This window comes from Pithys albifrons, chromosome 9, assembly GCF_047495875.1.
Source record: "Pithys albifrons albifrons isolate INPA30051 chromosome 9, PitAlb_v1, whole genome shotgun sequence".
Classification (NCBI taxonomy): domain Eukaryota; kingdom Metazoa; phylum Chordata; class Aves; order Passeriformes; family Thamnophilidae; genus Pithys; species Pithys albifrons.
The window spans coordinates 26,717,029-27,005,386 of NC_092466.1; the positions used below are offsets into that span (position 1 = coordinate 26,717,029).

Sequence of the window (288,358 nt, forward strand, 5' to 3'; positions counted from 1 at the left end):
CACAACCTTTAATTTCAATCACGTGGGGTGTGACCACACATCAGATACACCCAGCCACAGCTCCTCAGGACTCCTTGCTGTTAATGACAGCTCTGATCGCTCGTCCAGACCAAACCCCATTACAGCCATAGATCTGGATCTCAAAAACAATTTGGCTACAGAACTGTATTCCATCAGTTTGGGATCTGTACAATCTTCTGCTTTCAGGTCTTGTGACATTATTAGTGTATATATGTAAACCATTAGGATTTCCAGTACCTTAGGAAACAGACTGATGCATTTAAACAGCTATTACCCAAGAGCTTTTGCTGCAGTGTTTCACAGATGTTTACAGTACAGGTGGTCTTTGGACTTGGAAACAAATATTGACTCTAGAACATGAAGTCAGGTTTCAGAAACCTATCTGCAGGAACTGCTGTGGAATTCATGAATTCTGGCTTCCTGACAAAGAACATTAGGTTAAATTCAGTCACTCCTGACTTTTTCTAGATGTAACACCAGAAGACACTTTCATGTCATGTGGTATAGGGCTGTAGTTACTTCTCTGAACCAAAACCCATTGTAAGTCTCCCCTACAGGCATAGTCTGTGAGAAACAATAACCAATGTTTGCACATGTACCTCTTTTATGCTTGCAGTGAAAATATTTACATACTTGAACTTAAATATTCAGTACTAATCTAGTAAATAATACACAGCTGAATCTTGCATGCATTTTCCATGGCTGAAAATGACTGCACAGTGCTGCAAGCTCCAGAATCAGGCTTGTATTAGGCTGGAGAATAAGATACAATATATATCCGCCAACCATTTTAGTCATGATTCCTATCCATAGGTTAATTAGCAGCTTTTTCAGAAATTCTCCCTCTGTCATTGCTACAGAGCTTAAATGCACTACTGGTGCTCTGAGGTCTGCAGGAAACTCTAAATCACCTGATTTGTCACATCTTTCAGAAATCCTCCAACCTGACCTTCTCACTACAGTTGACTTAGACAGGGAATTGCCACTTGGGCAGCAATTTCACATACTTCCTGGGCAAATATATTAGCAAACAGCAAACATCATTATCTTTCATCTATGTCTGAAAGATTTCACTGCAGCTAGTCATTTAGCTGTTTCAGATAAACAAGTCTGAAATAAAACACAGGCAAAAATATTCTTAGCTATCTGTCTAAATGGGGGACATTAAAAAATGGATGAAGGGTATGTAGCATCAACCAATAAATACACAACTGGCAGTTATAAAAACTCATGCAGTAACCAGAACACACCAATGTTTTCAGACTCCCATTCCTCAATGGAAAATGGAATGGAAAATGGATCTCACCAAAACATATTCAGGTTTATAGACATAGTTGCCATCTCAGAGTTTCCTTATGATACTCTTCTTTTTTTTCCCCCCTCAGGTCATCTGCCATAAAACAAACTAAAAAGCTCCAGACTTGTGAGGTGTAATGGTCATGCTTTGACCCTTAGCAACAAGAACACTCTCAGCAATGAGAAATGTCAGGACCTTACCTGTTGTACTAAAACATGTAAAAATGAGTCAAACTAAAAAGAAAACCAAACCAAACCAAACAAACAAACAAAAAAATCAAACCAAACAAAAACACACACACAAAAATTCCCCCCAAAACCCCCCTCCTGAATACGACTAATACCGGTGTTCACAACGTGAATTTAGACTACAAATTTTGAGGTTTAACATCAATAATCTTTTAATTTTTGCAATGCAGAGTATTCAAGTTATGCAAAAAATCACAGTACTCCAGGAAATAAAAGCAACAGTAGATCACCTCAAGGAAGCAGACCCAGTATCAGACCTTTAAGTGGAAACTGAAGCATGCAGCTCTCCTCAGGAGGGAAAGAAAAGGCCAGAACTATTAACTGTTCTCTTTATCATCTAAAACCCTACCTTACTTAGGTATATAGGCTACCCACAGGTAATAGCACATAGCTAAAGATGTGCAAGAACTTCTCTGAAGGTATATCTTTCTTCTTCTACTCCAATATTTTCTCATCCATTTTTGGTTCTTTTTCTTTTTTTCCCTCTTCCAGGTTTTTCTACTAATCATTTTAAGGAGCACCTTAATTTCCTAAATTCATAATAAGCATTGATTCTGTTTCTAGGCAGAAGATTCTTTCCTGTTTCTGAGGCTGACAGCTTACAGGGTTCCTGCTACTGCTTCTTTCTTATGTCCACAACCCGGGTTGCTTGTAATTAAACACCAGTGTTGCCTTTGGCCTCTCAACAGTTTGATAAGAAGTCAGCCAGAAAACAGAGAACAGAGCCACCATGCCACAACGACAACCTGTCAGCTATTCCTATCAATTCTTTGAAGAAAAAGCATTTGACTCACACATATTAGAAAATTTAGACAGTGAAGTGAAAGAACCTACTTTTTGCTTTTGAAAATTAGCATTGAAATTGGCACCTACGTAAACCAGCTCCTCTAAGACAACCTCTTTTCTGTGTCTTCAGAAATCTTGGCCAATGAGAAGACTAATGGAAAGTTTATTCTGTGGTTTATTGTTAAATTCTTCTCAGATGCTACCAGTGGCTTAGCATCCCAACAGCAACAGTCAGAGAACAAGGAATTTAGATGTTTTGGGTAATCAGTTCTGTTTTCTTAACTCTCTACCTCTGCAGTACCATAAAATGTCACACCAGGATTCTGTAAGTCTTTAGAAGCAAGGTCAGCAAAGTTATTTCAATGTGCAATTATTTTTAAGACACAGATGTTTCCACATGGTTGGCATGAATGTTTTACCATTCCTGCCAGCAAGTTCACTAAGCACAGACCTGATCTCCTTAGAAACTAAAACAATTTTTACACAGACAGAAAACTAGAATATGAAAATAATTTCTAGATTTTGATTTTGCAAATGTTTGAATCTATCCAAAGCTGTAGGTTTCATTTTTACACTGTCTGTAACACTGAAATATTGTAAGCAATAAAAATATATTTTATTTAACACTAGGAATTTACTTAGCCTACCAAACAAAACAAAGTTCAGAAAAGTCAGTGGATCTTTTTTTAAAGGTTAGATGGTCCTTTGATTTTAAGAAGTGTGAAGAAGACTATTGGTGTATTGCTGCCAGCTGCATGAGGTTACCATACATACAACTGGCAACTTTCTCACAGTGGCAGAGCAGTGAGAGAGTTGTAGCTGCTGGAGGGACATTTGAAGAAACTGCACCAAAAAAAAAAAAAAAGAAAACCAAACAAAACCAAAAACCAACCTGCCTTTACGGTACTCTATGTCAAGAGACAGGCCAAATATATAGAAATATATAGGACTGGCTGTATTCTCCTGATTTTTTGAGCCAAGCAAAGCTTGGACAAATTCTAAGACAGATTCACACATCGTAACTATGCTGAGTTTCCAAGTGACAGTTTACAAAAAAAAAAAAAAGCCAGAAAAATCACAAAAGAATGGTAAGGGGAAAATGTGTTCAAGTTAACAGCGGCCTATGTCTGAGCAGTGGCAGAAACATTTATCCTAAAGATATTAAGAGCTTTTTGTCTATAAAAACATGATATTTTGAGATAAAAGTATAGTTACTGTCTCAGTATATGATATAGTACATGATCAGTCATAGTTCTTGCAGAGTTCATACTTCTTGCTGATGAACCTGACTCAATAGTTTTCAAATACAAGCAAATACAATAAAACTTAACCCAAGTCCAAGTGAGAAACAAAACAGTGGAGCATTTTTACTATAGGCTCCACTTAGATACATATGCCTGCTGAAAAAGGTTGACCAGCTGTCTCAGAACTTCACTGCAGTCCCAGCCCCAGAAATTTTCAGCTGTCAGCACAGCGAGGCTTACAGTGAAACAAACAAAACAGACTCTGTTTCCAGGATTACAATTATCAGCTAAATAAATAGCATTTTTTAAACTTATCTACTAAACACATCAGTGGCAAAACCACAATTGCTTAAGATAATAATGAACCAAATACAGGTGTGTCTGCATGCAGCCAGTCATTTCTGGAAGAAAGTACATCCAAGAGGTGGAGTGGAAATTAAGCAGAATGATTGGAGAAGCCCAACACACTCCCAGGAGTGTGACTTGAAACTGAGCAAAAGGGAGCTGCAGTGCCCCATTGCTGAAATGGGAATGATATTTTACAGGAATGTTTCCTCTCTCAAACTCTCCCCACAATAATTAATCTCTTTCTAATTTTTCAGTATCTTCCCTGTATGTAGTTTGAGTCAATCAATTCTCTCATGTTTTACTATTACTATTAAAAGTTTAATAACTAGGAAATGGCTCCTCACATTCAAGTTAGTTGAGAGCTCAATCTTATGATTTCAATCACAGCTTTTTCAGCAACTTCGATGAGAAGATTGAAATCCTTGGAGGACTAAGAGAGAACCAAAAATGGTTTGCCTCAATTTATGTTTCTTTGAAATAAAACAGCAACAACAACCAGCTCTATCAGAGAGTTGAAAATATGATTCAGATCATTATGAAAAAACAGACTAACCAAAATAGTGATCAAGTTCAAACATACTTCTCCTCCCTCAGGAAAAGCCAATTTCTTTATCTGGAATCTACTAGACAATATCTAAATTATAGTGGAATCACTAAATAAAATAATTTCTTTTGTCCAAAAAACAATTTGCTGAACTCAAACGCCAATGGGTTCTTGCCTGAAATTGAAGTTACATTTTTAACACTTACCTTCCCAAGACTGTGGTGAAAAAAAACCCAAAGCTTTTATGATACCAACTTCTTTTGAGATCCATGAAAGACTACATACAGAAAGTGGCAGAACCTCCCTGGAGAATTCATTAAAAGATTCCTAAATGTTCAAAATAGTCCTTAGAAAGACTAAGATTATTCAAATAACTTTGGTATATCAAAGTCTTTTTTCTAAATCAAACCCAAGGTTCACATCATCATTTAAAGTGCATTGAAATTTTAAATTATGCTGAATGCAAAGTAATGAGGAAAGCTTGGATTTTCAGTGAAGTATATCTTTCTTATCAGTACAGAGACATCAATACAACCTTTGTAACATGGAACAACTTAAATAAGATTAATTAATAGGAAGCAAATGGTAACCTTCGCGACTTAGTACATTACTTGACCATATGCCTGACACTATTAATAAAATGGTTTCAATTTTTGGCCATTGATTCTGGATGACCTACAAGTAAAGACAAAAATGGAAGCACTTGGTATCTTCACACAGTGTCCAGTAAACAGAGTTTTTCATGATGTAGCATCTTCTAATTTATTCCAAACAAATTCCATAGATTACAAAAATTCTGATCTCTGATCTAAGTTAAACACTGATTTTGGTTAATCGGAATGATTCCATGAGGTGCATGTTAATAGGGAAGACCCACAACATTTAAGCTGTATATACATCTGAGAAATCTCAAATTCTAGGAATGCTTCTTCTGCTTAACTTCTTAAAAAGTTTGCTACACTGTGACAACTCAAATAAATGGCACCTTCCTCTACCTGGCCTTTCTCCCATTACTATCAGCCCAATACCTATATAAAAGTTTATAATAGTATAACTTCTTCCATTGTATCAATTATAACAAATACACAAGTTAAAAGCACAATGACTGCATGAGGGATTATAATGGTAGCGCCAGAAAACAAATATGAGTTTTTTAAAAAAACAAAACTAAACAAAAAAACACCAAGAAAACCCCAACAACTAACTACCAAAAACTCCCTCCAAACAAAAGAAGAACCAAAGAAATCACCAAAACCCCCAAACCATCAAAAAACCCACCACAAACTCAAAACCAAAAAGGCAAACAAGTGTACTGGTGAGAGATATTTTAAAAAGTACATCAGTCCTTATCAGTCATTACCAGGTTTAGATTGTTTTCTATCTGTAGTCAATAGACAACACCGTTCTTTTTCTAACCTAAGAACAAGGAAAACTTCACAGAAGTAAAGCAGTTAATAGCTGACTTCAAATGTAAGTAAACTGTATCAGCAAAGTTCAGAGGAATTCAATTTTACATTTAATCCAGACTAATTCATCTGGCTCCCATTCCCATCAGCAAATTACTGTATAAAGCTTTTGCTTACAAAAAGATAAGTTAGTTCCTTTAGACTATGAAAACCATTCATCATAAGAAAGGGGACTGCAAACTTAATAAAGCATGTTCTGTTAAAAGGTAAGATTAAAGTGTGCTTGCTGCAACATGTATTTCTCCTTTCTCACATGGCAGAGCTGAGTTACCATCTTTGTGAGTAGACTGATAGTTAATCTGAATCATTTTGTCCTATTCTGGGCTTCATATCTGTTTTCATCCTTATGCTTGAGTATTGTTGGAATGAGAACAGCTGTGAAAGGGCCCTTTACTATCAGCACATTCTGTGAAGGATCTATACATGGTCTGAGAGCAGCTTAAGGAAGACCGCTCTTATTCCAAGGAAAGGAAAAGTGACAATTTCATAAATCTTCTGCCAGTATTTAGCACCTTATTTTCAGTGACAGTTTCTATCATTTGCCTCTGATACCATCTTCATTCCACAGAAAATGTATTCAGAGGGAGTGTAAACTGTAGATGAAGTTGCATTAGGTAATTGCTTTTTTTTCCAATACATGACTTTAGATTTTATTCAAAGGCTACATTGTATTAACACCTCTGAAATCATATCATGTGCAGTAACTAAAATAGTTATCTTCTCACCTGTTCTCTTCCTGTTCCAGGCTCTATCTATGCTCCAAAGAAGGTGAAAGTTCATAAAGAGAAAGCAAAATCCAAGTTTAGACACCCAAACATATTTGCCATGAACTACATTTTCGAGTTACCTACAGGCTGGTTTGCACCTCAAGAAGGCACTGAGATAAGAACTGTTTACCCTCCTGCCCCATGCCCAAGAAAAGAATTCATATAAAGCTGCAGAGAGGGAATAATGTACCAAGTCTGTGCACATCAAATCTTGAAAAAAATGGGAATTCCTATAGATAACATTTTAACAAGAAATGTCTTCTGTACAAAAGAGCAAGGGAACAGGTAGATTGGAATTCACCATTTTATTTTGACCCTTGCTAAGCAATTTTCTCGTAAACTGCCATCCAAAAATTCAATTCCTATCTTGAAAGAAGATGGGGAATATGTACTGCAGGATCACAAATTAAAAGTCACAGTTAAAATCAGGCTGAAACAAAACGACAAACATTAGTTGCAGTTTCCATGGGCTGTAACTGACAGAGCCCCCAGTGTGTTTATTTAGGATGCACTCTAGTGGACATACATAAAATAAAAGCAAACAAAGATACAAATACTATGAATTAAAAATTTTAAAGGTGGCCACATTATTAGAATGATTTCGTAGCATGTTTTAATACACTGTCTTACAATTTGAAGGCTGCATAAAGGCTGAAATTTTCAGAGTCAACATGATCGGACATAAAATGTAAATGGACGTGAGTTACTTATCAATTTTTAAAATTTTTATCTAAATAACAAGATTCAGTTGTACATACTAGCTAAAAAGAGAAGCTTCATCTACTTATCCAATTAATCCATCCCTTTGAAACTTGGCACAAGAAGCTATTTTGCACACAGTGTTAATTAAAATGTGTAATTGGAACTGTGGTATCTTAAAGTATGTCCTTAAAATGATACTATTTTAACTGTTACTAATAAATAGAATCAAACTGTGACAAAATTGTTTTACTGCAATACCAAGCATAAGGGTATATTCATGCCACAGAAATTGCAAACCTATATCAATGCAGAATTAATGCAGATGGCAAAGCCTGACCACATAGTCACAAAAGTAGTTCCATTTTTCATTACTTCAAAGGTTACACAAATGTTTTTAAGTATTTATACCTCGTAAGCAACATTTTCTCTTTTGATTTTAAGGTTATTTATTTAAGATGTTCTAGTTAACAGCATCCAAAAAGCAATGTAGCAATAAAAAGGGCATAGGATTATTTTAATAAATATAGTTTATTTTTAGGGGAAAAATAATATAGTACTACGCTAAAAATGATTAGTGCTTATGTTTTTAAAAATGGATAGCATTATACCCAGTATGAACTGCAGGAAAGTGTATGCCTTTGAAATCTCTTTGTTCCTGTTTGACCGCATGGAAGATGCCGGTTGGCCGCGGTTATCCAACCAGGTGTGGAGATAAGCTTTGTTTAGGCCACCTTTTCCAGACGCCTCTCCATGTGGAGCAAGCAGTGCTGTCCTTAGAAAAGGCTGCTTGGTTGTTCAGGATCCTACGAGACTGTCATCTCCGGGGTTATGTCTCGAATGACCAATATCCTGAACCACCTGCATGCAGGGTTGGGTCTGCAGCTTCCAGCTGCTTCCTCTCACCTGCTGTTTTCGACCCTCGCCTGTCACTACAGGGCTTTGCAATGTGGGTGAACCCTTCGAGCCTGTGCAATGGATTTTTTAGGTGAGGCACAGCATGCGCAGAACTGGCCCCACCCTTTACTCCTAAGGTTCATCTGCCACAGCCTAGCGAGCTTGGACAGTGACAGTGAATACCTCAGGTTCTCTATATAAAATACATAAATCAACACACTAGACTTCAGGATCAGCAAATAACAAGGAGAAAATTTATTTACATCTTTCAGGTCAGTTGAAAACTTTCTTCTGCTTCTGCTGTGAGATCTGTTTTAGTCTGAAAAACAACAACAACAAAATCTAACATTTACTGGGGCGAGGTGGATCCAAACCCGGCTGGGGCAGAGGAGCCGGGGCAGCCGGCACTGCCCTAGGACGAGGTGGATCCAAGCCCAGCCGGGGCAGAGGAGACGGGCAGCAGGCACTGGTCGGGGCGAGGTGGATCCGAACCCCACTCCATGCCCTCGCGGCATCCAGTATGGGCCAAGCTGCGGGGCTGAGGGCTGGGATAGCCCGTGCGGGCCATTTTCACGGGCAGCCGCGCCCACGCCCTCCGCCCCGGGCTCCATTTAAACACACTTGGGCCTCTTCCGGCCCTCTGCGCTACCCGTGGGGAGGGCCCGCTCCTTATCCCTACCCTTGGCGTCTGGATTTCTGGGGAGGACCTGACACGTTATCTGTAGAATGTTGCAAGGGAAGCAGTGCCGGTACTTCCCTACTTCTATCACCATAGGACCGCACTGTAGCTGCTCGCTTTCCGTTGGGGAGCAGCCCCGGCCCCACGCCCCCGGCCCGGCCCGCCCCCGACGCGCGGGGTTGCCCCGCAACAGCGCCCGGCCCCGGGGACAGACCCACGTGAAACGCGCCTGGCGTCGTCTCTCCCTGAGCCGACTCCTCTCAGCAGAAGGGGTGTCCACAAAGCTGCAAACATCTTCAGTCAGCTGTGGCTGCAGCCAATTAGCAGCGCACTGCTCCTTCCCGATAATTTAGGGGCTATATGCGCGTGTCTATAAGTGCATACACACACGTAGATAAAGACTAGAAAGCAGCTCAGGGAAGAAAACATTTTTGGGATTTTAAGAGAAGGAACCTGAGCTAATACAGAATAAGGATTTTGTAGCCGAGTACATGGTGAGTTTTTCAATAAACGCTTTGTTATGGAAGTTAAGCTTTCAGCTTTAGAGTGACAAACTCCTTGGCTGACATTTACCTCAAATTTGAACAGCTGTTTGTTCTAATCGCAGCGCCTAATCAGGTATAAAAACACTCCGCAAACAATAGGAAGAATGAATTCAATTAATTAATCTGAAGCTGAACTGCGCGTACATTATCTTGGCAGGTCCCTGGCAAAAATGGAAGGCTGCAGAAGGACCTGTTCCTTGCAGAAAGGGCTGCGCCGGAGCGGTGGATTGTTCCCGGGGCGAGGAGCCGGTTCCGGGCTGGGAGGCGCTGCCCGTGCCTGCCGGGTGGGGTCGCTGTGGCCCCGCACACAGAGCCCCGCCTAGCCCGGCCCGGCCATGGCGGCGGAGCGTGGCCTTGCGGCCGAGGCCTGCGTGGGGCAGGTGGTGCTGCCAGGGGACCTGCTGCTGCTGCCCGCGAGCTACGGCGAGGACACGGAGGGGGAGCGGCTGCGGCTGAGTACGGGCGCGGCGCCGGCGGGGCGGCTGCTGTGCGGACCGGGGCTGCGGCGCAGCGGGGCCGGGCTGCTCGTCACCAAGTGCGGGCTCCTGCGGCACCGGCCCGCGGGCGGCGGCGCCTTCTGGGTGGACTCGCAGCAGAAGCGGGTGAGGACGCGGGGGTACCGGGACGGGTGTGCGTGTGCGTGTGAGCCTCCGAGCGCAGGGAGGCGCGCACAGACGCACAGAGGCGCCTGCGGGCATGTGTGTTTGTGTGCGAGAGAGTGAGACATCCCAGATCCGGCTGTGCCCCGTTGCAGTATGTGCCGGTGAAGGGTGACCACGTCATCGGCATCGTGACGGCCAAAGCGGGGGACGTGTTCAAGCTGGACGTGGGCGGCAGCGAGCCGGCATCCCTGTCCTACCTGGCCTTCGAGGGCGCCACAAAGAGGAACAGGCCCAACGTGCAGGTGAGCGGGCGCTGGTGCCGCAGCCGTATCCTTTGGTGAGTCTTGCCTTGCGTTTTAGCAGCTTCGCATAAGTAGATGCGCTTTTATAAGCCACTTGTTAAAGGAGGAATGTAGGTCTGTTTGCAATGATTTTACCATGGCCTTCTTTGGAGGTTTTTGTACTACTAGGCTGCGGGCTTTCAGAGGTTTCTTAAGACCACCTCTAGCAGAGTGGGATCTCTGGCAGGGAGCAGCCTTCCTCACTCTCTCGTTTTAGTTTTCCCATAATACTGCCAGCAGCAGCTGCAGTTCACAAGTAATGTACAACCAAACGGGCACTATGAAGTAAAAACAAACTTTTATGCCATGTGATGCTAGTATAAAATGTATGGGGGTTTTTTGGGTTTTTTTAACAACACTATTATAAATAGGTGTGTGGCACATGCCTGCCACACTTAATGTACTCAGGTGAAATATCATCACCAGAATGTAAAAATGGAAGAAAAATGTAAAGAAAAACAGCTTGATGTGATAAAAATTCTGTCCTTTTATCATACAAATTCTAGTAGTAGTACAAGATAACTGTTCATGGAGGATGCTGTCTGTAGTAGACAGTAAGTATACCAGTTTATTTTTCTGTCAGCACTGTTTTAAAACTATTTTGTGGCCTCTCTAGAGAATCTTTCTAAATAATCAGTATTTATTACAAATGTACAGTATGACCTCTATTACATTTGTTTTTTGACACTGCTTTGTTTAGGTGGGAGACCTGATTTATGGTCAGTTCCTTGTAGCAAACAAAGACATGGAACCAGAGATGGTCTGTATAGACAGCAGTGGAAAATCAAGTGGAATGGGAATAATTGGACAAGATGGCTTCCTCTTTAAAGTTTCTTTAGGTCTAATAAGAAAGTAAGTACTAAGGAATGTAAATAGTCACTTTACTGTGCAGTATGATGGGTGGGATTCCTCTAAGCAGTGTGGGCAATATGGTAATCAGTGTGTAGTTCTTGTAGTGCATTTATACCAGCTGTACTGAATGGAGTATGGGTATTGACCTAGAAGGAGCATTTATTTTTTCCTTTAAAGAGATTTAGATGCTCTCTGTAGTGTTACATAACTTATTTTTAGAAAGTGTTGTGGTTGCCAAGGCAGTATGGAAAATAAAGCTACTGTCCTGGGGAAATCAGACATTCAGGATAGTGTCTCAGGTATGTACAGACTACCCTGGAGTTTAACAATCGGAAATGCTTACTGTATTTTTTGTGCTTAAAGGGATGTACATTTGGCTGACAGCTGATAAATGGGGTTTTTCCACATTAGTACATGTAATTTTCCGAAGAAAAATAAACTGAATGCAAATAAAAATAACAGGATAAGTAAACTGCTAAATCCAGCAGTGAACCCATAATAAACAGTTCTGCTGGTCTTACTGATTGGTAACAATGTGGTGTCTGTAAATGTAAGTGCTTCTTCCTCTGACTTTTTTTGATCTTGTTTACAGACTCTTGGCTCCCAAATCTGAAATAATTCAGGAATTGTCACAATTGTACCCGTTTGAGCTGGTGCTGGGAATGAATGGAAGAATATGGGTAAAAGCAAAAACAGTTCAACAGACTTTAATTATAGTAAACATTTTGGAAGCCTGTGAGTATATGACTGCAGAACAGAGAAGACAAGCGCTTCCCAAATTTTCGGGAAACTGATGAGAGAAAACCTTGAGGATTCGTTTGCGATGACTGTAGGGTGTTTTGGTTATTTTTGTATTCAGATTTATATTAAAAGCCATTTTTTAAATTAAGTACTAGACTTTGGTTGTTCTTCATTTCCCTTTATCTACTCAGCTTGTTTTTGCCTGGTTTAGGAACTTGGGTTTTACTCACTTCTGTGATTATGAAGCCCTGTTTATGTTCATGAATTTTCTGATTGATGTGGAAATGGTTTTTAAAAGTTTTTATTCACTGTGAGTTTTGAATTGTAACTACTAAAGTCTTCTCTGAGAAAACGAGACATTTTGTAAACTGCATATATTTGCTTTTATAGTTGTATTAAAACTTCAAACAATACATGTTTAGTTGGAGTAGCAAAAAGTATCCCATGGATTATTCACTCTGGTCAGGTGCTCTATTTATACAGTGACATGATGTGATTATTTAATATTTGATGAGATTTGGGAATAGAAATGCATGTAGAGAATACCAGGAAGTAATTATGGGGCGTAGCGTAAAAGAATAATAGGGCGGTTAAGGCAAATAATCAGAGATGACCAAACATGCTCACAGTGTCCTCAGCCACTGTCCCTAAAAGATAACCTGCCTAGCAGTATTAATGAGATAGTGATTACGACAGAATAATAATAGCCCTGTGTTTCTTGATTCTCGACACTAGATTTATTTTCTTTAGTTGCAGCATGAAAACACCATACAGCTTTGCTTAATGTTTAACAAATTCAGTATTTTAGAAAAAAGTTGTATGAGGCTTCTTTGTGTAGTAGTTCCTCACATGCGTATAGAGGAGATGCTGTCCTAAGGAAGGGTAAGTTCTCTGTATTTTTGTATGTGAATACTTTGCTACCGTTCTCCTGAGAGAGAAAGAGACCCCTGAGTTAAGGGTGATTACTGATGCTGCTTCCTGGAGGAGAACCCTTGACTGTATGTACTTAATGAACTGCGTTGCAGCTGTTAGGCAGATATTTAGATCTGTGATGTTTTGTGGTTCTTAGTAAGCTAAATAGTTAGATAGCAATTGTTAAAGGAAATTTTAAAAAATGAACTAATTAGAATAAGCCTGAATACCATCTTAATTAAAGTGGAAACAAAGTTTTTCCTGTTTATTCTGTATTTCATCTGAAGTTTGATGATAGGGTTGTCTTAGGCATCTCTGTCATTTAGAAATGGCTTCAATTTAGAGCCACTCCTCTGAGTCATCCATAATATGCTTACCTAGGGCTTCCCCTGATACAGCAAAAACATAATTCTAATAGTTGCCATGTGAGTCCAGTGGCAGTGGCTACAATGCAGAATTCTTAGTGGGCTTCATTGGCCTCCCTATTAGGCATTTAGAGCATTGTTCATCTGGCTTGGTAGATCTTTAGTCATCTTTTTTCACTGGGCATCTCCCAGGTGAAGTGACTTTCATTCATATCCCATAAGCCTCTTAGGTCTATATGTCTTACTACACATGAAAAACTAAATTATTAAGGATTTCACTAACTCTGCTCTTCTCCAGATTTTTTTTTCAATTTTAGCTATCCAGGGCCTCTGCAAGTTGTTTGTTACTGGAACAATAGCTAGCATAGCTAGAAAAACACTTGCCAAATGATCACAGGGTGCTAACATGGTTTTCTCTGAGTGTTCTTGGATCATAGTAGTAAAACTACAGGAATGGGGAATGACTTGGATAATTTCCTGAAGAGTTGTGGCTTGAAATGCAATTATCCTTACCACCCCCCTTTTACCTAAGCAACCTTGTTTCTCTTGCAGAAGTCTGAGTCTCAAGCCTAACCTGCAAGATACATAACCAGTCCCTGTTGTAACATGCTGGTTTGGTAGGGCAGCAAATGGTGACCTTGAAAGGTCTCAAGTCAGTGCCCTGTTTTATACCACACATTATTCTGTCCCACTGTCAACTGCTGATCACCCAAATAGAAATGTAGTTGTTACAAACAGGATACGAAATTCAATAAAATATGCTTGTTTTTAATTAGCAAAATGGTATAACTATAAATTTCTTGGGGTTCAGCCCCTATGCGATCATTATAAGGATGTGCTGCACTTGTTTGTTTGACAGTTTGTGCAGTGGGAAAATAATGACCGTGGATATGAACAAAGTGGGTGTGGGAAATAATGCTTGAAAGTAAGTACACTTAGACACAGTACTAACAGAAGGCAATGTTTATGTTTTGGTTTTTGTTTTTGTGTGGTTTCGGATTTTTTTTTACATGGACAAAAGAAAACCTATGAACATTGCTCAAACAAATTACAACCTTTGACAAGCTTTATCTAATGAACAAAATAGGCAAAATCAAAATTATATCTTTGTGAACTTTTAGCTCTAGGTTGGTGACTAAACCAGTCATCAAAAAAAATGAAATAGAGCTTAATTCTAGGAAGAAAGACTGATCATGATTTAATCATGTATTCCACTGGAAGTCTTTCATGTGCCCTTTAAAGGCACATAAATCCATACCTTTCAGGAAACAGGAGTTGCAGAAGGATTGCTGTGGACTTGAAATGTACCCTGCTGAGTAAATAGCATGCCTTTTTGTTGCATTTCTCTGCATGATGTTTACCATTGTCAGTTTCAGTCGTTATTTAGTCATTCGTTTCAGATACTCTGTGACTCTGCAGTAGGTGCTGTGTTGTATTGTTTTTCTTCCTAGTGTTTTGATGAATGTTAAGTAAAGATTGTTGATGTCAACATGAACAATCCCTATACCGGAGATGAGCACAGCCTCTTAAAAAGAAGGTTCACAAAGAATTACATGGAAACTATACATTGAAAATATGAAATACATAGTTTGTGGCCCTTCTTAAGTTGATGTATAATGATCAAGAATGAATGCTAACAGAAAGTACAGATATGCAGTGTTAAAATTAAGTGTGATAGTAAGACATTTGTATTTTGCTGTAGCAGAAGATGCACAGACAAATAGTTTAGTGTAATAAGAGGATTAAGAGCTTAACTCTAAGGCTGTGGTTAGAGTGTGGCTGTAGCTCTGCTAGATTAGAAGTTTACTCTGCCTAACTATTCATTCCAACCTTACCACTAGGAGTTGGAACTGAGGCTTGCTGGCATGTGTATTTTATTCCTAGCCACGTTTTGTCAAAATGACACAAATTGACATCAACACTTTCAGCACCAGGGTATTTTGGTTTTATAACATGGATATTCTTTTAGTATAAGAGGCTGTGGATTTTTTCTCTCAAATTTTAAATACTGAGAGCAGCTCATCTACTGGAGAAGGTTAAGTTTGTTAGAGAAAGCCCAGTTTCCCCCATTAGAGTTTGGACAAATCTGAGTAACAGCTAAATCAACCAGGTGTTGTAAAACTTACAAGTTGGTCACCTACAATATTTACATAAAGAATATTTACACCAGATTTTCTAGCTACATACAGTCAACTTTGTGAGATACATTATTTGACTGTGTATAGAGACTTGTCTGAAGGACAAAGTAGGGCACTTTAGTTGTATTAGTAACACAAGCACCCTTGTGCCCACTAATGGCTTCTATAGATTCTAAGAGGTAAAACTACTATTGACTTCTATAGTAAGGAATTAAATGTGTCAGTTTTACCTCAATACCTTGAAAGAGAAATAGCCTAGAAACATGTTGAGTGCCTAGATTTTAGTAGAAACTATGTAGTAGTTCCAGGCAATTAACCAGGACAACTGCAGATAAAGTATTTCCCACTGATGTCCTGATCTTGCAGAAGTGCAGGTACTGCCTTTTCAGTGCTATCTTTGTGGGTATTTGGGGATGTTCGGGATCTTGCTTTTGCTTCTAGAGCCTGAAGCTTGATCACTATTCTAGTGCCTTGAACGATCATTAAAAATAACTGTTTTTTACTAGGCCTCAGTGTCCAAGTGGACAATGGAGAATACAAAAAAATCAGAATAACATTATAGGTAGCACTGCACTAAATGAGAAAAGACAAACTATAGACCTCAGAGATTCTATTTTGCTTACACATAGTAATTACACTTACTTGACATAAAGATATTAAAGACGGAAGGATACTCAGAGGACTAATGACCTCAACTGCTCTTTCCAAAGGCTTTGGTTATCTCTTGTCTTTTGGCTTTTCAGTGATTCAGTTTTATTAGGCTATTGCAAAAGAGATTTGTTTTAAGAATCTGTATACCACTAAAAAGACTTACTAATCCTTTCTTCCTGTTCTTGCCCAGATGGAGGGTGTTGCACCAATCTCTTCTTGGTATTCCAATGTGAACTGCTCGTGTGGGTGAAACTGATTTCAAAAGACCTGTAGTGTGACTACTGCACCCTAATCTTACTTAAAATAAATCTAAGATCTTGTGTCCTGGCTGGCTGTAAACAGACTGGTGCTTTTATTTCCTGAGAATCACAATGACATTGGAAACACCACCACTGTACAGCCTCCAAACATGAGATGGCTTTTGCCTGGCCTAGTGGAGACGTATGTCATTCTGCATCTGGGTGGATTTTGCCCTTAGTAGCACACAGGGGAGAAGTTGAAGCTGTATTTTTTATACCTTACATCGAATCTTACCAGCTTGGTGTCCAAAGTCTTAAATTAGCCTGGAAATCCTTCTACAGACATAGGGCCTAAATCCTGTCTTTCCTTGTTGCTTTTCAGATCTCCTGTTTCCTGATAGAAAAGGCAGTTTGTTTAATGTAATTTCTCAAACCATGCACTTGGTCTAAAGCTGATCTATAGAAGCATGATCCAACAAGAAAAAGAAATAACTTCTTAAATAGCACACAGCTGTGTCATTGTGTACATGAATTGAAAGTTTTGTAATGCTAGATCATGTTTTAGCATAGGTACTGATACGGTGCATTCTGGGTGACTTACACACAGGCATGCCAGGGAAATTTAATTAACTGATGTACAAGCAGTTTACAGACTGATAGTCTTCATTCACTTTAACTGCTATAAAACTGAATTATGAAGGCAGGAAGAGAAGGGCTTGTTGTGCTTCTTAAGAACATTGTTCAAAACCTTAGAACTGGAATAATTAATGCTGTTGTCTTCTGTGAAATGTTCTCTGTGTGTGTTAGAGAATTTATTATTGTCTTTAACAGGAAAAATGTTTGAATAACATCAGAATAGGTGTATAGAAAACCTAAACTATTATACATCAATCATAATATGATATTAGGAGGGGAAAAACAAAAACCCAAAGAAGTCAAATTCCCATTCGTCTCTCCTGCGAAAATTTCACTATCTTTTCTGCTCAATGAAGGGAAAGAGAGTCTAATAAGAATTAATTGTTGCTGCACCTCCACTTAATGCAACACAGTAGCTTTTCATGGAAAGCAAGCCTTTCTGGAGGTGTAGGTAGAGAAGGTTATAGAGTCTATTTTTATGATGCCGTATTTTTTATGTGTTTACTTGATATGTGCATGCATTCAACGGATTTCATTGCTTTGTAAAGTAGGAAGATATCCTTGGACAGAATCCAGATGTGACCTCAGATTTTTCTGCATTTTTTGGACCCTTTTTACAATAGGGACAAATGGAGTCAGAGTCATTTCTGTGATTATCAAACTGCTTATTCTTCTTGCCTGGTGCCTTGTCATGGAATCCTACCCCGGGAACAGAATAAATGAAAAGATGGGTTTATTTTGTGATAGATGTTTTGTTGTTTTGGGTTCCCCCCCCCGGCTCCTTCAGCAGTACTGGCTACCTGGGAATTGTGAAGGCCAGCTGCCAGGTTGTTAGAGGTGTTATGTTCAAAAGTATCATTAAGAAGAAAGTTTTGTTTGTGTGCTTTCCATGGAAAAAAAATAAAATAATGGAGCTGCTGTTCTAGTATTGCCAAATGTTGACAGCTGGATCCACAACTGTTATAAAATTCAGAAGAAAGGAATGTTGAAAGCCTGCAGAAACTAGAGGTTTAATTAGACAATAATGTCTGACAAAATTTGCCCATCATTTTTTTGGTGATAGTGTTTTTCCAAAAAGTGCTGTGTCACCGTGCAAAGATACATACATAAATTCCAATGCTGTTTGCATTTAAAAAACACAAGAAAGCCACTTCAGCACATGTTTAGTCATGACAGGAAACCTTCCCACACTGATTAAGGAGAAAAAGTAGAGGTACTGTTGCATGTATTTCTCAGTTAAAAAGGCAGCCCAAAATTCTGAATCCTTCCAAATTCCCCAGCTCTTTCAGGTAATGCTGTTTCTGCCATGGACTTTGCTTAGGTTATTTTTAATTGCTGCTAACACTGAGTGACTAAGGCTTTTTATAATCCATTTGACTTAAAAAATAAAAAAGGGGGAGGCTGTATAGATAAAAGCGTAATTACCACCATTTTGGGCAAAAAGGCCCAAAGTCTTTTCCCTGTAACTGCCTGAGCCCATGCCATTCTGACATGTACAACCCAACATGCCGGAACAGGGCTTTGTCTTGCAGGACTGCTGTGCCATGTGACTTTCTGAGAGCACAAGGTTGCTTGTGTCCCTCCTGAGGGAGGAGGAGAGCATGGTCTTGGAGCAGCCAGGCTCTCGGAACCAGGGTGGGGGTCTGGTGGGGTGCCTGGGCAAGCTTCCAGATGATTTCAGGCTCATTCAAATTTATATGGCTTGTTGCCTCCAGTTTGATCTGTGCTAGATCAGAATGGCAACGCTGCTGTTGCTTCTCATTAGCTGAGAACTTGTTTTGTGGTGAGATCCCTCAGAAAAACAAGCTCTGCGCTAAAGATAAACAGAAACTGCAAAGAAGGAATAAACTGAGCAGGGCTAACCAGAGTGGCTGGTAACTCCCAGTTAAGAGAGAAGAAAAGGACCTTTGGTCTAGGTAAGTTTGGGTCATGATGAAAAACGATGGCTCTGGTTGGTTTTTGAATTGTAGACTCTTTAGTGCCATCAGAGGGGTTATATTCATTCTCCCGGGCTGCTGTTGTGTTTACGACCTGTCATTGCTACCTTTTTTTTTTGTTGTTTTTTGGAGTTCTAAGTACCAGGCTAACAGATGACCTCCGGAAATAGTCCCAAGGTATTGAAAACCAGTCCCCAGAATTTCTGGCTGGAGTGGTTCCTAATGACCACAAGCTTCTGAAGAGCATATTTGTTTAAGGATGTTGTGACATGTTATTGGCTGGCTTATCTGAACAAGTATATTCTTGAATGCAATATATATGTAAACGTTTCAAGTGCCTCATTAATCAGATTACTTGAATGAAAAACTCACTACATTCTTGGACTCAAGTCGTTAGGGAGATTTTTTTTTTCCTTGCATATTTAAGCACTGTATCCCATAATATATTTCATTCCTTTCTTTGCTTAGGCAGAAGCTCACCAAAGCCCAATGAGCAGACACTGGGTTCCGGGAAGGAGCAGAAGACTTTGATCGGCTCCAGCCGCTAGCAGCGGGGATTATCCCCCCGGAGCCGGGCCGAAGGGCACAGCGCGGGGCCGGGTACGGCTGGTGCCTGCGCGGAGCGCCGCGGGGGCGGTGCCGGCGGCCGCGGAGCCGGAGCGGTGGCGCTGTGAGTGGGGGAGCGGGGCCGCGGGGTGGGGGCACGGCCGGGGGGCAGCGGGGCTGCCGCTGTGCTTGTCACGGGAACGGGCTGTCCCCGCCACGGGCTGTTCCCGCCAGCTGCTGCCCCGGCCCGCCCGTCCTCCCTCCCGGCCCCGCCGGCGCGCGGTGTGCGAGGCTCGGTGTGCGGGGTGAGGCGGCGGCGGCAGCGACTGCCGAGACTGCCCCTGCTGAGCAGCGAGGGTCGGACCGGGCGCGTTTCTCACGCCATTCCCGATGGGTCGGTTGGGCCTTGGGTGTGATCGCACAACTGAAGAAATCCGCCGAACGCACCTTTGGGCTGCTCGAAGGACCAGTTTAGAGTCCTCCCAGGCTTCTCTAGAACCATAGGGACAGGGTTGCTCATCAGACCTGGTTCACAGCAGGCAATGCACAGGGGAAAGGAGGTTGTGGGGGACATTGTTCTCCGCTGGGTGTATAGCAATGTGCTGCAGCCTCGTTTATGCACAAGAGCCCCCTGCCCAAGGGGGCAGAGCAGAAACGAGTATCCATTTTCTTGCGGTTTTGCGTTTAGTAAGAAATAATTTTGTGGTTATGAATATTATGTGTAGTGTGAGGAATGTGGACGTTAAAATACAAGCAAGGCCTAAGAATCTAAAAAGGTGGGAAAATAATTCTTAATTTAAGCTTGAATCTGCAGCAGTTGGGATTCTTGAACCTGCTGGGTTGGAACAGGAGGGACCACGTGCTGCTTGGCATCTGCTGTGTTTTCAGTGAATGCTGATTTGCATTCTAAGTGGGTCTGTTGGTGTTTCCCTTCCTCCATCACCTCTGCAGGCTGACACAGCGTGCAACTTTCCTGCTCTGGATCACCAGCGGACCAAGCAGTGAATGTAGCCTGTATTATCTTCAGAAAAATACGTTTTGCAGTTCTGTGCTCCAGATATGGTGTCCCATCTCCATGGTATCTGCATTTGCTATTGATCAGAGATTTGAGTTTTCCCATACACAGTATCCAGCTGCCTGTTCCCTCTGAATACACTAGGAGGTGGCAAGATTTCCGAAGTTGCGTGCCAGAGCTGTTTGCTCTCCCTTACTCAAAAGAAAACGCCTGCTTATATATTGGGTTTCTTTAAAACAGTCCGAGAATGGGGAGATTATTTTGTTTAGCAACAAACTTCCTTTCAAAGGAAGGAGTTTGGTTTGCTTGCTTGCTTGACACAGCAACTTTCTGTTCAGCTAGAGGCAAGAGCAGTGTTGTAGGAAATTCAGTAATGAACCATGCGCAGACCAGGAAGAAACCTTAAAAAGATGACTGTTACTCTTGACAAAAGGGATGGTTTCTTAGGTCTTTAGCAAAAAGAAAACTAAAAAATGCCTCATGTCATGAAAATTGCTTACAGTTATGCCATCAGAAATGTTAGGAGGCCTCTCTTTGCATTGATTTTGGCATTTAAATGATGATTTATGTTGGGAGACACCTCCTAAGTTTATCCAGTCAGATCCCCACTGAAAGCAAGGCTAAAGTTTGAAGGTCTGTCAGGATGCAGTATTTTGTAATCCTTAATGGTATTTAAAAGCTCATGAAATCTTGATGAGCATGTTACCAGGTTATTGTGAATTGTAAATTTTCTTTATAGGAGTTAGCTTAGAAAGATGTTTGTAATCATGACTCATTTATGGGGGAATGGCTCATAAAAAATCAGCTCAACTTGTTTGGGATACACAAGTTCTGACAAAGCTCTGAAACATTTTTAGGCTTGGTAAAGAATGTCTTGGGGAAGTTGGGAGTGGGAGAGAAGGGAAGAACAAGCGGTGGTCAAAGCCATTTTAGGCTAGAGAGTATTTGCTAGTGTAGCTCAACTTGTGAGAGTGTCCACTGAGTGTTCCCACTTTTGGTCAGTTTCCTTTTCAGGAAAAGTATGTAAGTAAATCTGTTTGGTACCCGGAGATTTATCGACAATTTAAAAACAGGCTTTCTTCTTTGTTTTTTTGCTGGTTTTTTTTATTTTGTTTTTTTTTTGACACAGCTGCAATGGGTCCTGTTTATACTGCTAAAATAAATGTTTAAGGATAGCTATCCCTCCGAATGACAGTTTTTTCTCTAGTTGTGAGTGGGAGGGGAATGAAACATCTAGGAAACCATGTTTTAACTGGTCTTGAAAAAAATGAAGAGCAACTGGCACTTAAAACAGGATTAAGATTAAGGTTGTTTAAATTCTGATTAGCTGCATACTCACAGATGATAAAATATCTCACTGTTATTTGGAGAGCTCTTGTGGTCACTACAAAAACACAAAAAAAGATGTTTTTCTTTGGCCTCTAGTCTCTTCAGAGAAGTGCTTGTTCTCTTCTGTAAGTTTTAGCAGGGTTGAGAGACTGCAGATCCGATAGTTCTAGAGAAAATTATGTTTTTTAGCAAAGGGATTTTGGCGCTAAAGCAGGTAACCACACATAGAAATGATGGGTTAATTCACTAGTACAACCTCTAAACTGAATTTTCTTTCCTAATATTATGCATTGTGATGGCTTTCTAATTGTTTCCAGAGTAGTTTGTATTGTTTTGTCATATAGTGTTCATGTGTGAAAGGGTTAGACGTAGAATAGTCTGAAACATAGAGAAGGTATTGCTTGTAAAAATGCACAGTTCTACAGAAGGGCATCGTTTCGCATGCAGATCTTAAAGCTTTGTGCCATGTTCTCAGCTTCAGAAAACCTCTCTGTAATTCCTGTTCCCTGTATCTACTCACCCCATAAAAAAAGGTAACCATGTGTTCAAGTTTAAAAAAAAAAAGGATGAATGATTATGCCACCTTTAAAATAGTCTTGCCCTGGATTGGACAGCTGTTCTTTCGTAAGCTCTGCAGGGTGAGTGGGGCAGGGATTGCTCAAAGACACTGAGAGCCCGGTCCTGGCCGCGAGGCAGAGGCTCCAGAGCTGTGCTCCTGCCAACTCGCCACCCGTGGCAGTGCAGTTTGTCTTCTCTCCTGCCTGCGCTCGCGGGGGGGTTGCTGCTGGTGGCTGATGCTCCCGCAGGCTGCATGGGTTCTGGTGAGTGCCTGCACCTCTGTGTTACAGGCGTATGGGATGCTCTGTCGTCTCTTCTCATGGATTATGGTTTACGGGATGCTTTGTTGTGTCTTCTTATTGCTGACTGCCCTTTGATGTTTAGAAACTCATAGAGTTTGATCGCAATGCAGTTTTGTTTGTATTTTAAGGTGGGGTGGAGGGTAGTGAAGACCTTTTGAGCTTCTGATTTCCTTAATAAACAGCAGCTAAACAGAAATTAAGCTGCTAGTTGCAAATACTCAGCTGTTTTCCAGTGAACCACTTGGGGTTCAATGACATGATGTGTCAGGGCTCAGCCTGTCTTGCTAGCAAATGTTTTAATAATCCTGCCTGCTGCTTCCCATGCATATTTTTCAGAGTGGTTCATTATGGTGGTTTCTTAGCAGAGAAGGAATTTTGGTATCATCATGTAGAGCTGCATCTTTCTTTTCCCTATTTATATAAGTAGCGAAAAAATCACATACTTGAATAGGGGTTTTTTTATCATTGTGTGGAAACCAAAGAGTCCAACTAAACTAAAGACATGTGTTGACTAAGCTTAATGATCTCCTCTATTAACAACTAACAACCAAGTAGAAGCTGGCTTTTAGTGGTGCTAATAGTACTAACATTAAGAATAATAATGCTAATAAAAAGTGTTGTGAGAACTACTCATTAATCAGCTGCCACAAATTTGGCAACATTTTTCTACACCAATGATGTGCACAAGGGATTAATATTTGTGTTTTAACCCCCATCCCCATCTTCCTGTAACTAAGAATTAGGAGAAAAACAGTTCTTGATCAGACAAGATTGAAGTCCAAAGAATAGTTGGGTAATTAAACTCCGTGAGGGAGCAGGGCTGCCTTTTGTGTATGCCACAGCGATTATAAGTCTTAACACAAGGCTATTACTGCATTACATACATTTGGAGTTACACTTTGGTCATTCCAAAACTGGGATCAGGATGGTCTCTGATAGGTGTCAGAGGCAGATATCAAAAACTTGTCATTACAGCATGACTTCTGTTTGACCAAACTATACAAAGAAGGCAGATATGGTCAACGAACGTTTCCCTTGGTTAGAAATAAGCAGTGAAATAGGGTAGAATCTGTTCTCTTATCTGAATTACATTCATGTAAACTGGCCTTGTTTCGTGCTTGGGGTCATGGATTACTCACATTTTTAGATACCATGATACTGCCTTCCATGGAACCAAGTATGCTGTTAAAAGAACAATGTGATTTTTCTTTTCCCAGATGGTTTCTAGCTGTTTCAACAAACAGGCAGTTAGTTTTATTTTTTTGCCAGTAGTATTCTGGAGCTAGTTTTAAGGATGGAAAGGAGTTTTCCTCACAGAAAATTCTGAACACAAAAGTGAGGAGCTGCTCCTAATTCTTACTTTATGAATTCTTGCAACAGCTAGCTGTGAAGATAATGCATATGTATGGTTTATTGCCAGTGACAGATCAAAGACTAATATTTTCTTATATTCATTTGAGTGGGAACTTCTCACATGAAGAAGTGTATATTGATAGCAATAGTTACCAAAATATTCTCTCAGGAAATAGGATTTCGCTGATGGCTGTGAAAAAAATTGATTCTCCATATTGTGTAATGCTGCAGTTGGGTGACTGCAAATCTTGTGATGTAAGCCTACAGGGACTTCTTATACTGCCAAACTTCCAGTGACTTTTGTACCAGTTGTTGCTCAGAGCTGGATCTTGAATTTTGTCCATGAGACAGAGCTAATTGTGATTTCCAGCATCCTCATTAAGTGAACCTGCTTCACTGGAACGTGGCTGTCAGCCCTTTCCAGGCTTGTGAAATGTGGAAGGGTCAGGATTGGGTTGTGGGGGGTTTGTGGATGGAAGGTGGTTAAATAAAATTGCTACCTAACTCGAGTCACTGGTAACCACAGGCACTGTTTGTACTTTCACAGACGTGAGCATGCATATATAATGGTTCCCATTGCAGTGTTATCAGTTCAAACTGATGGGTGTGAGTTCAAGTTGCTTGCTCCTGAAGTCCTTTCTGCTTTAGCAAGAGGGAAAATTAGTTATCATATAGCAGCAAGGTGCTGTCCCAGGCATATTTGTAATGTTGGATCACTGTGTGCAATAAAATGGTTGCAAGTCTACATATTTCTGTCTGCAGGCATGAGCTCTAATTTTGGCTTGGTGCCTGCTTTGGTTCTAGTGGGGAACTGTAAGGCCTATAAAACTTTGCTGGTTATGTTGAACCAGATATAGCAGGTTTAGATTTATTTTTTTGCAAGTATATTTGTAAATTTCACTAGTTAATATAAATCAGAGTGTGTGTAAAACAGTTAATCTACAGAAAGAAACCACTGTCTTGTAATAATTTAAGTTACGGGCTAACACAGAGGTCATCTTGTTACAGGCTCTTTATTACACCCATGCACTTCAACCATCTTTGTCTTCATTGCATCTAAGCACTTTAATAATTAATGTTTGTGTCAGGCTGGTGGAAGGAAAAGGTAAGAATATCTTGTTAATACCTAGTTTTGATGTGGATCAGGCACAGAACTGCAATGTAATCTAGGTCTTTTAAAACCTAGTTCAGTACATTAATAAATATACAGATCATCTCCACTCAAACGAAAAATACCCATGTGAACTTTTAGTTGTTGTTTCAATCCAATTCCTTCTTCTCCGGCATCATTGATGTCTAGTGTTAAAGCTGCTTTCTTCTTTCTATTCACAGAAATGTCCTTCCTGCCTGACTTAGGGGTATTCACCATGGGCATGTGGTCTGTTGGCCTTGGAGCCATTGGTGCAGCTGTGACAGGGATTGTCCTTGCTAACACTGACTTATTTTTGTCCAAGCCAGAAAAGGCTTCATTGGAGTTTTTAGAGGAGATAGAGCTAAAAACTTTGGGATCAGGTAAGATTCTGGATATTTCAGCCCACCTTCTTCAATAATTGGACTTTGATAAGAACCTTTGTAAGGCATGGGTTGGAAGCAGTTCTCTTAGTCTTTTCTAGTTATAACATGTAGTAGTTGAGTGTCCTTGATATCCAATACTTCTGGTGAAGGAGAACCAACCAAAACTGTTATTTCTGGTTGAAACAAGAAGCACTTCTACAATCAATAAAGCAGTAATATCCTGTTATGCATATAGTTTTTCTTTTTTTTTCTGATAGAGCTGTATTTGAATATGAAATTCTCTGCAGTGCTTTGTGTTGGTCCTTAAAGCATTAATCATTATAAACAAGAATGGCTTATATTATTATTGATGCTGTTTCTCCTGTACAAACAGAACAAAGGACATTCAAAGCTGGTGAACTATGGAAGAAGAATGGTGCAGTGATCATGGCTGTGCGAAGACCTGGATGATTTTTGTGCAGAGAGGTACTTGCTGGGCTTGGGGATTAATTAGGAAGAATTAAGGGCTACTTGAATAGATTCTCTTAGATTCCTTTTAAATAAAGGGGAGGGACAAATAGGGCACGCATCAAACATGTCTAAGATATCTGAAAGGTCTTATTTCCTAGTTCAAACTGATTGCCAGCTAATAGCATACTTAGTTTCCTTTGCAGCTTGTTTGTATAATCCAGGTCCTGAACACCTTCCTCTCTGAAGGTGATGGTTACATGATATTTACATCTGCCAGGGACCTAGCCCATGGTAATTGGAAAGGGTGATTGCACAAAATCCATTTGATAATGATTCTTATTAGCCAGTTGTGTTCCAGATGTCCATATTAAATCTCTCTGAGCCAGGTAGTCTCTGGTCCAGAGCAGCCCATAACTGTACTGATAGAAAGCCATCAGATAACACTCAGCAAAAAAATAGAGATGTGCATAAAGGTAGTCACTCACTGTTGTAGGTGCTGAATGTGAGGCAGAAAGGTGTCTGAAGATAAGAAGTTACTGTTCCATAAAAAGGTGGGTTGGGAAACAAAATTTAATGCTTAAGTTGACGTTAGGCCCCTTGGGTGAAGCTCCTCTAAAGGAGACACATAAAATATGATTTGAATGTACCAGGTGCCTGGGAACAGCCATAACTTGTACTTTAGCCATTATATTTCTAATAGCTATAGGGAAAAATAGCTATTATGTTGTTACACATTATAACAAGGAGTAAGTAATATTGTAATCACTTCATTAAGGCATTTGCTCCTGTCAGTACTAGCTGCTTAAGTATGTGTAGAATTCATGGAAGGTTAAAGATTAAAGTACTTTGCTCTCTGAGCAGGTGTAGCGTAGGTAGGAGAATGTACTTACATGCCTGACTGTGACTTTCACATACAGTCACAGTCAGAAAGGAATCCTTGAGTTATTTTCTTTTAGTTATTGTTATTATTAATGCAGACTTCCTAAGTAGAAATGAACAGCACAAATCAAAAAATTGTGGGTTTTTTCCTTTCTGGAAAGAACTGAGGACAAAGAAATTTAATTTTATAATTTGGATTTTTGGTTTAAAATGTTACATTTTTAACAGAGCTACTTGCACTACTGATTTGCTCATTAAGGCAAAGAGTTGTTTTGTCTTATAACTGTGAAACCATTTGAGAAAGCTTTTAAACTGTCTAAACTTAATTTATTTTTGATTTTTGTATACTCAAAGTATTTTTGTGAGTTGCCTCTTGCAGTTGCCTTTTTTTTGTCCTTTAATGTTATTCCATAGCATGAAAGCTGCTTCTTTCCCTGCTGTCATTGACTCTGAGCTAGTGAAATGAGTCAATGCAGATCACTTGCCATATCTGTTAATCTGTAGGCAGTAGGTCTTGGATAACACTCTGTTTGAAACCTCTGGGATCTTTGTACAAACTGTGGGAGCTGGGATTCCTTCGAGAGAACAAAAAACCCAGCACATTCAGTGGTGACTTACACTCTTAGACACCAGAAAAAGTAATATTGCCTCTGGGATACTGAAGGTCTAGGAAGAAATTCCCCAATTAGTTTTACTGGGGGACTTAGGAGGGAGAGTGCAACTGCACTCCATTACTTATTTTGGACTTGTAAAGCCTGCTCCTCCACAGAGCCCTCAAAATACTTTGCAGAAGGGCTGATAATGATGGATTTCAACTTGGGAAAAAGGATTTGAAAGTGATGTGCAGGCAGTATCTTTGTACCATTTGTAAATACTTCAAAACATAGTTGAAGCCCTTATACAGGCAATGTATATCTACAGCTTTGAGTTAAAAGTATGTTTTCTTCAGTATTTTTAGTATTTTATTCCGTAAATGCTCAAAAATGTCTCACTCCTCCATGCTTAACAAAGAATTTTAGTAAATCTGATAAAGAGCTGCCTAGGAGTACAGCTAGCTTATTGTCTGTTTTACAGATCTGTTTCTGGTTTGCACGTCAAGCTAGGGTTTATGTATATTTCTGATGGTCTTGAAATTCAAGGAGCAACTCTCCAACCTCCATTTACTAACTGACATGTTTGGTGTTTTTTCCTTTCCTTAGGAGGCTTCTGAGCTCTCCTCTCTGCAACCTCAGCTGTCCAAGCTGGGTGTCCCTCTCTATGCTGTTGTGAAAGAAAAGATAGGGACTGAAGTGGAGGATTTTCAGCATTATTTCAAAGGAGAAATCTTTCTGGATGAAAAGGTACAGTGAAGTTCGTGTTCTCCTTTTGCTTAAAAACAAACCAATGAATGCCCTCTTTGAAGAGCTTGTATAAATAATATAGATAAAATGTGGACCGAATGAAAGAGGATTTAGTGGTAGTTTAAGAAGTTAATTAGCTTTGCTTTTCTATATATACGCCTATCCTGCTCAGCTTACAAACTGCTGTGTTGCTATGCACTGATAACAAGGTGTTGCAGGATTATTCCACCCCTTTAACAGGTAAACAATATGGCCTGTTAATATTTATTCCTTTCTTCTGCTGGCTGTGTGAATTGTTTAAGATGTATGAATCAAGGTTTGAAGGTGACAGATACAATTAATTCATGTACAACCCAAATTGCAGTGATATGGTTTGTCCCTGTACAATGGCATGTGCTGTATTGACAATCTCATGTCCTACAAAACCACAGCCCTGCTTTCTCCCTAAACCAGAAGACACATTTTAAAATCATTTGGCTTCTGAAGAAAAAAGAATATGTAATACTCAAAATCAACTAGAAGATACCTTTATTTTCTCTCCCTACTCTGCTTGTGTAAAAGAATCAGGCTGAATTTTACAAAACAACCCAACCAAACTAACAAAAAATATGTTTGTCACAAAGCACCCACCCTTGTTGTCAGCAATAGGGATGTAGGTGTACATGGAGCTTAAATACCTGTGGATGAGCTTAAAATCCACATAAATTGTGGCAATGCTACTAGTTGGCTGTGTGGAGGTGAGTGGTTAGATAGCATGTTAAAGAGGTTAATTCACATGCTCTTTCTTTTTAGCTGTGCTTTTGTGTGTTGTTAACTTTCGCGTGTTGTTAACTTTTCTTGAATACAGGGTTCACTGGTTTTCTGAATTCAATTTTGGAGGAAAATTCTTTTTCACTTTGTTTGCTGAGATATTTTCTGTTTCCCTGCAGAAAGGCTTTTATGGTCCACGCAGACGAAAAATGATGATGTCAGGCTTCTTTCGTGTTGGAGTCTGGCAAAATTTCTTCCGTGCTTGGAGAAGTGGATATAGTGGTAACCTGGAAGGAGAAGGATTCACCCTGGGAGGAGTATATGTGATTGGGGCAGGAAGACAGGTACTACAGGCTTTTATGTCTACTGTGAGACCAAAAGTTTGTTTTCTGGAATTGTTCAGTTGCTGGGCAGTTGATCTCCCATGAGGAGACCAGTGTATGAAGTTCTCCCTTTTGTTTTTGACTAGGGTGTGTTACTGGAGCATCGTGAGAAAGAATTTGGAGACAAAGTCAGCCTTCCATCTGTCCTTGAAGCTGTTGAGAAGATAAAACCACAGGCTTCATAACTGGAAAAACAGTTGCACATGTTTCTGATTACAGCTTGAAATGTGGAATGCATCCACTTATTGAACGTGCAGTTTAATTACTTAACTATTTAGTGATCAGTGTGCAGGAAAGGTTCTCTGTTCAAACACAGAAAATGATGAAAATCTTCTTGGATTGTTTTTTGTTCCTTTGCAGCCTTCCAGGTGGTCAGGATTTCAACTGCTCCTTTGTATCTGACTGGATTAATGAAAGGCTGGGTCTAAAATTTGACCTAGCCTAGATGTTTTCAGTCAGAGACAGTCAGCTGAAAACCTGTCTACCTAGGGGAACAAAACTCTGCTACAGCTGGCGTAAAGGAGTACAAGTTGGGGTTGAAGGATAATAAAACTTTATGTAAATTAAGTGCCTTTGTTTTCTTCTTTTTCATTAATCAGTTATGCAGGCTTAATTGCATCATTATGGATGAAATCCTGACCTTTTTTTTTTAACATTCAGCCAGAACTGATTATAGCCAAAAATATCTATGTGCTCTCCAAAGTCTGTTCTTCACAGTTCCCCTGAAACAATGCTAGCAGTGAGGATTTTGAGTGATTCTTATGTTTCATTTGGAAACTAAACAGAAATTGGACTCATATGCTACTATACATTGAAATTTGTGTTTGATCATTTTGGGGGATAGAGGAAGGAACAAGAGCTCAGAGAGTAGAGCAGCAAAGTCTACATATAGCAAACTGACGACATGCTATGGCCTTCCAAAAGAGGCTCTCCTCGAGGTCATGGACAGGTACAGAGGACCATGTATTGCCTCTGTGTTCAGAGCTGCATAGGTAAGTATGCCCATGAATGGGGTTGGATTCTCAAAGACATAAACTGCCTGACTGGATGGAAATGGTCTCCTCTGAATGGCATTCATAGCAGCCAGGCCTTGCTTCATGAAATGAAGAATTGTGCTTGAGGGATTCTTGCCCTCTGAGTTTTACTGCTGAAAGGCAGTACCAGTATCCTGCAAGCTTGCCTGACATAAGGCTCTAAAAAATTCAGAGCATTGCATAAGTGTCCACTGGTCTGCAGTAGGTGTGTGGTTAACTGGGGAGTGCAAGTGGTAGGAAACAAAAGAGATGCTAAAAGAAATGGGTGTGAGCTACTGTTAAGAGTTCCAAGATGCTACTAATAAAAAATATCTAGCAGTAGGAGAATTCTGGATTGTGGCTCCTGTGAAGTTCTGAGTTTTCTTTCTAGAGGGAACTAGAAAGCTTTGCTATTTGCAGAGAATGGATCCTTCACAAGGAATGGCAAAGAAGGTACTGATCTTAGACCTGGATTTCAGGCCTTGTTCCAAGGGCTGTTTATGCATTTCCCATAAACATGAAATATGAAAGGCATAAACAGTCCTTGGACTATGGGATGGAAACCAGATAGATAAAGAAGTTGAAGATACAGTCAAATGCCTTTAGAACCTGCTAAATCTGGAGAGCATCTACTTAAAGTTTTGTGTACATGCAACCGAATTCCACCTACTCTGTCAGAGCTGTCCTGCCATTCTTTCCGTCAGGCTGCAGGAAGTCTTAGATGATGGAAAGATGCCCTGGGGTTGCAGCCCTGTTCTTAGCCCACTGAAAGGGACTGTGTATTGTTATCTTGGAAGCAGAAGCAGAAAGACACTTTGTCCGACATTTAGAATGCTTGTCTGAAGTGGAATGGCTGTTAAACAGATAAATCACTAATGCTGCATGCTGGAGTGTTCTTTCATGTAAAAATATTTTTTAGAAAGACCCATGAAGTATTTTTGAGGGTGTTTATTAAAATTCTTGTGGAAACTGAAAGTTCTCTGGTCTGTCAGGTTCTGCAAAGGCATGTATATGGTAACCATGTCAGACCTTGGTCTGAAGAGTGTTTTCCTGCTGTTAGTTCCCATAAACAGCATGCTTCTTGATTTGAAAGTTATGTAAGCTTACCCACATTTAAGGTTTTCTAATCCTGTCTTTCAGAAATCAAGTCAAAATTTGTAGCCAAGGAAGGTCAAAATGGCATTTGAAAATGTTCTGAAGGATTATTATTAATAACTCTGATTTTTTTTTCAAGCCAACCTTGGGATTATTTGGAGTTGACTCATCCTTTCTGATCTCCATGTTGACAAAATACAAATGGGGAAGATAGAAAATAGGTGGTGCCCAGGAGCTAGGAATGGTTAGTAACAGCTGGAAATGGGCAGTCTTGAAGAAATAAAACCCCCAGCAAAATAGTAAAGGAGGTACAAATGAAATCTAAGTGAATTTCCAATGCTGTAGACTGCAAGGTCTGACTCTGCTTAAAAAAAATAAATCAAAAATATTTTCTTTAAATTTAGAATTATCATTAAAAAAAAAAGTAGCTGTCCATTTTGTTATGCTAACAGCGGCCTCTGCTGGCCCAGGTCCTTGTCTGCATATAATGTTCTGATGTTTTTTCTAACATGACATGTACCAAAAATCTAAATGACTTCTCAGTGCATCAAATGTCACATCAAAGTTCAACACTCAGCTGGCTACTATTGGAAACTCTAATAAAGTTTGTTTACTCTGGGGTTGAAAAGTAAAACTCAACTGCAGTGATTTCTCTTCCATCAATTTTCTTTGTTAATCTTTTTTCTCTGTTAATCTTTTTTAAGCATATAACCAGGGTTAATAAAAGAAAAAAATACTAATAAAATAATGAAAATTCTGTGAATTAAATGGCGTAGGTGTAATATAGGAAGGTGCTTTTATCTGAAGTTTAAAAATTACAGTTCCATTTCCTATCTGTAGTTATTTTTTATGGCAATTAGAAAAACACCCCCGAGGGTGTTTTCCGTTGTGCATTTTTGTTTTCCCGTGTGGCTTATCTGTTCCCACGGCTGTCAAATTGCCTACAGTTGGTGCCATTTGCCAATGTCCTCAAAGAGAAGGGAATGCCAAGGGCTCCCTGCCATTTTGTGAGGCGTTTCCTGTGATGCCCTGTGACAGAAAGAAAATGAGCAAGTTTCTCTTTCTCTCTGCACCACTGGATGTCACTGCTTGCCAGCCAAAATGCAAGTCATCAGTAAACCCAAGGCTTTTTCTGCAGTGAAAGATTTGCATAACAGATTCTAACCACTGTTTGAAAAGACATCTGCTCCTGTGACCCTTTCCCTTGTGTTCTCGTTTTCCTTTAAGAAGCTTGAAGGAAAGATGTATTCAATGACACAATCTATGGTATAGAGATATTTCTAAGTAACTGTGGAGGGAACACATTATTAACAGACTTCACTGTAATACTTACAAAATGTAACATATTAAGTTTTTGAGACATTAATTTTCGATACTGGTGGTGTGTGAGCAGCTTCCTTTGTCCCACAGGGCGCCCGAGGCTGAGGGGAGCCAGAGCAGACCTGTGTGATCCCCAGTTGTCACAGCAGGGCAGGTGGGGAAACACTTGGAGACAAGGTGGGCAGAGTTCCATCACTGATTCAGCCTAATCTCCTCCAATTTTATTTGATATCGGATGAGTTCCATCCTAATTTTTATTCTTCTAGTTGATCTCTAACATGTTATAAAGGTTTTTCCTAAATATTTCTGCTTTCTCTTTTAGATCTCACTATTGATTTTCTTTTTATTTAAAGTTGTTTGAAGTCTCTCAGTAGCTTCTGTAGGCTTTGTTTCCCCACACTCCCCTCTCTCTTAACCTCATAATTATCACAACCACATGACAATTCCAACTGTAACTCTGGTTTCCAGAAGCTTCCCTTTGTAAACAGAAATTATTACACTGAAAAATGGTGTTTGATGATAATGCTGGGCAGATACAGTTGTGAATAGCTCTGGTCATGCCATTTTCCACCAGCTTCTCCTCATAATGGATTATTCATTAATGTCAGGAAATGTTTTGCAGTGGTGAGAGGAAATGGCACTGACAAATCATATGTGAACATAGGCCTACACAATTTCACTAAAAAAAATCAGATTTTCCATTTTCATTCCTGCAGTATTATTACACCCTCTTACTGCTGAAGTGACTGTCTTTTAAAAAGTCTTCCAATCAGCCCTAGCACTTTGTTAATGGTTTCTGTGATGGATGAGATTTTTACCCAATTTTCTTGGCAACACAGTGAAGCACTGTGCAGAGATAAAGTCAAAGGCAAATAAACAGGACACAGAGAAGTTGTTCAAACTATCTCCATGCTAACAGTGAACACAGTCAATTCAACTACTCTCTGAACTGCTAACACTAACCATTTTACACGAGTATTTTAAATTACAAGAGAGTCTTGTATTACCTATGAATGTCCTTCCTAATTCCACAGTCCTTATATCCTAAAGCTGCTGAATTTCCCTGAAATTTCCTATTTTCCCTACTGAATCCTAGCAGCTACTTTTGCACCCTCCATCTTCCCATCTCTTACAGAATTAGCATACTGGAACTTTCTGCCTTGGCTTTGGACTTTTTGGGGATGTGACTTTAGTGCCCTGTGTGAAAGACTTCTGAGATGAAGAAAGGATCTCTTCTAGTTCTTTTTACTATCTGATAATCCAATGACCTGTCCTAGCTGCCCTTCCCCACTTAGATCCTCCCTAAAATTCAGATCATTCTTCTAGCATATTGTCAGCTTTCACACTCAATTGAATTTTACTTTGGTTTCTAAGAAGTCTTGAGCAAGCCTGGGGATGCCTGCAAACACCGCTCCCTCCCATTTAAAAAAATAAATTCAAAAAACAAAAGCCCAAAAAACATTTTTTGAAAAATTTCAGGTAGCAAATGAGAGAATCTTGAAAATGTGACTGGTGGGTGGGTGACACACTGGTGTGCCTCTGTTCTCAATGACCTCAAAAGGATGTGGGTAAGGAGAACTGTGCACTTACACCCTGGTAATTCTTAGCACGGTTTTGGTTGTCAGACTTGATCAAGTGGAGAATTTTTTTCTGTTTTTTTTTCTGGCCAAACTTCGCGAACAAAGATTTGGGAAGGGCTCTCCCCATGTGCCCTTCCAGCCTGCGCAATGGAATGTTCAGGTGAGGCACAGCATGCACAGAACTGGCCCCACCGTGGAAAGTCCTAAGGTCCATTTGCCATGGTCCATTTCTTGGACAATGACAGTGAAGTCCTCAGGACTGTCTACAGTACCAGGTACTAACCAGGGCTGACCCTGCTGAGCATCCGAGATCTGACAGGATGGGATGGCAGGGAGGCATTGAACTGCCAGGGGACGGTCCCCACTGAGACTCGAACTCAGATCCTTGGGATTCAGAGTCCTGAGTGCTCTCCATTACACAAGAGGAGTGCTAAGCTCCCCTTGTTTGGTTATTCGCCTGTTCATTTCACCCTGCAGCTGAGCACTCCACTGGATTGCTGCTGTCTTTGTGAGCAGGCTTGCTCCTGATCCAGGGGGAATAAGGAAATACTCCAAAGTCCAAGGGCTGTAACAGGCAAAGGAAGTGTAGAGAACATGAGGCAGCCTGTAATAACACGTGTGGTGCTGCTAGTCCTCCTTGGCTTTGCTTTCCTGTACACAAAACGTATTTCCACGGGTAGCGAGGCACTGAAGAAATAAGTTTTGCTCTGTGTGTAAGGAAGGGAATGAAGGTGGCAGAAGTGTTTCCCGGTGCCGAGAGAGATCTCGATGTGCAGACAGGGCCCAGCAGCGGCGCATGGCGCTTGGGAGCCAGGCTAGGCAGGAAGGGGGCACTTCCGACCTGCCAGGCGGTGCCTGCCGCAGGTGTGAGCCATCATTGCTCACCACATGGGCTTTAACAGCTCAGCCCTTCCTTCCCCTCCCTCCTCTCTCCCCAGCGCCTCTAACGAGAAATATAAAACTCCTAGAACATCTAAAGGCTCAAAATATTCTTCGAGATAGTTTTATTGTTTTCCTTCGCCTTTTCGTCTTGCAGGTAAGCTCGACCGTGCCTTCATTATGTGCCTGTCCTGGACATGCTGGTTCAAGCCCTGAAGCCCTGGGGTGGAAAAGGCGCCGCTGAGAGCAGTGCTGCGCCGCGCTCGGCTGGGCGGGGCCCCTTTCCGCAGGGCCGGGCGGGGGACGCGGCAATCCCGGCCACGGCACGAGTCCAACATAACAAAGCCTCGGGCCCCACTGAGCCGCCCCGACGGCTGCGGAGGCAGGACCGTGAGAGGCGGGGACCGCCGCTGCCCGGCCCCGGGGACGCTGGCGGGGGGTGCCCGCGGGGGTCACAGCGGGCGAACGCGGGGGTTCGGAGCGCGGGTTGCGCTTGCCGCACGGCCCCTTTGTGCCCAGCGCGGCTGCGGCGGCCGGGGCGAGGCCGGGCGTGCATTTCCGCGCCGCCTGGGGCGCGGCGGGGCGGGCTCGGCGCGGGGCACGGCCCGCGGGCACGCCTGGCGTGCGGCTGACGCGGGGAGGAGCGCCCGGGAACGCCGCGGTGTCCATGGACTAGCCGAGGCAGCGCAGGGGCCCCGGTACGCCGACCGCCGCCTCGCCCTCCGCCCAGCTCGGCGCAGCTCCGCGAGCAGGCTGCTGTCCCGGGTGAGTCCCTGCCCGCCCCGGCATCGCCCGCGTCCGTCCTGGGGGTCTCGCTGCCCGGAGTGTTCCCTTCTCTCCCCGTCTTTAAGCACCGGCATTGGACCTCCCCTCCTCGGCGCACGCCCGTGCCCTGCGGCGGCGAGCAGCCCTTCGGCTGCCCAGGCTATGGCGAGCCCCTGCCATTGTCCTTGTCCATTAAAGGAAGCCGGAGAGGCCATGCGAGGCTTCCTCCGAGAGCTGACGCGAAGTGCAAAAAGCCTTTCGGGGTCCTTAGCCTGCTCGGCTCTCCTCCATCGCCGCGGCTGCTGCCAGACCCTGCCCCCAGCCCAGGCATGGTTGTTACGGGGCAGCAGCGGCGCAGTGGGGGTGAGGATTGAGGCCCGTAACTTAATTTTGTAAATTATTTTAACCTTAATTGCCTGTGAGCTATGATAGTGACGGACCTCTCTGCCACCCTTTCAGCGCTGCCGAGGCAGGCCCGGCCGTGCAGCGCGGCCGCTCCCGAGGGGATGCTCCACGGCCAGGGCAGTTTCGGCCGTAGCTTTGCCTTCCGTAGTCCCTGAGAACTCGTCAGTTTCATTTTGAGATTGACTGAATAAGTGAGTAAATAAATAAACCCCCACAATGAAACCAAACAGGCGCTGTAAAAGAAGTTTGTTTTTTCCCTTCCTTAGGTGGTAGAAGGAAGGATATTTTAAGATAAATAGCAGGACGAGATTTTTCCAGCGCACTTTTTTGTTTGCTTGTTAGAGACACATAAAGCTTGTGATTTAGAGCTCTGGATAAAATGGAAAGAAACCAGTTCCTAGAGAATGGAAGTATACAGTGTGTATCTTATTTGTGAGTGCTCCCTATTGTGGTCTCCTTTCTGGCCGCGTTAAGCATTAGTACTTATGTGCTCTTACAACTTCCTGACACACTTTATACTCGCAATAAATGGGTGAAACTTCAGATGTGGAAGATGGAGTTGCTAGTACCATCTGACAGGAGAATTGTGTGCAGAAAGAACGGATCAGGTGGGAATTCAGGTCTAGTCAGTGTAAAGCAGAAGTGAGCTGTGGGGAAAACCACATTGCAGGTTCTGTGTTGTGTTTGTATGTTGGTTTTGTTTTGGTTTGGGTATTTTTAAGTAATACAGAACATTTATGTTGGTAGAATGGTATTCTTTATTCTCTGGCTAATGACACTTGAAGAAAGTACTTTTGGGGTGTGATCTATATCCTTTGAGCTCTGCTCTTGGAAGGTGGGGAAGGAAGAATACATTGTTGCCTGTCCTTAGAAGATTGTTGTGTTAAAATTATAATGCCACTGAAACGCCCATTTTTAGAAATAGCTTCCCAGAAGTTTGCTTTTTTGAAACTATCATAAATGCAATGTGCAAGTAAATTATGTGTTTGGTGCTTTATTTTTGTTGGTCTTGCTCCCAGATGGACTTGTTAAAGGTGGAGTCTTAAGTCTAAATTGCAGTCATGGAAAGTTCTTTTCGGGCTCGTGTGTGCTCCATGTGATTTTTATTTAGTGTAATTTGATCAGTTAGCTTCCTTGGTAGTTTCATTTGTGTAGAAGCATTATCTCCAGTCTGCAAATCATAAGAAAACTTACTTAAGTTTTAATTGAGTCTTATTCTTGTTTCCAGGCGCAGGCTTTGCCTGACATTTACTGCGTTGTAGAAAAATTAATCTTGTGCTGTTTTCCTGTTTAGAGCCTCTTTCCTGTTCTCTCTTCTTCCTTGCTGGGAGCAGGAGGGTGTCAGAAAAGGAAGAAAAAGTATGATCTTTTGTTAGGAGCAGAGTCTGTGCAAGAGTCCTCAGGTAGGTGACATACCTAACAAGACTGAAAGGAGATGTGGTCAGGGCTACCTTTTCTGGCTTTAGGCCTTCTAATACTTGAGGAAAGGGCCATAAAAAGAACTTTCTCTGAGACCTAAAATAGTGTTTAATTAAGACACTTTCTTTGGTATTGAAGATGTAAACTTTTTGCTCTTAGATGTAGTAAGAAGATTGTTGGCATGGTGGTTTTGATCATATCTGGATGATAAAGTTTAAGTTGTATGCTGACCTCTAATGAATAATTGAGGAATTGACCCCTTAGACTGCTTTGTTTTGAGTCTGACCTCTGCTTTTCTTAGACGGTATTTTGTATGAATTAATGAAGCTTTGATGAGTGGCTGCTAGTTGACCATTACCTGTAAATAGATGTTTGGAGAAAAAAAAGGAGGACTTTTTCTGCTGAGAAACAGCTACAAGTAATTCTTAGTCTTCAACCAAATTTCTCATTGTGGATTAAGTATGGCACAGTTTGAGCACTGATCAATGTGAATAAATTAATCTTGTTTTAATCTTACTGTATTAGTTTAGAATTCTCATTGGGTTGTATGTGAGGGGAAGTGGAGTTCACAGAGCTATTATCAAAAATGTTCCACAGGTCCTCCCATTATGTAGTTCTTGGCTTTTATGAAAATATCTTTCTGGGTGGGTTATGGAAAAATATAAGGATTTCAGACATGCTGCACGTGTGGGCTCTGTGCTCTGCTGCTTTGCAGCAGAGTTTTGGGTCAAAACTCCCTGTTTTTGGTGGAACGAACTTTTGTATTTTGGCATCTGTGGTGCATTTCTCAGGTTAATGGGGCTGCAATTCACAAAATCCATGAACATGCTATGGTTCTCATGTGCTTTAAGCTGAAGTACCTCAGATAAAGTAAATCAGACGCTTAAACAGCAAATGGTGCGGGGTATTGCTAAAAGGGAATTAAGGAGAGGTCCTTTTCTAGTTGGCTTCTGATTGTACTTCCAAAGGATGGTAACGTCTTCCTCACTAGTATTGCACAGTCTTAAAATCTGTGGCTCTTCTGAAGCTGTAGTGTTGGTCGCTTGTGTGAAGGTGCTGCCACTGCCTTTCAGCCCTTGGCACAGCCTGGGTGGGAACAAGATCCTCCTTCTTGACTCGTTGGCCCCTGCTCAGGCAAAAGCATCTGATAAAGGTAAAGACCAATGTTAGAGATCATCATGCTAAATCTTAACAAGTTTAGATATGTGTGAGTTTTAAAAGTTTAATGGTTTGGGTCTTCCCAAGAATACAGAGATCAGATTTTAATTTGGCAGTCAGAAAGAAGGGGTGAGGCTGAAGTTTCTAGGCTGAGATGACTTAATTTTAAAAGCAGTATCATTTAATTACTTAAATATAGTTGAATGTCTTACATCTGAAATATTTTTTTGCATGGTAAAACAACTCTCTTTGTTCTGCATGACCGAACAAAATCTGATTTTGGTATGGTCAGCAAGCTGAAAAATCGTTGTTGGGTAAATTCTTCTCCTTTAGGCATGTCACGGGTGTGGATAACAGCAAAGGGTTTAACCTGCAGAAAGTGGTGATCCTTGCATATTGGCAGTGTAAGGGATTGCAGTGTTTGTAGTTGAATCCACTGCCTGGAATGGCCAGGCTTTTGCTAACCTTTTTGACCAGTCTGACATAAGTCTTGAAACTGAAACTTTTAGAGAGAAATATTGTTCTACTTGATTATTCACACATGAATTCTGCTATTACTTGTGCAGAAAACTTTCAGCAAATAAAAATAAAATATGCTGGCCACAAGAGGAACTATCCAAACCCAGGGCTCTTAGCAGGATTTAAAAATAAGGTTATTTTCCTTTCTGCTTCAAAGTGTGCTTTGGCCCCTGTTTGGCAGGGTGGACCAGCACTTGTTTTGCTTCAGTGTTTCCTGTCTTTCTTCAACTGTTGGGGAGCAAAGCAACAATGTTTTGTCGTTTTCATTGTAGTACAGCTCATATATGGTATGTGTCAGAGAAAGAATTCCAGTTCCGCTTACATGTGTTTCTTCTGAGAGCTCTCTCTGTGTCCTTGTCTTTAGAAGTCTGTGCAAAAGCTGAAAATCTTAGGCCTGTCTTCATTCTTAATCTGAACCTGAGTGTGGAAGGCAGGAGTGCAATAAACACAGGGCTTTGCTTCCCATTGATTTTTTGCAGTAAGCATTGTTGAATGTTGCCCTGGTATTACAAAAAAACTGTTTTACACTCCCAGTCTGGAGAACAGGCATTTATAGCTAATTGATAAAGGTTTTCCATGTAAAGGCCTGTACTGAAGACCCCAGATGTAGTTGGGGCTCTTTGGCACTAATTGGCTCAGGCACTTGATGAACTCGTGTGTGCATATGAGCTTTTGGCTTTATGAGTTGTTTTACTTTGGTTTCTTCATTCTGTTTTGGGCAGATTGCTAGTGCACAGCCCCAGATATGTTCATGTGACCCAACAGCCCTTTTCAGAAACCTTTCTCCCTCCCCCCCCCCCCCCCCCATTTTAAAGTTTTTTGTTTCCTGCTCAAAAACTAAATAGCATCTCTGGAAAGGTGTCTTCTCTAAATAATTGATAGACTTGGAGGTAACAAAGGCAGGTTTGAATTGCTGCACTTGCAGCTACAGGATGAAGCACAGAATTCAGAGGCAGCTGAATGCTGGGTATTTTAATATTTTAGTAAAGGTTATTTTGTCTGCTTGGCAAGAGCCATCTACTCTTGCTTTTGGGTATAAAATGAGTGCTGAATTACGTTCACTGACACCTAGGAACTCCTGGAATAGAGAACAAAAGAATAACATCAAGTAAATTGCATCTGGTAGCCTTTGGTCTCAGTGACAGCAGCCTTCTGACTGTCAGGATATGAAGCTGATTGTTTTGATGCACGTTGCTTTTCCTTCAAGAATTTTTATCAAATGGTGCTCAGGGAAGTATTTATTGATGCATGAATTATGCCTGTGGTGGTCTAGCTATATATGATGAAGGGTACAAAACAGCCAAGCTTTCCACCCTGCCCTGAGTACCAAGTTAATTCAGTTTGTCTGCTTGGCAAGCCTGTGGAGGAGGAAGGTTCATCAAAAAAGTTGTCTGACTTGAAACTAATGGAAGGCAATTAGTGAGATGACTCTTGGAAGACAACAAGATGGTTTTCTTTGCGAAGTGTTCAGCATGCTGAGGTTGCAAAGGGTATTTAGACAAAGTGGTTGTAGCAGTTGTCTGCTTCTACAGATCAGGAGAGTGTTCAAGGGAAAGAGCTTGTCCAGCTGCGGCAAATGAGAAGGGAATGTGTTGTTCTACTCTGGGTTGTTCTGTTTTATTTTCTCTCAGCTGTGGTGCTTCTGTAACCAGTCATGCCGTCAGCCTTTTAAGATAGCAGTTTCCTGTGTCATCACTTTTTTTTCCCATCAGGCACAGGTTAGGAAGTGTTCGTGTCTAACCTCTGCACCTTCTAATTTTGCTGCTGTATTTGCTGTCAGGCTGTTGCAGAGGCTGAGGTCTGCACTGGAAGGAGTGCCGTGTCCCCTCACAGCCTTTGCTGCGCTGATCTCTAAATGGCACAGTGTTTTTCTTGGCATAATCTTGAGAGGTGGAAAGCCTGTTTTTCCTCCTTCCCCAGGGGCGGATGCAGAGTCTTTGGACAAGACAGTCGAGGATTTCTCATGACCTGCCAGAGCACTGGCTCTTGGAGGAAGGGCTGGAGCTTTTCAAGTATGGGCTTGGCCTGAAGCTGCTTTGGTCTTTGTCTTTTTAATCTTTTCCTTGTGTTGTAGTAGCATGTACAGAGTGCTCTGCAAACCTACTTTCAGTATCTCCATATCTCCTGAAGCATCAGTGTGGTGTTGTGTTTTTGGGCTGAGACATCTCATCAGCTGAGAGCTGGCAGTGGTTATGATTCTGTGACATTGGTGAGTGGCGTTTTGTCACGTCTGCGGTGCTTTTTGGTGCCACCTTAGAGGTTTGCCCACTGGTTGTTTTTTGAAAGTTTGTATGAGTGTGTTTCTTTACCGGAAAGGGAGTAGGGAAACTAATTACACAGTTGTTGAGCTGCCTACGTGGCCGCAAGGAGGCATTTTCGCTGGTGGCCTTTAAGCTGGTGATTGTCCTTCTTGGCAAGTGAAATAAAGCTATCCTGGTTGCATTGTGAATGCAGTTGGTGGTGGGCAGCAAAAGCAAGCTTTGAGAGTGTTGTCCCCAAACCCTACATGCATTAACACCCCATTCCCCCAGTGAGCAGCATCTTCTGGTACTGGGAGTGTGCCTCATTTAGAATGAGTATTCCTCTGGTGTTTGAAAGCACAGGTCCTGTTGTTTGGGGTGGGACGGGAGAAAAAATTGAGGCTTTTTATGGATTAAACTTCACATCATGTTTCTATGACATGGAGTCAAGCATTGCTTGACCAGAATAAGTAGTGAATATAACTGCTGTTATACAGATACACACAGTCATTCTTAACATGCTAATTATGGAAGATCAGATGTTGACACTGGAATTCTTTTTTTAACTAAGAGATGCATTGATCTGGTTTCAACTGTTAAAGTAACTTTTATTATAAATACATATATAGGAACATTCAATATGAAATTTAAGAAATATGTTATGGGTGTGGACAGACTGCACATTATATCCAAAGCGAGGAATGTTTTTAAGAAAACAAACAACAAAACCCAAAGCAAATTATGTGGTCATCACTTCATTATGTATTGCTATAATCAGTTTCTTGGTTTCTTCTATTATGAAAAAAGAAAATAAAGGTATATCCCAAAAAGTAACTGGAGATTGAACAAGTGACATTTCTGGAAATGGAGGAAAGCCACAATATGTGTAGAAGTTTAGGATGTTCTCTGAAGAAAGAGTCTATTTGTCAGCGAAGAAAGTTGGTGGCTTCTGGTCTTTTCTCCTCAAAGTTGTGATTTACTTTATGTGATATAAAGTGCTGTAGCACATGGAGGAACCCATTTTGTTCTTGAAGCCTTTTGATCTGCAGGAACGTATGGGAGGGAGCAGTGTATAGAATAGGTTCTGTTACTGTTAGGGGACTAACTTTATTTCTATTTAGTAATCTAACCGAAAATTCTGGCTCCTCAGATAAGGTACTTATTTTGTGAGGGTTCCAAAGGCAAAAAAAAAAGTTGAAAGGCAAAAAAAAGTCAAATGACATGCTTCCTTAAATTAAAGGCCTTGTGTTTTGCCGTGGTACTGTTGATATTATAGGCAGTGAGTATGTATCTGTTCTCATAAGAGGTAGTAGAAAGCAGCTGAGGAGTTTGGATTAGCTAACATTATTCTGGCTACTTGTTGTAACAGGTTTTGCTCCCTGGAGTGAATAAACTCCTGGTCAGAATGGCTGACTCACTTGGATGTGTTTCACAGTATGTAAACTTTCTGCAAAGTAAAAGGGAAAGCATAGCTTGTGACTTGTGTATACTAAATAAGTTACAGCGCAGGAAAGGTCCTAGTCAAATTAAACTAGTCAATTTATGAAAGCTTTATTAAAGAAAATTTTCATAGAAATGAAACATTTTTCTAAAATTCCAAGATGTTAATGAGACATCTCTTGTACTGACAGCTGACAATATCTAGTGTTGTTTTCACTTACTTTGGTGTAATCTGACTGAGATTTAGCTCCAGAGGTTTATCCATTAGTGCTTTTGAGGATAAGGTCATGAAGGCCCTATCTCCTCTGCTCTTACTGTTTTCTAAAATGCTTAATAAAGAGGTGGGTAGCACAGAAAGGAATCCTTTCTCCTGGCATCTGCTCATGTTTGGGAAATTGCTGGCTTTTAGGTGAGGTTTACATGTGACACTTCCTTTTCTTTCTGTTTTCTGTCCTATCTCTCACTTTAAGTCAGAATAAGGCACGTACGCTCTATTTGCAGTCAGCTACTTTGAGCAGATTTTTCATGAGCAAGATGAGAGATCTGTGCCTTGTAGCTGGTGCCTTTGTCAAGCACTGCTGTGTGTTGCAGCAGAAAGTATCTCATCTGAACTTCAATGAACCTTAGGTCAGTGAAGCAGAGCTAGCAGAAACCTACTAAAATTTAGTGGATAGTTGAGTTGTGCCTCTCCTCAGTGTCAATAGTTGCACCATGATTATTAACTCTCATTTTGATCAGTTTGTATAAATGAAAATATGGATCTGTGGAACTGTTTTTGTTATGTGGCTTTTTTAACATTAGTGGTAGCTTTTTTTGCCAAATAATAATACTGATACATGTGAATACAGGAATAAATACTCTACATGTGAAAACAAGGCCGTCCAACAATGTCTTTTAGTGCCTTCTGTAGGAAGTACACTGAAAAGTGAATTTCTTATTACTGCTCTTGTCCTCTGTCGCACCTTTTTTTAATTGATGTGTGAGCAATCCTGAATTCTTTTGCCTTTCCCCATCTTACTACTACTGTGGTGTAGTTCTCTTAGTTTAAGAAATCAAGTGGAGCTGAAAATATTCCATGAATCATAGCTTGAATAGCTCCTTGAATTAGTTTTGTAGTGTAGAGCTTTTATGCCAAAGTATTGGTTAGAGGGGCAGTTCAGAAAAGGTTCTTGATGTGCTTGTAGCTTGTCAGAATTTGAAGTGTCAAGATTATGAATGTTACTCTGAGTTCAAAGTGCTTACATGTATTTCATGTGCAACTTACCTGTGTAAAAGCAGCGGCTTGGCCAAAAGCACAGAGTAACTTGAGTATGAGTTACATAGGGAACTGGAATTGAGCTCTTTTGAGTTGCTACTTCCTTGTTTTGGGTTTGGGGACACTGGTGTATGTTTCTTAAAAGTTTTTCTAAGCTATACTTTGTGCTGTAGTGAATAAAGTCTGATCACTGAATCTTGAAATTATTCCCCTTTGTAGGGGATTCATTCTGCTCTGAGGGATTGTTATGTAGAGTTTTCCTCCAGAGAGTTTGCTGTGGAACAACTTATTTCTCTGCTCACCAGTGCTGCAGCAAATGTAAATACACTATACTTGTATTGCTTAAGAGAAGCTTGTCTTTTCTTTTTAAGGCTCCAGTCTGAGTTCCATGTAGACAAAATTGCAAAATGACACATGCTTGCTGAAAATTCCTGAGTCATCGACAGGACCGTCTCTGTTTCCAGGAACAGATTAGCCTGTGAGTGCTTCAAATCCTGTCAGTTTTTCTTGTCTTTTTGTTGCACCAGCTCAGTCTCTATGTGTGGAGATTTGATGCCCAGCACCCAGACATTGTCCTGAACATTAAGGTTCCTTTGGTGGTCAGCTTCTCTCTCAGATGTGAAAGAGAAGTCCATAGGTGCATATTTGTTGTTTCATTTTCAGAAGATCCTAAGAATATACTTGAATTATTCCAGGTCAGGGATAAGGTCTTCTTTCAACTTCACAAAAACCCCCCCACTAATAGTTGAGAACCTCCAAAGAAAATGAGAATTATTTTTAATGGCACCACATCTGGAATGAATTGATGCTTTTAGATACAGGTCTGGTGTTGATGGATTAATGGAAATAAGGAGTTGTATCAAAACAAGTCATAGGCCAAAGTGCATCTCTTGGTGTATTTTAAAAGTTCTTGCTCCTTGTTGTGTTCTTCTTTTTGACTTTGTTCTTTTGTTTCACCTGCTCCAAATAGACTTGATACTTTGTATTGGTGAACAATGGTGGAGGAGTCAACAGGTTGCCAAGTGAATTTTTTAAATTTGTTTTCTCTTGCCTCAGTTCTGCTGCTGTTCCCCCACTTGTTTTAGTGTGTTGGCTTCGAGTGTGGTACAGCCTGTGGTGCTGGTGTAGGCTGGCATTGTAGGGGTGCTGCATTTCCACTACCCCTACTTTTGCCTTCCCATCCTTGTTGTCTTTCCACCTCCTGACTGCATCCACAGTGGCATTTATGTGTGCTTTGGGAAGGGAGTTTGGAGGCTTAAAACTGTTTACTTCTTGGTGCATGGTACAAGATCGCAGAATCGATATGAAGATTTCTAGTGTAACTTGCTGTGTGATAGCTACACTGAGAAGTTGATTAATGGTTGTGCATTTTAGGAGGGATGGGGAAGAGTATCAGGGCTCTACATATGGTGGTAGTACTGGCTGAACTTCGAACTTCAGTGTGACTTCTGTCTGCTTTGTAAGATTAGTGCCTCCTGAGGATTAAGAGAACTTGTGGTCCTAGATCTAGAAAAGAGTTTTGCTTGACTTGTTTTAGATTTAACATCTTCTCTATGAGGGTTTCTCTGCATGTCCACATTAGATTAGTTAATAGATCACATCTTCTGTTTTATGGGACTTAAAGTACATCCACTCGGAATATCAGAGCTGTAGCATTTTGCAGGTAAGAGTGCAGTTGTGGGTGTAGGAATGCTTTAGAAATGGTAGTAGCCTCTTGAATTATTACATTCCCCCCCTGCCCCCTCGCTAAAGCTATAAACACAAAGCCAAAATTATGTATTCTACCAAAGCAGCAGTGCTTTGTATTTAATTTTAGAAATTGCTGTTTCTGGGAGTGGGTGATAACTGTCAGCTGACACAATGTGACTTGTTTTGCCTTAAACAGAGTAGAGAATGTTACTAGTCTGTGCTGCCCACATACTGCCTTAATATTCCAAGTGTTTTGTACTGTTGCCTAAGCATAGTTGTGTAGCCCGTTATGGGAACTAAACGAATTACTGATGTAGCAGATTTCTAGACCGGTAACAGATGCCTCCTACATTAGGAAACATGACTGCTTTTAGTATAAACAACGACTGTGTGGCCTTGAGTGCGTTGCATGGTCTGTTTGTAGTGTCAGAGGGGAAAAAGTTAGACACACCTGCACTTCAGCTTTACCATAACAGTCATATACTGTTCAATGGTTTGTCAAGAAGAACCAAAAGAATTCTGATGAGGGTAAGCAAAGAGGATAAGGCCAATCACCTTCTGAAACACCTGCCTATCTTAGGAGTTAACGTGTCTGGGGAACCATGTGCTCTTACAGGACAGTCTCTTGATAGTACTGGTAATACAACCACCTCTTTTCACCTCAGAGCATTAAAAATGTTTATGTAAAAAAAAGGCATTTTTTTCCTGTTGTTAAAATACTGTGATTAGTATTTACTGTGGCATCTTACCAGCTGTTTGAAGAAGTGGGGAGAAATGTTATGCAAACTGCTGGTCAAAGCAGTGAGGTCAGTGGAGAGTGGTGTTTATCAAAAAAGGGTTTTTTTGGTGCTCTTATTCCTGTGAATAATTTCACTGAAGTTGGGACTTGATCAGTTGGATGTACATCCCAGTACCAGGGAGGGTAACCTAACAAAAAGTAAATCTTCAAACAATGCTTACATTTTAGGTCCTGAAGTGATATGCTTGTCTCTTTGCCTCAGATTATATTTTAAGCCTCTTTGTCTAGTAGAACTCTATTTTTGTGGAATTTAATGATGTGCTAGCTCAATGCCACCTGCTGCCTCCTCTTTTGTAGAGGTAGCAGCAGTAAGGGCCATTTTTCTTACTGTTGGTATGTTCATTTTACAGTTGCTGCTGCTGTCTTTTATAAGGTTCCTGGTTTTCATAGGGAGGGAGGCAGAACAGTAATAGAGACCTTAGTGTGCCTGCATCTGGAGAAGGTGCTTGCACTGCAACCAGTGTCTTGCTGTAATACACAATTATACTTGTGCAAATGGAGTCTTGGATGCTGCTCACATTAGTAGGGTTCTGCTTTTGTACCCTCTTTTTGCTCTCTTCCTGAGGACCTCAGACTTACTGAGTTGAACAAGTGTATGAGTATTGTTTGTTGAAATCCAAATTGCCATTTGGAGCTAGAAACCGAAATGAAATTGAGAACCACATTTTTTCCTTCTTTCATATTCTCTCAGCTGTGGGCTTAGATAAGTGTGTTAGTATAGTGGTGCTTGAACAAGTGGTTCCTACTGTGTCTGTCCAGATGTGCTAAGCTAGAGTTGCCTGTGGGTGATATGTATTAAACAATCTGTAGTGATCTGCACATGTGTGAAGGCTACTCAGGTGTTGTCTGGCTTCGTTGCATGTAAGTTAATCTATGTCATGTCAAGGGGATCAGCATGACTTGTATAATAGCTACCAATTTTCAGAAGTATCTGAAAGTATCTGAAAATTCCTCGTACACATGTGCAGGCTATTTTGGCTCAAATAAAACAAATTATTCTTAGTCCACAAATCTTGCAATCTTGGTTTGGTATGCCAAACGCATCATTTGCCAGTTGTTCTTTGTCCCTTAAGCTACTTAAAGCTGTGGAGTATTCTACTGAAATGTGCCCTCCTTAGATTTTTCTATATGGTCTTTGTATTTCTGAAAACTGTTTTCATTTGGTTGAGCTGCAGAGAAACTTTCTTATTGGACTTGTACAGGGATGAGGGATGTGTCTGGACCAAGGACAGGGTCTCAGTGTGCTTCCAGATGGAAGCCAAGCCTGTCATGAGAAGCCCTGGGAAGGAAAATCAAAGTCTGTGTGGGATCTGTGTTCACAGGCTTGTGTACTGGAGATACCTGTTTTGTGTCCTTGATCTGTATGTGTGTAGTTTCAGCTCCAGGGGAAAAAAGTTTGAGGTACAGTTTGAAATACTTTTTGTTGAGATTTCAAAAAATAAGCTTCAGTAAGATGCTGATGGTAGAACTTCATAATTGTCATGGAAAATAATTGGTATTTCTCTTAAAATATAAAGCAAACTGTTCATTGAATTGGATGGGATTCTCAAAACTGACAGGTATTGACTTTTGTTCCTTCTTTCAGTGGGAGTTTTTTTTTTACTCAGGTGCAGATTTCTTTCTAAAAAGAAAAAAAAAAGTGAAGTAGTTTACCTTCTCATAGCTCTGGATATGGTGGAGTTCTTCAGTTCTCCATTCCATGGTGCTTGGTTTCGAACTTTGCTGGGTAGGCTTGATTTTTGCATGCTGTCTGTGAATGTCCAGCCTGGCACAATGGTTTTTTTTTTTAGTTATGAGTTGTTAAAATAAATTCTCTCTGCTTTCTTCCTTCCCTTTGCGAATCTTTCACTAACATTTACTTCAAGTAAGTGGAAAGTTGAAATGGGGAACTGCTGATTTTCTGTTGTAGACAGTGCTCAGCTGTCCAGAATTCGAGTGCTTTGTGTATGCTTTGTCTTCTTTTTTTCTGGCTCTCAATTTCACAGCTTGTCCTCTGTTTGTTTTCCTATGCATGGCATTTCTGCAGAGGTGGTTTGGTTATGATACTCTGAAAAGCTGTAGTTCTCGGAAATATTGTAGTTGAACCTTATCTCTAGTGTTTGTAAGGAAGCAAAACAAACTGCGGAGCAGATTGGCTCCTGAATGGTAGGGCTTTTGTTCTTGAGAATAAAATCTCTTACAGGATATGATTTTGTAAAGCAAAGGAATGAGTACAACTGCCTGTTGTATTTAGCAATCTGTAGACACTTAGGGATTCCAGGTAACTACTTCTAACATCCTGCTAGCTGGGTTGCTGGATGTGCAGTCCAGTGTGTGTTCGGACTTTTGCTTTAGTCCAGGCAGCCATTTCTAAGCAAAATGGTTTTGAAGGAGTGAGGAGATAAATGAGAGAGAGCATGGCTGAGATTAGCTCAGTTGGTTAAAACCTGGTTGTAATAATGCCAAGATCATGGGTTCAATCCCCCTGTATGGGTCATTGACTTAAGAGCTGGACTCGATGATCATTGTGGGTTCCTTCCAACTCAGAATAGTCTGCGAATATCAGCTTGCTGATGCAGATCTTCCTAGGCTGTGTAGCTGGTTTTGTTTCTGTATGTCTCCTTCCTGTTATCACATAAGGGTGCTTAAAGGTAGGATTATTAGGCAACAAATACTTAAAGGGAGTTGAGGGTCAGTGGAAGTTTGAGCTGACTTCTAAAATATTTCTGAATGGCATATGGTATGGGTTGCTGTAGTCCCTTGTGAAGAGAGATTTGGAAAAAATTCTTTATTCCTGAAACCTTTAATTGTAATTATTCTCATTGTTTCTCTTCCTTGCAGACACTGCGCTGTAGAAGATGCACTATTACCGATATTCTAATGCAGAAGTCAGCTGTTGGTACAAATACTTGCTCTTCAGCTACAACATTGTCTTTTGGGTGAGTATGAAATGTAGAAACTGATTTTTTTTTAAAAATGGCTTAGTTTTGTTAACTTCTTTCCTCTGTTCAGGAGAGCAAGCTGAAATGTTCACTTGAAAGCAGTAAACTGATGTACAGTGTATCCCAGGTGGTTTGGAACTGAAGAAGCCTATCCAATATGAGAAATTAATTATTATTGAAAACATGAGAAATTGGTGTCCATATTCTCCATGTGGAGTTGCTTCCCTGTTAAAAGAAGTCTCTTAAAACATCTTCTTTCTGATCATCTTTATTGGGTGGCATAGCTGTAAATGCACTGTCCAGAAGAGAATAAAGGAGCTGCCTCAGAGATGTGTCAACAGCTGGCACCATAGTGTAGTCAAGATCTGACAGATGGGCAGAACAGCACTGCTTACTCTGTGGGCAGCAAAATTTTCTGATAGTCTTGAAATACTTAGCCATGGATTAACCTGCCTATAATGTTTATTTAGAATTGTGAATGTGATAGGGGTACAAAAGCAGGTGTATGGTGATGGTCAAGGTCACTGAAGCACCAGATCACCTTGGAAAAGAAGGCTGTTCAGAGGTTAGTGCATAGTGTTGCACTGGAAATAATTAACATGTCTGTGAGGGGAAGGTGAGGATGCAAGTCAGGTAAACCTAACAATTCTTTTTGGAACTTGCAAGTCAAATGTTAAGAGTTTGCATCTGAATTCATGAAAAGACATGGGTAGTCAAGGAAAAGTGCAGATACAGTGACTGTTCCAGTGCTAGCAGTATCACTGTTGACCACCACAGAACTTTTCACTGCTGTCACCACCTCTTGTTTACTAGTATAATGTTTTAACATGATCCTGTAGCACTAAGCCCCAGGGAATTTATCCTTGTCCTGATGACAGGGCAGAAAAGATACCTGGTATGTATAGAAACTTGTTCACTAATGGTCAGTTGGCCACAACACTACACAGTCCAAACATTCATCAGGGATGATGTTTTCCACATTTCAATTGAGGATGCCCATCAGCAGGTCAAAAATGATGTGCTTAAAGGCCATCAGCTCTGTAGTTATCTTTCTTCTATATTGTACAACTCCCACGTACCTGTAGGGGAGAGTGGTGTAGTGAGAAGTAATACTTGTCTTGCTGGTCTGGTTTGGCAGCAGTGGAGGGATATGTGAGAAGTCAATAAACTGTGGATATATTAAGGTTGTTCTAGACCTCTGCTTCTTTTCTAGTGCATGTCTGATGAAGTGGTGTCTAGACTGTTTACCCATCAGAAGCAATCTTTTGGAAATGGTATTTTTTTCTTTACTGAGAAGACTGTCAAAAATTTGCCTGTTTTCACAGAAGTGAATTTTGTCTCTATTTATTTTCTGCTGTTACTACATTTTCATATTTATTTTTTACTCTAATCTCTTGAAATGAATAATGAAGATCTAAGGATTTTTCTATTAGATAAAAAAAAAGTTTTAAAGAGATGCAAAAAATATAAAGAATTTGTAATATAACTTGCGTGTTTCAGATGATCTGTTGGTTAGTCTTGGTGGCTTCCTTAACAAATGATCTGAGGCTTCTGCTGAGAAGTTACTATCCAGCTGGCCTAGTAAATAATGTGTGACTACAGCTGTTTTTATAAGATTTTGGCTCCTTCAGTTGTAGAACAAGCTATGTAAATGTTGAGTGGGAAGGTAGACACTCCTATAGGCAATGCTTGCATCATTTAGCTGACACAGTCGTTCAGGAACATATGAAAACTGGCTGGGATGACCAGTCTAACAATATCTTTAATTTGACAAATCCATCATTTGTAGAACAAAGTAAATCTCTGTGCTTTAGTAGAACTGAAGGACTACAAAATCAGAAGGGGAAATGTAACCATAGCTCAAAAGCAGCATTTGAGGAGGGAACGTTAGTCTTCCTTCTCTTTTCTTGGGTTGCAGGGCAGGTGCTTATGGGAGCTTGTTTTGTGTTAGTGAGGGTGGCTGCTTTATGGGGGCATGAGGGATGATACAGAGATGGATTTCCAGACAGGCTTTTGCCCACATAAGCTGTTACAGCTCACCTGTGTCTCAGCCCATGACACAGTTTATGCACAAGCCAGGTAATGTGCATTTAAATAAAGAGTTGTGTTTGTTCTTCTGCCATACTTACTATGGGGCATGTTGACTTTTCCATTGTAGCTCTGAAGATAATATCAATGACTGTATAAACTCTAATTTTAAAGCATATAGTGATATAGAGCTTACAGAATTTTTGAACTTTTCAGTGAGTGGTTACTTAAGTTTGTTTCATGCTTCAAATACAATTCACATAGGTTGGAGTGAAACAAAATATTGAACTTGGAGGGCAAATATGGCTAATAATGACAAGCTCACAGTTTAATCAGCTTTTTTTTTATTTTTCATATGGGTAATTTGGGAATAGAAAGTTCCAAGTCTGATGATTTTTAGTTAGTTGCTTGTGTCTGGCTTGTAGTATCACTTCCCTATTCTTCATACTTTGCTTTCACTTGTAAGAAAGGGAATGGAGGTCATAGAAAGACTCTATATTCCTAGGCATGACTTTGATTTGTGATTATTTTCATCTTGCTTTTTAAGCATGGTCATGTCTTAACTTGTCCAAGTAAATGTGTTTTAGTAAGTAGTGATAAGGCCATACTGCACTATTAAGATAGACCTGTAGAGAGCAAGATAACAAGGCTGGACCTCCTTTTGTGTTTAAAAACTTTTTTTCTTTTTTGCTTTTTTTTTCTCCAAATAGCTTCATTTTTCATAATGAAATTTAAAGACTTCAGTAGTACCAGGTAAGAGCTTGGTGTGAAGGCCCTGCTGCTGCAGGGAAGGAGGCAGGAGATGACTGCTGACTCCAGGGAGAGTGCAGGGTGCCCTGTCTTGCGGCACTGCTGTATGCCTTCCAGAATGAACTGGGAAAGGCCCAGGGAATTAAAGGGAGTGCCTCAAAACCTGTCTCTGGTGCTTGCTGCCTTGTCTCCAGATGTTTTTTTGGGGCAGTCCAAGAATTGCACTTCATCTGGGATGTGGCCATTTCAGTGAAGTAAAGGATTGCATGTGGGCTCTGCCAAAGCCTTTTATGTTGCTTGTGAGCTCAGTCTCTCATGTGAATTGAGAGGAGAGGGTAAAACAGGTTTTACATGTTGTCATCTTGATTTATCTTCTAATGGTCTGTAGTTTTGTTTGTGATTATTAAGGGTTATTGGAGACAAAAATAGTACTTTTCACTCATGCTGTAGATGAGGAATTTTGCCCTGAACATGATGATGGAATGGCAAAAATTCTCTTTAGTTCCTGAAAAGAACTCAGAGTTAATTTTTTTCAAAAACAAGAGAAGACTCAGGCTAGCCTAAGATTTTCTGGCTTTTGCAGTGTATGTTGTTTGTCAGGAACATCTGAAACCGCAGGGCTGTGCCAGGAAGGGGAAAGAATCCACCATCAGGTGGTTTCCTGACCCTGAGAGGAAGAGTCTAGGAAGAGACAAGGATAGGAAGGAAGAGCTGTAGGGTGCTGATTACATGGGTGGAGCTACAATGTGGGATAGAATTGTCCAGGGATTGGGAAAGTGTTCTCTCTAAGAGTAACGTTTTGTGATTACATCTGAGTGTGATAGGGATGCATTTCTATTCCTTCTGCTGATAAGACTTAGGGGCAGACTGACCCCAAATCAATTTGTGTGCAAGGGCTGTCTTGCAAGAGCTGTGTTTAGCTGCAGCCTCAATTTGAGACACAACTTAGGCCAATTTTCTCAGTTAGGAAGGTGATTCTGATAGTACAGTCCAAGGAATTCAAAGTGTGATTGGGAATGCCTGAGCAGTGTCTGTGAGTTGGTGTCACTGTTGTACATCTGGAGCAGAACTTACAGCTTGATGCAATATGTCAATAATGTGGGTTTTTCATTTCTAAATCAGGAAGTGACCAAATGCTGATGACTACTGGTTTAGTTTCCCTTTAAAGGGGCACAGTTGAGCTGCCTCATGTATGTTTCCATCTAACCATTCATACAGTAGGTGCCTTAAATGACTCTTCTGGCATAGTAATGAATCAGGTTGTCCAGTTTGTTCTTGCCAGTGTGTCATTCATATTCTGGTGGAAGGCAAATTTCAAAATGCTGCTCTCTTAAGTAGCTGACTTGTTTACTCTCACCTTGGAAATGCTTTTTTTGGCCTTGCTACTTCTGAGCTGCCTGTTCTCCCACTCACATGGCTGTTAAGTTCAGTGAGCTGAAGAAGGTTAGAACTTTTCTTTCAGTTTAGGCAGAATCAGTTCCCATCTTTGCCTCGTAAGTCACTTGAATGCTGTGCAAGAGTGTTAGAGAGGGTATTTTCCTCGTGCCAATTCTCTGTAGAGCTCTAGGCATCCTCAGTCATACTAACTTCTGAGGTAATTTTGTCATCATGGTGTGTTTTACAGTAGTTTTCAATGAGATACTTTAAAGTGTTTTTCATGTAGTCTTTAAAGCAAAGAGATTTCATTTTATTAAATAACTGTTTTACTTGTGTGCAAGTTGTTTGTCTGGTGTTTGCTCCTGTCAGTGTAGTGATTGATGGCTTTGTTTCTTCTGCAAGTACATAATACTTCACTGGGTTTTTTTAAAGGAACTTATGTATGTGATTTGGCTGCTTCTAGTGAAAAGTATGAGTTGCTTGTCTTAGTTGAATTAAGTTTTAGATTTATTCACATTGATTCTGAGGCAAAGTTGATTTTTCTTCCGATAAACTCTGTTTTACTTGCAGACAGCTTGCATAGGTGCTCATGGAAATAACTGCAAAAATAGCATAGTTTTGTGAAACTGAACACTATAAAAATATGAGAGCAATGTTCATGTTCAGAGGTGAGAATAAAGCATGATAACAAAAAATCTACTTGAGATTCAATTACAATTTAATTAAAATGGTAATTGTAATGAAAGACAGTCTGAAGAGAGTACCCTATTTATATATCTATAGCACAGTACTAGGGGTATAGTACCATTAATTTGTATACAGAGAGTGGAAGATACGTGTCTTCCCAATTCTTTTTTCTTCTCCTTTCTGTAGAAAAAGTTCCCAAAGATCCAGCTGTCTACTGTGTAATTTACCTTGATTAGTGCAAATTATACCAGCTGTCCTCATCTGTCTGCCAGTGTTCCTGGAGCATTTGGAATGAAAAGGATGAAGGATGCATCAATTACATGCACTGTGCAACTTAATGCCATACAAGTTTTATTATTGGCTCTTTTACTCTTTTGCTTCTTCATGTGAAAATCACTGGGTTAAGATTTAGGGTTAATCTGTGTCAATCTTCTGTTTATATTGATGTGGGTTTTGATAGTATTTTTAAAGTTGTGCTTTGATCCATAATTTGAAATGCTCTTAGCTTACTCAGACTCCAAGGTGAGTAGTCATTGTGATGTTGTTTATTAAGCAAGATCTGGAAATTTAACTCATTTAGCACTGCTTTATCCAGTTGTAACTCTGTGTATTGGTAGGGGGTTTGGTTGGTAAATTGGTGTTTTTAAGCCTAAAATATGGCAATATTCCTGCCTAGACAGAAGGGTGTAATGTAATTTGATTAATTGTTAGGGAATGACATGAGGGATGCTTCCTTTCCCCTGCTTCCACCACCAGAATAAACCAGAACAACCTACTTGCCTTGAGTGCACCTGAGGCAGGCAGGCCATAAACCCAGCAGTACTGAAAAATCTACACGTTTTCTTGTGTGACTGTAAAAAGGCTCCATTTTTGCTTCTTATCTGTGCTGTGGGGCATTGCCTGTGATTCCACATTTAGTTCATGGGAGGTACTGCATTTCCTAGAGGAAAGGACTCCTTTTTCAAAGTTTTTTCAATACGTGAGATTTACTTGTTCAGTGTTTGTAAGGGTTGGCAGGGAGAAGCAAACTCAGTGCTTTCTGCAGAATCACAGAATCCTTTAGGTTGGAAAACACTTTTAAGATCAAGTTCAACCCTTAACAAAACTGCTAAGTAAACCCTAAGTGTCACGTCTGTGCGTCCTTTAAATATGTCTAGGAATGGCAACCAAACCACTTCCCTGGGCAGTTTGCTCCAGTGCTTGATAACTCTTTCAGGGAAGAAGTATTTCCTGATATCTAATCTCAACCTCAGCTGGTGCAACTTGAAGCAATTTCCTCTAGTTCTGTCCCTTATTACCTGGGAGGAGACTGATACCCATGTCACTACAATCTCCCTTCAGGTGGTTGTAGGGAGGGGTAAGGTGCCCCTGGCATAGCTGCGTAGAATTCCGTTTTAATTAATGAGGAGATGCTGCCCTCAGATTGTAGAGAGGTCATTTTAGTTTGATGATTGAAATTGGATATTAAAGACAAACTGCCTCAGAATTGGAGAAAGGGAATAAAAGATTAGAATGAGAGACTCTTGCTTCATTTGGAGAAATATAATTCAGAAATGTTTATTATACAGACATATGAATTGGTGTAGAGTTTGTATGTTGCTTGTTTCTAAAGTGCTTAAACAAGATAAGGATTCAGAAGACAAACTGTATCTAATTAGAGAAGAGGCTAATGTAGTGAGCCTTGAAACTGAGAAGTTACAAGGAGTCAAGTGTGACTACTGCTGGAATTGGTACTGTAAAATGACTAAATAGGGAATAACCTCATAATGCATTAATTATTCTGACATCTTGATTAATGTGCAGGCAAATGTTTTAGAGCAAGTCATCGGGAAGAGGATAACTCCCACCTGTACATACTGTGAGGAATTGGTAGTTGAGTACCATGTGCTTCTTAAGTAACCTTGAAGAATCAAAGTGAAATGCTTTTTAAACAATAGCTTATAAAATGTACAAATGCTATGGAATAGAAGTCCTTTAAATCATTTTTGCAAAAGATAGACTCATGGGGAGGAATGTCCCATTACAGTTGTCTGAGATGACAGGCCAATACTCGTTTTACTTGAGTGACAGGGCTCCTGGTTAGGTGTTTTGAGAATGTGGTTGATTAGTACATCTAATTAATTCTTTTTCCTGATTTTATTTTTTTTTTAGCTAGCTGGGGTGGCCTTCCTCGCAGCTGGTCTGTGGGCATGGAGTGAAAAGGTAAGGATAGAAATGACTGGTCTTATTTTGGTGGTTGTCCTATCCTGCTTTAGTAAAACTACTTCCTCGGGGAGCAGCTGAGCTCAGGACTGTGCTCAAATGATCTAAACTGAGTTTAATTGGAAGTTTGTTCTTGTCCCTAATCTGGTTTTAAGCTGTGGCCCTTGATACTTAGAGATTTTTTATAAGCTTGTATGAGCAGGATGCTAGGGAGAATTTAATCTTAATGAATAGTCTTTATGACCCGGTTCTCTTTCAAAAGCATGTGTTCTAAAATACACTTCTCTAATGCCCTGTTTTTATTTACAAACAAGAAACTAGTGTGAGGAGCATAAGAGAGATCTCCTTATATTAAAAAAATCTCTTACAAACCCCAAACACACATCTTTGAAATACTTCAGAAAGATGGTCCCAGTCTTATGACCATCTGTTGTCCACTTCACACCCTATGGAGTGCTGAAGTGACTGTGTTTCCATGTAGAGGAGCAAAGTTGGTGAAAATGATCTACCTGAATAACACTTCTATTTTTAACAGAAGTTTCTCTTAGCTAAATAACTTTGTCAGTCGAAGGAAGACTATGCAGACATGTACCTACAGAGTTCTGTTACAGGAGAAGAGAATGGTATAGGTATGGAATGCTTCAACCTCTGGAATGAATGTCAAAGTGTGTCTTTAAAAGAGCAAGCAGTAGGAAAAAGGTACAATTACTTGGAGATTGACTGATCTGCATCTTAATTGACAGTGGAGTGCTGATGCCCTCAGTGGTCGGTTGTGCTGCTGATTAGTAAGACTTCAGTTACCATAACAGTGTTGGCATTTCCTTAACCGAAGTGTTTATACACAGCAGCTATCAATGTACAGAGATTCTGAGATTCCTCTGCTTTTGGAAAGGCAAAGTTTTTTATGCTGACCTTAATTCTGAGGTATTTATTCTCCTTCTCTCTGCTACCTATGTGCATGCACTCATTCTCACAATTAGATTGGTGATATCATTGAAATACAGTAAGCAGCCTATCTCCACACAGAAATGCGTTTTCCTCCTATTTTGTTGTTATAAAAGAATTTTCCTTGCAACACCTTAGGGAAGGTGTTAAACTTGTCTTCAAGTTGTATTTTCTCATGTTCAGACATTTTCTGTTTTGTGGACAAGCACATAGGGTCTGTGTGTTGGAAATGAGTATCTCACAACTTATCCCCATTTGCGAAATTGACTTTATGGTACATTGAAGTTACTAAAAGACAAAGACAGACTCTATCTTTTTAAAAATTTTCCCTGGACTCTTTTTGTTCTGTCCTATCTTGCAATTAAGCTCTTCAAAGCCTTTCTTGTGGTTTTGAACTTCTAAATCACTCATGAAATCTGTTTGTTACTTTTCATGCCCGTTGTTCTGTGCTGTGTTGTCAGTCTTTTGTGCTAGTGCCATTCTTCAGCCACAGTGCCTGTACTTTACCGATAAACATCTTGTTGAACAATAGATGGAAAGTAAGAGAAAAACATTGCAGAAGCTGTGCTGCAGTGGTAAACCAAAGATAAACTGTAGATGGTGGAAGAGTTCTGAACATCCTGTCTCTTACTGCAATGTGAAGTACATTAGGGTCTGTTTAATTTCTCTGGTTTTTCTTGTTTGTTCTTTTTCCACTAGGACTACACTTTGGACTCATTCCTCAGCAGTCTTTTTATCTGGATAGAAATCCTGTGTTTCTCTTTTAGGTGGTAATAGGTGAAAATGAGACTGCTAGTTTGTGAGAAGTGTTGAAAATACTATGTGTGTTAAAGGCTGAGTTGTGTTCTGACATTTTCTGACACTGACTTCTGATATCAGACTTCATACCTGTATATCTAGTGAACACACATGTTGTAGAGGGCAGCTTGTATTTCAAAGAGCTTTTACTGCCCTGCAGATGGCACAGGCAGAAACATCTTCAGAGAGGTAGGTAAGGTGGGATGAGATAATTCTCTGAATAAATTCTTGTTTACTTCCTTAAGAATTTTTGACTAAGATCTTTTGTTAGGCAAATAAGCCTCACAACCTTCTTTTCAAAAGAGCGTGTTGTAAACATGAAATATGAAGAAACATCTGTGAATCCAGCAACATCTGAAGTTGAATAACAAAGCCTAGTTCCTGCCAACTTTTCATAACATGCTTTGATCAGAGGAAGTTTTCTTCCTAAAGTTGTTGCCTGAGCAAGTGAAATTGTCTGCAAACAAAGCTTGAGTTTGGGTGTGAGGAGGAGAGGGCTGGCAGTAGTTGTGGAAGTTTCAACCGCTTGGTCACAGAGTGCTTGGTTTCACAGTGTTGGTTCTACAGAGACCCTGCTCTAGCCTGTCTAATCTTTGAATGTGTATCTTGCTTGTGGAGTCTGAGCCAATGTTTGATTAGGTGGAACTCTCATAGTTAACCTAATTAACTGAGTTTATTAGTTACCTGTGAGGTCTTACATTTTTAAAGAATGGAAATGTGTAACTGGTAACAAGTATCAATACACTGTGACTGGTTCCTAATAGGCTGTTTCAGCTCTTAGTCACCAGCTGTTGCAAGGCAATTCTGAGTTCCATGGTTCAATGTTTTTTGGTTTTGTTTTTTTCCCCTTCATTCCTTCAACCTGTTTTGATAAAAATAACTCTCTTGCTGTTGCCAAATCTAACAGCTCTCACAGGGTCTATTATGGAACACATTATGAAAGAAGATGAAGTCCTGTGTATCACTGTTAATCAGTGTCTTTTCATCAGCTGATTAAGTTTCTTCATGCTGTATTTTGAAGATGTTGTTTTTATTAAGTAAGCAGTTGAATAAGAAATGATACGGATTTTTCCCAGGTGTTCTCTTAGGTTGTGTATCCTTTGCACTTCACTCTAGCAAAGGTACCTGGGTAGCAAGATGAGAATTTACATTCTCTTGATAGAATTAGACTGCCTGTTGCAAATCTCTGATATGTTTCTCTGCTGCTGAACATAGTTAGCTTGAGAATATACTTTATAAATGGAAAAAAAGATAGCAAACTTGGAATTATAGGATATAGTGCTGTGTCGATTTTTGTTATTTCTTTGGTTTTGAATGGAAAGTATTTCTGCATTAAAATGTTCTATGTATCGTTGATGAACACTGACTATTGCAGGACTGCCTGGATGTCCCTACAAATCATTCTCATTGACTTTAATAGTTTCAGCTGTTTGTTCGTTCTGTCTTCTACATGTTCCGTCTTGTTCTTGCACATAAGAAGAGAGGTTTTTTATATATATTTGATGGAAGTTTAATGGTTGTCTGTAATAACTTCTTTAAAACCTAATCTAGAAACTTTAAGGAAGGATTTCACTGTGTTTAGCATTATGTTTACATAGACTTATAAATATAGGCAGACAAGCTTAATAGCTGGTTGCTGTCAAGATAAGTGGTGTTTCTGGATAGTTAACAAATAAGAAAGGAAATCAGGCAAATTGCAATTATAGGGAATAGATAACACCTTTTGCTTAAGAATTTTATCTGAGGCAAAAGGGAAGTGTTTAGATTATTCTTGTGTATTTTTGCTAGAGTTTGGAGGAACACTTCTAAGACTCTTTGGCATGAGAAGGCGTGTAACTAAAGTGAGAGGAAAACCCTGCTTCCCTTAAAAACTAAAACAGTATTCCTTCCCTTCCCCACCTTTAAAATGTCACCCATAAACTGCTTTGTCTCTCCCTTTCTGTCACTTAAACGTTAGGATTGGAAAACTTATTTTCTTAATTTTTTTCCTTTATATTGAAGTGCCCTTCTGATTCATGCATTTCAAGGTGATACAAAACATTAATTTTTTTACCTTGACACTATGTGAACATTCAGTGGCAGTTTTGAGCTTTTGGCACCATCTTGTGGAATGATGTTTGGCAAATAGACCTAGGAGAATGTAGTCTGAGAAACTGACTGCACTGGATGGACTTATTAAAAGAATTGTTATCTATAACTTCACATTGATACTACTTCTGCTGGGGTGAATTGATATTGTCAGTAACCATTTTACATTACTTTTTCGGGGGGGGGGGGGGGCGGGGGGTGGGTCACTGTTGGTAAGTTCAAGGGTTTGCAACCAATTAATTTGGAATTGTTAAAAATCACCCAGAGGGAATGTTAAATGAATAATATGCTTATAGTGGTCACCTTTTTCTGTTCTGTTTTTTCTCGCAGGGTGTATTGTCTGACCTGACAAAGGTGACTGGTCTTCATGGTCTAGATCCAGTGGTGCTTGTCCTACTGGTGGGAATAGTGATGTTTACTTTGGGATTTGCTGGTTGTGTAGGAGCACTGAGAGAAAACATCTGCCTTCTGAAGTTTGTAAGTAACACCATTATGAGTCAATTATTATGTGTCTGAAAGTTGCAAATGATGAACTTGAAGCAAACCCAGATAATTAGTTTATAGAATTTGGTTTGTTACAATCTGTGTGGTAAACTTGCTGCCTTGACAAACCTCAGAGTAATGGTAATAAAAAGCAGTAGAGGTTCCAGCCTATGTGTTTTCCTCTTTATAGAACGTTTTTCCGTCTTCTCATTTCTTCTGCTATGCAGTGATGTCATAGTGTACCAGAATGTAACATTGTGATGTTATGGAATATACATAGTCAGTTAGGAATTACTGAGAGTATATAGTATAGTGGGAAAAAATACCTTAAAAACTTAAAAGTTTCTGGTAGATGTTGGATGGGCAAAGCTTTGGGACTTCAGTAACTGATGTGAAATCTCTTAAATAGTTGTTTTTATATTGAGGATTCTTTGCTTTTGATCTGAAAACAGTTAAGCTAGACTGAACATTCTTAAACCAAAATTATAAAATTAAAAGCAGCCCAAGACTACTTTGGTCCTTTGTTTTACAGATTCTCAGTTATTAGTATTTTCACTGTTGTATTTAGTGACTGTGGTATGATGTTGATTTTATTGACAAGTTCAGGTGACCAAAACAAAATGATTACCTCTTAGGGATCTTCTTACCTTGTATTCTCGTTTCAGAGGCTGTATTTTCATAGCCTGTGTCTGCTTCTGGTGGTGTTAAAGTAGGGATGCATTCAAAATTAATTACTGTTTTTCAATTTGTGATTTTTTTTTAACAGTTCTGTGGAGCAATTGTGTTTATATTTCTGTTGGAGCTGGCAGTAGCAGTTATGGCTTTCCTGTTCCAGGACTGGGTGAGGGACAGGGTAAAGGAATTCTTTGAGAATAACATTAAATCCTACAGAGATGATATAGACCTCCAGAACATCATTGATTCACTGCAGAGAATTGTAAGTTCATATCCTGTCACATCTTTCATGTGTTCTAGGAGAATGTTCTCATTTTTTGTGATAGAATTGTGATGCTTTGTAGCTAATCTGTGTTACAGGTGTACTTTTTTTTCTGTATTGAAAGCATCAGGCAGGCAAGATATTCTGAGGAACTGCTGTTTTGTGATTGTGGAAGTTCTCTCAAGCATCCATCTGTCTTGAACCTTCATTTGCTCCCCTGTTTTGATCAGTTATTGCACCACTTGAAGTCAGAAGTGAGCAACAAAAAATCATCTCCTAAAAAAAGTAGTCCAATGGAGCTGGTAGTCCACATTGTTATTTTAGGAGGCACTGCAGTCTTACACAAGGATGCAGCATATAAAGCCTTTTAACTTCTGAGATGCGCCTCGTCTTGAAACAAATTTATTTTAGGTGGGAAAGGCTGGTTTGTAGTCAAACAGTTGCCAAGGAAAGTTGAAACAATTTTTATGCTCCATCTACTCAATCAACTAGAAGACAGTGATGTCTACCAAGAGATGGCAAGGCCTGGGCTAATAAAAGCCTGGTGGTGTTTATTCCAGCAGCTGCTTTTATAATTGTGCCCAGAAAACTACCAGTAAAGGTGACTTGTCTGATTTTTACTTACTTGTACGTGGTTAAAAAATATATATGAAGAGAGACAGTACATATTAGTACTTTACAAAGAGGTAAAGTGGTGGTCTCATCTATATATTTTTTCCCTTACAAAAGAAAGTTGGTTTTGTCTGTCTTCCATGTTCTAGAAGATTGTGTTAGAAATCTGTGTTCACAGGTGAGTCTGATAGCAGTGTGTTTTAGAGTAGATACCAGTGTGGTCAGTAGTTTGTCTGTCCTGTTTCTTCACTCCTGTTTGCATTGAAATGCAAGTATCCTCTGACTTAGCTGCTTTGGTGGATCTCAGTGCTGTTTGCCTTAGCTTTTGTGCTGAGGATACCTTTTTGTAAGGTAGGGCTCCTCTTGGACATGATCAGCACAAATAATTGTATTAGTGTTGTCCACTCTGTCATTGCTCTTTCTGCATATCTAGTTTCAATATAGTCAGCCAGGCTAATATGCTAAGCTGATTTACAGTTGAACTCCAGTTACTGTTCAATAAAAGGAAAAGGTTGAACTTGCTAAAAGGAGTTTGTTAGCTAGATTCACAAGCCAATAAACCTGAAAATGTAAGACTAGAGAAGTCTGAATGTGCCTGTTGTTGGTCCATATCTGAGACCACTGAGAAAGGAGGGAGATGTGCAGCGTGGATTAGCAAGTGTAGCTCTGTGTGGTACAGCAGTGTGTTCAAACACCTCACTGCAGCCTGTCTTGTAAGGAGCCATGCTCCTTAGGCTGACTTGCTCTGTTCTCAGTGTGTGCCTTGGGAGAGAGCTTTTTGTAAGGCAGCTCCTTGTTCTGGCTAATTCTATTACTTACAGGCCTGTGAATGACCTCATAGTCTGTACCTTATGAAGGAAGATAAGCATGTTTAGTGGTTGTATGGCTTTTCTTAGAAGTGTAGATGTGTGAGGGAGAAGGTATTAGAAAGACAGAAATAAACCTCTTTTGCTTTCTTTATGGTAAATGTATTAGTGACTTCAGTCTTTTTTTATATATATATACTTTTCTACTCTGAGCATTCTATTCATCTCTATTTAGTACGTTTCCTGTGAAAACTCTGCTCTGTGTCTATCACAACTTGGTAACTTCTGTATCGATTTCCTCCCCTCAAGTTGTGGTGCTCTTGCAGACAGCTCAGTTAATACAAGTTTTGTGAAGATGGGCAGTAGTCAGAGGAGAGATGTTAGAATTCAAGGGGTTGGATCTTCATGCAGTGCCAGGAAAATCTGTATGATAGTATAACATTTTAAGTACTCAAATTATAGACAAGATAAATATGCAAGCCACTAAACTGCAAAACATAATCCAATAAAAAATTTGCTTTGGTTAGTTCCAGGAGGCAAGCATTCCTTGAACTGTTAGTGTTTCCCCTGTCAGCAGTTACGGCAATTAAATCACATTGTTTAGTTCAAGAAACTTACGTGAAATACTTCGAGGATTGAGTGACCTTTGAGTTAGGGACATGTTACCAGTTCATTCATTTGTATACGAAAGCCTCCTTGTATAAAAGAAAGGAAGTATATTCACAAATGTTTGGGTCTACTTTTTAAAGTAAATAACGAGAATACTACTTGTTGGTTCGTGAAAACTTAAGCATGTCACAAATTTAAAGAAACCTTTTTCAATAGCTTTTGTACTTTGGGTGACTTGGAAATAATGGGGTACAAAGCATTTATATCCAGTGTTCTGTTGCACCATCTTATCAGTGTACATTGATTGCATCTGGCAATTAGATCTGGTGTGATAATTTTTATGACTTTGCTTGTTATGCTGACACCTGTTTCCAGGCGCAGTGTGCCAGATGTATTGCTTTGATTGCATAGAGCCTCTTTATTGATTACTCAATTTTTACTCTGGTGTTGTCATTGATTTTAAACAGACTTGGAGATAGTGAAGATTTATAAACAAACACTTAGCATTTGGAGGTATTTTAGAAACAATTTATCCGCTGGACGTACCCTCTGTAATGATACTTGTTTATCTCTTGCAGAACCATTGCTGTGGTGCCCAAGGTCCAGAAGACTGGGACTTTAACATATATTTTAACTGCAATAGTGAAAGCAAAAGTCGTGAGAAGTGTGGAGTTCCATTTTCCTGTTGTATACCTGATCCTGCTGTAAGTTGTGTCCTGGCTTTGCTATTGCTCTGATGTTGTAAAGTTACAAAAGAAATGACTTCTGAATAACCTGTAATGAGTAGGGCTTTAAGAGGTCTCCTAAATGATCAAAAGTTACTCTTGTCCAGGCAAGCTTTTTCCATATTTCTCTTCCATCCTTTTTAGAGTCCAAAGGTGGCAGCCTGTTACACAGCTGAAATGTATTGTCACCAGAGATTCAAGCTATTTTAGTATCTCCAAGTAGTGGTGGCTGGTGGTGTTTCCTTGCATCCCTGGCCTCTGTTACTTAGCTTGTAAACACCTGAGAGCACTGTCAAAGCAGGGTGTTGGCCCCAGTTATGTTACAACACCCCTCTGCCAGTCAGGTAGGAGTGACTTGCTGATTGTTTATCAGTAACTAGTAAAGTTCTCATGGATGAAGTTGAAAGCATTTGACTTGGTTCTTGTTTTTGCCAAGATTAGTTACTTAGTGGTTAGATGTGTTCACTAAACTTTATAACCCTTTCACTGAATGCCAAAATGTGGAGGTAGGAGCTAACATATAGTGCTTTATAACATTAGTGGGAATAGTTTGCAGCTCAAAATCCATCCAGCAATCCTTGTGCAGGGCAGGTACCCATTGGTAGATTGTATTTAACCACTGGTAGCCCTGTGATTGTATTGGAAATCAGCCAAGGAAATATTTTCTTAGTAAGAAATGTTCAGATTCTCCAGTAATTATTTTCTAATTTAGTTTGAAGCAGAATTGTACAACTGCAAAATTTTTTGTTGCTGATGCTGTATTTAAGGAGAAATAAGTATGTGCAAGTCTTTTTAATGTGAGATTCTACTACTATTTCAATATAGCCCACTATGCATTTTGTAAATTGTTACAATTGCATAGTGCATATATTTTTTCTAAGTCTCATCGAGAACAAAAAAATGTCTTAAAAGGAATGTCTTTGCATCCTTGGTAATAAATACTGTCATTTGGTTGCATAGGATTGTGATCTAGAAGGTGGTCATCTTACTACTTGTGATCTACAACTAGAGTGTTTTGTCTTCAAGACTCTGTATCTTGGAGCTGGGTTATGTGTGAGACTTGAACTATCATCTGAGAGGGCTGAAGTAGCTTGCAGGTGTTACTGGTTTTAGCTCATCAGGATAGCAAGTTGTGTAGTGCTTGAAATGACGGAGCTGTAAAAGGCATATTTCCCCACTGCAGGAGTGAATAAATCAGTCTGGTAGCTCTATTGTTACCTCAGTGGTAGATGGTAAGTGAAGTAGCTAATGTGACACTGATCCTGAAAATGCAGATGTCAGATCTGTGCACTGGCTGTGCAGTTGCTATGCCCCATGTTAAAAAGTCCTTGCTAATCGAAAAGCAAGTGACAGAAGCAGCTGAGATTTCTGGTGAAGAATGTTGTGTTGCTACTGGACACCTTTACTTTATCATCACTTTCCTTGCGTTATTCTAGTGCTTTGCTTGTTTATACTAAAAATGCTGCTTAAAATGGTTGGCTCTGACAGCCCTTGTATGTTTGTGATCATAAGAGACAGAAAAACTTACTGTGGACAGAAGTGAATAGAAGTCAATTGATTTATTTTAAGTCTTTTTTCTTTACAGCAAAAAGTTGTGAACACTCAGTGTGGCTATGATATCAGAAAGAAGGTAAGGTGCTGGGACCTTGCTGTCTGTCATGCTCTGTGCTTACACAGACAAAACTATAAAAATGCTGGGATTGCTGATAGATAGTTCAGCTTAAAATTCTGGGAACTAACTGACTGTGCTATATGGCTACAAGTAGAGTGAGGTAGATGTTTTCTTTTGCATAAAGTAAGCTTGTACTCTGTGAGTGTAGATAAAGCAAGTGATGAAAGAGGTAAAGGGAAAAGTCCTACCAAAAATGGGTAGGACTTGTATTTCAAATATGCATTTCAATTACTGGTTGTAATAGTCTAGTTCTGTTGATCTGTTATCTGATAATTCTGCAGTATTCTAGTAATACTAACATCAATGTCCAACATTCTCTAATTTATATATGTATTTTTGAAGTGTGATTGAAAATGTTACTGCATAAGTGACAAAACATTAGTATAGGTGTATCATGTGATTGGTCTTAGAGTAATTTGAGCAGAAAAATAATAATCTTCCTTTCTATATTCAGAGCAAGAATCAATGGGATGATCAGATTTTTGTCAAAGGATGTATTCATGCTCTTGAAGCTTGGCTACCACGAAATATCTACATTGTTGCAGGTGTCTTCATAGCCATTTCACTGCTTCAGGTTAGTTGTTATTGTTGGAATTCTTTGAAAAAATTCTCATGTTTGTAGATACAGACCTGCCAAAGGTAAAAGTAGTTGTGGACAGGTAAAAAAATATTTTTAATGTGGATTTGTTTAGGTATGAGAAGAGTATGGCACAAAAAACAATTATAGGGAAAGGGACTTACTGTGAAAACACCTTTTCAAAAAGCAAGAAGTGTAATTATGAAAATACAGTACAGTAATAATATGGTGTGTGGTAATTGTGATATATATTGTAATAACAATTATTATTTAAAATAGTATGGTACAGTAAAAATCCTTACTTTTCAATATTCCATGGAGGATGGGACATCTGCTGGTCACCTACTACAAGGGATCTGAACTACAGCATTCTATCACAAATATGAAATTACTAAGACACAGTGCTGTCCTTCATGCTCAGGTTACCTCTCAGGTGGGTGTAAGTGATCTATACCATCCTGCTCAAAAGAACTCAAGAATGTCAGAACAGGGAAATAGGTGAGCAGGTTGCAAATGTGATACTGGCAGAACCAGATGGAGTTGCTGTGACTTGCCACCTCAGTGCTTGGTATATCAAAGAAAACCAAGTTAGAGCGCTACTTCTTTCAAGGTGGATTCTTCTTTCATTGTGGCAGTTCTTTACACTTATCTTAATTTCTTTGCTGTGGAACTGCTTCATTTCCATGGGAAATAGTAAATCTGCTACAGAATGTATTTTCCACAGAATTGACTACAGTTGAGTATAGAGTTGTGGCAAAATACCTTTTCCCAGCCCTAGTAATACTGCCCTCTGTAGCCTTAGTGTTTAAATTTTTTTTTAACACCATCAAATGACAGTGCTTCATGGATGTGAGAAATGCTGTCTTAAGAACACAACATTTCATTAGGAAGATGTTGGTAATACAAAGTGTAACCTTTTGGCAATGTTGTTCTTTATTCACGTCCTGAGTGTCTGTGAAGCCGCTTTCAGTCACTTGTATTTTCAAATTGGGTCTTTCTTGTGCATTAAACTATTTCATGGTGGGACTTGGGAGTTAGACATAACCTGACTACTTATAATCCAAATCTTTCAGCTTTTTCAAAACTTCACCCCAGCTGTATGTTTTTTCTAAGATTGTTTCAGGAAATGTGCTGAGTTAAGAATTTATCTTCAATTTGTAAAGGAAGATTTCTCTTACTAGTGTCTGTGACAAGAATTTCATTTCAGTACAAGTAATTGTTCATTCTGTGTGGATTTAAAAAATTGATCTGAAAACTGACTGGTTTATTTACTCAGAGTTGCAGAATGAACGAGAACGTCTGATTTGTAACTTTAGCAATAGGTAAGCATGAGTGTTTATGACACTCAGACTTGGCTAAGTGGATTTCTTTTAGCTCCAAGTCATGTAGAAGCTTATTATTTTGAAGGCTTGCCAAGTTGTACATCAAAACATCTTTTTTTCATGAATTTTATTTCCTTAAAGATTCTATTGCCTTTATTACATTTTAGTAATAGCCATGCTTTGATGGATGATCCTGGATATGAAATGATATCTGAACCTGCAAACAAACATCTTGCAGACTGGTACGTTACAAGTATTTTATCTCACAAATGGTATGTTTTTTGTCTTTTTAGATCTTTGGGATTTTCCTAGCCAGGTCATTGATTTCTGATATTGAAGCTGTAAAAGCAAGTAATGCCTTCTGAATATAAAAGCAGACAGATGTTGCAAAACAGTATTTTACACAATTATTAATTGGACACCAGGATGGAAGAAATGCCTGGACAGTGAAATACCAGTTATTAAAAGCCTTACGTGGATTTTGCCCTGCTCATGCTTTTTGTTAGAAGCTGGTACAAAAGACATCTCCACACGCACACCTGTCTTACCTTTTTTCTAACAAGACAACTCAGTGCACCAGCGTTGATCTCTGAGGAAGAAATGGAATTTCCCAAGACCTCGTCAGAACAGATTTCAAGGACTGTAGCAGGGAGACATGAAACTGCTGTAAACTCTTTCCCTGAAGGATTACTATGAAAATTATTCTATCTTCACTCCTGTTATCCATTTAAAAATGTAATCTTTTCAGAAGGGGTGTGCTGATTTCTTCAGAATATTGAAATCATTTTAATCTCTACAGTAGACTCATACAGTCATTTTGGCAAGATATCCAGCAACTGTAATTGTTAAGGTATTAGAAATTGGGGGGAAAAAAATCAAAAGCTGTCTAATTCTTTAATTGATTTTTGGTTGTACAGAACCGGTGCTGTTTTGAAAATGCAAACCCGTTCTCGGAACAGGAAAAATCTGACTATCTGTAGCATTATATGTTGAAATGCACATTTCGGGCCAGAGGGAGTGTGAAGCCCTCATGCTGTTTCCTGTCTGAGAAAAATGTAAATGTTCTTTTTTTATAGAAGAAAAACCTCTTTAAAAATGCTTATCCTTTCATTGATCAGTAATATCTTTAAAACGTACTGTCTATGTAAATTTCCAAATGTAGCTTGTTTCAGTAGGTAGAAAGCATGCTGTGGGTGGTCTTGGTTATTCCTCTGGTTTCTCTCACAACTGCTATATGGATCTTCACAAGTCCTAACTGCTACTGTCAGGACTTATGAAAGACTTATAAATTCAGCATCAACCATTACTGAAGTGTGTTTCTAAATGAGGAAGTACATATTTAGTGAAAGATTAGAGTTGTTGGATTTATAAATCTTCTGTAAAGCTATTGAAATATCAGTTCTGCTTGATTCATTGTGCAAATGTGAATCAAAATATGGTGAACTAGGATGATTTCTTCACAGTAATTTTGTATGTCAAACTGAGCTCTTCCTTCTGAGGTCAGGGTTTTTATTTTAATTAAGAGAAAACTAAACTATCTTCTTCCAGTCTTCCCTTCTTGGGAGTTTAGTAGATGGATCTGTAGTTCAGTAAGAGTTCTAGTCTTTTCTAGAAGACTTTGGTGTAGTATCCTTAGCTTTAAGGTAAAAGTATGTGGCTGAAAAGTTCTTGAAGATAGCTGTAGCTATCAGTTTTACTGTGGGCCATATAACTAACACTGTTTACTGCTTCCAGTGACACCGGATTTTTCAGGGAGAGCAGGTTTATTTACAGTGCCTAACATAGTGTAAATTTTAGAAAAGTGTATATTTTTATAATGATATTTTGCTATATGTAGTCTGCCTGACAGATTGAATTCTTCTATTTCTTAGGAAGCCAAATTTTTAAATCTCTCATGTCCTTTTTTTTTCTATAATGATTGCATTAAAAACATTTCACTGACAACAGTTGATCAACAGTAAGAATCTTCATGTCTGTGTTGATTATCCAGACATCCTTCTAGTTTGTAATCTGTGAAGTACTTCAGACAGTGCTGTACTTCACATGTGTACTTCAGCTTTCATAGTTCTTTTTCTGACCAGTGATTGAGACACAACAGGAAAAGGAAGCTTGTCTAAGGATGGCTGATTTCCTTACAGAAGCAGAGAACAGTCTGCTATTAACTCATCTGAAAACCTGAAAGTAAAATGGCTAGAAGTACACTGTGATTTCTTTTTAACTTTGATACATAACAATAAAACAATAGCAGCAGATCACTGAGGGGAAAGCAAGAGGCATTTCTTCTGTAAAGCCTTGAATTTGAGGTCTGTTTTACTTTAGTTCAATCTAATCCATTTGGAGTAACCAAAAATGTGCAAATGTGCTTTGCAAGTGGCAAAGCTGTGTCCAGCGACCTTTGCTTTAAATTGCGGTGCTTGAAACATTACAACACCTCATTAACAACTTACTCGGTTAATGTTCTGTGTAAATAATCTGTTGGATGTAAAATTGCAGAAGGATGCTTCCTATTTGTAGCTTTTTATTCGTAAAACATTGAATTGAAAACTGCAGCTAGGGAATATTTTTTCCTTTGCCATTTTTTTACACAGAAAGCTCCTAATGCTGGGAAGGAATTTCAGCAGTTTGATGAAAATCATCCCAGCATCAAGGATATCTGTGGAGTTCATGCACTGGAATCAGCTGCTGACAAGAGCCAGCATCACCGTTTAGGATTCCAGGGTCTGCACATCTTGCCAAGTTGCCTGAAGACAAATGAATACTTGTCGTTTTTGAAGTACTGTTTGTGTGCAAAACAGAATTTAATTCAAGTGTTGTCTTTCCACAGTGTTCTTAACGGCTTTGACCATATTAACACCAAGTTTGTGTCAGTGCTTCAGTTATCTGGAACTGAATCCAAGAGCGAAGTTCAGCCTATTTGCGGAACTTTAAATTCTTGGAGTGTTTTTTCTGGTTTACACTGTGGACAAATTTCTCTGTGCTTATTCAGTGTCACTTCAGGCTGGTTTGCCCCTAGACATTTTGAACTGTACCCCTGTTGATGATGGTACACATGGCTAGGGTAATGTCAGACTTAAAATGGGAGTACTTTCTACTAAACTTTATTTAGCACCTTCTCTGTGGACCTGCAGTGACTTCATGGCTAAAGATTTAGGTTATAGTTTAAAAAGTCTTGTCAGCAAAAGACATCTGGGTGTGAACCTGCCTCTAAAACCTCGAAGGAGAAGTAATTCAGTGACCTTACAGAGGTCTGATAAATTGTTGATGTGGAGATGTCAGTGGTTGCATTTGGAACAACTTCACAAACACTACAGTGGAGACAAGGTTTTTAATGATGTCAGGTAGGAGCTCAGACTTGAATAACTAGACTGAGAGAAGAAAACATGAATGTGATGACTTTTTTCTGAGAAATGAGCACAATTTATTTCCGTTAAGCAGTGTATTTGTCAGTCCGTTTGACAGTGCAACTGCCCTTCTGTTGCTATTAAGGTAATTGCTTGGACACAGTTTCCCTGTCCATGAAGAAGAGGATCAATACAAGCACTGAAAAAAGTGCAGTGACCAAAGGACCATCAGTCACCTCCTGAAAATCTGAATGTTTCTTCCCAAGAGGTCTTCAGTTTTGGTGACCTCATAGTGCCACGTGGACAGACTTGTACTTCCAGTCCACTGAGGTTGATCCGGCGATTGACTTATGTGTAGAATTGCCTTGTTTTTTTGTTTCCCCATTCCACCCTTCCCTCCTCCTTCCCCTTACTGCCTATGGGTTATCATGCAGCCTGAACATTGGAAGAGGAAGTTCTGTCTTCTTCCTCTGAGATGGCTTTTCTGTGTGACTCAGTATATTTTGTTTCTCAAGCCTTAAATTTGATTAAATAAAATTTGTGTTTTCTACTTCTGGAGTTTGATTTTCTTTTTTTAATTTGTTCCTTCCATTCACTAGTATTTCACTCTCTGAGGTTTAAGACTGGCTACTGAGACTGCAGTTTGTGGATAACTCAGAAATGGTAAAGGTCCACTGGTGTTCATTTGTATATTTTGCTGAAACTAATTCTTGATTTTTTTAATTTTTTTTCCCAGTCTGGGCTGCTGAGTAATAGATAACAGGGATGCTTTTCTCTCCATCATTAATGGAAAGCCATGAACTAGTGAGGAACTGCAGAAGGGTGTAGAGAAAGTGTTAAATCTCTGGACATCCAAAAAGTTAAAACTGCTGTTTTTCTTTTCTCCCGTGTGGTCAAAACCTGCCTGTGTGCTACTCTTCAATTGACTTGTTTAGAGCGGTTTTATGAAATTCCCTTTCTCAGGAGTACTCCTGAGAGTGATATTCGGTGATGAGTGTGGTAGATGAAGTAGTGTTGGTAAGTTTTGCAAGTGGGAGAGCTTTTGCAGGAACACAGTTCAAATGTTGATATGCAGACATAAGCCAGTTGTACTCAAATTGTTTGAAAATGTTTGAAAGCCTTGTTGACTTCTAAAGATAGCGTTTTATAACAGTTTTCTGAAGATCAGTACTTGTTTATATTTTTCATAATAACTTTTCTGATGGGTGAAAAAAGAAGTTGTTCCCTAGTTTTTTGTCTCTGGCACTACGGGGGTTTAAATTTGATCTAGGTCTGGACATTCTAACTCTGCAACATACTTTCAGCTGCTTCAAAAAGTTCCGGTAAGAACAAGCTATAGGTTAGAATCTCTTAACTTTTCCTCTAATCACATTTTTAAATATGAAAGGCTTCTGTAGAAATGTTTAGACATATTTGTTTTACTACAGTTTTTCATTATGTGAAGGTAACCATGTGTTCTCTTACTGGTGATAATGGAATGGAATCCACATCTTTACCCGTGCCCGCTTGTAATTTCTAACTAGCTTTAATTCTCTGTCTTATCTAAGCACTGAATGTTCATTGACTGCAGTTTCTTGCAGACTTTGCTTCTGCTGGGTCTCATTCCCAGGTTACAATAGGTTACAATACAGCTCTGAAATGAGGACAAGACTACAGCCTCAATTATTTAGGAATATAGTTTGTGACTGTAGCAGAAATGAGATTTAAAATTGGAAATTGAAGGGAGAGTTAGTTTGGTTTTAACCTAGTCACTTAACAGCTGGGCTCACAGTGTGATTCACAGTGTGCAGAGGTTGAATTGGTGCCTGTTGGCCCTTTGCATTGTTTAGGCTATAGATATAATCCAACACGTTGCATGATACAAGCTTGAGATTTTTATATAATTATTTTCAAGTCCTATTGATGGGATTTTTCTTGTGTGTATCCTGATTTGACAAAACCAAGCAGCTTAAAAATGTATAACAGAAGTGGTAATTGTGATGCTGCTTCTGTGATGTTTTCTATGATCACTTACTTGACAGACTTTATTCTTACTGTATGTTAGTAGCTCAGTGAAGAGCAGCAGTGATGCAAGTATCAGTAGGCCAAATAAATGGGCAGATGAGGTTTGGGGTTTTTTATGTGCAGCTTTAAAAGCAGGAGCTGTACCTGGACTTTCAGTAGTGTTGGTTGTGTGGCCACATTGCAAATACAAGGCAGGGTTGCAAAGCTGGCGATTTGTGTTTGCTTCAGCAGCAGTGCTGGGTTGCCATGGGGGAGAGGGGACACAAAGAAGGGAGGCTAGTGAGGTGTCTCTCCTCTCAGAACCTGTAATGTTGTGACAGCTTCCTTGACCACATTTGCATTGCTGTGACTGCAGAGTTTTTCGAGAGTTTCTTTAATCTTGTCCTCTTCTATTTCTCTTCTCAGATTACCTGCATGGGAGAGGAAATGCTGACTTTTAGTGACATGTGATGGTATAGTGGCTCCCAACAGTGAAATAAAAGTTTCAAGTACTTATTATTTAAAATGAGCTGCTCTAATTCAATTTTTTTCTTCAATCAATACCCCTTCAGCTATTGGAAGTATTGAATATGTTATGATTCTTTTTTCTCTTGTTTGACTTACACGAACTGATTGACAGAAGAAAAGTACTTTGAACCTGTAATACAGGAAAATTTCCAGCTTTTTTTGTCTGTATGCTTTTAGTCAGCATTTCTTATTTGTAAGAATCAACTCTTAGTGTTACAGTTAGTCTATTAACATTCTAAGTATATATACCCCTGGGAAAACGTCTTATATCTCACATCTGTTATGTCAGTGCCTCATAAGAGCACTGAAGGATGCCAATGGAAATCCAAAATCTCTGTGGCTACAGGGAAAAAAATAAGAGTATACTACCAAATCCAGCTTGTCTGTCAGAAAAGGGTGGTTCCAGGATTTGAAAGGCAGCTCGCCCTGGGTTAGATCCTTGTTTAAGCACAAAAGTTATTTGCAATTCACATAATTTTTGTTTTAGGGTATGAGAAACTGCCATGAGATCTTTGGACTCCTGTTTTCAAGGTGGTTGTTCTCATTTAGGGCCACACACCCAGGATAGTCTGATCTTGCTTGAAGCACTTTAAGTCTTCCCTAACTTTCGAGTGAAACTGAAATCATATCCTTCACATGCTTCACTAAAAGTGACTATGGAAAGGCAGCATTGGTAAAATTGCTGTTTAATCTCAGTTTCTGGTTTGCTTACAGCATAGGCAGAGCAAAGGAATGCCTGCCTACAAACATGATACAGACTATTGCTTTGAACACAAAAATGCTGTGGTACATGCAGGGCCTGGGTCTGCCAGGCATTTGTACACGGTGAAGTTGGACAAAGATGCCTTTATTCTAAGGCTCTAATTTTCTGTGTGAGGACCTCATTATGCCACTGACTCACTGGAATAAAGCCTTTTTTTTCTATTTTATTCAACTGATGGTTTAATCAACTTTCCATAAAGAAGCTACTTGACTGTGATGTTTGCTTATCAATAAAGAATGAACCTGTTTCATATCCTTTACTTATTCACTGGAGCATCACAAGCAGCACATTTTGGTAACAGAAAACACTTTATCACAAATATCTATCCTTTCATCACAGACAATTTAAAATGTGGTTACCTGAATTAAGAAGCCTGCGCAAAAGACCCATTGAATTGTATTTCACCTCGGGACTTGAATTATCATCTTGTAGAAGTTTGTGCAACCTTTGAACTAGCTGTGATTCTTTAAAAGACTCTTCAAGGGTTTCTGAAAAATAAGTACACAAATGTCCTGAGGTCTTATCTGAAAAGAAAATGGAAAGTGAACATGCTTGCTTTCTAAAAACAAAATTCTTGGCTTCATTTCAAATTGGCACTTCAGGGATGTCTTGGGCAACTGTCTTCTGTACTAGAGAATTTCTGTGTTGTTTTTTGTACACTATTTTTTCACAGGCCTCCTTCTTGAACTATAACCTCAGATTACAATTTGCCATGTTCAATGCTAGAAATGTGGATTCATATTAGTTGCCCAGTTGAGTTTGAGAGTTTTAATGTCAGACAAGGAGTAAAATGGGTTCTTTACAGTCTTGCTGGTATAGGAAATTCAAAATTTGAAATTGACTTTCTTTTCAATTTGTTTTGATGTAGATTTCTGTGGCGAGACCAATTTCCAAGTCTTGCGTACAAATTTTTTCAAATTTGTCCTGTAACTCTGAAAATTAACTCAGGAAAAATAGGTACATCTTTATGGTGTTCTCACTTGCTTCATTTGCAGCTTCTACAATACCTTTTTGTTTATGCTTTATTTCTTTCCTTATCTCTGTCTTCTGAAGATTATTTCTTCCATTTATAGTCTTCAGTGATCATTCAAATATGTAATTTGTACATAATTTAGACTTTCTCATCTTTTTTTCTTCATCATCTTTACTTTTCCTCAGTTTTACTGGGGATTTTGGGCGGGTGGGGGGTTTGTAGGTTTCTAACATCATACCATGCCATTCAACAAACTGCCTGTCCATGCAACCTGTTAATTTGACTCTCCTAAGCAAAATGTTCTTCAGGCAAATTCCAAAGTCTTTCCTTTTGTGATCTGTGTGGCTGACAACCTTTATTTTATGCTGACAAACTTTTTTGCTTGTGTTACTTACAATTAACAGCATGACAATGTTTCTTAATAATTGAGGATATTGCACAGGTGACTGCTTTAGGGAGAAAAATACCTAAATCAATTGCAGATGCTACTGCCAGGGCACTGAGAGCCTCATTCTGCGTGGCAGCATCGTCGCTGCTTGTCATGGAAATCAGATGCCTCACTCCTTGTGCCTCCTGGATGGCTTTGACCACTTCCTGTTAAAACAAAGGTAAACCAGATGGAAATCTGACTTAAAGTAGAATGAAGAGAGAAACTGCACTCTTCACCTTCTGAGTGGATGGAAATTATTTGCCTGCTGAGGTGCAAACTGATAATATTTGGGGTTTACAGATAACATTGCTTTGATTGTATGTGTCTGCTTAGGGCTGGTTTAATTTGCCTGGACTATCAATACACAGAAGTAAGTATGAATGCATATCTGTGAGATAAATATATTTTTTCCTTGAGTTTTAGTTTGTCCTTATTTCACTTTTTCATTTCAAACCATTAAACTGATAGTATCTACTTTTTAAATCACTATCTCCAGGTTGGGATGCCTGCACATGATTCACAAGAAATAGAAGCCTATTCTAAAATGCCAGCAGATACAAATCAGGTTAACCCCCTACTAGGTGGTTAAGTGGCTATTTAGAGCTTCTGGAGGGCTGACATTTAAGACAGGTCTGGGTTATCTTTGCCTTTTGAAATTTGAAACATATTTATGGCAAGAGAAAAACTTTGCCTACTTACAATTTGTCAAGCCTTACTTGGGCAGGGCAAAAGTTGACAAGTGGCAGTAAGTAACCAAGTTGATTGTTTCTGTGAGGTGTCTGTGGCTGTGAGTGCGCAGGTTTCCCAGTCCCTTCCCCCTTGCTGATGTTGTGTCAGACCAGAGAGTTTTACTGTGAACTTTCATGTAATTAATTGTGAAGCTGTGTGTCCTGTTTATTCCTTAGGGATATCAGCAAGCTTTAAAAATATTTGAGAAGGATAAAATAGGAAGATATCAGACCAGTAATTCTCCTACTTGAGATCTGTTGTGATGCAAGATCGATGCCAGCAGCCGATTTGCTTCTCCCCGGAGGCCGGTGTGGTCATTCTCATTGCACCACTGCACGAGTCTGTGGAGCAGCATGGGGTCCTGGCCCAAGACTTCAGCTGCATCAGCTGCAGAGAAAAGCATCATCATAAACATTCAAAATCAGACTTCTCAGTCTGTATCATAGAAATGTGATGTAACTAGGGCCACAGGCCGGGGCTTCTAAAGGATCTTGGAAGTCTTTAGTAAAGACATCTTAGAGGTGAAGGGCAAAATAAGCTATTCCAATAGACCTATCTTTTAAAGAGGCTGCTGAAGCAGGGTTTAAAATGAGCAGCTTTGTATCTTTGAAAGCAAATACTCTGTTGCTATACTGAAATACTTCTTCATGAGGACTGTCCGTTTCCCACTTGGTTTCTTGCACTTTGAGCCCTGCACACATGTAATCATGGGCTCTTCAGAGCCTGTTTTTGCTGTTTCAGAGATAATTACTGTTGGTAGTGTGGGAAGCCCAGTCTTAGTACAGAATCGCAGCATGTCAATAATTGGATGATCTGAGTCTTAAGAATGTGTGTTGATTTGTGTATAAGGCATCATCAAAACTTCCCTGTGAATGTAGAAGAGTCTTTTAATTTGCATTCCCCTGTGTTCAAATAACCCTATCTCGAGGCTTGCTAGAAGTATTAGTCTGTGTGGTTGACTTTTGAAAAAACCAAACACCTCACTAGAACTTTTCCTGAGAAGTGGAACTCTAATTATGTGCTGGGGTTTAAGGCTTGTTGCCACTAAGGGAGACTGTTCTGAAAGCTCTTTGAAGTTCAGCAGCAAAAGAAACTTTACTCATCCTCTCTGAGTATTGTCAGTCTGACATAAGGGTCCACGTGAGTCTTACTGCATTTAATTAATGCATCTTTAAAGTGCTGTGGATCCCAAGTGACTAAATGGTAGGAGATAATTTTCTAAGCAAGGGAAAAATGCAGATATAAGGGTGCTGAAGACTGAAATACTCTATTTAACTAAATATATTAAGTGAGGGCTCAGACCTGAGAACATCGTGGTAAATAACTGTTAGATACTTGATTTAGTTGTTTCTGTTCAATACTAAAGACTTTTTGAAATTCTGTATCTTGACTCAACTGGAATTCTCTTTAAGTAAACGGTACTAAGAGAAAGATCAAGTAGTAATGTGCACAACTTAATTTGCCTTTTTGTAGGAATTGAATGCTCACCCATTTGTCTTTGAGCACAAAAGAGCTGTTTTGTAAACTGACAAACTGCTGTTTCTGTGTTGCAGGTAAACTGAGGATATAAATGCACAGCACTTCTGGCTGGGCATCAGATGTAGACTGAGAGGTAAGAGTAGTCACAGGACAGACACATTTGGTGTAGAGTTACTCTAACTGCAAAAATAAATTGTGATTATAAGATTTAATTGAAGTTTAGGAGTCTCATATAATTAAGTAATTCAAAGGTTTTCTTGTTGCCTTCATTTTGTTTATCCTGAGTCCTGTGCCATGTTTGCTGCACACCCCTCGATGAGAGAGCAGATGAGCATGAAACATGCATTTTTGTACTGTGGAGAAGGAAAGATGTGGTAAAGCTTTTTGTTGGAAGTGTGCATTTCCTAAGAAGGGCTATAAAAGGTCTGTGCCCTTTTTATAGTATTTTTCTGATTTTCTAGTCTTAAAAAAATTTCATGTCTGAAAGAAGGTAGTGAGTGAGATTCCTGGTCTTTGGGATGCAGATTCAGAAAGAGAAAAATGTGGGGAAAGTCTATATGGTTTTAAGATACTGTGGGATTTGTCTCTTGGAGCTTTGCTGATGCAAAGATTTCAAGAACCAACATTAGCATCCTAAAAAATTGGATAGGTTTGGCTGATGGGGCATCACCCAGTTCCTGTTCCTTTACCTGTCCTTTTCTCTGTCCATTGCATTTGCTTTCAGATATTCTGGAAAGGATCAAATAGTATGTGTGCCAGAAGGTCTGTGTCAGTAAACCATGTGATTAGTCTGGATATTTTACAGGAACTGTAAGTCAACCTATACTCACACCCCATTTTATCAGATGGGCAAGTACAGACACTTCCTTTTCTGTTTTTCCAGTACACTGTGGAACAATCCAGGAGTGAAAATCCCACAAAGAATTTGAGATCTTATTAGCCTAGTTGGCAGGTCTTGAGATAAGTGTTGTCATTGCACGGCCATCTGAATGTTATCTCCTGTAACACAAGGCTTTTGTCTCTAGGTCAGATGTTACTTGTTTAGTCTGAGATCATGATAATCCAGTTTAGTACAAAAAGGTGAAAGAGGTAAGAGGTGGTGAATGGAACTGGTTTGAGAGGTTTGTTCAAAGGTACATTCTTGACCCAGTCCGGCAGGGACTTCCTCATGTCTACCAGCAATAGAACTCTAAGATAAAATCCAATTAGTTAAGAGGAAAACCTTTTAACCTGCAAAATTTAGATAAATCGTGTGTGTGATTGAACTTTCAACTGAGCTGAAAGGTCCTTTGGCTATTAAAGTGCAGAAATTATTCTGCTTCTCCAAAGCAAAATGATGGAAAAACTAGGAGCGAATGTTAACATCTCTTTAGAGTAATGAAGCTGACAGGTCTGTCTGCAGTTTCCTATAGTTAGGAAGAAACCTATCTCTTCTAGCCTCTAGGCCTCAGCGTGCCTGCTGACAGTCATGGTAATAAATGGATATTAGATAAGGCAATTAGCTAATTGAGTGTGGACTTCTTAGTAAATATGCATTCATAAGAGTTTTGAGTTGAGTTAATTCAGGGCTCATGGGTAAACAGAATAGAAAGTATTAAAGGTGTCAGAATTTTGTACTCATAGACAGGAATGGGTAAACATTGAATAATCTACATCTTGTTTTTTCTGCTTCGCACTTCGATAACTGAGTTGTTTCAGAAATTGTGCCTCATGCCAAATTCCAGCTTCTTGCTAGGGCTGGTAATGGAACTAAAAAACCAGATAACTTAGTGTTTGATAATTTAGATCTGTGTTATTATGGTATCTCAGTTTTAAAAGCTAAATGCTCTCCGCTGTCAGAATTCAGTTAGGACTTCAGAAGAATTACCTTTCAATGCCTGCTTCAAAGCCTGAGAGGAAGGCAATGCTAAATTTCTATCTTGCAATGTCCATTTCCTATCCTGGTGAAATATAGATGAAAGCAGCTTTACGGTGGACTGGAGTAATTTCAAATTAATGAGGGATAGGTCTAAATTTTATGTTGTACATGTTATTTTGATAAAGGATGCAGTCAGTGTGCCTGCAGTGGTGCAATTAAGTGCAACATGGAATGTAGGAGAGTGAGGTGGGTTTTTTCCTTTTGGATATAATTAAAGAATTGGTATGTCTAATTGTTCTATATAAGTTGTCTGTTACCATCACAAAATGGTGATACTGTTCTGGTTTTGACCTGTCTCTCTTTATTCCTGTGCATCAAGGGATCTATATTGATTAGTGCTCTAGAGTAGCTGCTCTGCTTATACAAAGGGCAATACCAAAACCTACACCACTTGTTTTTGTGTTACACTGTGATAAGCAGCAAAGTAAGCTGAAGGATAGATTAAGATATTGTAGTAGATCTTTAATGTAATTCTGACACTGTACATGTTTCTCAAAATCCAATGTTGTGCAAAGAATGAGTATTGTTGTCTTTGCATACCCACCTCTTTGTAAAACTGAATGAAGTGCAAGTATGTAGTCCAGTATTTCAACACGCAAGGTAAATGCAACATTTGAACCTCACCAGCAAGATAAACCTGGCAATAAGTGTATAGAAAGACTGTGTGAGGGGTAGAAACAAATTTCTTCTACCTCTCTCCATCCCAGCTTTGTTTGTTCCTTTTATATTCTTCATTTCTTTATTGATTTTTCTGTCCTGTGATTTGACAATGTAAAGCCTTAGCCTGACTCTTCCATCATACTTATGCTCTATCTGTGGTGGAAAACATCTTCCTTGTAGGCCTTTGCCCATTCTCATGGACTATTTCAGATTCTTCCATTTAGTTTCTCATCTACCTCTGAGGCTGACTAGGTCAGTGTGGAAATCTTGCAGCCTCTGGCAATCATCTCTGTTGGAACCTCTCCAGACTGAGTGGAATTAGGTTAGCAGGACACTTAACCTGTCCTCTTGCATATGCATTGTGTTGCAGGGCTAGGTTAGGAGAGGGACGTTCAGTTCATCTCAATAAACACTGGCAATTCCCTACCTTGACCATCTGCTAACATCCGTAATGTTCCAAGAAGTTTAAACTGCACAGGAGGACTCTCTGATCTTAGAAGTGTCTCAATCCGTTCTGCAACACCTTCCTCCAGCATCTGAACCTTGCTAACAACTAGAAAATAGAAGAGAGATGTTGACATGAAGCTTAGTAACTACATAAGCATCTGAAAATACAGGTATGACATAATTGCATTATGCTTTTAGCAGAAGGTTCAACTTGTTAGAGAGCTCAGAAATGAAGTCAGGTTTACCTGGTTATTTAGTCTTCTCTTTTGGGAGTGGTCCCGTGGTGTAAAGGAGAGCACTCTGGACTCTGAATCCCAAGGACCTGAGTTCGAGTCTCAGTGGGGACCATCCCTGGCAGTTAAATGCCTCCCTGCCATCCCATCCTGTCAGATCTTGGATGCTCAGCAGGGTCAGCCCCGGTTAGTACCGGGTGCTGTGACAGTCCCAAGGACTTCACTGTCACTGTCCAAGCTCGCTCGGCTGTGGCAAATGAACCTTAGGACTTACACGGTGGGGCCAGTTCTGTGCACGCTGTGCCTCACCTAAAACATCCACTGCACAGGCTGGAAGGGTACACCTCGTGGGGAGAGCCTTTCTCAAATCTTTGTTCATGATGTCTGGCCATACACATACAGGCTTCTCTTTTGAGCTAAAACTTTCCTAGGAACTGCTGTTAGGTTTCTTTGGTTACTTTTGCTCTTAGCCCTGCCCAGAACAAAGTACAGAATAGATAAATGCAGCATTGTTGTTTCTTTTTCCAGTTGGATAGACGAACCATTCATTCGCCCACACACATGAAGCCTGTTCTGCGCTTGCTCCTCTTAACTGAACTGGGTGGCAGAAGTGATTTACACAGACGTAATTTTAGAAAATGGGTTTTCTTTTTACATTTGAGCTCACTCCTCCCCTGTTGTTTGTGCCTTTGTTCCTGTGCTTTCTGAATTTTTGCGCCTTTGCACTGGTGGTTGGTGTAGTAATCCCTGGTAATAACCAGAAGCTTGTCTGGAAGGAGTCCCAATACTGCTTAGCTGTGCTACCAAAAGCTGCTTCCTCCATAGCAATTTTCTTCCCATCTTCTGCATGCATTTTTTGTGGGGTGACGAGTAGGATAGGACAATGAAATTAGGGAGATAACTTATATGCCTTTGTCCTGTTATTGGGCAAATTGAGAAGCAGACCCTATTAGTAGCTTGCTCTTAATGGTCTTGTTTGTCAGTGGCACAGACTGACTGCCTTCACTAGATCATAGTAACTTTTTTTTTATAAGCATCTGTTCTCTTTTAAGATCAATACTTGAATCAAAGACTTCTCCTGTGCCTGTTTGCAAGTGTTGGCTGATATTTTTTTCTTTTTTTCCCTCCGTAGTACACTATATTGTTGAAAGTGATAGAGTTTGTGTGTTTCTAGGAGTGATGTATAACTGTTAGGGAATGTCTTACGCATATTACAGATGAAAATACAGATGTTTTTGTGAATTGATGAAGAAAAGGACAGTGTAAGAATAGCATTTTAAGTGCCCATAAACTTGGAAAGATCTAAAATGGTTTGTAATAGACTTGAACAGAACAGATAATGAAAATACTCTGGATTGATACATTGATATTTTGTAATTCAGAGTTGAGCTTTTTAAAATGCAGCTTCAAGGAACATTAAGATTTAGTGGTTCTTTATGTAGCAGGCAGTAATATAGAGTTTAAGTTGTAGGTCACAACTACATTTTTCTGAAGTTTTTAGATCCAGTAATCTTTGCAGGATCAGCTGTATTAATTGCTTGGTTAAGGAACTTAAGAAATGCTTGGGCTTGGCATTGCAAAAAGTTGGCTTTTGGCATTTGTTGAGAAACAGGTTCTGTTGTGAGACAGAATGTGATCATCTCTGCTTGTTGTCAAGGCAAACTACATCAAAATTACTCTCATTTAAGAGATTAATTGGTATCTTTGCTGGTTGTAAGAATAAATCCTGTTGTAATATTGCAGGAATGAAGTAATGAGAGCAGGCATGGGACATACTTAGGCTTAGAGATAAAAAAATCCACTTTTTTGTTCTAATAGTGATAGTTAAATTTTCCCTATAATTTATGCTCCTAATTTCAGCTGGCGCTCTGTGATTTGTCCTGATTCTGTGATTATCTCCTTACGGCTCTGTGTTGGACTGTAGCTGCTGTAAGATAGCTGGCCTGCATCTTTGAAGCACTGCATACTTTATTAACACCAAAAAGCAGTCTGCACAGGCCTTTGCCTGCTGATGTGAATGCTGGTAGAACATCTCTTCACAGAGAAATAAAATAGACATAGTATCAGTGAGGGGCTTATGGTGTATAGTATGTTTATTAAAATACTGAGTAGACTGACATGGCTGGCTAGCATTGTAATACTATAAGCCAAACTAAATTATTTGAGAACATGTTAAAAGTAATTTGAAAAAGTAAGTGGAGTTCTGAGAAGAGCTTTTGTAAGAAAAAAGAATTAGTGTTTCAGGCTTTAAAAGGAAGTAGTGAGGTGAAGCAGCAACTGGATATTCTGAAACTCGCTCTTGTTTGAAGTAATGATTACGTGTGAAACTATTAAACGTGCTGGCTAGCCAACACAGTAAAAGAGGCAAGCAACTTCAAGTACTTTTATTTTCAGAAATAGCACTGATGTAATGCTCTGAAGTACTGTATAGCAGTAGGACTGCATTGCAGGATGCCTCTGAAGTCTTTAGCAGAAAATTTTTGGCCTGAATGGTACTTCAACATGGAAGCAGTAAATCTGAGATGAGAAGCAGCATAATTTTCTGATATGGATTAAGAAAAGATCACAAGAGTGGAATCCCAGAATAGTTTGACTGGGAAGGAACCTTCACAGGTCATCTAGTTCAACTCCTCTGCAGTGAGTAGAGACATCTTCCACTAAATCAGGTTGCTCAGAGCCCTATCCAGCCTGACCTTGAATGCTTCTACCGCCTCTCTGGGCAGCCTGTTCCAGTGTTTCACCACCCTTATCATAAAAGATTTCTTCCTTACCTAATTCTAAATCAACTCTCTTTTAGTTTTTTGTTTTGCAACATTGTCTACTAAAAAGTGTGTCCCCACCTTTTATATGTCTCTATTGACTGTCACTTTGGAATTGAAAGGCCAAATTTACACTGAATATTGGCTTACTAGATGAGCAGATTTATAAAATCCCTACCAGCTATGATGTGAAAGCCCCACTCCATACTGTGTAAACCATATTCTGAATTTTTGTCTTGAGTTGCTTGTTAATATGAAACTATTTCAGCAGCTGGCAATGTGATCACACTATTATATTTGTAGACCCTTTATGTAGTTGAGGAAGTCCTGATAAATTATTGAAATATATGTTTCTGCAGGGGTGAGGGGAAAGTCAGTTGCCCCTAAAAATGCAAAGGACTGAAATTGGTGTCTTGGACAGAGCTGCAGAGATCTCTATTACATGACCTGTCTTTACAAAGAATCACAGTAAGTCAATTGTCTTCAAACTCTGTACCTGGTATAGCAAGGTTTTGAAGTGCACTGAGTGCAGCATGTTGAACAGAGGTGTCCCCACTCTGCACATGTTTCTCCAGAAGATCTAGAAGCTGATGTATGACTCCCAGCTGTACCATCCGTAAACAGTTGCCATCTGAAGAAAGAGGCAAAACCAAGCAGGTGGGAGAGGTAAGAAACAAGGATAGAAATGAATAATGCGAACTGCGAATTCAGAGAGTCTTTGCCTTGACTGTTTTTGTGTCCTGATAAGATCGAGACTAAAGCTTTTGCATTGTTTTTTTGCAACCTTCAACTCTAGAGATGTGGGCATCAGCTACCTATGAACTGATGCTGAGACACCTTCCAGTAAAGCTTAGGTTGAGAGAGCTGTCTAGGGACAGTCACTGTCAAATTCAAACCCTAGACTCTCCAGTCTTTTTTCTCAGCACTGCGGTATTTTTCCCTATGTATGTAGTGGAATACCAGTGGTGTTTTCCATTTCTCCCCTGGCTAGCTTTAATATTCCAGTTTTCCTATTCTGCTGGTTTAAGAGATTATTGTGAGACCAGGGATCTTATCCACCAATGGTAAGACTGATTACTAGTTCTCTACTGCTCTTACTCCTTGTTTTCTATTAAATAAGTTGTTATTAACTGCTCATTGAAAGAATGAGACCTAGGTTTCTCTTACCTATTCTGAGAAACCCACTTTCTAAACGGAGAAGTCTATTTGTATTGCTCTCATAGGAAGCTAGGAATATACGAGTTCACCTGGAGTTCTGATTTATTTAATCCTGATGAAAGAGCAGAATTGTACATGAAAAAATCTCACACTTTGCCTAGTGATGCTTTGCCATATTTTGTCAGTGTGTGTACGTTTCCTTTGTGTTTGAGAAGTTGCTCTGTACACGTGACAGCCCTTGTTATCAGAAGCTGCCTAAGTCACCTTGTTAGGAAATGAGTGCTCTCCTAAAGAGCAAAAGGAAAACCTCTATACTACAGTCTGCATACTTCCTAAAGGAAGTGTTTTGAAGATGTCATTTGGCAAATGATTTTCTGTATTTTACTGTATGCAGTTTATTATACTTCAAAAGAAGTATACGCCTGACAGCCATCCACCTTTCCATATTGCTGTGCTGGTACCTTGTGATTGCTGCTTGTTAAAACATGGCAAAACAGTGTGAACACTATGTAGAAAGACCACATCTTCACCTGGAGTAAACAGTTATCCATGGACCTACACAGACTTTTTGCAAGTACATAATCTGGCCCAAAGTACTTGAGTGCTTCTCATGTTTCTAACTGCACTCTGAGATGTACAGACTTCTGATTTTTGTATGTATAGCACGTAAAAAGGGCTCTAGTAATTTGAACATTTTTGCTGGTTTGGATCTTATTTCCACCTCAAAGTAGTAAACGCTCCTCTATGTTGTCTTTTGAAGCAGTGCCTACTATTCCTTTCATCTCTTACCATTTCAGTTACTAGCTTATTTTTCCCCAATATAACTACATATGTTAAATAAGAATTCGTCAAATTGCTTGTAAAGTCTAAATGGATATTTTCATGAGAAATCTGTCAGTCTGTGAAATAGTTGGAATTCTACTCATGCAAAAACCTCTTGATATCATTTTATGCATACATTCTCAAAAGCTGGTGGTTTTCCTTGTGATTCTTCAAATGTTCTCTTGCCTGGTCCTAATCTTTGGAGATCAGAGTCTTCTTTAGGATTTATCTCTGTAGGAATAGGTCTGATGTCCTCCTTTGATCTGGTAAAATTCTACAAGCAAAACATTTTGATCTTCATACAAACTAACCTTAATTGCACCTAATTACTCTCCTGCCCCACCTTTCAAACTGAAGAATGGCAGAGCATTTTTTATTTTCTCATGTAGAGAAGTGCAAATAGGCAGAGCCCATTAGTGGCTACCTTGCTTAGATTGTCGCAGAACTCCAAATTGCTATTCTGTCCTATGGAGTTTTTGCTTGGATAACATCAGAACCTCCAGCTTAATGGCTCATAGTTAAAGTCTGATGGGAACAACCACTGTCATAGCTGCAAAAGCTGTTATCTTTTCACTGCCTGGAAGTCATTTGATGCTGAGATCAGATTTTCATAGGATTTTTTTCCCCTTAGATTAAAGGCTGTGCATACATCAGTGGCACATAGTGGGGCATGAGAGGGATTATTCACTTTTTCCACATGAAACATGTAATGGTGTTGTGGGGAAGATGGAGGGAGAAGAGCGAATGACAAAGCAAGCCATTCAGTTGAATAAATTGAAGATAGCCAGTTTAAAGGCACTGAGGCCATTTCTGTGGCCTTTGTAGAGGCACGATGCACAATGGCTGATTCAGAACAAAGTATAAGGCAAGGAAGAAAGGAGTCTAGAAAGGATGTGAAGGGGAGGTGAAGAGCTGTGTGTGTGATAGCTTGCTTTAAAAAAAAAGACAAGAAAGCCCCCAACATTCGGACAGATGTGAGGGAATCTTTTATAATAATTAAGCACATATTAGAGAAGAAAGTTGAGTAATGTTTAGCTCCCTTTTGTTAATTGAGTTTGAAGCCAGTAGCGTAGCTTTCAGTGAGAAAGGATGGAAAATGTGGTGGGGAACTTTTTGCTGATTCAGCACAGCATGTTTGCCTTCCAGGAGCCTGCTTACAAGAATCTCAGTGTTTCTTTCTGCCTAGTATAAAGGTTCATTGCTTTCTATAATAGGAAAATGAAAAATAAAATGGCTTATCTTCTTTTCCCCCCCATGATGTGTCTGAGTACCCTCCATCTCTAAAAGTGACTTAAAACCTGAAATATCAGTAACTGTGTGTTACTATTTTCTTCATTTCTAACAAATGTATTTGCCATGAAATATTTCCAGTCTCCCCTCGAGTAAAGTGTGATTTAGGGGCAGAAAAAAAAAAGGCAAAAACTTGCCTACCTAACCACCTCATTTTTCATAATTAGGGCCTCCAAATTACTTCAGCTTCATTAGCATCTGTAACGTAAAGATTTGCAAGTCTCCTGTCAGCAGAAAAGCTAGAATGTTACTGTTTCAGAACCAGGGAGCAATGAAATCTAATAATGTTACTTTTCTCTGCACTCAAAAACAGTGGCTTTCTGTCTTTGAAGCGTAGAGAATAACCAACACTACAATTTTTTTGTAAAATTAGCAATAGCCATTTACCCTGTCTCTGTAGCTGCATGTGTGTGAATGTGGTGCAAGTATCAATGTTATAGATGATGCCACACCCCTTAGGAAAAACCTCTTGCATGTACTTATCTGTGGCATTACAAATAGAGAACATCTATCTGCTTATAATTAGCCTCAAAGTGTTCTGTCAGTCTTTTGGGAGATTCAAGTCAATGATGACTTAGATTGTTGTTAGAGTTGATAATTTGAGACTTCTTATTTTGTTGATTGCTGTGGGATGCAGTGCAATTTTCCAGTTCATCATGTTTTATTGTTTAATCTGTATTGCCCAAAATAATACATAGCAAGGCCACCTAAACGAAGTTCTGTTAGGTCTTGAGCCTTTTTGTGTTGTTCCTGAAATCAGCTTAAAGTCTTAGTGAAAAATCTGGGTCAGCAATGTGTGTAGTCTGTTCCTAGTAGATGCAGAGTTTAGACTACAAGAAGTTACTGCATTTCATTTGTTAATCCAGATGTTCAAAGTATGTTCAGAGTTTTGGAGCGGTGAATGAGGAAACATGAGTAGTTCAATACTTTGTGACTTAATCTGGTGATTAGCTTTAAATTTAAAACTGGCTCTGAAAACCGCTGAAGTTACAGAAGAAGGGTGTGACATGATAGCTGTAGTTACAATGGCTTCCAGTTCTCGTGCTCGCCTTTGTGTTTGTGCAGGGGCGGGCACTGGGATTGCATCCCCCGAGGCACCACATGGAAGTGCTTGAAGGGAAGCACAGCAGCACAAGCACTGAGCTTGCTAGGAGTGTGGTGCCCCAGAGCAATTCCTGTAAGGATGATGAAAGACATTGTGCATGGGTCCCTGTTAACAGAGAAAATGGCAACTCCTTTGCTAAAGGGACTTCTTGATTTTGTTTCTTTATGTATCTGGACTGAAAGTATTCCTTTTTTTTACCTCCAAGAAGCAGAGAGACAATGAGATCTGACGCAGCCTTCACAATGCATGTATCTTCTGCTTGGGAACTACCTTGAAGCCTCAGCAGGAGCATGGACAGCACCTCTGGCACACCTGCCTCCACCAACTGCACTTTCAGAGCATCTGTAGAGAGCACAGGAAAAGCATATTAAAAGCTTTTTGGGTCCTTGTGGAAGCATTTCACATTAGGAAGCTAAATCCTTGAAATTTAGCCAGTCTTCTTTCAGATGCAGTCACTGTTTTGTTTGTAACAGTTTGCTGGGGCCTAGTATGACACTGAGGCAGAATGAGCAAAGCTTTCCACCTTGGTCTTTGCCACTTCATGTATTGCCAGTCATGAGCTTTCATTTTTTTGAAATCTGTATCGGATAACTAGATATTTTTAGTGGATTCATGTCAGTGCTTGTTGCACCACTCCTTAGAGTAGATATCTTCTATGGTAAGTGGTTGTTTTCGGTTTTTAAATTAAAAAAAAAAAATCTGTCTTGCTGCTTTGCTGTTGCACCTGATAGAGAATACAAGTTTGATTCTGCTGTTTTATGGATCTACCCAAACAGAGTGCAGTGCTACTCCCTTCTTCCTTTGTCACCTCACCTGTTATGCTTCAAAGTCTTGTTCAGACCAGGATCTCACATGCTCATGTGGCTTTTTTCTACCGTTGCAGGTTCCATTAGTAGTATCCCATTGCAAACTTGGAACCCAGAGCTTAAATCAGTATAATACCCCATCTCCCCTCATTCCACCCAAGCCCAAAGGAGCCTTACCATTTTCTGCAAGTGCTTGCAGGACCTCAAAGACAATTTCTAACCTTTCATGGTTCTCTGCTCTTCTCAGTTGTCTCACCAGCTGCTCAGCAACCTTTGTCTCACTTAGAGCTTCCTTGGCTGTATCTGTGTATGTGATAAAGTCAGAATTTTGAATGTTTCTTTATTTGATTAAATGTTAAAAGCCTATCTCCCTATAATCTGAAGTGATTAGACACAGTTTTTGAAGGCTTTTTCTGTTCTGGTAGATTCTTCTGTCCCCTTGGACAGCACTGAGACAGTAAAACTGTCTTTTCTCTCCCCAAGTTCTTTAACACTTTTTTTCTGTCATTCCTGTAGAACTTACAGATGTTCAGTGAAGCCTGGGGAAATTTCACTGACTCTTACAAATCTATCTGTACTATGATTATTTAATATAACAAAATGGCACGTGTCAGTTAGCTGTAGGAATGTATTTGTTGCATTGATTAGATGGTTCTAATTTTCCTGGGATCCTAAGTATCTACAAGATATGTTAGTAAGTCTTGCCACTGTTTGACATAGAACATATTTGAATGGAATATAGCATATACCATATATATATATATGTATATGAGATATAATAAGAAGAGACCTCCTGAGAGGATGATGTGAAAGTGTACCTGCTTCTCCCCTGAAATGTAGGAAGCACTAGATCAAATTGTAGTCAGACCATATTTAAAGAGTGGTAATAATTTTCTACTTGTTCTTTTTCTTTCATCACTACTTACAACTTGTGCAAAGTAGGGCAGATATGTTTTAAATCAGTGGAGATGCATTTGCTTTGAAAATTGTGTAAATGAAAGCAGCAGCTGTTTTGATAAGGTATGTAAACTTAATTATTAAATAGAAATAAATTTTTAATAAACAAGCTTTTAAAATACTATATCTAAAGTCACTGAAACTGTCAGTTTACCATATGAAGTTAAACTATCTCTTTTTGGGGTCAAAAGCTGTCTGTTAAGTCTTAATTGTTTTAATATAGTTCCAGTAATTGCTGGTACTTGATGAAAGAGGAGTTGCTTCTCCAATACAGTCCTTGATTAGGTATCAGTAGTGTTTAAAAAAACAAACCCCAAAACAAACACCACTCCCCACCTCAAAAAGACCCAAACAGAGAAAAAAACCACAACGAAGCCCACAAACCTGTGGGCATGGAAAGGCAGTGACAGTTTGAAGATGGTATTTTACTCCACCATGCAAAAACATTTGCTTACCAAGGTCTGCAAGATTGTATAAGGCCAATAGAGCTACATGAACAAGTGGTTCACTCTCTGCATAGTCGGTCAATATTTGGACTAGTGATGGGATTACTCCAACCTTCACCAGCTCTTCCTGAAGGTCATCTGGTAAGGGAATTGGTACAAGTTAAAGGTGATTAAATTAGGAACTAATTAAATCAATGAAAAAGCAGCGAGGTAGCCTGGTTCTTTCTCATGCTGTTAGAATTGGTAAAGCTTTTGTGCTGTGGGTTCAGGCTAATGTCTGGGTGCAGGAAATGCAATTTCAGGACTTGCTGAACCTCTTGGTGCTACTTTTACTTGAAGAATTAAGCCACTGAAAAACTTGTAAAGGCAATTGCATGCGCGTTTCTACTACTAGTTCAGCTTCCCAAGAAAGTGCTGATGGATGGTGTGTTTTGGTATGTATCTAAAATGTGGCATTCCTTGACAAATACATGTAACTTGCAAGGAGCTAGTGAAATCTATATCAGGTGCTTATTATGCTTGGATTTAATAATAGCAGTGCAGGGTGGAAACCTCATAGCTTTCTTTACTTAGATCCACACTACAAGGATAGGAGAAGGTAGATTGAGGGCAGAGGGTAATGGCTAGAAGATACTGGGTGAAGATTTCCATATTCCTTTTAGTATGCAATAAATAATTTTGGTCAGTCTGGGAGTGAAAGGTAAAAGAAAAATCTTAAAAGTGGTTGGGCAAGTAAATGAAAATTGTTTGAGACCGGCAGACAAGGTAGTGTCCAGGCAGTCTGGAGCACAAAGATCTCCTATATACAAGCAGGAGTCCTCAGAGAAGACCATTCCTTGCATAAATAAATATTGTAGTATCTTTAAATTTTTTAGTCTTGTCTTTTTCCCCCCTTCTTTCTTTTTCCTTTAACACTCTCTTGAAAAGAGTGCTTTGCTTTATAGATGCACTTACTACTTTGGAAGAAGACCAAGGCATTCAGGATTAGGGCCAAAGGCAAATCTGCAAAATTGATTAAGATATGTATGAGGTTCTGCTCCTCTTGTAATTGGAGAGCAGTTCTGACAAAGATGTGCCACCTTGAAGTCAAAAATATAGCAGGGAACCCAGAGTGCAAGAGGTGTTCAGGGTGCATCGAGCCTCGTGGCTGTGAGCTCTGTGACTTGTATATCTAACTGGAGGCTGAAGTACATTATGTGCTCAGGTCTCATAAAATTATTATGAGTTACAGATTATCATGCTATTTAAAATAATGCCTTAGAGGTAGGGAAAATCAGGTTCTCTTACGTGGATACTTACGATTGTCATAGCAGATACGGCCAATAGCTCTCCCAGCATGAAGCAACATTTCTTGGTCTTTGCTCTCTAACAAAGGTATCAGTGTTGGAACCAGATCTGCTTCAATACATGGTTTCTTCATTTCCTCTGTAGGTAAAGGAAAGGCATTTGTGGGTGTTTGCCATGTAGGAATAAAGCAGTTGCAATGCTAGTAGCTGGTAGCCATGAAAAAAAATCCAAGAGTGTAAACACACAGCTAATGTGCTGTAATATGCCTTGTAGTAACACTTTAGCAAAACTTACCGTTTTTGGCTATCTCAGAGAGCACGTGAGCTGCTTTCACTGCACATCGAGGATTGCCCTTCAGGATTTTTGCCAAAGTAAGAAAGATCCCACTCTCTCTGAGTAGGCAGAAGGATCTGTGCTCTGTAAAGATAAGTGTTTAGCAGTACCTGCTGTAGGGTGGCAGCTGTTTTATTTGCATGTTGCTTTGTTCCTAGAGTTCTGAGTGGGTATCTGTGGGATCCAAGGTTCTGATTTAACAAGGTGCTTAAAGGCTGTCTTGGTCTAAATATATGACAATGCTCATCAGCTTGGATTGCAGCATGTGTGGTTCCAGCTGATTACTCTGCTTCAGGCTCAATTGAAGCACAGGTGGCAAAGCAAAGAGGAAAACAGTTTCATCTTCTCTGACTATAAAAGGATGCTTGCGTAAGGCACGGGAAGTCAGGGATTAAGATGCTATTCCTGAGGTATAGCCTAGCAATTAATTTTGTAGGTAGGCACAACATCTTTTATTAGAGTAGCAATTAGAATAGTCAATTCCCGTAGCCTTTTTTCATTAAAAATATGACTAGCTGTCCTTAATGTAGTAAATCACCCTCTGCCAGGAGATTCAAATAAATGCGGGTTTCTGTCTTTTTAGGAGAATGTGCAGAGACTTTAAGGACTTTGTATAAGGAGACCAGGAAGTTCGGGTTTGGTTTTTTGTTTCTTGTTTGTTGGTTTTTTTTTTTAAATGCCTGACCTGATAGGGTCACCTTAAGTTACTCCTAGGAGTGAGTCTGGAGTAAATAGAATATTAAATCTGGAATTTCTCTGCAGCTTCAGGTGTTTTAGTGACCAATAGATTTATTTGGTCACAGATAGATTTGTGATTTTATACAGAGCGCAAAGACAATCAAATAAAACTGCCTGAGAACAACTATATGCCCAGGAGCAATCACTTCTTGAACACAGACTACCACAATTGACAAAATCTGCAATGAATGCTTTTGGATTGTGCAAATGGTTAAATGGTGATCTGGAGTGATACTTAGCTATCTTCAGTAAGAGCCAGGAGAATCCCATTCAAACTTTCAAGGATCTGGTCTTCAGCTTCTGTGTCATCTCCATAAAGTCCAAGGTATTCCAGGTGCTTACTCAGGGTTTCTAAAAGGAATGGGATAGAAAACTGTTGTGAGCCGGTATGGAAAATACTTTGAGTTCTTTATGGTAGTTCTTTTCAGTGCCATTGACTGTCCAGAAGATTATTTCCTGAAGGGCTGAGATCTAAATCTGCTCATTAAATAACCTATTTAGTCCAAGAGCATGAGGTCAAAAGCTTGGTCCACTTTTCAGACAGCATATAGCTCATGTGCAGGCATAAGCATACAGGGATAAATCTGGAAAAAGAAATGAACATATAATAAGTGTGACAATTTGAGGTGGGGAGGAGAGAGGAAGAATGAGAGGACCCAAATCAAAGCTGTAATTTCTAAATACCTGTTTAGCATAAAGATAGTACATGCAGTTCAACTAGCTGAGTGTCTGCTTTGATAGTGGCCAGTGGCAGCACTGGTAGAATGCATGAAACAGAGATGTGGTAATGTACTTCTCCCTCTGTTTCTGGTGGTGGCCCGTGGCAGCACTGGAAGAATGCATGAAACAGAGATGTGGTAACGTACTTCTCCCTCTATTTCAAGCAAGCTTGGCCTTTATATAAATAATTAGTATTTACATCAGTATATTTAATACACTTTGATCAACTTTTATGGGATAAATTTGTTTACTTTTTAAAGTTAATTCATAATATGTTTCTCTCCACAGCACACTGTGACATTGAGTACCATAGTTTCACTGTTGTAAGAGGAAGATATGGCAGAAGATACTTCCCTTTGAAAATATCTACCAAAAAGCTCAAAGTTAATGGCCTTACTAGCGTAATACTCTTACTACCATAATGGTAAGAGAAAAGAAATATTCTTTATTATTTGCTCTTCCCATGATCAGATGAATTTTTATTATATCCATGCTTTGTAATCGATACTCTACCCATTCACTTAATACTAACAGAAACTTTTTCTGGTTCACTTTTAGGTGTGGGTTTATTGGGGGTTTTTTGTTTGTTTGTTTTTAATAATGTTCTCATGACTTGAGCGGACTGGGATTCAGACAAAGATTGTCATGTTTTGTTTTCTACTCTTAATTTTTTGTTTATTTGAGAATGCCTTTTGTGCAGCTATTCAAAATGATTCCTTATCTTCTGGGCAGAGAGAGTTAACTTAAACCCCACCAGCACTCATGATTAGACCATCTTTTCCCTGTGTAGGTTGTTTTCTATTTACAGACACTGAACTTGATGTGCCTCTTTATCCTAAGTCATAGAGGATGATATGTTTTTTCTGCAATTCTCTACAGTTAGTTTCCATTTTGAGTACTTGAAATGATAAAAAATACTCCTTATCATTCTGCTCTTTCTATATTGTTTGTGAATATATTGAACGACACAGGTTCTGGCAAAGGTAACCTCTAATAATTTTGGCTTTCTTTAGTGAGAACAGTCTTTATTGCACTCTTCAGACTTCATCAGATAACCTTCTCTTATATCCCGAGATAAACCTTATTGAAAGGTTTGTAGAAATCGAAAGGTATTATTAGCAGTGTCTCCTTTACTGATCTTCTTGCCAGGTATTAAAAGTTATCTTTAAAGGGAGACAGGTGGAGCATTATTTGCCTCCACAAAAGTCATGGACTATCCTTTTTTTATTATGTCTGTGTTTAGTAATTCTGTGCTTACTATAATCCTACAGTTTATCTATGCAGAGATCAGATTTCTGAACTTTAATTTCCTGTATTCCTTGCAACTGCTTTTGTAGCTTACTGCTTTCCACTCTGTTAATTCCATTGTTGATCTAAATGATATTCTGCATGTTACAGGTAATGATTTGACAATTCATTTTTTTATCCCTTATACACTCAGGAGTATAACATCCATTTCTTATAGTTGCCCTGTGTTTTATTGATTTGTTCTAAATTTTCAGCCTTTTCAATATAAAGTGGTTGAAATGAACACAAGAAATAATGCTGCAACACTGATGTCTGAAGAAATCAGTATAGTAGGATATAATGTTGGATGTTACCAAAACTGCAGTAAAATAACATTTCTAATTTACAAGTTGTTTCATTGAAAACAATGGGACATGAATCTTGCCCTAGAAATCCTTTGCTGAGGATTAATAATGGAACGTTCATTTTTGTTGTTTGAGTTCACTAATTTCTCTTTCCTTAATGCTCCATTAATTAGTATGAGATTTTTTAAAAATTAAAATGTGCAAATTTAGTGCATGCAGGAATTTACTTCAGAGGAATTGGAAGTTTTTTGAAGAAAGGATGAAGTAAAGGCAGTGAAAGTAGAACACAATTAAAGGCTGTTACTGTCCCTTGAGAAAAAAACTTACTTGGCTTAAAAAATTAAAAGTAGTTTTTCAAGAATGACAACTTTGGTTTTGTGCTTTAAACAAGATGCCATCTTTAGAAAAATGGCTAGGTTGATCAGGTCCAGTTTTTCTGTCAAAATTTGCAGAACAAATAATTACATGAGTGAAGTACAGTAGTATGCAGATTTTTCACCAGAAAAGGTACAAACCACTGAACAACCTGACAACTTAATCAGCTTTGATCTCAAACTAAATCTGAAGTGGGCAGAAGGCTGCAATTGCTGATAGAGCAGCGTGAAATAAATTAGCAGCCTGTGAGAACGAATCATCTGCTGAACTCTGATTTCATCCTTATCAAGACCCAAAATGTGTTGGCATTTGACCTTTAGTACTATACCCTCTAATTAGAGCAATAGTGATATTTGCAACTACATTTTTAGTATAATTAGGATGTGTAACAATATGAAAAGACAGCTGGATCTCTAAAGTTGGAGGAGATTGTTTTCCAAATATCAGGGAACATTCCATACTGGTCACTCATTGGGTTGGTATAGTGGTAACTAGAAATCCAGATGCTTTTTTATTTCTCCAGGGAATAGATCAGTAGAATAACACCATATGCATGATGACAGACTGAGTCCTTACAAAATATCCTTCTGGTTATAGTCTCCAGTGTTTTGAAATGAGCAGTATGACCAGCAAAATTGCCCAGGTAGCTGACTAAAGCATTACTTCTATAAAAGTCTTGCAAAAAGTAGCAGCATTTAACAGGGTTAAAATACTGAAACCTTATCTTGGATACTCAGAATTTTATCATGTTTGTTATTTATGAAAACTCAGTCAATTTGATCAGCATGGCACTGACTTTCCAATCCTCCTTGTGTTTAAGTCCATACTTCTGCAGCAGAATTGAAGCAGATGCTGTAGAACAGTTGTTTTTGTGGAGAGCCAGCAGTACACATATAGACTGTGACTAAAATTGCCCAGAAAAGGCTATTTCTGCTTTGTGGAAAATTCTGGGTTGTTGACATTTTGTTTCATCCCATGCTGGAACAGAATGTTGACATGGTGGAACCTGAGGCAAATCGGAGCAATTTGGTTCAGTTTTTGTTTGCACATGAGGTTCTGTGCCAGCCAGGGCTGCCTGGAAGGGAGCCAGGCAGGCCAGCCAGCTGCTGGGACAGCAGAGAATGCCTCCCTCCTGGCAAATGAGGAGGGCTTTAGCAGAATAAACATGTTCTCAAGGAATATTATTCTCTTGAATCAGCATTTTTATCAGAACGTTGTTGATCAGCTTTAGTAATTCACTGTAGAAGCACGGGAAATAGGCTCAGGGTCTAATTTTACTTTCTTGCTGATTACTTGCAGCGTCTGAGTTTAGAAATCTCTTGAGATTGAAGTACAAAGGCTTTTTTCCTGAGCTGAGGGGATAGATTATTAACTCATGCAGAAATCTGCACATAAGGTACTGAGTAGAGGCATAAGATACCAAGTGGAACCAGACTTTCACTGTGGCAGTTGGTTTTTGATAATCCTGAGAGCAGAAACAATAATGCAACAAATGTACTGTACCACAAAGATTTCTTTTGGCTTTGGCAGTGGGCAACGGGCCATGAAGTGTGAGCTATTTGAATCCTTTGGACCATTGCTGTGTCCATGCCCAGTGCGAGTTCTGACCTATACAGTCTAGGGACTGAGAGAAGAATCCCACGTGTCTCTCAGCAACTGATTATGCCCCCTCTAAAAGAGCAATGTCTTGTCTGATTATTTTCCTCTTTTTATAGCCTTTCACATGTGTAGGAGCTATTTTCTATTATTTTCTAGAGAAAGTATAGCCCCTATCTAGCAACATAAATGCTTCATTTAGTATTATTTATTATTGTCTGCATCCTGAGCAGTGTGAAGTCTGTATGATCCATTTTGCTTGAGGGCTTGAAGCAACTAAATCCAGTCGAATGTCTTGTGTGTCACTGCCCCTTCCTTTAGTAATTTCACATACTAAACTTGTTTTTCTGCCACTTTTAGTATACTTTAGAAAGTTCTTCCATGGATTATTATCATCATTATCATCATTATGCTAAGTGGGAAAACAAGATATGTGTTTTTCCAGGCTAAAAAAGATGTGGTAATTGTTTACAATCAAGGTCTGTATAGCTCAGTGTAATGTCTCTGGTAATAGATGATTCAAGAACGCTAGAAGAAAACATTGTATATACTTTCCTAACTTCCAGTAATCAACTCCATAGGGATTTTGTTTGCTGGAAGTTTCATCTTGTATAATTGCACTTAAATTCATTGAAGCATTTATGCTGAATGTTGTTTGTAATTTAGCTTCCAGAACCTGGACTAGAAATAAGTGCCACAAAGTAATTTTGGATTGAGAGAGAAATAACTCATTCCTGTATTCTCTTGTTGAAATCATCATCTGGCCTTCTCTTGGCTCTGGTTTTCTGTAAATGTACTGCATCACCAGGACAGGAAACATGTCTCTGTTAAACACACCCTGTGTTACAGCTGAGGGATAAGTCCATGTGGATAAACTGCTGGAGTTCAGCAGGTCAAAATAGCTCAAAGGCATAAGATGTGTCCTGAAAAACTTAAACTTCAAGTCATAATGTTGGAAAACAGCTTTTGAGTCTGTCTAGCAATGTAATTAAAAGTAAAACAAAAGCATTGTTAGCATGTACTCTTATTAGTGTGGCTGCCCACAAAATAATGTATCTGTAAGGCTCCATTTTGTCACAGTATTTTTTCTTTACTGCTATTCCTGAAATAACAAAAGTACTTCCTGGTTTGTGGCATCTCCCATATAAACCTGTGTTTACCAATGTACCTGCATTCTGAGTAGAAGAATTGGAAAACAGTAGTCAAAATAAGGCTCTAGGTCTCCTTGTCTGGGAATATGATATTTACTTCATGTGAAACATAAAGGTGTAAATTAGAGATGGAAAAATCTAGAAGGGCAGGTAAGTGTATGTGTGTTAAGAGCAAATAAAGCCTGCAATGTCAAATACTCATGTTCCTGCTGCCTGTGAATGGGGCTGCTGTAGGATTATAGCACTTTGCTGTAACCAAGGGAAGTGAAAGCTGCTGCTTTTGACTTCGTTACCAGGGAAAGGAGGAGAAAGGTGCAATTCAATTTGAGGAAAGATTTTTTTTTAACTTCTCCAGTGGTGAATTACTGTATTTCATCTCTAGAAAGGCACACAACTGTTTTGGGACTGGGCTGACTTATATTCTTTCCAATAGAACTATCTTATCTTGGTACATGAAGTAAAGTATTGGAGGAACAGATCCTCTCTTTCTTCAGACTTTCAAACCCAGGGCAAGAAAATCGTTCTATAAATCAGATAAGCTATTATCTATGTCTCCATGAAAAGCCACTTACGGCCATGTTAAGAGATATATTTTGTGTCTTTGTCACTGCACTCAAGGGTGATGAGATGTGGGAGAAAAATCATGAGATTAAAAAAGAGCTGGGAAGAGAATTTACAGCTAATATCCTGAGGATGAAAGGGATATAATTATGAACAAATCCTGACCTGGCCTTCCCCCCCCTCCCCCTCCCCCACCTTGTTTCTCTATGCAGTATTTTAGATTACTCATGTCAATTTTGCAGCCATAAAGAATTCACAGTAAAAGTAAACTTCAAGGAGTCCTATGACTGAGAATTTTAAATGTTTTCTGCATGGAAGTTACTTGACAGAAAACATCTGTGGACAAAAAATTAATTCTGCTTTGTGGACATGTTTGCATTATTAAAATTAGAAAAGGGGGAAGAAATATTTTGGAACAATTTTGGAAGCTTGAGACAGCATTTTAACTTGCACTTCTTTTAGTGAATATTCACTGAATTTTCCTTGGTTTAAGTCAGCTGAACTGAGTTTAAGGTTTGATCCAGTGTGTATGGCAGCATGGAGCTGAAATCCAAGATGTTTGTAATGACACCCAACACTACTCTAAATTCATTCAGCTTGTGCAGTCCTGTAGTTTACAGTCATGTGGGCTTAGACAGCTTTTATATCTTTCTTGCCCCTGCATCCCTCAGTGAGTCTCTTCAAAGAGGAAAGGAGTAGAAATGGATAGTGAATAAAGGTTGTCATTATCTGGGAAATGAAATATCTCCTGCTGCCCACACACTCAGAATCTGAAAAGGGTCATATTTTCCCCAGTATTCTTTTCTTCTGGTCCAGGCTATTGGTAATTCTTCTCAATGGCCAAATGCATAACAGCTTCTAAGCATGCTTTAAAAATACCTGTTGCCAAGAACTAGGGAACAGAGGAAAGCCCATTGTGTTGTCCCTAAAAAACAGCCTTTGCTCATTGCATTTACAGCCTTTCTGGACTGCATTAGCCCATCCTGAACCCCTTAGAGCATTACTCAGTGCCTGTGGTCCTGTGGGATAGACCTTTGAGCATTTTGCTACTCAAAGAACATGAGAATGCAGTAGGTTTTGAAGGAGATTTTTACTGTTTAGTCTGAGTCGTGCATTGAAAGGATGATGCAGACAGGAATTTAAGCCCAACTGGCTAGTACCTACATTAATGCTCTTAATCACAAGGATTTAAAAAAACTTGCTGTAATCCGTGTCTGAAATTCTCTTAATTGTCATAAGTCAGCTAGGTTGGCCCAAATACTCTTTGATGTGGTGTCATGTGTGGCTTTTTTTTGGTTTTTTTTTTCAAAAATTGAGGTAAAGAAATCACCTAGCTGTAAGTAGAAAAAGAAAATGGGCATAAAACATAAATGGGTCATCATCTGGTTGCCATGGCTGGGTAAGGAGTGTTGATTTTTGATGCCTGAACACCAACCATAAGACAGAAGGGTGCTGGAAGGGGGTGGAGAGTTGAAGGTGCATAAAAGAGATTTAGAAAGAAGGGAGTGTGCTGATGCAGTAATGGGCTTGTCAATAACACATACCCTTTGGGAACCTGTGCACGATTCGAACGAGCAAAACAGAAGTGAATGAAGAACTTGAAAATCTAATCAGTTAAAGGAGATGTAAAAATATTGCATTATTTCAGTGGAAATTACATGGTTGAAGCTTATAGTTTGAGGGCAATGACTGAACTTTAAAGCTCTAAGTGCATAAACTCTTTGTTCTTTGTTAACAGAAACAGATGGATGGAAGAAATTTGCAGAAAATGAGTAGCGAAATGCATACTGATTCTTCTTGTGATAAGTCAAATTGCTATATTGTCATGGTGAGAAAAAATGGCAATTGATTGTGAAATGATTGTTTGGCAGGGGGAAAACAGTTTTATGGTTTTTGTAATTTTGGCTTTATTCTTGGATAATTGAATTCCACCAAGGAAAGAGTGTGCATCACGAAGGCTATAGGTAGAAAAAAGATCCTATTGGCCTGTGGCTGGTGCTGCATCCTGTGGAGTCAACAAGCAAAATGGCTGCAGAACCTGGATTAAAAACAGATAAGAGGAAAAATATGATTATCGTAGGATGACTTAAAACAGATCAGTGAGATAAGTCAGAAGCAACCCAGCTGAGTGCAGTCAGGGACAACCTGTGTGCCCAAGAGATGACCTACAGCATGAAAGGCTGCTTAGTTTTATTCTGTTAAATTTGCACCATTTTTGGAGGGATGGGGACCAAGAATAAAATTCACTTTAATGTCATGGGATCAACATGTTGTAGACTGGGGCTCCCAGATACTCCAATCCCTTATGTGAGGTAAGGAAGCACCAGGTTTGGATATAGAAGTCAGACTTACAGGAATAGCCACAAATATACTATGAGCAAAACCAATCAGTACTGGACCTAAAAATTCAGCAGCAACAATTTGTGTTCGAGTCATATTTTCAGGGAGTCTTTTTATAAACAAGTGGGCAGGAAACTTGGTGGTTTAAATCAAAGTTCAACTTCTTTCTTAGTTGTTTAGTTCCAGGAGGTGTTATTTCATCACATAATGTGAAATAGAAGGGTAAATTGTCAGGGCTGGCAAAGATACATATGAGCAGATAAGTAATCAGATAATTTGTGACAGCTGGGGATAAATTGACTTCATTTATGGAAATGGATGAAATCCCTCTGTCTTTCTTGTTCACTGGAGATCTAGTTTTCTGCATTTGTTATGAGTGATGTTGGTCTCTAAAGACACTTTTGATCACACAGTTAATATACATCTAAAGTATATTATCATTTATGTGATGGGCTTGCTATTTGCCTGCTCTCTGTGGTTTTGCAGCACAAAGTGAATTAAAGGAACCTTCCCTGTGGTTATTATGTGTGCATGGGAAGTAGGCCATAGTCTCAGCCAGATAACATTCAGCTTTATTTCCCTGGCTCCCTAAATTTAGCTTGAAGAGCTGTCAGTGGAGGAAAAAACCAATTAGACTCCGTAGCAGAGAAAACACTAATTTCCTTTGGCCGACAACTCTTACAAGGGGTATTTCAGCCGAGCAAAAGAAGGGCTGAGAAAAAACAAGCTCATGTCAGAGCATCAGCCCAGTCCCCAACTATCCCTGCTAAACAGTCTGTTGGCAGCATAGGTGGATGTTAGAGATTAGACAGTGACAAGAAAGCTGTGGTGACCAGACCTCAGCACGTGTTGTCAAAAGAAAAATGTTGATGGGTGTTGTAGGCAGAGCACAGGATGGGGGGCTGGATGGCTGGAACAATGTGTTCCATCCCTGTCCCCCAGCTGTTTGTTGCCTCTGCAGGGCAGCAGGAAAGTCTCATCCCTGGCCATGGCAATGCAAGTAATCTGGTTCCCCACAGGGACCTGTTGCAAAGCCACCTGCAGATGTTTTGATTGGTGCACAGGTGTTACCAGAGTGTGGTGATGCACAACCAAAACCAGAAGGTGTGTCTGAAGTAAAGAGCCAAGTGAAGTGAAGAGTAGGGCTGGCTGCACTGGGAACCCCAGCTGTGTGGCATGGCTGTGGGAGAAAGAAGGCCACACCAGGGAGCCCAGGAGCATGAGAGCTTCATGGAGAGGTCACAAATAACAAAGCAGATGCAATAATTGGCCTTTTGTGCCTGAGCTCCACCTAAACAGGCACAGCAAAAAGGTCCACTGTCCAGACTGTAATTCCTAAATTCTGGGGTTTCTTTAGTGCTGGTTTTCTGTGCAAGCAAACTCATGGGCCCGAGCATCTGTCTGATCTGCTTGTGTATGACAAATGTTGTTTGAGGTAGGTGTATGATGAAGTTTTAGGAGGCTGTAGCACAACAGTATGTTGTTGGACTTGAAACTGTATTCTTGTTTCCTTTGCTTCTCTGGTATGATGCAAAAAAGGTGTATTTTTGTAATTCTTGAAAAGGCAGGTCTTTTGTCTGCAACGTGTACCTGTCTTGTCCTTGCTAATTGCTTGTATGACTCCACCCAAGATCTGGAAAAAACCATTGAGAGAGGAGGGCCTTGTCTCTGCAGCGTTGAGGAAGATAAGGGTGTCATGTCACCTATGCAAGTGAGGTTCTTTATTAATCTCAGAGGTTTCCAGAGTAAGGTAGACAGTAGTGGGAATTTGCACAAGTTCTGTCAAATGTAATTTTTTTTTGTGTCACTATCTAAAGCTTTTTTAGTGTTGAGTATTTTAGTGTCAATCCTGATGTACATTTGACCCATTTTATAACTTGAGAGAGATGTGACAAGATCCTTAGAAGACACTGTTGCAGTTGATGTGCTAGGGATATTTTTTTTCCCTGACTGGTGGGTGTGTATGTGTTTGGCTATTTTTATGCAGTTTAAGATACTTTGTACTGAAAAAAGATGTCATTCTTAAGTCTGACACACATTTTAAAAGTTATGGCCTTATAAGATCTGTCAGTGCTTCATACAAATAACATGTTACTGTAAGATATGATCTGTAATTTAGAACTCTGCTCTAAACCTGAGTTGCTCAGCAAAATCTGCTTATTAGTACATCACTTTAACAGTGCCTGTGAAGTGTTATTTCTATGCTTGTTCCCAGCAGAGCAAGAAGTTTCAAGTTTTAGATGTATGCAGGTGTCCTAACAATTAGGAAGATCTGGTAAACTTTTGCTGGGTCATTTTTTGGTTTTTTGCTTTTAACTTAATTATGTTGGCCTGGTGTTACCTGTGCTGCATGAATAGGTTTCAGCTCTGCTGTGCAGGTGGGCTGGTGTTGCCTGGGCACTGAACAGGACACAGTTTTACACTCCAAACTACCATAGGACCATAGCAGAGTCCCTATAGCAATTTATAAATAAGAACATACTGTCACTGTAACTTTTCTGGACTGCGTCCTGCATGAAGTACTTCTGTATAGATTTTTATTTTAAATTGTATCTTCATCAGAAAAAAGCTCTCCCCAAAAGTTGGATTTTGATATAAAGATAATTTCATGTCTTTCTAAGCAGTATTGTATTTTATTAATTTAGCTTTTTTTTAAGGAACATGGAGGGGATTCCAAAGCACAAGAGCAATACTTTCAGGTGAATTGTTATTGAAAGATCTTTGTTTAACAGAGCACCTTGGAAGTGAGGCTTAGAGCCTTTGAGGAGTTTGCTCAGAACTGCTGTTGGGGACCCTGTGTCCCCTCCAGCCTGAACTGGTCAGGGTGGTTTTGTTCACTTTGGTGCAGTCTAGATGTTAGTTCTACAGAACAAGAGTGACTGAATTTTCATTAGGTACTGGACAGCGACAAGCTTTGTTGACTCCAATTTATTTAAGTGCATCTGACACAATGCTTTAAAAATCTGAAGAAAAATAAAAGGATGAATTAAAAGCAACAGCTGTGGGATTTCCCTATGGTGTTGATATATTAAGGTTATAATGTTCTTGAAGCAAATGGTGAGATGCTGGGGAGTGCTGAGAACTGCACACACAAGTAATATTGTCCAACCTGGCTTTAGTATTTTTAGTTGTAAGCAAGGTAACACAGCTTACATCTAAAAATTGCTGGAATTGTTACATGGCTTTGCATAGATGAATATTTCTTTTGAAAAGGTAAGTTTGATGAACCTGTATTTAGAAGTGTCTGTGTTTGTTTGTCATTTATTATTATACTGTCCAAAGTTTTGTACTTGGGCAGCAGAAACAGTGCTGTGTGAGCAAAAGGATGCTGTAAAGATCATGAACAAAAGTGGGAATAAAGACTTTGAGCCACAACCAGCAAGTATATCAAAAGAATAAGCCTTATGAACAGAACATTCACAAGAAAGTAGGACAGGTACATATAGATGATGTAGGAATAGGAGAGGAAGCAATCAGCCAAGTTCAGTTAATCTCCATCTGAATTGCAAGGGAAAGTCAGTTCTACAGAAATGACTATACAAATAGGGGTGGTTTAGATAGAAACAATACCTACCTAAGAGTGGTGTAGTTCACTTATATTTTGTGTCCATCTCTGACTGTCTAAGATGCTTTTAAATTAAATTTTGAACCGCTTTTTTATCAGTGTCCCAATACTACTGAGGTGTTTAATCTCATTTGAATAATTATTTAATGGACTAGGAAGGTAATTACTCTAAATGGCTGCTCAGTTGTTACGCTGCTGTCAGAAACAGATTATTTCACCTTTAAACATGTTGAGTATTACTAAGATTAGTTCCACTGATGTCACGAGGTCCAATTGTGATGTAAGTTGCCATCATGTGAACGGAGGTGGAAGACTGAACCTTTGATCCAGTTAACCAGTACCTCTGAGTGATCTGGAGAATAATGAAAATTAAATTCTCAAAGGTATATTTCAAATCCAGCATGAAAGTTATTCCTTTCACTTGGAAAGATCGTAGCTAAGTGCTTATACTGCAGCTTTGCCTAGGCTGAGAGTTGAGTCATAAAGAAGTGTGTTCAAAGGCTGAACCACTTAAATGCAGCTCCAGTCTTCTCAGTAGCTCTTGACAAAGTTCAATATATATACAGAGACACATGTAAGCATATTTGCTTTGATGCATGTTGTACCATCAATAAAAAAATAACAAATTTAGTTCTCTTTCAAAGACTTAAATTTCGTAAGAACTCATGATTTCCTAATGCTTTATGTTCACTTTTCATTGTCATTCTCATAATTTGCTAGTGTTCTTTAATCAAACTTTAATTTTGATGTGACTCTAAGAGTTAGGTATTGTTTGAAATGGGGCACACAAGAATTTTAGATCACCCTGCATTTTTCATAGAACTACACTTGTATATTAAAATAATCCTAAATTAGTTCTCTATTTCTGTCACATACATTTGAAATTTCTGGATGAGAGAAAATTAATCACAAAGTAGAGATTGTATCTATCTATAGTTAACAAGAGCTTTACTTACCCATAAAAGCTGTAGCTCTCCAGAATGAGGACAATAAAGAATAGCTGATCTGTACTGTGAGCCCGTGTCCTTTACAGCTACCAAGCTGTGAATAAGGGGGGATATTTTATAGCTTTCAAGCTGATGAGCAGCCCACAGCATGCTCACTCTTTCCTCCTTCTGCCTTTTTCTGTGACCCTGCTCTTCAAATGCATCTAATACTCCATAATTACTTAATCCTCCACCGCTGCTTTTGTTTCCAGTTCTTAGATGTCATTAACAGAAATGGAAACACAGTAACTATCATACTGGGAGAGAATCTTTCAGATCTTACAAACAGTTTATCTTGAATTTCCCTCCACTGTCATTCAAAAGAGTGATTATTTAACCTAATGTGGGACAGAGTTCTAAGAGAGACCAGATTTGGCACTGGAATCTAAGTACAGCTAGATTTAAAAATATTGGGCTCCTAGAAGCTACTTCTAAAGTCTAAAGTTTATCTGTGCCTAAACCTCACCTGGTGGGTGCTAAAGTGCTTGAGAAAGCTCATCTTATTCTACTTCACACTCAACTTTTGAGTTTGTGTGGCATATGAGAATATTCTTTTTGGTTTTGGTAAAGAAAACAGAGCCTGAAGCTGTTATATCAGGCTTCCTGTTTCTGATCATGTAGGTGGTTTTCTTAAAGATTCCTAATTTTTGTTTTGGGGTGTGTGTCATTGTAATAAAACACCCCCGTTTTTCAAGTAGTAGTTTTAAAAAATGTATGGGTTTGGTTTTTTTTTTTCTGTTGCCTTTCTCAGAACACTTCTTGAGAGAACTGAACCTCTAATAAATAAGAGCCAGTTATAGCACAGCTTAGAGTGTGCTGTGTTCTATTCAAGATGCATCACAACCTCCCAGTGTTGCTGCAGTATGATTTAGAGAAAATGCTGTCTGCCAGTTAATACTATTTAAAGATTGTTCCAGTAAGCAGATTGAGCTTCCCAGTGTGATGCTGCTTGATGGGGGCTGTGTATTGCATTGTTTGGGGTAGTAGCACTGGCTCCAAGTCTGTAGTGTCCTAAAGCTTCACTGCACCATGGAATTATAATCATTGTGGTGATCATAACACTGGAGGGAGATTAAATTGCTGACTCAAAAAGCAATGTGATAATCAGTTTGGAGCCTTAGGAACCTGTTAAGAAGGTGGGGACTTTTTACTCACTCTCTTGCTAGATAATTAAAAAGCTGGTCCCTTCGGCAGGGCTAATGGAGAGAGACAATGAGCTGAATTCTATCTGGCTTTTTTTTTAATCAGTTGTAATGACATGTCTTGTGAAGTTGCATATGAATTGGAAAATAAAAATCCTTGCTACCTTACATCTTTTAATGGAGAAGATTTTGTCTGTGTATTGCCTTATGTGTTTGCATTGTCACATTCAGAAGAAAGTGTTCTACAGTTGCTGTATTTCTACAGAAATACACCCTGGATATTTGACTGCTTAAAAGGGGCTGGAATCAGTCAGGAATTAAGCTGCATGTCGCAAAATGATGAGACCTTTCTGCCAGTTCAGAGATTGGCAAGATGAGCTGCTTCTTGTCTGATTTCGGGTATCAAAGGTGCTGCTGTTGACTGAGGTCAGAGTGCAGACTGAGGATTAGCAGGATTGTCGTGTGCTGTCAGCATGAGCAGGATCTGGGACATTTCTGAAGTGCAAGCAAGAGGGGTAAATGTTGGCATTTTATTGGCAGTCATGGTAAACTGTGAAGCCCCCAAACAAACAAAAAGCAGAGGGGATGAGTAGGTGGTGTTACTGCAATATTAGGCATGCCAGAGGCATTCACCCTCCATAGGGGCTAGTTCTTTGAAGTCAATGGGAATTTTTTCAAAGGAACACTGGACCAGGCTCCTGGATATGTAGAAAATAGTAATAATGAAAGAAAAAAAAGATTAACAGCTTTCCTTGGTAAAAGATTGAAGTCAACAACGGAAAAAAAAAGAGGTATATAGTAAATGGGTGAAGGCAAGTAAGAAATCACTTCAGATAAACACATCTTCAGTGTCATTCATCATCTTGCTGCAGTGAATACTAATGAGGAAACAGGGGTTCATAACACTGCACAAAGCACTGACAAGCAGCCAGGTATAGAGATCCTGTGCCAAATGAACTGTGATTTTTACATGCAGACTAATTAGTTTCAAAGATTATGGCAAAATAACAGTATAGGAATCCAAAACTGTAGATCAGCATTGTCAAGCTAAAATGTTCTTTCCTTTTGAATACAATCCTGCACATCTGGTGTAAGAAGCATTGCAAAATGTTGTTACCAACATCAGGTGCTGATTATGCGAGGTGCTGCACAAATGCACAGTGAGCAGTTTTTGCACTGGGAAAGTTCCCAATCAAACTGAAAATAAAGGATATCTTGCAGCAACCTGGTGGAGGGTCAGTGGCAGAGGCAGTGAGAGGAGCCAGCAGCGTTCCTCAGGTGAGCGGGGTGGCCCAAGCTCTCCACTGGTGAAGCATTAGCCAGTCAGCACTGCTGAGAGAGACAATGTGCTTGGGATTGAGACTGATCAGGTGCCTCCACACTTCTGAAGTAAAGCTTAGTCATCACGGCCTCCACCCAGGGCACCTGAGGTGTATTTATGACACCTCTTCCAGGACTGACAGACATAGAGTAACTATTTTCTCTGCAGATGCCCATGAAAAACTTCCTTTCAGAAAAAGAAATTATCTAGAATAAGTGGCAGAGTCTTTCTTCCTTGCTTAGTTGATGGATTGCTTTATGGTAAGTTAATCTAATATTCTACAATGTGATGTATCTCTCATCTGAGTGTTAATTTACTGCTTTAATTTTTTATAAGGTGGAAATGTGATTTATTGGATTTTGGCTTCAAGTAAACTGTCCTTTTTTCAGGGGAAAAAATGTGGCCAGTGGATACCTGTGTTGATCTGAACAGTAAAGTACTGGGAAAAATTTATTGGAAAGGACTCTATACTGGGGAATGTACATTGCTTTCATATATATATATGTAGTCTCTCTTCTGTGCCTTTGAATGCTAGTGAAAGGGTATTTTATCTGGTTCACAGGTCTAGTAGATGCAGTTATTTTGGGAAAAATCAAAAGATTTTTAGAAAAGGAACTATCATCATTTTACTTGCTCAGCATGAAACTTTTGTAACTGTGATGAAAATAAACCTAACAGAACAGAAGGGAAAGTGGAGGAGTTGGAGCAGGGGGTAGGCATATTGGAGAGGAGAAGTGAGAGCCTGTGGTCATGCTTCAGTAAACTGCTTAGGGGAAAGAATTGGAAATAAGCTGATCTACAGCATGACATTAAGGTGCACAGCGAGTCCCATTCTTTTCGTGGGGGCACATCATCACACCGAGCAGTGCTGTGAGAGATGTGGCTGCAGTTCTCCCAGCGTGCTGCAGGGCTGCTCAAGCTGTGTGCAGGACATCAAAGATTTATCACTCTGCAATTCAGATTACTCTGAAGTACTTTGATGGGGAATCCACTTGAGCAAATACCATTATTGTGTTTAGATGTACACTTCCGATTGATTATGAAAATATTTATTCTTATATGTAAAAACAAGTAATCACAGAGTTCTGGCCAAGATTTCCTGAAAAGTAATACACACTTCTGTTGTGCATTGGATTTACTGTACATGTTGGATGTGATATGAGCATGCTGTTTGTCTTGGATTTCTTGATATTTTACAATTCTCTCATAACTGCAGGCCTGAGGAGGCTACAGATATCACCAAATACAGAACAAATTGCCATTATGTACCTGGAGCACTCTGGTCTCTGTGTCCATGCTAGAGACAGAATTTATGCATATTTAGTGGCCACGTTTGGAGTGCTGGCAGTTTGGTCAGAGTTTTGTTGGGATGTACCTAATGGTCATATTTTCAAATTGAGTATGTTTCCTGATGGTGCAAAAAGACTTGTTAGATGAGTGTGTGAATTGCTGCTGTCACTGGTACTTCTTCTTTAACTACATTTTTATTATTGTACTGTCCATATTATGAGAACTTGGCCACCAAAAGCTCCTCTACTCATTGAAATGTCATAACTTTATGAAACTGAGGCAGTGGTTCATTGGAACACTTGTTTTGTTTTCAGACTGGCTTAGCTTGGTATTCCTAATTAATTAAAAGCAACAACACTATGCTTATAATAGAGATTGTTGGTAGTACTTCAGGGACATGAAGGTTGTCCTTTTTTATACATCCATGAAGTACCTAGATCCTTCCAGCCTATTTGTTTATTTAATAGTTTTTTCAATCTTTATTCTTCATTTTTTTATGTACTACTTTTTAAATGGAATTTTTATGTATCACTTTTTGCTTTCTATTTTGTGTGATGCTGGTGCAATAAAAATAGACATACACCCACAGATTTTTATGCTTTTTAGTACAGAATAAGGATAGCAAATGAAAATGGAAAGCATCAGATGCCTATCAGTTAGCATGACAACTGAGGAAAAAACTATCACCGTATCCTGCCTTTCCCTTGACTCACATTTCAAAGACACTTTTCAAGAGATTTCTGTGATGGACAGAGACCTGAAGGAATTGAAATCTGTAGTTTTAGCAGCCAGAAAGAAACCCTTTTTAAGAAAAGGCAGATGAAAAATACCAGTCATTTCAGTCCTCATTTCTAAGAGGTGCATCTGGAAGGCAAAGAAATGACTAACAGGAATAGATGTGGTAGTGTGTGATCCTGGTAGAATCTAACTTTAGTCAGGAAGGTTCCCTGTGAAGATTCTAGTCGGTGGTAATACTGCAGTGCTCTGGTTTCTTACTTTGTGTGAAGGATTTTCATGAGGCCCACGTGCAAATGTTTTTCAGAGCTGTTAAAACACTGTTCCTAGCCTTGCTGGGTATTGTAATAGTGTCATGGAAGAAATTAAGACTCACTCTGAGGCACCATTCATCTCAGGACAATGACCAAATCACTGTGTACTAAAGAGTAACTGTTCTGTGCATACTGGATTTGGATCTACTATCCTTCACTTCTGGAACTTTTTAAGGAGTGGCATTGGGTAAATGGTGTCTGTGGTTTCAGTCCAAAAGATCATTAGCATTTTAGAGTTTCATTTCTAATTTGTCGGTCTTGTAATTCTCTTGCAGTAGACCAAACACACCTTTTGTGTGTGTTTATTTGGAAGTCTGCTGGGTTTGTACAGATGCTGCCAGTGGAGGTCAGGCTGCTCGAAAGGCTGTTGCACAGATGTGCATGTAATGGAGCTGCAACTGGACTGCTATGTGGTAAGATTTCTTTCTTTCCAGCTTTTCAATAAAGGGGTTAAAACAGATTAATATTTGCCTCTCTCACTGGAATATTGAAGCCTAAGTAATTAGGCAGTGAATAAAGTGCCTTGTAGTGAATTAGAAATCTGTGAATTGAATTAAGGTGGCAAAGCCTATGCAATCTTAATGTGTGTGCTCCTGAGCTCTGCTCAGTGGGGCAGGAACTGGGGATTTTTGTGACCAAGGGACAAATACGATTACCAACTAGTGCAACCTTGTTTTACCTAGAAATCTTTTATTATCATGAATACAGGCCGTATTTCTATTCCTTGTTTCTCTGGCTGTAATGTTGAAATCCTAGGTTGTCAGAGGTTCACTGTGAGAGTTTATTCATATAAAAAAGAGAGGGAAAAACAAAAAAGGGAGGAGAAGGGGTATTAACTTTTCTGTAAGTTCTCTAGCTTTATTGGAGCTGGGAAATGTCATGTCCTTTCATGTAACTTACTTTCAAATCCTTTCTCCCTCAGGACCTTGGTAAGAAACTTTCTGAGAGAAAATTAATGAACTTTTTAATTCCTTTTTGGAGACCAAGCAATGGTTAGATGGGTATCAGTGATGATCTTGAAGAGCAACTGAGCAAATCCCTTATTTAGGAGAACTGTTCTGCCACTGTGCATTTGGAAAATATTTTGGATATTGTGTGTACTAGGCAGATTTTAAATTAGCTATAGATTTTTCATTCTTCATGTCTGGTTCAGTAAAAAGATAATTTGCCTTATAGCATGTGTCACAGTAGCAGCTGACTACATAATACCAGCTTGGTTACAGAAAGGTTTTTTGAGGTTTTGACAATTTCATTTTGTTCTACATTGGGAGGATTTAATGTTCATTTTTGTTTCCACAACCAGAGCTGTACCAGGGTGTCATCTCTGGAATTGAAACCTTGAGATTTCAATTGGAAGATTCTGCATACATACCAGGCTGGTAAAGCTGTTTTGGAAATGGGGAAATGCACACACCTCTGTTCTGCCTGCTGTGTGCTGAGAAGAGATTTTAACAGAGAACTCATCCAGGTACATCAAAGATTTTAATATTAAAGCCAGTGCAATGAGAATGTCTCACTTTTGTAAGTAGACTTAGTCCCAACCAGCCTTTCTTAATGAAATGGTTATTGATAAGTCTCTGAAATTCTTAGGCTTTCACAGAACTGTTTTTAGTTAAACCCATTCTGATAATCACTAATTATTTCCATTCATGTGTGACAATATGTCGAGCACAAAAGGAACACTAGATCCTGCTTTCTGCAATTAGTACATTTATTGCTTAGGGGAAAAGCTTAGAAGCAGACATTAGATTCAGTTATTTGTACTTTGTCTCTGTCAGACTCAGAGAACTCATGTATTTGACTGTGGAATTCAAACAACACTGTAATAAGTAACATTAGTGATATTTTCAAAAACTTCTATACAACTTTTTAATTATCTATTGTTATAAAAATCCTGCTGTACTTTTTAATTTTATTATGGAGATCAGAGAAACTTCTTCACTGCTGAGATAAATTTTTTGTGTCAAATCTTTCTGAGGCCCTCTGAGTATTTGAGTGTTTGCTTCTTGCTTTTTTTCAGCTGGGTTTTTCTTAAGCCAGTTCTCCTCCAGTTGCACATGCTGAGGCTCAGGAGACAAATTAAAGCCCACTGAATGGATTCTGACTTGAGACTGTTTCCAGCTCTCTGTCTGAGACAGTGAATATTGTATTATCAAGACAATGAAGCAGGTAGGTACTACAGCTCAGGTGCGTGAAGAGTGACTGGAGTCCTTGCTTAGGAGTATTGGAGGATCATCTCAGCTGACCTTTGGAGGAGTTCAGAAAGTAGAGAACCCAACTGGGCTTGTTCCTAGTGATATCTTCCTGAAATTAAGTTGTCTTCCATGTCATTTGTAGGGAGAATTTCCTATTGTAAATTATCTATCTGAAGAGCAACAAAGCAATCTAGCAGCTTCTTTGTTCAGAGAAAAGGGCTGGTGCCTTTTGCTTATGTTATTATAAAATGTCTTGGAAATAAAAAAATTGCATTGGTATTCATATATATTGTTTTTTAAAGAAAACCTGAACTGATTTAATCTACCTGAGCTTCTGACTTTGTAGGGCATAGAAAAGCCTGTAAAATGCATTGTAAATCCACAAAAATGATTTGTTGCTGGTACAAGTGAAATTTAAAGGATAAAAGGTGAAGGGTATGTGGAAGTATTGATGATGCTCAGAATCAGCACTTTGCAGGCAATGGAGGAGATCTGAACTGCTGATGATCCATACAGGCAGCAGTGAGAGAGCAGAAGAATATAAAACAGTAGTAGTGTCTACCCCCTGGACTCACTGCCCTATGGGAAAATGAAGTGGTACTTTAGCTTCAAGAACTCATCTTAGAATTCTTTTTCTTGTTTGGCCAGTAATATATTTTTTATTTTAAATCTCAGAATATCCTCCTGAGGGCATGTAGGTGGCTTAAGGCCACTGACCTAAAGGAAAGAAAGACTGGAGCTGTAGCCACAACCTGCTTGAATCCATTGTTACTCAGGAATGGCTAGAATATTTGCCCAGCATATGCAGTGTGCCTCTTTGCAGGAACTAGCTTGTATGGTACAATGTCAGCTTCACCAAAACAAGAGTTTTCTGTAAGACAAAATTCCTCAATCATCTCTGAGTACTTTGCTCATTTTGTGGCCATATTGTAAATCTTTAATATAGTGAAGTGTATCACGTCTGCATATTTGGATCATGGGGAACATAGAGCGGCTCATCTTCCTCTGGGGAAAGGGGAAAGCTGGGATACCACAAGGATTCTACAGTCCTCTTCCAGTGAGAGGAGCAGGGGTGAATTTTCTTGAGCTGGTCATCTTTCTTGGGCAGTAGCTGCTGACAGTGGGCAGAGGCTTAGTGCAGGAAGCAATAGTAGATGTTTAAAATGGAGAAACATAGAAGAAAGGAGAACATAAAAGCACGAAGAACTGCAGTGCATGGCACTGTTGGAAAATAATGAGTTGACTCTCATGACTGAGGGTGTGACAAGGAAAGAGAGGATGAAATAGAACTGCTCTTACTTTGTCAGGCTGCCATAAGGGATTGATGGGACACATCCCTATTGTCAGACTTGGATCTGTCATGATTTTCCAAATATCTTTGAAGAAGGTATTTTTTGTCAGGTGAATAGGGCACAGACATGAGTGTCAAAGCTGCAAAGGCTTGTATTGGGAAAATGAGCCAGTGGGCTTAATCCAGCTTTTGTGATTTGAGACTGTGAAGGTGATTAGAGTTTAAAAAAAAAAAAAGAAAAAAAAGGTTTCAGCAGTGTCCTCAGCTGTTCTTTGTCCCACAGTATGTGACAGCAGTGGAGAAGGTCTTGAAAAGACTAAGTAAAAGGGAAGGATTTTCAAAATCCTTTAGGTACTGCTTTTTAAACTTTTGAATATCACCTCAGCATTAAGACTTGGAAAGTGCTGAATATGACCTGCAGCAGAAAGGCATTTTTTTTGCAGCAGTTTTTGCCCCCTTAGGAGGTGGGCAGCAAGTGAAGCTGAAAATTAAAGAATAAAAGTGTTTATGGTTTTTTCTATCTGATCCTTGAAAACAAAGAAAATCTGGTTCTTATAGTGAGTGAAATATTAAAATTAAAAAAGAAACAAATGAGGACAAAACAAACCCACCAAAACCCCCACCAGAAACAAAGCTACCTCTGTTTAGCTGTATTGTTGACCAGGTCTTGCAAACAGGAGTCTGCTAGTAAAAAAAAAGTTCTTTGTAGTCAGCATTCAGATTATGCGCTGCCTTCTGTGAATTTGTAGGATTGTATTGCCAACAAAGATGACAAGAAAAGAGGTGGCTTAAATGGGCAAAAATGCTGTGCCCTGAAAGTAAGTCACATCCATGATGTCACTAAAGCAAGATATTTTGTATATAAAGCTGGTGAGTCACTTAAATGATTAAAAATTTTCCTATTGATGGCCTTCAATTACAGAAGCAATCAATTTATCTGCTATAATGCAGTGTCTAATATGATGTGAAGTTGATATGATATGACTGCTGCATTATTTATAATGCAGCTAAATTGTACCAGGATGTATATTAAAGAAAATTAGCTCTCACATGATACGGTTTGATGCGCTTATAGTTAGATGGGAAAAAAGTGAACTTCCAGTGTATTTTCAGAAGTTAATATGTATCTGAGAGAAGAAACGTAATGTAGAACATGATATCTCTTGGGGAACTTATTGTAATGAATTTCACTGAAAACATATCAAATGCTGGAATAATTTCATGTAGCAATTAGGTCATGGAATTCAAAGGTGTCTTGGGCTTTGCAGATACACAGAGCAAATAATTCCTATAAAGCAGAACACTGAATTCCTGCTTGAAGAAATGTATCCTGTTATGCAGACAGCTGGATCTTGGAAAGGTGTGTGCTGAGGGGATGGGGGAAGAAGAGCAGACTATACCAGTATTCTGTAGGAAGCTGTTTGTACTTGGAGTTTCATCCTAGGTTAGCAGCTCATTATAAAGATTGTGAAGGAAATCAATAAGATGAAAAGGTGTGTAGACCCTAAAGAAAAGCCTGTCATCAGAGCTGAAAGGCAACCAGTTCCGCTTTGAAGACTCATAGATGGTCTCCCTCAGCTGTGGCGACTTCTGCTGAGAAACAGAGGGACTGGTGTGTTTTGCACGTAAACCTCATGAAGCTGAGCTGCAGTGTAAGCACACACTGGGTTTAGCACAGCGCAGTATAACACCAGGAGCTTACATGAGCAAGGAAGTGTGAATAGGAGAGTAGGAGGCAGTGCATTCTGCATATCTTTTGAAACTAAGAAATTCCTTGGAAACTGTTACCAGTGGGCCTTTTAATCTATGTTAAGGCTAAATCCCTACAGACGTTTAGTGAGCTGTAATTGCTTCCTATGCAGAGCCTGTTGTCTGCCAAGAGAGCACACCCCATTTGTAGCTGAGAGTCCAACCTGAAGAGCTTGATTGCTGCTTTGTAAATGAGATATACACTAATTGAATTGGACAGCACAATCCCAGTGAGTGGATGGTGAAGTACCAAAAACTGTGTTTTAGTTAACTACAGAGTATGTGAGTGGTTTTCCTTCTTTTTGTACCCCTTCCTTGCAAAGTAATGTCTCTACAGTGCCTGGCTTGCGGGACACTTGCTTGCAAACCTATGTACCATGTTTACTCAGATCAACTCTGTCAAGCAATCTTGTTTCATTTTTTTTCTCTTTGATTTATTTTCTAGCATTCACTTTGAAACATTCACCATTAAAATAATTCATTCTCCATGTGAAAAATTATCATGGGGCTTGCTAGATCTTTGATGTATCTTGCTATTGTGAGTGTATTAATAGCAACAGACATCAAATATGTATTGTTCAAATTTGGGTTGCATTTATGCCTGTTATTATTAAAAGTATTAAAACAAGTCTAAACTTATAGTTAACAAACTTGTATTAACCTCAGACCTTTGTAATGCAGGTCAGAATTTCAAATATCTACTATCAACTTCAAGACAAATTGGAGAGGTGCCCTTTCCACCCAGCTCCCCAAATCTCTGATAAATTGTGCTGAACCATGAAGGCATCACAGGCTCCAGTGTAATTGTGAGTATGACAGCTGTAGCACAGAATCTGAAGGGATAGACCTAAAGTAATCTTGCTGGGTAGGATTGCCACACTGCCAGGCAAAATTAATCACTGATGTGACTTCTCCTGAAGGGCAAGTAGTGTTGCAGAGTACAGAATTAACCATGGAAGAGTGGAGTAATGACAGATGGCTTCGTTCTCCGCAGTCATGGGCTTAAAACACTCTTCTTTGGGTTAGTTCCCATCCCTTTGCTTTCCCTACACTGTCAGTGCTATGTATATTTAGGATTATCTAACTTCTGTGTGGGACTGTGGGGTAAAATATTTGAAATAAAATAAAAGCAACCAAAACACAGACAGCTGATAAGGCTCCTGCCGCTGCAAATAATCATTGCACCATTAAAATCCAAAATTAGCATCACTTCACTTATAGCTGTATGATTGACAGCTCTTCTGCTGTGTTTCATTTCATTAAGACGTTTTAATCAATCTATTTAAATCCTATTTTGCAATAAATATCTTAAGTTTTTCCTTACTCTCTTTTTTAAAAAATTGTATCAGTGCCTTGTAGAAGTTGCAGTCTTGAACCAATACAAAGATGGTGATGAGCTTGCAAAGCCTGCCCATGCTCCAAAACATGTCATAGTCTGATTTACTAATACTGGTCTTGTCTTGAAAAGGAAGGCCTGGAAGAGCATACCCTCATTCTTTATGTGGATCATTCTGATCCAGCAGCAGATTGTGCTGCTGAGAAATTCTTTTTAGCCCTTAGAGGGAGCCACAGACTTGCCTATGGAAGTGGAGTGAAAACAGGCAGGTTTTGTTACACCCTTCTGTGACAGAGGAGGTGGGGAAGGGATGGTTCTCAATTAGTTATGGGGTTTTTTTCTATCTTTTAATTGATAGAAACTTCAAATCAAAGACAAGCCTAGTTTGTTGTGGAGAGTGCTGTAAAACATTTGCTTTTCTAGTGACAGATTTGTAGAGTTTGCAAGGTCTCAAACAAATGTTAATTTTACCTTTCCCCTTTTTCGTGGTAAGCTCCTTCCTGCACCCTTCTGTTCCAGGTTCTATGGTTCTCCTTTTGATGCTGACACAGCAGGACCTGAAAAATTAAAATACTGCACGCTGCTTCCTCTTAAAAATGAAAAATATAAAGGCAAAACCCACAAAAAATTGATTAAGGGCATGGAGTTCATAGCCTGGAAAACATGAATGCCACATTTTTTGTTTACTGGGGTTTTTTATTAATAATATCCCTTTGAGGAGAGAGGTGCATTACACCCCACTCTCTCTGCAATGTGTAGGTTATAGCACATTATTTTTATGTAAATGACATGGCTAAAGTAGGTTATATGGCTGTGTCATAAAATCCAAATGAAATGCTGACTCAGCATCAATCAGCATTGGCAGTGAGCTACTCAATTCAGGGAATGGAGGATGCACATGCACAGAGGAAAATGTGTGATAATTGTGATAATTCAGATTATGTTTTTGGAATATTTTTTGAGAAGGTGACCTATAAAGGTGAATCAGTGTCTACTAGGTTAACAATCCAGTTTTGAATTGGTGTAGGTTACCACTGGGAACAACACATGTATAGACAACAGGTTCTCTGGGATAGCAAAGAGAGAAGTAGCCTTATCTCTTTAACAGGACCATGTCTTCAAAGCAGAGGAAAATTGCTTTCTCCCTATTCCTCTGATAGGATAGGTTTAGAGTTATAAAATCCGTTCTTGGTCATGGAAGGAAATCTGTAACTTCTCATTTTTTGACTGTAGCTATAGTCAGTGTTTTCTTCAAATTTTTGATTGTCAGACATCTCTCATATCAGAATCTGTTAATTTTTACCAAAGGTCATTCTAGAGATGGTCTTTCATAGGGGAATCGAGTGCCTGGGTTACTGTTAGTGTGGAGGGTGAGTAGGAAGCAAAGCTGTGCAGATGCTTGTGACACCCCTGCATGTTATAAGAGTGGGCTGGGAAAACAATCTGGTGTTCAAAAACACTAAGAGAGGGATGCAAGGAGGGCAGTAAAATCTAAAACAATGTCTGCATGGGAAGGAAGACAAGCAGTGAAAAAATACAATGGTTTTACACAAATATTTCTTTCCAGACAAAGGCTCACAGCTAGTCAGGAAAGTTCTTACATTTGGACTTCCAGCTGAGCAAAATGGTTTCTCAAGAAACTTCATTACAGTGGGCAGGAAAGCAAGTGGAGAGGCTTGAAAATAAACTGGGCTGGCAAAAGAATGAGGGGCAGAATTTTCCTGCAGTCCATCTTCATCACAGTTATGACAAGGGGGCAGATGACTTTTGTATAGTCAGGTTTTTTATCCCATATTATGGGTAAGTCTGACTGTATCAGAGAGGTCCTTTAATTGTTTTCTAATAGTGCTTCAAGAGTATTTCTTCAGAGAGCAGAAATGTAATTCTGAAAAGATTCAGATGCAGAAGAAATTTGAGGTACTGGGAGAGTGGTTAATGACTAAATTGTCTGAATTATTTATTGCTTCTTAGTGCTTATGGTCTGGTGAGGGTATGTGGAAGCTGGACCTGCTGTCTAATTCTTTCATGTCCTGCGAGCTTCTCAGCCAGCTTCTGATGAGGGAGCTTTAGCTCCTGAGGAAGCCAACAGGTTAGGCCTAGTTTGGGCCAAATGCGTCACTGGCCCAAAATATTCAAAGAATGTATTTCTCAGAGTGCCATCCAGTATTACTCTTGTCTGATAATTGGAACAGTGGATGCTTTCTCAAGCATGCCTAGTAGTTACTCACATGGCCGAGGTTCTCTATACCTTTGGGATCTGCAGGAAGGTAACCAGCTCTCTCCTTCCATGAATTTCCTTTCCAGGTTGTTATCAGAACAAATAAAATATTAGTTAGTAAGGGAAAAGAAGGGACTGATGAAAAAACTTGATTCTTTGCATTGATTCTTCTGGATTTTCTACCTTTTAAAGCAATGTAAATCTTTAAAAAAATTAGCTATCAGTGATAGCAAAGACAGAGACAGAGAGAGATGATGAAAAACTGCCACCCATGTGAGAGTCCAAAGACCAAGTGTGATGTAGCAGAATCTTTGTGTCTTGGACAAGAAGTTAACAGCAAAATTTATGATATATCTTTCTACTTCTATTGGATCTTGGTTTATGTCAGATAGATAGGGTGTTTCTTTGTCTTCCTCACTTTTCCTTTGTATGTCCAGTTTATTTTGGGGTTACTGCAACTCAGAGAAATGCTATGACAGAGGAATTAGATCAGATTCACAGCTGTGATTAGATGATAAATCTCTCACATGCAACCTCTAAGAAAAGAAATAATTCCTACACAGATTAATTCCACGTGGTAATTTGGTTATCATTTTCAAATATTTTTTGTGAATAATCCTCAAGCAGTGGGTTGTTCATGAAGTGTCATTTCATCTCCTTGCTCTTGCTGTTTTTGTTGTGTGGTTACTTTCTGAACTTTACCAGTATCTGCCTGAAAATTTGTTTGTGTGTTGTCTTGTATCTTGTATCTCCAGCCTGAGCTTCTCTTGTAGCTGAATGCAGTTTGGAAATGGTTCTACTTATCATACTTAAATACATGAAATCCATGATGAAGAGTTTGGGTTTTGTACTGTGATAGCTTCTGATCAGGATTTGATTTCTGGTCTCTGAAGTCAAGTGAAATAAAATAAGAATGATGACAAATGAGTAAAACAGCACAACTACTTGCCCTGAAGCCTTTGCAGGGGTGATTGTTTTTCAATTAGTGCCAAAATGTGAAGCCACAGCTCTAATATAATTGAATAAAAGCAGAGAAACAAAGCCAACCCCCTCAGGGTCTCCCTTTTTCTGTACCTGAGCAAGTGAAATAAAGAAGCAGTAACAAAATCTTTCTTACCCTAGGTTTTTTTCTTGCCAAACTCTATTTCTTAAAACATATTAATAAAAATGTAATTTGTTTAAGGAGACAAAATCTGTATGTAAGAAAGATCCTGAATTGCAGAGTAGCATGTGGACTGAACTCTTTAAAGCCCAAATATGATGGGTTCTGAAATTCTGTTTTAGCTGAAGGAATCATTGAAGTTTAATCTTTGGCTTCATGCTTCTGGGTAATCCAGTGTCTTCTCTGGACTTTTGGTTTATATTAGTTTTGTTTTCTGCCTAAACTAGGATGATAGTATTTTTTCATTCCGAAAAAGAATGAACAATGAATAGATGGATTAGCAGTTAAGTTTTTGAATGAGGTCATGGAAGCATGTAAGACTTTGACAGCTCCTTAACTACGAAGCAGGTTTCTTGTGAGGGAATACAGACCTGCTTTTGCTCTTCCTTCTTGTGTAAATATCAAGCACGGGGATATGGCTCAGCCTGGAAATGGTCTGTGTTTTGTCATGACCCTGAGTGGCCACATCTTAGTTCATCTCAGAAAGTGGTCCCCTTCCTGGCAAGTGTTACCCCTCCCCAGAGCAGCTGGGAGCTGAGCCTGTGCCCAGTGAAAACTGGCTCCTGAATTCAGAGGGTTTGCTTTTGTTTTTCACATAGTTGTGGTTGTTGGCCTTGGTGCTGAAATAGTATTGTTTTACTGATTTTGGTAAAACTGTCACATAGTGAAAAGCCATAATCTTCTGGAAGAGCACCATTGTAACTTCCTCCAGTCACCAAGTGGAAAATGAATTAACATCAGGGCTTGCAGAGTCTACATGAATTGCTGAGAACTTACTCTTGTTTAGTTAATGTTAATTTATTTATAAAGTGATAACAAGATTCGTGTGGCTTCTGTTACATTTGCCTCTAGTTTTAGAGGCATTTCAGTTTGCTGCATGACAATATTTTTCAACACCAGGTAAATAGGACCTCTACTATGACTTTGTTGAGACTAGTTAACAGGCTAGTCTGGAAATAATATGCAGACTCATTTCTCTTCTTATTGGGAGAGATCAGTTCCCAAAGTGACATAGATATTGTTGGGGTAGGTGATACCTCTAACCATGACATCACTATAAACCCCTGAGCAACACTTACACCCTTGGCAGTGTATTTCTGCTGAAGGGAACTGCCTGACCTGAAAGTCTGAGACTTTCTCTACATTGAATTTCCTTCAGCTCAAGGGAGAAAAGCTGATGGATTCAGTCAAGAGTCTCTTATTTTTACTGGCTTGAAGTCAGGAGCACTGAAGTGACTTTTCTCTTTTTTTTTTCCTTTTGGACTTATTTTATGTTTTTTCCTTATCCGTCGCTTTTTCTTCTTCTTATATTCACTTGACACCTGTCCCTGCCTTTGGAGGATGAGATAAGCAAAGAACTCTATCCCCGTGAAAACAAGGAGCAGAATATGTCTGCACAAAGAGGGCCAGAGCAAGAATCAAACCTCTCCTGGGCAGGCAGGTGTGGGAGAGCTGCTTCACTGCAGGTTGCTTTCTGGAGTGTCATCAGTGGGGCTTTGTCACTGTAGTGAGTATAATTGGAAAAGACTTCTCTCTTTTTTTTTTTTTTTGAGCCACCATGCTACAGCAAATTCTGCGAGACATGTATATTGACCCTGAGCTCCTGGCAGAGCTGAATGAAGAGCAAAAGCAGATCTTGTTCTACAAAATGAGAGAAGAGCAATTGAGGCGCTGGAGGGAGAGGGAAGAAAAAGCACGAGTGGAGGAGGCTGTGCTGAGAAAGACAGCGAGGCGCAACCAGAGTAAGATTTGTGACCTCCTTCTATACTTAAGAACTGGACTGGTGGGTGTGCAACAGGCTGTGGGGCAGCAGGTATCTGGGAGAGGTTACAGGGCTGAGTGGCAGCTGTCTGCATAGGCAAAAAGATTGCCTGTGACAGCAAAAGCATTGTGTCCCTGCTCCCTGTATCTCAAGGCTGCCTCTTTCTTCAGGGAGTAGTTTCATGCTGGAGAAAGGGGAATTGTTTTGAAGTGCATTTTTGAGTTAGGAGTCACTGCTGCTATTCTGTCAGTGGTAACAGATGTACCATGACCAAGTTTCCCCTCCTCTCCTAAGGCTTTTTTCTTCACCTGCCATCCCAACCCCTCACTGTCAGTCAGGCAAAAGTCTGTGCTGTTGAGGTTTCCTGACTTGGCATTAAATTTTTCCAAGTAGCTGGAGTAGGAGATAAATTTGTGAATTTGAGCTTCTCAGAAAGAACTGTTTGGGAATAAGATGTAGTGTCAAAACAGCCATGCCGTATGAGACTATAATTCCAACTGTACTAATAAATGGTCTTCAAGAGATTATGTCTTGGGAATAAGATAATAGTGTGGCAAGGCTGTAAAAAAGTCAACAACCAAAACCAAAGAAGAAGAAGCCAGAAATGTATTTTCATGCAATATGTAGATAAAATGTGGAGCTCCTTCCACAGGCTGTTATGAATGCTGAATGTGTGTATTGACTTAAAAAGCAAATAAGCAAAATAATGGAAGAAACATCAGAAAAGAACTTTTCCAAATGTCATTTTCAACTGACTGGTCTTGGGTCCAAGTGATTTGAAATAAACAGCAATTCTTAGCAGATTGCTCTTTCCTCTAAGTGGCTCTCTCCCCATTCACAGGATGAAGTTGTGGGGCTGGTGTAAGATAAAAAACATTTTCAGCTTGGAAATGTAACTGCAGTGATTCCTCACTCAACAAGGAAATGTCAAAAAGATGTCAAACACTCCTTTCCCTGTGAAATGCCAAAGATCTTATCCTATCTTTAAATCTATTAAAGCTTGAATATTCAAAAATTTCAATAACTTTTGGTAGCTGATTTTGAGAAAGTGCTTTAATCGTTATGGGATTGCAGTCAGTGTTTAAGTGTTGCTTCTTTTAATGCATCTGTGGTAGGAAGAACCCCAATACTGAGAGATTATTGGATTCAGTTGTCAGACTTGAAATATTCAGAGCTTCTGAACTTTACGGATTGCCCATTAGACAGTTATCAATGCAAAGACTATTATTAGCAAAGTGTTACAGAGCAAAACTATTTTCCAAGATTCCCTTGAGGCACAGGCCTTGGTGAAATGACTAATGTAAGCTACAATGGTAGCCTTAAAATAAGGGGGGGTTCTTCAGAACAACTTAATCAGCGATAATAGGAGTTTAAAATATCCCCTCACAGATGGCAAGGTGGATGTTGGAAAACCTCCTTTTGTTTAATTTCTACTTTCTTCATGCTGGTGCTCTGGCTGTGAGTGGTAGTCTCCTAAGACGGATGGCATCAAAATAGCTTCTCTCACACAGCACAAAACCTTTTTCATTTTGCTTGATTTGTAGCTGAGAAAAATTTAAAAATGCAACTGTGCTCCACATACCAAAATAACTTCATATCATTGAGATAATCTGTATTATGCTCATTCTTTGAGGAAGATAGATACAGAAAAGTCTGACTGAAAAAATATTTATGTGATGGTTTGTCACAGTGTTGACACCTAAATTTCCATTTATAAATTATACATTGGACCTGTTCAGCTTCCTACTACAGGAGACCATTTTCTGGTTAATTAATTTTCTGATTTATAAAGAGTAAGAGAAAGAAGAGCAGCAGAATAACCTATAGATTATATTTTCTCTGACAAAGGTAAACACAAAATACACACTAAGTTAAATTTCACAATAGCCACTTTCCATTTTACTGTCTTAAATTGCCAATTTAAGGTATTGCTTAGGTTTGACTTTTGCCCACTGTTAGAAACTTTCTGCTTCCTTCAAAGCTGTACTGAAGAACTGTTGGAATCAGATTTGCAATTCAGCCACTTGGTTCTGCTGAAAATATTTTTTTGCTTCCACAAACTGATGTGGATCAGAGTTAGAAAATATGACTTCTTTCAGGTGTGCTGGTGATTAATTATGCATATACTTGTAACAGATTTCTGCTGTACAGTGCCATAGTATGAGGGTAAATGGTCTCACAGTTGAGCTAGCTTCATGTTTAAAAAGAAGTTGAAAAAAGCCAAGCACAAGTGATGGGCATAAGATAGGAATTGCCATAAATATTCATGCCTATGTAACTCAAAGGGTCACAATAGATGACAATCATCCTTTCTCATCTTAAAATATGTTGTTGTTGTCTTTTGTTTTCTCGAAGACACTTAAAATCAACAGTTTTTGGACCTTAAGGTGCTTAATTTTTGGTTATCATTGATATATAAACAAATTTCCAAACATTCTTCCCCTGCTGCACAGTGTAGAACATAGAGTGGTTTTATTCCTGTTTTAAATTAGTGGCTACCAAAAAAAGTAAAGCTACCACAATAACTTGTTCTTTATTCCTTTGTAACAGAGATTTGAGCTGTTTCATCTGCAAGGTTTTAGTTTTGACTCTGCTGCATGACATAGATTTTGTATTCATGCTATTTTGTTGAAGCCAAGAGTTATTTTGGCTTTATAGAAATCTTTGTAACCTAACACAGAGTAGAATACAGACTTTAATATCTCTAATGTTGTGCTGAGTTTTTGAAAATTTATGGATGACAGGGAAATGTGTATGTTGGTTGTGAATACAACACAGCATTTGTATAAAATAATTTTATACTGATTTAATTGGAATTATCTTTATAGGACTGCCTTTCAAATCCTGTTTTTTCTCATAGTTTGAGTAGCTGCATATGAAAAGTTTGCCCCACTTCTCTGGAATGGGATATGGTGATATTGAACAAAAGGAGTTAATGGCAATGAACACTTCTCTAGTTAAAAATCCTTTCCACTTGACCTGGAGTGTTGGTCCTTCCAAAATCACAGCATTTAGTGAGGTTATTCAAGGTAAAAGAAATATTTTGTGGCTCTAATTATATAATGACTGCTGGCTGATACTGCAAAAGTGAGTTGAATTCTTGGAGGTCCATCTTCAGTTCACTTACACGTTGCTCCCAGACAGATGTTTCAGGAACATATCTTCATTGTAATAAAACAGTTGGCTTGTTCTTACTGTGCTAAAATCACTGAGAGAAATCTCAAAATTTCAAGATCCCTTTGGGATTTGGTGAGAGTTGACTAACAAGCAGCCCTGCAATTCATAGACATATTTATGTGATTAGGCAGGAGCCCTTTAACCACTATAGCTGGGTTGGGAGTAAGCAAAGGGCCCTGCAAAAAGAGATTCCCAAAAAGAGATCTCAAACCCGATTATAATTAGGAAGCTGAAGAACAGCCATGTGGAAGGGGAGATAATGCTGGTCTGCTGCTTCTTATTCTGTCATTTATTCATTGCGAGCTGCAGACTGGGGTGTTCAGTCAGGAGCTACTTGTAAACGCCCTTATTTACCCATTCTTAACAATCGTAGCTGGGAGACAATAAAGTAGGCTTATCACACTATGGCTAGAAAATAATTTATTTCTATAAATGGCATTTGTGTTAAAAGATCATTAGAGAATAGATGATGCTATTTGAAAGCAACTATTTGAAATATCCCAAGTGGATGGTTGAAGGACACATCAGTGTCAGATGTGAAGGCCAGTGAGTGGGTATGTGTTTCAGTGGATGTGCATGCACTGACAATTTTTCTGGTTTTGAACTCAAAAATGGATTCCTCATTTGTGCTAAGGCCTCTACACACTCTGGTAAAGCTTAGCTAAGGTTTTATCTCCTACAGAGTTGTGTTCCTATCAGTGTTCATTGTCTCTCTCTGTATCATTGTATATGGGTCTAACCAGAGACATCAGACTTGAATATTTCTGAAACGTCTGCAAAGCTCTGTCTTTTGTTTTCATTCAGATACAGGTGGAACAGTAACATCAGAACTCAAACAAGCATATTAGAATAATTTTTATTAGAGGACTGAGCCAACTAATTTGAACTCAGTGATAAGTTTTAGTGTAACATTCACAATGTGTATAGCAGCTTGAGATGAGCTGCAGCTCTGTTAGCACTGTATGCCTTGGGGCTCGTGCTGGGTGTGGCGGAGTACTGAGGTACAGTTGTATTGCAGCTTCTAAACTCTGTTCACTTCTCTGGACCCGAGGCCAGGAGACACATCCAACCACCATATGACCTAGATATGTACCAGATGGAACAAATCCTGAGGGACTTCTCTGCCTTCTTATGATTAGAAGTTAGTCTGTGCTTTTTAGTCTCATACCTTGCCTTGTAGCCAACTTCTCTGGTTTGCAGGGAAGTGACAGCAGAGTCTTGCTGGCTACCTGGGCCTTCTTTTGCATGCACACAATCCAAAACATCCATCATCAGCCACCTTCTCAGAGAGCTACTGGGTTCAGGGAGCCACTCTCACTGGCATGGAGAGCATTCCTGTGTTCCTCTGTAGTGTTGTGGTCCTTCACCTGTGTGGACACACTGGTGTTAGATGGGCTTTCTTGTACATACCAGTGCTCTGGTAATGATAAGGGATTGTGACTCTGCAAACTCATGAATACTTGATGTGGAAAGAGAGCAGGACTGCAGCCAAGGGGAGAATGGGATTTGCCCAAGCTAATTCAATATCTTCTTACTGATTGTGCCAGTTTTTCACATAAATGACTGAAACATTCAAGGGCAACAGCACCGGGTTTTGAGAACAGGATTTGGAAGACATGGAAAAACTTGATGTATTCAAGTCAGCAGTGGATTTAGCCAGACAGTGATGTTAATTAGTAACCTTTGAGTCCACTTGTTTGATGTGGGGCTAAAACCCCTCACTGTGGAGGTATAGTTCTCCCTGGGTTGGGGTCCTGGGTGCCCAATAAAAGGAGTCAGTGCAAACCTGCCATAGTGCATTAAGTAGGAGAGCCTGGTACAGAAAGTGATCCATAGTCCTGTGTTCATTTGGTGAGACAGAACCTTTATCCTTCCACTTTGAGTTTCCAGCACTCCCTGAAGCAACAATGCAGACTTGGTTTTATCTTATACTATAGTAGCAGGAAAATCTGGACATTTTGTAAAAGGTCTGTGTGAGTAACTAAGCCCACTGTATAGCTTTTACTCTTTACTAGAGCCAATTTGGATTAGAAATCAGTAATTATGAGGCTATGTTCCTGACTGTCATTTTCTTTTTATGAAGAAGAAAAATACCAAATGAATGATACTTATGCAAATGACTTTAAAACCTTCAATTTTGTTCTGCTGTTTACCTGCATGTTTATACTGTTTAGAGTGAAAAGTTCAGCCACTAAAATGGACAGACAAGTGGCTACTTCTAGATTGTACAAGGAGTTAGAACAATGTCTTTAAGAAAGAGTTTTGAATGTTATCTCCCAGTTGAAAGTGGGCAAATTACAAAATTATGTGTAGCAGTGTGCCCTGGCTAGGGAGCCATGAAATTATCTGGATCATACTGAAGAGAGGCTACAGAAATGATACTCTATTTTTGTGTTTTTCTTTTTTTCTTCTTGCAAACCTATATGCTGTATAGATACATGCCATGTGATAATGCAAACCCACTTACCTTTGAGTGTTCTGTACAGTTATCCTTGCTATATTTGTTAATTACCAGAGTCTTGAGTAACGGTTTCCTCCCTTAGTATTTTCTCTCTTCGATCACTCTTCCTTTATTTGATCCTGCAGGGGTATATTGCAGCATAATTATTTCCATGGTAACCAGCTGTAATTCCATAAACAGAAGATTGAGTTTGTTATATGATCAGGAAGCAGCTGGGGAGCCAGGAGGGCTGATTTTTCAGCAGTGCTGAAATCCTGCAATCCTTGTTGATATATTAATGTAATCAGCTGAATTTCTCTCTCCCTTTGTAAATCCTTCCCTAAACAGAAAGGCAAATAACACAGTGTTGAAACTTGAGGGTGTGTAAACTGGAATGTTAGGGGCAGAATTTTCCCCCAATTTCTTGTTGCTTTAAAAATTGAAAGAAAGAGGTTTTTGGAATGTAATTTTTGGAAGAGAAGGGTTAATGCTTCTATGACTATTTGCAGGGGCAGAGCACAAATTAGTTATAGCAGATCCTCAGTTTATTGTGGGATGATGGTATTTTCATTACTTTGCTCATTACCATCTAATTATTCTCTATATATCTTAATGCATTTACATCAGTTATTATTTTGAGAAGGGCATTCTATCCTTTGAACAGTCTCTCAAAAACATTCACAGTAATTTTCTAGGTTTTCTCTTTAGAAAGAAGTGTAATTATGTGTATCTATTCATGTGTTTGTATAAAAATGAAATATAATCAAATCCTTGTACCGGCCAAGCTCAAGGAACTGAGAACAACCTAAAGCTGACATTCACATTTTCATCCTAAGTCATGTCCTGGAGCTAAAGAAACTCTGAATGGAACGTCATCTACCCACAGACTATAAAAATTCAGGCTTCCACTTTAAAATAGCCATAAAAATAACTTGCTTGAAAGCCAAGAAATCTCATGTAAAAGACATTGTGCTGAGACAAAGGATACCAGATATCTGAACTTCAGAAGAACAAAAAAACCCTCCAGCCCTACAAACACACTAAACTGCACAAGCTACAGTTCAGCTCTCCATGGCATAAGTGGATCAGGCTGATCAGCGTGATGTCAGCAGTGAATGCTCCGGCAACCTATTTCAAACGCATAATAAATTTCAGAAGGTTTTTTCTGGTACAGAGAGAGAAATGAAAAGTCACATTTTTTAAGAGAGTCAGAAGATATTTGTATGACTTCAAAACTTTGCAGCGGGTAAGGAAGGAGAGGCAATGGCTATTGCAGAAATCCGTAGCTGCCAAGCAGGAGAACTATGGTGAGAAGCCCAACCGCAGAGAAATAAGGCTGTTCGTAGAAATAGCAGACCCTTTTGAAAAAAAATGCAGCAGACTTTGAATGCTGTCCCTTGTTTTAGAGATTATAAATAACTGATCTAATTTTCTGAATTTACATGAGAGACAGCTTGTCATATTCCCTGTGACAGAAAGGCAGTAGGGTACTTGGTGCTCTCTGTCCTTGCTGGACTAAGCAGGCAAACTGTGGCTGAATGACAGCACAGCTGGGAATCATGACACCAAGTCAGGCCTCTGATAGTCCTTGGAGTAGTTCTCTTGTAGACACTGGAGATGGATCTCAAATGGGAATTGCTGGGGACACTGTAACTGTTAAAGCAAGCAAGCTTGGGGGAAGGAAGCTGACTCCAACAGTATTCCATTTGCTCTAATTATCGTTATTTTTAAAGCACTTTTTTTAGCACTTTTAGTTGGAACCATGAGAAAATGAACTCAGATATAACTCAAAACCACAGAAAACACACCAAAAAGACAGAACCCATAAAAGTCCTAAACCCAGTTCTCCTATGTGTAACTCCATTTGTTTAAAGCCCCATTCCCAATGTGGGGCTGATGGAAATCGAAGCCCAATGTGGCCTGAGCATTGCGTGCAGCCAGGATTCCCCATGCCTGTGCCATCAGCTGCTGTGCTCCTCTCTCCCAAGGCCCCGGGCAGTGTCCATATTCCCTGGCAGCATTCAGCCATTCCAGTAACAATACCCTGCTGACCCCAGGGTGGCACCAAGGCCAGGAGTAGCCTTTGGGGCTGTACAGCACAGCCCAGGGTAACTGAGTGGGTATGAGATCAGTACTTCTGCTGGCAGAAGTTCATCATTCTCGTGGGTGAGAGCTCAAGTTTCCTATGGCTCTCTAGGGCATTGTTTGACACCTTTGTTGCTGTTATAGAATTGACTCTATAAATACAAACATACAGCAAATATGGAGTTGTTTTTGATTGTGTGTATTTACATGTGCAAACTTCGTTCAGGTTTTAGGTCTCCAGGAGAGTTTTCACTGTGATCCTGTTGTGCTGAAAATTTGAGAGACCTGAGTGTGCATTTGTCTGATCTGGCATTTGTCTGGAGCAAGGAGCACTATCCAGAAACCATTTACTGGTCTCAAAACAGTCTAGGTGTAGATTTAGAGGAACTCCATGTGAGATACTAATTCATGGATGAGCTAAAAAGGTAAAAAGAACTGCAAGAATTATGTTGTCTTCTTGTGGTGCTACAGAGTTGTTTTAGGTTAAAAATGATGGAATATTAAAGCTGATAAATCATTGATCTGAAGAGTAGGGATGGAGAAGACCTGGTGAATTATACAGTAAGTTTTCCTGATGAAGCAGCATTTGTTTCTAAAACATTTTCATTTCTACTCTGTCATCCAGACTAATTTTGATGTCCACTACTTCCTATTGGTAATTATTTGCAGTCTGTCATAGTCTTTCCAGGGAGAGAAAAGTACTTTTGTGATCAAGACACAAGTCTGGGGCTCAAGAGATTTAATTTTTATTTCCTAACTCTGTATTAGGGTTTGTGACTAGGCTCAGAAGCCTTCTAAACAGGAAACATGAGGAACTCTTGCCTCTTTGTCACCTAGATTTCAAATTTGTTTACTTGTCTCTTCCTTTTATATGCAGTTGGTTTTTTCTGTTTTATTTGGAAATAAAGTGTATTAACAAAACATCTGATTTTCAGAAAAAATTTAAAGCATATTAATTTTTAATCAACGGTCAATAGTGGTAATTCTCTGCTTGCAAATCAGACAATGTGAGTTTCCTAAAAATATTAGGGAAAATAATTTTCTGTACTTCCATCTTGAATCTTGCCATTGTTTCTGTAGTTTAAAAGTGCAAGACCAGTATCATTAGCCTAGCAGAGCTGGCACTGTCACTGTGAACGTGATTCTGGAGGTTGCAAAGACTTTTTATATGGCAGAAATTCTGTTCTCACAGTGCCAGATTTTCTCCCTGAGGTGCTTGTTTCTTTTTCTGCACACTCATTTTTTACTTTATTTATGTCCTAAGAAACTAAAACATAAAGTTTTATGATCAGATTGTACAGTAAAGCCCATCTGCAGCTTTATGGGAGCATAGGTCTAAGGGAGGGTTTGCATGGGAGTCATTTCTTGAAGTGGAATAGGTGGTTGGAGGTGAAAAGGACTTTTCTTCTGGAGAAAAACCTGAATAAAGGCATATGTGCTCAAGTTGAATTGTTTTAAAATAGTGTATATGATGAGTCTATCTGTTTAATGCTAAAACTTAAAATTTACAGATTGTTTAATGCTGCCATGATCTCTCAGCTTGAAGTATGGATGTGTATACAGCAGTTACTGCTGAACCAACTATATGTTATACTGATGGTTTCAAAAGAGTTTATACATCTACTGTCCATAGCTTTAGAAGAGAGATCCATTGCTTTAAAAGAAGAAAGAGAACAATTTCTCCAGACATGTCTACAAATCAGCTATTTGTTTTATGGGGCTGGGCTGCAATAGGTAAGTTGTGCCTCTGAGAAACACATTAATAACTCTTTGTCACCAAACACCTGGAGAAAAGCAAAGATAAAATTTGTCTGCTTACCTTAAAAGGTGTTGGGTTGTTTGTTTTTTTTTTGGTTGGGTTTTTTTGTTGTTGTTTTTTGTTTATTTTGCTTTTTTAAATTTTTTTCTCACTCCATCTGATAAGGTCATAAATAAACACAAGTAGTGAAGTTGTCTGAGAACACTAGAAGTATTTGGTATCTACCAGTTTGTGGTATAGATCAACTAATATAAGGCACATTATTTGCAATGTTTTCTTTAAAGAATAAATAAAGCAACTAAGATATTCAGATTCCTCTTCAGAAAGAGGACATGGAACACTTTTAAAACAAAAACTGTCATTGGTTACATGGGACCAGAACTCTGGGAAATCATTCTGTACTTCTCAAGATACTTTACCAGGAAATGCAGTAGGTGAAAACATCACAGGTAAATACTGATATGACCAGTCAGGTCTTAGCAGATGGTATTCAAATGCTGTATCCAAAAAATACAGCATAAATATTGGATTGACAGGAACACAGAAACCTAGAGAATAAGAACCACAATAAAATACATTCACATTTATAACCTGAGACATGATCTGATAGACTGTGAAAGAGCAAATGCTTTGAGAGTTATTGAAGGGAAACATTATTAGCCTGAATTTCCAGCCCCCTTGAAGGCAGTACCATTAGGCCAACACTGAGAGTTTGTATAAATTACATTTTCCAATTTGATAAAGAATATTGGCTTTCATTGTGAGATGTGATACGTTCTCTGCCTCCAGTCTGTATTGTCAACACTCGTGAGCGTGGGCTGGCACAGGCACTGCCTGCTGTCAACAGCCCCACTTTGCTTCCTCCTGCTCTTTTCTGTCTTCAGTCTGGAATGTCAGAAACACTTTAATGACTGTGCTTTGGGAAACTTTATCTGGTTAAGTGGATACTGTCCCATTGCAGAACAAGGGAAGTTGAAGGTGAGGGTATCTAAGCTGGTGCTTGTAGAGCAAGATGTGGAAAAAGCGGAAGCAGAGCCTGGCCATTCAAATAGGACCAGGTTTCTTTTAAGTCTGATGGGAATGCTGGGGAAAAACTACCTGGGAAATGGTACCCCATCCATTTCCTAACATTTTGAAATGAGGCAAAATATCTTTTAGAAGCTATGTGGTGACGCAGAATTTTCCAATCTCAGTATTAGGGTGAGGGGATGAAATCTAGGGGACTGGAATTACAGGGAGTGACACGAACTGCTGAGCCTTTATGATCTTGTCATCTGCATTCTTTAAAATAAATCCTTTGTCCATTTTGGCAATAGTCCTTGTGATGCAATCTCCCTTTGTTTGTTGACAACTTCAACAAATTTGCAAGAAATAAAACATAAAAATGGATGTGTAAGATGTTTCTACAAATTCCTTATTATGAACCTCCAAAATGCTTATAATCTTTGAGAGCTATATGTATAAAAGCAGAAGAAAAAGATCAAACTACACTGTCAGGTAGTGTATATGACTATTAAAATGTATTCAGATAGGATCTAATCTAGCACCCTGTCCTGTAGTTTGTTCTTGGACATGAAGGTTCACCAAATGTAGTCTGTTTTGGAAAGAGCTGTCAGGCTTTTTTCTGTTGTTCGTAAAATCACTCTGTCAACACAGTAACCATAGATTTTTGCATGATGTGTTTCATGAAAACTGAACTAGAAACATAATCCCTTTTAATTGCCTGTGTGAACAGAATGGGCTTTGCAGTGTTGAGTGGTGTGCTCTGAGTGTGCAGGCTCCCTGAAACCAACAGCAAGAAATTCCTGCATTTTCTGAAGGGGTTCCATTGAAGTCTCTCTATGCTCAACACTCAACATTCTGTGTGCACAAAGCATTGCTAGTCACATAATGTCACTGGTTATTGGTTTTGCCCCATCTCTTTTTCCGTGCTCGTCATTCAACTCTTCCTGAGTGGAGCAAGAAAATATAACAATTAAAAGGGGATCATAATGCTGAAATTCTGGGAAATGCATGCCATAATGAATAATTTTTACTTTTGTGGGACAGTGAGTCTTTAAAGATTGTGTGATCTGCAGCATAACAAACCATCAAGCTTAACGTTTCTAAACAGACTTTTTGTCTACTTTTATGTGAGAATTTGAGGCAGTGGTTCTATTTTGCCTTGTTCTTGGTGGCTGTTGCAGGTAACGGCAAGCGCGTGCAGTGGCTGCGTGGGAAGGATGGCGAGGTCTGGGTCTGGGTGATGGGAGAAGCCCCCGGTGACAAGCCCTATGAGCAGATATCCGAGGAGCTCATGGCAGAGCGAGCCAGACTGCAGGCACAGAGGGAGGCAGAGGAACTATGGTGAGGATTTAGCAATCTGAATTCAGGGTCTGCTTGGTATAATGGAGATTTTGTCCTTTTAGAAAGGTGGCAGGTAATGGTGGGTAAAACTGGTAAGTATGATTTGTGAACACTGACTTTCACTTGTGTTGGCAATTTTCCAGCATGTACAAAATGTAATTTTGTTTTTATTGAATATTGAAAACCAAAAACGCTCATTCACCAAAAAAAAAAAATGAAGCAAATGTTTTCCTTTTGGGAAATTTTGCTAAACCGTTGACCAACGTGTAAATAAAGAAAAATGGAACAATCTGTTTCTGAGATGATTAAATTTAATGTTTGTTGTATTGCAAATCTGAGCCCACAGTGGGGATTTGGTACATAAAATCCTTTTCCAAATTGGTTTTATTTGCATTTTGCTTGTATTAATTCTTATTCCAGCAGTTCAGAAACTGGTAATACAAAGTGCCATGCTGCTGTTTCCAGCAGGGCCTTTTCCAGGTCTGGGAGAGATTCAAAAATGTTTTGGTTCTTAATATTATTAAGTAGGCCAGCTGTCTCAAACACTTCCTTTTGTAGTGCAGCATTAAAAAGTGGCAGTTCAAATATCAGATTATTCTATATTACCATATTTTGTATGAGATTTTTCTTACTTATTAGTGATTGCATATTTTCGCATGGATTAAAGGCTTCAACCTGTGCTCTGCAATCGTTTTACATTGTCAGTACTAATAAACAATGTAGAGTAAGAATTTTTCAGACACTCACATTGATATTTGAAAGACAATACATTCCCAATTCTGCTTTACTAGACTGAGAGAAAGATCTATTTTCCCAGACAGTGAGAGAAAAAATATAAGATATGACTCAGACATCCAAGAAGTACTTGTCTGATTTAGAAGGTGCTACTTTAATTAGTCATTTATCAGAAATTGTAACTTTTCAACTTTCTGGATAGTTTTCTCAAATCTGATTAGTGATAGGTCTCTTCTTAAATACATTTTAATTCTTTCCTTGCATAATTCCATGAAGTCTTAGGCTCATTATTTCTTGCAACCAGTGAGTGACTATTGATCCTCAATTTTAAAAAGTAGCCAGTGGCTTAAATTATTTTTATTTTCACATCCTTTTCTATAGGAGACAAAAGGAAGCTGAAATTACAAAGAAATTCCGGGATGCTATGGCTCAAGAAAAAGCCAGAATAGTGGCAGAAAAATGGAAAATAGAAATAGAGGATCGAAAAGCAGCCAAATTGGAGGAAGAAAAAATTCAGGAGGAACTGAAGGTTTGCATTAGAGTAATTTAGGGGGTTTTAATAGTGTTTTAATATAGATTCTAAGCAGTCATCAGGTTCTATGCATATTTATTAATAAGCTTTAAAATCCAGAGTTGTAATTTTTCATTCTAGAATATACAGAAAGCTGCATGGTGTTCACCAGAACAGCTGGGTGAACGATGAGAAAAAAATTACTAGTCTCATTCACAAGTGCCAGAACAAACAAACTGGTTATTCAGCTCACACATTAACAGAATTGTTCAGTCAGCTGTGCTGGGTGAGTCATACTGGGAGAAAAAAAAGCACAATTGTGAAATACCTCAGTTTAAGTTAGTTTGCTTGAACATACTCTGTGCATTTTGGGTAAGCTGTTCATGTATTGAACTTGAAAATTGTGTCACTACTTTCTTCAAAATAGTAAGGGATGGATGTTCTCATATTCAACATATGGGAAAAGTCCAGTTGGCTTTTCTGGGAGAAGTTCATTTGCCTGATTTTTATTGACTTCATAATGAACTTTCCATGAGCTCAGTTACAATATTTTAATGCTTGGTTGAAATAATATTTTTTTCACATTTTCTTGTTGAAAATAACAATTTGAAAGCTAAGCAGAAAAAGATGGCCTCTTTCCACCCTTTTCATATTACGTGATAAAGGTAAAATCTTTTTTAAAAATGAGAAAACACAATCCAATCAGTTCAGCGTGCAGAGAAATTATCACATTCCTCAGAGTCTGGGATGCGCATGCTGGGGCTGCACACAGTTGGTGAGGTTGGGTTTCCATGGAGTAAGGCTGTAGCAAAATATGACTCCTAGGAGATCTGCATCCAGGAGCTTCCATCTGTATGCCTCCCTGCTGCTGACAGCTTGCTATGTCTCTCCTTTCCTTTCCTGGCACAGTGATTAAAGATGTGGAAAGGGTGGATAGACTTCCCCCTTGTCTGTGATGGGAGGAATGCTATAAAACTCAGTGTTAAATTTATGTGGTCTGATTTCAAACTGGAGTCAACAAGATACTTGTCACTGTGAACTGTGGACCTGGGATTTGAAGGTGGATGTGGAGCACAAAGCAAGGGCAGTTCCTGCAGCCTCTTCTGCCTAGAGTTGCTGATTTACCTTTGCACAATTAATTTGAATTCACAGGAGAGAATAGGACCTTTGAAATTTGATGTCAATGAGTAATGAAACTATACCTTTCAAGTGCTTTATTAATGTATGAATAATGAGCAGAGCAACTAATTAAACACTCTTTCCTGTGCTCTCTGGAAAGCAAAGCCCTCTTGAACAAAGACTGATACACTGTTCACTCTGTGGTTGATTTACAGGGCACTTGGTGGGGTAGATGCCCACAAGCTCACAGTTGCTATTCTGTTTCAAAGAAGCCAAGTGAGAAACTTCAGTGGCCAAAATTCATGATTTTCTGTTAAGGAAAGCTAGTCGTTCAGTTATTAGTACAATTAACAGGAATGGCACCAAATTCTGCTCAACTTTATTGATGGAAAGGTAATGCCTCAGTGATCTGTGTTCCCACTGTTTCTCAGGACATGAGCAGGTGTGTGCCTGGTAAAAGGAAGGAGCACTGTTCTCACTGGATTGAGAATATGCTTGAGTTTCTACTTTTCAAAGAAACAGAAACCCTTTCTTTTTCTCTAGTTTCCCTTAAATTACACATTTGAAGACAATGTTTGCAAAAATATATGGATCAACATTTTAAAAACATGGCCCAGCTGAAATGAACTCTTGGACTTAAACAATTAGTTTAGAAACAAGATATGATGCAGTGGTTGCTTTTTAAATGCCCCTTAATTGAGCATGCTCCTGGCATTTCCTTTATTAATTCAACAACATGGGCTGATTCCACTTTCAGCCCTGGCTCTTCAATTAGGTCTATAACTTGAGATCTCTTAGAAGAGACTTGGACTGACATAAAGTTCCAGCAGCAGAGATCCAAATGCAGGATTGATTCCTGGTACTTTAACACCACTCGTTTGCTACTCAGAAAAGCAGCTTATCTGTTACTTGGTCTTGAAAGAGCAGATCTTGAACATCATGCTGTGGAACTACTTCAAGACAGTAAAGGCATTTCAAAGACAGGTGAATCTCACAGATTAATATGGGAGAGTTGTTAACTTTTCTTTCCACTGGTTTATTTAGTCTCCCTTGGCTTTTCTTCTTGTGCCTATTTTACTCTTTTGATAACTACTCAGGTGCAGTGGAACTACTATATGAAATATTTACAAGCTGAGTGAGTGGATAGGTACCCAGACAGTAAAAGAAACTTTTGTTTCTGGCACCCAACTCCAAGTACAAAAAGGGAATAGAGCTAAGGTACTGGGAAAAAGATGAACTAATGAATCTGCTCATAGATGACTTAAGTAATTGAAATAGTGAAGAAATGGGTGTGGAATGAGGTGCAGATCAGTTAGAAAGCCCACTTTAACAGGCTTAAAATATTTAATGCATTGGTAATCATTCTTATATGATGATGACCAGATGATATTTAAAGAGGTCTCCAAACTGGTATATGAAATGTTCAATGTCTGCTAACACTTCATCCTCTTGAGGCATTTTGACTTGGGAAATTGAAACTCTGTCCTTTCTGCTGACTGTTTAATTTCTAACCATATGGTATCACAAACACTCCTTTTTAAAATGCTTTTATTCCTCTTGACCTATCATGGGACATTAGGGCTGTCTCCACTAGATAAATGATATCTCACATATCAAAGTGAATGATGATCCCTATTTCCTTTTCCAACACTATTAGAAAATTATTGCTTTCCTTGGTGTTTCTTAAGTAGAAATGCCTTTAATTTATGGTGCTAGAATATAAACGTTGACTACTCTATTTTTGCAGTTTAAGGACAGCTATTCTTCTATGTACTTACTGCAAAGGGCAAAGAAGAAAGCCAATTACTATCATTAATCTTTTTGCTAATTCACAAAGGCTATGAGATCATAGACATAATTTTCTACTGTTATCAGCAGCTGTCATTAAGAGTCTTAACTATGTGCAGAGCTAAGGCAAATCGGAGGTGTGAGTGTCAGCCAGCCAGGGGCAGGTGGTATCCTTCAGCAATAGTGAGAATTACAAGAGATGCTTTCTCAACTCACTCTTCATATGGCCTCTACAAAGCAAGAGAATATTGATAGTAAAGTACTCTCCTTATGACATCAGATACCTGCCAAATTTAATAATATAGGCACAGTTGATAGCAAGGTTAGTTGTGTGTTTAAAATTCCCTGGGAGATGAAATGTGTCTCATCAAAGAAGGCAGGTTGAAAATCAACCATTGGAGAAGAACAGAGTAATTAGTGCTTCAGTTCAGGAAATCTCTAGTTAAAGTTGTGCTTAATAGAGAGAACGCACTTCAGTCCTATTGATTTGGATGAACTTCCAACATATGTCTGAGTGCCTTACTGTGCCCCCAAGGGCTGTGGACCTGATTCTCCAGAAGAATGCCAGTTGTAGAGTTTAGGAATACAGTGAAATGTCACCATCACTTGCAGTACTGTGGGCTCCTTATAATATAGCAGTGAACATTCTGTCCTAATCTGAAAAAACCTCTGGTCTCCAAGTAAACATCAAGCACTTGAATGGGACTGTTATCTTTAAGTGCAAATAAGCTGTAAATTCAGCTCTGTGCTTTGCTGTGCCAAGAAAACACTGAACTCTTTCCCAAGGACAGCATATTTAGAATCTAGGAATATGACAACAGCTTCTTGCTGGGCTTTGGCATCCAGTTCATTCTGAAAATGCTTTAGTTGGATTATTTCAATGGCAATTACAATAATTCAGTAATACTTCATTTTGTTTTCTTTTGTACAACCACAATTCATAAATTCTTAATTTTCTTTGCAGTTGTCTCTTAAACAATGTTGGAAATGAGGCAGCTGTTAGTTTTAGTTGGGAATTGAGTCTTCAGGTTTTTCTATCCTACTTGTGAGGAACTGGGATTTTAATTTTAAAGAAAAATCTCTTCTCTGGTGACAGCAATAATGATTGTGCTGCTGAAGCCACTGTTTTCATTCTGGATTGCTAGTAAAAACTAGCAAAGCTCTGGTGTTTTCCATGGATGAATGGGAAAACCTGAGCCACTAAGGAAGATAGCTTGCATGTTAGGAACTCAAGCTGTGAGGAGTTCCTGAGATCCAGAGACAAACCTTTAGTAGATGTTCACTGGATCTATGGCAAGTTACTCAAGCAGAGTCTGCTCCAGCACATGTACTAAATGTCAGATATCTCCCAGCTAAGAACAGTCATTAGCTTTGTTTTCTACCTCATTTTCAGAGGATGTTGCTATCTCCCTGCATGAGATACATGTGGATAGCATGTCCTGGGACGTAGCCATGGCTGAAACAGTTTCTTCTGCATAAAGCATGACTGCATGTAGTACATTTGGCTCTGCAGATACACGCACAGTGAAGTGTTGCAAACCCTGTGTTCCTTTTGACATGCTGGTAGCAGAGAAGGAAAAAAATGCCTTGACAAACTCTTTTCTGATGCAAGTGAGAGAATTTTCTCAGAAAAAGTCGGGGAACGGGTTGAATATATTTTTGCTGTTTTTCACGTCTCTGTTGGAAACCATCAGAAGGGTTTACAGAGAGGCCTGATCTCCAAACTCAGCCAGCTGTGTCAGCCTTGCTGGGAGCAGGCTGTCCTGCAGCTGGGCACCCTGGGATTTCCAGATTTTTATTTCAGAGCAGGGAGTCCTAAGAGCTCTCAGCTCTGTGGCAAGTAGCCTGAGTGTCTTGCCTGGCACAGGGGTGATTGCAGGGTGGGCTCAGGGGATTCACCACAGCTGTAGTGCAGCTGTCTGGCTGCAGCTTTCAGGGCTGCCAAAGACACTGCCTGCCAGGCACACATAGATAGTAACAAGTTTGTGGTAAATCCTCATCTGCCAGAGGATAGATAAGATCATTTAGATCATGTTCAAATTCTCCAGTGGAGGTGAAACCTGAGAGGATTACTGCTGCCTGTTGAATTGTCAATGGATTTGTTTCTGCAGGTTGATATTTCTTGGCAATTTGCAACTCTGTACTGAATTGTCACCTTCCTAATTATTCTGGAAGAGCTGAAATGGACGCGGCACAGAGTACAGTCTCTCTCAACTGTCCAGCAGAAGGGGATGATTGTAGGTTATTACAGCTCTTCATTCTCAGCTCTGATGGGCAGGAATGGCTTCTTGTCTCTTCTTTGACTTAAACTTCCCTCTTCTCAGTAGAAAAAAAAAAAAGGATTTTCCATTAAGAACTCAAACTCTACCTGAATTCTAGTTTTTGATGGTGTTTTTTTCTTTTTCTTTGTATTTTTGTTTGTTTTTCTTATACACTTCATCTTTTTACTAGATAAGCTTCAATTATAGAGATATTAAGAAGCAACCCCCAACTTATAACAAAACTGTGTGATTCTGGGAAACTGCTGTGAGATTGATTTTTCTCTCCTTCCTCTATATTAAGTTTTACCTTGTGGTTTGAGAGGTTGAATATAAAGCATTTTAATAACCCAGGATTACCATTGTGTCTGTCCATCTTCCTGAAAAGCTAGCCTAGAAATATTGAATTGGTTTAGGTAGTGAAGCTAAGTGAATATTCTTTTCATAATAATAAAGATTAGCTGAACTCATTCTTTTTCCAAGACATGAACAGAGCCTTTTACTAGCAAATGAAATAGGGAATCACTAATTCTAAAGGATATTAGAAAATAATTTTTTTTCTGAGGAAGCTGCTGGGCTTTTAAAAAAGTGCTATCTAAAATCATTTACTTTTCAAAAATAACAAACTGTCCACTCAGCTCATGTTTTTAGGACTCAGGAGCTAACAATGGGTGGAAGATGTTACAAATAATCAAAGTTGCTGACATTGAAATTGACTGAAGAGCAATACTAGGCTTTTTTTCTCTTCTTTTTCTCAGAAATAAGAGCAACCTAATGTATTGTTCATAGACTCGGGGAATGTTAAGGATTTGAAGGGACTCTAAAGGTCATCTAATCTCAACCTCCCCTGCCATGGGCAGGGACACCTTTCATTAGACTAGGTTGCTCAAGGCTTTATCCAGCCTGGCCTTGAAACACTACCGGGGATGGGGCAGCCACAACCTCCCTGGCCTCATAGTAAGGATTTTTTCCCTAATATCCAGCTTAAATTCCCCTCTTTCAGTCTGTGACATTACTCCTTGTCATATTGCTGTAGTTCCTAACCCAGGGTTGCTCTCTGGCTTCTGTGTGGGCCCCTTCAGACACTGGGAGGTTTTTATGAGATCTCCACACAACCTTTTCTTCTCCAGCTGAACAGCCTCGACTTTCTTAGGCTGTCCAAACAAGATTCTTTGAGATTCATAGTACTATATTTGGGTTGCCTTTGGTGTTTGTGCCCTGACAGGTGTTAGATAGGACAGACAACCTGTGACTGAGGACTTTTCCAATGTATTATCAAATAAAATATATTTACTCTACGGAAGTGTTAATTAATACTTTTACAGAACTGATATAGCTTTTTGGGTAGTTCAACTCCTTTCAGCCTAAAAATATGCAGAATTATACCAAAAGTTTATACGTAGTGTGGGCTTTCAGATAAGCAGCCTCTTCAAACACTGAACATAAGAACCTATGTGGAAAAAGTATGCAAGTTACTTTTTGCAGGGTTATTTGCAAAGTCATGAAAGCTCAGTTTTACATCTCCTAAACCCACAGACTAAGTTTAAAGAATAATAAAAGTCAGATTTTGCCCTCAGTTTTTAAATTTCTCCACTCATTTTTGTAGTACTTATTAGAATAGATCATGGATTGTTTTGGTCTTGCTGTGAGTCCTGCTGTCCTAAGTTTGTTTTTAAACTTCAAAGGTATGCCCTCTCACAAAGTTCACAGTGCACTAATATAATATAATAGAAGGTAAATACATCTTATTCCGCTTTGAAAGCAAGAACAATCTCATTTGATCATGATTTTCTTAAAACCGTGTTTTAAGAAAAAAACCCACACCAGTACTAAGGCTATAGGTAAGAAACATCTGTTCAAATATATCAACTCAGCTGATTGATTAAATGTCTTGGTGCATTTGGAAATTTCTTTCCCAGTTTAAAGTAATCATGGGGTTTTGTTTGGTTTTTTTTTTGTTTGTTTGTTTTTCCTGCACCCAGCTATTGCTAGTCCAATGCAATGAGCTACTCTTCTACAGATTCTATAGTTTATGTGTGTAGTGATTGAATACAGCAGTATCTTCAGTGTGAGTTGTATGTGGATTTAGAACAAACTTTACTTATGGACTGTGGGATAGCACAGGCTTTGGTGCCATGTGATAAAACATATTCCATATAGTTTTCAGGTCTTAGATACTTACCTGTTCCTTATTCCTGTCATAGCTGTGCATGTCAAAACATACCCTCCTCGAAGGTTCCTAAGAGGTAGGAAAGTTCAATTATGCTCACTGTGATAGATGAGAACTCCAAAGTTAGAAGAGAGTGATTTGTCCAAGGTAATGTAGCTACTGTGTGATAGGAGGCAACTGAAGCAGTGCCCCAGCTTTTGGCACATTTTCTTTCTCTTAGTCACCTCTAGCTTACTTCATTTTGCCTAGAAAAGAGAAGAGGAGGAAAGACAAAAGGGTGAAGAGCAAATCAGGCAGCAGGAAGAAATCCGAGCCAAAGAGTTGTATCTGAGCCTCAAGCAAGCCCAGCAGCACAGTCAGCACAGCGATGATGACCAGGAGTGGGAAGAACAGTGTGAGTAAATTACCTTCACAAGATGAATGTATTTCTGAAAGCAATCAAAAGGAGACTTGTAGGATGGGAAAGGTGCTGCCAAAAATATCTTCTACCCAGAGCAATACAAAATTCTGTATTTTTTTGCCAGAAATTACTAGCTTAACTTTACAAACAGAAGTTTCATATTTTTTTTCTGAATCCATGTCAATGCCTTACAGAAAATTTTTCATATAAAATTATTGAGATCATTAGTTTTTGTCTAATGTACTTAATTAACAGTTTAGGCTTACTAATAATGATTTGGAACAGTTATTTGACAGCTTGTCTGCAGCTATCTCTGAAGAGGTAAAATCTGTCTTCATCTGTATTTTAATTGCTTCCACATGGTAATTGGGTGAAGCTGATGGTATCAGTGCTGAAACTCACTTAGTTTCAAAAGATTACAGAAAATAATACTTAGATTGTTGCTCAAAAAAAAAATTATGATGATGATGATCTCAGTCTGTGGAGGTACCGTTCCTTTGTAGACACCCTGGAATTCTTTATGAATGTAATAATTGTGATTAATGTATGTTTTGGTGACATTTAAAAGCCTACAAGGAATAGAACAACTATATTGTTATATATATGTATACATTCATACTATAAAGAAGTAAAGGTCCACATTATGAATAAATGAGATTTAATAGCTTATGGTGAATGAAGTATCTGTCTATCTGCAATCTATTGTGTAGTTGACTTTAGAAGCAGAAAATTTGTTTTCAAGAATTGCACATTTTTGTTGGAGGAAGAATATTTTCCATTTTTCACACCTATACTAATCTGACTACTCTGCAAAAAATAAGAAGTGTAATAACTGGAAAGTTTTAACTCTTGTGGGGTTATTGTAGTAATTATATGTGACACAAAGGTTACTCAGCTATACTAAAATTGGAGATTTAGGGAGCTGATACATTGTGTAAGAAATACCTCATGGAGTAGAAAAAATATTGCTGTAATGTTACTTATTTCCTCACAGAGGTAAAAAATTCAAAATATACAATGAGTTGATTTTCTGGTTATAGTCAACACTTCATTAGTTCCTAAGGGCTAATTATTGAATTGCTATTATTTGGAATTGATCTGATAGTAAATCTTGTTGTATAACATGATTTAAATCTATATAAGATGCACTAGTGCCATTTTCCAAGCTCATAATAGGCTTTCCTTATTTTTGATCAATAAAACCTCTGTATATTACATTGTCAATAAAAAAGGGTAATTATTTTCTTGAGAATTATCTAAATCCAGGTTTATATGTTTATATGGAAATAAAAACTGTAACTTTATGTATTTTGGGTATTTAAAAGCAAAATGATTTGGGGGAAAATGTATCCTTTTAGTTTTGTAGAAAATTAGCATCACCTGGCCCCAGCATAGTGGGTGGTACTATGAACTTTAGCATTTATTTGATGGTATAAAAAGAAAGAAAATACATTTGCAATCATGTTGTTAAAAAAAAAATCAGTCTATCTTCACACTGAAATTGGCAATACAGCAAAATAGTATAAAGACCACTGAAATCAGGTATCACTTTTTTACTATTGCATTAAAGAGGTAACTGAGATTTTTAATTGTTACTTCAGTTTTCTCAAGTTCTTTGTATAGGGACAGACATCAGAAATGCAACAAAGGAATAATGAGAGAAGACAGAGAGGAAAAGGAATAAGCTATGAAAGATTTTGACCATAATTTCTGTATTGTCATTTTTGGTCAAAACACTTGTGACTGAATCACATGCTGGTGGGGTGTGATCTGCCACCAGTGCTTCTTTCTTGTGTAAGCTTTGGAGTATTTTGTATACTCTGAAGGAATTTGGCCACCCTCAGACTGTGTGTTGATACCTGTAGACCTGTCTGATGTCTAAAGGGTGACCCAGGGCAGATCCTGTGATTTCAAGCTGTAGAGTGTAACAAAAGCTCAGCACCTTCTCGCTGGTGGCACCACAGCTGGGGTTTGCATCCTAGCAGAAATTCTGTGCTGCCAGAGTTTGTGCTGTTAGCCGTAATTGATTTAGCATTAAACTAACTGCAGACTAATGACTAGAGTGTATCACATCCTTGTTTATCCTCTTATGCTTATCTCAGTGTCTCAATTTATCCCACTTGGTTTGAGGGCTTAGAACTGTGCTCCATTAGCAAATGGGTGTGACAACTGAAGATATGAAGATGCAGTGCTTAGTGCCTTATCTGAAACCAGTTCCTGGCTGGCTTAAACTATGCTAGCAGACTTGGCATTGAGCTTCCTCAGCAATATTAACACCTTCCTTAACTTTACTGCAGATTCTAGTAGGTCCAGCAGACAGGCAATAACAAATACTTGGAAACAGGAACATCTGAAATTGCTAAGCAGTTATTTAGTACCCGAGGTTCATCAGATTTCTCTCTCTCTCTCTTTTTTTTTTTTTAAATTTCAGTTCTAGAAAGTTTTTTTTTCCTTTTTATGGTATTCCTTTCATTTTGTCCACAAATGCTTATGGGACACCAAGAGAAAACATAATAAAGTTTGGCAGAACTATCCAATAGTCATCTTTTCTAAGCAATAAATAAATGCACGAATGCATAAGAGAATTACAAGCAGACGTAATATTTACATCTTTTGGCTTTCCACACTTGCACTGGAAACCGTATTGCTCATTAGGAACAAAGCCAGGCTCCTTTGGATCTCGCCTCCTTGAAGTCAGTGCTTTGTGTTCAGTAGTGCTGGGGATGAGAACTGCAGAGGAACAGCAGCACTTGAGCAGCTCTTGTGGAGAGCAAATGTAGATGATGACACTACTAACTTATTTAGTAGATGGAATTTAGAATGTGATGAGGATTCATCTCTCCTCTTCACATTATCCCTCCAGTGTTTATTGCCAAGGCAATAAGAAAAGTGTTGCTAATATTAGTGTCTGTTTTTCTGTTGTTTGCCAGGTAACAATAAAGGCCCATAGAACTGCTGTGTTAATTGAAATACATAATTTTAGTCCTTTTTAATATACTAAATGACAAATGTAGACTAACTTGAGAAATTAGTACTAAAGGAGGAAAATTGTTGTAGAGCAATTATACACTTTGATTTCATATAATAGATATATATTGGATTATTTTAGAGGGCAGTTGTGAGTTAATAAGTGGAAGTGTATTGGTTGGCAAATGATAATGGTGGAAATGACTGATTCAGAGAGTCCACTCTTCAAAGCTCTTATTCTTTGAAGCAGAGAAGTGAAAAGTAAGGCTAAGTGTTAATAGAGAAGGGTACATATTCTGATTTGTTTTGGACCTTTCTGTGGTCTGTTCCATTTCTTAGGTTTGTGTGGAGTATTTCTGACCTGTTCTTGTGAAAGCAGAGAAGGAATCTGAAAAACATAATAGGAAAAGCTGTAACATGAATATTCATGATTGAATATTGCAAAGGCATTCTGTTAGTACACTTACAAACCCTTGCAAATTGCATCAAGCAGTGAAGTGCTCAGATACCATCTGACCAGTTTTACTCATCTCCAGACAAAAATTATTCCAGTACAAATGTAAACAGAGATGAGTGAATTGATCTATTCTTATGTCTTTCCCCAAGCACCCATTTTTGGCCTCTCTTGGAAGTAGGATACCAGGCTGACTCATTATAGCTTCTTTTATATTGTTACATTTTTATGTTCTCCTACAAACGTGTCTATAAATTTATTTTTCTCTGACTTTTAAAGGAATTTGTTTGGTACTTATCTTCCACAGAAGTTCAAGTGAGTGAGTTTACTGGCAGGAGCATTTGACAAAATGCTGAATTTTGCAGTGAGTAGCCCCCATTTCAGCTATGTATTAGCTGAGCAAGTGTTCAACATGAAGTATATGCCCCCTGAACTTCAATAGGTCTGAATGTATTGTTGAATAAGAATGGGCTTATTCACATGCTTTCAGATAAACATTTTGCAGAGTATTTGTGGGAAGTTATTTTCCAATTAGGAAAGGCAAAAAACCACTGCGTGATTTGTCTGTGCACTCATAAAATCTGTAGATTGAATTTTGTCTATTAAGTAGTCATTTTGAATTGCTCTTAAGCAAGCTTCCAAGAATTGTTAACAAGGGTAAAGCTGAAACAAAATAATTTAAAAATTAGGATGTATATTCATAGCACATGTTGTTTTCTGCTTTCACATATCTCTGACTGTAACTCATAGCTCTTCAAAAGCACAAAAAAGATTATAGAACATAGAGAGTTCCTAGTCTTTCAAAAATCATGTGATCAAGTTTGGCTGCAGTGCAGCATGAATTAATCTTCATCTATATCAAAAGATTTGGTATTAGAACTTTGCCAGGACTGCTAATTGGGATTTACCAATACTAAGTGAAAATTTAGAAGTCAACCTTGCATTTTTGCTCAAAAGTCAACTTAGGTTAGCATAGAGCATTAATAGATATTCATAAACTCTTCTGGGAAATCAAGGCAGACTCAAACCAACACCTCTAGGATTGCAAGAGCTGTTGCACACACTCTTTGTGCTTTGTTCTCTGTTAAGGGTATGTTCACACTGCAGGGCATGTAGACATGTCTGAACTGGCCTCAAACTATTCGTTTCTAGTAATGAGAACTATATAATGATGGCAGCACAGACCTGTTTAGTATATATTTACCAGTTTTCCAGGAGGATTTGTTAATCCATTTTTGGCCTCCTCTACTGAGGCTACAATCATATTGACACTTAACCTATATGAGCAGCTCAGGCTTTTCTGCACAAGCTACAGTTCTATCAGGACAGAAGTGTGCTTTGTTTTATAATTGCTGAAGGAAGATGCACCTGCTGTTGGTATCACCAACACTGAAAGAGAGAACTGGTGTTGGAGCTGGTCTTACAGGACCTGGCTGAACTGTAGATTTCTTGTGAACTTAAATTCATCGTTTCCCTTTCTTGTCAATCCTTACATTACTCTGTAATATTGAAGCAAGATGAAGAATATGTAAATTGTTGTTAGTAGTAATTTTTAATGGACTTGTGGTGATGATTCAGAGATTTTAAGATGTTTTCAGGTATCTAAGCTCTCTAGTGAAAATATTAATTATTGAATTTAGTGTTTTGCACAGGGGTCATGTGAGAAGCACATTTGCTGTAACAGGTGGTCAAGAGCAACAATCTCTTCCTGTTTAATACATTACTAGGAGTCCTGACTACTTGTGTTTTCTTACTCTTAGAAAGGCTATGATGTCTCTTAAAATACAAGTACTACAGAATTTTGGCTTTTTCTACCTTAAAATATTTGTGCTAGACTTGATCCAGACATAAAGTTCTTTTTCCAAGTGAGAAGGCTGAGAGCCAAAGAGAGAAATATGAATATTCACAAAATTCTATTGTAAGAAAAATCTGCTACAGAAATAGGTCCAGATTTACCTTCAGACTTTGAGTGACATTCTCAAGATAGATAAATTTGTAGGAAGTGTCAGTATGGGAGGATGGTTCATGTGGTACATGTTACTTTGGCTGCCTGGTAGTGACAAACCTTTTTATAGGTTCCTGACTGCAATGGCTTTATCCACGATCCTATTTCCAGTCACCAAATCCAGTTATTGATGCCAGTGATACCCACAAAGTCCCTTGACCAGTCAGAGTTTTAGAAGTAACTTAGGATAACACACCAAAGCAAGCTGACAGCAGAGGCTGTACTGGACAACTTCTAAAGATAGAGGAGAGAGGGCTGTTTCTGGGATAACTATAAGGAATGGGACAGGGAGAAAGTCAGGACTCCAGTAATAAGAAAAAAATGGATTAAGAGACCCTATGTATTCCTATAGTCAGTGACAGAATTCTTCAGATACCTCACTTGGGAAATTTCAAGAAAAATTCTTCCTAATGTGAAAGAGATGACTATATATGTAATATATATGTACTCCAACAGATAGACACATATACACATGTATGTTCACAAATTCAAACACATACCTTCAAAAGGTTTTCTGAAAGTTCAAATGTTGATATTTAATGGTTGCAAACTATGTCACCTCTCCCTGTAGTTTTGTGATAAGAAGTACTATAGTTTGAGAAAAAGGAGCCCTGGTCACCAGCTTCTGATGGCACAGATTTGTTAGTGAGTAAAAGCACTGTAGGAATGTCCATTGAAGGAGTGTCTGAAGGAGGAAAGTGGGGCATGAAAACACCTTGCCTTTTTCATTGCCAGGCAGCTTGTACATCACTAGGAAAGAATCACAGAAATCTCCAGGCAGTCTGCCCTCGAGCCATACATTGTGATTCTGACAAACAATGACTGGTTTCTAAATGTCTTGCCAAGCTGCATTGCACTCATCTTCCTTGCAGTCTCTCCTTGTGTTGCAAACAAAAAGGTGTCATGTTCAAAGTGACCTTTGAGTGGCTTTACTCAAACCATTGAAGTAGCATATTCAAATGACATTATCTACCCTTAAAAATGACCTGCAAGATAAATAGTGAAGTGTGTTACTCAGGTTTTCTGTGCTGTACCTTCATTTGTTACCCTGTAGTTTTAGATAAACACAATATGCAGTTAAGTGAAACTGAAATCCTTCTAGTTGTATACATATGAAGCATCTATGACTTGTTTATTATGATATCTTGATGAGCTTTTGGTCCTATGTATCTTTCTACTTATGGTAATATATAATCCTAAGCCTAAAGGTCTTTACTCTTTCCCTCATGTTCCCACAAGGTTTTATTTCATTTGGCTTTGAGTGCTTTTATTGCTTGATTCCATTAAACCTTCTCATAATTTGGACAAATCCATTTATACTTCTGTTTGCTTTAAATTGGGGGCATAAACAAAAGGGATGCAAACAGCCTAATGAAATGCAGCTGTCTGCTATTATATTATGCATTCCCAGTCACAGGTACAGTCACAGTGGAGTAAGAAATAGTGTGTGCACTTTATGAACTGGGTATGATCTAAGCCAGGATAGTCACAGCAGGATTGCTAATTGCTACTGGAGGCAATAGCTAGCTTTTTTAATATTTGCTTCACTGGATGTTAAAGGTTTGTTTTGCACTGGAAAAATTTGCCTGCCTGCAGTTATTTGTGACTCAAAAAAGTAATCCAAATGGGGCTGGAGGCACCAGAAAAAGAGCTGATACATGACGAATATTTGCAGCGCAATTCTTGCTGCATTTTTATCATACCATTTCAAAGACAGGATTATTTGTACACTAGTTTTAAAATGAAGATGCTTTAGTGAAAGATGCCGACCTGTGGTGGCCAGAGCAGCAGTCTCATTTCAGGTTAATGAAATGGGTAACTCCCTGGTTAGTGCCATTGTTACACATGGACTAAATCTTCCAATAAAGATTCTGGTTCTTTATGTACAATTTCATGAGACAACCCCATCCATAGCATCAGAATGCCCTTTCCAATGGCTACTAATTTATGTATTGTTGCTGAAACCAATTTTAGACTGAAATTTTCAAGTTGGGAACTTCTATGACTGTAAGTACTGTGACAAAGATAGCATATGCTTTCCAGAAAGAAAACAAAACTGACAAAAAATACAACCTCCATGTTAAGTCTTAATAATTGTAAATTTTTAGGAGTAGCTCCTTCAATTCTAGTTATGTTCATACTGGCATAGAATTCTGTTAAACTTAATTTTAAGAGCAACTAACATCTTTTCATGGAACTTGATGCACTGCCAGTGGAAAAGATGTCCCGAAGCAGAATTTCTCTTATTACAGCCAAAGCAAGTGTCATATGTAATCACAGTATGTTAGAACCTCAGTTATTGGCAATAGTGATCAGATCACTGATACCCTGAGTCTGGCAGGTTTCTTCTAGTGGTGGGGCTGTATGCGAAGCACCAGGAATGTCATCCAGTCTTTCGTAATGCATTGTTATTTATACACGCTTAAAATGAGGTTGTATAAGAATAAAGGTAATAAGTTATTCTGTAAGGCGAGGAGTAAATGGCTGCCTGTGTTTCTAAAGTCTCCTCTCCCCTCCCTTCCCATTCACTGCTCCCAGTGCGTCGCTCCAAGGCTGCAGACGAGGAGAGGAGTCACAAGGCACGTAGGGCCCGCGATGAGTACCGGCGGCAGTCCCTGCGAGCCATCCAGAAGGGCAGAGTGGCTGGCCTGAGCAATTTGTTCCAGGGGACAAGCCTGGACAGCGACCAGGACATAAAACTCAACAACAATAGTGCAAATCCTTTGCTCTCTCTCTCTGCAGCATCCAGGTGGGTTTGTACAGGGTGACTTTGAAACACTTGGCTGTTGAATTGCTTGCTCTCCAATCCCCACCATCTCAACAAGCTATTCTTCATCTTCTTGGATTTCTTAGTCATGCTATTACTATGATGAGAAAAAGATTCTTATAAAGGAAAACAAAACCAGCTTTAATGTAAACTAAATGCCACTTATTTTTCAGGAAGATTTTTTAGAATTCACAGGGAGAGAGATGAGTCCTTGAAACGTCACTATTAGATCAGTATGTGAGGCTGTGACATAGTGAAGTCAAATGGACAAATTCTTAGCCATGTCTTAAGCCTCAAACCTAAAGTTGCCTGCTGTTTGATCGCTTGGTTTTACAGAGAGCTGTCCTATGTGTTTGGGGGATTTTAGGTTTTTGGTTTTTTTCAGGCCAAATCAAGTGTCTTTGATGTTTATTAGTCTTTAATTGACTCTTTAAGGGAGCACCAGACATTGCAGAAGAAAAAGATAATCCAAACAGGCGGATGACTACTAGAAAGCTGAATAATCACTCTACTCTTTTACTGGTGGAATGGTAACATTAAATGCTAAAAAAAGTAAATTCCAACAACTAATACTCAAGATCAGAAAGGAGAGAGTCCTATTACATTGATTTTCCTTCCCAGTCAGTGTAGCACCATAGCAATTCCGTTGTTTGGAAATGTGTTCTGCTTTGACAAGTTCTTTGCTCTACTGTATTTAGATAGAGAAACTCTCCCATAACAGGAACCAAAATTCCTAGTTTGAGGAGGAACCAGTATTTCACTCTACGAGAGCCATATCTTTAACATTACTGTCAAAGGAAGTCTCTCATTATTTTCCCAAACTGTTTAAACTCTCCTTCAAACTGAAGTAGTAAAAACACAAAGTGGCAAACTTTGAGAAGACAGTCCATAACTTTGACCTGAAGTTGTGAACTGCTACTGTGAAGTTATTTACTATAGAGCTTGGTGGTTGTAGATATGCTCCTTTTCAAAAAGGGCCTGAACAAAAGCTGGAAAATACTCTGATCATTATCCAGCTCAGATTCCATATTATTTATCTGTTTCTAAGCTATGTTTATACTACAAAGAACAGACAGTAATTGTTTTTCTTATCTCTTAAGACTTGTCATTGTCCATGACTTGATTGTTAAGGTATCAAGAGGCATAAAAGTTGCTTTAAATAAATGCTTCAATAATGAATATACATGAATAACTATAATTCAACTTCTCACACGTAACACTGGTATGCTAAGACAGCAGCAGATATGGATCCAAAATTTTCCTTTGCCAGTGAGCTGGAAGGTCAAGGGGGAGATGCACACTGCATTGTTATTTACCACAACTGTGAGACAGGGTTTTCTTGCCTTACGGGAATGTGGGTTCAGTGTGATATCTCTAAGCTTTTCAGCATGAAGTATTGTTCCTGTAGTTTTTACCTTACCTTGCTGTTTCTTTTAAAGCTCACATGAAAATAGTATTATTTTATTTTTACTTGAGATTTCTCTCTCTCCTATAATTTTTATATAGCTATATAGAAAACCATTTGATTTTTTTTCCTACTGTCTTTTTTTTACTTTGCAGAGTATTCCCTTCCTGACGAAACTCTTTGGCCTGCCTGTTCACTTTTATCCTTTTGCCTACTGTGGGGTTTTTATTTTTACTTCTGTGGTTGTAGCACTTGCTTCCTGCCCCTATTGAATGAACTCAAAGTACAGGAGCTGTAGAGAGACTGACACAGTAATTTTGAGGTTTGGCCTAAGGCAGAAAAAAGTATGGATGTGACATGTTGTTCAAAACTAAACTGAATTAAAGAGAAATGAGTTGAGAAACAATAATGGATTGTAGAGCCCTGGAATTCAATGGATTTTTTTGGTTCTTTCTTTGAATAACAAGAAATAAGAAATATGTGTTGTTTGCTTTTTGCTCTTTCCAATTTGTGTCTGTAGCTGAATTCTCCCCTTTCCCTCTTACTCGTGGTTGCATCTTCAAATTTGGCAATGAATATTGCTGAGATCTGCTCATGTGTTCATGTCATTCAGCAATCACTGTTTAGTTCACTGTGGGCTTCATCGCTTTAAATCAACAGAATCAAACACTAGTTTAAATAACAGTAAGATAAGCTGAAAGGAGGACTCAGTTGCATGTCATGATACTTGAATTTGATATGGTGTGCCTTAGTCCTCGTTTGGGGTAGTTGAATGGATTTTCCACATATTTTACCTGTCTAAAACGCACAGAAAGTAGGAGAAAGTGTGAGGGAAGCGGTCAAGTAGGGAATGCAAAGGGAACATAAGGATTTAAACAAAACACTCCCTCCTTTGTGCTTAGTGGTTTGGAGACACAATGTATTATAGCTGACTGTTATTTAGAATTTCTTGCTAATGAAAATGTGTGTACTCTAAACAAAAAAAATAAAATTTGCATATTAGCATTTACATTGGAATAAAATGAGGTGAAATGTCCATTACATCTTTTCTGCTAAACTGTTTTTCAATTTAAGTTCTCTGTTTAAGAAAATATTTAAGGTTCCATTGCAAATGTGAAAATCACAATGTTGTTACTTCCATTAAACCTCAAAATTTTAATAAATTTTAAAATGGTTAGAGTTGTTAAGTGAGTTATACTGAACAGAAGTTACACTGGCCATTTTGAAGCTGTATGCTTTGTAAATATGTAAAAAAAAGATGAAAAATTATATTGTTTCTTGTTTTCATACACTGCTAATTGTCTGTCTTTGAATGCAGCAACATCTGGGAGCGTCCCTCTAGACCCTTCTCCCGAGATGTCATCATTCGCTGGTTCAAAGAAGAGCAGATCCCTCGACGTGCTGGATTTGAGAGGAACACAAACAAGATTGCTCAATGGTTTCATGGTAATACACTGATTCTTTAATTCCTGTACAACAGAGCTGTGAGCATATGCTCTGAAAAGAAATATTTCCAGCTTTTATCACACAAAAAGAAGTCTACTGACATTGTGAAACTGAGTGCCTGTTAAAACATCATTTTTTGCCTCTTTCCTATTATTAGCACATGATTTTCCTGGTTTATTTTTTCTGAATTAAGAGGGCTAATTTGGGACTCATATCACCAAAGTTTTTTTTCAGGAACATCTTGGCCAAAATATACTTACTATAAAATAGCAAGACAAGCAGGAGTACTGAGACCAAACTAGGGTGAAAAGGACCTAAAATAAATGGGCAAATACTGTAGTGATATGGTACATAGATGACTGGCATTCACGTTTTTAACTTAACTCATTTGCAAGAAGGTCTTGAACTCATATACATTTAATCCCTGTTGTAGTTTGTAAATTTGGGCAGCACTTTTATTTCTTACTTCCTTTTGTAAACAAAAATTTTTGATTTTTTTTTTTAAATAACTGTACGTGATTTTAGACAATTTTCGCAAATGAGAAAAACAATTTCTGTGCAGATCCATAATTTGCTGTCTGAATCTGATGGAGTTCCTACCTCTGAGACTTTTGCTCTGTGTAGTAGTATTTGCCCTGCAGATAGATCTTTGATATCAAATTCAGAGGTAAGATATCTTCTTTTTATAGGTATTAGAAATTATTTTATACTCATTATTCTTAGACATAGAGGAAAAAAAAGAATTCTGGCTTAATTGATGAACTAGAAAGACTTTAAAGTTAAATCTTAATTTGTTTGGTTTTTTCTTTGCATTGCTGCATTTGGTCAGTTGGATACATCTTTGTTCAAAGCACTAAGCTGACCCTGATCTGATTTATGATTCTCTAAGCCCAAGATGAAGATGTGTGGGCGTTCCAAACTGAACCAGGCAAGGAAGATTTCTGAACATGTTTAGTGTTTCATATATTTCAGATTTCTTTTTATGATACACAAATGCTGATGTGTTAAAAGACATCAACAAGCTGCTCTTTTCATTGGCCTAATTAGTCAAAGACACCGAAGTCAGTCATGTATAGCTTGTAAATGCCGCATTCTCCCATTTCGTATGAACAATGATGCAGACACTGGTTTGTTTTCTTACAGAAGACATTTAGTGTGGTTGCTTTCTGCGAGACAAACTGATTAAAGTTTCATTTGTGGACATTTTTCAAAAGTACTTTCAACCATGTTCTTTCCATGTGGTCCAATGGTAACTGTTTCCCCTCTGTGTGGCAAGTCCACACCCATATAAATTAGTAATGTACAAGTAGTAATGAACATAATTCATGTGTTTAGAATACACCTAGGTTTGAGCTAATGCCTGTGCAGTCTTTCTATTAATTTCAGTGGCTTTGGGATATAATCACTGCAAGAACTGAGGCATTCATGATCATTCTTGAGTTTCTCAGATTGTGCTGTTCATGTCTTAAGAAACTGTGACTATGCAATGACACTTGTAAAAGTGAGCAAAGTGCTTTCTTTCTCCTCCTCCCACTCCAGGAGCCTGACAAAGATAATTAAGATATACTCCCAGCCTAAAGCTCAGTGGTTCTCTTTGCAGAGATCCATGAGTGCTGCTTTGGTATCCGTTTGCTGAGTTAGTTGTTTTGGCTTCTCTGACTGTCTTGCCAAAACTACTACACTGGCTCTGGTCAGATTCATTGTAACTTTTTAGTGAACAATACAGCTGCCTTGTAACTCTTCTGCAGCAGGTTGTTGCAGGTGCAGGAGGCACTTCCGGTGAGCCACTGGGGCAATAATATAACCATCATTTGGACAGGTGGATGTTTCTGTGGGAAAAGCAGCTGCCCAGTAGTCAACATTGTCTGGGGTTATGCTGGCAGGTTTTTGAAATGTCAGGCATCTCTCAAAGAAGGTATAATCAGGCCCTTCACATCCTTGAACAATTTCTGTATTTTCTTATACCCCTCGGAAAATAAAATGGGAGTCTTGGAAAATAAAATGGGAGTTTCGTATTCTGCCTCATGTTAAGGGCTTTTAAAATGCAATGCGCTGAGAGTGCAATTACGGCATTACCAAAAAACAAGATACTAATTTCTTACAGAATTACATGGTTTTTCCTGGGGTCAATAGACCTTGGATTACCTTCTCTGACTTTCAGGTTGTTCAGTTTTTTATCTAAATTTAAGCATTAGCCAATTCACTTTCTCCAAATTGTACTATGAACATATAATATTTTCTGGTTATATAGAGATTAAAGCCTTGAGACAGATGTGCTTAGCTAAAATAACAAAGTCCAAATAGTAATGCAAAAATGTCTTGATCCTCATCTGTTTGGCATATTTTCCACTTCAAGTCATTAAACTGATCTGAATCCTGTTTTAAGACTTACATTGTCTGGGGTATTTTCATGGTATGTGAAACTGGGTAACACATGGCATGCTTACTTAATGCACCTGAAGTTTTTCTTTTGTCTTCATTTGAAGAATCACTACAAAATGTTTCATTTGTAGCAGCAGCATGGTAAAATCTGTAGTAAAGTCTTTAAAATCTGAGCAATTCCTTCTTTATTCACAGAAAGTTACTCCTTAAATGAATATTAGCTTCAACTTTCATCCATCTCTATTTGTCTTTTGAAATCATCATCATTTGTCTGAACTCCAACAGATGTTTTTAGCTCATTTTGAATAGACTCTACTGTGTTCTTGCTAAAAAAAAAGACATGTTAAAGATACAAACTGTAATGTACAGCTGAATTATGAATGTAAATTCAATTTTCTTTTTTGCTATGATCCCTACCAGAAGCTGGATCATTTACCTCTTCAGCCTAGATGATTTATTTAAAGTTTGTAAAGAAAAAACATTTAAATATCTATTTTTACATGAGTTTTGTAACCTAAAACCATGTTTAATCCTATCATAAATCTATATGATCTTCATTTAGATTGCGAAGCACTGAACCATTTTTTCAGGCAGCTTATGCTCGTTTTGTGGCCACAGTGCAATGATGCTCATTACTGAGATTGCTAAAGCAAAGAAGAATCAGAGCAAATGATCAAGGTGTCACTGAGAATTTCTTGGGCTATAATGTAATTGCTGTCTGTATCTTTTGTACAAAGCAGCTGTTTATTTTGTGTTGTTTAATGGTTGCCTTAGATTTGAGTGAAAATAATGATGCCTTTGATTTTTTTTTTTGACTGTGAGAATAAGAAATTGTTTTAAATTTAATTAAAGGTAAATTCTCTGTTTGATAACCGAAAGTTAATAATTGTACTCTTATTTTTTTCTTGCTAATTGATGAGTATGGGCAGATGAATCAAACATCTTAATGTTGTACCAAGTTGTAGAACTGTTTTTGTTAATCCGAATTCAGAGCATTCTTTGCCGAGATCTCAGTTTTTTGTATGCTTTGAAAGCAGGAAAGTAAATTGGTGCTCAGGATGTGAGGTCTGACTCTCAACAGGGCTGGAAAAGGAGACATGATAATTTTTTTTGGCCAGGTTTAGCTTTGAACTAGAATTTTCTTTTCAAACCTCTGTGTGATCCATGCCAAGTAAAGGGGGAGTTACCAGCCTTCCCTGCAGGTTGAAGAATTTTGCCAAACTTTACCACAGACACTAGAAAATTGCAGTTTTCAGTTTACTGCAGGCATAAGACACTGGGAATAGAATTCCCTATGGCAACAAAACTAGAGACCCCTTCTGCCCTTAAGTATTTAACAAAAGGCTGCTGATGGCTGAACAGGGAGCGCTTCCATTTGCTTGCTCTTTCATTTGCCATTTAAGAATTCTCTTGTGCCTGAAATGTCTTTCAGAACTTTTTTTCCCATTCCAACTAGTTTCTCAGCTGTTACTTCAGATGGTTTTGATATTTTTCACTTCAGATGTTAAGCTTCTCACTCTCATGTATTTTGTTATGCATTTGGTTATTTTCCATTCAGAACATAGGAGTGTTGCTCTTTGCAAGGGGTGTTGATCTTGAAATATTTCTCCGGCTTTGGTTGAGACCAGTATTTTATGATTGTTGCTGTTATTTATCCACAGTGTCACAGGGATCTCTCAGGTGTGTAGTGTGTATAATACAGGATTTTTCCCTGCCTGTCTGAGGGGTGGCTGTGTGCATGTTTGCTGAGCATCTGCTGTGGCACTATCAGATCTCCACGTGCCTTTAGGTTGAAAGGAAAGTTCAGAGGCTGATATCACAGATCTGGAAACATGAGGTAGTTGCCCTAAAGGTTGTACCTTTGCAATGTAATTGCAGCAGCATGGATCCTATTGTGGGGAACTATTCTATCCCAGGGAGTCAGAGTGGGGACGCAGTTACTGGCTAAGGGAGTGTTGGGCTGTGAGAGCAGGGTGGGCTGAAGCATGGATTGAAAAACGCTGAGAGAAGCAGAAGCTGAATAGTCGCTGAGGTCAGGGGAGCCAGGGAAGACAATTTTCAGTTTAACAGGAACATGTTGCAGATATTTAGAGATTAAGGTTTAATTGAAGGTGACTAATATTGGTTTCAGGAAGAAACTTGTTTTCAAGAGGAAAATCTAGCACACCTAAATAATGACACTGCTTCTGCAAATCAGGTGCTCTCAGTATAGTCAAGACTTAATATTTCTGAAAGTCTACTAATTATGAGTCCTTGAAAAGTGGTGGCAGCACTAGGCATATTAATATAGCTGAGCTGTAGGAAGTACATCTTAAAAAATGTAGCTTAAATTGTAGTATTTTCTAAAGGATACAGAAATGGCAGTGGTTTGGTTTGAAAAACACCTAACACAGAATAAAGTTTGCTGCTTTGAGCATAAAAGCATGATTTTTCTTCTGTTCTTGAACCTTCCAGTTGTTCAATGAATGCTTGTTAGGAAGATGAAAAGTAAGTGTTTTAAATCCAGCAGAAGTACAGTCATCTTGATATTAATGCTTTATTTTCTAATTCATTGCTTTATTGTTATCTAGCTTTTACTTCTATTTGAGAAAGTGCACAGATAGATTCTCTGTTTAAGGAAACTGAGCCCCAGGAGTCTGGAATTTTTTTCAGTTCTAGAATTGTTGTTGATGGGGTATTTTGTCAGAAAAATGATACAAAAATCTTATTAAAGATCTGAATTCATGGAGAGCTTTTCCACTGTCTTCTAGAAGGCTTGAAGGATGCATGAAAAAATAGCCATATGCAAAGCTTGGTATCTAAAACACTCTGTGACTGGGAAACCCCTGGAATGGAATCTGAGAATTCCTGACTCAAATCATAAACCCAACTAAAATAAAAATTGTGAATGACAATGTATCTGTTAGCTTGCACATATTTGCAGGTCTCTAATTTATGCAAGTAAATGAAGAAGGGGAAGTATGAGATTAAAAAAAGTTATGTGATATCAAACTTCATTTTGAACCATTGTCTAGGAAAAGGTAAAAAAAAAAAAGGCAGACTTTCAGAAGAGATTCTTACTCTCTTCATTAAAAAAAATAGACTTCTCTGTTCTGCCAGCCTGTTCTCAAAGAGAGAGGACTGGCACAGTTGTGATCAACAGTTTGAGTATCTCTAGACTTCATGGCTTGTGAGTGCTGCAGGGATACTGCCAGGTCAACATGGGCTGCTGGTTATTGCCACTCAGTTGATTTTGTGTAAAGCAAATAATGCCACAGTCATTTAGTATCAATCACCATCCCTAATCTGTGGGAGTTTCTCAAAAAACCTTGTTAGGAATGAGTGCTTCCTTTGCAGGGAAACTTGGCAGGAAGAACAGATATGGAGCAGGTTTGGACACCAAGTTACACTCTTATCATGTAACCCTGCATTAGAAAACGGGTTGAGGTGCTCCATGAGACCTGCGTGGGAAGACATGTACTGCTGTCACCTTCATTGTCCCCATCCTGTGGTTAAACAGAGCACATTTGTTTCCAAAGCTGCTTAGTCCTTTGCTTTTCATCACTGAAGAGCAGGCAAAATTCAGGCATGGAATGATGATATTTATATCACAATGGTGACGTGGGATGAATGAGAGCCCTCTGTTGTATTAGATAAAGGGGTTGCTAAACAATCAGTGGGGCTGGAAAGTCTGTCTTGCATTTGAAGAACTGAGGGATAGGCTCCCACCAGTTTGGTACCATTACCTTTAAATGGTAAGAATACTTTCATTTTATTTTACTTTGAAATAATTATAAAACAGTAATTTTTAAAACCTACACAGAGAGATTTTTTTAGGGCACTATACATGAACCAGTTTGTCTTTGAAGCTTTAGATACATTTTCTGTATGGGTGGATTTAATTATAGCTATTATAGCCAGTATTAGAATCATGATTCCCTACTTACTTGCTGTGAGATGGAACATGATTTTTTTGTATTTCCTGAACATATTCTTATCAAACATCTACTGGATGTTCTAGTGGTGTTTTTCAAAGGTAAGGCAGTATTTGGAGTCAAGTGTTGAGATCCTGGGGTGAAATTCTGGTACTTGATTACAAATCTCTCAACTCAAGTCAGACCCATAACATGACAAAATCCAAATGCTTTCTCAGCTTTAATTCAGCTCTCAACTTCTTCCTTAAGAAATGAGAGGTGTTTTGCTGTTTTCTGAGAAATAAGATGATCCTTCAAGAACTAAGCCATTCCACTTGGGTCATGATGATTGTTTCAGTCTGTCAGTTCTTTTTAAGACCTTGGAATTGTTTTTCTCATGCCATTAGAGTTCCAAAGTGTCTACACAGACAGGTTATTAGCAAACAAAATAAATGTTTTAGGCTCATGGCTCTGCTTGAAAGGGAGCAAAGTATCAAAGTGAGGTAATGTGAGCTGTAACATGCTGCAAGAAAGGAAGCACAAAAGAACAGCAGGGAAATTGTAGAATGAGGCAATTGAATAATTAATGTAAATAGGCTAATTGCTAATGTGAAATGAGCTTTCTTATTCTTTTACAATACATTGTCCTTCTTGACTGCTTTTTAACTGGAAGCTATATTCTAAAGATTAGGCATATTCTAAAGATAGAAGGCAGCAATTTTTCTGGGAAGTTTTTGTAGACAGTAAAAATCAGAGCTAAAGAAGAACATGTGACCATAAAGGGGAAACAGGTTTAATATGTTAACAGTTTTGTGGACACAACCAGGTCAGGTGCAGAGGCCACACAGTGCAGTTCTAGTAAAAAATAAAATTAAAAAGGCATCCTTTCAACTTTTCATGAGACAATTCTTTACATTTGTGAAGAGTATACAGCAGCTTTTTCATTTACTCTCAGGGGAATTTATTAATGTCTTAATGAAAGAATATTGAAAGCCAAATTGCTTTACATTCTGAAAATGTCTTGTCCCCTTCATTTAAAACGCTTTTAAGATTTTCTCCTCCATCTACTACTACTGGAGCATGCCATAGCGAGCAATTATGTGGGTGTCTAGCAATTATGATTTTGTTTAGTAAGCCATCATGGTAGATTACTGTATTTACCTGTAATTTTACGTTACAGTTCTTGCTCTGTTTTGAAGTGGACCATGTGTGAGTACACTTCTCTATTACTGCAGCTCCTGCAGGCTTTCTTTATCACATAGCATAAAACAAAAAAGAGGTGTTTCTGAACAGAAAGATTGTTGTTAGTGTTCGCAAATGAAGACATTTATAAAAACCATGTGATATAAGAGGAAGAAATTGTATGCTAAGACAAAAAACTGATGTGTTTACACAAAATAAGGAATGTTACACCCAAGTAAAAAGCCTTGACATGTACAAAGGTTGTTTATGGTAAGACTGGGAGAAATTATGAAGACTGTTTATGTTGTCTAAAGCAAAAGCAGAAGGTGTGTTTATCTGTCCAGAGTGTGAATTGGAGCTGTGGTACCCTTTTACATATATTGCAGTCTGGTCCTTACCTGCAGGATCATAATTTTTCCTTTCAGTGGCAGTTGTGTATGTGTTGAATAGTTTATCCATGCACAAGGCACACTTAACTGTCAGTCACTGCCAGCACAAGACATTCAGCTTATGCTGTGTATCTATAAATGCTGTATCTGAATGTTTCCTGAACACCTCCTCTAGGATACCGCAGGGTGTCCTGTGTTAGACTTGGATGAATTGCTGATATCCTGCCTATTGTTAGACCATATCTAACTGTTTATCAGTCATGCCTCCAACTCTTGTTCCTTTGCCAGCACACTTACAAGAACACGCTCTTTCACAGGCTTCTGTATGTACTTTTTTTCAGCTTATGATAGGCTAAGTTATATTTATTATTTTATCAGCAGTATTTTCTGTCCAAAGCACGGAAACACTTGCAGACCCAAGGTCAATAAATTTCACCGGTTTCCCACCAGTGGACGCTTTACTGGTCCTTCTGCCTTGCTGCAGTAAGTGCTGAAACCGCAGTCCTATTGATCCAGCCTCATGGAAGAAGATTGCAAGTTATTAGTTTGACAGGTCCTTTGAAGTAATACTATTTTTGTGCTAAGCCAAGACAACTCTCTCAAAGGGTACCAGCAGGTATTGTGTGTAGTCACACAGCGGGGAAAGAAAGGGGCTGCGGGATATTATGTTTGTGGTTTAGCTTTACTCCAGTTCCCCCAGTTAGGAGCACATTGTGACACTTAAACGGCTTTCCCCACAGGAGATAAACAATAGATGATATGAAAACAAAAGGAAGAGGTTTCTGTGACTCTGTAGGCAGCTAACCTCTGTATGTGACTTCACTACATGATGTTGGCATGGAAGCAGAATGAGGTGGATTGGGGGAAACAGAAATTTGGCCTTCTCCTGCAAACACTCAGGGAATGACAGCTCCCTTCCTTCCCTCTTTGACTGCAGAAGGATCAGTTCTTACTTCTCCTGACCTTTCAGTGAATGGGATTGTCAAATCACAAACTCGTGAATCTTTTTAAGAGATAAAACTCCAAAGGAGCTGTGCAGATTTGCACACTGATTTACATTGATTAGCATTGGCTCTGACTGCTTCATACCCTACCTCTCTATCCAAGATTAGCATCTAAAATATAATACACAATAGTTCTTAATGCATGACAGGGAGGACTCAGATCTAAATTATACATAATTCCATGCAACATTCTTCCAGTGCTGTTACCACCATTTCCCACAATTGAACACAGCACAGATCTTTCATGAGTGCATGTGGCTATCATAAAGACATTTCAGCATGCTTGATAAAAAGAATCTTTTGTACTTGAAGTGACCTGCAAACATTTATGGATATTCAATCCAAGCTACAAGAAAGTAACAGTTCATTAGTCATGTGACAAAGGTTCCTCTCCTATTTTCTCTCATAACCATGCTACTATTTATAGGGTGGGGATAAAATCTTTTGGGGCTAAGATGGTGGTAGCAACAAATTATTCTGTATAGTGGCTGTCTGTGTCCAATTTCTTCTATCATGTAAACTGGAATAGCTTCATTCATGAAATTTAGCATAAATAAAAGACAATCCCAGAATTTGAAGTCAAAATTAAGTAAAAAGTTCTGTTTCAGAACTTGAGATGAGGTTGGTTCCTCTTTCAAAGTAGTTTCTGTTACTACGTAGTGGCTTCCTGCTGTGAGTTTGAGCCTAGCTGCTATCTCCCTTGCCTTAGTTCCACTGATGGTAGGAAATGAGGCAATTTAGTGACTCTTTTTTAGTGGTTTAACTGAGACCTGTGAAACCCCAGAGGATGTACAGAACTGGATCACTATCAGAGTTGCACATGGTTATCATAGTGCTGCTTATTAGGCATGAAGTTTTTACTATCCCCATGTTCACCTCATTTGACTTTCAGCAGTGTTTCAGTGTCCGCTTCCCTTTATTGAGTGATTAAAGGTACCTTTTTCCCCTGAGCAACAGTGCCCTAGATCAATATGCAAGAATGTTGCTAGCAGCTAGAAAAGACTGTAATTAACAAAGTTAGACTGAAGTTCCTGAATTCAGCCAAGTGTGTGAGAAGAAAAATTAGTTATCAATATTATCCATAGATTTATTTTAGTTTTATCTACATAAAGAAGTATAATTTCTTAAGTATGTACAAAAAATGCTTTGTAGTAATCCATCTGGAAGTGCTATTTTAATTTGAATATGGGGAAATACTTCAGATATATCGTGATTTAAATTTGTATCCCTTTTGGCAATAAAGGTTCTAACGATTACTTGATTTAAACATATGTAGAAAGATTTTTCATGAGCTCAGTGAGGTGTCTAAAGCTTCTCACAGATGTAAATAGATTTCAGATTCGACTGCAAGTGTACCTAAAAAATGTATGTGTTTTTAAACCTTACACAAAGGGAATATATTTAAGGAAAAAACCATTTTCCTTCACCTGCAAGAAAAGCATGAACAGCAAAGAATACAGTACAATTTTCTGCCTAGTTGTCTGTTATAACACTCAGCTGTAAAATTTGAATTCCAGAGTTCCATGTTAACTGTGACTTTTATTTTTCTCCTTCTATTGAGAGAGCTCTGCTGACACTTTGATTTACTAGTACAGTTGTCATTTAGGTTTATGGAAAATTTATCTTGACAGCTCCTTCAATACCCATGAGATTGTAGTGTTCTAGGTGAGCTGTAAGATATACGTGCTTTTGAAGACCATCATTGGCATGTGTATATGTTTGTATACATGCCATGTTTTTGTATTTTTTGCAACTATTAATTAAATTATAAAAAGTAGAATCAGTTATTTTTTAATTGAGGGCTGTATTTTTGTTAAGAAAACTAGAGATTTTTTATTATCTAAAAACAAACTGAGAAGGCATTCCATTCCTTTTCTTCTGTCCAATTAACAGTCAAGAACTTTATCCTTAAAGCCTCCTGGAAAGTTTTTATACCTTACACTCACAAATTGCTTTGGTGCTTGCAGAGCCAGTTTAACTATCTCATTGCCATTATCAGCTGGGATCCACTCAGTATATTCATGACACTCCTGTGTCCAAGTGGTTTTCTGCTGGGAGCATCCAGCAGCCCTCGGCTGTGTTGTACGGAACAGGGAGACATACCATGGGAAGAGAGAAGCTGGAGCTCAGTGCACCCTGTGATGATGCCCTTCTGGTCCCTCCCTGCCAGGGTGAGCCCTGGGCTGCCTTTCTGGCTGATGTAGAAGGAACTGCAGAATCTAAAAGCCAGCTCTGGTTGCTGGAGGTTGAACTAGAGGTTTAAAAATGTTGTTCGGTGCAATGAAGAATCAAAATCTAACTTGCATATATTCAGATATAAAGCAAATTAAAATTAAAATAGCATAGCTACATCAATACAAATCAGTATCTATATAAAAAGGCCAGTGGAAAACATTAGCAATTCTAGCAAATCAGCAGCTTGTGAGGGCCTGTAATGTAATATTATGTTTATTGCCATGTAACTCAATTAACTTCTAGACATTTGAGTATCCCTTCATTGGACAAATGCTCTGACAGTGAGACTGCTAAATTAATGGAATTGCATTCATAATGCATTCCAGTGTACTGAAAGACAAATCAATACTAGCATAAAATGAAGTCATTTAAACTAGCAATTATATCAGGAACACTTCCAAAGAAGGCTCTGAACATTCCTAATGCTCAAAACACAATCAACCTAGATATCACCTCTCTGTTAGGCAGCAGAATTACAAAACCTTTCCTGCCCAGCCACGTGTTATGTGTTAACACTGTTCAAGAGGTCTGGTCACAGAAATTTGACATTTGCATAACACTTACTAAGCATGGATGCATTGGAAGAAATTTCAGTTTCAGTTCTCATACAAACAGATTTTGAATATCTAACAGGCCTTGCTCATGTCAAAATCTTACCTCTCTGTTTCACAGTATAATTGTGAAGCTCATTTGTTTTGGATAGAACTGCAAATTAATAGTCTTCATGGAAGTAAATGTAGATATTCATTCAGAGATGCATCATGTAGAAAACTTGCATCATATAGAAAATTATTTGGATTCATCTACTGGTCTAAAGCCAACCCAGTTGCCTTTCTTTTTATAAATATTAACATGTTAATTGTTTTTCAGATCTTCTAAAATGTGCTTTCATTTAGTATATCTCATTTTTTTCTAAATAGGATGAAGGTATATTTCCTATTAGCCTGAAGCCATAATCTGTATTTCTGGTTGTATTATTATACCAAAATAAAATATGTCAATCCCCTGATAAAAACAGTAAATTAAGTTTCTAAATCCAAATTTGAAGTCTTGGGCTTTCTCTGAATTAAAAAAAGGGGGGGGGGGGGGGGGGGGGGAACAGAAATATGTATTGAAGATATTCTTAGACTTTTTTGTTTTTGTAATGTTTTTATTTTTGTACTGCTTTTATACAAGACTATTAACAAGCTTTGTGGCAATGTGGAGAAGAAAAGAGTGCCTGAGAATTACTTGCCTTTTTAAAGAAATTATTGTGTTTTAACCACTCTTTATAATTTGACTCATGACTGAATGCACTGTTTTCCCCTCATGATTGATTGATTGATTTTTGGTATGGGTCTTGGCAATGATCTGATATAGGCATGAATACCCATAAAATGGGGAGATATAGATACATCTAGTTTGCTTTTGTCTTTTTATACTCAATGCCTGCATCATTGTAGCCTCCATGATTTCAGAATATCCTTGTTCATTTTGCTGCTTCTCACTTCGCCAGTAGCTTCCTATTATCTCAGCAATTCATTACTTTTCTTATAGAAAATCCAGCGACTTTGTTTCATTGCCATTTACAACTATGGCAATAGTGACACAGGGAACTGCACTGGACCTAATGTTGCTGTCTTATTCATTCATTTTGATATAAAATCAGAACCCATTGCAATTATCAGTAATTTATTACTGTTAATATTAGAAAGCTTATTGGCAGCTGGTTGTCTCAGTCCAGTCTGTGTGGACAAAGGCCTGATGTTTAATTTTTCTGTCTTTTCTGTACTTAATTACATGATGGAAAAATGGGTATAATGGATCACAAAATTGCCCTAGAATAAATGACTGCACAATATATGAGGCATAATTTAATCAAGCCCTACCTATTTTGCAAAAGTATGTTGATTTATTTTATAATTTATTCAGTAAAGTCACAGCCTAAACATTAAGAAATTCATAGGCACTGAATTAAATCCCCTGTTTTCCTCTAAATGTGGTATATTCATGATAGAGCATGCAAACGGTGGGGTCATGTTCTGGTTTTGGCTTGGGTAGACTACATTTTTCTTAGCCCACAGCAAGTTTTTGATGGTTGTTTGTGGTTACTGTCTCCTATACATCCAGAAATGTGGCCATATTTTTCTCACTCTGGGCTTTGTTGTGTTTGTGTGATGGGTTTGGTAAAAGCTCGGTCTTCCATCCCTGTTCATGTCCTTGTTGCCTTCAGAAGTATTAGGGAGAAACATGAACTTAATGATTGCTGGAGTAAGGAGAATATAAATACATCCAAGGAAGGCTTTTCCATCCCCCTTCTCTCCTTCCACACATCAGCTTTCTCGTCTTTTCCCTTGATTTAGATCTAATTTGCATACTAAAATTCTCTGTCATTTTAAAATTTAGCAAAATTTTAGATAAGTAACAAGGTGAGCAATAGAACAAGTGAAGTGCTTTGCCAAAGATGCCGATGAACTGGGATTTCCTGTTCTTTTCCCTCTGTTGCTTGCAAGATCAAGACTGAGTGAAGGTAAACAGTTTGCCTGGAGAAATGGTGGTGAATACTGACCACTAACCTAATAAAGCTGCCACACTTTTCAATTTTCACACAAATCACAATACCAGTGACTATTGTACCATAACAGACGTGTTTTATTTTGCTGAGCCAGGAGCAGAGCATAAATCAGTTTCTTTGCTCTGTTTTTATTACAGCACTATACAATTTCTAGCTCTGTCAGGCTCTAGTGAGGTATTACTGTTTGCATTACTGATTAAGAAGATTTTCATGTTTCAGAAATACAGCAAGGTCTTAATATCTACTTTGTATGTGTCACACCCCCATCATAACAGTTTATTGATAGTCTGGATAGTTTTCTATCTTCTTCATACATAACAGAAATAAAAATTCAGTCCTATTTCTATTGTAAGAAGGTGGATGTATCCTATGGGAATAATATTTGTAACAAAGTTCCCTATTTGGTTCAGTGTACTGGTATTTTATCAAGTCTGAAGACATCCTCATGAATACACTTTTTTTTGTCTGTTATTTGCAGGAAATGTCAGGTTTCTATAACAGTGTCTAGAATGTTTACATAGTCCTGGAAGTATTTACTTACAAAAAAAAAAAAAAACAAAAAACAAAAGCAAAACAAAGCACCCAACCCCCCTGTTGTAGGTCTTCACCTGACTTCACTGAACATAGAGGCTTCCAACTTTGAAACACAACAATGTTGCAACAGTGGAAACAGTACAAAATTAAATATTCTTGACCTATAATTTCTGTCAATTTCCTGCTCATGCATGTTAAACCGCACACAACAAATTTATTTTGAGAAACCACTGAAAATGGAATGGTTAACTGTTCCACCTTTCAACATGAGTTTCTTTTCAGAAGCTGTTTAGAGAAGAGGAAACTCAGAAATTAAAGGGTAATAGCAGAGGTTTAATGTAGGAATGTATGGTCAGAAAAGCCTATATCTAAAGAAAAAAATGGAGAAATATATATATGAGATAAAAGGTTAGAGGTGTTTGGTGCTACTTTTTCTCTTCTGACAGGTGCAACTAATAATGTGCAAAGACAAGAGAGAGGTAAAATTGTTTTCCTCCCAGCTAATGCATTCTATAGGTTGATCTAAAAGGAAAGAAAGAAGAAACCAACACTAGGCTTTGAGGAGACATTAACAGAAAAATTTACAAGTCTATTATACAGTGCTGTATTCAGACAAATAATGTCAATGCCTTTCTTTTATGTGCTGCACTGCTTACTAGTGAATAAGGTGTAAATATTTTGACAGTGAGTATAAAGGAGTTTTACAGTATTTGATAGTTTGAATGTAGAATGAACTTAAAAGGAGACAATTAAGAGGTAAATTTTCTGCAGAGTGCATAGGGAATTAACTGTGAGCCACTGGCAACAAGGGATGTAGCATGCCTGATTTTCTGTAAACCTGAAGACAAATACTCATTGTAACTGCATTACTCATTTAGATGTGATTTTTGAAGATTCCCATGGGACTAAGGCACCCATTTCTTTCAGAATTTCAGTAAGTTTTTAGTTGCTTTAGAGAATCTCATTTTTAAGGTATTAAGAAATCTTCTGAGGTATGAGTTTTCTTTATTCTAAGGACAGCTGTACTCTGACAAAACAGAGAGCTGAATCTGCATTATAACAAAAGCCAAAACCAACCAAGCAAGCAAGCAAACCCACAACCTCCCCCCTCCCTCCAAACAAAACAAGGCCTATATATTTTTACCTATCATAGTTTTCCTTCATGAATTTCTCCTATGTATAGAGACTCAAGATACTCCTATGCACCTTCAAGGAGAGCTTGTTTTAGGGCATGATGTATTAGCACTGTGTCTCATCCTTGCCTAAAGGGGTCTCTTGCCATTAGAAATACATTATTCCTCTAGGCCTTGGTTTTCTATTCGTGTCTGTTCATAGCTCAGAGCACACTTTCTATACTGAGGAAGGCCTGCCGGAGAGGGAGCTGAATTTCACTCGTGTTGTTTCCCAGTTCTGCACATGTCAAATGCACCAGGATGGTTACAAAGGAGAGGAATGCTGAAGAATGGGTAATGGACTCCTGCTCACCTTTGACCAGCATGGATTTATCTCCATCTTAGGTGTGTTTTACTGCATGTGTGACTCCTGAGATCGTACAGAAGAAATGGGGGATGAATGTGAAGCAAAGAAAGCTTCCTGCAGAGGGTGCCTAACCAGTGTCACTTCACTTTGTCTATGTAGCTCAGAGGAGGCCAGCCCCATGCCAGCCCCTGAATACTCAGATAATGCATATGTGACAAGGCCAGTGTATTTCAAATGTGTATTTTACTTGTTGGTTTCTCAATTCATCCCTGCTTTGCCTCCCATTGCAGTTCTATGAAGACAGGAAGGTTTTACTTCCTCACTTTTTAGGTTTTGATTCTTGTGACCTACTGAGCATATTTTCTCTATTATCAATGACAGTAAATATTGATTAATAGATTATACCAATAATAGATTATTGATAATAGATTAATTGATTATTAGATTAATATCATATAACACAGCATGAAATATCTGTATTCTTACTGACATTACATAGGGACTCCTCAGCCCTTTGCTCTTGGGCTCTTGTCATGTCATTTGTGGCCAAGTTTTGCGGAAAAAAAAAAAAAGATCCACAGCAAATAATCCCAACCCCCTAAAACCCCCCAACAAACCCACCAGTCATTGTGCTGTTGTTTTTGTTGGGGTTTTTATTGGATTTTTGTTGTTTTGTTGTTGTTTTTTTAGTGTGGTGGTTTGGGGGTTTTTTGAGCCTGTCTATTTATTTCAATGCCTAAATGAAAAGAGAAATCTTTTGAAGATCTAGTCCCATGTGAGTTAATCCTGCCTTAACAGCAGATGGTGAATAGCTTCAACAGCTTTGTTTCTATTATCATCATCTTTGATTTACTCCCTTGCTTTGCTTTTTAGCCTTTATAGCTTCTATTCCGAAATAGCAGAGGCAGAGCTATTGTTACCTCTCAGCTATAGCTTCTCTCACACAGTACTATTGACCTCTTTTTTCACTATTTGTTTTGTAGCACTATCTAAAAAAGTATTGTGACTAAAAGGAAGGAGAGGATGAAACATCTTTAACAGAGTGACACACTGTAAAATCGTATTGCTGCAAATATTTGGGCATGTATTTAATTGTGCATGCTACTCCTGCTGGAAATACCAGGGAAATGACAAGGTGTGACCTAAATATGTATGTTATCCTTCGACTATTTTAGTCACAGCTCAGTGCATAAGCCACCATAACTGATAATGGTGTCCTTTAAATTATATGTGACCTTGGTAATCTCAAGGATAACATAAAGTATTCAGTCTAGACATCACAGTTTTGCAGAGTAATTGTGTCCTTCTCAATGTACAATAAGAATGTTTGATCAGTTTAAGAGTCCACATACAGATTTGCACCTGTGGAAGAGAACTGAAACAGTCGGCCTGAGAAAACTTGCTTTGAGTGATACAGAGACTGCTTTTCCTTGAGAGTATGCACTAGCTGTGCTCTAGTTCTTGCACTGCAGGGAAACAATCACTTCATCTTCCCTGCTTTTATGCTTTTGATGTTTGAGTGGTTGAAGGAGCTGGATTTTTCACCTTCTCTTAGACCAGAAATGGTTGGTAGTGTCATGTATTCTAGTATTTGTTTCAAGTCTTTACTGTCCCATCTTTTTATGGGATCTCAGAAAGGTCATGTTTATTCTAAACCTTAGTTCCCAAGCTTCAGTTTTCATTGTAGCTGGTGTTTGTTTCTTGTGTGTATCTTCATCCTCTGTGGGCTCTGAAAACTCTGTCCTCTTCCATTAAGTTCATAGTATAGTGTTCTTAGAAGCTATTATTGCTCTTCCTGACTATGGTTTATGTTAACACAGGCTGTCAGCTCTTCACAAAACACACTGGCTGCTGTTGGATCAGTCCCTTCAGAATTTGTTTACTTTTCTGATTATTTCAAAACTAGTTTCTTTTATTCAGATTTTGGTCCCAGGTAGGTTTGATCTTTACTTCCAACTACATGACTTTTTTAAAATTTTAATGAAGTAGGCAAAAACCCCTATGAGGTAATTTCCTCTACTCAAACCAGAACTTTTTTGTTTTGATTGAAAATTCCCAAGACCTTAAAATCTGTTCTATACAAAGTTATTTTCTGTTCTATAGTGTTCTTTCCTGAAATTTATTTCAGACTTTTTTTTGGTGGGTCTGTAAATTGTAATGTAAGTTTTGACTCTCAAATTAAATCTTGGAGAGAGAAAGTTGATTTGGAAATTTTTGGAAAATTTGCTCTTTTGCCTTTGGGAAATATTTCATTCCAAATGGCATAGAATAGTATGTCTGTCTAGCTCAGTTTTTCAGCTCAGAAATCTGGAAGGGATTGGCCAATGCTTAGCAAACTGATCCTTCCTACCCTTGTGGCCTTTTCATCACCATCTTTCAAGTTACTTATTAGATCTGCCTGGGTAATTGAACAAATGTAGTCCTTTACCTTATTCAGTAGTTCTCAGCTAATTTCTTATGCTTCCTTGTGTTTACTAATTTATTGTTTGTTCACATTTGCTCTAGGTGTAATGGGCCTGTATAACCTTTAGCATGTGAATCATTCATGGAATGATTGCCAGGAATGTTTGTATTCAGATGGGCTTTGATTTAATCCTGTTGAAAACAAAAGGAGATACTGGTATTGGCTTTTTTGTGTTTTGGATCCTGATTAGTGGCCTAAATCACACGCTTCCCTGGTTAGATGTCTTAAGTTGTATCAACAGGATGAATCTTTTTCTTCTTCACTGATTACATGTGAATATTCAAAATTATTCAACAGATCAATTTTGCATGTAATGGAAGGCTTTTCATAATGGTCATGAAAGCTCTTGGCATGATTGCTCTCATTGCATTGCTCTCATTTATTCATGCCAGTATTTGTGACGCTTTTTCTGTGAGTAAAACCTCATGCACTGGACTGTTTGAGATTAAGCTAATGAAAAAGTATTGAAAGAGAAAACATCAGCTGAGCAAATAGCTCCTGTTGCAGAAGGGTAAATGAAGGCTCCTGGGCTGTGTTTGTACCTGCTCGCCCTCTAATCTTAGCCAGCCTTTCAGCATATATAAATGCTCATTTGTATATTAAAATATCTTGACTGGTAAAGGCCAAATTATATTTGGACATCATTATTACATGTGGCACATTAGACCACTGCTAGATTATAACAATGAATATGATGTAACTTTATAATAATGAAAAAATTAATTTTAGACTTCCAGTATATAGTTGCCTTATTGGCAAAGTTCATCAGCTTTTCTGGTTGGGATTCATGCTTGGTATGGCATTCCTGTAGCAAATATTTATGGATTTCACCTCCTGAGTTTCACTCCAGGATGTATGGAGGATAATGCTGAAAGCTGAAGTGTCATGGGATCATATTTCAGATTAGTATTTTAGGCTGTTGGGGCTGCTATAATCTTAGAAAGTAGAATCAAGACTTCTTAGCTATGCTCACTAAATTCATAATGAACTCTCCACTTCCCATGTGAGCTTAATATTCCCTAAATGTTAGGATGTTCTTTTTTCTTTGTGGAAGATTGGTGGCAGTAAAAAGAACATAATTACAACAAAAATGTTAAGACAAGCCTATCATCCAAAATTTGTAATTACAGCCCTGTATTTTAAAAAATTAAGCTGTTAATTAGGAACATGTCAGTTGATGATGAATGTTCTATGATTTGACATAAATGTCTTACAAAATGTTATTCTCTTGCTAAGAATCCAAAATGTCAATATCTATAAGCATTGCAAAACTAGAATATTTAAAGTGGACAGGAAGATGTAATGTGACAGATGCATGGAGTGAGTCTGGGGGCAGGGGCCTAAAACTCAAGCCAGCTGATAAGGTTTCCATGCTTTCGAGAGGAGTTAGTTACATCTTTGACCCTCTCTCAGCCAAAACCCCACTGCTCCTTTATGGTTTGTTACAGACAACAGCAGTTTGTACAGTCCGAGAGAAATTCTTTGGCATGACAGGTGGGAGATGTGAGTTTCATTGGGGTAGCTGCTGTCCAAATACACTGGGTTTTGATCACATGATAAGTTAAAATGATGATACTGATGATAGATTAATTACTTGTGAGATATTTAGTTAAATTATTTACATGAAAGTATTACTGCTTTGACACAGTGTTGCTGTACACCAAGTGAAGATGATGCAGTTTTTCCTTTTTTTAAAATTGTTTTTAAGAGATTAGCAAGAATGAGAGTGAGGGGAAAAATTAGTTTTCAAAGTATCAGTGGTATCTTTTCTAGATGTTTCTAATTAATATCTTAACTAACAAAAGTAAGAGCATCTGTGATTCTAAACCTCTTACTGGAGCCTTGGGAAACCCAAGTTTCTTGATTTCAGTTATAACAATTCCAAATGTTCATGTAGGATTTTCACAGATATTGTTTATCTCTCTACAGCCATTCAGGAGTGAATGGTGCCACTCTTTCTCCAGTTGTCCAGAGAAAGGGATAATATTTGTTAAAGGGTAGAGTGGGACTTTCATTGCTATAATAGTCACTTACTGAAGAATTGAACCATATTAAAATAAAATAACTGGGAGACAAGGAGAGGGAGGAGATGGTGGGGAGAGGTGGTTTCTCCTGAGCTGTTAACAGAATCAGGAGGGAGAAAAAAGTATCAGAGTATCAGGCCAATAATTTATGACACCATATTTAGCAGAAAAGAAAATTAAAACAAAAGAAAGAACCTAGTGCTAAGCCATGTAGCATTCCTCACCTACTCAGTGATAGAAAGCCCAGAACAAAAGTAAGGTCTGGCAAAGATAACATCATGTGGAAGCCTGCAGTGTTTGAGCTCTGCTGCTGGGAGTTGAGAGCAGGTGAACACATTGTTTGGTATTTAACTAATCAATGCTAAATGGATTTCATATTATATGCTTGCTAGTGATGGCCATTCAAATCCTAGAAATATTCTAAGGATAGTTCACTGTGTATTACAACCTCTATTTTTTTGCAAATCCTCTGTATCCATAAAGCCTGTTATCTAGGCCACCTTGTTCCCTAACAGTTCTGACACTGCTTAGAGAACAAATAGTTGTAACAGCACTCTGTTCCTGTCCCCAAAATTATCAGTATGATTTCAATCTAGAATTACAGTATAAATATTAATTATTGTATTTATTGTAGTATTTGCAGGTGACCAAACTGTTTATCCTCTCCTGCCATTGAATGCTCTGAGCTTCTTAGGGTGATTCATCTACATTTATTTGCAGTAGAGATTTGTCAAGGAAGTAGGCACCATAATCACTAATAAAACCTTTCATGTGTATTTAAATTCAGCCAACTTGAATGAAGACTGGGTTAACAGATTATGTGATTTCAGAATCAATTTTTGTGTAATTCTTGGCACATAGCACCTGGTATTGGGATCTAGTGATATGACTTCACATAATATGCTGTATCATATGGATTCATATTGTTACTGTTTTTTATTTGAACAGAGTTCAAGAATTTTTAGCAATTCATCTTGGAATATTTCCAATAAAACTATTTTTAATTTTGCAAAGTGCATCAATTGACATTGTTGACTGAGCAGTTAGATGCTGTTTCTAAACAAATGCTTATGCTTGCATGTTTATTGCCTGTTTTGCGTGTCTGGTGCAAAGATGTAGTATCCTTCAGAACAGAGAAATGCATGCCATTCAGCAAGTTATATATGTACATGTTTCTTCTTTGTACTCAGTTCAGTAGGGACCTCTGAGCCCCACTGAGAGTGAGCCTTTCATCATTGCACCAAATAAAACTGTAAAAGAAATTCATTTTCTCAAATTAGACAAAAAATGAAAGAAAGAGATGCTTTTCTATCTCTCCTCACATCACATAGAGCTTGCTTTTAAGACCCAGAACTCCTCAATCCCTTCCTATGTCTTGTAGAGGCATAATTTTCCATGTGAGTTTAATCAGAGCATTCCAAAAAATGGTCTCTCAGGTAGGGCCTTCTTTGTACAGCTAATCCCTGGACTATGTTTATTACTGCACTAAAGCAATGTGGCTTTTCAGTACTTGGACTTCATAGAACTCTTACTAGGATGTGTAGAATTGTAACATGACATGCAGTTCCATTAAACATCACATGTATTGTTTTGAGAAAGTTTAGCCTCACAGAGAGAAACTTTGGAATGTGTATGTGCATTATTTATTGACGCCTGTGCCACGCTCACATTCAGAATGGCCTAATTCAACATCTGTTCCTGATGACTGTGAGCATCTGGTGATTCACAGATAACTGAGACATGAGTTTACTGTCCTCTAGGCCTGCCAGAGTAGCAGGAACCAGCCTTTCTAGATGGATGATCAGACCTTGGATAGTGCTGGGTGCAATTCTGATCACACCTTTTATATGGGTTATGATCAGGGTTATATCCTGTTTGCCAGCAGAAGTACCAACAATTCGGGGTTGTGCCCTAGATCAGAAAGAAAAAGAGAGATGAGGATTTTTCCAACACAGAAGAATAAAGTGGGAAAGTTCTAGAAAGCTCTACTCTTGTTAAACATTTTCCTTTTCTTAGTATTAAAATCTGAATTTGTGTTACTTTCACCCTGAAAAATAAGTTTGTCATACAGCAAAGGAATAAATTCACCTATAAAACAACTGCATGGGGACCAGGATACAGGGAGAGAGGTTTTTTTGCTGAGTTTGTCCACAGAGGTAAATTGGCTCAGAGAAAGTGACCACAGGATGACACACACTGCAAGAAGCTCCTTCCTTGTCTTCTCTTGTGGTGGAGCAATGTGCATAACTTATTATGGTTCACTGTGAATTATAAAGGCAAGCTGAATTCTGGTCAATAAATACAATATTCCATCTTTTCCCTGTGTGGGTACTCACTTTAGCTCACACAGTTTCTAACTAGAGGAGACGATTACTTTGCTGTTAAGCCTGAAAGGTCCCAGAGGGAAATTATTGTGATCTTTGTTTCTTGTTTTCCTTTGTGACGTTTCCAAGAAATGCAAGCCTGGGAATAAGTGATCTAACATACCCGTGTCCATTAGCAAGACTTGAGTTCTTTCAGTCTTCAGAAGTTACACTATTTTAAGTTCACTGCTGCTCTGTATCTGTTGTATTTGGTTGCCTCTGACAGATGTTACCTGCATAACCACAGGGTTTTTTCTTGCCAGGTATTATCAGCCGTCAGGAGGCAGAGGAATTGTTGATGAATAAATCTGAAGGCACATTCTTGGTGAGAGTCAGCGAGAAAATCTGGGGCTATGCATTGTCTTATCGCCAGCAAAGTGGGTTCAAGCACTTCCTGGTTGATGCTTCAGGGGATTTCTACAGCTTCTTGGGGGTAGATCCAAACCGGCATGCAACACTCACCGATCTTATTGATTTTCACAAGGTAACACTTGCTAGGTAGAGATCAATAACTGAGTGGAATGAATTAATAATTTAACAAGGAGCCATGTAATTTGAAACCACACCGGAAAATAGTAATAGCCATAGTTGGAGAAGGAATATTCTACACTAACTATTGTAACATTCATAGTTTGTGTTCTTTTGTTACAGTGAATCGGAAGGCTTTTCCCCTTCTTTCAAATGCTTCAGCATGTATTTGTGTCCTGCTATGCAACACATGCTCACCTTGGCTACAAATAGACTAATAAGAGCTGACAGAGCTAACACGTTTTGAGCCATTTTCCTGTGGAAAGTTGGATTGGAGAGGGCTTTCAGTGAAATTTCAGCATTTTTCTACCTTTGATGTGAGGGCTGTAATGTACAAAACCAAGGCAGTGGGGCCTTTCAGTAAAGAGGGTGAAGAGAACATGCAGAGATTCTCTTTTAGGGACGTGTTAAGGGTCACTCCTTATTACCCAAAACAATCTTACAAGAGTAATTTACTCCTCGACTTTAGATGGGTTTGAATTACTCTGCCTCTAACTTTTGTTTCCTGTTGCCAGACACTGTAACTAAACAGTAGCACTGTTTCTGATAGTGTAAGTTGTTTTCATCATCTTGCATCTCTCCTCACCTTCATCAGTTTTGATTTCTTTTCTTAGTCACCCTTATAATTTCTTTTCATCTTCTCTTTTCTAGTTCCCTTCCCCTCTTTTATCCTTTTCTCACTTTGTCTCAGAGTAATTTTATAATTTTTTTCTCCTTTTCTTAACAGCTTTTAATTTTTAAGTATTCAGTCTCACAGAGGTTATTTTCCTTTTAATTTCCCTCTCTTTAAAATCTTCTTTTTATTTCCCTTAGTTTGCAACATCTGTTTAGTGTTGCCTGAGTGTCTCCTCACAGATCATTATGACATATGCCTACAGATTATATTTCCACATAGGGATAACAGTAGGTGTCCCATTTGACTGAAAAATACCTCCTCCTCTAATTTGATGAAATCCTCTCTCAATGGCCACCTTGGAAGACAAAATCCCCAATTGTCTTCTTTTTTCTGTGTTTCAGTTTTTATTGCTGAGTATGACATTACATGGTAGGGAATATCCTTTTGGCCTGTTTGGGTCAACCAGCTGGGCTATTGTCCCCTCCAGGCTTCTCCCTTATTCCCAACCTACTCTGCCAGCAGGGCCTGAGTGGGTGAAAGAGAGGCTTGATGCTGTGCAAACATTGATCAGCAACAGCCAAAACCACAGGGTGTTATCAACACTGTTTTAGCCACAAATTCAAAGCACAACCTCACAACACAGCACTGGCTGCTGTGAAAAAAGTTAACTCCATCCCAGCCAGGCCCAGTATAACTGGAAAGAGTCAAACCAGGGCCTTGTCGGGGAAAGAAAAGCAGACGCGCGACACCTCAAATGCAGATTATCAGAGATTGGATGTAGGACCTCTGGCTAATGTAGTACCCCCTCTGCTCCTGTAGAGGGGTGATGATGATGACAACCATTTCCTAATATCTCTGCTCCAGCTATGTTTCTGTATCTTGATCACAGCTCATGCTGGGCAATCACTGGATTAGGAACATGCCTATTTACAGACAGAAGTAGAGCACTTGGCAGAAGCAGAGTGCCTTTTAGTTCCTGCCATTACAACAAAAACCCAACACTTTCTTAACACTCCCTTGATAATTGTTAATAGCTGCCCCTGTAGGAAGCCTATCAGGGAAACTGGTTCATTTTTAATGTCAACACACAATTCTTTTAACTGTCTTTCTTATAGCTATATTAAAACTGGTCTCTTTGGCAATCACTTCAGGAGGCATCTTATCCTGTCTGTCACATGGTTTTCTTTGAAGCTTTTCTTCCTGCCCTTTCTGATGAAGTACAATGTCAAGCATCCCAAAGCCTTGTGGTAACCAACAGAGCAATCTGTGTAAATGGCTGGGCTGTCAGCACACTTTCTCTTGCCATTTGGCTTTTTTGGAGAAGGTACTGTTTTCCTCAGGGCTATTTTTGGCAAGATTATACTTCCCTACCCCAAAGACTTCTCTTTGAGGGTCCTTTGCAGGGCTGGCATAATTAATTTTTAATTTTCTTATTCACTTAATTTTGCTTCATTTTCATTAAAAAGAATAAGAATAGTTTGCTCAAGCAACTCAGCTGGCAGACACAAGGGGTTTGTAATCATCAGCTGGAAAAACAAACCTTACAGAATAGGTGTGATTGTGCATATTTTTATTATTTTCGTTCAGATACTCTGTGGAAAGCAGCAATAACATATCCAAGATAATTTCTAAATATTTGGTTTTGCTTTCTCATAACCTCCTTGTCTAGTTGACAAGGTGGTGATTCAGTCAAAGGTTGGAATCAGTGATCTTAGAGTCTTCCAACCTGAATGATTCTGTGGTTCTTTGATTTTGAAAATAATTTAATTTGGGTGGCAATTTTCTGAACTTTTTCTCAGTCTGATGTAGTGATTGGGAAGGAACAACAACTGGGAGACTGTGTATGTTCTGAGGAAATCAGGCACCAAATTTGCATTGAATTTCAATAGAAACTAGATAGCTTTTGAACATGTTAGATCCATATATAGATCCATAACTTGAATCTAAACTTTCAGATGAAAGATTGCTATTTTAGTCAATACAATGTTTGGATCCTGGCTCGTTTTGGTGCAACTATAAATCTTAAAATTCTACAAAACCAAAAATGAAAAATCATTACTGTAGGATTAAATGCAAAGACCAAGTTCTCTACTTTTACAGTAAGTGTATTGGTAATCAGTTACTGGAATGACACACTTGGAATGTGAGTATTTGATTCATGAGAATGAGTGCTATTTGTAAAGACTGTCTTTACCCTAGCAAGGTTAATGTCTTTCATATTTCTGTAGTCAGTCAGAAAGAAGTTCCTGTTGTGTATGAGCACTCAGCATGGAACTCTGTCTGCCTGGGAAAGCTTCTTTCATCCCAATGACTATGGAAGTAGTACAGTGAGATTGGCATATGTCTGTTAAATTAACCTGTGAAAACATCCTTTATAGGCATGTGTAGCTGTTTTTCCTAAGTGGTGTAGCAACTTACAAGTAGTAGAAATCACAACCTCTCGTGCACACTGATTGCATTATTTGATAGTAATACAAGTTACTACCAGCATAAGTACAAGATAAATAAAGCATGAAAGAAATTATTAGTCCATAGGATCCCTTTGCTGGTAATTTATCAAGTGTTTATTCATGGTTGGTTGCCAGTTACAGTGAAGTGATGGTCTTTATTGCTATTCTTAGAAGATAGGGAAGGCTTAGATCTTTGATACTTTAATTGTTTTTTATCTTTACAGGAAGAAATCATCACATCCTCAGGTGGGGAGCTACTACTGGAGCCATGTGGACAGCAGAAGAATCCACCAGACTACAGCCCTTTATTCGAATAACTGATCCAGGACTAACAGGAATGCATTCTGGATAGTTGTAGTAATAGATAGTTACAGAAGTAAACAATGAAAGTATTTAACTAACTTCCAAAGCCACTGGTCTTGTGGCCAAAATATGTCCTCATTAGAAGGCCTAAAATATTTCTGTTTTGCACCTGAATTATCATCATTATTCATGTAGCATTTGAAAGGTGGGAAATCAGCAGGAAATTACTAAACAGAACTACTCCCAGAAAATTTTCAGGGATTGGGGCCAATTGTACTGAATGCTAAATTCCTATCTTAATTTTTTCATGTCTGATGCAGCAAGAAGCATTGCCAGGAACTATTCATAGAGTACTGCATGAAGTACCAGTGTTGGTAAACAGATTCTTCATTCTAAAGCAAGGTTTGCCAGTTTCTGCTGACAACCTCATTACTCGTTGATGCACTTTCGGTAACAAGAGCAGCAGTCAAAACATCCTTGTGCAGTGTGGGACTGCTTACATGGTTAGGTACAGCTTGAAACTTGGCATTATGCTTTTGAGTTCAGGCCTACAAAGTTACCCACAGCAGAGAGAGAAAAAGGTCATCCACATTTTATTTACAATTTCTTGTAGTCCAACAGCCTTGAAAGGAACTTTACTCTTGTACAGTAAGTGATGAGTTTATTCTAAAAAGAACAGTTTGATTTGCTGCAATTCCCTCACTGGCCTTGCCATGTTTTCCACTTTTAGATGTGCAAGAGACACACTGTACATTCCTATCTTTACTTTGCCATAGGACCAGGTGTTTTCCTTAGCTGAATTATGAGTGATGGTGGGGCTGCTATATTGATACATAGAAAAGGTGCAACTAATTACATCATTATCACGCTATTTTATGTTTAAAAAAAAGATGTGCAAAACATGTTTCTCATCCATTTGCTATACAGATTAACTCCATGAAAATAGACCAGAAGGTGAGATCTGTGGACTATAAAAATAATAAAAGCTTATCACAGTAGTTAATTTGCCCTCCTGAAATTTTTGTCTTGGGCATTCTTGTACTCTGAGCTGTCATACGGTATAGATGTAGTCCTGCATTGTTTCACTGGTAGGCTGGACACTACTGGGGCAGCCAATTTGGAAAACGGAGTGAGAGACCTGTAGAGCTGTTGCTGTTACCTTCTAGTGCTCCCTGCTCTGTTCTCATGAATGACCAGATAGAAACTGTTTAGTATAGAAGTGGAGTTTTTTTCAGCTCCAAATGTTCATTTTGCAGGACAATATCTCAAAAAACAAGCTTGTGACAGTTTTGCATGCAACTGATTTGTTTTGAGCGTGAAGTGGAACATGAGGGAAGTAGATGTGTACCTAAGGGATAATGTCCTAGTTATGTCTTCAATAGACTGTTTCTCTGTACTTTTCATATGAGATATGTATTTTGAGATGTAATGTGGACCAAGGTGTTACTCTGACTCCATGGTTAATTTGTCCCTTGGAATCTCTGAACACGTAGGAAAGGCACGTTGAGCATATTTCTATATGCTACTGCTTTGGGCAGTCTCTGATCCCCACAGGGTTCTCTTTGAAATCCTGGGGTAGGCTTCCCTCCTGAACCCCAAGTAAATTTCTTTCTACTCAAACAGCTGTTTCCCTTGGCTTGCTGTTGATTCTGTACTTTGTCTGATCTGGATGGTAAACTCATCTAGGAAAAGAAACTTGTCTTATCCAAGCCTATAAAGAGCGCTAAACTTTTTAAGAGCTACAACAATAAATACTTGTGGTAGTAATAGGAACATTTTTTCCTAATTAATTCCACAGTTGGCTTGGATTAAACTACAGATTTTTGCACACAAGCTTCATTGTTGGTCAGGAAAATTTCCTTAATATTGTTTCTTATGTGATTTAATCCATAAATATTTGTGACCCATGAGAAGAAAATTCTATCGAGCTTCCCACAGAGACTTAGCTGGGCAGTTTCTGTGCTAATTGCTTGGGACATTGGCTCAGGAGGTTTAAATAGTTGTTATTAGTACCTTAGAACAAAGCAAATGAGGACATAGCCCATAAGCAAAGAGGTAGATACTGAGATCCAAAGAGCCTCATTATCCACCAGCTGCTTCCTCTGAGAAACCAGCTCTGCACTTGCTCCCTCTGTAATAGGCATCTCAAGAACCAACATGGCCTTATGACAGCTGCACATGTTTCATCACATAACTGGACCTCTGCTTCAAAGGAGGATGGAAAGGGACCTTTTAAAGTTAAGGTGTCCATATACAACCAAGAAAATCAAAAATCCCACTGTAAAATGCTACCTTCCCTTTGGAAAAGGTGATAAGTATGCCAGAAGACATGGCAATTCCAAAGTTTTTGGATGATTACTCAACCCATGGTACACATTTCTGTAAATGTTTATAAACAGAATATTTAAGGACTTGTTCCATATGGCATTCCCATTCAGAAACTGATAATAATACAGCTATCTATTTCCAGTGTCAAACTTCCCAACACCTGCATGTATTTTGTTTAGCCATTAAGAAGGCTTGGAAATACTAGCTCTAGCTTATATGGCCTCCTGTGATGTGATTAACATCAGAACAGCATCCTCACTGTCACTTTGGAGCACGTTTTCTAAATATAATTATCTAAATTTTCATGTCTGAATTCCATCCATCCATTTCTCATTCTTGGTTTTCCCTAACTTTAAAGAAAGCCCTTGCAAGTTCCCTTGAAAATGATATTACTTGGAAAACTGCAATTTTTTTCTAAGAGTTTTATTATGCTGATAAATGGCAGAATTCTCAAGTATAAGAATTGAGTTTGTTTGTTTTTTCCCCATAGCCCCACAGAAATAATGAAGACTTGCCAGTCAATTTTTAGAGTTACCCAAGAAAGAAAAACTCAACAATATATAACCAGAAGCAGGAACAATAAGATACAGTGCACTTAACTGAAGATAAATTTTGAAGGAAACAAAAGGAGATAATAGCTAGCAGAATTAAGAACAACAGAAGCTTTCCTTGGTAGAAATGTGCAGATGTTGCCAATATACTTGAGTGAAGTATAAGCTTGGAGATGTTTTCTAAGCTAACAGGTGCTTCTTGCTGCCTTCCAGAAAATAAGCAGACTATGAAAAGTAACTCAGTTACTACCCAGGAAGAACAGAAGGTAAATCAGGGAAGGAGTAAATATGGAACATTAAGAAAATAAGATAGTAGAAAATGTTTTGAACGCATTTTGGATATTTTTTTACTGCTCTGGAAGGAAGACTGGAGACTGCTCCCTCCTGTTCTCCCTGCAGGTCTGCAAGATTTCAGCTTTGAGCTAAAAATCTACCTTGGAGCTAGGCAGTCCTTTCTTGAACCTGTAAGAGTTTGGCTGGTCTATACTGCAGCATTGAGTGCTGCATCTATTTCCCTCTGTCTGCCTCTTCTTGTAGTGCTGTCTGAAGCTGTCCATCACAGGGTAAAAATGTGTTTGTAGTGCTGTCATTTCCTTGCCTGCAATTTCTGCCTTTATTTCATCACACAGTGACCTTCCAGCCCAGCTTTTTAACTTGCTTTTCTAATGGCAGCTATTGTTGAGTCATAAGAGGTGCATGCTATGGATTTTCATTATAAGGTTTCTGTCAATATTTCTTGTCGATGAGACCATTGGGAGTACATCGAGAGACATACTGTGGTAATTGTATTTCATAAGGAAAAATGCTATAACAAGGAAAACTTTCAAATGAATTGAACTGCTCTCATATCTGTTTCACACCAATAAAATATGGCACACAAAGTCCCAAGCTTGTTTGAAGGTATCTCTGAAAAATCATCCCTTGAGGATTTATTCTTGCTTCTTCCTGGACCCACAGATCCATCTGTTCTTTTGAATTTTGTTTTAATCTGTTATTGCACATAGACATCTCCAATTCAATACTGCTCTCTTCTCTATAAAAGAACAAAAAACCAAGCAAAAATATTAACAGCAATCATGGACGAGCTTTTCAAGGCTACTCAAAGAACATAGATACCAGTCTATTACCTCTTATTAAAGGAATAATTATGTAGTATGAGTATTCACATCTTAGTTTTATAGTAGTTGCCCCAGAATATTATTTTAAGTATTAAAACCCTTTTGTCCTGACCAAGTACTAAGCAAAAGAAGGTAGCACCTGCCTCAAGAAAAAGATATATATATATATATATATTTTATTTTATTTTTTTTAAATAGCAGATATTTAATTTCAGGCTTACTGAGGAGAAACTCTTTCCAGAGTTTCTACACTATATTCAGAGTGAGAACTTCCACTAGATTTCAAAGACTTTGAATCAAATTCATATAACCTATTTCTTTGCTGAGGTAAGGCAGGGTTAATACACTGAATTGTTTTGCATGAACGAGGCATCACTTCTCCTCAGTCATCCCTTGGTCACCACAAACCTGAATGCAGAGCATTAATGGAGTTTCTCCAGACTTTATTCCAGTCTAAATTCTTCCCTTTACATAAAGCCACAGCAGAGACCTAGTTTCAGTTAAAATGTGGTAGTTCACAGCGGCAGAAGCTTTTCTCTTCCTTTATATGAATAAATTTGTTTGCATTATTTACGGGTTAGAGTTTATTGTTCAGTGATTTTCAAGGACTGACTTTCTTTTTTGTTTTATTATGCCTTTTCCTTAAGATTCCTTTTTCCTGTCCCAAGAGGACAGGATAAGTGACCTCTGTGAATAAGGTGTCCCTGGCTGCATTGTCAGTTGCAGAATGAGGTGTTTACACTTGACCAGACGCTTGGTTCGTGCTTCCTGAGGTGAATCTCCTGGATACATACTGTCTGATGATAATGATGCATAATTGATTTTTATAGCTAATTTCTTGCCATGCAAGTGCTGTGAAGCCTTCTCTTCAAATATTTGTTTACTGCTAGTCATTAGTCCTGTAGCTTGTATAGTTACAGGATGGTCCATACCTGACACAAATTTTCTACTAGGCTGGAGCCTTCAATGAGTTTGGTTTCTTCTCTTTGGGAATTTCTTCCAGTAGATTTAAATGAAGGTAACATTTTATGGTGTCTTTATTATAAATCAATAGGTGATTTTTCTTATGGAATAGAAATAACTTCAAAAGAGACTGGCTATTTATTTTGGTCCTAATTGTGTTCTTTTGATCTATGTACAAAAAAAACACTTAACATGTTAATGTCTCCTTTAAAGTTTAGCTGCCATTTATTCCTTGTTCTCAGTTTTAGTGAGAACTGTATGTGGGAGGTAGTCATGGAGAGAAAGGAGAGGAGCAGAACTGTTTTAGTCTATGTAATTTTACATAGAACAGCAGGCAAAGCTTGGATGAAGTATTTCCTGAGATGCAGTGTTTTTCCTGCTTAATATGCAGAGGACCTGTGCTGAGACCCGTCCTTACCATGGCTCCCTTACACAACAGCAAGGGCAAGATATTCCTACTGGGTGTGAAAAGGGCCCAAGAAAAGTTCAATAAGTAAAATTAGAGTGCCCCAGGAATGATACAGAATTAGTGTGGGTCAAGAACATGATAAAGACATATTTTGTGCATAAATGTGTAGAGCTGGGAGTGGCTGCAAATTCTTGTTTTGTAGAAGTTAATTCTTTTAATTGTACAATTGTTGTCACTGATGGTTGATGCATGTGAAGACATGGCCAATCTCCTTGCACCTCCCATTCCACAGATTGATAAAACATAGATTGCTTGAAAGGAAAATCAGGCATAGTTGTCTTAGGCAAAACTTAGTAAGTACTACTGTAGGACATTTGGGGGAAAAAAAATTAAACTATATAATGCATATCAGGATAGGCAAATGCTAAACACTGCTTTCCACATAAAGCATAATGAACTTGCCAATGTAATTTTATAGTATTTAAAAACTCAACTAACAATAAAGCTATCCCTAGTTATAGTGCTCTCCTGTAGGAAAACCAATATTTTAAACAAGAAAATGTCTTCTCACTTAGGAATTCAAGGTTGATAATGGACTACAGCAAGGCATTTCCAAAAGCTGTACAGTGAATGCTGCACTCCAGCTAGTAACATAACCAGCCTATTGCACTTATATCTGCTCTTGATTCCCAAAGCCTTCTTGCTTGTTACAGCCTGCAGCTAATGAGAAATGTGTATTTGGTCTGTCATTCAAATCCAGTGTGATGTAAGATGTGTTAAGGTATATGTTTCATTATCATTTTTGCTGTTAACATTTTCTCTCAAGGAGTCCCAGGGAAAAAAAAGAAATTCTAACAGTGACTTCTAGATGATATTTTGTTACCTGTTACCTGCCGCACCCACAGTGTGCTGGTTCATTCCTTTTGAATTTCAGGTGTGTATATGCTGCATTGGAGCCTATCTCCATTTTTTAATAAGAGAACAGTGGAAACGTGCATGAGCAAATTGTTTTGTGGGATGGAAATGTTCATGGAATTCCAGTGCTGAGGCCCCACAACATTCACTGGAGTTCCCGTAGCAATCTTTAGTTGATAAATATGAAAATCTTTTATTAGGATTGCCTGTCAGAATCACTTTTCACTCTCCACAGAAACAAATTGAGCTACTCTAAAATCTTCCATTGACATTTTTTAATGGAGAAGCATTCTGTTCTTTAAAGGAAAAGCTCTATGCAATTGTTTCAACTTTTTGGAGTAAAACCAATATTTAAAAAGTATCTACAGGTATTTTTAATTGCAGAAAATATGAAACATATGCACAAATCTAACACAGAAAAATTCAATTTTTTTATTCATCCCTAAAAGGAAATGTGCTACATTAGGCTTGAAATTAATACAAATATTCAATGTTTTTGACATTTTATTAGGTATCCATTCTCTCCCTTAGTGATAGCTTTCTTTTAAGGGAGAATCCAAATACCCAGGGAGCAGTTATTCAAAATGTCAAGCTCATTAAATATCTGGTTTGATGACTGAAATACATTTATAAAGGTTTAAATAAGACCACAGATAATTTTCTCCAGAAAAAAAAATCAAGCCAGGAAAATGAGTTCAGAAGAAGGGAATCGATGTATTCTTTTCCCAGTTTTGGATATTTCATTACATGCCTGGATTCTCATGATATGATTTACATTTATATATGACTAAAAAGTGTGAGAACTAAAAAATAACTAATTTAAATGGAGTAATATATAACATAATGGAAATTTAATATGCTATTCCAGTTTCTCTGAAAAAGGTTAATTCTATCAATGGTTACGTAAAAGACTAAGCCTAGTCATGAACTTTGCAGAAAAAAGGGATCTAATTTTCCAAGCTGTCATTGTGACTAATCACAATAGAAATCTCACCATGAAGAAAGGTTTCTGAATAAGAAATACAGAGTGCTGACTACATGTTCAAATACCAAATGAAAACATTTGTAATGAACCTGCTGTGTGCAAATGTGAAGAATCTGACGGAATTGCCACTGTCATGTGAAAAAAATGAATAGTTTGTACTCCAGTTGTTCACCTTAGGCTGGCCTACAAATGTGGAGTCATCCAAAGTTCCAGGTCAGTGTGGTGTCAGCTCCTGTGCCAAAGACCACTAATTATTTGAGGAGACTTAGGATCAGGAGAGAGTGTGAAAAATTTTGAAACTTTGAAATATTATCATGAAAAGAAAAAAAAATAGTTCCCCTTCCCATCCCAGATAAGAATCAGTTTGTGAAAGGAAAAAAGGCATCATGAAACTGGCAGACATTGTTTTCCTATGGGTGAGTTTGTTGAAATCAATGAGAAGTGGGGAATAAGGATTTCACAGTTGGGTCATTTTTTATTTGTGCTGTTCTACAGCGCCACACGTATAGTCATGAAGTGCTCACCCATCTGTTTTTGGAAGTTGAAATCCAGTGGCCTAAAAATACTCTGTCTGCCAAGGAGACAGTCAAGGTGGTTTGAAAAGGTGTGGATATTTTTACTTTAGGCCACAGGTAAAGGTAATAAATTAAGAGGCATCTGGCTTTTTTTCCCCCCTCCTCCTCCCCTAGACTTATTAATAATGAACCAAATTCACAACAACCAAGGGGGAGCCTGCCTGCTGGCTAATACTCTGTTTGTAATCCTGTGTCTACACCTTCCCTTGGTGCTAAAGGTCATTTCAAGTTACACTTCAGTAATTGATGATCACTTGCCATATCCCTTTAAAAATCTTTTTTATCAATGTCTTTAGTGGTTCATTTTCTACCAGCAGCAAGTCAATGAAATTTTAATGGAACAGAGCGCTCTACTTGAGACTGAATTATGTTGCTTTACCCATTTCAGTATCAGGTGAAGTTCTCAAAGACTAGACAGATAATAGTTTTTTAGATCTTTTTCTTTGATGACTTTGTTTCTGCAGAATGATGGCATCTTCGTAATCATCTGTAATAAAGATTGAAGGTATTAAAAAAATCATTTTTACTGTGCTGTGAGGGAATTGAAAAATGTGGGGTTTGAAGCTGATAGCTGGATCCTTGTAAATGCCATAGTGGTGTAGCTGGGCACACATTAACTCCTGGAATACTGGCTGAGGATTCAGGGAGAATATGAAATGATTTTAAAGTCTCCAGGATAATGCAGTAATTAACCATGCACAGGGAACTACAACATAGTCATGTATTGAGTTCCCTTCTTGAAAACTGCAGGAGGAGCCTCTATCATCAGAATAATCCCCCAGCCATGCAGGAACAGTGCCATCCATGGCATCCACCTCAGCCCAGCCTGGGAATTACAGATGTCCTACCTCCAACCTCAGCACAGTATCAGCACAAGGGCTTTCCTTGGGTAAAAGCTGCCAGGCTGCATCTGCAACAGGTTAAGACATTTAAGGATCTTGAGAAGCTCCAACAACTCTCACATTGTCTTGGAGCCATCTGTACAGCAAAGCAGTAAATTATTTTATTCCCTTGTAGAAATCTTTCTTTGTGGTCCCCTAAGCCATGGGAACTAAGTGGTATTTCATATTATTTTTGTGCTACTGTACATGAATAAAAAAACATATGACAAGGTAATATCATTTCTGCTGAAGCTTAAATTGACTTGGAGGAAATATAAACCCTTTCCTGACAGGGGAGCTATTTCTATTTGATGAAATAAAGTATATCGGTCGCTGAAAATGTAATTTTAAATCTCATAACTAACACCTTTCTCCATACAGCACTAAACACAATTTCAGATACCTGTTATGGGTTCACCTAGGTGGGCCTAAATTTGAGGTCTCAAGTTTGGACTAGGCCGAAGCTGTCAGCTGACTTGAGCTGGGCTGAGCTAACAGCTGACCTCTTCTAGCCAGTAATTTTGTATCCCATACCACATTATGACATCATCTCCAGGGAAGTTTTTTTTCTTTCCCCTCTCTTTTTCCTCCCTTTCCTTAGTGTTAGGAGGGAGGCTTTTCTCTCTGTGCTTGGGGGGGTTAGCAATTGCTTATCTCAAACCAAGACAATACCAGAGAAAGAAAACTGAAGATTTAGAAATGTCAAAGTAAGAAATGTCCAAAATAGAATTGTTGTGCTAGAGAGTAGAGTGGCAAACAGCTGTTCTGGTTCGTTGGCTATGCTTTGGTACAGCCTATAAGCTTTAAAAATCTGGGACTATTTATAACAAACTGCAATAATGCTCAATAATGTAATATAATAAAACTTTTTCATAATAGGGAATGTTGTAAATGGCTACCAAGAATGCAATTTTGCCTGGTTTTCACAATGAAATTATTAGATTTTGATTTGTTTTTGTAATCTCTAAATGCATCCTTTCACTACAAGAGAACAAACTAGAGAACATCTAAACAAAGTTAATGATTTCTCAAGTATTTCAGATGGAATGTTTACACTTATTTGATTTTTTTTTTATTTTTCATGGTAATTTAATTTTCAACAAACTGAGGAGTGCAACAAACAAAATAAAATGTGGACTTATGACAGTATAACTTTAGTTGATGAGAAGCAGCAAATAAAAGATGAAGACTTTGCTCATTCTACAAAGCACAAAACTTGGTTGAAGAACTGTTTCATGACATGAAAGAAAGATGTTTTTAACTTACAATGGAAGAAATGTAGAATTATAAAATAACTTGAAGTTTTAAGCAGACTTCACAAGTCATATTTGTTCTAAAATTTTAGAATGTCTTCCTCTGGATTTTTGTGGAGTTTGCTCTATTTTCTTTAATCTTTCAGCCTCCAGAATTTTATTTTCTTTTCTTTTCTTGTTACCTCACCCTCTGGAGGACCATAGTTCACTAATTTATTGCTCCAACCAACAGATTTTCCCTTTTATTTTATTTTCCAGGTTGTTGTTCCTAGAGCTCATCTTTCAGTAAATGTTCTTGCCATATATGTATATTTTTTTTTACTTTTGATCTTACATTATAGCAGAGATACTGGAATTCATTATGTGTAAATATGAACAGAAGTCCTAATCATAGGCTGAAAAGTATTTAACAGAAACCAAATGGAAATCCTGGAAATTCTTGCCTGTTTCGGTTTTTAAGTATTAAAATTCTTCACAGAGCTATGGAGGTATTTTTTGTTGTTGGCTTTGTTGTTGTTATTGCTGGGTTTTGTTTAAAAAAATTTATTGGGATACTAAAGGATTTGTTGAAGGCTTCATTTAAACCTAGACAACTGGAGTTTCTTCAAGCTTCATATTTTACAGTGACTGCTGTTTTTGCGTGTCAAAATGCTGTTGCTATGAGTCCTGTAACAGCTACAGATGTGGCTGAGAAAGTGTCTGGGGTGATGGGAAGTTGATGATGATGGGGAAAAAAAAGCAGCTCATTTCTAACCAAAGAATGCAAGGAGTAAACTTTTTTTTGTTACTAGCCAGTAAGTTGTAGTGTGCTTGACACATTCCTTTGGGTGACCATGCAAGAGTAGTTATTGTAGAAATAGCAGAGAAGAAAACCTTGGATAAACAATTCAGTTTAAAAAGGCAAAACAATTTCAGGCAAACTGAATTCATTCTGGTTTTAGAGGTAACCCTAATAGAACTCTCTTTAAGTTAAAGAAAAGTTCAGGGCCTCCACTTCCAGTCTTCCCTTAGGGTCTCATAAAGTTCCTGGTTCTTACTGGTTTTGATCTGAGTGCTAAAAGGATGCTCTGTTAGTGCCTGCTTGATCCAAAACTCCTGGAAATCCATGCAAGTCTGCTTTTATCTTCACTTTACAGCTTGTTAAATGTCTGATACAAGAGGTATAAAGAGTGGAAAGTCTCAAAAGAAGAGCTTGATGCATGTCAAAGACCTGAATTCCACGAAGCCCTTTCAGGTGAGGGTCTATACTCCTATGCTTCATATAAAAACATCTTTACTTTTTGAGAACAGCCAATCTCTAATGAAAATGTCCTTATGTATTTTTTAATCTATCCTGCTACTTTGGATGGCAAGTCCTTTAAAAACTCTTCAGAATACATCAAAATGTCACACTGTGCTGAACGCCTACTTTTTTCCCTCTGGATCCCAGCTTAAATATGAATGCCATGGAGTAGGAGATCATTTTGGATTACAGAACCACTTCTCAAAATGTCAGTGGTAAATAGTCAGTAAATCCCTCATTATCAATAAAATGGCACTGATACTCAGTTAAAAAGTCATTTGTAATACTTCAAATCCATATCCTCACAAACCTTCTATCTTGTAGCAGTCTCATCAGCACCAAGCAAAATAGAGTTTAACACAAGAGGGTTTGCATGTCTAATGAACTTGAGTAAAGCTTTTGGAAACTTGTGAAGGGTAAGGACTTTAATAGTGTTTTAAATGAAACCATTTAAAGTTGTTTTTAAGTCATCACCTTTCATCACTGTAATAGGTATAAAATCCTTTATTATGTGTTCAGATACCATTCATTTTCTGGATAAGAGTCTATTATTGTTTATGAAACTGCATTGCTCTGAATACTGGCTTCAATTAGACTAGGTTAATCTTGATGAAGGTTTTGATCTCTGACTTGTGTTTAGTTACCTTATTCATTTACACCTATTCCTTGAAAGCTCTATAACATGTATGAACTGAAAAAAAAAACAGATAAGGAACACAAGTCAGTGGAGAAATAGTTTGAAAGTTTTATACTATCAGAGAAAATGTGGTAGTGTTCAAACAAAAACTGTGAGCAAAATGATAGGTATTGTTGGATTGAAGAGTATAAGTTTGTTTAACCAGAGTGCTGGGCTTTCAGTACCACATTACTGTAAATTCATCTTTTTTTCTCTCGATTTTATGGCTGGGAGGATGAATTTGACTCTGCACTTCAGACTTACCTACTGAGGTTTTTTGCCTGGCAATTAGGTAGTCGTTTACTGGGAATCCCATTAATGTAACACAGCTCATCTTGCATTAACATCTGTGAGTGAGCAGCCTGAACTGAGCTGTCCTTGAATAAATGACTCACAAGGGCAAGTCTAGGTGCTGGATTGCAAGCTGCTGGCAGTCAAACACACATGAGGTATTAAGAGAGCTTGAAAATTACAAGTCATTAAGAAAAAAAAAGCTGGCAAGGATATAAGTGGATCTGTAAAATTTTTTCCTAAAAAATAACATTGAAAATGATCTTGTAAAATGCATCTGTTATGAATTGTTGCTTACCAGTAAATGTTCTTTCAGTAATATGCAGTACTAGGGCTGCAAACAGACATGCTTTTGAACAGAAAAACTCTAAAATTTTTGAATAATAAAGGGCTAGATTTTCCTTACAGAAAGAATCCTGTCTGAGTAAAACAGTGGCATAAGTGTGTGTCAAAGTTGTTCTCAAATATCAAACATATTAAAACAAGATTCATGAATAGTAGCTAAGTTTCAAATATATAAGTTCTTTTTTATAACATATTATTCACATGCTCATGACAGAAGTGTCTAGAACTCTGTTTGACTTCACTAAATCCTGAACTGCCTGCATAGCTTTTCTTGCGGTTCCTGAAAACATTTTATGATTCTTTCTGCAGCTTCTTTTCCTTCTAAGCTATCAATCAGGGTTCATAATTGAGCAGTCAGCAATGTTGACAGTGGGTTGTGTAGTTGAATCTCAAAACAGTTTCTGCTTGGAGTACAGATTAGCTTATTGCAGTGGTATCCCTCATTTAACACTTGAGCTAGAAACAGCTGGGGTTGGACTTACTTGAATAACTCCATCCTAAAGGATGGAATGCGCAGTCTCCAGAGGATAATCTAGACACACTTCAAGATGTAGAAAGTAGAGCTTTAAGATGTAAAAATGGGACTGTAAGGTTTGGTGATCACCACAACAGGTCCTCTGCAGTAAAAGGAAGTAAATGCATGTCAAGCTGTTTCCATAGCCTAATCTACACCTTGAGTGTTTTGACTCTGAAGAGCATAATCCTCAGCTTCAGTTCTTTCCCTACAGGGGGATTTATATGATTTTCTTCCTCTCACATTGCCTAGTCCTCTTGTCCTAACAGATCACAATTCAGCCCTATTGAGAGCAACAGCACACAGGACTGTTTTGAAGCTTCTGATCAGCTGTGTAGGATGAGTTGGTATCCTGGGAAAATGGTAAGCGAGCTTTGACATTGATACAGTGTTTCCACGAGGTGTAGAACAAGGCAAATGGACGTGGGCTGCAGACCTAAGCCCAAAGAGTATTTGCTACGTGAGGGGCCGCATTGCAGTGAAAGTCCACCCCAGCAAAAAGGTAATGATAGAACAACTTCAAGCAAAACACTATGTACTTTTATACAAAATGTTAGGTACCAAATATTTACTTTGCACAAAGGGTTTATTTAATGCTACACAAAGTAGGACATGGAGTTTGAAAAGGTGTGTGCTGCCTCAGGAAGAGCGGTGTAATTAAAACTTCATTAAAACTGGTGTAAAGGGAAGTGCTTTGAAAAATGACTCTCTCAGAGGTTCTGCATATCCAATTTCTTTCCTTTTGAGACTAGTGTACAGAATCTGAAAATGAGAATATAGTCTAAATGGTCTTATTCACACAGATATCAGTGAAATCTTTTGCTTTGCATATTCCTGCTGCAGCAGACATGAAAATATTGCTCTTGTACTCAGAGATGTGAAGTCAGTAAGCATAGTGCTGAGTCAAACTATGAAAACCTGAACCAAGTGAGTATTATAACTCAGCTCTGACACTGTGCAAGTTGTTAAGCTCAGCTCCTTATTTTTGGTGCCCAGCTTGATGATCATCTATAACTCCTAATGCTGGAATCAGGAAATTCCTGATGAGCCAAAGCTGAAGAAGGAGGAAGGGGGAAAGATGTTGCCAGAGTTGTTCCATTTTACTTTCCCTTCCTTTTTTCCCCCCTGAAGTTCATGTACTTGCTATTGGATTTTATTCAACTTGCACAATTCATCAGTGATGATTATTCTCAACTTTCTGTTACTGATTTTCTTATAAGCTTCCTTCTAAAAATCCATTTTTTGTCTGATAGTATATATTAAAATATTCAAGAGCTTTAGTCAATAGGACAAGCCTCCTGAACTGGGATTGTCCTGCTCACACAATCCCAATAATTGGGAGAGTTGCCACATCCTTTAAAACAGTATTTTACTGAACCAGGCTGCCAGATCAATTTCTTTCATGTTTGTTCTTGGTGCAATAGGAGGTATTTGAGTGACTGTAGCATTCCTTTGTAGTTGGCTTAGTTTCATTATATATGTGTCTGTGTATATATGTATATATGTATGTACACTGGAATAGAATCTCTCTTCATTTTGGATAGGGAAGCCCTTGCTGCAAAATTCTGCCAAGATTTAATAAGGGTTCATAACTCATCATAAATGTTTGATGAGGGTAGTTTAGATGGGTATGGAGTCAAGTAGGTTGCATTCTGGTTTTGTCTGAACATTTAAAATGTTTCAGATCCCACTAAAATTGGAACAGGCATAAAATCCTCCTTAGCTAGTGTGTCACTGTCACTGCAAGTGGCCTGAGGATTGAAATGTCACTGGATTCAGTTTCTCATCAGCCTTCTGATTAGGAGACATGAAGACAGCACCCTCCATAACAATAAATATTTTAGTAACATTTGTTTCCTTGGCTTGCACGTGGTGTTATGCCTTTAAAATTAAAGTCAGAGAACAAGATAAAATTTGACTTCTTTAGTTGTAACAGTAGCCATGATGATTATATGTTCTTGAACCAGGATGATTATATGTTCTTGTAAGAAATAGATAGGGTTGATCATTTTGGCAGACAGCAGTCTCCAGTTCATATATTTGTATCTCAGTGTCTATTTCAAGCACAGTCTTCCTTGGGAACATAGTGCAGCCCAGCTTTTCAAATGTGATGGGTAGTTATGCATTGTCTTGTTTTATAAGTTAGAAATGTTTTAAAAGGTTTTATCTTTGCTAGTACTCTGCAGAACACATCCTCTGCAGAACTCAGGCAAAAAAATTTAGGCATTGAAAATCATTAGTCATTTTTGAACAATCTTTCTTTCCATGTTATTGGATAAAATCCTTCTAACAGTTCCTGATTAGAGCTTCTAAGGGAGATTAAGGGTCTCGAATATGGTTATCAACAAATATGCTCAATTGATGAATACTTTTCATGCATGTTAAATATAGTACACAGATGCAATGTTGTGACTCAGCCTAATCAAGAGAGAGTGTCTAAGTCCTATCAGGCCCACCACCATTTTTTTGAGAAGATATGGGAATGGTTGTCAAAACAGTAACTGCTGCTCCTGATCCAATGGTGTGTAAAGAGGTTGTTTTTGCAGGAGCAGAAATATGTTTGCCTAAAGAAGAGAGGAATACTTAGGTATACTTCAGACTTTTTGACTCACTCAGCCTCAGTTGTAGAATAGCAGCTGTGAGGCCCCTGCTCCTCAGCCTAGGGGGATGATGAGTGCTAAATTGCCCCACTGGTCTATGGTTATCTCCATTTGTTGATACAAAGTTAAGATATCTCCTCAAGTCCTTTCTGCTTGGATGGGGGTGCATGGGAAACTTCAGTGCAAAGTAAAAGACCTCACAGACTGAAGTAAAGTGGAAAGAAAATAGATCCTTGCTAGCAAGTCTCTGGACTAATTCATCAAGGAGCCAGGCTAAAGTTGTCCCTTTTTCATGATTTGTTGCTACTGCTTCTTCTCTTCTACGTTATCCCTGTGAAGAGTTGTCCTTTTGACTGTGTAAGCCTTCAAAGTCTTCAAGTTTCCCTTTTTTCATGTTTTTAGAACATGATGGACTAAAACTATGACTTTTTTCTCTTTTGATATCTCAAATTAATTCCAGTGTTTTCATGTCTCTTTAAAAATGTGAAAGATTATCTAGAGTTTCACAACTGTGATGACTATAGAAAATAGTCAAATCCATGGAAATCATTGAAAGCTGGCATAAAAAAAGGACTTGAATTTCAGTCTCTTACTTCAGGTTGCTGCTTAAATATTTAGCAGGCTTTTGACTTGGGCAAAAGCTTTTTCTCTGTTCCTTCCTTCCTTTTCTTCTCTATTCAGAGAAACTGAATTTATGTAATCCACATATTTTCTTAATGTACCTTTTAGCCTTCTGGCTGTGCTACAAGCACTGGATGAAGACATCAGAAATAAATTTGTTGTTTAGGGGACAGTTATATATATGGGGGTGTTTCTTTGGTTTTTGTAAGTTCTCTTGACTTCCTCCCACAACTTAAGCAAGAAGTTCCTAAGTGAGAAAAGCTGGGCTCAGGAAGTTAATCAGGGGAGCAACTGAAGGGTGATTGGCAGTGGAGGGTGCTGGTGGTGATTCAGCAGTCAGGAGAAGGCAGGTATACAGGTCTGTGTGCTTATTTACATATCTTAAGCAAATGCTTGCAGAGACGGTGAGATTGTTAAGCAGTATTTAATTTTGGGAATATGTTTGCAATAAATCACAGCACTGCCAAGGCTAAATTACAGACATAATGGCTGGAATAGCATACCATTATTAATCACATTTACTAATTAAGCAAATTGCACTGTTCCCCCCAAATATAATTAGAGAGAAATTATACAGTATTGGCCTTTCCATGAAAAATCAACATTAAAAATGGTATTGTTTTCCTCATAAGACAAGTAATTAAATGGTGGGGGGAAACAGCATCAGCACCAAATTCCATGGGTTTCAGACATATGATGGTAATGGACATTGTGTATTGTGGTTTCAAAAGAACACTTCCACTGCAAATGTTTTATATCTTTTTTTTACATGATTTGTCTACAAAACACCAGGCAGATTTAAATATTTGTTTTGAATAGCAGAAAATGGCTTAGCTGTTACACAAACTCTTTCAATGACTTAAAAATAAGCTTAAAAAAAAGCAGCTAAGCCACTTATGGTCAAATTTTCTATTCTAGAATGGTATATACATAAACCTGGGAAAGGTTGCTATTATCTATCATTCTCTCTCTAAGGCTGCATGAATGTGTACAGTGCTCACAGCTGGAATGTGCAAAAGAATGTACTGTGCAGAACAGGTGATGATCAATGCAATTTAAACATTTCGTGGACCATCTGGGCTTTCAATGGTTTTAAGATGGAGAAAAAACAGCTTGACAATGTTGAGTATGAAACTCCAAACACCAGTATTGTACAATACTTTTCAGTATTTTGTTTTGTCTTTTGGTGAAAGAATGCAAAAATCTTAGAAGTGTGGCATTAGTAAGAGGCAGTTTTATCTAGCTCATCTCCTCTCAGTGAGATAGCATTCACGAGAGATGTTCTGTTCTTCATTGTCTAAGAGGGACAGAACTTCCCTGGACACTCTAATGATAAACACAGAAACACTGTGAATTAGAATTTTTTTCAAGAATCCATCTGAAATCTCTTCTGCAACCAAAGTTCATTTCTCTTTTCCCTTCTCCCAGTGAGACTAGAGAACAATTTATCACGATAGCATTTTTACGAGCTTTCACATTAGAGAACTCTTGTCATGCTACTTTTAAGATTACTCTTCCCTAGACTAATCCTACTGAATTCCTGCAGTCTTTCCTTTTAGTTCATATTTTTAAACCTTTCTGACTTGTAATGTTCTCTTTAGGATTCAGTAATTTGCTTTTCCCTGCCCTAAGCAGACAGGCCAAATTACAGTCAGTGTTCTTGCTGAGCTCTCACCAGGGTGATGAGAAGCAGAGCAATTTGCTCTATTTCAGATTTATGATACTCTTGTTAGCACAGTTCAGAATAAGTACCCTAAATGGTTGACCCTTATTCAGGTTTAATCTTGAAAACCAGACTTTTTCTTGGCAATATCTGATGGGTTGTTTCCTTTCTTTCTACGTATGCTCTGTATTTCCCCTTCCTATCTACACACGCATGCGTGTAACTGAGGCGCTCCCAGAAGTCTTTGTATCAAAGAACTGAGTTCAGAAAAAGCAGGCCAGAGGACTCTTAGCAATATAGCTTTTTCAAAAACTATCTCACAATATCAATAATATTTTAAAAAACGTACAGGTTTCTGGAGATGGAAATTTGCACTCTGTAAAATGAGCGAGATACTTTCCAAGGATCCACATAATACACAGATGTAAGTGAATAGGCAAAGTACTGAACATTGGATAATTATTTTCTTTATTTCCACATCTTAAACTTGTGTAGGAAACTGACAGAAGTGTCTCAGAAATATGTGAGCTATGACTGTGACTGCCAGATGACCAGTGCTCCTTCCTTCTCAGGATAAGGGGATGCAGACAACATTGAAAGCTGTAAGAACAGGGCAGCCATAGTCCCAACCTGAATTATACACTTAGACAAGGACTTGAAGTATTAAGCATAACTAAGCCAGTTTGTATAAATTAATTTGGAAATGCAAACATACCCCACAAGCCCCCCAACAGTCAAAAAACTATTTGTCTGTTCCATAATGGAGGGGTAGAGGGAGGCCAAGGGCACAGGAATCTCTATATTTTCATTAGACATCATGCACTAGATGTACTCCAATTATAGGTTACAGTCCAGTGGGTGAATTAAGGCTTTTTTAGTGAAATACATGTTACAGGAAATCACCAGTTGAATGAGATGGTGGAAAATAATAGCAAAATAATAAAGTTGATTTAAGAAAGTTGCAAGAGCCATCTTTGCTCTGTATTTTTTATTTTAATTTAGCAAATGATAAGCATTATTGCATGGGTGGTTATTTGCTAGTATTTACTTAACACTTTTAACAAGCTGCCTGCATTGTTAGAGCCTAGACATTGTCATTGGTTATATGCAAGCAAATAAAGTGAGAGCAAAGGCATAAGAAAACATTCAATATATTTGAGCCTGCTGCAATTATTTGGTGAAAATGATTTAGAGCATATCTAAGTCCTCAAGGGTTGTCAGGGGAAAACTCTTAAGTGTATGATGTTGATATATAAACATCTAATTCCAGGCAAGGACACAGTTAGAGGTGCTGCATAAGAACTCAGGGAAGCACTACAATAGATGGAGATGGTAATTCTGGCTGAATGGTGTCAATGTGCTGTTCCTGACATTTTCACGTGCTGACACAGGTCAACTTAGTGACTAGTTGAATCTAGGAGATGTTTTTAAAGCGCTCAAATTACAAATATCACTAGTTACTGTTATGTCAAAATGGTGAGAAAGTACGCCCTTGAGTAGCTCTGGCAATAACCCTGGGGCTGGATTATTGGGGGAGAAATGTGTCTGTTATAAGGGAATGAAGCAGACCTTTGCTAATATATTTTTTCCTGAGATATTTCTGAGCACTGCCTCACTTCCAGGGAGAATCTTTCTGGGAGGCTTAGACTGCTACCAGGTTCGGGAAAAGAGCCTTAAAGCAGGATTTATTTTGAAGTAATCTAAATGACTAATTAGATGATCGATATACAGCTTAGAGCAAGGCATCTAGAAGTAATCAATACTCTCTTCTGAACTGACCTCTGTATCTCACAAGAGAACAGAGTTTTCAGAAGTCACATAATCAAATATTGGCCCTTTGGTGCAAGTTGCCCAGTTTAGGTAGGATCAGTTACATTTACCAGAGTGCACCAGCTGCGATTCTCTCATGGACCTGTAACGATGGAAGAATTTACAGTCACATAAACAAAATTCATGTGTCAGGTTTCTTTTTCAGGAGCTACAGTTTATCTGGGAATTAAGTTTTTACAGTATAGAGGAGAAAAAGCCTTTTAAACATGAAAATAATTAATGAACAATAATCAGCTACTAAAGCAAACTTAAAAGTGGATAATCATGCCTTTTCTAGTGGTTTAGATACAATGTGTTGTTATTTCTCTTTCCGAATGCTCAGTCAAAAGAATTAAATTAAGGAAAGTAAGATAGTAATAGCCTTTTATTTTCATTTTAAATGCTGATTTCTACATCAAAGATGCCATTTCTGCTTTTAATACAGAGCAGAGAATGTTTTGTGGATTTAATACTTTTTTGCTAAGCCTATGTTTCTTTCAACTCCAGCTTCCATAACCAATTCCACTCTCCCAATATGTGCTCTTTCATCACACTGTTCACTTTTCTCAAAGTCTTTCCGATGTTTCAGAAATTCTTTATAGGATAAATAGCTACAGTTGCAATAAGTGTTTCTTTTAGCCCATGGGGGTTCATGTGTCTGATAGCAGAGGAGCAAACATCTTTTTATGTGTTGAAAGGGAAGAATGACACATTCAAGCTGTGACGCATTTTATTGCCTGAGACTTCATCATGTTCATTAGGCCTTGAAATTAAAGTTTCTTGTAAAATTGAATGTGCTTCCACTAAGATTTGCCTGGAAAAATGTGAGAGCATAGTTGTAATGAAGTTGTTTGTTTTTGTTTTAGTAACATTGAGAGCTGCAAGTTGTGTGTGTTCATTTTAGAGTTCAATTCAAAAGCTGTTGTTTTCTGAAACATTAATATGACTTTAGAGATAGTAGATCAATCTGATAATTAATTTTCATGTGTTCTGGTAAGGACTTTCATGTGCAAGATGTGGGACAGAAACCCTTGGTATATGCGTCCTTTACAGCTACTGGTAAGAAACCTTGTGACTACAAGTTTACAACATGACTTATTTCTTCCTCAGAACAATAGGGAGAATGAGAGCTAAAAAGTTCTGGTGCTGGATTTTTGCAAGATCTCTCTGAACCAGCCAAGCTCTCAAGTGTTCTTTCATTAATTTCAGTGATTTGCTATCAGTGCATTTTAGGGGCTGGGTTGATGACCTAGGTCAATAAAAGGATTTTAAAAAAGGAATTTAAAATGTAAGGAGAGCCACCATTAAAACCTCTACTTTGGACTTCCAGAGAGCAGATTTTGGCCTATTCAAAAAACTGGTTCAGAGCATACCCTGGGAAACAACCCTTAAAGGCAAGGGGGTCCAGGAGGAATGGACATGTTTTAAGAAGGAAATTTTAAGCACACAGCAACAGGCTATACCAGTGTGCCGAAAGGCCAGCCGGAGGGGAAGACGGCCAGCTTGGTTAAATAGGGAGATTCTGAAAGAAATCAGGGATAAAAAGAAAGTTTACAGACTGTGGAAAAAAGGGCTGACTACTTACGAAGAATTTACAGATAGAGCTAGGTCATGCAGGAAAAAAATTAGGGAAAGAAAAGTGGAATTTGAAGTAAATTTGGCTATTTCAGTTAGGGATAACAAAAAGTCCTTTTATAAATACATTAATAACAAAAGGAGGGGCAAGGAAAACCTCCATTATCTGTTGGACTTGGAGGGAAATATAGTTAAGGAAGGTGAGGAGAAGGCTGAGGTACTTAACACCTACTTTGCCTCAGTTTTCACCAGTAAGACAGATGGCCCTCAAGACAACTGGCCTCGGGAGCTGGTAGACAGGGAGAGGGAGCTGAATAGCCCTCCTGTATTCCAGGAGCAAATAGTTACTGACTTACTGAGCCAGCTGGATCCTAACAAGTCTATGGGACCAGACGGGATCCATCCCAGGGTGATGAGGGAGCTGGCAGAAGAGCTTGCCAAACCACTCTCCATCATCTTCCAACAGTCCTGGCTCTCTGGGGAGGACCCAGATGATTGGAGGTTGGCCAATGTCACCCCAATCCACAAAAAGGGCTGCAAGCAGGACCCTGGGAACTACAGGCCTATCAGCCTGACCTCCGTGCCTGGCAGGGTTATGGAGCAGTTCATCCTGAGTGCAATCACACAGCACCTTCAGGGTGGACAAGGGCTTAGACCCAGCCAGCATGGGTTTAGGAGGGGCAGGTCCTGTCTGACCAACCTGATCTCTTTTTACGATCAGGTGACCTACCTGGTGGATGAGGGGAAGGCTGTGGATGTGGTCTATCTGGACTTCAGCAAGGCCTTTGACACTGTCTCCCATAATATACTCCTGGAAAAGCTGGTAGCCCATGGCCTGGACAAGTGTACCCTCTCCTGGATTAAGAGCTGGCTGGAGGGTCGGGCACAGAGAGTGCTGGTGAACGGAGCTGCATCCAGCTGGCGGCCAGTCACCAGTGGTGTTCCCCAGGGGTCTGTGTTGGGTCCAGTCCTGTTTAACATCTTTATTGATGATTTAGATGAGGGGATTGAGTCCATCATCAGCAAATTTGCTGATGACACCAAGTTGGGAGGGAGTGTTGACCTGCTGGAAGGCAGGAGGGCTCTGCAGAGGGATCTGGATAGACTCGAGAGATGGACTGATTCCAATGGGATGAAGTTCAATAAGGCCAAGTGCCGGGTCCTGCACTTTGGCCACAACAACCCCCTGCAGCGCTACAGGCTGGGCACAGAGTGGCTGGAGAGCAGCCAGGCAGAAAGGGACCTTGGAGTACTAATTGACAGGAAGCTCAGCATGAGCCAACAGTGTGCCCGGGTGGCCAAGAAGGCCAATGGGATCCTGTCCTGTATCAAAAATAGCGTGGCCATCAGGACCAGGGAAGTGATCTTTCCCCTGTACTCTGCGTTGGTGAGGCCACACCTTGAGTACTGTGTTCAGTTCTGGGCCCCTCAGTTCAGAAAGGATATTGAGGTGCTGGAGCGAATCCAGAGAAGAGCAACAAGGCTGGTGAAGGGACTGGAGCACAAGCCCTATGGGGAGAGGCTGAGGGAGCTGGGGTTGTTTAGCCTGGAGAAGAGGAGGCTCAGAGGTGACCTCATCACTGTCTAGAACTACCTGAAGGGAAGTTCTAGCCAGGTGGGGGCTGGTCTCTTCTCCCAGGCACTCAGCAATAGGACAAGGGGGCACGGGCTTAAGCTCTGCCAGGGGAAATTTAAGTTGGAGAGCAGAAAAAAATTCTTTACAGAGAGAGTAATCAGGCACTGGAATGGGCTGCCCAGAGAGGTGGTGGATTCACCATCCCTGGAGATTTTTAAACGCAGATTGGACGTGGTGCTGAGTGTCATGATCTAGTAAATGGACTAGAGTTGGACCAAGGGTTGGACTCGATGATCTCCGAGGTCTTTTCCAACCCAATTGATTCTATGATTCTATGATTCTATATTATTTTATTTGCTATTTCTTTTATGAACATTTTACTGATTCACTCATTTTTCATAAATGTGAATCTAACTATCCCTAAATTAATATCGGTGCCATGTCTTCTCGAAGTTCTATGATGTATTAAAAAAAACAACCTTGTGGGTAATTTTCAATTAAAAATTGCTTTTGATTTTAAGTATGTGAGATGAAAAAGAAGGAAAAAGGAATAACAAAAGAACACATTCCAAAAAAGCTATGTGAAATTTTCCATCTTGTAGCAGTCTGGACAAGTTTTCCATGAAAACAAAGTAACTTTTTCCTCTTGCTGTAGTTTTGAATTGATTTAAACCACAAGTAGAGGCTTAAAAAGGAATAACATTGTGACAGAGAGGACAACATTGAGTGCTTAAAAAATAAAAGGGATTTGATGGAACATCAAGATTTTCTATGTCACCACCATTTAGAATATAAAATATATCACCCTCAGTTTAGTTTCTTTTAAATTGATCAATGGTTATTTGGTACAGAGGTACTTTTCTGCTTTGAGAAGATCTGAAATAGAACTTCAGTGAGCTTTTCTCCTGTAAAGTTTTGGGTTAGATTTGGATTTTACCTTTTTTTTTTTTTTATTTTTAAGGAGTGCCTGGGTTTACATGTATACCAAAAAAGAGCTTGACTTGCTGTTGTTTTCAAGAGAATTTGACAGTTTTGATCCCTTCACCCATTACTATTTAAATATTACAGTGTTTTGCCTGTGAAAATACTATCTGATTAGAAACAGATCAGTGGAAAGCATTATGGGTGCATATTTTAAAAGACTCCATCTGAAAGTGACTTAGCCATGTTTTATGTCATCTTGGCCCGATTTGGGATAATAATGAAGGCCAAAAATAATCTTCGGGGAACAATTTATCTTATAATTGCACTGGCCCAAAAATGTGAAGGGAGAATTAGCTGTCCCCTGATGGGTGATAGGAACACCTTTCTGAAAAGTAATCACAGAATTTTGTCGAAAGGTGCAGCTTTGCCCATATCCAACAGAAATGCATGAGAACTGAGGTGATGAAATCTATCTGGAATTTAATTTAGTAAGGTCAGCCTTTGCGTAGTAGTCAGAGGTTTGATACCACTGTCAAATTACCTGGGTTCTACTGCTTGGCTCTGTAGAATGGGAATAATGCTCCCAGGTCACAGCACATTCTGTGAAAGGCCAAGGAAGCTGATGCTGAGTGCCACTCTAGATGCCAACCTCTGCACAGTCCTTCTGGCTGTTTATGTGATTGGTGCTGCTGTTCTGCGTTAGAACATTCATCTGCATTTCATTGTAATGCTGTTATGTAAATAGCCCTGGCATCCCTTGACTATACAGATGCTTCTGTGACTCTTCATCAGGCGGCTCACATGCCTCAGCAAGACAGAGAGCTAAAATTCCATAGAGAGAAGCTTTTTATTGCTTCTGCCAGCACCATCCAGAGGCAGGAAAAAAAGTTATCCTGAAAAATGAGTGAGGCTTTTCTTTGCAAAATTTCACATACTCCCATCAGCAGAAATCTCTTTCCAAACGCAAGAGATTAAAAATATTCCCTTTGACTTTGCTGTGGCAACTAATGAAGCCTGAAGTTTAAATGAATTTGAGCTCAAAAAAATTCATATTTTTCCCGTTAGAAGTATTGGGACAAACAAAGTTATGAATAAAAGAGATGAATAATTTTTTTTTTTGTGGGATTAACTATTTAACATTATTCTGTCTATCCTCTTGGTTTTGGATATCACCCCCTTTTTCCTCTCATTTCTGGCTGAATAGTACTATGCAAATCTGAAAGTCACATAAAGTGAATGAAAAAGTAAGTTTAGGTAAACTGAACAGGCCATAATTCCACTGTTTTGGGAATGCAGCTGGCTTACAGAAGAAACCTAAATAGCCCGAAGAAAAATAACACTGACTTGAACCATAAGCTAGAACTGGAGTGTAAATTTTTTTTTAGGTAGGAGGTATGTCTGGTAACTTTAAGACATTCCAATCCATTTCTATGTATTAAATCTCAGGGAAAGGGTTCTACTTTTACCTCTCCACCTCACGATTTATGCGGTATAGAATTGACCAGTTTGCTGTAGCTGCTTCTGGTGTGGAACTGAATGGATATGTTGGTTTATTATTCAAGAAAACATCATATAGAAATTATTCCTCCAAAATTAGTGGTTACCCGCTAGCTAGTCACTTCAATGCATGTATTCCATATTTACTTATTCATTCAAATTTACATGAGAAAAATTAAAGTCAACTGATGGTGTCATCCTGGTTATAAGAAAATTTCCTCATCACATGAAAGTAAAGAGAAAATTATATTTTGACAGAATTGTCATCAAGGTAGAGCCAGTACAGGTTGAAACATCTCTCTGAAAATTAAGTACATGCACCTGACAAATAGATTCATCTTTCTCCAAAATAGTATTGCATTTACCAGCATATGGTGAAAGAAGTTAAGAGACCCATGGCAAAACGGGACTTTTTCTTCCTTTGGAAGGCTTTGCTTGTAGAAAAGATGTTTTATATGGCCTATTACAGATAATGAAATTGAAAATACTTATGAAAATAGCTCTGTATGTTACACATAAAAGCTTTCACATACCATGTGTTCCTGTGTGCACTCTAAAAGTTTGTGTCACAGTTACACAAAGCTAAAAAATGAGAGGAAAGTTGAGATAATACTCAGTGATAGTCTGCCTATGAGTTTTTAGAAATAGATAACACACTATTAGCATTTTGTATTCAGCCTGCATTCATTCTTCATCATAAAAAAAAAAAAAGAAATTGTTGCTAAGTGAAGAGATGGCTAAGTCTAATGCACTCTCCTATAGACGGAACTCTCAAGCACCGTAAATGCACAGCACTCTCTCTTTGGAACCTGAATATTTAGTGGAAAAAGACTACTTGTACTCCAAATAGTGTAGTAAACTATGTCAATGTAAAAGTGCCATGGTGGACAAGGAAACAAAGCAGTTTTTGTCATGGGATTTTTTGGAAGACAGCATTTGAAATTAAAAACCCCGTCAACTACACATGAGTGCCTTTCTTAGAAAGCTTGATTAAGTGTTCTGTCTTCATTTATTCAGAGATCATGAGAATTAGAACAGAAAATTCAGGTAGAACCAAATACATGGATCAAAGCAACTGTGGATACTTAATCTTTTATGATTATTTAAAATTATGGCAGATTTTTTGCATGGAGTCCAATTAATAACTTTTATAATGAAATGTCAATGACAAAGCAAACCCAGCATCCTGTGCTATAACTGATCAGATTTATTTCTCTCTCTCCCCCTGCTTCCCCCCCGTACTCTCCCCCTCTGCCTTTACTTTTCCCTAAGTACCTGCTAAGGCTTCAAGGAGAATCCTTGGATCTGATTTACTGGATTTAGTGCAGCAGAAACTGGGTGCTTTCTGCTGATGTGTATTACATGATAGATCTTGGCAGTCGACTGAGTTTACCAGTTTCACTTGAAAACATGGGGGTCAAGACATCCTTCCTTGCTGCACCTCTAGAAGTTGTGCACTGCAAATTCTTAGAGCTGCGCTTGATTTTTCTCTTCAGAGCACTCCCTGAATTATACTTGCTAACATGTTATTCATGGAGGCTTCATTTCCACATTTGGAAACACATTTTAAAAACCAGGAAACAGATCACCATGCTGTAGCCTTGTCTTTCTTGAAGGTTCGTTTGCTTTGGAAGGTAATGGGTGGTTTATGGTTTTTCCCCACACTTTACTCCACCATGAGAAGATGTTGCAGGGAAGAGTGAGCAAACTCATGCATTTCAGGTTCCTGAATTTTCTCTCTTTTCCATGACTTGTTTGTGAATGGGAATGTTAAGCATGTGCATAGAGGGACAGAAGGCTCTGTCTTACAAACAGAGGTCCATGTGTCCTGGAGGCGCAAGATTTCTAATACATAAATCCCTTTCAGGTGCTTGAAAACATCCTCCCTGTTTCTGAGTGGAAATGGCATAATGGTGAAATAAATCCAGTCCCAAAGGGGATTTAGATCATCATTTCAGCCTTTGCCCTTTGTCAGTTCAGGTCCTTAACTGTAAGTATTGTGTTTTGAGGTTTAATAGGAAGGCTGTGCTGATTGATGTACAAGCTGAGCAGTGTTGATGTAGACTGAGATTTTTTGATGTGAAAATACAAATATATTCACATGTAAAAACTCAATAATACACTCACAGGAGATCCATAATTTCTTCAATTTGATGAGCTTGACAGTGGAAAGTAAGTTTTGTCTGTTTCTTTTCCTTACCTTCATACACACTGTGGTTGTATGTCTCTCTGAAATAACTTATCAAGGGAAAAGAGCTCCTATTACATGAGCTGCTAGCATTTATAAATACAGGCTGGCATAAGTCTGATTAAGCTAAGGAAAGAGACCACATTAAGAATAAATATGGCATGATTTGAAGATGGATCCTTTAAACCCACTGTTGCAACCTGAGGAAGAGACAGATGGGTAATATACACCTTCTAAATCCACAGCTCATTTGCACCTAAGCTGAGTCTGATTTCTAGACAACTGCCAGACAGATGCTGTTCTCGAGCGTGTTTGTCCATCTCTCAAAGGGCATGAAACCCTGCCAAGGAAAGCGAGCCTTCTTGTGGTGTATTATTCAAAGGAGGACGGTGAAAAGATCCGGCCATGAGCAGCGTAAAATGACACGTTCTGTGTGAACGAGCCACTGGCCCCGGAGCCACAAGTGTGTGGAACTTGTTCTCAGCAGGTGGCACTATTGGGCTTGCCATTTTAGCACAGCTGCTCCTCACTTCATTTCTCCCTCCCCCTTGTTTTTTAATGAATTATTTTCGTTTAGTATCATGGTGATGCCTTCTGCATGTGTCTCAAATGGCAAGTCATGACAGGGTGGTGTCGTACCACTTTAAATGCCGAGGGCAGCACAAACACTGTACAGGAACAAGGTTTCCCACACTGATCGTGCTGGAAGTCATTTCCTTCTCCTGCCAGCACAAAACCTGTTCTGATTCTGAGTGGAGCCTATTTGTATCACGTTTTAAATGACTAATTTTATTGCTTAGTTGCAAGAAATTTCATGCATATTGATAGAATGTATAATGCACAACAAACAGCTATGGACAGAATTTAAGGTGGCTCAGTCCTCTCAGCATCTTGGCCTGAGTTCCAGATGTAAAATCTGTCCTGTTGGGGGACCTACTGGTCTTTATCAATGTTGGTCCTAGCCTTGTAGGGAATTGCCTCCCAAGCAATCCATTGCTAGTACTTTCAGTGTCATTCAGCAGAAGTACTAGTGTATGAAATGGTTTTAAGAATAGAAACACTGCAGTTACTGTAGTTGGATTTTTTAACCTCCCTGCACTTTTCAAACCAGTTTCCAGTGGTTGAATGTTCACATTTCACCTCTGCTGCTTCACAAACTACAAGATCTTAGAGTTGTCATAAATGTAAAACTGGTCATAATGAAGGTCTAATCTGCTAAAGCTGATTTGCATTGCAGAAAGGTTTGGGTTTAAAGAAGCTAACTATTCCTTTCGTTCTTGTGTGACTGCTATCTATCTTACATTCTTCTATTTAAAAGAAGTATATACTAATTCAGATCTGTGTACTTTTTTCACTTGAAAAGGGGATTGCCAAGGAGAGATGATGAATGAGGAGAATCAGAAATAACTACTAAGAATAAATACTCCTGAAAACAGTTCCTCCTCAGCATAATTTGTAGGAGATATTCTATCTTAAGACCTAAGAGGAAAAAGAAAGAAAAACTGTGACTTAAAATGGCTCTCACCTGGAATGTTAGCATTCTTAGCAGGTAAATAATAGCGTCCTTCATACACCCTCATTTATGTGCATAACAGTTGACAAGTAAAAAATAGGTTCCACGAGACAATTAAATGTGTCTGTGTAACACCACAGGGGTTAGTTCTGCTTTCTTTATGTTGATCACATCCACTCTTAGAGTAAACTGTGCCCATGACACATTAGAGCAGAGATGTGTCTTAGTTATTCCTGTGCATAATGCCTTCTTTGCCTCAGAATTTAACAGTAAGAGCATCTTTTCTCAGGTACCCATCCCCCTGAGCTGAAGGACATGGATGGGGAGAAGAATGAAGCTTCCAAAATCCATGGGAAATTGTCAGTGACCTGCTACACCACTGAGACACATAGAAGTCTATGGGACCAGATGGAATCCACCTGAGGCTACTGGGGAAGATGACAGAAGAGATTACTTAGCCACTTTCCATCATTTCCCAGCAGTCCTGGCTAATCAGTCTGGAGACTGTCAGTCGGACCTTGGTTCTGGGGAAGATCATGGAGCAGATCATCTCGAGTGCCATCATGTGGCACTTGGAGGACAACCAGGAATCTGGTCCAGCCAGCCTGTGTTTAGGCTACTTGACCAGCTTGATCTTCTATGACAAGGTGACCTGCTTAGTTGATGAGGGAAAGGCTGTGGATGTTGTCTGCCTGGACATTAGTAAAGCTTTTGACACTTTCCCACAGCATTCATCTGGACAAAACTGGCTGCCTGTGGCTTGAATGGGTGCACAGTTCACTGGGTAAAAGTCTGTCTGGATGGCTGGGCCCAGAGAGTGGTGGTGAGTGAAGTTACATCCAGCTGGTGGATGATCATGAGTGGTGTTACCCAGGGCTCAGTATGGGGGCCAGTCCCGTTTAATACTTTTATCAAGACCTCTTCTCCCAAGTTACAAGTGACAGGGTGAGAGAAAATGGGCTCAAGTTTCACCAGGGAAGGTTTTGATTGGGTATTAGGAAAAATTTCTTCACCAAAAGGGTGACCAAGTATTGGAACAGGCTAGTCAGGGAAGTGGTTGGGTCACCAACTCTTGAGGTATTTAAAAGATATGTATATGTGGTACTTAGGGACATGGTTTAGTGGGACTTGGCAGTGCTGGTTTAGTGGCTGGATCCAATGACCTTCAAGGTCTTTTCCAATGTAAACAATTCCATGATTCTATATATTTTACTCACTAATTTTAACAACTTTTTTAAAAAAAATGTTAGCCATATTTTTTATACTCAATAACATGGAGTAAGAGCACATTGCATATTATGTGTTCATTTTTGCTTGATTTTGCGTGGGCAAGTAAGAAGTGAAAAGTGACTAAGTAGCACAGTACGCGCAGTTCTGATTGCGGTCTGTCCTTAGCTTCTTGAAAACAGGACTGTGGCCATGATATATTAGAAATGTATTATGGACAGCTAGAATAATACTGGCTGCTTTTAGCAAGGAATTTGCTATTTTCTTCAGAAGCCATCCATTGACCTATCAGTTACTGTCTAGGTTTTTTGCTTCTTGAAAGAAAGTGTATTTACTCACTTCTGAGACACTAGCAGCTTCTTAGGCAGGTATTCAATCTAACTGGAGATTCAAAAGATGTAGGCATTTTAGAGTAGGTTTCAACAACATCTGATATAACTCATCATGGGTGAGATGTTAGTGCAATCTCAGAACTTATCCTCTCTTAAGACCAGTAAGAAATAATCAAACTGCAGAGATGGTGCCCAAAGGTATGAAACATGACATGTTTCAAGGATATGTCTCCAAACCTTTGTTGCTCAAAGGACAAGTGATGCCTCTAGACAAAATTGTTTCCTAACACAGCATAGAATAACATCAGCACTCTCAAAATGCACAGCTGTGTATCTTGTACCCTGTGGAGCTTAGTCTCTGCTCTGGAGAATTGCTTACATGACATTGCCATCTGGATGCATGCAAATTATTTTGTTCTTAGTTTTATAAAAACATTAGCTTGGCTGCTGAGGGGAGGTCATTCAGGGTGTCTTTATCCACATGTACGTAAACACATCTTCCCTGCCCAGACAAGCTTACTATGTATAGTTGCAAGAACAGAAGAATCTCTTTATACTCATAATAGTGATGCTATAGGTATGTAAAGAATGTAGCAGTTTGCCTACTTTATTTTACCACAGAAGACTGCCATTGCATCATGACTCTTCTAGCTGTCTGTCACTTGTTGCAAACTACATCTGTTCTATGAGAAGCCCAGCTTGCTGGATATGGTATGAAAATGGCTCAAACTGTACATTTTGGTCATCCTGTGCTCTTACTTGTCCCATGCTGACCTTGCAATTTGCAAGGCATCCTCCATGTAGGCATAGCACTTGATTCATTGCAACTCCCCTTCAGTCAGGCTTCCAACAGAGTAGCTGCTCTGCTTATGCTTCTTCAGTACATTTGCTCTCTGGTTTTGAACAGTCCTGAGCAGATAAAACCTCTGTAGCCACCTTTATATAAGCTGCCAGGAAATTAGCAAACAGATTGTAATAAGTATAAATAAAGGGTAAGTCAAAACAAATGGTATTATCCATTTGTTTTGTGAGTTCGTTCATTTTTTGGGAGGAGATGTTGACATCTGCTCTTCTTTTAAGAAAGATCTTTAATGAAATAATGTGCTAGGATGTGTTTGTATGTGCAATGTGTGCTTCAGGAATTTGGCAGGTCGTGTGTGCATGTTGAGATGTTTGCCACCCTCAGGAAAGAAATTATGTTATTACTGATGGCCAATGAGGAGAGAGTGTTTGCACCTTCAAATTCCCTTGTTTGTGGGATATTTTTCTCCTCCCAAGTAATTAAAATGTAATGAAGATAGCAGTCCTGTGACATAGGTGAGCTAAGGTTTTAAATTACTTTTGGAAAAAATTCTGAAACCATCAAAGCACTTCACACTCTTTAACTTTTGTCATCCTGACAGCTTCTCTTGGGCAATACATTAATTCCAGTTTAAACACAGAGAAACTGAGGTATAAATTGGTAGATTAAATATACTAAATCGGGTTATTCTAGAGAAATACAGCTTCACAAAAGCTGTCTGAGCCAAGGTTGGAGAATGTTTGGTCTGTGCCTTGCCTGCAGTTACACAGAATCGCAGAAATTTTGAAATTTTTACTTAAATAGGTCTTTCCCCAGCAGTAGATCTTCCCATGAAAATGATTTTTTTTCTTATGACCAGCCTGTACTTGGTGATGTACAATTTGTAACTCTATGAAAAGAACTGAGAAAGGGGTGTTGCTTGGCAGAGACATCTTTTGGCCTTTCTACCACAGAGGAAGAAGTTCCCGAAATACTGCCTTTCCTTTGCCTGCTGACATGGGCATTTGAGCATCCATGAGTGATTAAGTTTAGGCAGTTCTATTCTTTCTTACCTGAGGGAAAAGTAAATAGACATTTAGACTGTTGAACAAAAAATGAAATATCAGGTGAAGATATAGAAAAACTCCATTGTTCAGTCACAAAACTGAGTCTGCCAGAACAACAAGGTTGTCATAATAATGAAATATTGGACTTGATTATTTTTCATTTGTAAAGGAGATTTATTTGGTATCATTGCTATTTATTTTCTCATGACCACTTACCTTGTTAAGCATCTAAGGAAGAGTCCCATCCAGCCCTATTTATTGTACCATCAGCTGTCTCAAGAGCTGGAGACACCAGTAAGCTGACAGGTTCAAACGTGACGGTAGGTATTTATGTATTCAGAAGCTTGGTGAAGAACGCGCTGTTGATCAATACAGGAGCTGCACAATCGAGTGATTGAACAGCAGCAGGTAAGATGATGTGGAAATAACGCTCACAGATACTATACACAGCACAGACTGTCCATGCAACTGAAAAAGTTGACAAAAAGCAGATCTGAACAACTACCTGCAGCAGTAGAATTATACACCTGGCTAGGAAGTTCCACGAAGAGTTGTTCTTAGAATAAGTGCTCTTAGTAAAATACAGAGTGAAGAAGATTATTTCTCAGGTTGCAGTCATGCTTCAGTTATTTTAACCTCTATACTTCATGCTCTGTGCTGAAATGTATTTCCCTGCTGGTTCCCTTGGTTCATAGTACTTAACTAATGAGGTCTGCTTAAACATTAAGTGATTCCACCCTGAAATCAAATTGAGGTTTAAATTCTTGAAATTTTGACACCAACAGGTGACAGGATATGAAATGGAGATAAGCTATGCTTCTTCATTCAGAAGATGGTAAGTTACAGAGGTGGTGGATTTGGAGGACCCATATGACCTTTCAGAGGTAAGAACAGTGAATTTTTTCTGCTATTTTAGTTCTGTTAAAATGCACAGACAAGAGAAATACATATAAAAAGATAGTTGATGTTTCTTTTTAATCTTTTATAATTTTCTGGATTATTTCAACAGGCTAAGAAATGCCAGTGTTGTCTGCTAATTTAATAGACCATTATCACTGAAAGTATTCAAGACTCACTTTTACCACTGGTCTCTCCAAGTTACACTGCATTGTGTTGTCTCAGAAAAAGGAACCAAGCAAATATGGTGCTGTTAATATATGGTAGTAATTTTTCTCCTTGTTCTTCAGGGAAGTAAATAAACTTTCCAAACTGTTTTCTTCACCCATGTGAGTTCCTCTCTGTACTAGCACAGTTTTTCTGCAAAGTGAAACCCAGTTCTCAGTGCTCTTTGTAGAAACTCAGTAAGTTCTGTTTTGGCCAGAAATTATGAGAAAAATATCACCTAAGCAGAGGCTTAAGTTGGAAAATTTTCTTTTGACAGCCTTATGACAGAGCATTTCCTTCATTCCTCCTTGACTTATTAACATGTTGACTTCTGCAAGACATGGCTGTCAAGTGTATGTTTGTAGTAAAGGAAATTACTAGAGGTTGTTAGAAGCTCTCAACTTCTGCCCTTTTTATCAGTAATTACCCAAACTACTGTCCCTGATTGGAAAAATTATTTGATCAGTTTATTTGGTATGGGAGGTGAATATTAAAACTCCATATAAATCCTTTTATTTTCTCTAAAATGATGTGTTGTATAAGAAACAGAGATGTCAAGGTGGATTAAAAAAAAAAAGAGCTTTCAAAAAAAAAAAAAAAGGCTGTGGAAGGAGGTTTAGGGCAGTCCTTGGCTGTTTACAGTGGAGATTGACTTTCATCTCTCTTTGTAATAAATAAAAGTGATACTGAAATTCTGTGTGAAGTTGCAGTACTCATGTTCTTCAAAAGAATGTTGAAAATTTGACAGTGCAAAGCAGAAACAACCACCCTGTGTATATGAATTGGAGACTATTATTTACAGAGATACAAAAAAGGTCAGCCTGATTAGTTGACCACCAGGGAAGATGTTTTCATGAGTTAACTTCATAGATAACTGTTTTTTTTTGTATATTTGAGAAAATCATATTTTTTCCATCTGACCCAGGGAATGAAAAGTATATGGCTTCTCATTTCAGCCTACATTGTAATTCACCAAAGTTAAAATAATAGTGAGTTGAGATTTGGAGGGAATGATTATTAACTCCTGGCTGTTTGTCCATGGAAACTGAAGCAAGGTTTCTGGGTCTAAACCAGAAGACAATGAAGGACATCCTTTGTCAGTCTCAAAACAGTATGGGGTCATCAGACCCTGCTGTGCCAGCAGATATGAAAATGCAAAGAACAAGAATGCACACTTATTTAGCATTTTAACACAGTAAAATAATTCTATTTACATGACTGTCTTCTCTGGTGACTACTGATACTGTGTAGTAAATCACCTAAATTATATCTAGAGAGTCTTACTGTTCGGTAATTGCTGCATAGGGTGTTTTGTATGCTGTGATTGCTTTCTGCTATGCTCGTTTCACTCGGAAGACATTGAACCTCTTACCCAAACAAATTTCCACCCAGCACTGTTTCATAGACTGCACAGTAGATAATACCTTTAAAAGAGTGGGGTCAGGAGAGGGAAGCAGAGTGAAAAAGTTAATACTGAGAAACATCTAAATATGTTGCCTCACCAAGAATAAAGCAGTAACGATTTGAGCAACAGCTAGGGCTTCTTATGGTGATTTCTTCCCTGTTCTTTCTATGAATTCTAGACCAGCATACAAGGTGAAAGCTTAACTATCAGAGATGCTCACAGGCAGTGGAGCGTGCCAGATTTTATTGGAATTTGAAACTGCAGTCAGTGGTATTTTCTGCCATTCTGGTGCTCATGCTATTCAAACAGTAAATTCACTATCTAATCACAAGTTGCATTGTCAGTCTAAACAGAGTAATTCAGGGCTTCAAGGCATAAGGTAATCCAACAAGAATGACAGCCAGTAAAATTACTCCTGTGTTTGCTTTTTCATTATGGAGGGAGCCTTGAGCTTTCAAAATTAGTGGCCTTATATTCTTTGGGTCTTCCTAGGTGCATGAGGCCAAGGTATACATGACAATCAGTCAGCTGGTCAGCTACCACTTTCCGAGGCTAAATGGTGGAATCTGACACTGATGGAAAGAAAAATAAAATAGTGTGGCCACTCTGTAATTGCTTCATCAGAGGCAATAGGTTTTTTTCCACTTTGGGTACTTGCATGTAAAATCTCTATAATTTATCCGGGCAAAGAGTTCATGGTCCATGACCCTGCGAGTATTTTCTATTCATTGATGTCCATTGTAACATTTTGTATCCTCTTGGCACAAATTAAGGCAGACATAGAAGATTAACAGCCCTGGAGAATCAGGCTGATGGTGTTGCTGGGAAGTCATTATTGACCTTTTAATTTTGTGTATTGTGCACCCTAAGGGACACCCTCAGGATAATTGCATTTTAAAATAACACCAATATTTTGATATGAAAACCTTACAAGGACAGTAAACCAAACTTAAATCAGAGTGTTACAGACTACAAATGCTGGCTGCTGCTGCTGGTTGCAGCAGTATCAGTCACCGGCAGTCTGGGCTCTTGAGATCTTTTTCTGTTGCTGCTCAGAATTTAGTTGAACCAACCCAGGCTTTTCTCTTCCTTTTTTAGTCCCTCATCTATGGGGTAGCCCCATTCAGTGTCACTTTCAGGTGTCCTTCCAACCATTTCTTGTACTTTACCCTGAGCTCTTTTAAAAAGTACTGCAAAATCTATAAATTAATGGAAAATATAATTATATCTATTTAAAATGGTAGTGCAATACAAGTTATGGTTTTTACTTTTAGTCAAGCATACAGAAAAACCCAGGAGTGACAGCTAGACTGAAAAAGCTCGAGGAACATAAAAACATGATGACAGTTGGTAAAATTTGAAGATTTAGTGATACGTTTTCACCTTTCTATGTGCTTTCTAGTTCCCCTTTACTTTCCTGGTGTAAATCAGCTTGACATACTTAAGTACTGGAAGACCTAACCACTATTTTCTGTGGAATCACTGTGGTAATGTCAATAATATCAAACTCTTCAGGTATTCAAGTAAATACGATGCAGACTTACACTGCAATTATGTGACAACCTGTCAAATATCATAAACATCCATCCACACCATTAAAAAGTCTTGTATAGGGATTTTCTTAATCTTCAAGTCTCATAAAGACTCTTACATGACAGTGGCTCTAGAAGACAACTACTACTTGTATTTAATTCATGTGGTATAATTAGAAGAAAATATTTATTTACAATGGATAGCTGTGAAATTGATTGTTTGCTGCTAATGCCTGAACAATTATTGCTACTCTGTAGCATTAGTGAAAGCAAACATTTCCCAACATGAAAAAAAAAAAACCAAACAGAAAGAAACTGACTCAGTTTGGTATTTCTTAGTTTCAAGAACTAAAAGTGCTAAATTAACTTCCCTGAAGCCAGTGTGTAACCTATATCATATGCCTTTGTTAAGGGATTGAGGAGAAATAATTCACCTCCTTATTTCTGTGAGACAGTTAACAATATTTATGGTATATCTGCAGAGCTGCTGCTATTTATCTAGATAAATCATAGTAGGCCCAAGCAGTTGAAATATTTTAAACAAAAGATAAATAAATATTTCTTTTTTTTTTATTCATATTTTAAAAGCCTTTAATATGTTAGACAGTTTTCTATCACCTTGAAACAACTTTTTTTTTTAAATTGAATTATCACATGCTTTGTAGACCAAGTACTTTCAAGGCAAAAAAACCTGGCATTGCAGAACTTGGACAAGGGTATGACACACAGTCATACAGGAAATCAGAGTGACTGGACAAAAGCAGGCACTTCTCTCTGACACACCAAGCAAAGCAGGCACTATAGAAAGTCATGTTGCATTAGGTCTGTACAGTATAGCCCTTGAAGAGCAAGGAGGCTGCCCATTACTGTCACTGTTTATTTCTCAGTTTCCTCTCAAAATGCTGAGTCCACACACAGGTTCTGCAGGAAAGGAAGCAGCAGTTCATTTGTAGCTTCAGAGAGCTATGAAAATGTTCTTACTTGAAAAGCAACCAGTTTGTTGAGGAAGGAGAGAAAGAGGTGGCACACTTGTGTGTGTGAGAAAGTGGGAAAAAATAGTCTGTGGGGAAATATTTTAAAATTGTCATTAAAGTTTGAAAAATTTCCTGTGCTGTGTGGCATGGCTAGAAATGTAAGAATCTTACAGAACTAGCTCAGGTTTGACTGCCTGCCTATGTAATGTCTGAGTATTTATGTGCACACTTGTTTCATTGGAAAAGAGCAGTGGAAATTGAACATTTTCTTTAACTTGTTAGTACTTAGTTTGAGAAATGTGTTCTTATCAACTATTTTTCTCCTCAGGACTGACATAAAGGGCCAGGATGCTATCATTTTCTGTCTTTGTTTTTTTTTGGGAGGTTCTTTTTTGTTTGTTTGTTTGGGGTTTTTTGGTTTTTGTTTTTTTTTTGAGATGAATTGATTTCACAAGGCTGGGATTTATCTGTGGGAAAACTTAGATTCAGATTTTTCACTTGATCTAGGATTTTATTTTCTCTATATGATAGATTTTTAAAAATATTGTTCATCTGTTTGAATTTTTTTCAGCCATTGTTTTCCAGGGTATTCAGTAAGCTGATCTGTATCCTCAGATTCCTGAGAATAACTGTTTCTGAATTAATTCAGCTGAAAAATCCCCCAAACTTAGTATTTTTTGCTGCAGTGGACTGACTTCTGGCAAACTGAGGGATTAATTTCAGGTTATTTGCCAAGATATTCTTACATGGGTGTTGGATTTTTCTGTTGTGCCTTCTGCACTGTATCCTAAATAGTCAGTTCCATGGGTAGCTTATTTCTATTGTTACTTTCCATTGCACATGAAGCATCTCACTCATTATCAGATATTTTCTTAGAGGTTTGTGAGCTTCTTTTCTTCAGAGCATGTTGTGGAGCTTCTGCCTGTGCCTGTATTGAGGCACTTGCCACAGTACACGTGGGTTACCAGGGTAGTGGAGCATGATGCTGTTTGTTATTGGATTTGATGTGGAGGAGGGGTGTGTGAAGTGGGTAGGAGCTGAGAGGTGGGTGTGAGTGGCTGTGATCGTGGAGTGCTGGAATGAGAGCTTTGGGTGTAGGGGTGAGGAGAAGGAAATTATTGCCTTTGAATTGCTTTGAAACTGCTTGACTAATAACCAGCTTCATTTATGAGGCTGATAAGTGGTTTTCTACCTTCTATTAGACTCTTATGAGTGAATAGAAATCATTTCAGTCTCCTGAGGGGGAGAGGTTTATATTGCCCTCAATAAATTTGGAGGTCTTGTGTTGCTAATTCATATTTACTGTGTAAATATATATATATGTTTATGCACATATATAATTGCATATATGGATCTTCAATGTTTGCCCATAATGCATCAAATCCTCTTCTAAGAATAACTCAGAAATATTAAACCTCACTAAAGGACTTACTGCTTCTGAAAATGAAGCAGTTGACAGTATTCTAAATGAATTCTCTTATCTCCCAAAACATTCTTAATTCAGTTCTCTAAATGCCCTTTCAGTTGGCACATTTTTTCTGCATCTTAAAAAGCAGGTACCTTAACATCAGGACTAAAGGATCCTACAGCACAAAATAAATGACCATGAGATAAAAATGATTTTTTTTTAATCCCAATATCCCAAGTCTGATTTCAGCTTTAGCGTTGCTGGCGTACCTGTGAACAATCCCATGGCAAATAAGGTATCAAATAATGCTCTGTGTGTTACGGTGACTTGAACTTACAAACCCCCTGTGGGACTGGTATCTAACATGTATGCAGGTTCTTTACTAGCAATAGTGGTATATAGGAGAGCATGACATAAGAATCATATACTGTGACAAAAACTAAGGTAAAAAAAGGTAGCAAACTTAGCTTTCACACGATTTAAAGCACTGACCATTTCAGAAATGAGTTATGTGTGAAATGTTCAAAGGGTGGACTTGAGGTATGCAAGCTGGAGAGACAAAGGAATCCCATTCTTGACTCAGCTTCAGGGTTTTCATCTCACACTTCAATCTTTCATTTACACAATATAATTAAAATTTAATTATAATTACTAAAAACTAATTTCTTTTAGCCAGATAAAATCCTGGGCTAATGTGATTTAAAATATTTTTACTTGGAAAGAAGAAATCAATGATTGCATCACATGCTGGGAGACTAATGGGTAGTCTGCATTTTTTTGTGCCACAGTTTACTTGGAAATACCTTTCCTATCTTGAAAGCATTATTTTCACAATTTGAGAAATTAGAGAAAACCTCCTGTTGTGTTATCTCACTTATCCCTCACTAGTGGGAAAAATGCAGAGTGATAAAAAAATTAATATTTATTTTTTATTAATTTTTCAAGCTTAAACATGAATGCATGGAGAAGGGAGAAGTGCTTCAAATCCTCAGCTAGAATCAAGCCTTTTTAAACTTTCTTATGAGTCATCAAAAGAACAAAGATTCAATTTATAATTTATAATGATGATGCATTTATTTTACTTTAGATAAAATCTTACTGTGCATTCAGGAAAACATGTGATTTTTTGCTGGCTGGATCTGTCTTAGGAGAGGTGGTCGAGAGAGGTATTAGTAGATTATCTAAGAATCTGTTGGCCTTCAAGTTAATACTTTCATTACTACAGTGAGTTTATGGTCCATTCAAATTGTCAACACTGTACATCCATAGTTCAGAGTAGATGGAAAGATCTCCCCACGGACTATCGAGGAAAGGACTTTCATCTTTCAGAAGTGGCACAGAATTAACATGATTGATGTTTCACAGTAATAGTACTGCACTGTCACCAACTGGTTTTTGTCATTGTCTCTTCTAGTTGCAGGACTAATTAGGCTCATGTGTGTCACTTTCCATTCACTTTTGAGTACCTGTACACAAAGTGACGTTGTTCAAAATTTGCCATGAGTTTGGGCCAAGAAAGACATTGCAAAACTTGAAACCCTCTTACATTCTATAATTTCATTGCTTCTTTTCCTTTTCTTCCTGTATAAAATTCTAGTATAAAATACTTCTGAAGAATTAGTGGAATGGGCACTTAGTAAAATGTCAGAAGTATTTTTCCTTTCTCTAGACTCAGTTCTGATGTTTGGGAAACTCTACACCAAAGAATCCAAAGTATTACAAGATCCAAAATGCTCTCTGAAATGGGCTTCAAAAATACTACATGGTGTTTACATGTCTGCATGCTTCACTCTAGTTTGTATCACTCTGAATGTCTGTTTGTGAGAAAGCACAGTTCCCACTTGGAGTGCCCTAGCCTGTGCTGCAATCCACTGCACTTTGGAGCAGATGGCACACATTTTCATTTCATGTGATATGAATGACTTTCCCTTGGATCCACAAAAATATGCTGAACTTGTTTTATTTGATGACATCACTGAGTGTAACTCAAGGCTCAAGAGGGCAAAAGGTTTCTTAATTATTCACTCTGCCTCTTGCTAGAACACTGACTAGAAAATGTCTGTTTACTAATCTGCTAAATGGTAAGAAATTGTATTTATATGTGCAGTTAGCATGCAACTGTTTCAGTGCTTTCCTGTGCCTTACATCCCTGATGTCTTTTTCAGTTGTCATTCTGAAAATGTCATAGATCAAATCCTTCAGTAAGGATGTAATATAGAACAAAATTTACCTCTTATGACCTTAAGACTTTTTTTACTGAGTTATCTCCAGAATATGGCTTCCTAATTTGCACAAGACAATTTTTTGGTTTGGTTTGGATTTTTTGCTTTGTATAACAATGGTCCTAGCTGGTAGAAAGAACACTTCTTGCATAATAATAAACATTATTCCTTAAATAAGGAATGAGCGGCAAATACAGGCCCACCTTATACTTTCAGGGAAATACCTCCTTATGTTCCCTCCAGCTACATCTACACTAGTAAAGCTTCACAGGAAGAAAAGTTCGTAACTCTAGTTTAAATTTATTCCTATTTTACCAGCTGTTCTGGAAGGACATTGAAAATGTTTCATCTCAGAATCCTATTTTCACATCAGCCAAACTGAATTTCCAACAAGCTCTTTTACGAACAACATCCATAACAGGTTAAGGACAGCAGCTTTCAGTGAGCAGGGTTATTCCTGGCAGTGCTACAAACTGCACCACTGTCACTCATTTTGTTTTGATGCTGGAATACTGGAGTCTTGACTGTAGATTCTAAGAAGAAACCTTGGATACACAGGGAAAGCTATGTTTGGACTGAGGCACTGCAGTTAATGCAGTATTGATTAATCTATAGGATAAAGTTTGTTTAGATATTATTGGTTTAATTGATTTTTTTTTTGCTTTACCATTGTAGCACAATAATTGTGAAGTGCATTCTAGATATTGTCCTCAGTTGTCATAACTGTCACTTCCCCAGAGAAAAGTGCCATTGGAAACATAACCATCTACATTACAAAATTAAAAAAAAAAGTGTTTTCTCCTGGGCAGTATCTGTAAAAAGCAATACTTGCTTTTACATTGTTCACTTATTTAGAAAGCTTACCTGGTCTGCTTCTACTTCTAAATCCTCTTAACACTTGCCTTAAGAATGTCAGACTCAGACTTGTCTTGTAACAACCCTTATTGCAAAACTAATGCTTTGTGCTTACCCACTCAGACACCTGGAAAGGTGGTGACTAAAATGCTTCTTACCAAGCACAAATTACAAGGGAATATCTTAGACTACTTTTGCAGAATCAATCTACTACCGGGTTGTTCTTTGGAAAATGCTGCAGTACACCATGGTGGTTGTCTTCCAGCCCAAACCCATTCTATACAGTGGAATCTGCTTCCTGGTTGTCATTTCAGGAAAGAACAGGGTTTTCCCTGATGGCAGGTTCTGGCAGTGAAAACATCCACTGGGAAACTGTGGTAGCTAGTGATTCAAAATAAATCTTCCCTTAGAAGTCAGAAATTTCTTTGCAAGATGTGATATAAATGCAAAAGGAACTCATGACTTCCCTTCTAACTCCTCTACCACACTACCAAAGCAGGTCTTGTTGTATTACCCTGGGAATGAGCAGTGTGATTGCTGCCCCAGGAGAAAAGCAATTAAGAGTCCCTACTGTTTCTGGCTGGCTGGAGCTGCGCACTTTTATGCTTTTTTCCTGCCATCATGACCACCTCCCTTGGCTCATGTTCTAGAGTTGCCAAATGAACCAGAATTAATTTGTCAGACATCATTCAAAATTCTGATTAAACCATGAAGAATCCTGTTAGTTTAATTCTTTGCATTTTGGTCTGCCTTTTAAAAACCCTTTCTCTGGGAGGGGTTATGAGTTTTATGTTTGAGAAAGCTGAGGGAATATAAAGGATTTTTTCCCCCCAGGCAAACCCCACTCTACTAGCATTTGTGTGCAAAGAATTAATTTGAATTTAATCATACTAAATTCTGCCTATATAGCTATAAGCAGTGTGGCAGCTAATTACAAAATCACTCAAGTAGTTGTTACTGAAGGAACATAGTATGGAGGGAAGAGTATTACCCTAGCAACCCAAAATTAAAGGAGCCAACAGGAAGAAAAATAAACCCAAAACCCTCCCAAAAAATCCTCTAACTTTTTCAAGAATTTATTCTTTCCTCTCCTCCCCAAGTACTGTTAAAAAGCTGTCTAGAAACTTTTTTTCCCAGAAATGTAATCGAAAAAGGCATCTCATTTGCAGATGAATTATGTCACTGAATAAGTTAGTGAAAACATACAGCAGCCAAATCACCAAAGAGCATGTATAATGAAGACATCAGCAGCAGGTTCTGGAGTGATAACCTGTTTGTAAATTCGCGTGTTGGAAGCTTTGAACAATGAACAAATCTCCATCTCAGTGAAACCCACAGTACCTGCTTGATTTCAAATGAATTCTTGACATCCACTGGGACCAAAAGGAATTTTCCAAGTTGGTAAGGAGTTCCCAGCCAGGTCACTCAGACAGAGAGTTCATGAGAATGACAACGGGTTGAATGTGTTGACATAGTGTTTCATTATGAAAAATTTATAAATGAAAGGACTTTGCTATTTTTCATCAAATGCCAATACCAACCTTTATTTTATCTTGATATTCTTATCCGTTCAGTGAAACTTGTAAGCAGTGAAATTTTTCTACTATTCCAAATCATGTCCATTTTACATGAAAAATAGGAAAATAGGAATATGTTTTAAGACAACAGATTGAGCTGTATAACTATGAAACTTAATGCAATTTATGCCTAAACAAATCTAGCAGTTTTGTGATTAATTTTTATTTTAGAAATTTTACAACTTTGCTATTTACATGGAGTAAAAACAATTCTTAAATGGTTTCCTAGCCAAAACAATTTCTTATTTTTAAAAATAAACAGTAAAAAGTACCCAATGAAAATAGAATTTTCTTTCTGCTGGCTTTCCAATCAAAGTGATTTTTTTTTAACAGTGCACAGGAAATATAGCACTTAATTGTTCCATGATTTGAAGACACAATTTAATTTCGATGCTGATTGACAAAGAGTGCTTAATTGAAGTAGTAATGGATATCCAGTTTTATTGTCTTTCTTGGCTGATCTAGGATATGAGCTTTATTTTCATGCCCTATTAAAAACACATCAAATGTCCCTACTGCTGCAGTGCCATAGCTTGCTCAATTTGTAAGCCTTGTGACCCATACACACAGATTCTTTTCATACCTCTTTGGAAATTCTCTTCCACAGGGCTAAGGTGGGAGATACAAGTGTTGGATTCTGCTGCTATGTGTAGCCTTTCATTTACCTGTCTGTATTTGAGATGTGTTGAGTTTTGTAAGAACAAGCTCTGATGTTCTTAATTTTTATAATGCTTTCTGTGGAGTAGATGATGTATTTTGTAGAAGAAAGTAGCAAAAGAATTTAATCACCCACTGGATCATTAATTCAAGTGAGCTTTTAGCAAAGAGTTATACCAGATGAATGATTACTCTTTTCCTGGAATCTACCCAAAAATGGTGGCCTAGAATTACATTTCTTCATTTCCCTTCTTGGTGTATTGCTGCAATTCAGACACATTACACAGACTTCATCCAGAACTAAAATTAAAAGTTTCAACCACAGCTTATAAGAGGATATGGAATGCTACATGAGGAGATGACACTTGGTATCAGAAAAGAGATACCAGAGAGCAGAATGGACATATAAATTGTTATATTCTCGAAGCTACTTTTTAAGGTGATTGGTTCTGCTGTGTAGCTCTTTCACTATCAGGTGACTGCATCAGGCCTCAAGGTGCTGGTGACAATTGGGATATTCAGCACCATCAGCAAAAGCTATTTGAAAGAGTGAAAAAAGATGTGTAACATATTGCTTTTCCTTCCTAAAAGGGAATTTTCCACCGTATTCTAAAATATGAGTGCTGTGTTTATGGCATCTCTATTTCTTAGAATATTTGTAATACTTATTAATTGTATCAATTCATTTGCAAATCTGGATCCTTTATCTGTGTGCTTAATTGAAATCCTTTAGTGAGGAACTATTATTTAAAACCTGATCTTTCTTTCTCAGCCACAACCTGATCTTTCTTTCTCAGCCACAATTACATTCCTTGGATTAATAGAAAGTCAGAGAAGTCAGAAATGAAATTAATACACCAACTATTGCAACTTAAGGTTCAAGACATAAAGATTCTCTGAAAAAAAGGGACAAGCCCTTTTAGTGTAAGATCACAGCATCAGGAAGGCAGCCCACCAGCCTGGTGAAGAATACACTTCAGGAAGCACACTTTGTCAGGAGATTCAGAACAATAACCATACCATTGATTTTTTTTCTTTTTATAACTTGGAGAAGAATTAAATAATAAAATTTAAATTGCAATCTAGTTAGAGAGAAAAACACAACACAGTTGACTGTTACTTCAGTTCCCACAGAAAATGGATGGAGAAAGTCAAGACCCCAGACAGTGGGAAGTAATGTATTGCTCCCACAAGATATTAGAAGCTTTATGAGAACTCCCCTTATGTTTTTTAATTAATTCACTTAAGTTGTGAAATAATGCATATTACTTGGATGACAGTGGGAAAAGCATTTTAGCAGCCTCCAGAAGGCTAAAGAAAGATAAGGAAGGTTAAACAGGACAAGATCACAATAGACCAGTGAACTCAGTCTCCAGAGTCACAAACAAGACACTAACCTCATTGGTTACCACATTCATACTATAAACTTTCTTCAACATTCATACTGCAAACTCCATCACAGAAAACTGTGCCAAAAGATGCATCATCTTGGGTTAGTGGGCTAAAACCTGTAGGCTCAGAGGGGTCTAAGTATAGGACAAAGGAGAAACAACATTTTTGGCTCAAAATCCTGCCAACAGAACCTGGGGTTCCACCACTGTTCCTCCAGCCTTTCCCTTGTCAACTTTCTCATTCATCAGTGGTGGAGCAGAACTACCACTAAATATAAATAGGGAAGGATGGATTATCTGCAGCCTGGTCTCTGCCTCCCCATTCACATGGGATTACAGGCACTATGTTGGAGAGAACATAAGTAAAATAAGTCTTTCCCATTGTTGGGGGGTATGTCTTTATTTCATGAAGATAAGATTTAGCTTATGTGACCAAGTGGGCTTTGTAGTGACAAATTTCAAACACTTTCAAGGACACTGTTGTTTTCTTATTTCCATATAAGTATATTCTGGTAAAACTTCAAGAATATATTACATGAATATTCTGATAATTGCAAACAATGCAAAATGTGTCAGCATTTAAAGAGACTGTTACTATAGCTATATAGAAAGATGATAAAATGAACAGGCATTTAATTCAAAACTGCTTTAAAATTGATGTTATTCAGATTAATTTTCCATTTTAGTGATGAATAAGTTTCAAATATTATATTCGCCTTTTCATTTCAAAATTTCCATCTTTCTAGTTTCTAATATTCCTTCCTAAAAGGAAAATGGTACTTTTCTTTGAGTTCAGTGTAACATGCAAAAGAAAGCTCTGATTCTAATTCATCTCACTATTTAAGATGGGGCATTCTTCAGCTCAAAGTTTTTAATTTTTAGCTAGTAAGCCAGTAACAAGTCTATTCCATACTGTCAACATGCCCTTACTTGTGGAGAAATGATTTCTGGTCCCTTCTCCAAGGACAGGTGCTGGCATGGAGACTCAATGCCACATCTGCCCTGGCAACCTCCTTCATGTTTGCAGAGGCCAAGGCCAAGCACAGACACAGGTTTGGTGGCTTCAGGTCAATGTAGCTACACTTGGTTACAGGCTACTGGGTACTGTCTTCTAACATGCTTTGATCCAATTTTTGGGCGAATAAAAAGCTTTGATCATTGGATTGGGATGCCTGAAATGACAGCAGTCAGGTATGTTTGAAGCCTCCTAAACCTCCTAAAGTTTGTGGGAACTAGTGTAGTGAACGGACTATAACTTCAATTAGACTAATATTTAACATAATCTCCAGAATTGGAAGGGACCCACAAAGATTAAATTTTTACTCCATGCAGGGCAGCCTGAAAGTTAGGATCGTATCTAAGAATGTTTTTCAAATGTTTCTTGATCACTGTCAAGCTTGGGGCCATGACCACTTCCCTGGGAATCTCTTACAGACTTAACCACTGACTCAGAGAAGAACCTTTTTTCTAGCATCCAGTCTGAGCTTCCCCTAATAAGAAATGGCAACTGTAAGCCATTTCTTCATGTTTCTACCACCAGACACCAGGAAAAAGAGTTCATTGCTTCTCATGGGGCAGTTGAGGGTTATCCCTTGTGAGGTCATCCCTCATTTCCTCTTTGCTAAGCTGAATGAAGCTTATCTTCCTTCAACTGTTCCTCATAAAGTGGGCCCTCTAGTAATTTCATTTTATTCATTGCTTTTAATAATTTTGTATACAGAATTCGAGGTGGGATAAGAAAATAGCTCTATCAATTTATGTGAAGTTTAATAAGGAAGTAATTGCATCCTTGTGTCAACTTAGTCTCTACTTACCATATTGATAATGCAATATATGGTTTCCAGTGGTAAAGGTATTGGTAAGAAAAGTCTTTTGTTTCAAATTGACTACAAATGTTACGTAGAAAAACCCCAAAATCTCACACTTCTTAATACTGCACTAAGGTTAAAGCAGTTCATTGTTTGTTGTCCCAGACTACACTGATTATTTCTCACACCCGATATTTATATAAGAAACAGATTCTGCGAGAAAGAAACATTTATGTGAAGGAGGAAAGTCATTAAAATAATATGACTGAATATTTGTAGCTGCAATGAGAACTGATGTACAGTGGAAGTTGTCAGGGAACTGTGATTTTAATTTATAGACAGTAATGATTTTCAAGTCAGAAAGAGAGTGGCATTAACAAAAATCTGTGGTGTTTGGCAAAACTTTTGTGATGATTTGGAAAAAGTGTGGAAGTGAATACAGGGGGTTTACAAATGAAATTTACGTTCTAAGAATCAATGTATTACCTATGTGTGACAAAATCTTATTCCTCCCTTTCCTTTTACCTTGATGTGTATTGATAGAGCCCCAAGGCAGCAGAAGTATATTTCAAATTTGGGTAGCTAGGGCAGACAATGCAGTGAGCTGGTGCAAAGTGTCAGGATGATGAAGCAGCAATCTACAGTGCTTCATTTGCTGAGTAGGAAGAAAGGAGGAAAGCTGGAATGAACTATAAGTGGGGGCAAAGGATCCCCATAGTCATAGATCATCTGCCAAAAGCAATGTCATGGGATGAAGACCACCCTGAGTTCTCAGCAGTATCTCTTACGTGCTTATAGCTGTTCTTCATGACCTGTGCAAACATTCCAAAACCTCCAGCAACCTTGTAAAAATACAGAAGGAAACACTAGGACACTAAGTTAATACACATCTGAAAATACATACGGCATAGTAACTGTGATGTTTTTATCAGGTGGCAATCCTTGTACTGTTTAGGATCCTTCTTGAGATCACAATGCCTTTCATTGCTATAATTACTACATATATAATGTGAAGGAAGAAAAGTTTAATTTTTCCTTTTTTTTCTCTGGCAATAAAGAAATAAATTACAGGCCTTAACAGATCGTGTTTAAATAAGTAATTGGCTTTCTTATAGAGGAGACACTGAGTAAGTCAGTAGTTAATAATATGGACTGACCAATTAGCATCTGTTGTTTCTTCTCTGAGACATATTTTGCCAAAGAGCTGAATGCTGAATTGCAGATAGACTTACCTCTTTCTGTGTTATTTACGTACTATTTCAAAATCTGGTTTTATTGAGTATCTTTGATATTATCTTTAGGAAATGAGTGTGATGAGATATTAATTTCCTTCCTTCCAGTTTTCCACTGCAATTACTCTGCTTTGCAGCACTAATCATAATCAGTCTAATGGAAGTGTTCTTTTCATTCAAACTTATTTTTATATTACTTTATGATATTTCAATATGCTACATTTTTTCACCTGATTCATAATTTTCTTCACCAAAGGTACTGAATTTTAAAATGTTGAGTCTTCAGATGCATAATGTGCACTGCTTTCACTTTGGGGTTTGAATGGTGAAGCAGCAACTGGCTGATGATTCTGAGTTACAACATAAACTGCAATACATGGACTGGATTAGAATGAGGACCAGTGATGTTTCAAACTCACTACGTCTGCTTTTAGGCATCATATATTTTTGATCTAAAGCTTTTGATTTTAACCTAAATTTGGGTTCTGCCTGGATACAAAGTGCAAAGTGGGATCTGTAAACTGGGGCTGTAAACGTCTAAATAGTTTTTGTTGTTTGCTCTATAAAAATTGTGCTGGAGATCACACTATGATGTGCTAGAACCAGAAAAAGAAAAAAAAGAAAAAAAGGAAATTCTAGCTTTTCTTTTCAAAACTTCCTTGGCTGAGTTCGACTAGGAGTAATGCACCTTATTTAACCTGTTGATATACTTTTGATGTAGCTCTCTAACTGAGGGAATCACAATGTTTTCTTCTGAAAATCACGGCATTGCAGAGATGTGAGAATAAATATTTGTGTGATTTGCAGGTGCTATTAAATAGATCTGTTCTACACTTTGCAGTTTTAATCTATGCCATGCACTTGAGCTTCACAATGCCTCTTCTATTAATATTATATTCAGCTTGGAAACACTGTCTTCTGAAAGCTCTTCCATTAGAATGGCATCAGAATAAACAGGACACTACTAACAGCTGTGGCAGTGAATAATTAGCACATAGGTATTTAATTATCCAGGCCCTCCCTCCTTTTAAAGAAGGTAGGTGTGAAAGACATCCATGTTATCTGTCTTGAACTTCATCGATGCCAATTGTGTGAAAGTTTCAGCAGTGTGAGATATAACTAATTAAGAACACATGAGGTTTACCAGATCTGTTATAATTAAGCCTGTTCTGTCTTCAGCAATAATCAAACATGGTGCTTTGTGTTGTAGTTGTAGGATTAAGAAGTAGGCTTCTGAATGTGTGGGAAAATTCAAATAGTAAATCCCATTTTATTTCATGAGAATAGTATGAAAAGATGTGTACAAGAAGCACTTTTAACTGACAACTTGGCATATATGAAATGTTTTTCAGCTTTGAAAATACCCTATTTTATTAGCAGTATATATTAGTAGTGTATAACTGCAACTAAAATAATTGTCTGACTCAGGAAATGTTAGACATGCAATGTATGAAAACAAGGGCCTGCATATGCCAAATGTAGGAGTGGTGAAAAAAATTGTCAGAGGAAAACTAGGAAAAAATTACATGAAATAACAGGTAATGGAATTTTGTGGAAAACTGATGCTGCAGAATGAGGTATCTTGTTTTGGTAGCACTTCAAACTGGCAAAATCCAAATTATAGCTGAGTTTATAAAACTCATAATTTTAGTAATCTTTTTTCTGAATTTTTTTTTCCACTCATGTGATGTTTCATTTAAATATTGCAGTTTAAAAACCAGCTCTATAAACATTTGTAATTTTCATGTATTTAGATTATCACAAGTTGCATAACAGAAGATTAAATAGAAACTCCAACCCCCTGTTCACCCTCTGTCTCAGGAGCAGAATGCACTGACCTGTTTTGTTGGATCAACAAGAAGCAGAAGTTGAAATATCACAGTCTCAGAGCACAGTGTATTGAGGTAAACCAAAACTGCCCTTTGGTTTTCTGTAATATATCAGGCTGTAATTCGTGGTATTCAACAGCTGCTACACAAATAGCTGCACTTTCCCTGTAGTCAGCTGGAGGGCATTGCTTGGTTGCCACCTCAAGGAAAGCCATCCCTAGTCCTGAGTAACTGTCCTGGATATTTTTGAAAGCTAAGATTTAGCCAACTATTTGCATGACCCTTCTCTCTTGATTTTTTTAACAAATTCTGTGAACTAATCAACTCAGTCACTAAAGGAAGGAACTGGGAAATGAGGAGTGTGGTTTGGATTAAAGAAGACAGTTAAGGGTACTGCCTTCTGTGCTGAAAATAAGCAAATATTACTGCATCTTTCTCAGTGGTGGGGAAACTGAAATCAAGACAGTTAAATTAGTTCACAGAAATCTCTAAAATTAAATAGGAGTAGATTTTTCTCAGAAAGATTGCATAACATGCCTCCAGAACGAGGTCCCATTCATGAACCGAGTATTCTCCACAAAGGTACTCTCAATTGACCACATGGAGTCACTAATTGTTGAGGAATACATTCAGTGCTGGTAGCTCAGTGTGCAGCTGCAGGCTGAGCTCTGGGTGGGAGCCCCGGACAAAAGTCCATGAACTGTCAATCCTTTGCTCCACAAAGGGCCTGGGCACCTGTGACCTGGTCAGGGGAGGGGCACTGAGAGACAAAGCAGGAGCCAAGAACACCCCCACTGTCAGTGCTTGGACTGTGAGGGGGTAAAAGCCCAGTTGTTCCTTTGTTTGGAGTTTCTCCAAGGAGACACCAGCTTAAGCTGGTATTTTGTTATTTAGTTAGTGCACTAAGATTAAACTATTTGAAGGATCTGGGTGTCTGAGTGCTTTGGAAAACCTGGTGAGGAATCCTGGTCTGAATGTATGAGTGTGGAGGGATGTAGGTATAAAGCAGCCTTGATCCCAGCTCAGGTGGTGGGAATGTGACTGCCAGATTGGCTGTGGAATGCTAGCAAGGGAGATTTCCTTGCTAATGATATTTAACTTTCCCTAGAAGTATTTTGAGTGATAGCTAAATGGTTTTTATGGAACTGTAAAAAGTATAAAGTTATTTATATGATTGTCTGCAGCAGATGGAATTTAGGGATTGCTGATTCTCAGGTTTCAAAGTATTCCTGTTAAGTGTGTGGTACCATACATGCAAAATGTGCCAGCTGAAAACTTTGAAGCTAAATAATTTTATTTATTTGTTTATTTACCATTAGGAGTTCATGTATATAAACTTTGTCCAGCTGGTATGTTTGGGAGAAAAAAAAGTAAAATGTTGAAATGTATGAAACTATGCTTTGCAGAGGTCAGATCATATATTTTAAGTCAAATCAGGATCAAAACACTTTATTGAATACTTAACAACATGTAATTAACAATCAGTGAACTATACATTAAGTATCTACATCTGATAAGTGACAAAACTTAGACATTTTCAAAATGTTAACTAGTTCCTGCAAATTTCTAAACACCCTGTGTAACTAATCCAACCCCCTTAGCGTGATGGGCTGAGACCACCTTCTCCGAGCTCCCCACCCTCCCCGACTAATGTATACCCACTCGAGGTGTGGGTGCCTACTTGCTGCTCCCCAAGGTCTCACTTTCATCATGGGACTGTGGCTGCTTATCATGTGTGATTATGAAGATGCTCTGTCAGGCCTTGACAGGGGACGTGCTGCCTGTGTGACAACTTGCAGCAGCATCAAAACAGGTTTTGACCACCCCTTTGTCAACCTCAAGGTCTCCTCTCCCTTATAAATGTTTTTGCTTCAATAATTATTTCAGGTTCACTTCTTTGTTTCAAAAGTCCCTGTATTTTCTCAGTTGTTTAATCCATCTGAAGAATCTCTTTCACTTTAACATGAGCCTTCAGGTAGTTTTGTATGATTTGTTTCACTCATGCTGTTTACACTTGCATTCAAGTCTTTGCAAGTGTTATTCAGACCATAGGTTAAAGGTGGGCCACAGGAGCACTGTCATACTAAGCAGTTGAAAAGAAGTATTTGCAGTAAGTGTTTTGAAAGCTTTTGGTTAGTTTTCAGCTGTGGGTGGATGGAAACCTTGGTGTTGAAAATATGAATTCACATCTAAAAAGACAAATGTGAATGCTTTAGATATTTTCACCGTGCCATAGCTTTGTCATGTACTTGGCCATCCTTGCCTGTCTGTTGGCACAGTTCATCTTTCTGCCCTTAATAGAACAGAACCATACTGAAAAACAAAGGATAGATCTAAGTGGTTCTATCTGTCCTTGATAATGGATAAACATACATGGCTCCTCTTACAAATATTATAGTAATGTTTATGTAACATACTTCCCAATTTGGTCTTTCTATTCATTTCTATCTTACATTGCATTAAGGTGCTTCAAGTCTTGCATTATGCTCACATAATAAACTGTTGATAAGATGAATTATGCAGCATTCTTTGGCTTATATAAATTAATAAACACTTTATATTCTTCTGGAAAGGACATTTGCTCTCTGTTCTATCTTTACTGCGTGTGCTTTGTAGTTATATTTCATAAAAGTTTCAAAATTGAATCTTTCTGTGTGTTTAGACATACATGAGTTATGGAAATATCAAAGTCTTTTTTCATCTCTTAGTAAATCACTTTTTGCTTAAAGAAGGCAGACAATGGTGTTTAAATGCTTGGTCAAGTTAACTGTGCATCTTTGTTTTACACTGTTTTTTTATTTTTAAAGTTAAAAGGTAAATAAGAAAGAGCAAGTAAACTCGTGAGAACATCACTTTCTTCCTAGCTTGCCTACAGTGAACACTATAAAGGATATATACTGATGAACAGAGATTCCATTTCTGTGTTTTATTTATTTTGCCTGCAAGCCTTTACTGCATTATCTAGAGGAGAATTTAGGTGTTATTTGCAGTGTCAGTAGTCCAGAGGAGTGAACAATCTTCTTATGTTTAGCACAAGGCTGAGTACATTCAACACTCATGACAATGCTATAGCTCAAAATATTACGGGACTTTATGACAGTAATTTGCAGTGTTTTAGCTGAAGACTGAAATATTGTACCTTCAACGGCACAGGCTCCAAATTCATGTGGAGAGCAAAACATAGTCATGGTCTCTACAATCCAGGACAGTGATCTTTTCTTCTCTCCATAGCCTAGAAAGAAGAAAATAAGAGTAATGTATTTCTGCTGAAAAGCAATTGAAGTACCTTGGTATTAAAAAAACCTGCTCTCTTCAGTCTTGTCAGAAGAGGAAATAGCAAACCTTGCTACCAACAATGTAAGTACTTTTTCCTTTTCCTTAATGGTTGGCATTTTGCAGCAGTGAATATATTATTGATAGAGACTTGATTATGGTACCAAATACCATTCACACACTCTAGAAGAAATGATAACTTTCTGGCTTCTGGAAGCTTCTAAGGTATTTTTCAGTGACTATTATTCCTGTGTATTTCTTGGTTTACTTTAGGGAAAGCCAGTGATATCTTTGTACCTCTTTCTTTCTCTGCAAAATTGTTTTTACAGTATGTCCGTTGTCTTTTTTTTTTTAATTGTAAACTGGTGTACATGTACATGTGAGCTCTGGGGTTCAGTTTCTGATCTTTCAGTATAAATTATATAAAAAGGTCCAGAAAAATCTTTATTATTTTGATTTATGTTATATATATATGTATCTATCAAATGCAACTGGACCAAAGCCCTTAATCATCAGCTTCCAGAAAATTTGGCCCAGTGGGTCTCTATGCACCACTGCCCAACACTGGGCTCATTATAAAGTCTTTCTCCATACAAACCAGCTTATCTTTGGCCAGTAAGCCCACTAGAGTTCATTATTGCAGCAAGAGTTACATTAGATATTAAAAGGTGAAGTAGATAGTACCTCTGAAAACGGTAATGCAGAAGTCATAGCTTGAAACAATATTGCAACTCTCATAGTGTTATTGTACGCGATGTAGGAAGAACTTATTCTTTGTCACAGGAACAAACACTGACAAAGATATGTTTGTCAAATTTTCTTCTTTTAAAAATTGTGGTCAATGACAGTTAACTATCACAGACACAAAAGTTTCCATGATCTAAAGTGAATCAAAAATATCTCTGCAGAAATTTTGGAGAAGAGTAAATATTGTAAAGAATAATTAAACCAGGACATAGATCACTGAGAAAAACTTTTTAAGCATTGTTAGGACAGGGAGTTGTTACACAGTCTTCAGGAGTGTATATGCACCTGCAATCCAGTATTGCATTCTGTATGTCTTGACTTCTTATTCAGAATTCCCTCAGTCATAGAATCGTAGAATAGTTTAGGTTGGAAGGGACCTATTGAGGTCGTTTAGTCCAACTACTGTGCAGAGGGCAGGGACATCTTCAATTAGACCAGGTTGTTCAGCCCTGTCCAGCTTGACCTTGAAGTTTTCAGGGATTAGGTATCCATCACCCCTCTGGACAACCTGTTCCCCAGTGTTTCACCACTCTGATCTTAAAAAAAAAATTCTTCCTTATCTAGTCTAAATTGACCTTCTTTTAGATTAAAACCATTACCCCTTGTCCTACTACAACAGGCCTTGCTGAAATATTTGCCCCCATCTTTCTTATAAATCCCCTTTAAGTAGTGAAAGGCCACAGTGAGGTCTCCTCAGAAATCTCTCCTGAACTGAACAGCCCCATTTCTCTCAGGGTTTTTTCATATGAAAGGTATTTCATGGCTCTGATCATTTTTTGTGGCCCTCCTCTGGACCTGCTCCTGCAGGTCCATGTCTTTCCCATGCTGAGGGCTCTAGAGCTGGATGTTCTGCTGCAGGTGAGCTCTGACCAGAACAGAGCAGAGGGGCAGAATCCCCTCCCTTGACCTGCTGTTCATGTTGCTTTTGATGTAGCCCAGGATAAATCGGCTTTCTGGGCTGCAAGGTTACATTGCCAGGTCATGTGCAGCCTTCCATTCATCGGCAGCCCCAGGTCCTTCTGGCTGGGGCTGCTCTCGGTCTGTTCATTCCCAGCCTGCACTGACACCGAGTGTTGCCCCAACAGTGATGGTATCATACCCATTGTGCAACTAAGAGGATTACACTTGGCATCAGGGGCCTTATGAAGTGTTTGCTGGATCTACCAATAAATTAGGAAAACATATGTAGATTTATGCCAGGATAGGTCAGTTCTATTTTCTTGCCAATACAATGAATGGCTAGGACTGGACCTTCAGGAAAACAGCAAGAACTGAGATGATGGTGAAGGAGAGGCAGATGGCATGAACGGAAAGAACTCCAAGTGAAGGGAGATAGGGACAGAATAGCTAACAGAATAGAGAAAATATGTTCTAGAGTTGTTTGACCAAAGAGCCAGGGCTAGAGAAATGAAGGAAAAAAAACATTGATGCCTTTGTCCCCCACTATCACAAAGCACCTCTGACACCCTCTTGGTGTTGTGTGGCACTCATCTTAAAACTGGCATTCCCTAACCTTTTTTTGCTTTTAATGGATAACTACTGCTCTTTTCAATGTGATGTCATTGAATTTGATTTATAATTTGTTTAAAGGAGCAACCTAAACACAGATTGTATGTCTTACGTGTATGTCTTTTTGGTTTAACAGTGTTAGGAGATCCAAACTTACAGTTTAATTTGTGGACACAGTAGCAAGTTAAATAGCTTTTTAGGAAAGAAATAATATTTTTTAGTATATCAATAATGAAGAGACTTGGTGATAACATTGGTGATGATATTATATTTTATTATTTATTATTATATTATTTTTTATTATTTTATTATATATTACTTAATTATACTTAATTATGTGTTTTGTTGTTTTTTCTTTTTTTTTTTTCTGGTGAAGGTTTTGGGTTTTTTGAGAGGGTTTTGATGGTTGTTTTCTTGGTTTGGGGTTTTTCGGGTGTTGTTTTTTTTTGTTTTGTTTTTAATTGCTTCAGCCATTCATGTAGATGAATTCTTAATGTGTTCTAATGCATCCAAGACTCATGTTGGCACAGAAAGCTGGATGATAACATGAGTTCTATATTCAAGAACTGAAATCTGCTCCATTTTCTCCTCTTCCTTTGTTATAGCAATAATAGAAGGAACTGACTGTATGAAAACTAAGCTCGTGGTGTTTATGGTTGTTCTGATCTAAATATTATGTCCCTGCATTTGGTGAAAGACAATTTTATTTTTCATTTGTATTTTCAATAACAAAATTGTGTCAGGCTGAAGGAATAAACTGTTATTTCTCATTTGTATTTGTTTGCTTTCCCAGAATTATTTAGAATCTGTTTGTTGTTTTACCACATGTACAGTAATCAATTGACTTATAGGTGTTCCTTTTGCTGAAAACCATTAAAAGTGAGCAGCATATTACAAAATAATTTCATCCAGGTTAACACTTCTAGCTCCACAGCAGGACTATTTTCTGAAAATTGGACAGGGCAATATTCCACCACCAATACAAGAACCACCCCCAGAAAAACAAACAAACAAAGAAACCTCCCAATCAAAACAAAAAAAACCAACTAAATTTGATTTTGCTAAACATCTGTTGAAGATAAATAGTTAAAGCTCAAACAACATCAAAATGCTCTATTTTATTTTAACATTTTGAAGTGTATTTTTATGTTCTTTATTTTTGCTATTAGATATTAACAGTCCCAGGTAAACACAGGCTTTTTTCTGTTGCATCAAGAATTCTGAAGACTTTAGTCTTCACTTAGAACTTGAATGAATATGTGTTTTTAAATCTCACTTTTTCAGTGAAAGTGCCATTTTGTCCTCTGCACATTTCTAATTATGCTTCCCTTAAGGCTATAATGTGCAGAGTGGTTCTTGATTATAGTGTTTGAAACTGCTTAATTAGTATACAGAGACCTGTAACTAATGGTGGTGGTTTCAGCCCCTGTAACTACTGACATGAAACAACTCCTCCCTTATTGTCCGTGAACCTCCCTTTCTTTGATCAAGCATCACTATTTTTGCCATGACTGTTAATTTTCTCTGATCCATTTTTTTTATTCCACTCTTCTTGAGTGTACTTCCTGATCTTACTATAGCCGTGGCAATTTGCTAGACAGAATATGTACAGGCAATTTTTATTTTGTAGCCACTGAAATTCAAGGCCAGTCCAAAGACAAAGTCAGATATAAATAATGTATTCAAGACAAAACCGTGAATCATCCCAGCTGGAGGAATGGTCCATTTTCGGTGCTTACCACTCTTTTCTTCCCTGTTCTTATTGCTCTAGAGATGTGGAACATATTTTGGATGATGGTGTTTATTCAAAAGCCTCAACTCCCTGTTCAGGATGGAGTCTGAATTTCAACTTATACACTGTTGGCACTAGAAACAGATGTCTGTAAAGCCACTGGTGTAAAATAGCTACTTGGAGAGGTTAGCTGAGTTTGTGTCATGTGCTTTGAAAAGAAAAATATCAAGATCCAAAGAGATTTATACTTGTTTCCTAAACTGAAAGGCTCTAGTATCTTCTGTTGCTTATTGTGATCACCATCTACATTTTAAAGCCAGACAATTCATTATAGCAATATTTCTCTAAATAACAGTCTAGAAGAGGTGAAAAACTGATGCCTTGTCTTCTGGCAATCAATATATCCTCAGACTTTTCAGGATGGTTTGACACTAAAAGCTTTGACTTAAATCTAATTTGTATCAGAAAAAGAAATGTGATGTCATTTCAATATAGATAGTGAAAAACATTGGTAATTCAGCAATATAAATAATACAGCACCTAAACTGGAGGTCAAGGACTTGTACACCTTAATTTATACTATAAATCTTTGTGAACTGTTACTGAGATGTTTTTCTATCCTCGACATTTATTTATTTAATCATTTGTTGTTAAAAGGAACTAGGATGCATTTGAAACACACAGTGCAAAACTCATTTCCTGGGACTAAATGACATTGGGAATTTATGCCAGGGCAATAATTATTTTCACAAGAATCTGTAGGCTTCACATGCTATCAGGATTTCAGAACCTAGGAAAAAAAGGGATAATAATAAGAAATATAGTAAACTAAGGTGAGAGACAGATGGTAAAACCCAAGAGGGATATCGAGTTGGAAATTTCCCTTCTTTCCTGCAGGCACAGGTGAGTTCGCTGAACCCCAGATCTTGGCTTCCTGAGAGAAGCATGGTTCCCTTTATCAAAATGCAGGCCAAAATGTGACAATGTGTTCCTTGAAAGTTCAAATAACTGAAAGCACCCATTGTATTTACAACATGCCATTTGCTATTTTGGAAGGCAAGCACAAATCTGACTCAAGATTCTGGAATATTTTGTGTTTCTCTAATGTGTCTAAAATGGATACATTTGTGGGTCTGACAATTGCATCCTTATTCAACATCTAACAGGCAGTGTTGCTGTAGATGGAGTAGAAATCCAAGAGACCCCATGGTTCCAGATTTTTCCAATTCTCTCCAGAGCTCTAGAAAATGCAGTTTTCTTTTACATTAAAGAGCTGTCCAGGAAAAAACTCCTTATGACATCAAAACTGTATATTGGGATTTTAAAAATCTTGATTTAAATAAATTAAAATATGAGAGAGCATATGTCCTATCCCAGCCTGAGTCTCCCATGGAAGCAAAAGAGTTAACATCTCCCAGGCCTTTGAAGACCTTGCTAGTAGAGAAACCTGCAACTGATGGTTTTTCCAGTCAGCACAATTTAATTGCCAAATGAACGAGTTATGCAAAAAGAGGCTATTCTTTGTAAAAGTATGTGCTGGCTAGAGTCTCTTCATCTGGAGGTTTTCAAATGCTGTTATTTATCATATCCAGCTTATCTGACTGAGTTTTGAGGAAGGAGTTGAATAACTTAGAGGTATAGAAATTCTGCAACTGTCCCATTTTGGCAAAGTTCTAATCAGCAGAGTCTGTCACTCCATTGTCTGATATTGTCTCCTATAGTTATAGAAATAAGCTGCTTCTGTTCTTACCTGATCTGAATTGTAATTCTGGTTATTTCTATGACATTGCTATGATTAAAAAAGTGAGACTGTACCTCAGTGCAAATTCATTGAATGCATTCAGTAGTTTCTTCCTGTTTTGTTATTTGTATCTATTCTGCAAACTGGATTTAAATGAAGTTCCAGACATGCCTTGGATGTGCTTCATGTGTCTGCAAAACCCCATCACCCCTGTTGTTCACTGACCATAAAGTCAGAATGCGACCTTACTGCTTGAGTGTATGTAACACACCTGCTCTTGGTTATTTCCTTCTTGCTGTCATGTGCTTGCTGAAAGTGTGTTGCCATATATTAAATAAAACCCTCCAAAACATTGACATGGAAATAAAAATAGTTAAAACCAAAACGAAAAGTGCTCTAAGTATAAAAGAATTCAACAGTCACTGTATTAATTCCCAAGGAACATACTGTTTTTCTACAAGTCACAATTACAGTCAAACAGTGGTAAATGCACAACCTTGTTTCATACAGTCATGCTTTTAACAAGGTTATTTCTCTCCTTCGTCTTTATTTAACAGAGCCCATTGTGTTCTTGTGTATGGTTTCATGCAAACCTTTAATCACTTTTGAAGAAAATGTCTTTAACACATATCCACAGAAACACTTGTATTTGCATTTCAATACACCTTTGTTTAACTGGCTCCAGATAAGGCTGACCCACAACTTGTCTCTCTTTACAAATGCTATTTTAATTGCTTCTTGGGGGCAATTTTTTCTGCTTTTCAGTGCATGAACACAGTTACAGTCTGACCCATGGTTGTTATACATTATATTACTAATTTTATGAGGAAGGTGGAGATACGTGTGAATCAGAAGATGATGAAAACATGAGTGTAAGGCTCTGAAAATATTTTATTCTTTCAAAAGACATTTTGATTCAGAAAATCTTAAAAGCTGTAATTTTCATAAAGGCGTTAGAATGTTTTATTATTTCTTCATGTGCATGTGCACATACACACACAATACACACACATTGCACAGTGCAATACCAATAACAGCAGTTGTCTCACATAACTACTGCCTGCTTTAATGTTGGCAGAAGCAGCAGAGGACGTGAGGCTTGTGGGAGCAAGGAGCAATGATACCAGATTTTCTTGTCAGCCTTAGGCAACTATTTATTTCTCCTGGAACTTGATACAGCAAAATCCAGACTGTAGTGCTGCTTAATGGATATTTACCTCTTCTGACCATTTTTAGATGGTGATGTAACTTCCTCCATATTTGATCTATACAGAAATGCAGGGAGTCTTCTCAAAAGTGTTGTGTGGTTTGGAGGTTTTGAGTGTGGGTTTTTTGTTTATTTTTTTTCTTAATGTATGTCATTCTTGACCATATGTATTTGTTGAGTTTGTAAATTTAGGAAATACTTCCTTTCCCTTCCAGAAATTTTTTTTATTTGCGAAAGCTCTACGATTCTCGTACAAGAAATAATTGAAACTTTTTTTACTTTATTCATGTGTGGGAACAGCAAGGGAGATTTGAAACCCTAATGGTAGAAACAATGATATACTTGCAGTGGTACTAATTACTCATGATCAGCTTTTTACTAAGTTCAGAAAGACTCCAGCCACTTAGGCCTTGTAGTAATGAGATATTTGATACAAAGTAATTAACCTACAACTTCTAGTTTGTTTTAGAGAAGCTTATAGCCCATGAATGGCTTAAATGATGAAAAGTAGATGCAGAGACACCTTTGTTCATTTGCTTACCTAACAAAAACCTAAGAAGGAATGCAAGCACACAAATCAAAGGTAAAGTAAAAAAATTAGCATCAGATTGACATTGGATGGAAAGATAAGCACAAGCTGTAAATTGAATGGTGTAGAGATATGTATCTGTTGTGAGCCTTGGACAACCAGTTAAAACAGATTAAAGAAGAAGATCAAAAGGAATTAAGAGGTAAAAGTAGGCAACTTGAACAGAATGCTGAGTGCTTCATCTATTTATAGTTTATAATGCTGGAGAGATCAGTGTAATTACCCAGACTCACTACTTGTGTAACTTCTAGTTTGAAACCTTGTAAGTAGAAGGAATCATTACAGACCCGACTGACTGCAAATTGTCCCTCCCTGGGACTAACAGCACTCTCATTCACTTGCTGTTCCACTGCACATGTCAGGGTGCATAGGGACCTCTCTATTCACATACATTAGCACCTCCCTTCTGCTTATTCCCTCTTGTGACAGGCAGTTGAGTTCAGGTTTGTGTGTTTCATGAACATTCTTTAATCCAAACAACTTTTACCTGATTTATAAAGAGATATAGCTGTGCAGAGATAACTGAAACATCTGTGCATTAGTTTCTTTTTATTGATAATAGAAAGTTGTCCCCGATTTATAAATACATGTAAGTATACACATGCACATGAACACAAACATATGTCAATATATAGGGGCGTCTACAGAATGATTATGAGGATTAAGTTTTTGTTATTCCAGTGTACTGCAATTAGTTTCATGAAACAATATATGGCAGTAAACTAAAATAGTATTTCTCCTTGCTATGTTGTGCATTTGTTAGAAATACTTAGTGTTTGCACCAGTAAAGCAGTTCAGACCCTTGAAGTATGCATTCCAAAGGGAGTCAGAGGAGATCCTAATGCTTCACTAGGAAAACTGCTTTGCAGTTTCTGAGTTGCTTGATGAATAAAAGGATTGACTTTGCTGATCAGCTAGGAAAATAAACTAGGGTGGAACACCTGCATTTGCAAGAACATTGAAAGAAAACTAAAACTAATTGTATGGGTAGATACTTATCACTGAGATAAATGATCTTTTCAGTTGTGGACTCATGTTTGTAGTTCGTCATGATCTGGGCTTAGTAAAATAACTGGAAACCTAAAGAATTCTTCCCTACCTCCCAGGAACTCTTACAATTTCTGCTTTATATATTTTTTAAAATTATATTATGATTTGAATGATTAAATATTTTAATGTGATTTTGTCAGGATTATAAAAATATTTTATATATTAGGAAAAACATGGGCAAACGATTTGTCTAAGTAGCTTTACTTGCAGTTCATGGGTAGTTTATGGATGCTTGGTTCAACACATTTCAAGTTTTATGGAGTTTCAAAGGAAAAATTATCTTCTTGTATATTAAAAAGCAGTTTTCTCCTTCAAAACTCATTCCTTACTGTTGAATTTGCATACCATCTAGGCTTCTTAATGTGCATCATTCCTCCTTTTCTTCCTAGTTTTTCACACTTCTGATGTTCTAAACTGTAAGTTTACTAGCAGTTCCTATCCATGGAAATCACACATTACTATATAATCTCTCTGCTAAATGTTTCTCTCTCATGCTAAGCTTACTATTTCCTTGTTCTTACCACTAAAGTAGCAGAATAAAGCACAGCTTCTTCCAGAGCTCCTAGCACAGAAGAGATCAAATGTCAGCATCACATTGCAAGAGTGGCAGTATCTGTTTGCTGTGGCAAAGGGTTTTCAGGCCAATGTCCATATGTTGTCCTTCTTTAATTTCAGAATCTTTACAAAGAGCACCTAGCAGTTCATGCCTGCAGGTCCTGGTACAAACAGCAAATGCAGGTTGTTCTTGGTTGTCTCCTTGGAGCCTTCTTGTTCTGCTTTGCCATTCATCCCAGTACCAGGTCAGCTGTTTGGCCGTTTCTGGCAGTAGGTATCGTAACCTGGCATTCTGCAAGTGAGAATAATCCCTGCCCCGCTGGGAAGGCAAGGATTTTTGTTTTCATGCCTCATTTAAATACTGCATCACTGAGCCTATGAAGTAGAAGCTGATACTTAGAAGAAGAAATGAAGTTAATGAGCATAAGAACATTTATTTTTTTATTTTGGATTCTCAGTACATGGAAATACAAATGGAAGTATGTTTATTTTTGTCTAGTTTTGGGGTGTTTTAATGGAAAAGAACTAAAAAAAAAGTTACAGGCTGTAGCCTGTGATGGATATAACTGAATTTTTCAAATCAAAATCTCATCAATGTGCACTTCAGGACTTGTCTAATAAAGTAGTATTTGTATCACTGGATAAGAATGTTTTTTTGTATTATTAGCTCAGCTGAAGATCAGCACTGGTGCCATAACTGGCAATTCTGCTGATGTCTTGATTGGAAACAAGACTCTCCATTCTTGCATCCTGTGTTGTGGGGCAGACAGATCACATCCTGTGTGCAGACAGCAGCACATTTTCTCTGACTGCAGAGATTGCCTCTATGCTCCTCCAGGGCAACAACAATTTGCAGATTAAAATGCCCGAAAGTTGCACTTATATCTTATCAGTGACAGGAAGATTAGCATACCCAACGTAAAGCCAGGGAAATTTTTGTGCTGTTTTGTGAATTACCATGCTATGTGGCAAAATATAGCCCAGTAGGTTTGAGATGCTATACAGCCTCTGATTATACCCCTCTTTTTAATGGTCACTTTTCATAAAACATTTTAGTTGAAGTAATGAGAAGCTGTGACTCAAGGTTTGCCTTCCACAAAGAGCTCCCCAAACACTATCCTGACTTCATTAAGTCTCCTGGCCCCCTTAATATGGACCTCATCTTATGTCTGAGTTTTATAAAACTAGAGGAAGAAATTTACTTTCAGAAAAGCATTCTAAGCTGTGATTCTGTGATGGAAGAGGCATCTTTCAATTCTCAGACTTTATCAATGGTGTCATTGGAGAGTTTTCAGCAAAATAAGTAGGAAACAGGTCAAGTTGTTTCATGTGATATAGATCATTACCTTTCAGAGGCACTGACTCATTCAGTTGTTGCTTTTTGAAACTGGCTGTGCTATGCTTTCCACAGAAGTTTACTGTGGTTCAGTGGTAATGCAGAAAGAAACTCCTGTTGAAATGTCATACGTCTCTTCCATAATGAAGTGCAAGGCTGCTATTTAGTTTTAGATGAGTAATCTAGTAGCACAATTTACATAAACAGAGTGGGCAAGGGAAGGAAAGACAAAACTATTTACCTGTGAAAATTTCCCCTTTAAATTAAGGTCCAGGTTCCTAGAAAATAAAAAATAAAATTACTGCATCATGGATTTCTTTTTAAAAGTCTTCTACTTCCAGTTATTGAAAGATGTATTTTCCTTCAGTATTGAGTGTATGAGGGAAAATACAGTTGAGTATCTTTCAGATATCCAACAGGAGCAGCAATTGCTCTTTTAACCTTCAACAGTTAACACCATGGGATTTAATCTCAGATGTAGGCCTTAGAACAATAAAGGTTAATAATACATTATTGTCAAGGCTGTATTATTTTCTATGATGTAATCATTGGAACTTGAAAATTGAGTTCTACAACTGGAAAAAAGTAAGGGAGAGGGAGAAGCATTACATCTGGATGAAAACTAATTCAAAGGCAAGAGAAATTAAATAAAGTCATACCCAGTTGAGCTGTCCTACTCTATTTATTGATTTATTAAGCAAAATAAACTGGGAAGTGCCTATGGAAGATTTTATTTTTATGGATATACTCAGTCATGAAAAAGAATTTGTTATGCTCAGCTCTCAAAAGACAAATTTGTAGTATGATGCGAACAAAAATTTTGAGTAAGAGGAATGTCTCATTATATATTTTTAATATATTTAGTGGAACAACTCAGAACTTTTGTGTGTGTATATGTAAATATACATACCAATTTAATACCTTGTAATTGATGTGTTATATAATACAAAACTTTGGCCACAAAGTCACTAATTTTGGGGAAAGCTGTCTTTCAGTAAATGTGAATGACACACTTGCAATAGCAGAGATATCCTTAAAGCTATGGAGGGGGGAAAGATTGCTCTACCCTTAAATTTCAAGTGAGATAACATAGTTTTACAATTCCTAAACAGCGTTGCATTGTGACTATAATAATGTCAGAGCTGTGCTGTGATACTGATTTCTGTGCAGCTCTTCAGAGGGTAAGCAAACATGAAAGTCTGAACCTTCAGATTAGACACCCACACTAATGTTTCCAGAGCAAAATTAAACACATTTACACGTTAACTAGAGCTCTTGGGATGGTGAGGTGGTTACACAATAATAATATAATGCATGGCTTGTATTTATGGTGTGTTCCATGCAGACAAATGGTATCCATATATGTCTTTTTGAAGATAGCTCAACACTGGAATGCCAGAGTTCTGATGGATGAGGTATCATTGCTGTTATTGACAGTAAACGTTGCCTTTTTACATAAATGCAGTGTAGTATTTTGATAAATTTCTTTGCACAGAACAAATGCATGTGGTTGTGGTTGAGGCCTTTACCTAGCCAGAACTGCATTTTCACCTTTCCCTGTATTCTTAGCAAGATTTTCTGTTACCTTTTTTTCCCTTCCTTTGTTCATTCAAGTGCCATTTTAATTCTTTTTCTTATTACATGCCTGCAAATCATGAAGAATATGTAAATAAGACACTATTAATATTCAGACACACTCTAGGAGTTAAATTAACCTATTTTGCATTTAAGATGAAATTGATTATCTTTTAGCAATGGTTAAAATTAACATTAGGTAATTAAGACTTTCCTGTAGGCTCAGGAAATGATTTTAGTAAAACTCTCATGAAAACAGTCCCCTGAGTGAAGAAGTCTGGAGTTAAAAAAGCAGACAACCTGAAGCTGATTATTGCATTACTAATGCTGCAGTTTGTTTTTCAAGTTTTAATTAAAATATTTACTGTGATGGTTCAACTACACATCATAGTCAGTGATTCACCACAGCTGGTATTTATTTCTCTATTTAAGTCCATCTTACAAGGTAGAGAAAATTTTTGCTGTGTTAAACAATTGACAATTGTAAATCTGGTCTTTTCAATACATTATAGTAATTAGGAATAAAACAAGATTCCTGCTGGGATCTCTTAATTGAAAATTGCTTCCTACAAGAAAAGAATAATTGTTCTGTGTTCTAAAAAAAACCAAAACCAAACCTCTTTTAATAGAAACTTCTTTTGTCCCCTTTTCTCACTCTTTTTTTTAAAATTATGTCTCCCTGTGAAAAGCTTCCCCAGATCCTTAAGAGGAAAATTAAAAGAATTGGTAAAACTGGGCTGAACCTTCCATATGAGAGGTGATGGGACTCATGCATATCTTACTTTTAAGTGTAAATAGGAGTAATCATGATCATAACATGATCTACCTTCAGTATAGTGTCTGTAGTCTTTTCATATTGAGTTTTCTACATCCCCACAAGAATAATGCACAAGCATTACCAGAGTACCAGATTTGGAACATAATAAAGCAAACCAAATCCCCAGAGAATATCTTAAGGAATGATGAATGCATTTTATCTGTACAGATATATGCCAAAAAATTCAAGAGAAAGGTGATTTTCCAAATCCATAGGAGCCTGCACATAGCAACAGTAAACTAAGCCAGGTCCCAGGAGTTTCTTTTAGACTGGCCTGGAACCACAGTGGCAGAGCAGTGACACAAAGCTCTTTTAATGAATTACCACTTTCGCTTTTACTTGCATAGGTGCACACACACCAACAAATAAATAGAGCAAATAAGCAAGCTTAGACTTTGTCTACTTACCTTTTCTACGTGCATCTACAGAGGAGAAGGACAAAGCATTGGAGTCCCAAATTTTAGTTTCACTGCTTATTTGCAATCTACCACCAACTGCATTAAAGTTGGTCAGAGACACAAAGCAAGTTATGATACCTATTACGAGGCAGTGCAACCTGCACATGTCAGAGGAAGAACTTCATTACTGTTCTTTACTGTATTTAAGTGTGTTTTAATTGTATAAATGTGAGTACATTTTCAGAAAAGTGTCTCAAATGTTAAATGATAAAATACATACAATATCTCTGTACAATATCTATACAAATAATAGAGTGGAATTTTTCTGAGTTTTACTGGCAGTGCTTGAAAGTGACATTATTATCAGAATTCAACGAAAACTTTGGTTCATATTTCCAAGATAAAGTGTCTTTCAAAGCAGCGAAAAGACCTGATTTGCAGAGGCATTCAGAAGACCATAGTGCAGCTAGTTGTGCACTTCAAAAATGGAAATTTCTTTCTAATAAAACAAGGTTATCCACCAGTTTTCCCAGAGTAGCATGCTCACTTTTGAATGCATTATAAGGTAAAAGAAGCATTCTGTGACAAAATTTTGTATTTATAATAGAGATTATAAAACTTGGTGTTTATTTTATCCTGGCAGTAATTGACCAGGTTTTCAGGTTTTTTCTTAAAATAAATATTATATCTTCTTAACATGGCAACAATGTGGGCAGCTGCTACAGATAATACAGATAAAATTAATGTTAAATTCTGTATGTCCCAGGAGTGGTCAAGTGCGATGGGATCACTTAGTATCAGTTCCTATGAGTTAATTAGACCTCCAGTTAGAGAAATATTCTGCAGTTCAGTGTTCATTAGCCTGACAGTTGCAAATGAAGTGCTTGCAGTTTATGCACCATTTAATCTCAGAGCTGTAAAGATGTAGGAGAATGTGAAAACATTTGTGCCCCTATGTGTTTAGAACTTTGATTGAGAAACTGTATTTTAGGAATATTTTTACCATATTAGCAAAGGTTGCCAAATCTTGTTTTTCTGCAGTGAATGAGATTACTTGCTTTGTGGACTTTTAATTGAACTTTTTATCTTTTTTTCTTTTTTTTTTTGAGGGGGGGGGAGGCAAATATATCTCTGGAAGATTGTGAATGCTCTCACTTCCAAGTTATTTTCATGATAAATGAGATAGCTTTCCTCCTTTCAGGAGTGAAAATCTACAGTTTGGAGCCTAACAGAGCAATAGTTTTGAAAAATTGGTCCTGTGCCCAGAGAACACTATGGGGATTTGAAGAGTCCAAATGTCCCTGCTGAATTCAGTCATACATGTACACATGCTGTGATCTTGGGAAAAGACATTTCAGTCTCCTTCAGATGAAAATGCAGGAGTATTCGAGTTTCAGTACTTAGATGAGTCAAGCCATTATTGTTTCAGCTGAATTTCTCCCTGACTAAATAAGGACTGTATTATTCCCTGTCTCATGTGCAAGGTGGACAGTTTGGTAATGATTATTGAGTTGTATTAGTGGTTTTGTTGTCTAAGAAATGCTAGTCACTTTGTATAAAAGCAGTGAAATAAAAGATATTGTTCAAGGTCATTGATAAAATGAAGGTCAGCCCATGGCAGGCTGTCACACGTGCCAAATATAATATTTTGACAGAGCAGCTGACATTAACATCTCTGAATGGGTTTTTGCCTCGGAGTTCATGAAAGGTAATGGTGGTGAGCAGATGTCAGAACCATATAGGTTTTTCTGAGAAAGGAAGAAGAAATGCTAAGGCAAATGAGGAATACACAAGAACAGGTGATCACAAAATGAGAACGTCTGCAGGCTGACAGCCATAGGAACAGATGGCAACTGTGTTCAGACTGAAGTTGAAAGGAAATACAGGAAAAGCACAGATACTCTAAGAGTGTAGCACATCTATGATCTGCTGTACTATAGATATATAGATATGAATGCAAAAATGAAAGGAAACCCAATCTCTACATGTGATTAAACCTGTGGATTTAAATGTTGCAGAACTCTACAATGCTGAAGTCAGTTGGCCCAATTCTCACTTGTTTTTCACATTTTAAAGTGGAGCTAAAGCACTACTATACTTATTTGGTCCAGAAAAAAATTACTTCCAAAAGGGCAAGCAATGAAGCAATAAAAAATTCAACACAGTGTCAACATGAGTGAGATTTGCATAATTAGAATTTTGTACAGCATCTAGGTCTGTGATCAAAGTTTTCCTGAGCTGAAAAGCTACATTTCAAGGAGGTTAAATGATGTGACTAAGAAGAATGAGAATGGGAGAGGGTTGTTATCCTTGTAATTATGGTCATGTGGATATTAAACATTCAGACTTTCCACTGATATTTCTTAGCTATGGGAAGAGAGCTGAAGTATGCAGGCCATCACTGTCACAACATTGATGCTCAGTGAGAATGTCCCCCAACCCAGCTAAAGCAGCAGGAGCTTTGTGATATCAGCAAAGCCTCCAGGGCCAGGTGCCTCCCTGTCTCTGAATCTGCAGGCAGAGCAGGATGGAAATAACAGGCTCTTCCTGGTAAAACAAAGGCATGGGGAGGTTACATTCAGCACAGGCTGGAAGGTGCAGGGGATAATTTGGTAAAGGGAGCCAGGTGAGCACTTTAATTAGACAAATTGTTACCACCTGGAAAGTAAGAGAGAAACCCATAATCCTCTGATTTCTTAGGTGCCATTTGAGTGAGTTTGCAGATCTCAGTTACAACACCAGGACATACAATTAAAAAACCTTGCAATAATAAGTGGCCTTGCTGAAGACTCAACAGAAAGGTAAGGAGTCTTGTTTCTCACTAGAAAAATCTATTTTTCCTGCTCTGTTAGAAATGCCCTAACATGGAACTCTATGAGCAAGCTTAGTTGCATTAATCTAGTATGAAAATGTTACTGTGTTAGTTGATATTATGTGTCTCCCTGAAGTTGTCCCTCCCCATTACACCTGCTCTTTTCTCTGAATCTTTGAGTCTCTGTTAGCAGAGACTAACGGTATGTAGGTCACCAGTGTTTCAGCCAGTTACTCTCAGCACGAGCACACAGATATTTTATATTGTTAGGGAAAATGGGTTTTGCAATCGCCTTCAATGCAGGCACAGGAGAACGATGAGGACACATGTTTGGATATATCTGCAATATTGAGGTTAATAACCTATTAATAAAGCTGTTAAGGCTAGTGTGCTGCCTCTGAGACAGCAGAGTGTGAGATTCAATACCAGTTACTGGCAGATATGATCATATTGCAGGATGTTCCTTTGTTAGGGGCTGCCTTCTTCACATGGACCCTTTCCTGATCTACTGTATCTGCTTACTGAACAGGCTATTTATAACTTTGTGTTTTAAGGTTAAACCAATCCATGAAGGACCATGTATTTTTTATATAGTGCAGGACTGAAACCAGACACATCCTGAGTACTCTCTTTTCTTGTGTTTAATATGACAGTGCAGTGTGTCAAATATACTATGGTTGCATGAATGTTCTGTGCATATTATGGACATAATAGAGCTAACTATGAACATGGAAAATGGAAATTGTTTTAAGGACAGATATTGGGGGGTAAATACCTTTTGTGATTTGCAGTTGAGAAGCAGTATTTCATTATATTGTTCTTAAAGGATCATCTGAAATTTTAGGGAAATGTCTACAGTAACAGATATATAATGCTTATTTTAAATAATTAAATTTGTTCATCCCACCATGGGATTTACTGTAGATGAGTGAACAGCTGTACAAAGAAGGAGAATAGCATCACTGGATCTATTGAAGTGCATTTTCTACTCAGAAAGCTTTTTTTTGATCTGTTTATTTATGTTCTTATTATTTTATTGTGAGGTAAAAATTGAAGTTTTTACTACAATGGTTAAGCATTTTTGTACTTAGAGCGACAGTACAAATTCCTTCTGTGAATGAAATCAGGATACATCCAGATATGTATCAGTTACAGCAAATACAATGCAAAGTAGGCAATAACATTTTTCCCCTTTAGTAATACAAACTACGTTGAATACCATGAGGGAATTCATCAAATTTTGCAGTTCTGGGCTTTGGTGTAATATGGTAAGTGGCAGAAGTTGCAGAGCCAGGCTGTTCAGCCTTGTAGTCAAAAAGTACATTAAATACAGAGGAATATAATTTATATCTAATGTTTTTTATAATAAACTTAGCAAGTATAAGTAGAGTGAACTCATCCCAGAAGGAACTCACTCTAGAAAATGGTGTGTTCAGAAAGAAACTTTTAAGGCATGTATAATCTTGACAATGGCATTGTCTTGCTGTATGAGCTCTCTTCTGTCGTCGGTTCCTCAGTGTATTTTTCATTATGTCAGAATTTTATCAGATGAGGAAAGAGAGAGACATTATTTTAGTACGTGTCTTTTGGGGAAAAGGGAAGTGATAGAACCAACTTCCTGTTCAGGGAATAGAGAAGCCTTCTCCAGCTTTTCTCAAAATTTACACTTTATTTTTTAAAGGTATTTTTTGAGTAGCTAGAGAATAAAAGGAAGATTTTTCAGGGGCACTTTGAAGGGCATACATGCTTGTACTCTGTATTGTGCCGTTCAGTGTTACTGCTCTGATTTGTGGTATCTGGCACTCTGAATTGACTGCTACTCAAACTTCTTTTTAACAAAGAATGCCTGTAGTCATACCCACCAATATGGAGTGCTGCTCACTGATGGCCCAATCCAATAAAATGCTCTCTCCATCTGGTTGCTGAAGATCCATATAAAGAAATCTCTACCTTTAACTTTCCCCAAGTTATGGTGTTGGTCTGCTGCTCATGCCCACTACCTTCTAGTGTTCTTTGCTTACATTTCTGATTGCTCTCCACCCCAGTTCTGTGAAATTGGTGGGTTAAAAAAACTCTTAAATGCTAGGGTTCTTTCTTATTTGTTAGACATAATCTGTACTAGATTATAGAATTGTGTTAGGTAGAAATCCATTGAGCCAGAGGTGGGTGGGTAGCAGTCTACAGGAGATGCAAAGGCTTGCAGGATGAAGACATTGGTAACCAGATTAGCCACACATGAAATCAATTTATTGACTGTGTCCTATTTGCTGTTTGTTATGGCTTAGCTACCCTCCACTGTTATTGTTCCAGCCAACCTCTGGCTGCTCTTGTAGCAGATGTAGCTTTCTGGATAAAGACCCAAGTAGCAGATGATGATTTGGAATGAAATTAAAGGGAAAAAAAACAGTGAGGAAGTGGGCAGGAGGGGAGAAAGAGTTTTGAGGGAGGGAAGGAGTTATAGTGTTCAAACAAATATGCAATGAAGGAGGATGAAAAAGGAGCAAACAGCAGGGAGAAAAACTGCACAGAGTGGATCAGTCACTCCACACCAAAGCAATACCAGATAATGCCATGGCACTGTCAGGCAAGTCAAATGCTTCTTCGTAAATTACTTGTGGGGTTTGGGTGAGGGGACAGCCACAGTGTTCTAAGAGTCAGGTGATGTCATACAACTACTTGTGTGTCAACTTATTGTAGACTAAATACCGCTGAAAGTATTGGGGGAAACCACTGAAAGAAATTAAAACCGGGGTTTTGGTTGTTGTTTTTTTTAATACTGGAACGGAAATACCTTATAAAACTAACTTAATTGTAAACAAGGAATAAAACTCTCTCTGACTAGCACCACACTATCATACAGGTGGTTTAATTAGACCTGTTTAGTGTTTTTTTGAGATTGCCAAGTGAATGATAAATACTGTATGAAAATAAGTGTTCTTAATATCTTGCTTAGGTATCCAAAATTCAGTTCATTAGAAAAATAATGAAAACAAAGCAATGTAATCTATGAAAAGATTCTTAATAATTAAAAGAGATATCCATTAGAACTTTTTTGCAATATTCAGATTATCCAGATTATGCTGTCTAATTACCAATGAATCTAAAATATTGAACACATGTACATGAGTCTCAGTGATGTGGGGAGGAAGCTACAGAACTGTTAAAGAAGGACATGTACCTCTTTTATGTATCAAGATGGTTTAAAGAATATGGTTTATTACTGAAGAATGGTCTAATGGTCCTGAAGATGAAAGTGCACAGGCATCCTCAATAAGAAATTTATTTTTAAAGTTATAACGGAAAATACAGAAGTGGCAAAGTAGTCAAGTAGTATCTTAATTTGACTGATAAATCATGAATATAACTTTCCGGAGACTGAAAAATACCTCTTTTGATACAGTTGTGTCTGCCTTACATTTTTTTGTTGTTGTTTGTTTTGGTTTTTCCTCCTAATTGGTAGAAGTGAAAGGTCTATAGTATTATTAAGTACCACAAGGCATGGATGAAATACCCTTGGTAAAGATAATGCAAAATTTATCTAACTTGCAGTCCGCTTTATTCAGGGAAAGAGCTGTGCTAGCCTACAGAGGTGACATATAACATTCTAAATACTGACATTCAGTTTTCTAGTGTCCCTGCATTCATGAAAAAGCAAAAAGCAACAAAACTCCAAACACAAAAGTCTTCACTCTAAATTAATAAATAAAACCCTCAAGAAAACCTGTTCAGTGCTGACAATCTCATCACAAAACTTTTTCTGTTAAAAAAAACCCCAAAACCTTCATTTTCATTTGGTCTCATTTCTTCTGTGGTATTTATGGAATGTGTGTGGAATATAGTCTGGAAGATGATTGGCTAAATGGCAGCAGCTGTGGTCTTTTGTTGATAATTGGTGGTCATTTACTTTCTTTTTTCCTCAGTGAAAAATTGAAAAACTAGTAAAGGATGGACGAATTTTAATGAATACTAGAAAATATTCAGTAAATTACATTTTGTTGGCTGTATTTTTTGAAAAATAGTTTTAATTCACTTTTTGATAACTGGAAATAACAGAAGTCTAGCCCAAAACTTCCACAGGAATTTGAATATATTATAAGATCAAGTTCTCATTCCACATTTTTCTATGGAGTTTCAAAGAAATGAAACTAATCTACACTCTGACAGCTACCTCAGAGATAAGCTAATTCCCTGAGGTTAGGAGCATTTGGGATTTCTTATATCTACTGGAACTGCTACACAACTCACCTACATTTTAATCCACATTTCAATACATATTTTGTTTGTCATTTGTGAAATGCATTCTGTTGTGCCATGAGAAATGTGTTAATACTGTTGCTCTAGTCCATAAACCCTTTTCAAGAATAAAATATTTTGAATAAATATAAACAAGGGTAACAGACTCTTGGGATGTTCCCTGTTACGTTGTGAGTCAGATGCTGTAGTGCAATTCCTGTCTAATATAGGTAAAGCTTTCACTACTTGGTCTCAGGTTGTATGGAAATGAGTGCTTAATATAGGTAAACAATGGGACATAATATTAAAAAATGTGTGTATGATGCTGAGCTAACACATAACTGTGGTGATCTTTTAGATTAGGATCTATCTCTGTTCTAAAATTCAGGGACGTATTTCTGCAGCTAATTAGTCTTGAGCGATGCAAAGACAGCTCTAGGACTATTCTCCAAAGCTTATATGCATCTAACTATATTCAGCTTCTCACTGAGCATTGAGCATGTTGTTATTCTACTTCCCAGTTCTGTAAACTGTCAGCCATGCATGCACTTGAAATTATACAGCCCAAATACTTTTGAGGGACAGATATTAATTGAATTCAGGGGAAAAGAATGAACAAAAATTGAGTGCCTACATTGGAAAATATATGCAATATCAATTTCAGGGATGTGAAGCATACACAGATTTGTTTGATATCAGTGGCAGCTGAGGTTCCTCAGCATCTCTAAAAATGAAGCAAAAGAACAGTTACCATGGAAATGTTATTTTTCTAAGTGCTAACTTAGGTGCAAGACAGGTCAAGATAAAATGTTTTATTTAAAAAAGTAAGGTACTTTTTCCTTTATGGAATATTTTCCTTTTAAGTTTATTTCAGCTTCAGATCAATCCTTTTCTGTAATTTGAGTTGAAAAAAAGCTACGTTTCATTAATCACAATGACTCCATATATGCTGGCCAGTTAGTTTTCAGACCAGTGTGGAGGCACACCTATTTTAGAACAAAGTGGTACCTCATAGTTTCTTAATTAAAGAGAACATATCATAAAAGGATCTAGAAATTAAAAATGGAAGTAATTTTAATTGAAAATATATCCACCATAAATGGTGACCTTGAGCTCTGTTTCTATTTACTTGTAGTTTTATATACACCCAGATAAGATGCTAATATCAATCACGTAAAGCATAATATTTACATGAACTTTTGTTCATATAGTATTTTTATAGATCTATAAATTGCTCAGAGTGGAAACGGAGAAAAATCCCCAGTAATTAGCATAGAATACTTCTGTGACTCTCAGTTTATTTTGGATGTTTGTGTGTTCTATATTTGTTAGGGGCCAAAAAAAAAAGCTGAACAATATGAAATAATTAGTTAGTAAGCACATGCCGTAGGGATTGTTTTTATCAGCTACTAAAGAACAGATTACGGAATTTAGGGGGATGCGCACAGGAGGCACCCAGAATGTCATGTCTGGTTGGAGATCAGTGAGGCTGGGAAGTCACCCAGCCCTGCTGTTGGCTGAGCCTTTTGCTTTCTTTCAACTGGCCTGAGTAAGGAGCATTATATCAGCATTTCAGATTAATTTATTGCCAGCCAGAGCTGAATTACAGTTTATTACAGAACTGGAGCTGCTTTGTCTGAAATGGTCTGTAAATTACAAAACTGTTGTCACCAACAGTGGGATCACTTCTAGGATGACAAACTTAGTATATGGAGTTCCATTGCTGTTTGTACATTTGAAAGTTAATATTTTTGCCTACTTCATTTCTTGGGGAAACTGTAAAGTTCTATTTTGAGTAAGTTTATTATAGCATCACAAAGGTCTAGGATAGAGATTCTCCAGTAGCTGGGCTTCACTTTAGAGGGTGAGTGTTTAAGCTGGCTGTTGATGCCATTGCCAGTGTGAACTTCTGGCAGAGTCTGTGAATGAGCCAGCACATTCACTGCTGATGGAGCAGAGTGAGAGTCAAACTGTAGGCAGCATGAGCAATCAAGAGGTTTGGAGTTGAATAGAAAGGAACTCTAAAGGGGAACATGAAATTATTAAGGTACCAACACAACATCTGTCCTGAAAGAGGAAAGCACAAGATGAAATTTACTCTCTCTCTCAATTTTGTGATTTAATTTTCTTGTCAAGGTCACTTACTAGTTTGTGTCTTCATTCAGGGGAACTAACACATTAGTAGGTATGGACAGCAACAGATAGCAGGCAGGAATCTGGAATGTGATAGGAACTGCATAACTGTCAATAAAGATTAAAAAACCACTGAGAGACCCCGGAGAATCAAGCAGTACAGAAGATTCACCATTTTCATGAATTCAGTTCTTTGTTCTTTCAGCAACCTGCTTCTGCTATCAGCCAAGTTTCTAAAGCTTACTGGCAGTTGAGCATGCAGCAGGCAGGCATTGGCTTCTGCCAGCTTTTGCTTATGCCAGGAGATTAATTCCACATGTTGCAAAGACAAGGAAGACAAAGAATCAGCTTATTCTATACATGTTGTGGTGCGTTCTTCATCCACAATGAAGAGCTAAAACTTTAGTCTCCCTTTGCTTACACTATCACTTGGCAATGCATACACAGGCAAGCACAGATGAAAAAAGAACATGATGGCAACAGGAGAGCTTGTCAGGGCAGATACTGAAGAAACCATTGGAAACTTCTACTCTTATTAATAGAAATGGAGTCCCATTTTTCAAACTTTGCTTAAGTAAACACACATGTTCATATAGAAAAGCCATGCCTCCTCTCCAGCTGACCTACAAATCTGCCACTTCCTTTCTTTCTCTTTTCATTAGGCTTTTTGTTTGTTTCAGTGTTGAATTGTCACGTATAGGAAAAGACATTTGAGTGATATTTTGCAGCACATCTATTCATAAGCTCTCTTTTCACTCATAAAGAGGGTAAACATGATCCAACAGGGATTCCGGTTGCATTTTAAAGAGTGAAGGCTTTGTGAGATTCTGCTACTCAGATGCAGCCTACATAATGTGTTGAGAGGTTGCAGAACTACGTGTTCTCATTAAATATGTAACTTGTTGAGGGAATTCTTTTCTTCTTCTAAGCAAAAACCTCATAGCCAACAGAAATGGAGAAAGATAATTTTTGAAAATCCTTGAACTCAACAAATAAGATGAATCAGCTGTCATTATATAGCAAAAAAACAGATTTCCCCATAATAAAGACCATTTGTATGACACAAAATATTTAAACAGTACTTCAGTAAAGTAGGGGAGATATCATTGCTGACCTGAGTGTTCCACTTGCTTTGAAAGATGGGATAAACAAAACCTGGCTCAGCAGGGGAGGGAAACTGGTAGGAGACTCAGAGGAAGCAGCAATCAGCAAGGCACGGGGGTGTGCTACGGGCTGCTCACCTTGGTCCGAAAAGTGACACCCCGCTCTGAGCACTCTGATGCCCTTGCAAGCAGGTGCACCCTTGTTCAGTGTTGTCGGCATTCAGGATCTTCTGTTTTCATTCTTGCCACTCCACTCTTGCTAGATTCTACCATACAGATTTTAAAAAACGATTTGTTGGGGAGCATAGTTGGAACAAGGCACTGCCTGGGATGAGGAGGGGGCAGCATTATATGAGCAGTCCGTCTCGGGGTGAAAAGGAGAGAATCTGATGAAACCACTTAAGAAAAGTGGGATTCTTATTTTATGCTGTAAATATGAAGTGATAGATTTAGGAGGAAAGGGTTTGATTAGTGGAATAAATAAGATTTGAACAGCCTGAGTCAGAAGCTAAAGGTGAGTTTAGCAAAATCAATCTGCTGAAAAAATTAATTATATACAAACTCCTGAGAAAAATGTTTATCACTTTGATAATTCCCTGGTTTTTTCTGGTTGTACCTTTAAGAAACATGTTAATGCTGTAGAGTGCATGACTTTTCCCAAAAGATTAGCATGAAGCTACCTCTGGAGTGGAAGGCTGTGACTGGTTCCCAGAAACAAGACTTCCTTTTCTGCCACTAGGCATTCTGTCTAAAATTAGTTCTGGCATAGTCCCAGTTTATATTCTCTTTTGGGGAGGGGAACATGGTAAGCTTACTTTTGGGTGCTATTGAATAAATAATAATACATCAAATGATCAAAACCACAAAGCGATATTTCTATTTTGTATGTATTTTACAGAGTGTTCTGTTGAATTAAAACTGAAGGGAAAGCCTGTTTTGTAGCCACTAAATGCATGGGGCCCTGAATGGCTCTGGTACTGTAGGATCTTAGAAATTAGTTTTTTGGCTCTGACAATGTGTTAGAATATTTCTGTGGTTCTTCATACTGTTAATAAGAGTATTTAAAAACAAACCAAAATAATACATGTTTTTAATTAAAAGAAAAGGCTCAATGGGGCTACAGTCAGAGTTTTGCCACTCGTCTTTCTAGTTGAGACTTTAATGGACTTCTGCGTATCACTTTGTAAACATTTTTGCTGAATATACTTTACTTTTTCAGGATACTTATCAATTCATTCAGTGTGTAAGTTTCCATCATTCTTGCATGTTATAGCACAGTAAAAGCAAAGATTGTCAATTGATAGAGGCTTTCTATTGAAATTATTTACTTTTCTTATAATGTACTTATCCTTCCATGTACATAAATTTAAAACAGCTTTACCTACATAATTCTTTAATCTCTTAATAATTCAGTTATCATTTAATAAAAAAAAAATCCTAAACACAACAGAGAAAACCACAAACTTGAACAGAACCTCAGTCTACGTACAATGTAAACAATCTCTGCAGTAGCCTGGGGTTGCTTTGTAGGCAATAATTTATGGCAATGCCCAACCGTTTTCAGGAGCACAAGTGTCAATGAAAGAGTTAAGTGTATGCAAGAGTAATATCTTCAGACTGTATTAAATAATTCAGTCTCAGTGAAATATAACAAAAATAATGCTTTTGATGCAAGTCCTGTTGCATTCTTGAGACTTAATCTTTTGAAAGCTCAACTTTCACTGTGTCTTTGTGAATTCCATGTAGCTCTGGAGTCAACAAGTTGTAATAGGAAAATAAGATTCAGGGCACTATATCTTTTCCTGTGTATCTCTTAAAATACCTTAAGTAAGTGTAAAGTATGTGTGAAATACAAGTAAATCAGGATGAGAATGAGATACAAGCTTTCTGCAGAGGAATAAAAGCTATTTCAGAGAAAGAGCCAACATCTAATATATAAACTAATATTTAATATTGTCCCAAACACTGGACTCTAAGGTAAAAATTACTTCTATTCCAGACTGTGGAATTCAAATTACTTGCAAAATCAAGTTTTGCAGGTCAGAAGTGGGGGGATTGCTAGTAAATCTAGTAAATAATGTTGTGGGTTTTTTCTCAGTGATTTCCAATGCATTGCTATAGTACTTCAGTACTTTTTAATACTTTAGTAGTTTTTAGCAGTTTTCAACCAGTTGCACTGGATTTTCATTTGGAATATCTTGATGTAACACTTCTGAAATGTATGGAGACAAGCTGAGTTTGGGATATTTAAGAAGGAAATTCTGTAGCATCAGAAGAAATGAAACAGCTGCTTTTTCTCTGGCATCCTGTGTTTTCCCAGTGTCTGGTACTTATTTGGTCTAGGAAATAGTAAGAACTGTATAATTGGGGATGTTCATTCTAGTATATTAGTCATGGGCACATCAGAGTCTTGAATGAATATTATCAAAAGCAATTTTCAAATCCTGCAGCATGAAATGCTCATACATCACACCTGTACCAGACACCCTGTTCCTCAAGTGGAGATTTCTTTCTTATTGCATTTTGTTCCTACAAGATCTGTAAAAATGGTGCTGGCAAATCTGCAAACAAAGAATTACTGTAATCCAATCTGGATGCAACAAAAACCCCCAATCTGGCTGTAAGATAGTCTTTCCTAAATCCTCTGAAATTGAGCAAGATTTAATTCTTGCTATTTGTTTAAGATGACAAGAAGTTATTTTAAAATGTAATTACAATGATATAGTGGGTGACAATGTTGAAACGGCTGCATTTGTTTTTGAATCCTTGCATAACAGAATGAGGGGCTGTTTTTAAGTAATGATAATTACAGGCACTGAGAATCATCAGATTTTTCTGGATTAGTATTTCTTTCTTTATCTTTTCCAGCAAAAAGCCATTTTCATTCCTTGGTTTTTTTGGGCTGCTTAATTTTCATGGAACTTCTCTATCCTTTTACTGGTTCCATAAATAAAGTAGAATTATCTAATATGAAAGTAAAACTACAATGTCTTGCTGTCATCAGCCTCTGTGAAGCTGAAGAAATCTATATACGAGTGATTATGAATGACTTCAAGGGACAGCATGTACATAAATAAAGAACATAAAATAAGACCGGAGCCTTGTGGCATATTCTTGGTTTGCAAAAATGCTTTTAGCAAGGGTCATCAATATTAAAATGATTGACTTCACACTTAGACTAAAACAGCAAGTTCAGGTCCTTCAGTTTTCAGGGAGTAACCATTGCAAGGCAGACTATTATTCTCTGCAGAACTGGGATGATTAAACCTTTGTCCAAACTGAGCAGGATGGTAGTTTCTGCAACTCATGTTTGCTACCTGGTCTTGAATAAAATACAAAGAGGAGGTTGCACCTCATCTATTACTTCATATATGAAAAATTCAAAACCTGAACTGTTGTAGATGAATTTCATCTCAGTTTTCATAGAATCACAGTCTCTTTATGTATGATGGCTTTGGTGTTGGGGTTTGTGGTTGTGGTTGGTTAGTTGGTTTGGTTTTGGTGGGGGTTTCTTGGGAGTGGTTTTCTGTTCGGTGGGATGTTTTGTGGGGGGCTGGGGTGGGTTTAGCACAAGCATTTAATTTAGAGGGGTTTTTACAAGTTTGACTTTCCACATTTAGATTGCTTGAAATGCCTTTTTGTTCCCTCTTCCCTGCCCTGCCCCCCCCCCCCGCCCCCTTCTCTGCTTCTTTAAAAATTTATAAAACCCAGTCATATTGTTTGTAGGTTTATATTTCTCTAGTCTCTCTCCCCCCCCCCGGTCCCATTCTTTTTTTACTTTATCCCTTTCTGTTAGGGACAGAAAAATGAAAAAGTGTTAAAATACTGCTCCCACTATGTAGGTGTTGGAGGGGGATGGTCTTCCCAGGGAACATACTCTTTGGAATGGTTACTGAGTGCAGAAGTTCTGAAGTTGTGCCTGAAATACAGACAAGGTATGAAGTGTGTTACCTGCAAGTAACGTGTCTTACAGCAAACCAAGAAAGTCATTTATATCTTCTTAGGAGGAGGCTGAAGCACATTTGGTGTAAATGTGTATGGGTTAATGAAAGCTTAATTATAGCAAATGGAGAGAACATTTACAGCTTTCACTGGAGGATAAGAATTAGAAATGACCAGACAGAGGAGGCTATAAAGAAAACAATCGATAGTGTTAAAGTGGGGAAAATGGCTAATTCTGATTCTTAAAAGAGGAATAAGAGTTATGTTAGTGTTGGAAATTGCCTACTAGTAATATGATAATTTTTTTTCAAATTTTGTGATGGACAGCAAGATCTAAGCATCCTCATTTAAGTTCTAATCTTTGACCTAAAGCTTTCAGTTTAGCAGGTGTACCAGTGACCCACAGTGATCTAATTTAAGTGCTATTAGAAGGATATAAATAATATAAGAAAGAGAACAATTACAGCAATTAACCATGGAATGCACCACAGAAAAAAAATCACCCTGCAGCAACTTAGAATTCATTAAAGTAGCAGAGAAATTACTGAGTTCTCAAAACCTGGTGCTGTACTGCTGCAGAGAAGAAACCCTGATAGATTTAGAAGAATGAGATCAAAAGGAATCTTTTGTGACCAGAGAGAGAGGCATAAAAAAATTAAAGGAGGGCATTGGGCAAGAATAAAGTGAAAAGTCTGTTGAAAATGCAATACAATTTTCTTAGACTTCAGTAAGTAATAAGATGTAGATTCTGAACTGGAGATCTTGATACAAAGGTGAGACTACGTAAGTCAAATATAATGGAAGGTTGTGAATGAGTCTGATAAATCTGATGACTCATGATACAATGAAAGTAAATACTGTCTGAAAAAACAGTTTCCTGTGAGAGTAAGAATTGTACATTAATGGACATAGAGGTTCCAGCCAAAGCAAGAAATCTTGCAGACAGTCTGTAGGTTTGGTATGGTTTTGTTTCTTGCAGACTGTCACAAGGTAACTTTCTAATAACACAATTTTAACTACAGTCAGACTGGTACCATGCTAATGATGAGGAAAGATAGACAGAAAATTAAATTCTCCACCCCACCTTGTCTGCCCTGGAGACAGGTCAGACTTAACTCAAGCAGCCCCCATCTTTCCTATGTGAGCAGGAAACTTCCTTGTGAATGATAAATATGATGATCACATTGATGCTTCAAAAGATGCAATTTGCCTCAGGATGAGGGGATTCCTTAGTGGTTGGTTCTTGTACCTGTCTTAACCAGGTCTTAATCAAAAAATGTTTAAAAATTGACTTGTGTCCTAGCTGAGGTTTTCCCACTCTTCCTCCTGCCCTCTTGATGCTGTGCTAGAATTGCATTGAGCCAGCAGGGCAGGGAACACATCAGTGATAGGAAACTGTATGAAAATGAAAAGTGTGCTCCAAAGTCATGTTAGGCATTCTAAACAAAACTGCTGGTTTGGGACTATAGTAAGGACAAAATAAAAATTAATGTGGTAATAAGCTGTTCCAGTGAATTCACTATGTGTACTGAATACAGCTGGTTAATACCCTGTAGAAACACATTAAGTAATGCATTAGCAAGAAAACCATGATGTAGAACTGATATTAAATAATGAGTCAAGAAATGTATGGACAGACACTTATTCTGTTTTATTAGATATAGGGGTAGTAAGGACATGGAACGAGACCTGTGCATTTCAGCAGCAGGAAGGGTAAAATGTGGAACACTCAGCTGTGGGGACTGAAGTGTTTCCATTAGTGCTGATATTCCTTCCATGTAATGCCACTGCCCAAGACTACCACAGTTTTTACATTCCCTGAGTACAAAGTAGGATCTAACCCTTTGAGATGCGTCTGTTTGTCCAGACTCTTCATTTCCTTACCATTCATAAAGAAAAAGGTACACTTGGGGAATTTTGTAAGTTTTAATGTAGCAAGGTGAGCCAGACTTGAGTATATAACAATGCTAATAACATTAATCTAAAATAACCTAATCTAAAAATGTTTATTAATTTAAAAATTAACACAGCTGCTGACTAGAAATCAGAGATAACATTTCAATGGGATTACTTGACTGTGCTAGAAGGCCTGTATATATTTAAGTGCTGTTATAGGTGGAGGTGTAAAATCAATAAGCTTTAGTGTCTCTTCAAATAATACTATTAAGGTCAGACTGCTATAAATTACATAAGATTCTGTCCCTGATGATGGTTTTGCGCTTGTTTTCTCTATTACATTTGTGGAGTTTCATTTCCCTATGGCCCTTTCCTTAATTTTTCTCTTACCAAGATCATTTGGGTTGACAATTCTTTTATTATGAAATTCAAAATTATGGGCTGTTTTTCTTAACTCTTCAGGTCTCACAGCAATGGGATGACTTGAGGAACTTACTTTCTTGTAAAACAATCCAAACAAATAATTGAATTTTTAGCCTCAATGATTTCTAAAAGAGTTTTTAAGTTGTAAGATGGAGACTCAATAAATATAGAAATCAATAAATATGTTTTTAAAGCTGTCAAAATTTTTAAACCATAACATGATACTTTTTGGTTCCATGAATTTCAAAATAAGCTATTTTATTTTCTTTAAATGTTTTGCATATGGAAGATTTTCATCAAACAATTGCACGGGTTTTCTTTGCAATAATTATTTGAGCAAGTGTGGTCACCTGTATAGTGAAGTGTGGTCTGCAAGGACCCTTTTATGGATGCACCATATAGTGGAATCTCTAAAAAATCTAGCATGCAGATTTCCAGGGCAGAGTATTCAAAGGGAAACATCTTCCTCTCTAGGTTCTAGTAATTTATATTTGCTTTTGTGAGAAGTTCTGTTTCAAATATTGGATTCCTTTTAGGGTTGAAGCAGTAAGAGAACAACTCATGGCATCTGCTCCTTACCAGAGAAGAACTATTTCATGATTTTAGAACCAGTTTTTGTTACAGCTTTGTCTAGTAATACCATTCTTTCAACACTGGCCTCTAATTCTAGGAAGAAAAGATTCCTTGTGTCCATTTTCCTTAAAAAAAGAATCTGTAATGTGCTTATTGCAGGAGCGTGTGCTCACACCAGCCTTTACTGGATTTACTGCCGCTGTAGAGAGAAATTCCAGATTGGTAGTGTCATCCAAATTCAACCTGCTTAAAATAAGGCACAGTAACTCAGAAGTAAAACTTTCTAGGGCTAAGGCTCACATTGTAAGTCAGTAAAGTTGGCATAATTTGAAGCTTCAAATTACATAGCAACATGTTTTCCACTTTGTTCTGGATAACTGGTGTATCGAAGTGCAAATGCATGTACCCTTCATTGTTACCCTTCATTGTATAAATAGAGCGGTTCATTATGACTCATTCTGTAAAGTCCCAGGCCAGTTAAATCTAATTTCTTTGCCCTAATTTGTTGTTAGTTAATAGAAAGTTAATGCTACTAAGCTCTATTTGGTGACACTGGTCTAGAAACATTAAGGGTCTTTTGACTTCGGTCACGTTTCTAATCAACATCTCTTATAGTGTCTTATAAAAACTCCAGCAGTGTTGTATATGAATTGTTATTCAACATAACAGCAAATCTCTGAAACTCACTTTGCATGATTTGGTTCAACTTTTTAAAGAGATAATGTTTCCTAAAGGACCTGGGCCCAAATGCTTTGCTGGTTTTAACTGTGTTGATATTTCAGCTGCCTGATACTTATGTGGGATAATGTTCAAGGATCACATATTATTAATACAGACAGAGAGACAGTCATTGGGCACATCTCCCATAAGTCACCAGGCTGTCTGAGAATACAAAAAGTATTCAGGTACAAAATTTTAAGCACAAAATTTTATGTAAGGTGATATAAATTCCTCTGTAGATGAAATAGTCATGATAAATGCAGTGTTAGCTCAAAAATTATGCCTTTTTTAATTCCAGAAAAATGAGATACTGCCTAGCTCATGTGTGCTGTGTGAAGTGAATATAATGGAAAGATATGCAGTTCTAAAGAAAAGTTGGGATTTGCAACAAATTCTAAAAATCTTTAGATCCAACACTTTTAAATAGATATTGAGTGATATTTTGTATTATGATGTTATTGAGGAGAATTCGTAGCCAACTATTTGGCTGTAAATTATCTTCTCAAATATCCTTTTAAAAATTTAAATTGTTAGATGATTTACTGTCCTTTGCAGTTTGTTGCAGCAATTAAAATATCTTTTATATCATTCTGAAGATTTCCTTTAGAGAGCAAATCATATTTCTTTGCTTTCTGTTGGCATATATAAGAAATACAACAGGAGAAACTGTCTAGTCATAAACCACCAACTGTTCAAGATTGGCTGAGGGAAGCACCACAATAAAGGTTAATTGGTAGGGAAGAAACAGAGGAATTAACAATCTGCAATACTGTCTCAGAACACGATTAAAGCTAGGCAGCATAGCTCAAACTTTGACTGTCAGATACTTACATTAATCCATTAGGAAATGATGGACCAGGAATTTATAATCTTTATTATTCCTGAAGTTATTCTGCAAATAGCAAGTGTGCTCAGAAATAGTAGCAAATTCTGAACAAATAACTAAAGGGTGGACTGGAATAAGCTGGTCTAGCACAGCAGTCAGCATCTTGATTTGCCTGGAAATCATGTGACCACCTGGTCTGGTGCTGAGCTCACCAATGCCTCTTCAAATCTTGGTTCTGTGTCTTGCAGTTGGCTTCTAGAAGACCAATCGCTCTTGCACCTTTGTATAGAAAATTCTCATCAACTTTACCTCATTTAGCCCTTCTCTTAAGAAGAGAACAAAGTGTCAATGGTTTTAAAAAAGTAATGTGTGCATGTGTATATACATAAAAATAAGAAAAAGTGTATGTGTAAATATTTTATATATGTATGAATAGAAAATGCAGAATTTGATTCTAGAATAGGAAAATGAGCTCTAGTAGTTTGGGGACTAATGAAAGTCACAAAAAGGAGTTAAATTACAATAGAACAACAACCTAGTAGCTTTAATTTTGCACTATGCAGAATGAAACTCTTAAGATGAGATCTTGTGTTTTAGCACTCAACTGAATCACTGACACTAACTGGCACTGTTGAAAGGAGATGGCATGTGCTGCTCAGTGCTGCAACAGGCTAAAGAACTAAATAGCCTCAGCAGCAGTGAGTAAACTGCTGAGTTAGGTGTTATGTATTGGCTCTTCGAGAATTATAAAGAGAAGCAGATGTGAGGGAGCAGTCATGAGATGCAGGTTCTAACTATTCTGTGAGTACTCTGTATCTGTAATATCTTACAGCACTGGAGATGTGAAATATTTTTGTGATAAGTATGGATTTCCAGTGCCATATGGATACTGGTATTGGTATGTTTAATGATTTGGATACATTTCTTCACTGTCTCATTTCTTAAGTTATATTATTGTTGATTGTGACTGGTCACAGAAAAAATGGAGTCTGCTGTATTAGGGAAAGGAGGCAGTGCTGTCAGTAAATGCAGAAATAGGGTCTAAATTCAAAGCAATTAACTGATGACAGAAAAATAGAGACCACCAAAGAGGGTTTGGATGAACTGGGGAAGCTGTGTAAGGAGCGTCAGACCAAGTCAGAGACTGTGTAGAATCTGTCTGTAGCAAACGCTGGTTGATATTACCTGTCTCATACATTCTTTGCTTCTGATTCCCAGTGGGGTTCCCTTTGATAAAACATGTGTAGATGAGTGGTGAGGAAGTATGAAGGAAATGCTACAATAGATGTGTGTGATTTCTGGTGGCTGGGGACAGGTCTCCTGATGCACGTGGTTAGCAGGCACCTTCAGGACCTTTCTTCCATTTTTGTACTCTGTATGGCTCTAGAACCATCCTTTGTGTAAGACAAAGCAGATCCCTGAGCAGGGCAGCCCTAGAGCTGTAATGGCTACTGGATGCAACTTGGAATTTTGAAAAGGCTCATGTATCTTGATAGGAATGCTTGTCCTGTATTTTCCAATGTTTTACCTGCTAGCAATAGTGATAGCCCTGCTTATTCAAGTGAAAAATTATTAACAATTACTAGAATAAATAAGGACATAAAATGTTATGATCAGCTCATGGGTAATGGGTTTTGAATTTTTTGCATCAGTATGACCTGCATATGTGAAAAACAGCTACATAGAAAAGTTATCTTTGATTCTTAGCATGTAGGGACTTCTATTTACTGCTATTTGGATAGCAAAAAGTATAGCAACTAGACCTGTTTCATAACGGTGGACTATGGGAGATTTTTTGGGTGGGTGTTTTTTTGCCCCTCATCAGGAATATGGGGGGGAACAATGATCAGGAGGACTACATTTACATTTCTTTTAAAATCTATAGAATGAGCAATGTTAGCTTTAATTTAGTTATAACTACATTCAAAGTCTATTTATTAAATTTCTAAATCTTTATCATCTTTATGATCTCAAGGAGCACTTGATCAGACAACTCAAAGCCACTGAATTACTGATTATGAATAATATGCTGTTACAGCTGAAAGAGGAATAAAACACTAATTCAGTGCTCCATAGGTAAAATAGAAACAGTGTTATAGTAATCTTCATAGTAATAAAGAACAGTTTAGCTGCTGAATTAAGATGGAATAATTATTAGATTTGGATGAATAATTGATTCCACAGCTTAATGGCTGATCAGGAAAATCTTGAGTGAACTAGAACAACCTGGTTGTGTGTTTGTGTCTGGTTTTCTTTTTTTTCCTTCTACCCCAGCTGGAAACAAAAAAAAAAATCTGTCCATTAAGATCAGATTTCTTGAAGAAAAATGGGTTTTGGGTAATATATTCCTTTTTTGTTGGTTTTTGTTCTGTTTGGGTTTTTGGTTGGTGAGTTTTTGGTTGGTTGGTTTCTGTTTGGTTGGTTTGGGTAATTTGGGTCAGTTTGTAAATGAAGCCTGTTGGCTCAAACGGCAATGTCTAGAGGTTTCATTTTACAACTATCAAAGTCAAAGGTGTCAGTGTTATAACAAAATAAATTTAATCAATCTTGTCTCAGCACTTTTTTTTTTAAGTCAATGAAAATTATTGGTTATTCCCTGAAATTCTTTTTCATGTAAATATAGATTTTCTTACTAACTGCAACAATTATCTCCTGGCTGTTCACTGTCTATCAGCTTCACTTTTCACTACAATCACAAGGTGCTGTGAAATGCTGCAGTTGTGTACACTTAAGTTTGGACTTTGCACAAACCTCCTGTATAGGCCAATCTTTAACTTCTCTGTTGTTCTGGGTTTTTTTCTTTTAATGCATGTCTGTCATATTACATTAATTATTAAGAATGCAAGTAATTTTCTGCACACTTATCCTTTCTGTCTCCACACCTCTGGAGTCCCATTTGTTGAAATATAATTAACAGCTAGCTAATTTTGGCAGATATTTTTCATTTTGAATTGTAAATGATGGTAGCTCAGGATTCAGGGAGTTTTCGCAAAACCCCTTAGCACAGGATAGGTTGTAAAGTGGAATTTTACTGGTTGTTTTTAAGAATAAGGCCAACTGAATATAAAGTCTGTTTAAAATAGGACTCCTTGAGATTTTTGAGTGCTAAGGATTTATGAATTTTTAACCAAGAGCCTGCATGCAATACAAGATATTCAGCAAATAAAAAGAAAAATGGTTTCCGTTCTCCATTCAGAGTTTTCTTTGCAAATGTACAGTACAGTATTCTCTGAGGATGTACTCTGAAGACATAACGAAGCAAGTGTCCCTTTAGGCTTAATTATACTGATATCCTCATTTTACTCAGCTACTCAGTTTTCTTCCAAGGTTGCGGTTGCTTCACACAGCAACAATTCCGCTGCCATATAGTGGCCCATGGCTGTGTCCACTGCAGAAAGCAGAGCCGTTTGACTGTCATCTTTCACTCCTCCTGTGCTTCTGCTGTGGCATCTCTGTGTCTGCCTTGCTAAGGCTGCAGGAGTGCAGGTGTTACGGTGAATGGTCACTAAACAAAATCTTTTCACAGACCCTGCCACATCCATACAAAGCTTATTCTCTAATCACGGGTCTATTTGGCCAACTTAATGCCTCATCTTTATACTACTGCAGTTATTATTAATGTCCTAAATGTATTTAGGATTTTTTGTTTATTTGTTTGGGGTTTTTTAGACTGATTTTTTTAATGACTTTTTTTCTTAAGTAATGCTCATACTCAGAATGAAATTGGCAAAATTACAGAGTGATTAGAGTATTAGGAATAGGTACCTATGTGCTCTAGTTGTGCTCTTAAGTACTACTAAATAATAACAGCTTAATAATTTTTTTATATTCTTTAAGAATTATGACAATGCAATCAACATATTTCCCCCTTCTCTAACTTCTTTGTTATCATTTGAATATAATTCTAGGATATACTTTGGGTATATTATTCTCAGGTTGCAACCTCATCAACATCTCACTCTTCTGACACTATTGCAGCTATTAGAATTACATTTGAGCTTCAGCAGTGGAAAAAGTATTGCTGATATTATTTTCCAAGAGGATGGTTGCTGGGAAAGACCCCTTGAGAGATGTGGTTGCCATTTGTAAATAAACTGAATCAGTGATTTCAATAAACTAGTAAAATCTGTGTATCATGTCTGAAAAATCTGATACTATAAGAATTGCTAATCATGGCAACTAATAATATTCTTGTGTGGATGGTAATGGTGTAAAACCTGCTCTGCTGTTGTATATCTTGTGTTTCATTATCACAGTAATGTGGGAAAACACTATCAAGTGATTATGCAACAAAGTTAACACAGGCTTAATCTCTTTCATAAATTACCATGGAAAAGAGATATCTTTTATGCATAACTATGAAAAATGTCCCTCTCTTGGTGTGAAATGACATGTTTCAAGCAAAACATGGCTCTCCAAAGCTCTGACTTTCAGATGGCATAAAAAAAAGCAGGGTTTGGTGATTTAAAAGTAATCCTAGTATGTGAATTCCAACTTGGAAATTGTTGACCTTAGGCGTTATTAGGAACAATTCTGTGTGTCTGGCCCTTCATGGTGTTTCTAGACCTTGCAATTATATCTTTGGTTTTAGGTTGCTGTGACCACCATAAATTTTATGACATGAAAACATACAGGAAACACAAGATATTCCACAAATGAGGAGGAAGTAATTTAATTCTGTGTAGCATAAGTAGGTGTTTACTTACTTAAACCATCAATTTTTTGAGAAAAATAGATGCCAAAACTCATGTTACGCACTTAAATGAAGTGCTACAGAAAGGAAGAAGTTTTGATTATAAAGATTATTGCCAAAACTTAAATGCTTACTCTCACTGTCTATGGTGTTCACCTGTGGCTCCATTCTGTAGGAGAGATCTGTGCTATACTCAAAATCAAGTGTTAAAGGTATTGTGTGCAGAACAAAATTAAGATTACGGAAGTGCCCCATATTCTATGTGTAGGTGCCTAACTTCAACCCCTCTTTGGGTCTCCAGCTGTGACCTGATTCCCTGCATGGGACATGAGTTCCTAGTGGAGGATCTGTTGGGGTTGCTTTAATCAGAGTTCAACCGAATGCTTTTATTTTTCCTTTTTGGCCCCATGAATTATTGCATTGAAGCTCTCCCCTCTTCTAGGGTGTCTCTTGATGTTTTTCCTTTCTTTTGTTCTGCAGATGAATTGGAGCAGTCCCTGGCTTTAGAAATTCTCTAGTGTAGACATAACACTTATGCAAAATTTTCCTGCTTTCTGCCTGCCATGTTGGCCCTTTTAGTTTCCAAGGAAAAGAGAATGTGCTCTGAGAAACTGCAGATGCAGGTCTCATGTGTCTCAATGATTGGATGCACATGATGCTAACAACCTTGAAAACAGAAAGGAAAGATGGGTCATGTTAAATACATGTGAAAATTAAATCCAATTCAGTTTTCTCACTAATTCATGAAACCTAAAAAAAAAATCATTACAGAGAAAGGCACAAGATCTATACAGTCTGCTAGTAGCCACTTAACTCAGACTGAATGGGTTTTATGACTGAAGCATCTGCCTCATTTTACACTTCTGTTAGTCCTGGACTTTGTTAACAATTGTTCTGAGTCTGAACATGGCTGAGAACTGCTGGGTTAAATGCAGTTTCGCTGTGAGGGCAAAATGACCACTTGTATTTATCACAGAAAGACCTTAACATGCTGAAGTCTTTCTCCAGTGTGGTGCTGAACACAGCAAATGAACCTTTATATAAATATATGTGTACAGCTGTTTAGCTGTATGCCAGTTCTCACATAACCCAGCATGCAGACATGGTAACAATAGAGACCAGGCCCTTTGTGACTGAAATACTTTTTACCTTTGGGAGATGTTGTAAAACTTGCTTGTGGTCTCAGACATAAGCAGGTGCGTAGAAGGAGAGATGATAAAGTGACAGCCTGCACAGTGGAAAATGCCTGTCCATTGCTCTCAACATGGTAATCTGTATTTGTTGCCATGAACCAGAAGCCCTAAAATCCATATTTAAATGAGATAAAACTACTCCTAGAAACATTGTAATTCACAAAGTCTTGACTTAGTGAAGTCTGACAGAACCACTTCTCATTTGTTTAAAAAATAAAGGAAAATGGTCCAATTCAAATTCTTTGCCTTTGCTTTTACTAGCAAATTGGTCTGGTTTAGGTTTCTTGTGATATACAGTTACCTTGTTCATAGGAATTTGTCTTCTGGCATGAGGCCTGTATTTTGCCAGCATCAGGAGTATTAAAAACAAAACTAAAATGAACCAGTTCTCCAAGAACACCAGTTTAAGCAGAAAAAGTCTCTTTAATCTTATAAAATTCTATACAAGTAAGAAACATTTAAAATGGGACTACTTCAGTGATGCTAGTGAGTTAGACTCCATATTGAGCATTCAAAATAGAGAAAATTAGTTTGATGGTATTGCACATGAAAGAATAGAATCATTTTAAACTGAAAAATTTTCTCCCTCAAACAAAAAAGCAAACAAAAACTCTCTTATGAATGGAAACATTATGCAGCTATTCTCTAATAGCTGTGTCTGTTTGTGCAGGACTGTTTGAAGTGTATGAATCATACACAAATCAGCTACAGCATCCAGACTGCTTTCCTGTTTGAATCGTCCTCTTAAAAGTGGTTTGTCTTCCAGCACGGAAATATTATCCTTTTTTCAAATGCTTCCACCCTCAACCAGCAGCTGTTCTAAGCAAATGGCTCTCTGAATTCAGATGGGTGTCTGTTTATATGGCGCCACTACATAAGACAGATTTTGCCCTCTATGAGAATGTTTCTCAACACTAGATTCAAGTGAATGTACAAGATAGTACTATGGTTCTGCATTCCCAGCTGCTGATCTTGGGAAAAATTAGCACTTTCCTGAATAACTCTGATTTCTCACATTAGTATTAAACATTTAGTCCATCCTAAGCCAAGATGAAAGAAGGAGGACTCGCAACATACTCAAATCAGTGTTCCGCCTTCCAGGGAGAGGCCACAGCCACAAACTTTCTTTCCCATAAGTGCTCTCTGCACTTAGGGATTGCTTAAGCTACCTGGATGTTACAAAAGGATTCTGCTGTTTGAAATCCCAGCTTTCAATGGTAATCTGTGTTCTGCTTTCTGTAACTATAGCATATCTCTTGGCCTGGTCATAGGAAAGCAATCCCTTTTGATTCTTGCAAATCTTTGAAAACCTCTACTGAGAGAAGTAAAAGTTGTTCATTCTTTGGTATTGAAATTAGTCACCTACACAAATTTAGTTGGAGGTTAGGGAGTTAGCATTAAGGAGGTAACATGTGAGCATGTACGTGTTTGTTTTTTAACTGATCACATGACCTCATTCGTAAGTCATACTTTTCCCTTTAATCAGTAATCCCTTTTCTTTCATATCTGAATGTTCAGAACACTGAACTGATCATTTGGAGTATTTTAGGATTACTTTTCATTATTATGTACTTGTTAGTGACATTCATAGGTCCTATTGCAAAAAGAAAGAGACCAGGATGAAAGAAATGAATTCTTTCTCCTGCTCATATATGTTTTGTTTTGAGGTTAGAATACTCTGTAGGGGGTGTCATGTGCAAAATGATGTTGTATAAGTAAATTCTTTCCTGTTACAGAACTTAATCTCTCATACTTTTCTCATCCATATGTTAATGTTTCATGCCACGGAATTTTTAAAACCAGAATTCATCTAGTGGAGAGGTGTTGATTTCAATCTCATCATTCATTGTCCAAGCAGCAGATTCTCTCCTAGTTACATGGGTTTGTTTCTAAATTTATAGGATTGTGTTCTATTTGAATTGATATTAATAGGATTGAAACATACTAAAACTTTGGGTGAGGGATAAGACATGATCAGTCTCTCATCAAAACAATTGTCCTTTACTGAGTTCTCAGTATTTTCCATAGAAGGATCCTTAGTTAATGGCATAGCTAAAAATTTTCATTCCAGGATTGTTCTTTGTCTTTGAAAAAAGTCAACCATCAGTAGGAACACAGGCTTTATTTGATCCTTTCTTACTCTTACATACTACCTGCTTTTTCCCTTTTAAATAAGGTTTCATTCATCTGAGAAAAATAAAGAATATTGTTCTTCTGTATCTAAAATCCTTTCTACTCTCCCACTCTCATGGCTAAAATTCACATGCAAGGTCAATTATCTTTAACTACAGTAGGCTCCTGATGTCCTTCCCTCCCAGCTCTCTTCAGTCTCTTCAAATTGCAAATGTATGCTTTCAGATACATTAGTGTTTAGTTGGGAAGAACAACTCTGTGGTGCTGCTATTTTGTATTTCCTCTTCAGCCTCCATATTACCTTTCATTTTTCCTCATTGACATTTTGCAAGCACTATAAGTGTTACCAACAGTACTGAGGACAACCTGGCTATGACCCATTTTAAACTAGGGGGAAACAGTATGTGTGGGAAATTGATGTAAACCAGCTGCCCAACCCTGATTAAAAGATGCTGTGAAAGAGGGTGCTATAAGCAGCAAAGAGCTTAAGGTGTATTGCCAGACCCTACAAAGTCACTGTAGTGTAAGCAAAACAGTTTTGGAAGACTGAAGTGTACTTGTCCTTTGCCAAAAGGCATTCTAGTTCTGTCTTTATTATTAAGCAAATGGATTTGTTTGGCAAAGATTCATCTTTTTTGATGGACCCTTCACAGACTTGAGTCACATTCCCAGTTGTGCTGTGTTCAATTATATCCAAATCTCAGTACAGTAAGCAGGTCTCTGGTGTATGACATTCTTTCCTCTTCTCTCCACTGATTCTTTTTTCTCCTCCTATTTTCTAAGTCTGTTTCACACACAGGAAATGGAAAAGGTGGAAAAGTCTGAGATTTGATGAAAAATAATTGGAACCTGAAATCTGTGGCCAGCAGTTTCATGTGAAGGCCACTCAATTATAAATTCTGAAGATATTCACTGTTGCAGGGCAACTGCTAATGAACTCATTTGGTATTCATGAGAATGTCAATATCTATCTATTGGTACAAGTTTCATTGAAATTCATGTGTGTGCCTAGGAACATTCAAGAATTATATTAAATACTGCAAGCACCCAACTCTTCATAAGTTAATCAGTAGTATACTTTTTGAAAACAGATTCTCATCTGTTTTAATTCATTAGCAGCCAATGAAGTTATGCTGAAGATCTGTGCAATTGATTGTATTAAGGTCTTGACACACGTTTAAAAAAGCTTCCATGACATATAAAATTAATTAGGACTTTAAGAGAAAAAGAACGTAAGGTAAAAGGGGAATTGGTGTGGCTATGGCTGCTGGAGGTTGAAGTTCATTAAGAAGCTGAAATGGAGTTTGAGTTACTACTCCACTTCTTATTTGTGTGCACAAGCCCCATGGCAGTAATAACAATGAGGAGCTTACTTGGCTCCTACGTCTGCTATTGTGACTTACCATTCTGAGTACTAGAGGCAGTGAAAACAGTTGAAGGTTGGCTGGAGCTCTGGTTACCTGTAAAAGGCAATATTAACTTTGTGTGAACTAGCAGGAGTTTTTGAAACTGAAAATCATGGGGTTCTGCATAACTTATGTAAACTAAACTGATGTACAGGCTTGGAATATTTTCTCAGTTGCTTAAAAGATTTATCATTTGTGTTTATTTTCTATTAATAGTATTCTTGCTGTCCACCTTTCAATTTCTACTGAAAAATCTAATAAGACATTTGATATCGTATCTCCATTTACTGTTGTGCTCTGGTTTTGCTCTAGCTATATCCACAGTTCACGGAAACACAACTCAAGACCTTGTAGTGTCATACTTTCTCTCAACTGAGCTTTTCAGAATGATTTTGGCTTAAGAGATAGTTCTGATTGTCTTAAACCATCTTCAAAAACAAACAAAAAAAAAACCTCCACAAGCAAAAATGCAGTCACTGCACTAGTTCCTGGTAAGAGTTTAATGAAAGATTAAAAAGCTGTAATGATTACTGTGTTGTACTGACCCCATGACTGAACTGAAGTTTGTTATCAATTATAAAAATAAGCTATGCATTTTAATTTTTCTTCACTTTCTTCACTGACTTGGTTAGAGTAGATGTGCATTCTTTTACAGTTGTGGGAAGGTAGATTCCTCATAAAAACCTGCCCCTTGGACATGGATATATGCCAGCAAAAAGCTCACTGTGTGTTCTAAAGCCTGAAACTTGACAGAGTAGACAAATAGCTGCATAATCTGTCAGAATAATACAGATTAAGCAGTGATCTGTCATTAAAGTAAACTCAGTGTAGGTCTCTGAAGTCCTGTAGCTCTGTTTCACAAAATTCTGTCTTTTTAAGAGCAGCAGGTTGTGTTTTTTTAAAGAGAGAGAGTTACCTCATGTTATGCCGCCTTGATGCCTGATTCCCTCATATCTCAGAAGCTGAGCAGGCTCAGCCCCGGTTAGTACTTGGATGGGAGACCTCCTGGCAATCCTGGGGGCTGTAGGTTCTAGTCCTGAGGACTTCACTGTCACTGTCCAAGCTCGCTCGGCCATGGCAGATGAACCTTAGGACTTACACAGTGGGACCAGTTCTGCACACGCTGTGCCTCACCTAAAAAATCCCCTGTGCAGGCTGGAAGGGCACACCCATGTGGGGACAGCCCTTCCCAAAGGGCTGCTAAGCCAAGCCATGCAATACAACACAATCTGGTTTGTAATCTGGTTTGTCTCTGTGTAGTATTGTACTCAGCCTTAACTAAAAATTATCAAGTCTGCACATCTTTCAGCAGATGTATTCAGGAACTATTTATACAAAAACACAGAATAATTCCAGCTGGTAGGGTCCTCAGAAGGTCTCCAGTCCAAATTCTGAGTCCAAGCAAGGCCAGCTGTTGAATCAGACTAGGTTGCTCTGGTAATTCAGGTTATTTGCTCTAGTCTTGAAATACCCTACTACAAATAATTCTGACTAACTTTCTAGAAGTCTTCTGATACAGCAAGTAACTATGTTTTTAAGCTAAGATATACCAAGGTGCACAAGGAATTTGGATGCCTCAGTGTACATCTGTGAATTTTCTAATTTTTTTATAGCACGGTATCCAACTATTGAGTACCAAGGTATCTATATCAAATTAAAGATGAACTTATATTGCTGATACCATAACTGAAGGATCTCAAACATATTTTTCAGTCTGGTTGTATTAGGACAATCTATGTAGAAATAGGTAAACGTTGTCTTTTGTCATTTCACTATTACCTACATAACATAAAGGAGTACATAGAGTATCCCATGTGGGTGGTCTCATTATGGTCTCCATGTAGCATCTTCCAAGGCTGGTTTCTATAACCGCACTGGGGTGCAGTATAAAATGTCATTACCTGTGTTATTTTATTGGATATAAACTTGATATAGCAGAATGCAATACAGTCTGGATTAATAAGTATTTTTGAATGACCCCTTCTTGAGTCTTAAAATGCTATATGACATTAAAATATACTAAAAGGGATAAGGAAAGAGAAAATAGAGATGCATTGGAAACTGCAGGTGCTGCTGGGATTTTTTTTTTAAGATGCTGAATGCAATATTTCTAGAATTCTCTTTGCTATATCATATTGACAGTAAGTGCATTGTTTAGACCATGAACTGGTTTTAGTATATGAGATTAGGGATTTTCTACCATTCAAACCATGATAGGAATACGTTATAGCTGTAAACGGTACATGGGGAACTATGGACATCTGTAGAATACTGATGAGGGGAAATCTGTTGAATGAACCCATTCTTAAATTCATTTTTATTTGTGTTCATGGTTTGCTTTGCATTTTCACTTTGGGATATGTATGTCACATTTCCATCTTAGCCTTAATAATGAAAGTCACAGGAGTATTGCTTCAGCTTCATGGAATTCCTCAAGACTGATGTTTCATGTATCAAAACCGAAGTTTTGGAAGTGAACATAAATAGATTTCACTACAAGTAGTGTAAGTATGAAAATGTTATCTTCTGGAGTGCTGTTTCATTACTGCGGTATGTTGGTTTCCTTGTGATGTGATATTTTTGTTACTGTACCACTGGGAAACCAGTTCTGAAACAACCAACTTCAAATGACCAGAGAGGTTATTTTTTACAAAAAAACCCCAAACCAAAACAAAAAAACACACAAAAAAACCAAACAGGAAAAAACCCAAAAACCCTCTTTCTTATTTTTCTGTCTGTCATTAGGAAGGGTAAGGTGCCATTTATTTGAAAGACACTGGGTGTCTACATAAAACATTTATAAAGGGCATTCTTTCAGAGTGAGTTCTGTGCCAGTTTTCTTTTCTTTGGGCTTTTGTATTTTTTTTCTTGTTTTAAACAGTACAGTTACTGTTCTCAAAGTTTTCCAATATAAAATTACTCCAGTTTAGATCTGCAGAGCAATTAGCTTCATGTTCTGCAAATGTTTGCAGCATAATGCCATATACACACCTTAACTATATAATCTGTTGCGGAGTTCAAAGCTGCTGAAAAGAAAATCCCTGTTGATGTATGGCCTAGTTTATTTCATTTTCACCCCCCTGCCCCACTATATTTTAGTAGTTTACAGTAAATGAAAATTGTTGGATAATACTTTACTAGCTGGTTTTCATCACAATTTGGATTTTTTTCTTTTCATCAGTTGCTAGTATTAATATGTGGCAGTAGATCACATCTTTCCTTCCTTTGTTTCCTTAATGAGTTGGAAAATCACACTTTGGGGTGACAGAAGGAACTGGAGAAGCATGAAACAGCTTTTCTGAACTTACTTTGCATAGCCTTGATATAATGAATAAATGCATATTTGCCTGGCAATCAAATTTGTGTTTGCAGCAAAGAATGGAGAATTATCCTATTATGTGCTCTGTTTGAATAGGTCTATCTACAGAGTTTGTGACTTCTTGGAAATTACAGTGATAGAATAGTCACTCTGTCCTCGAGCACATCACCTTTTGTTGCTTTCTGAGAAGAGGCCATGTTTTCTGTTATGTTCTTCTAGCAAATGGCATTTTCCCATGAGACAGATGATTTTGCCAAGATAACATTTGTTTAATCTGGGATCTCACTTCATCTATACTCTAAGGTAGAACAGCAGCCTAAGATAAAACTCTTATCGCTAATTTTTCATGTTTCCTGAAAATAGGTAGAATAAGGTTTAATACTGAGAAAAGGGTGTATTCCTTTTGACTTGGGAAGGAGGAAGATGAAGAGTTTGTCACCCATGAACAGTTTTTTCCCCTCCACATGCTCTTGTCTCTGAACCACTCTTGTCCTGACCCCAATCTGCCTTTGTAAGAGAGATGCACTTTCCATCACAGTTCCAGGCATTTAAAACTTTGATTCTATGGTGCTAATAGGATAACAGTCTATGCATATGCACACTGTCGGGGCAAAGCCTGCAGTGAACCTGAAGGCACAGAACTGACAATGTTTAAGATGCAAAGAAGACTTCTCCACAAAAAAAAAAGTAGTTTGTCAGAGTCCTTATAATCACTGACAGAGTCATTTGATTGCACCATGTAATTATCAGAATAAATCCTGTCAAGTAGCTTTCATTTGTCAACAAAATGTGATGTCATAAATTTGCAATTATTTTGTCAAAGAGGGATGTTGTCATGTCCTCTACTCCTGGTGGTGAAGGAAAGTGATTTAGCCTGACACTTTATTGCCTATATGGACAGGTAACTTCAACTCTACTGTTGAATCATTGAGATGTGGCACAAATAGACAGGATATGAGGAAGAATTTTATTAGAGGAGAAAGCATAATTCTTCTGTATTTCAATTTCAACATCTATTATTAGTTTATTAATAATAATATTCCTATCTCATAGTAATGTTTCACAGATCTAATAGTGCTCTAGCCAGAAACTTTAATGTGTATATTACAGAAGTTATTTAAAATAGATCTGAAACGTGATCAGTAATTCAAACTGATTTAAACTTCATAATGACTTCAAACCTTAGAACATTCTTTTTAGTATAGAGGATATGAAGGTGGAATTAAGCTTAATTTAAAATGGTGTTAAAAAGCCCATGAATTTAAGCCAGAGGTATTTTATAAGGAAAGGAACACAGCTGGTAAGGTAAAATCTGGCACATCTAAACAATATGCAGTATATTTTTTTTATTTCCAGTATTAAATCTAAGATTGGTTCTTGTATTTCATTGTCTGAATAAGATTTCACACATTTATTTGCCATGACAAATTTCAACCAGTCCCTTTTGTACTCTCTGAAGTGTGAGGTACCAGTGGACAGCAGAAGCCTTTCTCATATAAAATAAAAAAAATAAATACTAGCATTCACACACTAACATAGTTAGAAGTGACCAGTGTCTGTTCATTTAAACTCATGTTTTGTTGACGTTTATGGAATTTTCCTGTTTCTTTTATTTCTGCAGAAAAAGGTAGAGACATCCAGGCTACCAATTATGCTTAGCAAAGATGAGTATTTACCAGAATGTTCAGTGGGGGGATTTCATACATATCCAGCTGAAATGTTATATGAATTTTTTCCTAATAAGTTGACATCTGTTTGAGGGTTCTGCCCGGAAAACATACACCTGAAGACATCATTGTGAGAAAAATCTGGAAAGCTCATTACATTATAAAGGAAAATGCCAAATATTCATCAAAGAAATCCTAGATGTAGGAACTTGATCTTGCCTCAAAAGAAAATTAAGGCATACTGTGTAGTCACAGAGCTTAATGAGTGCAGTCCAAATTTCAAATAGCAATTAACTGCCATGAGTGAGAAATATAATCATGAATTATGTGGCTGAATAGTTTTGATTAATGTATGCTTTTTCAAAAAAGTTGGTCTATTTAAGAGTAAATCCTGAACATTAAGGGTGGTAAAGTTCTGTAATTTACAATGTATATAAGTGTTAATGAGAATATAAAACAGTACAATATGTAGTATTAGCTAATTTTGTTCATTAAAAAAAAGTACAAATCAGCTGCAGAACAGTAATTTATAAAGCAGTGAAGCATCTGAAAAAATGTGATTATTTTTCTGACTAGGATTGCCAAACTGTTTTCATGACACTATTGCACTGCCTGTAACTATCTGGAATCCACATTCCATATCTTTTCATTTCTGTTGCAAATGCATGATCTTTCATTGGAGTTCTTACTAGGGAGTGAAGCTGCAACATGCGTAGGATATGAACTTCAATCAAAAAAAAAAACAAAACAAAAGCCTCAAACAAACACACAAATTATAACTTAAGCTCTTCATAAATTATGACCATAACTAGGCCTGGCTAAGAAAAATTGGTAAACTCCTATCTTATAAGACTTGAAAGCCTTGTTCTCCAAATTATTTCAGTGAATCCAAGCCACTACTTCTTTTTCACTTTTTCAGACCATAGATCCACAAAGCATTTTAATTTCCTGCAGTTGCCTTAGATACTGTAGCTGCTGACAGTTCATATCCTGCAGTAACTACCATTGTGCTTACAAGTTTGCTGTACTCTTTGCCTCCACAGTAATTTTCTTCATTTTGAACATTGCATATCTCTTGTATTCAAGTCCAGCTGTAGCATCAGGGGACCAAACTCATCTATGATACACAGTTTTAGCTAGACCAAGTGTCAGCACTGATGCACCTCAAGGACTTCTGTTCAGGTCAGGCTCTAACATGGTGCTTGTCATGCTGTGTACTACAGAAAAACAGCAGGCAATTCCCCATGATAAGTAATCCTCTTGGTTAAATTTTGTAACAGCTGGAAATTGGCTACAGGGAGATGTCGAGAATTTGAAGTTTATTTTCTTTTTTTCTTGGATTTTTTTTTCAAAATATACCTATTCTTGTCATGTGTAAGTTTTTATATTTTTTATAAGTTCATATAAATAAATATAAACCAAGGTTTTCTAATAGATTACAGACATACAAAAATAGGGAAGAATAACCCTGTATGCAATGGCACTGCCCTCCAACACTGCATGATCAAAAAGATTGTAATTCCACTTAGATTTCAACTAGTAACATTTAGGCTTGGGATTTTCAGTCATCGTCTTCCTTTTGCTGATAAAAAATATGTGCCCAAGAGACTTGAACAGAGCAGTTTTACTCTGGTGGAGAATATCAGAGCAGAGAATTCTCATGGGGTGTACCTCTGCTGCCTTAGGTTGTCTTGGGAGATTTCTTGCTTTGAAAGTCCAAATAATTTCAAGGCATATATGCCATGACAAGCTACATAAGTTAATTCCTGTGATTATGTTTTGAGTGTCAGAGGAGGGGTGGTTCGTGCGGTAGTATAAAATCTTTCACAAATGGAGTTGCTGAAAATCTCCATGCATGCCTCAAAACCAAAGGCTGTTTCTCCTCTGTGCTGGAAATTGTAAATGTCAGCTGAGTGCAGAAAACAGATCACACTGGCACTCTCAGCAGCAGGTGTTCAAATGAGCAGTAAGTTTCAGGGTGGTGGCTAAGAGAACACACCACAACAGAGTGCATCAATGTAAATCCTCCTCAGTGTGGAAGTGTTCTATTTCTTTTGTTTGTAACGGTGGGTTTTTTCCCTCTGATCAACTAGGAATTAGTAACAGAGACTTTTCTGCCCATAAGCAGAGCAATATCAATGAAATGACTATGTTAAAAACTGTAAAGCCACTTTCAGAAAGATGATTTCCAGTTGTCTGCTGTTGTAGGGCAAGACAGGTGGGTAGTTACTGTCATAAAAGGGTATTAATTACCTTTTAAACGTGATGGATTATTAGAATTTTTTACCTAACAAGATGAAACCTCCTTTAAAAAATAAAACTAATTCAAATGTGTGTTTTGAAAACTAAGGTGATAATTAAAGTAACTGGAAGCAGTGCAGTTCAGAAAGGAGTCTGTGTGGCAGTAAGCTAGTTTATTTCTGTTCTTTGAAGAAATCAGAAAAGTGAAGTGTGCAATGGCCTATATGGTTATCATTCTCTGCGTGTATCTCTTAACACTGTACTTCTGTTGATTTCAAGAATAGTAGTAGCCATACAAAACTATGCTGAAGAAAATCAGACTAAAGGGGTCTGGGACTTCACTGTTCCCTGAGTGATTTTGCAAATACAAATGGGTCTACAAGAGTTTTAGACTTTATATGTTTTATATATGTGTGTATATATAATACACACTATGTTTGTACTTGTACATGTTTCACATGTCTGGTTGAGTAAGCCTTCAAATTAAATGTGTTTGTAAAGCACAGCATAATTCGACTGAATCTCTCATCTAAGTATCTGTTCTGTCCAGCCTTAGGGGTAATCTCATGTATATGTGTTGTCTTTATCTGCTCGCTATTTAAACGCAGCATTTTATAGGACAGAAATATCTTTAAAAGTAATTGAGAAGTGATGGGTGTGGCACTTACATCTGCACCAAAAAAGAAAATCTAAAGGAGTCTAAATATGGGTGATTGACCAGACTCAATAAATTCTCAATTTAGAAAGATTGTGCAAGTAAGAAAGGACCTACTTAATTAATATAAGCTTACAGAAGCTTCAGTAGAAGTCATGTATGTAAGTCTCCTCAGTCCTGCTGAATATTTAGGATGAAGAACTTAAATGATCAGTTAATTCTTTCTCTATTATGTTAACCTGGAATAATGGCCACCTGAACAGTAACAGAAGTGATAAACGACTTGGACTCTAAATTTAAAATAAAAATATTTCCTGTTGTTGTTAACAAGATTATATGGAAACCACCAAACATAGTGAATGAAGGAAATTGAAACTGATTGGAGACTGTTATCTGGAAAGACCTTTTTGTAAATGCTGAGTTTTAGGGGTGTTGGTTTTAATTCTTACATCTATTTTTCTTCTGTCACTTTCATTCTTCCTTTTATCGACTTACTTTTCTTCCCTCTGGCTCTTCTTTGCACTACTTTGTCCTTTTAGTTGTATCTGTGCATTTTTTTATCCTTCTTGTTTCTTTCTTGAGTCTGTTCTTTAATCTTCTCTTTATTTCTTTTATTGTTAGTCAGGAACTATTCTCTAACCATAGCTCACTTCTTAGTCTTGTTTTAGTCATAACAGCTGTATTCATTCCTAAATATGAGGGGATATGGGGAAATTTCAAAAATAAAAAAGTAAATATAGTAGCATAAATAAAGATGGAAGCCAAGCAACTATGTTTTGGAAGAAAATTACCCAGTTTACTTTTTGTAACTTTACATATTGTTTCTCCAGAGGATTTGGATGGCTGCATATTCATGAGAATTGCAGTTTTCTGTGAACTAGAAAATGTATGCTAGGAATACATGCACAGTGATGCGAAGGTTTGCCTTGGGAATACACTTATCTTTGCTTGCAGTTCAGAATTCTGTAGCTAAAGAGAGAAGGAAACAGGCACAGCACCATGCATTTTAGGCTCCGAAATTCAGTGCTGCTTCTGTGTGCTTTCAGATCTGAAAATAGGACAGGTATGACCTAGATAACTCCAAGCACATGATCTGTTTTCTGTGGGAGCACCGCGGGACACTGTCAGAAAGCTCAGGCAGCCTGTACTTTTACCTGAAGCAAGACCAACTAACCCACATAACAGTAGTGTTGACTAACAGAACTGGGCCTGACTCACCCACCGTGGGTCACAGGAGACATGAAAATGCCCACCAGCTCTCAAAACAACTCCTCTGAAGAACAGAAGGAGTTTGTAGCAGATGGGTGCTTACTATTCTGTGACTGTACCATTTTCAATCTGGTGCTAGGATTCTGAAAGTCAGACTTGCTCTATTGTCAAACTGTGGCTTAGATAAATCCCCAGTCAATAGTAGTGAAATACCATAAATGAGTCACTCATCAAACAAGTGCTAAAGCTGTAACAGATTATAGGCAACAAATGGTTCCACTGTGTTTACAGGTTGGTTGTCATTCTAATCCCCCTTATTTTGACTTTCTGCCCACTTTGCTGTTTTCCCTGCAATTTAAAAAAAAAAATCATTTGGAAAAAAACAACTAAACAAACACCATCACCACCTCACCCCCCAAAATCATTTATCTGAAAAAAATACGTGTAGCCAGGTAGGAACTGAAATCATCACTAAATGGCAGCTTCTGCTCCCACAGGAATCCTTGAGTATTGCTTGTAAGGGAGCAGAAGAACTGGGATAATGAGATACGACTTAGATCTCTCCAACAGTGTAGTCTCAAAAATTGCTTCCCAAAATGATCACTTTCCCAGCTGTTTGTCATTGCAGAAAAAAATCCAGGTTTTAAGGTCTGCAAGGAATGCATTTTTCCTGCCATTAAAATGGCACTGAGAAGCCTAGATAAGGCTAAATTTTAAAATATCTATGCCCTTAACTGTATAAAAATATAGACAATAGGCATCTAGGTATGTCTAAAAATACTTAGGCAAACAGAGTATATTGGCCGTTTCTAGAGTCAGCCATGGTCCCTAATGAGCGTTGTAGGCTGGTGATTAGTAAGTATTGCCTCTTGTGCCTTCTCTAGAAGTGACTGTAAGGCTTTAGCCTCTTGCCAGTGTTGCACTTGCTCCTCCATCTGACAAAGCTTTAGGAACATTAAAAACATTGTGTGCTTTTTCAACCTCCTTTATCTTCCCCAACCTGCGCAACATGTTCCGTTACTATGCTTGACATTCTCCTCCCTGCTCTGTATCAAATTTATTCATTGTGTTAAAATGCTGTTTGGACATTTAGTTTTACAAAACTGCCTGTCTAAATTTTATTTTTACAAATAATGCTCTCCAATAACTCAACAATAAATGTTTTGCTTTTCCATGAAAAGTACTAGGGAAATATCCGTATTTAAAACAAACTTATTTGTGTTCTGGGAGGAGGGGGAGGGGAGAAGACCTTTCACAGGTATTAAAATGAAAAACCCAAACCTCTCTCCATTTGTCCTCTGGGCATTGGTCTACTATTTGTTCCCTTTTGAATCTCCACATACATTCTTGTAACAAAGTGAGGAGTATGCCTTTTTACTTCTTTTTGTTTTTCTTCAAGGACATGAAAATTGTGAGAATTGTTCATAGAGGCAGCTAGAACTATTTCATTTCAGGTCACTGGGTTGAAAGATCTTACATTTTTCTTTTAGCAGAGGATTAACAAGTCCATGTGACTGAGATGTTCAATTGTAGAGGACAGGAGGAGTTTGAGGCTTCTGTGCAATGTAAGGATGAAGTGAATGCTTTTAAGTGTATTAAGAATTTCCAGTAATGAAAACTAATTGAGCAGCAACTTATCAATTCATACATTTTATATCATCAAATGGTATTAAAATAAGTTGACTGTTGAGAATAAATTATAATACTCTGGTTTAGCCCCAAGACTTGATAGGGGGGAAAACAAACCGAAAGATTTTGTTAAAATCAGTATAGCATGTAAAAACCAAAGGTCTTGCAAAGTCAGCACTGATTCCTTTCATGGAGGAAACCAGGGACTACTGTGATCAATAAATGATCATTTTGTTTCCATGTTTTTAGAAATTAATTAGAGGCCAATAGAGTGGTTGATTTAGTAAGGCAGCGATACCTGAGTGACGTGGATGCTGTGAAAAGGGAACTAGAAGAGTTATTAACTGAGCCGTGAGTTATGAACCTCCCAAAAGAAAGTAGAGAAACAATAAAGGATAACAGTATTCAAGATTATTCCGAGTTTATGAATTAATAATAGTTTACTTCTCACTCCCCCTAGTTAGGGGATGCACTCTATTGAACCGAGGTGCTGTCAGACATAATTCACTTGAATTATATATTTAAATTTCCTTTTGTACATAGAGATTGTAAAATGTTTCTTAGAGTATAGCCCAAATTTTTCCATTATTGTTCTTTTAAAGACGTCCTCTGTTTCAGTAAGTTGCTTAGATTTTTTCCCTCTGTGTTTAATAAGTACTATTTTGATAGATTCTTTTGGTGTGTTCCCACCCCTCACCCCTGGATCTATCTGATATAGCAGATGCTTTGACTTACATTTTCATACAGGTCCAAGATATTTCCTTCTTTTCTAAGATTAGGAACAAAACAAAATCATCAATCAGTTTGACAAACCTTGGTATTCACTGGCATTTGCTATGTTGTTAATGCACAGAAATCTAGTATTTTTTGAAGTTTTTGTCTCCTGCGAGTCTTTCTATAATATTGGTGGATTTTCAAATCTTAAATCCATATGCCAAGATAGAAAATGACATTTGAGTTGAAGATTTTGAGTTTTTGGTTGTTTGTGGGAGTTTTTTTTTTTTTTTAAATTAAGAGGTTGAATGCTGATGTGTTTGAGGGGGGTGAGTTGTGGGGTTTTTTTATTTGCTTGTTTGCAAGTTTGTTTTTTGTACCGCTGTATACATTTGGCAAAATCTTTGAACATATTCACTTCTCTAAATTTTCACATTGTATCTGATTGGAACTGTAGGCTATTGTTCCTTCAGAGCTCTGGACAACATCTATTTTGGTGCTAGCCAAATCTGTGGAGCTTTGGTTCCATGATGGTCTAGCTCTCGTAA

The 288,358-nt window shown here is 38.1% G+C and overlaps 5 protein-coding genes across 9 annotated transcripts; 4 read left to right on the top strand and 1 right to left on the bottom strand.

Moving 5' to 3' along the window:
• Positions 1 to 9,863: 9,863 nt before the first annotated feature.
• Positions 9,864 to 12,225, top strand: EXOSC3 (exosome component 3). The gene is made up of 4 exons (XM_071563563.1): positions 9,864 to 10,143; positions 10,296 to 10,445; positions 11,185 to 11,336; positions 11,929 to 12,225. Exons 1-4 carry the CDS (start codon positions 9,877 to 9,879, stop codon positions 12,128 to 12,130), a joined length of 771 nt encoding a protein of 256 aa, XP_071419664.1. The 5' UTR covers positions 9,864 to 9,876; the 3' UTR covers positions 12,131 to 12,225.
• Positions 12,226 to 19,381: 7,156 nt separating this feature from the next.
• PRXL2A (peroxiredoxin like 2A) lies at positions 19,382 to 29,942 on the top strand. 3 transcript variants are annotated; one of them, XM_071563703.1, is made up of 6 exons: positions 19,382 to 19,555; positions 25,391 to 25,570; positions 25,947 to 26,038; positions 28,102 to 28,242; positions 29,172 to 29,336; positions 29,462 to 29,942. In XM_071563703.1, exons 2-6 carry the CDS (start codon positions 25,393 to 25,395, stop codon positions 29,558 to 29,560), a joined length of 675 nt encoding a protein of 224 aa, XP_071419804.1. In that variant the 5' UTR covers positions 19,382 to 19,555; positions 25,391 to 25,392; the 3' UTR covers positions 29,561 to 29,942. The 3 variants fall into 3 exon arrangements, with proteins under 3 accessions (XP_071419804.1, XP_071419803.1, XP_071419802.1); XM_071563702.1 differs by having other exon boundaries at positions 19,384 to 19,625; XM_071563701.1 differs by lacking the exon at positions 19,382 to 19,555 and adding an exon at positions 22,510 to 22,666.
• A 5,331-nt stretch (positions 29,943 to 35,273) lies between these two features.
• Positions 35,274 to 72,381, top strand: TSPAN14 (tetraspanin 14). 3 transcript variants are annotated; one of them, XM_071563589.1, is made up of 9 exons: positions 35,274 to 35,419; positions 49,772 to 49,869; positions 56,866 to 56,916; positions 61,078 to 61,224; positions 61,997 to 62,167; positions 64,773 to 64,898; positions 66,505 to 66,549; positions 67,046 to 67,165; positions 68,784 to 72,381. In XM_071563589.1, exons 2-9 carry the CDS (start codon positions 49,789 to 49,791, stop codon positions 68,853 to 68,855), a joined length of 813 nt encoding a protein of 270 aa, XP_071419690.1. In that variant the 5' UTR covers positions 35,274 to 35,419; positions 49,772 to 49,788; the 3' UTR covers positions 68,856 to 72,381. The 3 variants fall into 3 exon arrangements, with proteins under 3 accessions (XP_071419690.1, XP_071419691.1, XP_071419689.1); XM_071563588.1 differs by lacking the exon at positions 35,274 to 35,419 and adding an exon at positions 35,607 to 36,027; XM_071563590.1 differs by lacking the exons at positions 35,274 to 35,419; positions 61,997 to 62,167 and adding an exon at positions 35,601 to 36,027.
• A 1,242-nt stretch (positions 72,382 to 73,623) lies between these two features.
• Positions 73,624 to 106,672, bottom strand: LOC139675729 (rap1 GTPase-GDP dissociation stimulator 1-B-like). Its single transcript, XM_071563738.1, is given in 14 exon segments — positions 73,624 to 74,245; positions 75,465 to 75,593; positions 76,546 to 76,672; positions 77,485 to 77,624; positions 81,722 to 81,847; positions 85,230 to 85,364; positions 89,307 to 89,450; positions 90,092 to 90,217; positions 91,327 to 91,455; positions 92,617 to 92,742; positions 92,899 to 93,021; positions 93,916 to 94,026; positions 106,532 to 106,583; positions 106,586 to 106,672. Coding segments are annotated over 14 exon segments (1,689 nt in total). The 3' UTR covers positions 73,624 to 74,111.
• Positions 106,673 to 122,872: 16,200 nt separating this feature from the next.
• SH2D4B (SH2 domain containing 4B) lies at positions 122,873 to 181,421 on the top strand. Its single transcript, XM_071563816.1, has 8 exons — positions 122,873 to 123,056; positions 134,724 to 134,883; positions 136,000 to 136,147; positions 143,714 to 143,858; positions 151,829 to 152,039; positions 154,781 to 154,908; positions 177,675 to 177,895; positions 181,230 to 181,421. Exons 1-8 carry the CDS (start codon positions 122,873 to 122,875, stop codon positions 181,320 to 181,322), a joined length of 1,290 nt encoding a protein of 429 aa, XP_071419917.1. The 3' UTR covers positions 181,323 to 181,421.
• The last annotated feature ends 106,937 nt before the right edge of the window (positions 181,422 to 288,358 follow it).

Bases quoted from the DNA above. Each gene is read 5' to 3' on its own strand.
- EXOSC3 (XM_071563563.1), top strand. From the start codon at position 9,877: ATGGCGGCGGAGCGTGGCCTTGCGGCCGAGGCCTGCGTGGGGCAGGTG. The intron at 10,144-10,295 runs GTGAGGACGCGG...GCCCCGTTGCAG, and splicing joins TGGACTCGCAGCAGAAGCGG to TATGTGCCGGTGAAGGGTGA. The intron at 11,337-11,928 runs GTAAGTACTAAG...TCTTGTTTACAG, and splicing joins TCTTTAGGTCTAATAAGAAA to ACTCTTGGCTCCCAAATCTG.
- TSPAN14 (XM_071563589.1), top strand. From the start codon at position 49,789: ATGCACTATTACCGATATTCTAATGCAGAAGTCAGCTGTTGGTACAAA. The intron at 49,870-56,865 runs GTGAGTATGAAA...TTTTTTTTTTAG, and splicing joins GCTACAACATTGTCTTTTGG to CTAGCTGGGGTGGCCTTCCT. The intron at 67,166-68,783 runs GTTAGTTGTTAT...TTGTCTTTTTAG, and splicing joins TAGCCATTTCACTGCTTCAG to ATCTTTGGGATTTTCCTAGC.
- SH2D4B (XM_071563816.1), top strand. From the start codon at position 122,873: ATGCTACAGCAAATTCTGCGAGACATGTATATTGACCCTGAGCTCCTG. The intron at 123,057-134,723 runs GTAAGATTTGTG...TGGCTGTTGCAG, and splicing joins GACAGCGAGGCGCAACCAGA to GTAACGGCAAGCGCGTGCAG. The intron at 134,884-135,999 runs GTGAGGATTTAG...CCTTTTCTATAG, and splicing joins AGGGAGGCAGAGGAACTATG to GAGACAAAAGGAAGCTGAAA.